The sequence below is a fragment of the Aedes albopictus genome, chromosome 3, assembly GCF_035046485.1.
Source record: "Aedes albopictus strain Foshan chromosome 3, AalbF5, whole genome shotgun sequence".
NCBI lineage: Eukaryota > Metazoa > Arthropoda > Insecta > Diptera > Culicidae > Aedes > Aedes albopictus.
Window position 1 is genome coordinate 174,148,738 of NC_085138.1, and position 288,358 is coordinate 174,437,095.

Sequence of the window (288,358 nt, forward strand, 5' to 3'; positions counted from 1 at the left end):
AAATATCACGATGTTCTGTGTTAAAATATCACTTAATTACGCAGTTAATGCAACTATTTTCGGCACTTTTTGTACTCGTAATGAACTTCAGCGAATCGCAACTCTTTTGAAAAGAATCGTGATTCACTCACTCGGTTTCGCGAATCGGTTCTTTGAGTCGACTCGCGAGTGAGTTACCCATGTCTAATAGTTACAGATATTCCAATGGCTATTCAGATTGCTAATGGCTCATCAGATGGATTCACTAACGTAGTAGTTGAATTTTTTTCTCGTTTTGCGTTTGACGCTGCAAAGCAGCAGCTAGCTGAACTATTCATGATCACCGTTTAATTTTCGCTTCGCTAGATTCACTTATTGAACCAACCTTCAATTCATACACCACAAAAGCTCTGTGCCATTTCAAAGTTTTAGAATGCAGTAAAAGCTGCTCAATCAATCCAATAAATAATCTTTTCCCGTCGGTAAAATGTAAACAACAAGTTGTCTTCACCTAGAGAGGATGGAAGCAGATGTGCACATGGATTTTCTGCATACGAGGCATCGTATTTACAACTACACAGAAAGATTCTTCATTACTCTGTGATGGCGTATTGTGATGCAGTACTTGCCATGTTGTATGTATGTTAATAGCAAGATCAAGTTATTGGAATGCTAACATATTCTCAATGTTGTTGTATGAAGGGCCAAAAGGGAGTGTGGACCAATATGTATTTTGACAAATACGCAATCCACTTCAGGGGAGGAGAATCTCATTCCAACGAAATGATCCCATCATCCATTACCTCGCAGTACATGTTGAGATTTTCGTGTGGAGCGGACTTAGTGTGGTGGTAAAAACACGTGGCTATCACGCCGAGGACCTGGGATCGAATCCCACTCCTGATAAAGTCGCAAAATGTGAGTTCTTCCTTCGGAAGGAAAGTAAAGCGTAGGCTCCGAGATGGCTAAAAATCTCGTTAATACAGACAAAAAAAAAAGAGTTTCGTGTGATGGTTTGTATCTAATAGAGTGTGTCAAACTCATCGCAGATTTTTGGAAGACAGCATCAACTATGAACAAGATACAAGAATGTGACGGCGTATTGGCTTGTTACGATCTGGTGGGCAAAAATAATATTTTGGTCGTTATTCTAAAGCTACATCCATCTTAATTTTAAAACTTTCTGCTCAATTTTATTTTGAACACATAATTTGATTTGCGAAGAATTTGACGGAACTTTCGAAAAAAAAAACAGCTACGATCAAATCATAATTTTTGACCATCTTTTTGACTATGGATGCTTTGTCAGGCTTTGTCTCAGTCAGTTGAGACGTTACGCCAAGAAGAAGATGATCATATATGCTATGCAATCCGTAGTATCAACATTACGGGGTGTACAGTATGCGGCAGGAAAAAATGCGAAAGTGTTTTTCAACTTCAAACCTCATTTTCGTCCATTTGACATTAATCAATCTATGTTTCAACGTTCCATGATCTATAATAGGCTAGTTTTCTGAAAAGTTAATTAAACAATTTCCCATTTTGGTCACCAACCTTTACAGGGCGGCGCATGAAGATGAAGACAACCAGAATTTTCAAACCGCAGAAAATCGCACAGGTCGCTAAATTTCGCATCTGATAAAACAAATTTTTTGATTTTCTCTACAATATCATCAAATATATGTACTTCTTCCATCTGGTATGTGAAACTACATGGCTCTGGATCAGTGTGGTCTGGTTGTTCATCGAATTTGAGCTAATTTTGTTACTGTTATAGTCATTTTGTTTAATGACCATTGGGCGCGCAGTTTATTGACATCCGCTTATTAGGCCTATATTATCACATGTTAAACATCAAATATGTTCATTTTTATTTTTCAGTGCTAGAATATAGACATTGACTGATACACTGTCATGAAAAAATACACATATATATCCTATATTTAGCGTGTAATAGTGCCTTGAACTTTTCGCATTTTTTCCTGCCGCACCCTGTACAGTATTCAATCCCATGATAATTGTTTTTGAAGTAGATTATCCTGTAACTTTCTGCTACGCATTTTATGCCAACTACAATTTCTAGACTGTGTTTTTTTTTGTGTGGATAGAAAGTTACTAAATCTTGTTTTTGCAGCAAAAAAAAAACAATATATCTAAATTTGGTGGAAGACAACCGAGAAATAACAGTGGACTTGAAGTGGTAGCAGGGTATTATAGGAAACCCAACTGAAATTAGTAAGTATGCTGCAGTTGTTTGTCGTACTGTCAATATTTTAGCCGTTTCACACCATGCCATTAACCAGTGGATTGAATGGTCTTCTAGATCTTTTCAATTACTGAAACTGAGGTCAACCCCAGCACGAATACCGTTCATACTTCCCTCCACCAATTTTAAATGTCACTGAGCGAACAAGCGACACGACGGTAAAAATCAAGCATTCGTTAAATATAGACGCCTGTAAATGGGTTCTATTGATGCAGTGCAGTGCAGTTCAAGTGAATCAGTATTCTGGACATACCGCACTGATATCATTCGGTAACAGGTGGCATTTCCTGACCTGCAAGCGATTTGATTTAATCAGAACTCTTATCCTTGCACGAGCTGTCTATCCAGCATGTCTACCAGCACTATGAATACAATATAGCGTATTACCGGAAAATCACGCCAATTAAACATCATGAATAGGGACGGCAAACGTCAATAAAGCGTACCGATTTGAATACATACCTTGCACATCGATGCATCCGATTTGCTTCTTCATGGGACTGGCGTTGATCTGACACATATAGCAGCCCCGGTCCGATTCGCGGAGTTGCCGTATCCGCAGGCGCCACGTTCGCATGTCTTCGTGCACCACGCTGATCCGGGCATTGTGTGTCACTACGCGGCCCTGCAATGCCAGCACCGTCTGGTCCGATGCTCTCAACCAGCCCACCTTGTAGCGGCCTAGATTTTTAACTGAGCAGGTCAACACAGCCTCCCGCCCCGCCGGAAATGTTACGTTCTGGATTGTGCCTTCGAATTCCGGTTCTGGATCGGCCGGCTGTTGTTGTGAATTGGTTTCTGTAAATATGGATATGGAAATGGTCAGCCAAAAAGCTACTCAAATATTGATATTCAATCAACTTCAAAATAATAGCAAAATGTTCAACATAGGCATTGGCTTCCCCCAGATGCTATCACATGTGGTGGTGAAATATTTGCTATGCATTCAACGAGCTTATTTATTGAGAACTTCACAAATAATAAATTCTCGCATAAAAGAATTCACACAATCTGATGAATGTTGCCACACACAGCGACACAAGCTATAATTTCTTCTTATATAACCTGGTTCAAAGCACTTTGCTGAACTTAATTTGCATTTTGCATATGCACCATATTGCATTAGCAAACATCGCCCATCGGTCCTTTAGGAGATAAACGCACTGGCAGCTAAGCTTTACGCAAATCGATCGTTAAATTAAGTAATAATCAACCAACATTTTCACGCACTGTTTATACTACATTATCCATATCATGTCCAGTCACATGTAAACATAATGGGTACGGTCCCAAATGGAGGCGTCCTGGAGATTCTCGCGATGATAGTGGAACAAATCCCGATATTAACTATTCATCGATTTCGTGCTTGGTGCAATTACGTAAGCCGAGCTGAAATTTATGCAAATTTTAATCAGAACTAAACATTTCCATAATAAACCCATCCGGGCGTGCAGGGCGCGTTGGCAAAATTGACTTGCCCACGTGGCAATGTCATTATTTAGCTTTCGCTGCAGCGCCCACACGCCTTCGAGCTTAATCGAGCTTACCGGGGCTGAGCTATGGCCCAAGAGCATCGCATCGCCCACACGGAATGATGGCAATCCGGCTGTGGTTTATTTTCCGGGGGATGACACCCAATCGCTGCTTGCTTATATTTTGTTCTAATGATTCCGACAAAAATGCAGCCTTAAGGTGAGAATGCATTGGGTACAATTTTAATTGGTTGGTTGCACGTTGCTGTACGCAACGGCATCATTGAATATATAAATGAAAATGATACACTAACACGACAGTTGATGAAAAATAGAAAAAATAATATTTTAAGATGATTTATAGGGTAGTGGAGGTATTTTGGACCGGGCAGGTATTTTGGCCCACCTAGGGAGTTTTATGACATTTATCACATAATCTCTACTAAATCTGGTATTTTTTTATTGGAACACGAAAAGTATTCAACTGTGTGATGACCTTTATTTTGGATGTCAGTTAAATATGCTGTTCAGTGTCGAAAATTGAGAAAATGTGTTCACTTCCAATGAAACGCACGAAAAAGCACCAAAAACAAAGAAGGTAACAAATTTGTAGTCGGCTTCGAAGAGGTATTAAATTTTACAAATAAATATTTATTTCATGTGAATGCAGTTAGGGCCATGTAAGAACTCAGAATAGACTGTTCTTAACCTCGGTTGAGCGACAATATTTACTAAAATGATGGTTTGAGGTATGGCCAAAATATGTTCAACATAATCAGATGTGAACATATTTTGGACCACCTGACAGATCCATCTCTCCAGTTCCTTCTAAAGGGAGAAAACAATCATGCCAATGTAATGTACTCTGAAAACAGATAAATAGAATAAGTTGGGACCTCCCGTGATCTGGGTTGTTATACGTTTATTTGTTTTTGTTCTAACAACTTTTCGCCAAGTTATTTCGTTTCGACTCGATTATTGTCTAACAACTTTTCGACAAGTTGAAGTTTTCAGGTGTTCAGTCATCCGTTTTAGAAAAGTTGTCCTTCTCGGCAATTATTTGATGACTGAGACAATGTAATGTATGTTTGACAAATTACGTATCATTCAAATTACTTTATTTTTGATGGCCTTTCCACTCATTACAATATGTGTTGAACGGCTTTATATTTAGCAAAATCAGTAGACTTTCACACTTCCTATGAAGCGTTACGTAATCTATACATGGTAACTTACATCATGCAATAGTTAATAAATACACGTTTTGCGTAACATTTTTTATGAAACATCATACTACAATGCGTAAAAACTGGCAATAGCAACAAAATTTCATCTTTTTTTTATCGTTACGTATTTTTTAAACGTTCCCTGCTTCAAAAAATGAATAGAAAAGATGAAAACTTCACGTAGTTTTAACTATGTTTCAATTTTTTGCTGAGGTGGCTTTCATTTCATCAATGAATTGAAGTTTAATTTGGTGGGCCAAAATATGTGCACTTGGTGGTCCAAAATAAAATCAGGTGGTCCAAAATAGAAGCCCGAGATCCTTCAGGAGTTTTGATATTTCTTGTATTTACTACAACAATTTTGAGTTTTGTTCGGCTTTTTTCGACAGAAAACATGTTGCTCTACGTAATGCGTACTGATGTTATCCATATTTAGAAGTGGGAACCTTATTTTTTCGCTGAATTGTTCATCCACTTCCTAAAGGGGTCCAAAATACCTCCCTTACCCTATTATCGGATGGCTGTCGAATGACTTATCATTGAATCATTGAAAAACGCTACTAGCCCTGTGCAACAGTCACTGAATGTTGTTTTTTATCGCTCTAAACTTGCTTTTGTTTTGCATCGTTTTTTAATCGATTTTAAATATACGTCTGTGTTGAACTGCATGTCTAAAGTGTTAAATCGTATCATCAGTATAAACACTCGTTCCCAGTGCTAGTGCCCATCGAGAAATCTATTCATTTTGTGTCGGCAGCTGCGCGGTGATAAAGATCTGATTGATCACCATATTTTCATTCGTGCTATACTGCAGTTCGTTGTGGATTCCATCCGTTATTCGTGCCATACTGCGTTTCGTTGCGTACTCCATCTCCGCTATACTGCGTTTCACCGTGAATCGCTTCTAACGCGATAAGAGTATCTCCACCGGTGTTCTATATCAATATCGAGTTCGACGAAAAGGTGTAATTATGGCGAAACTACTTTCCGGAGAGTGTAAACAAGAGATTAACGATCTCGAACCAATTCGTTGTGGTTTCTGCGAGGCCTCGTTCCGCATCAATCAACAGTGTTGTGGATTAAATTGTCGCACCATGAAAGACGCGTTTGCATCAGGGAAGGCAATGTTTATTTGTTCCTGCGGCAGAAGTAAGCTAAACGGTCGTTCCATTGAAGCCTATATTGCTGACAACTGCAACCGCCAACAAGAAGCAATGCCACCGCTTGCCGATGTACCAAAACAAGTACAGGAGCTGTTCACAGTGGTCGAAAAACTGAGCCAGAAAATTGACAACTTTACTGGTCAGTCGACCCAACCATCCCAATCACTTGGTATTTCCTCGCCGTCAGCATGGCCTAGACTCGGTGTTAAACGCCGTCGAGAAGATCGAAGACCGGACGTGTCGGTTCCCGCTGTAAGCGGTACGAAGACGATCGATCTAAGCGAGATCCAACTGTCTGTGCCGTCTATCACGAAAGCCCCGCTACCGGAACAGTTTTGGTTGTATATGACTGGATTGAATCCGGTAATTACCGATACCGACGTGCAAAAAATAGTTTCGCGATGCCTGAATATTTCTGATGGTGCTGAGGTTGCGCGCCTTGTTCCCAAAGGGAAAGACGTGTCAACTTTGACATTTGTATCCTACAAAATCGGATTAGATCCTGCTCTAAAGGAATTAGCTCTGGAGCCTTCATCCTGGCCTGTTGGAATACGTTTAAGAGAGTTCATTGACTACTCAAAAAACTGATTCAAAACTCAAACACCACTCAACAATCCGTTGACCATTTCCCACAACACTCCCGTTTAAAAGATGAGCTAGGCTCATTGAATCACCGATACCAGCCAGTTTCAACACCAGGATGCACGCCTGCAAGCCTCATGGGAGCCCCTAATCCCCTCGTCACAGTCGAGCCCTTCCTGCCAGCTCTCTAAAACAAAAGCTCTCATTTTTGAGTAACGCCCATGCCGCACAGGGACTGTGTTGGAAACACACATTTCCAGACCAACAATTGAAAAGGCCGCATCAACATTTTGTAAACAAACATGTTTCTGTCGATTTGAGGCCTTTTGAGCTCCACCCACACACCTCACCACTACTAACAGAAAGCGCAAACATCAAGCTTTCTGTTAATGGTGGTGAGATGCGTGGGTGGAGCTCAAAAGGCCTCAAGTCGACGGAAACGTGTTTGTTTACGCAATGTTGATGAGGCCTTTTCAATTGTTGGTCTTGATTTTTTAAAATTGCTCATACGCTCACATTTTTGCAAAATATCAATATTTTTCGGTATTTGAAGATGGTTTATAAACCCAGTGAGGTTGCCATGTCGAAATTATTGCAAAATACATGCTCATGTGAGCGTACGAGCAATTTAAAAAAAATGTGTGTCTCCAACACAGTCATGTGCGGCATGGATGTTTACTAAAAATGTGCAGGCCGAACACATTTTTGAGCGAAGGCGTTTTTGCGTGAGCGTCCCGCAGCCATCCTGGTCCTGTGTACGAGTGTGGAGAGGGGGTCTTCCAACCCGTCCTCGCAGGCAAGTACATTTCCGATGAACATCCTTCCCTTCTGGTAACTCGCACCCCTTTTGGCAGTTCTTCTTGCACTAGTTTTGGACCCAGCACAACAACGTGTCCCAAGATCATTTCAAACGACCGCATAATACCTCCATCTTCAAGCCAGCCATCTTCTGCAGTGGTTTCAACCCCGGGATGCACGCCTGCAAGCCTCATGGGAGCCCCTAATCCCCTCGTCACAGTCGAGCCCTTCCTGCCAGCGATCCGCAGCCATCCCGGTCCTGTGTACGAGTGTGGAGAAGGGGTCTTCCAACCCGTCCTCGCAGGCAAGTACATTTCCGATGAACATACTTCCCTTCCGGTAACTCGCACCCCTTTTGGCAGTTCATCTTGCACTGGTTTTGGACCTAGAACAACAACGTGTCCCGAGATCATTTCAAACGACCGCATCATACCTCCATCTTCAAGCCAGCCATCTTCTGCAGTGGTTTCAACCCCGGGATGCACGCCTGCAAGCCTTATGGAAGCCCCTAATCTCCTCGTCACAGTCGAGCCCTTCCTGCCAGCGACCCGCAGCCATCCCGGTCCTGTGTACGAGTGTGGAGAAGGGGTCTTCCAAGCTCCGTTTACAGGCGAGTACACTTGTAATCCCAGCAACTGTCTCTCTGTGCCCGTTGTTCCATATCCCAGAATTTCAAACACGCCATCGAATACCACGGTTACAAATCCGGTGTTTAATGATACCTTGCTGATTTATTATCAGAACGCTGGAGGAATGAACTGCGACGTTACCAAATACTACCTAGCAACATCCGACGGCTGCTACGATGTTGTAGTACTGACCGAAACCTGGCTTGATCCCCGAACCACATCCAGTTCGGTTTTCGGTCCCGATTACGAAGTATTTCGCTGCGACCGGAGCCCCAGAAACAGCCGCAAACTAACAGGTGGTGGTGTCCTCATAGCTGTGAAGAAGACACGCAGGGTCACTAATATCCAAAACGACCTATGGGGAAGCGTCGAGCAAGTGTGGGTTCGTATCCAGCTGTCAAACCGCTCTATTTTCCTTTGCGGAATCTACTTCCCGTTAGATCGTATACGTGATGAATCATTGATCGATACGCATAACCTGTCTATTATGTCAGTTGTCGAAACTGCCTCAGCTACGGATGAAATCATCGTCATTGGGGACTTCAACCTACCTGGAATTTCATGGCGGTCGTCCTGCAATGGGTTTCTCTATCCCGACGTCGAACACTCCTCTATACACAACGGTGTTTCCAAACTCCTCGATTGTTACAGTACCGCTACGCTAAGACAGATTAATCAAGTGACTAATGAAAACAACCGCTGTTTGGATTTATGTTTCGTTAGCGCTCAAGAAGAAGCTCCAGTTATTATCGAGGCTCCGTTACCTTTGGTCAAAGATGTCAATCACCACAAAGCGTTAGTTATCACACTCCATGATCACCAGATTAGCTTGGCGCAATCGATCAGTTCGGTTTTTTACGATTTTCGTAAAGCCGACCATCAGAGCATTATCGAATACCTCGCAGCTATTGACTGGAACGATGTTCTCGATGAACGTGACGTGGACATTGCAGCGCGGACTCTCTCGCACATTCTGGGACATATCGTCGATAGGCATGTGCCTAAAAAGATTCGCGCCAACAATGACCATCCATGGATATCTCGCGATCTGCGCAGGATGAAGACTACGAAACGAGCAGCACTTAAGCGTTATTCGAAATACCGGACCTTCTCTCTCCGTGAGCACTATACCAGATTGAACTCGGCGTACAAGGTCGCTAGTCGTCTGTGTTTTAATCGATATCAGCGCAAAATTCAGCAAAATCTCACACTTATTTCTGAATTGCCTGTTCGGTACTTTTTTGACGAGATTATAACAGCAGTACGATCTCGGTAGTTTCGGTAATCGATTTTACTGAGGCTCAGTAAAACAACTGTCAAAATCGTATGGAAAAGGTAAACAATGCATTTTTGCTGAACGAGTTCGGTGCTCAGCAGTTTTAATCTCGTCAAAAAATTACCGAACTCGGTAATCAAAATTAAGTGTGCTGAAGTCCAAACCGCAGGAGTTTTGGAGGTTCGTGAATAAGAAGAGGAAAGAATCTGGTCTTCCTACGACGATGACTTTGGACGAAAAGGTGGCATCCACACCAGACACTATTTGCCAGCTTTTTGCAGAAAAGTTCTCTAGCATTTTCTGCAATGAAACTCTTCCGGCAGCGATTATTGCTGAGGCAGCAAATAATGTTCCTTTGGTAGAGGACACTTGGGCCAACTTTGTTGTCGATGCGACAATGATTTGCGATGCAGCTGCGCGGTTAAAAACATCCACGAAACCCGGGCCGGATGGAATTCCTTCTGATTTTCTGAAAAAGCACATTGAAAGTTTGCTGATTCCCATACTGCACGTGTTTAATCTCTCGTTGTCCAATGGAGTGTTCCCATCAATTTGGAAGACGTCTACGATGTTCCCTGTGTACAAGAAAGGCGACCGGCAAAATGTCAACAACTATCGGGGTATTTCGTGTCTATGCGCGATCTCTAAACTGTTTGAATTAGTTTTGATGGACCCACTGCTGTCTCATTGTAAACAATACCTGAACGAAACGCAACACGGATTCATCCCGGGCAGATCCACCGCTACTAATCTCCTGTGCCTCACATCTGATGTTGCTGACAGCTTTGCCGAAAAATCCCAGACAGATGTCATCTATACCGACTTGTCCGCGGCCTTCGACAAAATTAACCACGCCATCGCAACTGCTAAATTAGAGAGACTCGGCTTAACCGGTAACCTTCTGCGTTGGTTTGAATCGTATCTTACTATGCGTAAACTTAGCGTCTCCGTAGGCGATTGCCAATCCACCGAGTTCTTGGCAACATCCGGAATTCCCCAAGGAAGTCACCTAGGGCCTCTGATTTTCCTACTCTACTTTAATGACGTGAACCGCATGCTGCGATGTCCTTGGCTGTCATACGCGGACGATATGAAGCTTTACCTTTTAATCCGTTCCATCTCTGACGCCTTGAAACTTCAAGAAGATATCGATTCTTTCGCAACATGGTGCGCATTAAATCGGATGGTTGTGAACCCAAGTAAATGTTCGGTGACCTCGTTCTCCCGAATAAGCCAACCAATTCAGTTCAACTACAAGCTCCGTGACGCAACAATCCAACGCATCGATCAAGTGAAAGATCTTGGAGTAATCCTGGATACTAAGCTTACGTTTAAGCACCATGTCGCATATATCGTTGACAAAGCGTCCAGGACCTTAGGATTCATTTTTCGCATCGCCAAGGACTTCACCGACGTTTACTGTTTAAAATCCCTGTATTGCTCCTTGGTCCGTTCAACCCTCGAATACTGCTCTGCTGTTTGGTATCCGCATTATCAGAATGGTTCCAACAGAATCGAATCAGTGCAGCATCGTTTCATCCGCTATGCGCTCCGTCTGCTTCCATGGCGTGATCCGCTCCGGTTACCAAGCTACACCAATCGATGTCAGTTGATTCGACTCGAAACTCTCCAATCGCGCAGGGATATGGCAAAGGCTATGCTTATTGCCGACACTTTGCAGGGAAGAGTCGATTGCCCTGCCATTCTGGAAGCGGTTGACTTGAACGTTCGTCCTAGGGCCCTTCGGAGCAACGCGACGCTTAGATTGCCTTTCCGACGAACCAATTACGGTCAACACACGTCGCTGATTGGATTGGAACGTGCGTTCAATAGAGTTGGCCACCTTTTCGACTTCCACTTGTCCCGCCAAACGATGCGCCAAATATTCCGCAGATATTTTACGAACAATAACGAGCTGTGATTTTATATGTTTTTTTTTTTTTTTTTTTGTTACGGTATTTGACTTTTGCGCATTTTTGTTCCTGTTTTGTCTTGTATTTTAACTGCAGTTTTGTTTTTAGTTTTTATAGTTATGTATTAGTTATAAGAGGCCATCATTGGGGCATAAGATGTCTGTTGATGTTAATAATAAATAAATTGATTGATTTTGAAATGTTGCAGTAACGGAACATAAGGCCTATGGGGGTCTTCCATTGGGATATTTGGCCCAAAACCAAGCAAAAATATGACTAAGTGGTTTATGAGTAGACCCATATAGCCAAAGCTCTACAGAGATCGAAAAAGAGTGTAAAATTCGGTTACATATCATTCACGAAATTGGAGCGTGGGATATCACAGAAGTTTACATGTAAATGTCATGAAATGACATGTAAGCTTCCATATTCTTTGACATTATATTTGACAAGCAATGCCATTGTCGCCATGCTCCCCCTTTCGCAGGCACATTCCACGTGGCTTCAGAAGTTCAGCTTATCGACGATAATGACCCCCAATTCAGCGTATCATCATGAGACTCAATTGATCTCAATACGCCATCATACTCGCATTCCATAGTACCGGAGCCCAGGATGGAGCCTCAAGGTACCCCTACGGTGATGCTGTAGTTTCTCTCGTCTTTATCGGTGCCATAAATTAGTGACGACTACGCAATAGCGGATTCCTATTTGCTCCGGAAATTCGCCTCGCACATCTGCATAGCCATTCTGAACCTTGTTCTGAACATATCAGGGCTAGTCTCGATGGCCATCTTGGTGGCTATCAGGTATCAGTAGGTCGGCTCCAGAGGCACGTTCTCCTCCATTTGGGAAATTTGTACCACGTATTGATGGCTACTTTCGGGATACCGTCCGGACCCGGAGCCTTGCGCAGCATAAGCGCCTATGGCTACGTTATTGCGTCGATCGTTACCGGGCGACCTCGCTTTGGCTGGGTTGGCCATAGGGAACACGGGACCATGGTTATGTACCGTAGCAACGTTACGTATCAACGTTTCCACGATATTCTGTAGCATTTTTAGGGTATCGATCTGGGGGTGCTGACGCACCCTTCGTTTTGGCCATGACTACTCTGTATGTATCACCCCAAGGGGTCGTGTTGGCTGTCTGGCAGAGATTTTTGAAGCACGCCCGCTTACGTGCCTTAAGGACAAACGTCTTGGAATCCCACTTCAAGAGTGCATCAAAACTTCAGACGCACAAATCTCAAGAAGCAAGCTTCAAAAAACAATGCATTTTATTATTCTGTTCTTGCTCACTTGTAATAAGCTTAAAATAAGAAGCTCAGGTGCGCTGGTTTTGATTACGAAGATATTTGTGCCCTCAAAATCGTGAGTAGGTGTCAAAGTCGGCCATTGTGGCGGCCATATTGGGATTCTAACAAGTCTGTCCTTAATCTCATTGCTCAGTGCCAGTTTAACCGCACTGTAGGCCTCACGTCGCTCTATTCTACCCTCGTCGGTGCGAACTCTTTGCATCCTCCTTCTAGCTCTTAGGCAGGATGCGCGGAGCTCTGCTATTTCTGGACACCACCAGTAAACCTGTTTGCGTCTATTTTTGGGTAGGGATAGCTTTGGCATAGCGGCGTCACATGCACGGCATATGGATTCGACTAGATCAGGGGTTTTCAGCCCTTTTGGCTCGCGGTGCACTTTTGGGAAATGCATTGCTTCGCGGTGCACCTGTTCTTTATAGTCAAAGAATCCGATTTGAGAGTTTCTTGAAAACGCTGTCATATTTTTCCAAAGTGTCTTCCTGGTGCAACGATATATGTTGAAATACCTTTTCAATTGATATGATAACCATTAACCCGCGTTGTTTGAACGACTCGTCATGCAAACCAACCAGCTTTTAATTCGAACTTCTAGTAACCCTAAGGGCGGTTTGCTGTTTTGTTTTAATCCTGCGTACTGTTTCACTCCATTTCATATTCTGCTCCTCACGTTTGAATCATTTTCAGTTTAAACGATATGCAGTTTAGCGGGGTTTAAATTAAAAAGTGTTCAGCTAAAATGCGGTCAAACTAACGGGGGTAGACGGTGTAACATTGGTTAGGTTTTTTATAACTTGTCGGAGCTTACTACTAGTGAAACTGTTGATGAATCTAAGATATTTTTTTCTGTTGTTGAGGGTATTATTGAAAGTTTTCGAACAACAATAATCCCCGGTGGATTCCTAACAAGTAAACAAGAACCTCGAGGAATTCCTGCGTGTTTCCTTGTTTTTTTTTAGGATTATTCAACTATAACTAGATTCTCAAAAGATTCCAGGAAAATTTGCAATAACTGACAAGATTGTCGTTAAATTTCATTCTTGTTTTCTAGCCGATTCATAAGGAAACCTGAAGATAATACAAAAACAATCAAAATTCAAAAATATCAAAAACGAAATGCAATGGAAAATTGAGAGAAATTCTTGGAAGCTGCCTGCGAGATTCTTGATAGACTCTTTCCCAGGTCAAAGGAGAATTAGAAGCAATACGGTTTGAATTTCTTTTGAGATTTTCAGTGAAGTTATTGAAGATGAACTACAGATTCGTTGTAAAATAATTGATGACCGGATTTATTAAAAAAATCATTCTTACATTTCTCACGAGATTTTTGGTAAATCCGAAGACCACATTATCAAGAAGACTTGCAGCACTGCTGAAAATCGGGAGTCTTTGCTAGCAGCGCCACCCCGGATGAAGGTGGCACTATTCATGATAGTGTGTGTAAATTTTCATACTCGCACCAATACACTCTTACACTTTTACACAATGGTACCACCTTAGCTCACCAGGCGGCGGTGCCGTTGATGACGCTTGCCGTTAGTATGGGAATATAACAGAGTTGCATGTCTTCTTGATAGAGTAGTCTTCGGTAAATCAAAGGTAATCAAAACTCTCCCTCGGCAAGAACCTTGGAAATTTTTATAGCGATCGTTCGGAACTTTGTTTTGCAGTGGACCACAAGGTATTTTCGAAAATTGTTTGTTAAAGTGATGGCAGGACTTTTGACATGCCTTGCGGTGCACTTGTCGAGACTTTACGGTGCACCAAGTGCACCGCGGTGCACGATCTGAAAACCGCTGGACTAGATCATTGCTGAATAGATGGTCGGTGTTACTCCCCATAAGCAATCGTTCCATAAATGCCTGCTTATCAAAGCGTGAGGTCAGCCATCCGCGATGACGGTCGATGACCTTCGGCTATGGCCGCATTCCTTCGTATTTCATCCTGTATCAAATCGCCAGATAGTCATCCATCGTTGACCTTTCAGGCCGAGCATGGATTTAGACCCGGGCTCCAGAAGGTCACATCAATGATGGACTCTGCACCGTTTCTACTGTAGGTTTTTCTGTCGTCTATAGTCGCGACCTCTACGTTCTGTTTAGCCATAGCCCAACCTCTCGTGTTAGTCAAGCGACTACCCTACTCAACTATCCAGACCAGACGTTGAAGGCTCCACCGATGACTACGATGCGGGATGAGTCCGATAGTAGGGCGATGTCTGTACTTGACTCGAAGACTGACTGCCACAGCAACTGCTGTGCGGCTTCACAGTGGTTCAGGTTTACCTAGCTGTGAACCTCCATTTCGTCGGGTGGTACGAACTCCTCGCGTGCCTAGACATTTAAGCTCACTCGTCGTGTGACCCTTGTTCGCCGTGCCACGGTGCTCCATTTACCGTTATTATAAAATAAAATATACCATCAAAACCTGAAACGCCATCCTCTTCATTTATCTTTCCAACACCTCTGGTCAAATTTTTAAAATCATTGTTGGGCGAATTTTTGAGTTACGCCCTTTTAAAGGGCCTAACCTCTAAAAAATCGAGTTTTCTATAGAATAACACCACATTTCATAACAGAATCATGAATTAAAGGCATCAATAACAAAAATTACCATGAACAATAATAAAATTTGGTAGTATGCATCCATATGAATATCGGTGGTGTGCATTTTGCATCAAAATTTGTCATTACCTGAGTGTCGCGGACTGACTCAATACACTGAACGAAAGCCCCCGCCATGAATTGAATGATTTTTGCCTTATTCGAGCCCCATGCCTATTTTCAGACAAGACTTGGATGATTTTTCATTCAATTCAGCTTCCTTCAAAATCAAAACAATTTGAATGACAACCATCTTGAAAATTTATGATTTCCATTGCTCTTCAAGAATCCAATAACTGAATGATATTCATTCCTTTTCCTTTTTTTTTGTTGTGGGATCTATTTCTAATACAAATTTAAATATATCGAATGAAATCAAAAACTAAATACATCAATATTTATAGGATTATATCAGTTTATTACTTCGCACATTTTCAGAAGCTTATAATAAATCAAGTAATAAATATGCATTCGAGGATTCCATCTGATCCTTGATGTGATCACGGGATATGATTCTGGATATGGTATCCTGTAAATAAATATCGGTCACTTTATGTTTGAAATCCCACAATAAACCCTTAGTAAATAATTCTCACCTACCCAAAAACAAACGAAAATTACAAAATTAGAATAGTTTCCTCCTTTTGTGGATCCGTCTTGAAACCAACTAACTTCAACTCCGCCATCCTGTCCGCCATACTCTTTTCAGAGAAAGACAAATGTTGTACTTAAATTGAATGATTTTTGGTATGGGACACAGAGTGAAACGCTATCAGATGGTTTTGAGATTATGATCAATCACAACAAACCCTAAGCAAAAAATCGTTCAATAATTGTGTCAATTCTAATTTTGTAATAAGATGATTTTCGTTCAGTAGCGAGCAGGAAAATCATTCTGTTGTACAAACATTCAAAATTGAGATTCTGCGGTTCTAGATCATATTGAATGAAGAATCATTCTTTATGCGGCGGGGGTTTTCGTTCAGTGTATGCTCTCTCATCGGGAGCCAAACATCGGGAGCCAAACATTGAAGATGGAGGTTATGTTAAGCCTTGTTGAACCTATGTGATTGATTGAAGAGTATTGTTATCTAGGTGCTGCGGATATAATCAAAACTGTTGTCACGATATCTTCATTTGCCGCTGCCAAGCAGTTGGAAAGCGAGGAGAAGGATAAACATTGTTTTGAGCCCATTTTAGCTAATTTTGTAACAACTATCCATCAAAATTTCCATCGGGAATGGAAAATAATAAACTTTGAACACGAGAACAAAATCGGAATAATGGTGGATTGATCATGTTTACCATTTCCGAACAGCGTCGCGACGGCGTGTTTGACAACCGAACTGAGAGAGGTGGTTGCAAGAAAATTGAACGCTCGTGCGTGTTTACAAGCTGTGTGCCGGGAGTGTGTAAGTGTGTGTTAGCTAGCTTGAAAAATAAAACCGTTTCTATTCGCACCACCTAGGTCATTACGTCAATATACGGTAGAAGTTCTTAGGGGCCTATAGAAAGCAAACATTACATTGATGTAACAAATTCAATTAAGAGTAAATTGTATTGTGATTCCATATGTATATATATGTTCAAATTACTGTCAGTCATAGTGATAGTATTCACATGCATATCAGCACCAACATTTCAAAAGGACGTAACTGATCTTCAAAACAATATATTCTACCATAGCTGAAGATCGTATCTCAACTTTCCCAGGCCACCAACAACTACTATCGGAAAGAATTGCATTTCCTTCGTTCAGTAGTGGTTGTACATTGCAACGGAGAGATAAAGGTTCGGTTTCGACAAGCAGTTTCGCCATTTTGAAATGTAAGCACCGATATATTAAGAGCGTACACTCTGTAAACAGCAAATCTGCCTTAAAAACAACAATGTCTATGTGCCAAACGGCTTAAATTAAAAGTATAGAAAACCAAAACATTGAAAGGCCAAAAGTCGAAACAGACTTCAAATAACCACACATAATATGCTGCATGAAAATTCTTTCTTACCTAGGGTAGGTCTTACCTACCCTTTTGTGTACTATTTTTTTTTCGACCTACTATATACATTTTAAGAATAATTATCGCGCAAAGTTATGCAAAAATGTAAATAGATATGCGTGGTTACATTTAATCGTTTCGGTGTCTTCTGCGCGGGTAATCCTTAACTATTTTCCGCACTTATTGTAGAAGACACGAATAAGATATGATGCACTGGCGACGATCTATTAGCGATTTTGGACATTTTTGTGCGATAATCTACGGCGAAACACGCAATATTGTCTACGATTTTTTTTGCATTTCTACGTTTTGTCTTCTCAGCCTCAGCATTTCAAAAGCGCGTAACTGCTTTCCAAAATAACACCTTTTTTCAAAGCTGTGGCGTGGCAATGCTAGACAAAAAGAATGCTCCTCTTTCGATGGCTTACATTAGTGGGGTGACATGCAATCTACATCCATAGAAGAAGGAGCCGTATTATCAACCAGTTACGCCTTTCTGAAATGCTGAAGCTGAGAAGACAAATCGTACAAATCTGGAGCAACATTTGAAAAGGGCATACAAGCATTGGTAAACTATGACTTCACACGTCTCTCCTGAGCCTCCATCAGCTTATTCACACAAACTAAGACCGTTTTCAGATAGAGCAAACATCGATTTTTCGGATAACGGTGTTCATTTGCGTAGGCGGGCTGCTGTTAAGCCCTCGAATCGATTTCGAAAAAAGGCACAAGACCATTTGGGCCCTTTTTAAATGTTGCTTCATAAATGAAATAAAAAATAAAGACAAAGCAAAGTTAAATTAGTAGGGACCAAGATCTTACCTACATATTTTAAAAGAAGAAAGAATTTTCACCCAGAATATTACGTTTTGTTGCCTGTTCCGACGTTTTGTCTTTTAACCTTTCGATATTTTGAATTTCTATTCTTATCCAATTTCATTTCTGGAGCAACATTTGAAAAGTTGCAATGTACAACCACTTCTGAACGGAGGAAATGCAATTCTTTTGACAGCGGTTGTTGGTGTCTTGGGAAAGATGAGATCTACAGCTATGGGAGAAAATATTGTATTAAAAATCAGTTACGTCCTTTTGAAATATAAGTGCTGATATGCATGTGAATACTATCGCTATTACTGACAGTCATATGGACATCTATAGACATATGGAATCACAATACAATATACTCTTAATTGAATTTGTTGCACCAATGTAATGTTTGCTTTCTATAGGCCCGAAGAACTTCTACCGTATATTGACGTAATGACAAATTTTGATGCAAAATGCACTCCATCGATATTCATATGGATCCATACTACTATTATTGTTCATGATAATTTATGTCATTGATGCCTTTAATTCGTGATTCTGTTATGAAATGTGGTATTATTCTATAGAAAACTCGATTTTTTAGAGGTTAGGCCCTTTAAAAGGGCGTAACTTAAAAATTCGCCCAACGATGATTTTAAAAATTCGACCAGAGAGGTAGAATAGATAAATAAAGAGAATGGCGTTTCAGGTTTCGATGGTATATTTTATTTTACAATAACGGTAAATGGAGCACCGTGCGTGCAAATCAGGCATTTTGGTGCCAATTTGCACTCCCTGGTGATATTGCCTTCCACTCCGCATTACCCTCAGAGCTGACCAGACTCCTCAGACCTTTTTTTTTTATTCTTCAATCACTTGACCTAATTTTACAGCTCTTTTGTCTACTAGGTCACTGCGTGAGCGATTCCAATTGGAAACTGTACTTACAATCTGTACAGCGCCTAAATGTATTCTGATCTAATTCTACTATATCCAACTGGTGGCCGTTGCGCTGCTTCCACTTTCTACCCTATCATGGTAGAATGACGAGCACGAGGAAGCTGATGTGTGGCTGTTGGTTGTTCCTGTTTCCAGTCCAATTGGGGGTCCATTATGAGTTGCCGTTCGCCGTTCTCCAAGTATCCAGGTCCATTTGAGCCATGGGGCTCAGAAGAGGGTCAGTGTCAGCTGCTCTCAGGGGGAAAGAGCAACTGACGAAAGTGCCGGGGCTGGGATCGAACCCATGACCATCTGCAAACGTGTATGCCACGGGCCCCGGCGGTACCCTGACCTCACCGGCTGGATTCGCCTTGATCATGGCGACTATGGGAAGCTTGATCATGGCGACCTCCTCTGCGTCGGTGATCTCGTCAAGGATTTTAAACTAAGGAGTTGCCTCCGTTAGGGCGCTCAACTACACGATTTCTTCCAATACCCCTTGAGCTAGTGCTTTGTAGGAGCCGCCTCCTTCTTCAGCACTAGCATCATCTCTCCACCCTAGTGTGCATCCGCACCCAGCGGTTAGAGACGATTTTCCCCTCGCATGACCCTCAGCACCTCGGCGTACGTGTCTGCTTCGGTTTTGAAGACCAGCGCGTCGCTTCGTTCGCGTTTACGGATGATTTCACTTTTCTCACACGTTTCCTTTTTCCGACAGTAATCCAAGGGTTCTCTTTCCCTTGGTTCGGTTGGCTCCCGTTCCTCTTAGGATTGACCTCTTGGGGTTTGGTTTCCCTGCCCCTTGCGCGTTTCGCAACCAACTTGTCAGCTTGATTACTTTGGCTTTTCTTTGCGCGTTTCTTCGGCTGGTTTCGACCATGCAACCCGAGCCGTAGGGCGGGCGGTTTGACCTCTCCGCTACGGCTCCGGTGAGCTGCATGGTTTCCTGCTGCATCGTCACTTTGCCAGTAAAGAGGAAACTGTCCGTTTAGTTGGATCGCTCCTCTCTGCTCGCATCAGCCGCACTCTGCTCTTCGACCAGGAGATCATACTCCTTTTTGGTCATTAGCCAGCTTCAGTGGTCCTATTTCAGGTCCTTGCTGATGGTAGTCTGCCCGGTCGTGTAGTTGGCAGTTCGTCCAGCGTTCAGTCCATATATTTCAGGGGTTCCCAACTTTTTTTGTGATGGCCACCCCCTTTAAGAATTGCCAAAACATCTGAGGCCCTATTTTTTAGAACATATCAGAATAAAATTATTCAAATAAATGAAACATCTTCGAATGAGTGTACACTCATTCGAAGAAGTCTGCTTAGAGGGTTCGAAAAGTCGGTACAAGATCAAAATGAAACATAGTTATTTGGATACATTGGCGTAGCCAGAAATTTACTATGGAAGCGATTTTTGACGATCATTGATACTTTTTTGTAAACAATGAGGTGCATTCAATTTGAGTCGGAGCTTAACAATAGCAACGCAGTCGAACATTTTTTTCTTCTGAAAGCATTGTGGCTCTTGCGGGTGACGGTTGGGGGTTTGGTAGTAGTTAACCCTAAAAAATGGAGCGGGGGTTTAACGAATATCTCGCTAAATTCCTGTGTTTTTCAACACACTCCTAGAGATTCGTTATTCTCCTGGAAACTTATTCTGACATGTCCAAAAAAAAGTGTTTTCGCACATAAGAGCGTCTGTGGTAGTCGGAATCTGTTGGACACTGAACGATCATAATTGCGGTGATAATGAGCACTGATAAGGCAATGTATACATAATGTTCTAAACGATTTCAACATTTATTCAACGATAAAACAGATACACATGTTTTTTTTTTTTTTTGATTATGACTAAATTTATTGGACACTTGTCCTCATTGATAATGTATTCCTGACGGATTTGCTTGAGTGGTTAACAGCTACACGGTTATGGTGAACTGATACACGTTCTGTATGCACCGCATGCGCCATCCAAAGCGTCCATCGAGAGAGTCACCCTACCACGCGCAGTAGGAGGAAGAGGCGTCACCAATATCCAGGCACTATGTGTATCCCAGATCCAGCAGTTGCGGGCATATTTCATAGAAAGCCAGAACCGTCATGAAATGTATCGCACTGTATGTGAAGCTGACCACGGTTACAGCGCCCTGCATCTGGCGCAGGAGGATTACCAGCTGAACTGCGACATCAAGACCGTTGACGAGATGATCGTAGCGTGGAAGCAGAAAGAGTTGCATGGGACGCACCCCCATCAACTGGAGCTCGAGCACATCGATAAGGCGGCGTCGAACGCGTGACCTCTTCTCGGAAACAGAAGGTTTCATGGTAGCCATCCAGGACCGGGTAATTGCGACGAAAAACTGTCGGCGGTACATATAGCACGAAGACGTGGAGGACCGCTGCAGGAAGTGCAATTCAGTAGGAGAAACGATCGAGCATGTCGTTGCAGGTTGTTCAGTGTTAGCTGGATCTGCCTACCTCGATCGTCACAACGAAGTTGCCAAGATTGTGCACCAACAGCTTGCTTTAAAGCTCAACTTGGTCGACAGATTTGTACCCTACTACAAGTACCAGCTGGACCCGGTTCTGGAAAATAGTTGCATAAAGCTGTACTGGGATCGCGAGATCATTACGGACGTCCTCATTCGTGCCAACCGGCCCGACATTGTGGTTTACGACAAAAGGATGAAGCGGGTAACCCTCTTCGACATCGCTGTACCGTTAGACCATAATGTCCAATCAACGTTCTCCGGCAAGATAACCAAGTACCACGACCTAGCGGAGGAGTTGAAGCAGATGTGGCACTTGGAGGACGTCCGTATAGTTCCGGTTGTCCTCTCGGCAACCGAAGTTGTCCCTAAATCTCTCCTAAGGTCCCTAGACGAGCAGGAATTGAAGAAGGACCTAAACAGCATCCTGAAAGCGGTGATTCTTGGAACCTGTAGTACAGTTAGGCGGTTCCTGAATCACCACAACTGACATCCGAAGCAGACTCATTAGGATAAGCTTAACAAACCGGCTAATGAGATCCACATAGCCTAATCCCCTTTGGCATTCCGATTGCCCGGGGTAGGTGAAAGTTTCCAGCAATTTTTGCTGAGAAGTGCCAAAACTCTATAATAATAATAATAATAATAATAATAATAATAATAATAATAATAATAATAATAATAATAATAATAATAATAATAATAATAATAATAATAATAATAATAATAATAATAATAATAATAATAATAATAATAATAATAATAATAATAATAATAATAATAATAATAATAATAATAATAATAATAATAATAATAATAATAATAATAATAATAATAATAATAATAATAATAATAATAATAATAATAATAATAATAATAATAATAATAATAATAATAATAATAATAATAATAATAATAATAATAATAATAATAATAATAATAATAATAATAATAATTATAGGTGGGAGCTCAGGTAAAATAACTCCTGGGCGTCCATGAAAAACCACCATTTGAGGAGTGGGAGCTCAAGGTAAAATATCTCCTGGGCGACCATGAAAAACCACCCTCGGCGAGCAGCGGCGCTTGAGCCAAGCTATTTAGCACTGTACTTGGAGTAAATGCCAATGCAGAACCCGTAGCTTCCGGGAATGAAAGCACACCCATATGGAGACACGAGCTAGACGAAATAGAAGAATGCGATCGCCCGAGGAGGGAGCCCCTACTGGAGCTGGTCCTGGAACGGGGGACAGAGCGAGCGGCCAGCGGCTGGAAGAGGAACTGGTGCAAGAGCGGCCTTCCAGTCAACGGGCACAGCCCGTACCACGAACGCAGAGCAGAAACGGCAGCAATAGCAATCACCAAGGCCATGCTGCACCTGCCAATGTTGCTGTGGCTGATCGACGTCAGTCACTCACGTTAGCAGGCGGCCGACGGCAGCGGATCATGTGGACGAGGGAGATGAATATGTACGTGATTCGCTGCTATTTTGTCTGCACGAGGATGGAGACGGACATGTCCGGCAGATCAGGGATGCTGGAAATGTTCAACGAGAGATTCCCTCGCTTTGCGAACCAGCTTGACTTGAACAAGCTGTACACACGACAGCGAGCAATTATGTCTCATAATATGCTCACAGCTGCAGAAGTGGAGTGCATCAAGCTGGAAGCGCAGAGGGAATTGGGAGAGGAGAGGACAAGATCGAGCGATACGTCGAGAAGGAGTTCTGACGGGCTGGATGCATCGAACGCGAGTGAGAGTCGTGATACGACTGCACCCACTGCTCCAGGACCAACAGCGGATATGCAACGACAGCAACTACGAGACGAACTAGCGCTCCACATGGCCACAGCAGTCACGCAGTTCCGTGGGACAGACCCCATGTCCCGGCACCGAATACCAAAGCTGCGGAATTCCTATCGGTTAACAAGTGCAGTAAGCATCCTAAACCAGGATATTTTGCCACAGTACTTGGAGGCCGTACAGCACCTTGAGGATCTGCAGTTTACGGTGTATTCAGCTGCGGTGGCTGTTGTCAAGACGCTGGGACTGCGGACGCGCCCGCAAGGCGACGGTGAAGGTCGCACACGCCCCAGCACACAGAAACCCGCGTGGATGCGACGTTTGGAGAACCGGATCGCCACATTGCGGACCAAGATTGGTCGATTAACACAGTACAAGCAGGGGAATCGATCAACGAGGCTAGTTCGTTATGTTGCTGAAATTGTGAAGCCCGCAGAACTCCGAGATCTCACAGAAGTCAACATTACGGAGATCCTCGACACCCATGTACAGCGGTTGAGTGCTCTTGCGAAACGATTGCGGCGTTATGGAGAATGTTCGAAGCGGAAGGAACAAAACCGGATGTTCAACATTAACGAAAGAGAGTTCTACAACTGCATCCGAAACGACAAGCCTGACTATGGAGAAGGCCTTCCGGAGATTGGCGAAGTCACACAGTTCTGGGCCAATCTATGGGAGAACCCTGTCCAGCACAGCGACGATGGGATGTGGTTGGCAGAAGAAGAGCGACAGTGTAATGGAGTTGGAGACATGACCGCGGTCGTAGTAACCGCTCAGGATGTACGCGAGGCTACCCGGTATACCAGAAATTGGGCTGCACCAGGACCCGATTTCGTGCACAATTTTTGGTATAAAAAGCTCACGACGATCCACGGGCGGATGGCGGAATGCTTCAACATGGTGCTAGAAGACCCCACGCAGCTACCAGAGTTCATTACCAGGGGTATCACTTATCTTCTGCCGAAGGACCAAAACACAGCTGACCCAGCAAAGTACAGACCAATAACGTGTCTTTCGAGTCTGTACAAAGTGCTGTCGTCGGTGATAGCGAGGAGGATACAAACCCACTGCGATGCCAACAACGTGATGACCGAAGAACAAAAAGGGTGTCGCAAAAACACGCAAGGCTGCAAAGATCAGGTCATTATAGATGCAGTCATTGTGGGTCAAGCCACCGATAAGCAGAGGAACCTGAGCATGGCGTACATCGACTACAAGAAGGCGTACGACTCAGTGCCGCACTCGTACCTTCTTAAGGTGCTGCAGTTGTACAAGGTAGACGGGAACATCATCAGGCTGATGCAACACGCGATGGGGATGTGGAGCACGTCCCTACAAATCACCGACGGAACAGCTGTGTTGCGGTCCAGAACTCTCAGCATCAGGAGGGGGATATTTCAAGGCGATACCTTCAGTCCGCTATGGTTCTGCCTTGCAATGAACCCCCTCAGCAGAGCACTCAACCAATGCAACTATGGCTACCAACTGAAAAGTGGGGGAAGGAGTACAAGAATAACCCACACCTTCTTTATGGACGACCTGAAGCTGTTTGCGGAATCAGTACAGAGGCTGCATCAACTGTTGCAGCTTGTGACGGTGTTCAGCAACGACATCCGGATGGAGTTTGGAATTGACAAATGTCGGTCAGTCCATCTTCGCCGGGGTCAAGTAGTGGACGCCAGCTGTTTCCGCGTCAACGAACAGGAGGAGATTCGGAATATGGTTGAAGGCGAAGTGTACAAGTACCTCGGCTTCCTGCAACTTAGAGGTATTCGCCACACAGCGATCAAGAAGGAACTGCAGGACAAGTTCTTGCATCGTGTCAACTGTGTTCTGAGGAGCTTTCTGTCAGCCGGCAACAAGGTGAAGGCGATCAACACGTTTGCTGTGCCCCTGTTGACCTACAGCTTTGGGGTGGTAAAGTGGACCAAGACTGACCTCGAGGCGTTAGAACGAGCAGTACGAGTGGCGTTCACCAAGCACCGCATGCGCCATCCAAAGTCGTCCATTGAGAGAGTCACCCTGCCACGCGCAGTAGGAGGAAGAGGCGTCACCGATATCCAGGCACTGTGTGTCTCCCAGATCCAGCAGCTGCGGGCATATTTCGTAGAAAGCCAGAACCGTCACGAAATGTACCGCACTGTATGTGAAGCTGACCACGGTTACAGCGCCCTGCATCTGGCGCAGGAGGATTATCAGCTGAACTGCGACATCAAGACCGTCGACGAGATGATCGTAACGTGGAAGCAAAAGGAGTTGCATGGGACGCACCCCCATCAACTGGAACTCGAGCACATCGATAAGGCGGCGTCAAACGCGTGGCTGGTGCGGGGTGACCTCTTCTCAGAAACAGAAGGTTTCATGGTAGCCATCCAGGACCGGGTAATTGCGACGAAGAACTATCGGCGGTACATATTGCACGAGGACGTGGAGGACCGTTGCAGGAAGTGTAATTCAGTAGGAGAAACGATCGAGCATGTCGTTGCAGGCTGTTCAGTGTTAGCTGGATCAGCTTACCTCGATCGTCACAACGAAGTTGCCAAGATTGTGCACCAACAGCTTGCTTTAAAGCACAACTTGGTCGACAGATTTGTACCCTACTACAAGTACCAGCCGGACCCGGTTCTGGAAAATAGTTGCATAAAGCTGTACTGGGATCGCGAGATCATTACGGACGTCCTCATTCGTGCCAACCGGCCTGACATTGTGGTTTTCGACAAAAGGATGAAGCGAGTAACTCTCATCGACATCGCTGTACCGTTAGACCATAATGTCCAATCAACGTTCTCCGGCAAGATAACCAAGTACCACGACCTAGCGGAGGAGTTGAAGCAGATGTGGCACCTGGAGGACGTCCGTATAGTTCCGGTTGTCCTCTCGGCAACCGGAGTTGTCCCTAAATCTCTCCTGAGGTCCCTAGACGAGCTGGAATTGAAGAAGGACCTGAACAGCATCCTGAAAGCGGTGATTCTTGGAACCTGTAGCATAGTTAGGCGGTTCCTGAATCATCACAACTGAAAGTACATCCAAAAGCAGACTCATTAGGATAAGCTAAAAAACCGGCTAATGAGATCCACAGAGCCTAATCCCCTTTGGCATTCCGATTGCCCGGGGTAGGTGAAAGTTTCCAGCAATTTTTGCTGAGAAGTGCCAAAACTCTATAATAATAATAATAATAATAATAATAATAATAATAATAATAATAATAATAATAATAATAATAATAATAATAATAATAATAATAATAATAATAATAATAATAATAATAATAATAATAATAATAATAATAATAATAATAATAATAATAATAATAATAATAATAATAATAATAATAATAATAATAATAATAATAATAATAATAATAATAATAATAATAATAATAATAATAATAATAATAATAATAATAATAATAATAATAATAATAATAATAATAATAATAATAATAATAATAATAATAATAATAATAATAATAATAATAATAATAATAATAATAATAATAATAATAATAATAATAATAATAATAATAATAATAATAATAATAATAATAATAATAATAATAATAATAATAATAATAATAATAATAATAATAATAATAATAATAATAATAATAATAATAATAATAATAATAATAATAATAATAATAATAATAATAATAATAATAATAATAATAATAATAATAATAATAATAATAATAATAATAATAATAATAATAATAATAATAATAATAATAATAATAATAATAATAATAATAATAATAATAATAATAATAATAATAATAATAATAATAATAATAATAATAATAATAATAATAATAATAATAATAATAATAATAATAATAATAATAATAATAATAATAATAATAATAATAATAATAATAATAATAATAATAATAATAATAACGGTAATATTAACTGAGATGAAGTACGTTTACGTCTTATATAGGATTACAACTGAATATTTACTCATAATGGCTAATTGTCAACAGGATTCCTAAAGACTATTATGGTAAGGTCGATCACCGTTTACTAGAAGATAGTTCTACATTGTGGTCGTATTTGGTGGGAAAATACTACAAGTACTGCGAGAGCGTGAATGCAACTCCTATGAATACAACTGTGTTGGGGATGTATTATAGCCTGGCTAATCTAATCCGGACTTATCGTTTCTGACTACAAATATGCGTGAACAGACTGTTTGAGGAACTACAACAGTATATTTTTTTTTTCTTTTTAAGATGGTGAATTTTACCAAAAATGAAGTATTCAACCAATACTACCATAAACATGTTCTGAAATAGACGTGTGCCGAAGCAGATTTCACCAGCGGCGTTTATAGTATTTAATTTGAGGCAATAGAGGCGGCAACGCCGGCGTCACGCCGTTCACCCTCTTCGGCGGCGTAATCGGCGTGAGCTTGTTTTTCAGTCGTTAAAAATCGTCAATACAGAATAAAAGGCTTTCTGTAAAGTCATATGTCTCTTCAAAGGATATTTTGTTCTAAAACTCATTTTAGACCAAGTGTTGCCATGGCAGAATCAGAGCTGGTTACTCATGCCGATTTTCTTTTTGAGCCAGTTCCAACCTGGGTTGGAACTGAATGAGATCACAGTTTCAACCCCAACCCGACTTCGGTTTCGCTTGTACTAAAATTTGTTTGAGTTTGTTTGACGTTTGTTTGTTTACACATTTTCCGCCAATCCAGTTCCAACCCAGGTTAAAAAAAAACGACATCACTTATTTTTTTCAATTACTGGTATGCTCCAAAGGAAATTATTTTAAAATTTATTCTTATTTACATTGCTTGGATGATTTTTCCTTATCAGGACGATAATTGGCTTCTTTAGCGGTGTTGAGATAATTCCATATTCTGAATCTGCATGCAAAACTGAGCCGAAATCCAAATTTTCATGAATTTTGGTGCCCGGGAACCTATTTAAAAATCAGTTTGAAGTTTGTATGGGAGCGATTTGTCGAATCACCCCTCGTCGCATTTTGTACTGGGTGGAGCTGTCAAGCAGTTGGCCAGCTGTCAAAAGGTGATTTTGAAAAATCTCTTCGAAATCGATTTTAGGTACCAAAATGAAGTTCTAAAAATCTGAAAAAAATCATGGTGGTTCAGAAAAAGGTGCTCTTTCGTATAAAATCAAAAAATCGATACATTTTTCTTAATTTAAAAACCCAATTCTTTAGAATAGATTTTTTTTTCAATTCCTTGAGAAATTCAGTTTTTTGACTTTTTGTTGGAATTATTGGAGGGGTTCTGGTTGAATTTCTAAAAAATCTATAGATGGCTTTCTAAAAAAAATTCTAAAAGGAATTCTCAGAGGAAATTATGAAGCAATAGCTAGAGCTATTCTATAGGAATCCATGGCACATCATTAATCATAATCCGTAACCCTAACAGATATTTTTGCAGGAATCTTTAAAAAACACTGAGGGAAATTTTGAAAAGTTTCTAAAGAAATTCGATGAAAATTTTTCCAGGATGAACCCAGGAAAAAAATAGTGTCATAAAAATTGAGAAATAGAAGAATCAAACCTTAGAAGAATTTTTGAAGGAATTTGTGGAAAACTTCCTTAAGGTATCCTTGAAAAAAAAAATCTGAAATATTTTTGAAAAAATATCTGCAGAAGTTTTTTTAGGAAACTATGGAAGATTATCCAATAAAATTCTTGAAGAAAGATCCGGAGGAATCTTTTGAAAAATTTCTGAAAAAAAATCTCAGATAGCTTCCTGAAAGCTTCGAGAATCCTAGAGAAATTATTTGCACACACGAGACGTGAAATGAGACAAGACATAACACTTATCTTTCTTACAATCGTCAAGAAAAGATTAAAATTACCTTTACGTCGGATTATCCCCCAATCGTATCGTGCCTCTTCGGCCTAACCGACCTTACAATACAGTAGCATCTCTTCACTTTTGGACGTGTACGAACAACGTACGAAAACCAACGCAGTCAGTCGGACATTGTCCTGTAGATGGGCTAGATCACGCCCGAAACCGGTCGACGTAAAGGTAATTTTAATCTTTTCTTGACGATCGTAAGAACGATAAGTGTTATGTCTTGTCTCATTTCGCGTTTCGTGTGTGTCGTGAAGTTCTTACGTTAGCATAAACTGTAAAAGTTAATAGAGAAATTCTTTGAGTTGAGGAAATAGAAATAAAATCTGATTGATAGTTTTTTGGGCGAATACGACTTGTAAGGTTTGTGCTAGATTTACAAGAGTTTTTAGCCCAAAGAAACATAAACAATTGTATGGAGAGGATCGAAGTAGGTCTCGCCGCGGTCGGACGTGATTTTGTTTTTCTTGTCACGGTTTTTTTTGCTCTCCCGTTTAGTGTGGTTTGGTGATAATTTGGATGGTGCTACGCCATCCGGAAGAAGCACGCGTGTTTTACAGAATTTCGTGGGCACAGAAATGTGGATTTTGCATTAGTGAAGCCTTCATTTTGAAACTGACGGTTCCCGTATTGCGATTGTGACCGAATTTAAAGGGCTTGTCGTTATTCTCCTACACTGGTGACCGGTTTGGTAATATGCCGCGACCGAGAATAGGTGGACACGCATGGCGTGGCATATTTTGTAAAATGCTCCCTGAATATCTAAAGGATTATCATGTGCTGTTTTAGTGCTGTAGTATTTTGTCCATTTTGTGTTATAATTACAAATCAGGATGATACAATGACATCGGCTTGAGCGTAGTGTCACCAGAAAATCTTGAAAACATTAGTATAATAATCAGGTTCGCGAGTGTTTTTGTTCCGTGATTATTTTCAAGCAGTTATCAACAGTATCCCGGTATCCCTAAAGATGTGACTGGCACAAAAACAGTGAAGTGTCAAATGGATGGCGACAAACTTGGTGAGAATGTTTCATGCTTTCATATTTCACTATAATAATCATTATGTAACAATATGATGTTATTTACAATCTCGGAGCGTTTGGTACGGTATGTCCACGCATCCTTCCTCCCCTGAAGATTCGAGAAGTGATTCGATGTTAAACGAAAGTTTATTGGCATCGAACCGCTTCTAGTAATCATCTTTGCGGTAAACGCTGCGCAGTAGGCCTGGCCGCTTTGACGCTTGTGTCATTTCTTTGATATGCTGCAAGCATCAATAATGACAAGAAAAATAATTGGGCGTAATCTAACCCGATTATTTTCCAGGATGCTTTCTTGTACTGGCTGCGCATGTGTTAGATTAGATTAGATTAGATTAGATTTTTGTTGGAATTATTGGAGGGGTTCCTAAATGATTTCCTCAATATATTCCCATTAGGATATTTTAATGAATTCCTTCAAGAATTGTTTTAGGCGTTTCTTCAGGAATTCCTCCAGAAAATTCTCAAGAGATTCTTCAAGAAGTTTCTCCAGGGGTAGGATCGTAAACTTATCTTGGGATTCATATGAACTTTTCTTCAGAGTTTATTTCAGGAGCTCCGTTAGAAATCACTTTAGTATTTATTTCTTAAGGTTTCTCCAGGAATATCCCACTTCATTCTCCACTCTCAATGGCATTGCTTCAGATATTCCTAAAAACATATATTTTATGAAATTTCTTTTGATAATTTCTTCAAGAAATTTTCCATTTGATTAAAATTTGCTCCGAAAATTCCTCTAGAGAGATTGTTTTATTACTTTTTATCCGTACTGGTTTCAGACATCTTGCAAGATATTCTTTCAAGAATTCTTCCAGAAGTATCTCCAGGAGCTCTTTCAGGGTTTGTTTCAAATCATCCTTCAGGATATCCTTCAGTAATTTTTGAGATTTTTTATAAGAATTCCTCCAGTACCGTTGTCTGCAATTTCTCGATTTTTTTTCAGAAACTTACTTCAGAAACTTCTTCATCATTTAATTCAAAAATTCCTCAAAATTATCCTTCAGAAATTTCTTCATGGATTGTCTCAGAATCTTCTCCAGGATTTTTTCCATAAATTTCTCCAAAAGTTTTTTTTATAAAATTCTTCTGGAAATTTCTCTGAAGTCATCTCAAGAAGTTCCCCCAGTTTTTTCCTGAGGGATTCCTCCAGTAACTCCTCCAACGATTATTTTTGAAATTGCTTCAATAAAAATTGTTTAGGAATCTCGTCAGGACATTGACGAACGTTTCATTAGAAATTCTTTTTGCTTACCTTTGAAGACTAACTTCAAAATGCTTTGTGGAATTTCATAAAATATTTTTTGTAAAATTCGGTTGAGAAATATCTGAAAGAATTCCTGGGAGAATCTCTAAAGCAATTCCAGGTGATATTTATGCAGGAATCGCAGCAGGAATTCAGAAAGAAATATTCAAGTTATTTCTTCGGTAACCCCCGATGAAATTTTCCAAGGGATTCTTGGAGGAACCTTTGGAAGAGTTTCCAAAGAAATCTCTATCCAGCTTTCCACGCTCGCCATAATGGCGGATGCCATAAAAAGTTTGACAAGAACTGTGCCCCAAACACTGAACTGAAAACAGAAAAAAATATTCTCAGCAAGCTTTGGTTTCTAGAAATAACCCGTTGTGTTGTTTGCTGTCAAGGATGGGTTTTTCATTTTCACTTTTTCCTCCAAATTGCGTTAATTAAGCTTATTTCTAATAATTTTAATTTTTATTTTAGGAAATGCCGCATGAGACAAGTTATTCGCATATGCTCAGCCCTGTCGTCCTCCTTAGTCACGGTTAGTCGATGACTAAGGAGCTTTATTTTTAAGTCAAAAAAGATTTTTTTTTTTTCAAAATAACCATGTAAAATGGTTAATGTGATTATAACCACCACCCACGTGGTGCACATTTTCAAAAAAAAAATCACTTCACTTCACGACCACCCCCTCAGGAAGCAAAATTTGATAAAACGTTATTTTTGACCATTTTGGTTGTACACTGTTGACGCTCTGACCGTACCAGATTGAGTGTAAATGGGATTTGACAAAAGTCGGTACCCACGACCACCCCCTCAGGAAGCAAAATTTAAAAAAACGTTATTTGAGAGCATTTTGGGCAATTCAAATTGACAAAAAAATTTGATGCTATGTATAATCCTTGAAAGCAAAACGGATTCGCTACATGAAGAATGCTCTCGAATATGAGCTCAATCCGCTCATGTTCAACGTCTTCGTTTTTTCATAGTTCCCGTCATAGCAGCGTCCATTTTCAACTACATCGTGACCACTTCTTGGCTCTGTGATCCGAAGAAACCTCACTGGAAACGCAAACTTAAATCAATAAACACTTGCTATCAACCCCAGTTCTATCAGGTTCCCTAACAGACCGCTACATTTCGGAAGTGATTGCGTATGGGTATTCCTGATGCCTGTTCGACCTATCAAACACAAGACCCGGTGAACCAATGCTACTGTCTGCACAAGATAACAAGACCTAACTGCTCCGCCGAGGTCCGTGATGTATTACTCCAAAAATTTACACAAGTTCGTGTAGTAATCAGTTTGTTGTTGGTTCTCAAAACGTTGTCGGCTCAAAACCACTCACGTGTCAATTCCTATCTCACGACGTTACTTTGCAGAGAGCAATAAAAACGTACTAAAATAGGTGGAGCCCTTGGGGAGGTTCCATGGACGTTAGGACATATTAATAAAAAGCAAATAAATGAATATAACTATTATTATTATTATTATTATTATTATTATTAACATCAACAGACATCTTATGCCCCAATGATGGCCTCTTATAACTAATACATAACTATAAAAACTAAAAACAAAACTGCATTTATTGCGGATTTTTAGAAAAATTTCCACTCTGCGGTAGCCGCCGAGTTCTACCGCAGCTGTCAAAGTCCTACCGCAGGCTTGAAAATCATCCTATCATTGAAACTGAAGGCCAAATCAAAGCATGCTTGCAAGGTGAATTGAACTACCCAACTAACAATCGCAAGCCGCAAACCAGCATGCATGCTGAATTGTTGCTTTATAATAGCAATGATAGCTGAACTAAAATTATGCTGTACACATTACTGTACAAATGTTTTTTTTTTCAATTGAAAAAGCCAATGTTCAACCTTTCGTATCGGTATCAACAATTATAAATTTAAACACTTTTCAAGCGTTTAATAATATTTTTATTCGACTTGCAGTTATTTCTTTACAAAATAGTTTAACAAGACCTTTTTCTGCTTCTTGTCAAGTACATGCAAAAATTAGAACATGTATCTGTACAATGTGTTTTTCACAAGTCAAATAAGCGCTTTCGTTTCATCATACTTCGACTCAGTGTACAAAATGAAAAACACGTGTTTTTTACTGAACAGCAGCTGAATTAACGTGTTCTTCAGTTGTTAACCTTAAACAGAACATTATTCACCACTGCTGAATAGGAGTCAAAGTGTAATCAATATACAACCACGGGAAGTTTATGTTTTGATTTGAGCGCGTCAATTCATCATCTCTAGGATGGCGCAGATAGGAAGGCAAGCGGCTGGCAATCGATGTTCGAATCTTGATTTAGGTAAATGTATTTGTAGTTATTATTTCACAATAGTTGTTCACAGCATAAAGTGTCAATCATAAACTCTCGTAGAAATTGAAAAATTTTGCATTTTATTTTTTTAAATCATTTTTGCAGTAGCTGAATAACAGCTTTACTATCAGTTTGTAAAATGTTTTAAACAACAAACAGTTCAGTTGGTACACAACACTATGCTTTATTGTTTCTCCAAATTTGTGTGAACAATACCCGAACAAAGGTTGTGCCTGAAAATTATCCAAATGTTATTCAGCACCATGCTGAATTAATTCGTCGTAAAGGTGCTTGTAAAAAGAGTAATTGTTAGTTGGGTAAAAACCAACAACAAACAATGATCATCGGCGTCGTATCCAAGGCTATCCAAGGCATCGCTAGGGCTCGCTAAGGTAGATCGATGATACCTCAGTGAAAATCAGTAGTCTGACAGCTGCGGTAGCTTTTCGTTCTACCGTAAAACGGAAAGTTTTCTCTAAATTATCAATAAAATACAAGACAAAACAGGAACAAAAATGCGCAAAAGTCAAATACCGTAACAAAAAAAAAACATATAAAATCACAGTTCGTTATTGTTCGTAAAATATCTGCGAAATATTTGGCGCATCGTTTGGCGGGACAAGTGGAAGTCGAAAAGGTGGCCAACTCTATTGAACGCACGTTCCAATCCAATCAGCGACGTGTGTTGACCGTAATTGGTTCGTCGGAAAGGCAATCTAAGCATCGCGTTGCTCCGAAGGGCCCTAGGACGAACGTTCAAGTCAACCGCTTCCAGAATGGCAGGGCAATCGACTCTTCCCTGCAAAGTGTCGGCAATAAGCATAGCCTTTGCCATATCCCTGCGCGATTGGAGAGTTTCGAGTCGAATCAACTGACATCGATTGTTGTAGCTTGGTAACCGGAGCGGATCACGCCATGGAAGCAGACGGAGCGCATAGCGGATGAAACGATGCTGCACTGATTCGATTCTGTTAGAACCATTCTGATAATGCGGATACCAAACAGCAGAGCAGTATTCGAGGGTTGAACGGACCAAGGAGCAATACAGGGATTTTAAACAGTAAACGTCGGTGAAGTCCTTGGCGATGCGAAAAATGAATCCTAAGGTCCTGGACGCTTTGTCAAAGATATATGCGACATGGTGCTTAAACGTAAGCTTAGTATCCAGGATTACTCCAAGATCTTTCACTTGATCGATGCGTTGGATTGTTGCGTCACGGAGCTTGTAGTTGAACTGAATTGGTTGGCTTATTCGGGAGAACGAGGTCACCGAACATTTACTTGGGTTCACAACCATCCGATTTAATGCGCACCATGTTGCGAAAGAATCGATATCTTCTTGAAGTTTCAAGGCGTCAGAGATGGAACGGATTAAAAGGTAAAGCTTCATATCGTCCGCGTATGACAGCCGAGGACATCGCAGCATGCGGTTCACGTCATTAAAGTAGAGTAGGAAAATCAGAGGCCCTAGGTGACTTCCTTGGGGAATTCCGGATGTTGCCAAGAACTCGGTGGATTGGCAATCGCCTACGGAGACGCTAAGTTTACGCATAGTAAGATACGATTCAAACCAACGCAGAAGGTCGCCGGTTAAGCCGAGTCTCTCTAATTTAGCAGTTGCGATGGCGTGGTTAATTTTGTCGAAGGCCGCGGACAAGTCGGTATAGATGACATCTGTCTGCGATTTTTCGGCAAAGCTGTCAGCAATATCAGATGTGAGGCACAGGAGATTAGTAGCGGTGGATCTGCCCGGGATGAATCCGTGTTGCGTTTCGTTCAGGTATTGTTTACAATGAGACAGCAGTGGGTCCATCAAAACTAATTCAAACAGTTTAGAGATCGCGCATAGACACGAAATACCCCGATAGTTGTTGACATTTTGCCGGTCGCCTTTCTTGTACACAGGGAACATCGTAGACGTCTTCCAAATTGATGGGAACACTCCATTGGACAACGACAGATTAAACACGTGCAGTATGGGAATCAGCAAACTTTCAATGTGCTTTTTCAGAAAATCAGAAGGAATTCCATCCGGCCCGGGTTTCGTGGATGTTTTTAACCACGCAGCCGCATCGCAAATCATTGTCGCATCGACAACAAAGTTGGCCCAAGTGTCCTCTACCAAAGGAACATTATTTGCTGCCTCAGCAATAATCGCTGCCGGAAGAGTTTCATTGCAGAAAATGCTGGAGAACTTTTCTGCAAAAAGCTGGCAAATAGTGTCTGGTGTGGATGCCACCTTTTCGTCCAAAGTCATCGTCGTAGGAAGACCAGATTCTTTCCTCTTCTCATTCACGAACCTCCAAAACTCCTGCGGTTTGGACTTCAGATTTTGCTGAATTTTGCGCTGATATCGATTAAAACACAGACGACTAGCGACCTTGTACGCCGAGTTCAGTCTGGTATAGTGCTCACGGAGAGAGAAGGTCCGGTATTTCGAATAACGCTTAAGTGCCCCACACAATGCATACGTTTGCGTGTGCGTGACAGTAGTTTGACACATTTCCCATGGGAAAACTGTCAAAAAAACGCAAACCTCGACGGAACGGACGCTATGTGCTCCAGGCTTTAAGTGCTGCTCGTTTCGTTGTCTTCATCCTGCGCAGATCGCGAGATATCCATGGATGGTCATTGTTGGCGCGAATCTTTTTAGGCACATGCCTATCGACGATATGTCCCAGAATGTGCGAGAGAGTCCGCGCTGCAATGTCCACGTCACGTTCATCGAGAACATCGTTCCAGTCAATAGCTGCCAGGTATTCGATAATGCTCTGATGGTCGGCTTTACGAAAATCGTAAAAAACCGAACTGATCGATTGCGCCAAGCAAATCTGGTGATCATGGAGTGTGATAACTAACGCGTTGTGGTGATTGACATCTTTGACCAAAGGTAACGGAGCCTCGATAATAACTGGAGCTTCTTCTTGAGCGCTAACGAAACATATTATCGTCGCACCACCAAATCGAAGTCGTCGCTAGAAGCACATGCGAAGTTGCAGCTGCGAAGTAAATTTGAATCTATTTTTTCTATTGCGCATCATTAAGCTAATTAAGAGCAACAATATGCACTAATCCAAATTGAGTTGCGACATTTCTAAGTAGGTTAAAAATCAATTTTCGCACGTTCGGTCACTTCGTATTTCGACCAAAAGCATAATAAATCCAAACAGCGGTTGTTTTCATTAGTCACTTGATTAATCTGTCTTAGCGTAGCGGTACTGTAACAATCGAGGAGTTTGGAAGCACCGTTGTGTATAGAGGAGTGTTCGACGTCGGGATAGAGAAACCCATTGCAGGACGACCGCCATGAAATTCCAGGTAGGTTGAAGTCCCCAATGATGATGATTTCATCCGTAGCTGAGGCAGTTTCGACAACTGACATAATAGACAGGTTATGCGTGTCGATCAATGATTCATCACGTATACGATCTGGCGGGAAGTAGATTCCGCAAAGGAAGATAGAGCGGTTTGACAGCTGGATACGAACCCACACTTGCTATTAACCAACAGTTTGCAGGAAAACTACTTCCTCATCTCGAAATTCTTTCCCATGAACCTCTTGGGTTCATGTCTTCAAAAGTTCTATCAATTTATTTGAAATACAATGGTGATTATTTAAGGTTGAATGTACCAATTGCATTGAGGTTTCGAGGCCGGGAGCAGGACAGTAAGGGGTAGTGTTTGATGACCGACCGATTTTTTGCCGAGACCGATTAGCGCCAAGAGGGTCACAATACCAGGGTGGCCACTAAATTTCAGTTTTGAAATTCCCGTCTTTTTCCCGGTTTTCCCGGTACAATTACTGAACTTTTCCCGGTTTTGAAAGTGCACATTATTTAGTAGGTAAAGCCCAATCTTCGTTTCATATGAATGATAAGAACCATGTAAAAAATGCACCTATTCTTGACGCAATGCATTTATGGAAAAAATAGAAGTAACCAGCAATGATGACATAAAAGATGTGCATATGCGACAATTACTTACAATACATTTTCATTCAGCTCCAAATAGTACTTTACTTATTTTCTTGTACTTTGGAAACAAACTTAACAATTGTAAAAGAGTTAGCTAACTATGATAGATCTTTTATAGCTAAGATGTGCATATAAAATCAGCAAAGGTCGGACTCGATTATCCGGGACACGGAGGATAATCGAACCTTTTTTATAATCATTAGCATAGGTGCCCTAACACAACCTAATTGGTGTTGTTTCCGGAGATTAATCCAGGATGTCCAACTGAGTATTCCCCCAAGAACTTTCATATGGAGATTCTTACAGAGTTTTGTCCAAGATTTCATCGAAATCTCATCGAATTCCAAGAGATAGTCAAGCGGTACAAAAACCTAGAGGAATTCCAGAAAAAAACTTCTTGAAGAATTCTAGGGAAATTCCAAGTGATTGCACAGGCGAATTCCTTAGGATTTCGTAGAAGTATCCCAGGAGAAATTTCTATAGGAATATGAAAAAAATGCCTTCCGGAAGGAAACGTATGCTTTAAATGTTACAAAATATTTTGTCACAGAAAATTATTCTGTTTTTGTCAACTGGAAATCGTCGATCGTGTTGACCAAAACGGAGCATACCTTTATTTTAAGTTTGATTTGATTTTAAAGATTATCGATGATGAGGTGTTAAATTCAAATAGTTACTCCCAACAACAATTTTCCCGGTAATCATCTCAAATTCCCGGCTTTTTCCCGCTTTTTTCCCGGTCGTTCCGAATTCTCGTCTTTTTCCCGGTTTTCCCGTTTTTCCCGGTTCGGTGGCCACCCTGCAATACACAATTCCATCCGTGAATACCAAGTAGCGTTTCCGTTTCCCATTCAAGCATAAATAATACATGCGAATAACTTGTCTCATGCGGCATTTCCTAAAATAAAAATTAAATGTATTAGTACCTAATATCCTGAAATAACGCAATTTGGAAGAAAAGTGAAAATGAAAAACCCAGCCTTGACAACAGCAAACAACGAAATGGTTTTTTGTAGAAACCAAAGCTTGCTGAGAATATTTTTTTCTGTTTTCAGTTCAGTGTTTCGGGCACAGTTCTTGTCAAACTTTTTATGGCATCCGCCATTATGGCGAGCGTGGAAAGCTGGATACATTCTCTGTAAATGCTGAAATACAAAAAAAAACAATCACGAAAAAAATTTCTTGCTGACATTTATGAAGAATTCCTTGACTTACTGGAGGAGCCTTTATTTAGCGACATTTTTTTAAGGAATTCCTGAAAAAAATTTAGATGAAACCATGGAGAAATTTTAAGAAAAATGTCCATCTAAATCCTGTACAAGACCTTGGAGATATTTCTTATCAATTCCTTGGAGGATTATTTTTTTTTGCTAGTTTTCTAGCTGCACTCTGAATAGAGTTGAAACCTCTACACTAGACCCGAAGATCGAAAAGAGTACGTAATCTTTCAGAAGCAGTTTGCCAGCCGTACGCGGAAAATGATATCCATTAAGGCATTGTTGCAACTGACTCAGAAAGTTACGGTAGAAGATTGGAAAGTTTTCAATTGGTCAGTCAGTCAGGATTTGCCTATGGTAGTGTTATGATCACACGGTTTGTAGATGGTATGGTATGGTTCAATATGTTTTACTTCTCGTTAAATCAGTTGTCGTATGTTCGTTTTTTTCATCGAATCAATCGAACCCTGTATGTTAAAATATAGTTAACCTGTGTTGTTTTCTTGATTTCGCTAATCGTTTTCTACTTCCCTGTTTTCATCTCTTGTGTCCTTAAATTGTCATCGGTCCAAAACCCACAGAAACATGTAACTGAACTTCTGATATTTTTCTGTTGTCGTCATAATACCATCTATGAGATAAACAAAAATACGCGAAGTTGGACAGTTGATTGCAATAAAATTTTAAAATAATAAAGATTTCATGTCAACTTTCATTCCGCTACAAATACTATGAAAAATATTCAAATTCGTTCAATTGTCTTATCGGTCCTACCTAGATAAACCATGTCATTTTCTCAAGCGTAGCCTAGAAATGTCAACCTAGTCATACACAAGTAATGTTGTTCAGTTAATAAAAAGCAGTCAGTTTTTGTCCAGAATGTTACGTCGAACGCATTGACGTCAACATTGCGTTTAAGTGTTCGCACGTTAGCTTCGAATCTATCAGCACAATTAAGTGCTGCAAATCTCCTTCTCACTATTGATTCTTCGGTCGATTTTTATTGCTTTATTAAAAGAAAATATGACCAACACAGTAAAACCGCTCAGCACTAAAATGTGTAAGCCCTACTCATAAGTGCATAATTTCCAGACCACACAAAAATGTGTCACAGTTACACATTCTCAAAAAACAGCTCGTACACTCGTCTAGATGCGAAATGTCATTTTTTTTTTGTTTTTCAAGGTCACTAGTAAACCTAGCTAGATTGCTGTACGAAAATTTTTGCGAATTTTACGATTTTGCGGACACATGAGCTGATTTTGTGAATGTGCAAGGGTTACACATTTTTTGTGTAGTCTGGAAATTATGCACTTTTGTGCTGAGCGGCGTTAGCGTGAACTAACATTGCAAAAATTTGAAAAAGCGACTATGACATTAATAAATTACTAATCAAAATCAACCGAGAAACGTGGGAAATAGAGCCCAAACAACATTTTGAAGTCAGCTGGCTATAGGTTCCAAAACCTGTCACAAATCCTATAATAGTTTCATAAGGATTTGTAACGATCATCAAAACCTTCTCAAATCCAACCGCCTTGGAACTATTGTTTGGGAATAGACTCTACTGAGCCCCGGCGGTTCCTCCGTGTTTACCGAGCATGTCTGATGCATATGATCAGCTATACTCCATCTGCAGCAGCTGGTTCGTGATGAACCGTTGGAGGCGCATTAAAGTGTTAAAAAGGTGATACCGTGATTTCGAGTGAAATTGATCAGTGGGGTGAAATTGATCGACGTGAGGGCAATTTTTATTTGTTAAAAATAAAGCTTTGAACTCAAAACAATTTGTATAAAATGACCATCATCTGGCTCAAGGGTTACTGAATGATGAGTTTACATGTTTTACAGATAATTAGTCACATATTTCTGTATAAAATTTAATATTTTCCGAAACTGCGTGTTTGGCGATTTTCAAAGACACTTTCTAACTTTTGTTACTGTAGCTGTAACGCACATGTAATGAATATTCGAATGAATGTTTATAGCTGGCAAGTGTTTGCTAAACCCGATTTCGTCATCAAAAGTTTTATAAATATTGCTATTTATGCATAAAATTTTACTTTTTCTTAAGTATGTAATGACTTCTCTACTACGGAAATTGCATACTTTTAGGCTTTTTCGTTAGATTTATTAAACTTTAAATTTAAATAAATAAGAATTTACTAAACTTGTATAAGTTTTACAAAGCTTTTCGCATTCTGGGGTGAATAATTCAGATGGAAAATTTATTTCCAGCACTTACAAAGACATTCCATTGACTGATCAATTTCACCCCGAAACTAAAATTTCTGATTTTTTATTTTAAATGATATTTATTGCAATAAAATGATTTGCAGTAAAAATTTCAACCTGGTTTACTGATGAAAACCGTGGTCGTACTTGTTTTAAAGCATTTAGTGTGACCACATCAATAACTATTCAAAAATTAGAAGCCAAAAACTGTGAAAAGTGATCAATTTCACCCGAAATCACGGTATGTTTCACTAAAGAACACTACATTACAATAATCAAAATGAAACTCCTTCACTTTAATACCGTCAGCCACTGCGAACTTGGCCAGGGTATCGATTCCTTGGAGGATTATGTGAAAGAATCCCAAAAAATTCCTCAATGAATTAAAGAAAGAATTGCTGAAGAAATGTCTGAAAACTGTTTTTTCTGAAACCCATGGTGAAATTTCTTTGTGAATATATTAATAGGTATTTTGTAAATTTTCTAGAGAAATCTATTACCATAGTTTGATGGAGGAATTACTGAAAAAAATATTCGGAGCAATTCGTGAACGTATTTTTAAAGGAATCCCTAAAGAATGTATTACATGTAATCCGTAACAAATGTCTGGAGAAACTCTGAGACTAATGTTAATATACCTAGACAAATCACATGAGAAATTTCCAAAGGAATTTAATTAAAACTTCATAGGAATTGTGTCTGAACAAATTTCTGAATTTCTTTAACAATCCGAGTGAAGGTACCTTTACCCTTAGAAAGAATTTCTTTTGAAATACTCCGAGGAGATCATGAAAGAATCTTTTCATGAATTTCTGAATAAATCTCTGGAAGAATATATTTGCTGGGATCACCAAACAAAATCATGAAAGAACATCTGGAGAATTCCCTTGAGACATTAAATAAAGAAATTTATTGAGGAAGTCCTGAAAGATTTCGCGAAGCAATCGATGGAGGATTTCCCAAAATAACCTCGAGATTTCTTTGAAAATGGACATTCTAGCGTTATTTCTGAATGGGAAACATATGAATTACATAAAAGGATGGGGTTCACAAAAGTGTGATGATCCGTAAACAAATTTCAGTGGAGGTACATTACATAAAGTGTACCAAGGGAGGGGTGGGGGAGTTTGAAAATGGACATCTTTTGAGTGACGTAGTTTATGAAACATCTTAGGAATCAATGGAACAATTTTAGGAGGTTCTCCATAGTTTTTTTTTTTGAAAATTTTTGGAGGAACTTAAGGCATTCCAAATAAATAATTCTGAAGTAACATCCTGATTTTTTTTTAAATAATCCTGGAGAAACTTCTAACAGAATTCTGAACTCTTGATTTTGTTAAAATAAAACACTGTTTGAATGTTTTTGGAATCCGTGGATGATTTTCTGAAACAATACCCGGAGACATTTATGAAATAATCCATGAAGAAATTTCTTAAGCATGAAAGGTTTTCAAGAAGAATTCTGTGTGAAATTTCTGGAGGTCTCCTCTATTTCTGGAGGAATTTGAGAAAAAAATTTCATTGAATATATTCCTCCAAGAATGTCATTTTGAAAGTTTGCCATATGTCAAATCATCCAATAAGATATGCCGAGATAAAGTAAGAGAAGGTGTCTGTAGACTTCATAAAAATGCAGCCAAGAATGTTGTAGATAATTCGTTATGGTTTACAAAAAAACTCGCTTAATACTTGAAGAGAATCTTCAGACTATTGCAGTAAGAAATCATAAAAAATATAGCAAAAGATTCACAAACCGAACTCCAAACTACGTCTTATATGCACAAGAAAAAAGTACAAACTGTTTAAAATTTGCCACTTTAATTGCTATCAGCTTTAAACAGGTGGTTCGTAAAGTACTGGCGAAAAAAAAAGTTGCTTGTGAAAAAAAATCATCGGCGACGGCGGCGTGTCGCGGCAGCGCACACGTCTATTCTGATAGAATTGCCTATGAAAACAACATTTTCTTATCAAGTCAGAAAAAAAAGTTTTCATTATGAATTAATAAATATCTTCGCATGTTTCTTGAAACTACCGAAAAAATAACCGCGTGCGCACCGATTTCCGCCTATTCTGGGAATCACAGGTTTGTATCTTTCATTTTCACGTGTTACAGTTTAGATTACAGTTAGAAAAAAAAACAAAGATACAAAATTAAAAATTGGTATAATTTGCACAAAATAGAATGAAAATTTAACATTTTTTGTGTAACACCGTGGCCCTCCACGACTGGCTTCACGGCCCTCCAGGGGGCCACGGACCACCGGTTGGGAACCCGTGATATATAGGGTACGTACTTGCCAAAGCGTCAACATGCCTAGGCTTTGTCCTTCGTCCTTCGTTGCTGCGGATGATTTCGCAGACATTTATTGTCTAAAGGCGTTATATTGTTTTCCAGTCCGTTCGAAACTCGAATGCGCAGTCATCATCTGGGCTCTTTAACAGTAAGTAATCTTTGTAATTATTTGGATTTGTAATTTATGTTGATGTGAAAATATGAGGAGGTTCAGCGCCCATTTGAGAGATCTAAATTGTTAGTTCAAATTAAATGGGCTTTTCCCTGTTCCGAATGAAATATTAAAAAAAGATAAAATATGTTTGCTTAAGCTAATTCTATACTTCATCACAGTGGTTATTTTTAATTGAGTTTTCAATATTAACAAAGTGATCCTTCAAAGATCTACTAAAATATCTAAAGATGGAGAGATCAACTCAACGTTTTATTTACTAATTAACCTATAGTTCAACATCCTTATCAGACATTACATTTTTTTATATGCATTTTTTTTATAAGGCACAACTCTAGCCGTAGTCAAGCATACTCTAGCCCCAATCGAATTTTTTCCACAACATACTTGTTGCGGGAACAAAGAGGGGGGCTCATCTCCGTTTCTATTTAGCAGATCGCAATCTCCTTAATTTGGGTGCGAGTCAGCTCAAAGCTGAAATAGTTCATATTTATTAGAAATTTAGAGTTAATATAAACATTTTACTTACAAATAACGGTTTAGAGCATGTTTGAAACTTGTCTAGTCATCTCCCTCGATATTCGTGGTTTTACATATCTGTGATATAGGTTATAGTTACATTTAGTTCACTTAGTATAGGAAAACTTACTGTGATAACTTACTGTATAAGATAAGTTAATTTCAATATTAATTCATTGTGTTTTATCGATTTTAGCAATAAGTTAGTAAAATATTCAACTAGAATTGTAAGTAGAACAGAAAATGTTTCGTTAACACAATTTGCACTATTCTGCTCGCTGAATACTAGTTAACATACTGACAGCTTCTCGTTTTCTTACTATTCTTGCTGCTTCTTCCTGACATCTGTCAAATTCAAACTTCTAATCATCCGCTATTGTTTTGACTGATAATGAAACCAACGATATACAGTGTTGGCAGCAACAATCTCCCCCCCCCCCTTATACACACCAATTGCCCGATATTGAACAATCTGAGTCACAATAACCCATCTCCTCTTATCATATTTTCTGACTTCTCATCTACATCTTTCGTTTGACTGTTATGACAGCACGGCGGGCAGTGTTGCCGGAGCTAGCTCTGGGCCCAAACGAATTTTGTTGGCATTCGAAAATGATACAGGAAAAGCGGTAGCGAATGTGCATCTTTGTGAGATCAGGTTATTATGAAGTTGCTTTTTGTAAAACTGAACCGTTGGCCAGTGTTACGGGGGGGAGTATGTTGCCGGCAACACTGCCCGCCGTGCTGTCATAACAGTCAAACGAAAGATGTAGATGAGAAGTCAGAAAATATGATAAGAGGAAATGGGTTATTGTGACTCAGATTGTTCAATATCGGGCAGTTGGTGTGTATAAGAGTGAGAAGAACACGCAACAATTGATGTTGCTAATTGAATTCAGTTACTCTTACGCTAAGTGCTGAAATAGTTATTAAAATGAATTCTTAGTCTAAATACTATCACAGTAGGTTATCACAATGAGTTCCTTATAAGTATAATACAACTAAATCTAAATTTAATCTAATATCGCAGATGTGTAACGAAGAGAAGCTACGGGACGAATGACAAGGCAGAATACGTGCGAATACCGATAAATGTAAGTCAAATAAGTAAATTTATAATCAGAGGTTTAATAAAGTGAAATCTTTCAGCTTAAAGCTGATCCGCACCGATATAATTGAGTTTGCGGGCTGCTCCACGGATATCGGAAATATTCCCCCATTTGCTCCCGTAACACTTTAAGATTTATCGACATAATGAATGTCAGCGGCAGGTCGATGGAATCCCGCGCGGCATATCATTTAGAGGGAGCCTGCGTCGATTCGCGCCCCGACTTGTTGGACGAGCAACAGGTTACAATCACCGCTTGTTCATCAAAAAGTGTTGAGTTAAACAGAAAGTCTATCCGGATTGCCCTCCTCCGACTACAGCTCCAAGAGGAAGAGCGCGCACTTCAGCAGCGCGAAAGAGATGCGGAGAGACGGGCTATGGAACAAGAGAAGAAGTATTTGCAGCAGAAATACGATTTGTTGCAGCTATCAATGCGACTAAACGCAGCCAAGCATCAGCTTACCGTTGAGAGAGCCCTCACGGTAAAGGCAGTTGTCCAACACGACGACAACGTAAGGTGTTTCCAGACACAACCAGATACGCCAATCGAGCCTGAACGAATAGATCAAGAACCCAAACTACCACAACTACATGGGAAGCAGCAGCTGAACACTAGCGCGTTTCCAATAGTAACTCCGACCAAACAATGTATCGATGATGGTAATCAATCAACTGATCGTAACATCGCCCCATGTCTATTCGCTGAAACTACATCAGCTGAGTCAACGGAGTCCAGCGAAGAGCATTGCCTCTCAATTTCTAGTACGAAAACATCCAGTGTGCCTGAAGTTATTTACTCACCATCGGACACTGAGACCAACCTGATCCGCACCGATATAATTGAGTTTGCGGGCTGCTCCACGGATATCGGAAATATTCCCCCATTTGCTCCCGTAACAATACTATTGTGGGATCGAATCCCACGTACTTACAAGATGTGAGTTCTTCTTTTGAATATAAAGTAAAGCGTGGGTCCTGAGATAAACTAGCTTCAGGTTTAAAATCTCATCGAAGAAGATAAAAAAGTACCCTTCTCTTAATTGTATATCGCATATTAATGCAGATTTTTTGGATTTCACAGTTTCAACTTTCTTCAGACTTAAGCTTTGTAGCTAACAAATACTTAAGAAAATCAGTGCAATTCTTGGAATTTTGAAAAATGCATTTAACAAGGCCGTACAGGGAGGGGTTTTAGGGGTTAAATCTTTACCATTACCGGTGTTCCATATACTAGGTACCCCTCCACCCTTTGCCTAAATTAGAGAAAAACCCTCCCTTGCCACCTTTTCTGTGCACGGGCCTGGCTTTTAAATATGACCCTAAAATGTAACAACTTCAAATGTCAGTAGGGATGACAACGTTGTGATGGATTGATAGAGTTGATGATAAAACGAAGCTTCAACACATTGTTTCGAAAACTTTTTCGGATGAACTGACTCTCTTGTCGACACCGAAAACATGTGCCATGCTCCATTGATTCCTGCTTTAATTTGCTACAATTTCTTCACTACAGGCTGTTAGCGAGAGTATGGTGGGTGAGATAAGCAGTGACTTTACGACGAGAAGCAGAAAATTAGGTGTACGAAAGGCAAAGGAAAGGTGGATCGAAAGTATAAAAACTCACAGTTATCAAAGTTCAACCGTCATTCAGTTGTGATCGGTTTTTCATCATACATCTCGGAAAGGCAAACATGCAGGTAAGGAACGTTTATACACATCTTTATCTGAAGATATTGATATAGCGTCGTTTGATATAATCATTACAGGCGTTCATTGTGTTATCCGTGGCTTTGGCCATTGTGAGTTGTACGGCAGTCGATGATTCCAATACAGTTGAGCGGGACCATTGGGACGAGAGGTTGGAAAATGAAGACGACAAATATGACCGCCATGAGCACCATAACAGCTACGGTGTGGACAATCAACATTATTATTTGAGCCATGACGAGCAACATGATAGCGAATTGAAAAAAGAAGTGAAGCACATCGTTACGAAAGCGGTCCCAGTTCCTTATCCAGTTGAAGTAGAGAAGCAAATCCCAGTGCACGTTAACGTCCCATATCCAGTTGAAACCGAGAAGAAGGTTCCAATTGTGGTCGAGAAGAAGTACCCCGTATACGTCGAGAAAAAAGTGCCAGTTCATGTGGATCGCCCAGTACCATATCAAGTGAAAGTTGAAGTTCCAGTTCACGAGAAGGAATACATTGAAGTCCCCAAACCATACGAAGTTCATGTCGAAAAGCCTTATCCAGTTTACATGAACTACCCTGTTTATATCGAAAAGCCGGTTCCATTTACAGTGCTCGTGAAAAAACACGAGAAAAAACCATTCTGGTGGTTCAGCTGAGTAGACGACATAACTGATTGTTTTAAATAAATAAGTATAAAACGAAAGTATTGATCTATGTGTAGTTAAAACTTTGTAGGTGAACCCTACATTTCAATGGGATTTGTGAAACTAATTTCGGTCCCAATACCTAAACCCCCACCTTATCAATGCTCCCAAAGTTGAACAAACTAATCTCACTTGGTAAATTGCTTTTGCGCTACCCTCCAATCCAGATTCTCTATTTTCACACGTTTTGGTTCCTGTCACATTCAATTCCGCTGCGAATTGAAACTCTAGGTATTGTCTGTCTCCTAAATTCAGAATTACCATGTTAACCTGTAAAAGAGTTGTCAGTTTCAAAAACCACCAGTGGCTTTGGTTTGTGATTACTTGCCTTGTCTCTATACTCTACGGTGCATTTAAATTTTCTAGTGGAATAAATATATTTGCCTGACTCAGGGCTTCCGGCAGCCGAGCCTTCAGTCGTGGTCTTCAAGAAGGGGGAGGAATACGAGAGTAAGCTAAAGGGTGGCTACCACATGGGCGCCTTGCATGCCGCCAGTTTATCCCCAGGAAAGTGCTACTATACGTTATATAGACCGTGCAAGTCCAGAATATGCGCTGCTGCAGCACGGTCGGTAAGAGCATATGGAGTCCGAATCGCTAGAAACAGATATGGACAGAAATAAAAAGAATTCAACCACTCATTTTGCCCTCACGAGCACAGGGGTATGTTTTATGTATGTATGAAATTTAAATAAGACTGACTTTTGCTGATGTCTGCGCTTCCATCGTATCGTCCATTCGGTTGGTCGTTCCACAATGTTTTGAGCTTGGCCTTTATGGAAATAGGACAAACCGTTCCCACACCAGCCCGAATTGCTCAAATGACAGGTTATTAAATGCGATTCAAGAAGCTTAAAGCTGATTGACGAAATGGAGAATAATTGTTAACCTAAGAAATGCACTGAACGATACGTTAATGCTTTAATTTTTTGTTCTCTGATAGGCCGTAAAATAAAAGATTACGGTTGGTACATAACTTCCAAATCCACACGAAATAACAAAATTATAACATGTTGTGCAATTTCCTTTATGTTATGGGTTTATGGTACAAAGATTGCAACAGAACTTGTACCGTTAGCAGTTTAAATCACATAAGCTCTAGCAAAATGTCTTCCAACCTGAAGAGCAAATAAAAATATGTTGCAGTTCTAATAAACAACTGAGCACAAAGTAACAAAGAACATTTAATACATTGCACTCCTGTACACTTTATGGGCTCCATTTTATTTTTGCTTATCAACCATGCAAAAGTTCAGCTCGGTCGGAGAAATTATATTTAGGCGAAACTGGAAACATTCCCTTACTTTTAATTTTTTGATTTTTTATTAAATAACAAAGGGTAATTCTCGCTGAGACCGGCCCACTATTTACACCTTGTCTTCAAAAATGTTTAAGGTGCCGATTTTCTGAAAGCCCTCGCTAAAAAAGTAAGAAAAATGCATTTGGTTACTCAAATTGATGGACCCCCCGTTAGTTAGAGCCACAACAATTTTTGCAGACCCCTCGATTTTGGTCAAATGGTGGTTGACTTAAACCGTTATAACTCGACTGTTTCTCCAAAAATCACCTCGAAACGAATTGTTGTTGAAAAGAGGAATGATAGAGCTACTATTTACAATAATAAAAAGTTGGGTCGGCCATATTCATTTTGGCCGCCATCTTGGATTTTTATACCAAAACATTTTTTTTACCATGAGGGCAATCACCGATTTTCAAAATTTTTGCATCAATTGAAAGCTGAGACATTTATACATAACATATCAAAAAATTAGAAATGTCTTTTTCTTCTTTCAAAAGTTATCTGCCGTTTTGTAAACCATACCACTGGGCCCGCTGCCGGCCGTTTACATAAATGTATCGATATTTCGCAGTGTTTACGAACACGAATTTAAATTCTGAACCCACTAATGGAAAGCTGAAGGTTTAAGCTTTTCAAAACACTAAAAAAGTTATGAAAGCAATGCCCGCATCATTGAGAAACAGTCAAAAACGGAAACGAACCTTCGATTTGGCCAAATTTTGCCGCACGCGCCTTTGTGTATACATGCAGGCGTAAACTCGGATACTGTTGCATGCCGTTACCGGTGCGCATGGAAATGTATGGAGAAAACGTGGCTTTATTTACAAAATTGCAGATAACTTTTGATAGGAAAAAAAGACATCTCTAATTTTTTGATATGTTATGTATAAATGCCTCAGCTTTCAATTGATGCAAAAATTTTGAAAATCGGTGGTTGCCCTCATGGTGAAAACAATGTTTTCATATAAAAATCCAAGATGGCGGCCAAAATCAATATGGCCGAACCAACTTTTTATTATTGTAAATAGTAGCTCTATCTTTTCTCTTTTCAACAACAATTCGTTTTGAGGTGGTTTTGGAGAAACTTTCGAGTTATAACGGTTTAAATGAGCCACCATTTGACCAAAATCGAGGGGTCTGCAAAAACTGTTGTGGCTCCAACTAACGGGGGGTCCATCAATTTGAGTAACCAAATGCATTTTCCTTACTTTTTTAGGGAGGGCTTTCAGAAAATCGGCATCTTAAACATTTTTGAAGACAAGGTGTAAATAGTGGGCCGGTCTCAGCGAGAATTACCCAAAGCAATATTTTCAAAATCGGTTTGCGTACGCAGTTAGAGGAAGGATTTTGGCACAAATTTCCTAAATGGAGGAGAACGTGCCTCTGGAGCCGACCTACTGATAGAGGAAGGATCAAGGTATCTCCTAATTTTTGTCAGGTGGAAAATGTTTTTCAATTTTAAGGAAACCGTTTTTGAGTAAATTTTCAAAAAATATGGTTTTTGAAAAATAAAAATTTAACACCTGAAAAAAATCCAGGAGATAGGTCGATCCCACAGTTAGAGGTGTATGAATACCGATTTTGAAAATATTGTTTCGTTATTTAATAAAAAATCGAAAACCAAAAAAAATAGAAAAACCGTCCAGTTTCGCCTTAAGCGCAAGCCGTTCATACCTACTGTTAACTATGGGGAGAATAACTTTTGCAAACAAACAAACAAACAACACAAAGAAAGGTCACCCCTTAAGCTTGTTTTTTAGCTTAGCTTAGACTGACTGTACATTAGGCTGCGGCTTATGTTTCAGAAGTTGTTGGAACCTGGAATTCGTAAGCTCCTCTGGATTCAAATGACATAAATAGAGAAACCTCTGAAATTGAGCCAAAAATATTGAGATTTAGAGGTGGCGCAATCGCCACAAAGTTCAATTTTCGAGTAATAAAAAGGTGTTTTCACTTCAAGTGCCATGACTTTCTCAATTTTCAACCGATCTTCAACCTTTTTTATGAATTTCTCACAATTAAATTTCAAATAAACTCGTAGAACATTAACTTTTTCCAAAGTAACGCGAAATATGAGTTTTTGAAGATCTAATTTATTTTTTCTTCTTTAAACAAAAAAATAATAATTTTAGAGTCCGATAGCTTTTCAACCGGTTGACCAATTTCAAATTTTTTAGCTTGTTTGTTTTCACGCATTTAGAGCATGATAATATATTGATTCAGAACACTCCAAAAACTGAAGTTTAAGGCTTCTATATGATTATTTAGAAAAAATCTTTCACTTTTAGCCCAAAACTAAGCATGAAAACAATTATTTTTTTTCCAAAATTCTAATATTTCCAAGAAAATACGTGTTTTGGTATTTATTTATTTTGAAACGATTTTTAAAGGTACAGTTTATTCACAGCATTCTTAGGCAACAAAAATATCTACAGAAGCAAGCTAAAAAATTTGAAATTGGTAAAACGGTTTAAGAGTTAAAGGACTCTAAAGCTTAACTTTTTTGTAAATGAAGAAAAAAATAAATTAGATCTTGAAAAACTCATATTTTGCGTGACTTTGGAAAAAAAAAAATGTACTACATACGAGTTTATTCGAAAATTAATTTGTGATAAATTCTTAAAAAAAAAATTTTGAAAAATTTTGAAAAAAAAGAAAGTTATGGCACATGAAGTTGAAACAACTTTTGACCCCGGGAGTCGATCGCGCCGGCCCAGAAGGAGCCGTGCCTAAGCCCCAAGCTGCTGGTCCAGCCAACGGCAGCTTCCGGGGTGGGCTCGAAAGGCCTCTTTTGACTCCCGGGTCCCAGGGCGTTTTTCGGATGGGGGAGTTTTCAGTGGGGTGGTCCTAAATAGTGAAAATGATTTACCTTGAACTTTTGTTTTATTGCACTTACATGTCGAATATCGAAGTGGTGTCGTGGATGGCGAGGCGTGGCCGGACGGGTCGCTAGTCTGGCTGGTTTATAATAGTGACTACTGCCGATGATGTGGGAGGGGATCGGATCTCCTGATTGGTTGGTGGACGTTTTTGATGATCATGGTGTGGTTAAGGCATGGCCGTTTGGTGATCGGACAAGCGGCCACAGAAGAGTTTGATTGCGCGATGGATGCGGTTGAAGTACGCCGACTCTCGGTGGAAATTTGATGACAGGCAATTCCTGGGCCACCCCGAAAGAGGGGGGGGGGGGTTGAATCCGTTTCGTTGCGGTAATCGAGATAGCGGTCGTAGTGGAACAAATGCGAGTTGAATACGGACCAGCACGCAGGTCTGACGAAACATCCGAGCCGAGTCGTCTGCCCACGGAGGGGGGGGGGGGGGGTCGTGAGGTTCCGCAATTCTGATAATCACTTGCGCTCAACGTCATCGAACTTGAACTTTTATAACAAAACTTTGGGAAAGTCTCACTTTTGTTTGTAGATTAATCTTACGTTGCGGCACATGTCCAGACTCCGCGTGAAGGTCTATACGTCCTTCGTATCGAATGCCATCTTCCTTACTGGTCTCGAATATTTTACTCCCACCAATTCGCTCCACTTTTTCCGCTCTTTTTCCCACCATCCCATTTCGGTTCTCATTTCCGCCCTCATCGGTGCTTACTTTACACGGGTGGGCGAGTTGGTCACCCACTTAACACACAGCTTTTGCTTTATATCGACACACTCAATCACAGTGCATTTAAATGGGACGTTAAACTAGCTTCACAAAAACTTTCCCTACAACCCCACACAATATACAAAGTAACCGTACGGTAACAAAGTGAAAACACCTTTTTATTACTCGAAAATTCAAATTTAAAGCAATTGTGCGACCTCTAAATCTCAATATTTTTGGCTCAAACTCAGTGGATTCTCTTTATGTGTCATTTGAATCCAAAAGAGTAGGCCGCAGCCTACTGTACATGTCAATGCAAAGTGGTCCACGAACCAGATTTACGAGAAAAGATGCATTCAGCTCCTTCAAATGTGTTTTTAGACAGATATGGTCCTCTTCAAAGTTTTACCTAATAATATGGCCCTCTACCCGATGTGCATGAAAATTAGCGTGGTCCATATTTTCAAAGAAAAAGGAAACCAAACTTTTTTATTTGCAAGAATAACTATGTACATTCTGCGGAAAAGTTGTAGATCCATCAATTTTGAGCAAGTTTGCTGAAGACACTTTTTATGTAGCTTTAAAATTGACCGATCTAGAGGTATTTTTCTGAATAAGCTTAGGGTGGTTCAAGAAAAAACGGTTTTCTGGCATTAACTTTTTCAGTTTCGATTTTTTATCAAAGTCGCCCAAGAAACACTTGTAGAGCATTTGAAACGCGTCGTTTCGGGCTCTTAGATGGTCGTTATCTCTTTTGGTTCAATAGTTACAGGTGTTTTTCTAAAAAAAATCATAGTTTTTTGAAAAGGTGATATGACAGGTTGGGGCAAACATAAAAAATATCTTTTGCCCGCATTTCAAAGAAGAAATATTGTTATAAAACATATAAGCTATTATTTTGTAACTCAAGAAAAATATAGTAGAAAAGTGGCTAAATTTTCTAGAAAATCGTCAATATTTTTTGAACGGAATGACGTAGCAACATTCTCAGTGCACAAAAATGTGCGTTTTTGGAAGCTCTAAATCTGGTTCTTTGACGATTTCGATGAGAAAATTGAAACAAAAAAGTTAGAGCGATAAAATGATTTGTTCTAGCGTCACCCTATGAAAACTATGGAGAAATGCTCAAAATTTGGGCAAAACAGTTTTTTTTTGCTTTATCAATTTCATTTTTATGTTTTCATCAAAGTCGTCAAAGAACCACTTTTATAACTTTCAAAAACGCACATTTTCGCAAACGCAAAGCGATATGTTGCTTGTGAAAATAGTTATTGAGCCTGAGCTTGATTGACCTCCCGTAGATGCTACTTCAGTATTGTCAGACCAGCTACACTCACGTGTCAGTAAAGGCACAGAAAAATTATTCTAGAAAAACAACAGCATGTTTTTGATTCATATTTTTAATTCATATTATAGACAAATGTTATACTTAACACCACAGCATATAGACTTATATGTATTTGATTCCATTAGCTGCTGCGCGCACTTTCTTGTTTACACCTTTCGTGAAGCTTTGCACAGTGAACTTGTCGATTTACTTCTAAGCAATATGTCACTGAGAACGAAATTATTGGGTCGTTGACACCTCTACACTGCTTTTTGAGGTCTTTCTTCACCATAGACCAGTCATAGACCAGTATGATTCAATTGGTCACAGCTGTGGACGGTTTGGTGGATAACAATCCTTCTGATCATAAGCAACGTTGTTTTGATGGTACCAAGTGATTGTATCTTAAACGTAATGGCATCTGGCCAAACAACAAACAAACCAGAACAACGTCACATGTTTATTTTTTTTGTTCAGAAAATGTAAGAGACGCTTTTGGCAGCATTCTTCCTAAAAAGTCTCAACGTATATGTTGTTACAAAAATCTGAAATTTTAGCTCTCACGAACATATTGCTTCCATACTCAATATCCTTCAGGGAATTTGGTTTTATATTTTCGTCTCAGACGTTCAGGATCTTCTTTATGGTAAGTTTGTTGTGTTAAAATCCTGTCCTGTGAGATATTTGAACTTTCTGAAGCAGTATGTTTCATCGTCCATTACAATTCAACGGAATTTTGGGAGAACTTGTTAATAAAGAATACAAATTTTCAAAGCTTTTGTGCAAAACAGATTTTCTGCGTGCTAACTCAGATGGTGCCATCCTGAATACGAAAGGTGATTTGGAGAACAATGTATTTTATTTTCGTTCGTCTATGTATCAGTCTTGAGCATAGAAAGATTCATCCCATTCCGTGGTAATTTGACTAAGAAACAGGATAAATACTTTGTCTGGATTTTGCTGTGAACGGCCTTTAGGTCGGCTCCAGAGGCACGTTCTCCTCCATTTGGGAAATTTGGGCCATGAAGACGAGCCTATTAATTATTTAACTGACGGAGAAGGGAAAGAAAAAGGATAGGACAGGGGAAAGGTAAGGGAATAGGGTCGCCATACACGCAAAAGCGTACCACAATGGATTCACATAGCGTCCTGAAAAGGACACTGTAATAACGCATAAGCGTACCACAATGGGTTCAAACAACGCGAAGGGCACTGTGATATCGCATAAAGCCACAGCGAGTCAAGAACAACAGAACGTCCTGAAGATTCAGGTTTCTGAAGTCAGTTTCACTTAATAAACGCAGTTGAGCAAAAACTGGACAGTTACATATCAAACAATACGAAGTTCCTTAATCGGATTCACAGCTATCACAGGCAAATGAATCAGCTTGCTGAATATTCGCCATGTGATAGCTGAGTTGGCAGTGGCTAGTCAATGCTTTGCTGCAATTCTGCTTTGACAGATTTGTTAGATACTTTGCCATCCCTAGAGATGGCTCAGTACAATACAATTTTGTTTGGCGACATGACTTCAAACTATTCCAGTATTGTTTGTGCTGAGTGGCAGCCCAGGTGTCAATCTGAAGCTTTACCCAACACTTGGATACCGGAATAGTTGGCTCAGGGCCAATGAAGTCATGTGATGCTCCAGTGCGAGCTAACTCAACAGCCAATTCATTTCCTGCGGTGGAAGAATGGCCACAAGGTGAAAAGCGTTTGCTGGATTCAGCTCCTCGATTTGAGTTCGACAAGCGATAACTATCTTCGTCCTGGAAGTGGCCGAAGCAAGTGCTTTAATAGCAGCCTGACTATCTGGAACAGAAATATATTATTTTGCCCATTTCGTGTTGTTGAAGTGCTGATTGCACTCCGCACATAAGAGCAAAGATGTCAGCCTGAAAGCGGTGCAGTGTCTACCAAGTGAATAAGACTGATGCAGCCTTAGCTCACGAGAATAAACACCAGCACCCACTCGACCTTCGAAAAGGGAGCCATCAGTGTAACATACGATGCCGTCTGAAATACTTCTCTCCAGATAACCAGAAAAAAAGGAAAGCTTGGAATCAAGAATGACTCCAACGTACTTTACCTGTTCAGTCACATTGCTTTCAGAATCAAAAAGACGTGAAGGTCGAATACCATTACGGTTTCGCTTTTCCGTGAAAAGAACAATAGATGTTTTACTCGGATTTACCGAAAGGCCATATTGGTGACACCAACCCTCAACTATCTGAAGAGCGTTTTGCATCAGGTCGAAAAGGGTGCTGATGCACATACCGACTAACAATATTAGGTAGTCGTTGGCAAAACCATAAGTAGGAAAACCGCTGTTATTGAGTTGCCTCAGTAGCGTATCTGCTACGAGATTCCACAAAAGGGGTGATAAGACTCCCTCTTGGGGGCATCCACAAACACTAAATTTCATAATCGCCGCTTGACGCAATGTCGAGAAGAGATGTCGGTTTTTGAGCATTTGGTGAATCCAATTGAAAATCATTGGAGATATACCATGACCCCATGCGGCTTCCAATATGGCATCGAAAGGCACGTCGTTATTCTAAAAATCTGTATTCGATAATCTAAGAATCCGTACCCAAAAACTGTAAAACATTCAACCTAAAACGTTGAAGAAATGTTTCAATAGAAAAAACTGCCCAGAGTTCATATTGATCAACTGAATGCACATTTTGGCCATCAGAAACGAAAAAATCCTTGGCAAAAATATGTTTGACAATCGATCCATAAATATTACTTCGAATATTCTAAATTCTATTGATTTTGTTCTAAGATTTGAGTGATCGCGCTGTTGTACTTTATACAACACGCTTAAAAAATCTCGCTTTTTGTACTCAGCATTAGCTCAGCTGGCGGTGGTGGCCAACCGTGTGAGTTATGGAAGATTAAAAGTCCGTACTAACCGGTATTGTTTCTTGAGAGTCTGTAATCTGAACCAGTTTTAGGGGGTAAGACTTTCGGCTTTTCAAAAGTGTGGCCACCCCACTATAAGTGTTAAGTGGTTGCCAAGTCTCAATTTTTGTTATTCAACCGAAACCACCGCAGATGAAAACCGCATACATGGCATGGTACGTGGTACATCCCACATGGGGGATTTGCAGTAAACTAAAGTCCACGGTTGTATAATCTCCACCCTCTAGCGGCAGCTTCGCTCATAGCCATTCAATGCCTGCATCGCACGCGAATACATTGCAAGGTGTTAAAACACACACCGTACGTACTGGGAGCATCATTACCTAGCACAGCGGTGTTTGTTATGTTTGCCCATTAGCATAAATTATTGTAACATTAATCTGAACGTGTTATAACAAATTGCTGATTCTAGTCCTTATTACAGCGGAATAATTCATGCTTTCCAGGCTCGTGCCGCGCCGCTAGTCTTCTGGGGAAGCTAAAAATTCACGCACGGACTGGCACGGCTGTTGTATGGAGCTCCAAAATAGGGAAATGCCACGAATACTGTAGAGTAGTTGGGAGTGTCCGAGAGGGAGAGAGAGAGAGTGGATATATCCTGGCCTGAACTATATCCAGCGCAGCGGCTTCGGTCGTCTAGCACCTCTGGGAAATTTTGATTCCAATATCCTTTCGCAATCAGCAACCTGTGGGTGGTACTCGGTGGCTTTCGAGCGAGATTCCGACTAGTAATGAACGTAGCTTTCCATATATCGATTCACGTCCACCATTAGTCACAATCCGAACTGTAGCCATGAGATAGGTGCAGCATTTTTTTTTCTTGTTTCCGGCAGCATTCAGCCGAACGTTACCTACTACATGCATGCGGCATTCAACGACATGGGTGGGCTGTAATCAAGGAGCAATTGTGCAGCGTATTTCCTCATGTGCTATTAGATTTTCATCCGGATGAAACGGTTTTTGCGACGACCCTCAGTGGATTGCCCTGGGCACCAGTCAGTCAATGTTTGACTGAGCGGAGTGTGTCTGCTTTTATGCTGGTGCTCGGAATGATCCATTGGGGTGACTTTGAGTTGCTTTATCGTTACAATCAAAGGATTATGAGATTAAAAGAGATCCGATTTATCAAATGATGATTATGAAGATTTAATTTTCTAATCATCATAATCTACCTCCAAGTTTTTCTGCTCCTTTGGATACATCCCTATTAGTACGTAACTGTTCTATATACGAATACGATGACTTCAACAGCTTTTTTTCAACTGAGATTTGCCCAACATTGATTACTCTTATATATGTCAAAGGTCCTAAGCTTCAGGTTTTCCCTTAAAAACATGATCAAGTTATTTAGTTCCACAGAAATGACAGAATCTGTGCCCAAATCACTCCAGTGCACGTTTCGCCTTCGTGATGATACGCCTAGCTTTCGCCAACGGCTGCCACGCAACAGCAATTCAACCACACATTCGGCGAATAAAGTTCCGAGTCGTTCACGTACGATTTGAATAGAGGAATGTTAATAACAAATCTTACTCCTGTTTGGCCTGTGCGAAGAGGAATTTCCATGCGATACGCTCGTCCTACTGCGGTCCCCGCACCGGCGATCGGCACAGATCCACTTTGTTCATACTACGGACGGTGGGTGGTGGCCATTCAATCGGAATGCTCCGCTTCGTAGGGTGGGACTGAACCTACTCTATTGACGTAGGCTCGATGTATCGGATGGTGCTAATTAAAATCCAAGGAATGCAACAAGTATTCAATATCAGGCGTATGAAACCCGGTAGATTGAATACCGGAAATTGCACAACGTGCTCACGATGTTAGCTATGAGTAGATCGAGTTGCTCTGTGAAATTCAAAGGAACATAATTGCATAGTCATGCTCCTCAAATAAAAAGAGTTGAAAAGTTTTCCGGTATTGATCATCTTTAATGTTTTTTTTTTTTTCAAACAAAGATTACGATAAAGAAAAAGTAGCCTAAATATTTATCAGCTCTATTGTTTTCAGGATATTTGATTTTTTTTTTATCTCAATCAACGAGATTTGTAACCCTAGGCAGCTCTTCTCAGGATTCACGATTTACTTTCCGTTCGAAGGAAGAACTCACATAAAGTGAGTTTGTTGGAAATGGGCCAAATCAAATCCGGATTTGATCACAAGTCCACAGCGGGATAGTCACGCGATTTAACCATCACACCAGGTCCGCCCGTCGGGATATTTGTTTTATTTCCATCAATAACATTTAAGCTCATCGGATTTGTTAGGAATTCGTCAAAATGAGTCCAAAATCAGGACATGTTCTACTAAATCAACACTGATGGTATCCCTAGTAGCTGTGATTCCATCATGGATTCCCCCTTCATGAATTCATCAAGGGATTACTCCAGACATTTCTTCGGGATATGCCCTGGGATATTTTTGGAGATTTCTCCAGTGAGGCAGCATCCATTTATTACGTAACGCTAAAATCGACAATTTTTGACCCCCCCCCTCCCCCCTCCGTTACGCTTTTTGTATGAAAACCTGATTTTTTTTGTATGGGCCGTAACGCTCGGCCGGACTCCCCCCCTCATCCTAGAGCGTTACGTAATTTGTGGATGGCGCCTGACTTCATCAGTGCTTTTATGGACGTTTGCATCAGGAATTTCTCCAGAGATCTTTTAAGACACTTCTGCAGGTACTCCTTCAGAGATTTCTTCATGGGTTTCTCCATATATTCCTTCCAGAATTTCACTAGAGATTATTTAAAAAATAATCGAGAAATCGCTTTGTACAAATAAACCTTTAGGAATGCAGAAATTGCCGCAGACATGGATTTCTTCAGTTTTTTTGTCCAGGAATTCCTGCAGTAATTCTTCCAGGAATTTTCTAAGAAAGCTCTCCTGAGATCTTCTAAAGTATTCTTCATGGAATTGTTTCTGGGATTCCATTTGGGGTTTCTTCGTAAATCCCCCCAGGGATTCACCAGGGAATTGCATCTGTGATTCTTACAGGAAAAACTTTAGAAATTATTTTAAAAATGCATCCATGAATTCTTCTTGGGATACCTTCAGGAATTTCTCCTGGAATTCTTTAAGAAACTCCTCCAAGAACTAATGCGAGATTCCTCCAGGAACTGCTGAGAAATTCCCTTAGGAATTCTTCTGAGGATTGCTTCTGAGATTTCTCCTGGGGTTTTTCATGAACATAGATTCCTTCAGGAATTGCTACAGGGATCCCCCCAAGAGTTCCTCTACGTACTCTTTTTAAAATTCTTTCAGGATTTCCTTAGGAATTTCAGCATTTTTTTCAGTACTTACTCCCACTTTTTCCTCAGAAACTCTACCTGGAATTCCCTCATGAATTGCTACTTGGATTTCTTCAGGAATTCTTCCTGGGATTTCTCCAGGAATTCCTCCAGTGATTCGTCGAGGAATTCTTTAAAGAATTCCACAAGAGATTCCTCTAGGGATTCCTCCACAGAATCCTCCAAGTGTTCCTCTAGAGGTACCTCAAGAAATTCCTGTAGAGATTCTTCCAGGGCTTCCTCCAGAAATTCCTCTCGGAATTCTTCCAGGATTTTTTTCCAGGGATTGTTCCAGGGATTCCTTCCGGAATTCCTCCTGAAAGTTCTCCTGTGATTCTTCAAGGTAATCCTCCAAGAATTAATCCAGGGATTTTCTCTAGGGATTCCTATAGAGATTTCTCATGGAAATTTTTGCTAGGAATTTCTCAAGAGATTTCTCAAGGAAATTTTCTAGATATTCATCCAGAGCTCCCACAGGCTTGTCTACAGGAATTTCTGTAGTTGTTCCTCCAGGCATTCCTTCAGAAATTCCTCTAAGAAATCCTCTAGGGATTTCCATATGGCTTCCTCTAGGGATTCCTCTAGAAATTCTTTCAGGATTTTTTTTTTCAGATATTCCTCCGGGATTTTCTCCAAGGTTTCCTCCAGAAATTAATCCAGGAAATTTTCCTCAGGAATTCCTCCAGGAATTTATTTAAGTATTATACCAGAGATTCCTACAAAAATTCTTCCAATGAGTCCTCCAGTTATTCCTGCTGAATTATCTTCTGGAATTCCTCCAGAATTATCTCCTGGAATTCCTCCAGAAATTCCTCCTGGAATTCTTTCAGAAATTCCTTTGAGAATTTCTCTAGGAATTTCTGTAGAAATTTTCTCAGAATTTTTTTCAGGGATTTATCCAGAGATTATTCCAGAAATTCATTCAGGGATTCCTCCGGGAAATTTTACAGAAATAGTTCCACGGAATTTCCCCAACAATTCTTCTAGGCAGGGGTTTCTCCAAGTAATTGTTTAGAAGTTCTTTCCGTGGTTCGTCCAGAAATTTCTCCAGGGAATCCTCCCAGAATTCCACCAACTTCAAATACGCCTTAAAACTTATTATAAGATTTAATGCCCTTGTAAATTCAGTTGTTTTATGCACGAATTTCAAAATTAAGACAACTTAAAAACCGCAAACGAACGAAGATTGTTTTCTCTTGATAAAAACAACTATAAATGTTCCATGAATTGGCCATGCTGTGATAAAGCTTCCATAAAAATAATTAAATCTAAAAGGAATTGAAATTGTTCCTTGGGTTGTTTTGTTTTCTAAGAAAACAAAACAAAAACTGTATCAAAATCGATACTTTATTGCCCCTCAATGGCAATTGAGTAATGCGACATGCACTACACTAAGGATACGGGTAATGTCACAATAGATCCAAAAACTGATCGCAGTGACAAACCCGAACAGGAATAAAAATGGTTTGGATGTAAGTCGCAATTCCATTCGCGTAATGTCAAGACCAACCATTACTCGCTAGATGCGCATTTACACAGGATTAACCTCGCGTAGAGCAATGTTTGTACTAAGTGCGGTTCTGGTTATGATGACATCGACCACGTAGTTTGGCAATGCCCGGATAATGACGCCTCCAGAGCACTACTTTTTGATACCCTTTAGGCCCGAGGTAGACAACCCTTTGTTCTTGTGAGAGATGTGTTGGGGACCCGCGATGTCTCACATACATGGGATGTATTTTCGACTTTCTTCGCTCTGCTGGTATAAAAGTTTAATTCGCTTGTGTTTTCTTCTCCAGTTATTTTTTCTCTGTTTTGTCCTCTTTGTGTTACCAAGCTGCTCCTGGCCAACCGGAAGACCAAGTCCCACAACAAGTTTGTACCAACACCACAATGCACCGAATACGCTAGCAAGATACGATTCACCCCCGGATGAGCTGCAGTGAAACCTTTGGTCCAATCTTTACCCTGTCGAACCCTCAAAATGTGACCTTCTAACCTCGAGTACCCTGGCTTTCACCCATTACTAACAGATATCATTAAAAAGTTATTACTCTGTATACTATTAAGTACAAAAAAAGATATTTGGCTCCGAAAAGCGTTATACGCGATTGAGCCCCAAATAAATTAACTAGATAAAAAAAAACTTTGCCGAAGACATCAAACGTCCATCTGCATATTAAAAAAAATCATTTTTGTATCTTATAGGTGGATTGATCATCCAACTTTTCATGTCAAAAGATGCACTTATCTTAGAAACTATACACTCATTGCACAATTATGGGTCACTCAAGGAACAGTCATTTCAAAATATGAATCGTTTTACAAACAAAAATAACACTTTCATTATTTTTACTTTATATTCTCTTCAAACTCCTTTTTATTGTTTTATATAAAAAATTGCTTGTAAAATACACTTGAGCCGGTGAAAATTTCTAAAATGTTGGTGAATAATGAAAACCACAATAAGGGGTCAAAATTGGCTGTGTAACAATTATGGGTCAATTTGTTGCCTATTATGGGTCACTCAAGAGGAATCGGCTCAACAATAATATTTTGTCTATTTTTTCAATGAATAATCACTTATTCTCGATAGATCAACTATAACTGAATCTAAAACTGATCTCAAACCTCTTAACGAAGCGTGTTTTCACGATTTGAAATCAGTTTTTCAAAATTGGGACAAAATCTTCAACACAACCACCGGTAAACGCCTAAAAGTATGCAATGCCCATGTACGCGGAACTGTCAATATTATACTGCACAAAAAGTGACCCATAATTGTGTGATTTTCGGTGTTCCTTGGCACAATAATGAGTCACTTAAATTTTGCCAGAAATAAGCTTTAAATAGCTGCAGTCACATGAATTTCTACATTTAGAACGTTAATTATACCTTTGTTCTGGTGACGATACCATTTTGCCCTTGAAAATCACTGAAGCTTGTTTTTACAGTGCTGTCAAAAGCAGCGCACGCACTTTCCGATATTCACAATCGAAGCGTTACTTTGACATATGGTTTTGCGCCGAACAAAAAAATATCGACAATATGTATGTTTTGACGTATAAGCCCGTGTGCGATACGTGTAATGACCAGGGTCGTGCAATTTCGAAAGGAAAACTTGACGTACGACGACTGTAGCAAATCGTTTCCCATGCGAACGGACTGCTGTGATGCTTCATCTCTCACCCAGCAACACACTCGTTCGTTGCTGCTACAGAAACAAGTGTGTATGAAACATGGGATGATACACTTGGATTTTCGTTTCATTTATGAGTCATTGAAATACTTCAACATGCTAAAAACACTATTTAAACCACATTTTTAAATAGTGGTGCACGCCAATAGAATGATAATTATGTTTTATGGAAGAGGATAACAAATTCGACCACTTAACGTTGAACCATTTGTCATTAAAATCATTGCCATCATCAAAAATTTAAAAGCAGTTTTCTCGTTCAAAACAAAAGATTTTGCCATGAAAATGTATTCACTGCATTCCACATGAGAAATGGAATACAGTGAATATATTTTCATGGTCATTGTTTTGATTTACAGTGAAAAAACTGCTTTTTGTTTTCCGAAAAATGATGACGGATGCTTGAGCCTTAAATCCAATTAACCGGCGCCCGTAACCATTGAGAGACTAGCGTGCACCAGTGAGACACTAATGCTCTGACGGGTGAAGCACAAGCAATGCGACCGGGTGGGAGACTACCGAGTGCTACGATGAGTGGAAAAGTTTTTTTTAACGACCGAGTCATTAGAAAAATGTATGAAACACTTAAAGTGACTCATTCAAATGTTGCATGAAAGTGTATCATTGAAACGAAATTGTACGCCCCTGGCAATGACACAAAACAAATCAACTTATGAACGAAAAATGATAATGGCTAACAAAAACTTGCAATTAATTAGTATTTTTCTATTGAAGTGAAAAGTGACTAATAATTGTGTGTGTCCCATAATTGTGCAATGACTGTATCGCAAAATCAATAATTGAAAAATTATTCAGAAAGCGATCTCAGTACATTTCCTACCATTTCAGATCAGTCACGGAGGAGCAACCTTTGACATGTACAGTCAGTCAAACCTAAGCTTGGCTTCTGCAATCTATAATGTTTTAAGACCGATGCGCTATGATAAACATGTGGATTTGAAAAATGTTATAAGATCCAATTTAAAAAAGCACGTAAAGGTTCGTTCTTAAAACCTGAAATAATTTACAACATCTATGAAAATACCCAAGAGCATAAAGCATAGAAATTGTTACTTGGGCGACTTATCCATAACCGTATAACCCGTCTTCTTTTATTATTATCCTCTCACAGAGATGCAATTTGCATCATGCAAGTTAAGTACGTGAAACCCTCCGGCCAAGACTTAGTTCTTCGATCGATTTGCGTACAAAGTTCGAGTGAATCGAAACGAAAACAAGCCACTTACCTTGCAGGGTAGTCGATAGAGATCCGTGCAAACATTTTACTATCAGCGAGAGCACCATTGCAATTTGCATGTAAACAATCTCCATTGTTGGCCGCCTTTTCACTGATCGAAACCGGCGCGGTCCCGTTCCAGTCCGACGTCGAATGGGTAATATTGGCTAGCGCTTTCTAACTTGTCCTCTCGCCTTACTTCTGCCTGAATCTGTCGTTTTCAACTCCACAACCGCCACTCGAAGCTACTCCATGCTCCAGTTATGCACACATGTAGAGTTCTCTCTTCAGCCCCCTGTGCTTGGGTTGAACTGTGAAAACAATTTATCCGATCCACTGATTGCCGCCAGACGACCACGCTGTTTGCCTCCACTTAGACGTGTAAGGATGTTCGCTTTACATGTTTTCTTCGCATCACTGCTGCCTTTTTCTCGCTTTCCCACCCCCTGTGATAGGTCCTAAAGCCTTGAAATCGCGCTGATCCGATGCTACTAACGTTACGCTGGGTGGCCTCTAGTTGGTGTGCACTGGGGCGGATCCAGGCAGAGGACAAATGTAGCACTAGCTTTTCTCATGATTCGATTTTTATGCAAATTCTGCTTAAATAAACAACACTTTTCACTCACTGGATCGGTTGGCATTTCAGTCACACCTTCAGTCTGCGGGGCCCCCATAATATATGAATGAGACATTGACTCCTACACGGATTTGCAATCTAATTCCTACGGCTTTCCCCGTGGTTTGCTTCAGCTCTGGTATAAATCCTTTGCCAGTCAGTATGCTACGCGGAAAGTCACTTTACGGCATACCTGGCGTGTTCGGCTGAGGAGCTGAAAGAAAAACAGACGGTAAATATATGCTTAGCATGGCAATTTCTTCATTGATCAAAAAAGTAAAGAAATGTTTGACTGGAATGAAATGTGTAGTTTTTTTTTTCTCATGGCTTACATATCTCAGTTATAAATCTGGGTCTGTCAAATTGGGACTCAGTAAATAGAACTTACAATCAAGCAGCGCTTGTTTTCGGTATAGTTTGTTTGATCTTGGGAGCGGAAGAAAATTTCAGGAATATGGTATGAACGTGGCCTTACTTGTACGTCTCCTGATAAAGGGAAGCTTAAAAATAGTTGCTGTTATATCTTCACCTGTATTTCCATAAAGCATAGATTTAGACTACTTTGGAAATTATAAATATTTTGTGGTTTGGGCTTTTGAAAATGTTGTATTAAAAGGAACCGTACCACATGGCAAGTCCAGCACTAGTGGTGGCTTTGTATCATATCGTCGGTTTCCTGCAATAGGGGCACAACTCAAACAATGTGAATTTTCAGAACGAGCGTTTGAAAATTACCAATCTTCAAGAATCTCCTACAAGTTCACTTATTCCTCTCATTATTCGACAAAAGTAAACAAATGTTGATTGTTGTATCATGGAAAAAAGCTTAAGGACTATCTATTTTATTAATTTTGGATTACTATTTTTCAACGACTATTGAAAAAAATGATTTTGAGTTGTGCCTTTATTGCGGAAAATTGACGAAAATGCCGAAATATCGCGATTCTCAACGAATTTCAAAACGGGTTTTTGTGAGACGATTGCATAGTCTTCCATCATTTGCCATCAAATTCTCAAAAATTACAAATTTTGAGTTGTGCCCCTATTGCAGGAAACCGACGATATGAAGGTTATATCACATCATATTACTCGATTTTTTGTAGATTTTTTTAATGCATTTTTTTTTTCAAAGACACGAACACATTCAATGCTTCCCAGTGTGCTATTCGCTCTGAAGGAAGCACGACACTAGACAACGGACTAGAATGAACGCCAAGTGGCACAGCCAAAAACTTTTCCTGACAGCTGCGGCGAGAATCGAACCCACGCTCCCTTGCACGATGCGACTAAATGCTTGGTGACACTAGCCACCCGGTCACGAAGCCACAAATATCTAATCTGTTTAAAACTTGCATTTTGTGCAATGATGGCTTATAATGCAGGCATTTTCAGCCTGTTGACACGCGGAGCACTTCAAACTACATTTTTTATGGAGCACCCATAATAGCGCCAAAGCATACCTCATGACATCCTTAGTTTAATATATTTATCTTAATCTCATACATCCCTTTTTCACTTTTTTTATGCTATGATGGAAAATTTTAAAACAGTTCCGTTTTCTTAGGCGACTGGCTCGCGCGTATCTCTGACTGCGAGTAAAAGTAGTCGCGAAAGTAGATTTTATTTTGATTTGTATAATATATCTCTCGCTTTATCGATGATCACGATGAGTGGATTTATTCTCTGGCAATAATTTGCATGCATGGCGAATGGGCGCCAGATTTTTCCTCAAAGCTTTCTAAAAAACTTCTTTCAAGATTTCTTATGATTTCCTCACCGAGAATTGTAATATATTCCTGATATTGTTGGTAGACGCCTTATTCTATTATGGCATGTACTGAGCTGATTGAATTCCAAAATTTGTAACAAATTTCCTAAAAAGGTTAGTGTAATGATTTGGCAGATTACTGACAAGATGTGTGATAAATTATTTCCAGTGCTTTTACTATGATCAGAGCTAGTTAGCCAAAGTTCCCCGATTTCAGCGCCTTCCCATTGGTACATTCCCATGGATGAATTCCTGGAGGAATCTCTGAAGAAACCGCTGGAGCAACTTCTGAAGGGACTGCTAGAATAACTTCTGAAAGAATCCAAGAAACAAATTTTGAAAAAATCTCTCCTGAAATTTTTGAAGTAATTCTAGGAATATTGAAGAAGTCTCATAAAGATATTTCCAAAATTATCGCTGAAGAATATTTCAGGGGGAATATACAGAAAATTTGAAGAAAACTGTAAATAAATTTCTGAAAAAATATTTAAGGATCCATAGGTGGATTTTTTGAAGAAATTCCAGGAAGATACACCTGGAAACCCCTGGTAAATACCTAACAAAACCTCGTGAGATATTTGAAAAAAAAAAAACACACCCCTGGAAAATCGCCCAATTGGCGATCAAATGTAACATATTTCTGGTCAATACATTGCATGAAAGTTATCAGAACATGCAATAATTTCAGTTTTCTTACATTTGTATCATTAGTAATTTAATAAAGGGTTCGTGATTTACTGTTTTAGTAAAGCGCCACCTGCGCAATTTAGCTTTGCGTTTGATCGTCAATAAAAATCTTATACAGTTTTTTTTATGGATTCTTGGAGGAAACCATAAAGAAATTCGTAGAGGTACGCTTGCAGGAAATCCTGGAGGAGTTTCTATGAAAATACCCAGCGCAGTTTCTGATGAAATCTCTGCATGAATTTCTACAGGAATTTCTGCAAGGATGTCTTCCAGCCTTTCCGTAAGAATCCCTGTAAGAATCTCTGAAAGAATTTGCAGAACGTTTTCTGAAGGAATCCTTGGAGCATTTTCTTAGGCTTTCTTAAGACATCATAGGAGTAATTTCTGGAAGAGAAAAGTCTTGAAGAAATATCTTGAGGAATGTGAACAAATCTTGGAAATTTTCTTAACAATCTTTTGTAGAATTTCTGAAGCAATCCTTGGAGAATATTCTTTAGAGCTTCTGAGAAAATTTTGAAGGACATCTGAATGTCTTCTTCTTAATGTAACCAAGAATTATGTTTTAGCAAAAATCCAAAAAGCATTTTGAGAAAGTTCATGGGAGGTTTTCTAGATGAATGCTTTAGGAAATTTCTGGAAAAATCTCTATGAAAAGCAAAAATCTGAAGAAATTCGTAGATGAATTACTAAGACAATCTATGCAATATTTTTTTAAGAGAGTCCATGCATAACTTTCTTAAGAAGTTCTTTGAAAAATTTCTGGAAAGCATTCTAAAGTATAACGGAAGCCCTAGAAGATTTTGTGAAAAATTGTCTGACTTATTTTTTTAGGATCTCCTGGATGATTATCAAAGTAAATCTACGAGGAGCTCCAAAGGAGTCCCTGCAAGAATTTCTTCAAGTATCCCTTTGAGATTTTTGTCAGAGACACGTGAAAGATTTTTTAAATGGATCCTAGAGTGGAAAGAATTATCGAAAAATCGGTGGAAGTTTTTTTAAGTAACCCTTGGAGAAATTTTTAAAGAATTCTCTGGAGGAAAATCTGGAAATATTTTTGAAGGATTTATCAAACGAATTTATAAGCCACGGGAGATTTCCTGAAAGATTCCCTCGAAATTTTTGTGAAGGGACCCCTAGGGTAGTTTCTATGGGAATCCCTGCAGAAAATTCTCGAACGGATCTCACAATTTGTTAAAAAGAGTGCCTGGAGGATTTTTTGAAGAAATCCTAAGAAGATTTTCTGACAGAAATTCAAATTAAAAAATCCCTTGAGCAATTGCTCAAGCAAATCCCGGGAAAAGTTATGGAATAAATCAGGGGTTCTCAAACTTTTTCAGCTTGCGACCCACTTCTGATTTTCAAAGAATTTGGCGACCTACCAGCACGAAAATTTATAAAATAAGCCTTTTCTTGCAAATTTGGACTGCTTTTTTATATAAATACATTTTATCACTTTAATAGGTTGTGATAAACTTACGTTACGTAGCCCTCAAGCTTAGTTTTTTTTTGTTTATTTATGCTGCTCTTTTAGTTTTTTTTAGAAAAGTCTAAGAAAGGTTGGTGCCCAAGTTTGCAGCATCAGTTAACTCTTAGTCCTCAAAATTTGAAATGAGAGTCCAAGTTTCTAATATATTTAACCAGATATAATCACTATATATATATATGTATCAAATGCACTGCAGAACATTAAAAGCTACTTTAAAATTGAATATCGGTTGAAAATAGTATACGTATTCACAGAGAGTGGATGAACATCAAGTAGTTTTTGAATTATAGTACTGCTGGATTGTCAGATGAGTCCTCTTGAATATTTCCTTCTTACACACTTATTTTGCTTCCATTTTTATTGAAATTATTTTGAAATTGTTCCGTTAAAGTTCAGATTATCGACAGCCATCTGAATTTCACAGAAGTTTAGCTTTACTGAAGTTTGGTAAAAGTAAGGTTTCTTGTTGGAGTTCGGTATTTTTTTTTGATTTTTTGTATTTCTATTTTTTTGTATTTTAACTGCTGAAACTGGTGTGTAAAGCCTGGAACACATAGCGTCCGTTCCGTCGAGTTTTCCTTTTTTTTTACAGTTTTCCCATGGGAAATGTGTCAAACTACTGTCACGCACACGCAAACGTATGCATTTTGTGGGGCACTTAAGCCCAAACGAAAATGCTAACTGCAAGCAAACTCATTTTTTCCAGAAACCGACATACGTTAATAAAGACTTCGCGACCCACAAATAATCAGCTCGCGACCCACCAGTGGGTCGCGACCCATAGTTTGAGAAACGCTGGAATAAATCATTGGAAGATCGTTTGAGAGAATGTTTAAAGGAATTTCCGAAGAATTTTTTGGACAAAATTCTCTAGTAAAGTTCCGAAAAAATAGGCTAAATCTGTGAAGGATTTTCTGCAGAAACTCACCCACAGTTTTCCTTCAAAACTCTTTTAAAACAACTTTTCAAGTAATCCCTAGTGGAATTTCTAAAGAAATTGGAAGTTGCTTTTTGAAGGAATTTTTGAAACATATTCTTAAGAACTCTGGAATAGTTTCTGTAGGCATCGTTGAATGTTTTAGAAAAGGAATCTTTGAAAACATTTCCGAAGGAATCTCTGAACGAATTTTTGAAAGAATCCTTGGAGGAATTTCTGCTAAAACTCATTATTTTTTGCAAAATAATGGAGAATTTCAGAAAAAAAAAATCATTCAACATGCTTTGGAAAAATTCTTAGTTTAAAATAGGAGAAATTTCTGAACAAATCCCTAAAGAAAATTCCAAGGAATTTTTGGCCGAATACTCGAACAAATTCACGAAAAATATTAGAAGACTTTTGGTAGCTCTCAAAAAATCTCTGAAATGATTTGTAAATATCATGGAGGAATTGGTGAAGCAATTCGAGCCAGATTTCGTAAAAGCAGTATTTGTGACACTTCTAGAGGAACAAATGGAAGATTTTCCGGAACACTCTGTAACCATGTGTATCTAAGAAAAATAGATGAAATTATCTTATTTTTCGTAATACTTCCCAAATCAAAATATGTTTGTTTGGTAGCTGTTGGGCATCATACTGAAATGTACCAATACCCGTTTCATGAAGATATTTATTATACTGGTTATTTTAGAATTGTGTACTTGGTTCACTCTGTTTGAACACATTTTTGAAAACGCCAGTACTCTGAATGAATTATTATGATGTCGTTTTCGAGCATCTACCTCTACGTAGTTATCCGTCGTATCAAATAGAATGCGAACGATGCGTTTGATCGCCTTCTACCATTTACTACCTAGCAATTGTTCTTCCTCTACAAGTGGTTGGGGAAGCGGTGCCTGTACGATAGGCAAACAGTTTCAAACAATAAACAAATCGCTTTCGCTCTTCGTACATATGTACAACAGAGATGGTTATATTTGCGGTTAAGGCCGCACGGGACGACGTGTAATTTTTCCTATCTTCTCTCTCTATCTAACAATTTGCCTCGCGATTTTGAAGAAGCAAATATCAATTTCCACTGCACTGACGTAGCTGAAACTTTAGTCGATTGCGCACCACAAGTGAGCAAATGAACGATCAAATTTCTAGTCAATAATATAAAGTAGAAGTTGAGATTTGCATCTTACTAACAACAGAGCAATGGCGGACGATTCAACCACCGTCCCGTCCGGCCTTAAGGGGAAGATGATATAGATCGATGAGATTGGAATTGAACCTTATGACAACTAAGTTGCCGGGTCATTAATTGGCTCGGTAGCCTAGTTGGTAAAGCACTTGTCTAGCGAATAAGGGTCGTGAATTCAAATCTCACCTGAGCTGTGGATTTTTCCCCAATTTAACCGATAATTTACCCATCTGTACATATGTACGTTGAGTTATTTGAAATTCATAATTGACCACACGGATTGGTATTACCGAAAATTTGCACTTTGACTGAGTCATTTAAAATTAGTTATCCGTTACATATTCTAGTAAAAGTTTTCAAATACGTCTTTTGCTCAGAGAGTAAAAAATTCGAAGATTGAAAGTGAAGATCGACATTCTCAATTTTTCATTCGTGTTCGGCCACATTCATTGTCAGCTGTATGCCTCTCTTTTTTCATTCTATTCTCTGTCACGAATTTTTTTTGGCACGTTGTAAAATGTCCAATTTCTGTTAACAGACGCACAATCCGACTTAATGAACAAATAGGAAACATAATTAATATTCTAATTAACTACTATTCACAAGTTTTGAGGTGATTGGAAGTATAATCGGGAGTTACGGTCCAGCTTTAAATCTCAGTGAAAATTGTCAGTGACAGAAAAATGAATGAATAGGTGAAAAAAATCATTCACCAAAATGAATTCTATTTTGATCCCTCAATTGATAATTTTAAAAATTCACGTTGAATTTCATTCATTGAAATTAAAAATTTTAAACTCTGCTTTTGCTGACTACCAATCACGTGATATTGAACTGATCTTTCTGATTTTTCTTATTTAAGTTCTTATAATATTTTGTTTATTAATCCGTAGGCTACGGGGCTTACAACAAAATTTCAAACCGCTGCCAAAGACGCAAACATCAATATTTTTCAATGAAATTTTAAGGTTTACTTCACTATTAGTTGTAGTTTCAATTATGCTCGGAGCCACAAAAATTGGAGCCACGAGGACAGTTTCATTCCGGTGTACGTCTGGGTCAGGAGGGGTAAAAATTGCATAACCTTCCTTTTACCAAGGTCCTATTAGTTGAAATTCAAAGGAATTCATCTGAAAAGTTGTTAGTTCTATGTATTATTGTATATTACGTCCGGCCTGGGGGTTAAGAAGTATATAAGTGGTGTAGAACTTTTTCCAGGCATCCAAAATATTCTCAATTTTGAGTCTAATTTCTATGCGCTTGTAATAGTAGTTTACGCAACAAGGTGCAGAATGAGGATTTTTACAGCACGAGTCGTACATTTATCCAACGAGGCTTGCCGAGTTGGATAATTACGACGAGTGCTGTAAAAATCGAGTTCTGCACCGAGATGCGTACAACATTTTTTGCAATTTCATAAATTACCACTTGAGGATAGTTTTTAACAAAACCTTTTCATCAAACTGCACACAAATGTTCACAGTCATGTTTAAGAAAGTCTGATCATAGCAGGTTATACTGTGCAGTTGTCACAATTTTTCAAAGTTGCGACAAGAAAGCATCAAGAAGTTGATCAAAACTGAAAACAGTGCTGTAATGGTTCATTACGCAACGCAAATTAGTGCTGTAATGAACCATTACAGAACTGCTAATTTGGTGTGGGAAAGTAGGCCTTTTCCTGTCAGATTTGTGTGAGGTAAAACAGCCTATTACGATAAGAAATTGCAAAAAGGATTTTAACCTTCCGTTAATCGCGCTGTTGTACTTTGTACAACACATGAGAATTATCGACTATTACTTTGAAACCATCTTTTCTATCAATGTCAAACCCAAATGTATTCTACAGGAATCTTATTTGGAATATTATAAGACCTTTTTTGAAAACAGTACAACTCCTTATAATGCGGAAAATTGAAAATCGCATTATGAAAAACGTAGGGGAGACTGAGGAGACTTGATCCCTGGGGAGACTTGTTCCCCCCATATTTTCTCGGAATCAAAAACAGTTTCCTTCTAGAATATTTTTTTCCAAAATGACATCTGGATAGACGACAATGTTTCGGCTACAATTGATTTCAATTGTGTATTGCAATATTTTTTAATGGCTGATGGTTTGTTTTCTGTCTTTCAGAAATCTTTTAGGCGATTCCGAAAAATCTCAATAACTTTGTGAAAATTGAACCAAATCGTGTCAAAATTTCACAGCACATAGTATAAATAAAATATTATCAAACGTATTTATCCAAATAAGGCTGTTATATAAATATTTCAACTAATGTAGCTTAGTGTGTGCAACAGTGACATGGGGAGACTTGATCCCTCGAGGATTACACACACATTATACATGTGAAAAATACAAATCAATTTGGAAGCCTCTATTTACTCGGAATTCTAGTATATTCAATGATAAAACGTGTCAGATAATTATTATTTCAGTACAAACCATTAAAAGGGGGATCAAGTCTCCCCATTTTCAAAATACGGCATATCCTTAACAATTTAAGGAAATCTTATAATTTCAAATACCATCGTACATCGTTTTCATCAACAATGCAAGAAAACTTGAAAAGAAAATAAATAGGAAGCTTCTGGAGTTATTTTGCCTTTAAATTAACCATGTGCTCAAAAGGGGATCAATTGTGACCCATTTTTGAAAAATACATCATAAGACATGCCTCCATAAAAACACAGTTTTGAAAACTTTAACAATAATTTAAAGTCCTTCTGTTGTGCATAAACTTGCAATAGATGTTTACCTGCCATTCTGTACGAAAATGGATCTAGTTTTGTGTTTTTTCTTAAAGTTACAGGCAAATTAAGAAAAAGGGATCAAGTCTCCCCAGTCTCCCCTACTATATATAAGATATAATAGACAGTTGAATGTGGATTAGTGTATTTCAAAATCTAAATGATCTAGAAATATGGTGTCTTCGGCAAAGTTATATGGGATATCAAGGGCCTACGCGAGGTGACCTGAGTAATTCAGATTTCAACCGATAGGCGGCGCTAGTGAGCATGTAATTTTTATATCCCATATAACTCAGGATCCTGAGTATTTAGAATGATGGTGTCTTCGGCAAAGTTGTTTAGTAGATCGAACACTAACTGATGTAGAGCCGTATGATTTCAAATTCCACATCTAGGTGGCGCTAGTGGGCATTGAAATTTTATAACTCATACATCTCAGGGCCCTGATTACTTAGAAAAATGGTGTCTTCTGCAAAGTTGTTTAGTAGATCAAACACTAACTGAGATAAGGGGCTGTCCATAAACCACGTGGTCATTAGGGGGGGGGGGGGGTTCGGCCAATGACCATTTTGTATGGACAAATAAAAAATTTTGTATGGACTTATGACCACGCGGGGGGGTTGAAAAGTCCCAAAAAAATGACCACGTGGTTTATGGACAGCCCCTAAGTATGATGTGGAATTCCACATCCAGGTGGCGCTAGTGAGTACTCAAATATTATAACTCATATATCTCGAGATCCTGATTACTTAGAAAGATGGTGTCTTCTGCAAAGTTGTTTAGTAGATCAAACACTAACTGATGAAGACAAATATGACGTGCAATTTCACATCCAGGTGGCGCTGATGAATATTCCAATTTTATACCTCATATATCTCAAGTTCCTGATTACTAAGAAAGATGATGTCTTCGACATTGTTGTTTGATGGATAAAGAGATTACAGTTGATGAGCCGTTTGATACGATTTCGCTACAAGGTGACGCTACACATTAATTTGCTAAAACATGCAAATGGATGCTTTTTTGTATGTTTTCAACAAGCTGTGTTTGTTTCTGTCAACAATATTTCAACCAAATTGAATATATTTAAAAACCCAATAGAACAGTTAACATTCCGTTCATTCCACTGTTGTTCTTTGTACAACACATGAGCATCATCTGTTATTACTTTGTAATAAATGTATCTATTGATGGTAAATCCGAATGTATTCTTCAAGAAACTTATTTTGAATAGTACAGGACCTTTTCGAAAACAACGTTAATTCCTAAAATGCGGAAAAATCATAAATCGCATTATGAAGAACGCACTATATATTTTATGGGACATTATATCTTCGTATCCTGATGACGCTGTAGGGGTGAGTATGGCAGCATAATCGATCGCGTTCGCTATTGGCTCGAATGAAAATCAAAACAATAGATGCGCGGGTGTTTAGTGTTTAGTATTGTGTTGTTTTTGGCTGTGCATTAAGGTGGCCCACACTTATATGAAAAACAAAAATTTCGAAAAATTATAAATCAAGGGCTTATAGATGATGGTGTTATTTTTTTAATTCCAAAACAGGGTGGCGCTAGTTAGCGTAAATCTTATATCTCATGTGTCTCAGGATACTGACGAATTAGAAACATGGTGTCTTCGGAAAAGTTGTTTGGTAGGTCAAAAGCTTACGGATGATTGGCAGTTGACATAAAAAATGAATGAACACAACAGGTCAGTCTTATTGAAAATTTTAAACTCCTAGTTGCAAACAACTTTGCCGAAGACACCATCTTTCTGAGTAAAATGGAGCTTCGTGGCCGTTCGGTTAGCGTTACCAAGCGTGTAACCGCACCATGCTATCCACTGGTGCATGTAATGTATGTCGTGTCCATAGTCTAGTGTTAAGTCCTGTTCAGTCTGTACAGCCTCTGGCTGAAGACGGAGTCCCGTGCCTTTTTAATCGGGATCCTGAGCTACATAAGAATAAAAATTTACATGCTCACTAGCGCCTCCTAGTGGTGGCATTTGAAATCAAACTGTCACTCATCTATAAGCCCTTGATATACCAAACATGCTTGCGGAAGACACTATCTTTCTAAGTAATAAGGGTCCAGAGATACATAATATATAATATTACATGCTCACTAGCGCCGTCAAGTGGTGAAATTTCAAATTATACTGCGAATCATCCGTAAGTACTTAACCTACCAAACAACTTTGTCGAAGACATCATCTTTCTAAGTTATCAGGTTCCCGAGATACACGGGATATAAAGTTTATTTGCTCACTAGCGCCGCCTAGTGGTGGATTTTCCAATTAAACGGCCAATAATCTGTAAGCCGTTTACCTACCAAACAACTTTGCCGAAGACACCATCTTTCTAAGACATCAGGATCATGAGATATAAGATATAACATGATATTGCTCATTAGCGCCACCTAGTGGACGTATTACGAATCAACTTTATCAGCATCAAGTAGCCCATGAAATTTACAACAACTTTGCCAAAGACAGTCCTCCTCTAAACAATCAGGATCCTTAGATATTTCAGAATGTATGGGTGTTGTACAAAGTACAACGCGCGACTGCTCGCGTTACAAAAATTAGCGCGAGTACTGAAAGGTTAAGGCACGCAAGAAGTAGATTTTTCTGTCCTAAGCTAGGTCTTAAGCATATTGAATTAAACTTTAAGTAAAACTTGATGGTAACCTACTGTTTTCGTTAGAAAAATCATGTTTTCCACGAAAGGACAGAAAAATCTACTTCTTGCGTGCCTTAAAATCTTTTACAAGCGCATAGAAATTAGACTCAAAACTGAAAATATTTTGGGGGCTTGGAAAAAGTTCTACACCACCTATATACTTCTTAACCCCCAGGCCGGACGTAATATACAATAATACATAGAACTAACAACTTTTCAGATGAATTCATTTGAATTCCAACTAATGGGGCCTTGGTAAAAGGAAGGTTATGCAATTTTTACCCCTCCTGACCCAGACGTCCACCGGAATGGAACTGTCCTCGTGGCTCCAACTTTTGTGGCTCCCAGCATTATTAAAACTACAACTAATAGTGAAGTGAACCTCAAAATTTCATTGAAAAATATTGATGTTTGCGTCTTTGGCAGCGGTTTGAAATTTTGTTGTAAGCCCCGTAGCCTACGGGTCAAACTTGACCATGCAATTGGGAGAGATCAGTAGTGTTTTTCGTTTCAGAGAGCGAGTTTAGGCGCTTAAGCCTAGGCATTAGGGCCAGGACACGGCCTTAATATTTGTGTTCCATCTCAGGATTCCAATGATCAAGGGGTGACATCAACCTTCTTAGCAACGTAACCCCTACCGATTTTTCACGTAGTTAGCTTTCTATACAAAACTGAGCGGTTGGTACGAGATGTCCCCGTTTAATGGTTTTATTGTATAATCAATAACGCTGCAAGTAGGCCTGGCCGCTTTAATGCTTGTAATGCATTTTCGATATACTGCAAGCATTAATAATGACAAGATGGTAGAAGTAGTCGATCTTATCATTTTTCAGGATTCTTTCAATGAATGGCTGTATATGTGTAGACTAGACTAGACTAGACTAGTCTTTATGTTGATGATGAACGTGGGCTTGTTAGGGGAATATCTGTAAGTGAAAAGAAAATCGTGTTAAGTATTGTTCCTTTGAATTTCACTAAGAATTTGCATCCTTTGACAGATACGTAGGTTCGACCTCAACTGTAAGGTCATCTTCAGTGTCTTGGACTTGAGTCGAGTCAAGTACTGAAGATGACCTTACAGTTGAAATCGAAATACGTTTCTGTGAAAGGATGCAAATTCTTAGTGGATTTCAAAGGAACAGTACCTTACACGATTTTCTTTTTACTGAGTCTTTATGTGTTTTGATACATTTTTGTATACAATTTAAATAATACAAAATAATAAAAAAAAATGCTACGATTTTATGTAAAATTAGATTTTATAGACATTTTTAAAATTGAAATGTCCACTAAATCGAGGTATACTTGTATTTGAAGCATGAGCTTTTAAATGTGGAATGTCTATGTTTTGCAATTTAATGGAGTACCGTTGTGACCGATTGATTTACATTTATAAATATGATGAAATTTGCCTAAATCAATTGGCTTTCAATAAGCGAAGGAAGGAATTATGCTGACAGATGAAAACAAGTATGTAACTCGGCCTCGTGACAAAATTTGATATTTATTTCAACCACGATGAACTGCTTATTACATATTATGTCAGATTTTGCTCGCCCAGCCAACCACATATCGTAAATCATTGTGTGGAAAAAATCGTATATTTTCATATATCGAATCAGAATTGTATAATAATATGTATATTTGTTGACAATGATTGCGTAAAATCGCATTTCATGCCAAATTAAATTTCAATTGCGATTTTGTTTCATATAGTCGTCTCCGATCATAAAAGGTGCGAGATACTATCGGTAGGATCGCACAGAATCGGATAGAATCGTAAAAAAATATACATTCTTAATGTCAAGCTGCAAGTTCGCTAGCATCGTATATATGATTTCTTTGAATCGTGGAAATCGTCGCTTCACATCGTATATGAATCTGCTAAATCGAGCTTGCTACCTAAAGGTATGATGAAAATCGGTGCAATCGTATACAACTATAACAATGTTGTATATTGATCGTTTGCGTCACATTTGCGTCGTATACCAAGTGAATGAAATCGTAGAAATCGTATATTCATTTTTACAGTCGCATATGATTGTTACTTTTAATAGTCGAATATTAATCTCGGAAATCGTAAATGGTTTTGTTTACATATTTGTATGATTGAGAAAAATAAAAAATGGTATTCATCACAAATTTGTACTTTTGTTGTTGTTGATACGTTCCAACCATGGTAGCAATAATTTCAACCAAATATATAGGTTTTCATACTAGCAGATGACTAACAATAAGTGATGTATAGATTTCAACAACGATGTGAATTCCGGGCCTCTTGCAGGGCACCACTTTTGGTGCCACTCAATCCACAACAACAACGCTCCCATCACAAGTCTCGCACCGTATCATGCTATTTTTTATTCGTTTCATGCCATTCACTTTGAACTCTCTATTTTCAACTTGGCAATATAGCCAATAGAAATAACGCGCAGTTCTCAATCAAAGGACCTAAGTTCGACTCCCACTGAACACCAATTGTTTTTTTTACTTGAAAATCTTGAGTCGTATATTGGTACTCTCAATCGTAATAAGATCATGCATAATCGTATATTGAGACGGATAATATCGGCGAAATCGTAGAAATTTTTCGAGAAATCGTAAATTATGTTGGATGGAATCGCAGTAATCGTATATATGTTTCGATATGGCCTCCTCTTTAGTATGTATATGCCTGTTTCGTGCATTGAATACGATTTCTTTGGTGCTATATATGTGTGACTATTTCAGTTGCAATTTCGATATAGCAACCAAAATGCTGGCTGGGCGGGTTACTTGTCTCTAACGTGATGTCCGCAAAGATAAATTCTATTCTGATGAAAACCAATCCCACAAACATTTATTTCCATTGGCAGGATATATTTTTCAATATTGAATATTGGATGAATATGCGCACATCTTATGAACAATAACAGCACCAATTGCACCAAGCCATCAAAGAAAAAAAACAAAACCCCCAGCCACTGGAATGCGGTAGACAACAATGACATCACGGCAGCAGCTTCACTGAAATTGATAGTGCGGTAAAAGTTCCGGCTAAGCTGGCTATCCGCAGCCTTCTCTGCCATGGACGACAACCAGTCCTGTTGGTCGGTCGGTCGGTCGGTTCGGCAGCGCTTAGTGTCACTTTGTGCCGTTTGGTGGCGGTAGCGCGATTGCATCAATGGTTTCATTTTCAGTTCATTCCCGGAGTGCGAAACTTTTCCCGCCCAGATCCGAAACAACGTTTTGCTTTTTAAAATCGCAGCTGCGACTTGGAACTGTTGTGCCAGTGAAGCAAGTCGGCACGGGTTCCCAACCCCGTGGGATTAGGGACGCTTTCAACGGGAAATGTCACGATATTTCATAGAAAAAATGTCATGATATTTTTCAATTCTCATTTTTTCGGGGAGATTTCCGTTTGTGCGCATTACCGATCTAATACTACTAGTTATATTTACAGAGGATAGATGAAATGATTGAAACAGGCAAAATTTTCACTTTTCAAAAACTGCTTACAGATACAGATAGTTACTTTTCGAAAAGTGCATCAACTATCCTCAAATTTTCACTGTAATATGGTCAACTAGTTGTGTATTAGTGGTCCGAATTTCAAAAGGATCGAACTATTTCATATAAAATATATAATTCAAGAGATTTTGGAAAAAGGTGTAATTATCCGGCAGCCTACTTTGAGCTGTTATATCTCCGGATTCATTGAACCGAATGCAATGAAATTTTGAGCATTTTTGATTTATATAATGAGCTTTGAAAAACGTTTGACTTAACTTGAAATAAATAAATAGAAGAAAAGATATTGCAATTTCATTAATTTTAGAATTTTTAAGTAAATATTTTTAACATGCATCCCATTACTTTTTTCCAATTGTTTGTGGATTATTTTGTTACTTTCCTTCAAAACATATTTATATTCAAGTCAATTAGTGCGAATTTGAATTTTGGAACGATGCTGATGATTTGGATAATTTGGTGTTATGTTAGAAAAATAATCTAATCGTTATAATTTTCTTCTGTGTTATGAATTTTAAGTTAAGTCACAAGTTTTTCGTAACTTATTACATATGCTCAAAATTTCATTGCATTCGGATTATTGAATCCGGAGATATAAAAGCTCACAGTTGGCAGTCGGATAATTATACCTTTTTCTAGAATCTTTCTAACTTTGCGTATAACAGCCCGATCTTTCCAAATTTCACAACTAGTTGATCAAATTACAATGAAATTTTTTGATGCACTATTCCAAAAGCTACAGCTATTTGACCATTTTTTGAGAAATGAAAATTTTGCCTGTTCCGATCATTTTGTGTATCCCCTGTAGTACTATTAGCTGTGGAATGTTATTTATTTTGCCGGTAAACATTTTTTCACTAAGGGCAGTGGAATAAGCAAAACACAAAATGACATTTTCATAACATTTTCTTGCTTACGATACGAGAGATCCAAAAAAAACGTCACGATGTATACTTCAGATGAATGTTTGAATCTCTTACCATGTCATCGAAAAACTTGGGAACTCCTGTCTCTGTAGCTAACGTTCCAAAGCCAGTCTTGCGAGCAATCAAGCAAGGGTGTCGTCGACGAACTCATCGTCATTATCGTTTGCCCGGGCTCTTTGGGAGCCATGTTCACGCTTCTGCCCAGGAATCCCGGATCAATGTGAATTTGTTAGAATTTACTGCTGGTATTAGAAGGAAAACTTTTGCCGACTGTGTTTGCAGCGGATATCTACGGAGCACAACGAGTAGCGCGACCATCTAGCCAGCCAACCAGCTAGCTAGGCATCCAGCAGCAGCCGAAGCGAGTGCACGCTGACGCAGATGACTTGCCTGCAAGTTTCACAGTTCAGTTGACTAATCCTCTTGGTTTTTTCTCCACCATGGCACTATCGAGCAGTCACTTTTCACCACTCAGAACAGAACACCAACGGACAGCACAACGTGGTTGAACTTTGGGGCGTCAGGAGGTCGAAGAGGTTTCCAATACGAACTTTGTTATTTCGCTTGCTGCTGCTGCTGCTGTTGCTGGGGCGGGGAAGGGAGCCATTCTACGGTATAATCTGATTTCCCGCTTTGTGCCGTTTGCAAATCGTTAAGCTGGAACGTGCAGGTAGGTAGCTTTGTTTGCAGTGGAGAAATGAAATATTGTAATTAGTTTTAATTTTGTGACTCAATTAGTCATCGAGGATTACAATATTGTTTGTCGGATTGCTCGAAGTTTTTCGGCTTGGTAGTGATGGACTTACAAACATAGCATCACGCGGGTATTGTTTTTAGATAATTGTATGAACTTAAATTTTATGTCCATCATGGGTCTGTCTGATTTGATTTCACGTTGTGATATTGATTCAATCAATTCAAAAATATGTCATATTGTAAGCTATTCGAGTGCTGTCTTATCTTGCAAAATCTCTCCGGGATATGATTTTCCAAGTCAAAAGTGATTTACTGGTCGAAATAAGTGAGGTGAACAAAAAGGAGCGATTTCGGTTGATATTTAGGGGTTGCGAAAAGGGATTATTTGGAATTAATGCTAGAGCCAACATTAAAAAAAAAAAACATTTCAAAAAAAATTATCAAATCAAAAATTATGTTTGTAGACTAAACCGGTGATTCTGAAACATTCGAAAACATTTTGTACGTGACAGATTCGTGCAGAAGAGAGAGTTACCACTGATCATCATCAGCCAGCGATGCGCCTCCAACGACGTGCTTAAGGTTGTCTTGCGCTCCGAATGGGCGAAGCCTATTTTGCAGTCTGCTGTGCGCTGAACGGCTGCCAATCCAAAGGAGGTATCATATATATAAAAATGAGTTTGAAGTCCCTTTGAGGCAACAAAACTCAAGAACGGGTGGACCGATCAACATGACTCATGCATGGTTCGATTCGTATTCATGGCGGCTGTGTTTATATGTACAAAAAGTTACGAAAATCCACTAGAAAAGTAAAAAAATGATGAAGTACGGATTTTTCATGAGCCGGGAACAAATTTAGCGTGATCAAAATTAAATCAATCTAGAGTGCGATGCTGCGATGACCTCAACAGTTGTCAAACCACCACAGCTTGGCAAGACAAAGTTTGCCGGGACAGCTAGTAATATTATATATTTAAGTTCATTCATTCATGCCTGTTGCGGCGAAAATCAGCCATTCTACCCTTTCGTAAATGGCAAAAGCAGCCGCATGCTGTTAGCCTCTCTGTAAAAAGATAAAAGAGAAACGGCCATACAGTAGTAACAGCATCAAGTGCGCTGATGGCTAGTTAGGTGCAAAATCCTAGTAAATTTGTGAGAATTTATAAAAGAGTAAATCAGATCCGGGTTGAACCGAAGCCGATAGTAATTGTTGCCAGGTCGGAGATAAATCACTGAAGAATTGTAAGTAGTTTAAGAAGTATTATTGTACAATCGATGAAATAAAACAAACTATTTTAGTTTTAGCTGATACAAGCAACCACCAGTGTACTTCATCTGCTCAAAGAACTCCAGTACAACTCTCCCGCGGCAACAAACTAAAAAATTCTTCATGTCGACACCAGAAGAATTGAGACCCATATGTACAATATGTACGGACGCAATCAAGAAAGAAGAATGCATTACCTGCAGCGGGTGCAAAACAGCCTTTCACCTTGCTTGTGTCGAAGTGCCGAATTCGACATCTATTCCGAGCTGGAAATGTTCCATATGTGATACTCTACCGTCGTTTGTTCTTTCAACCCAGATTGTTTTAGAACTGAAACAATTGAACGACGAGATAGCGCTTGAAAAAAGGTTTCTGCGGAGAAAATATCAGCTGTTGCGGGAGCATTGTGATCGCCTGCGATTGAATATCAATCATACAGATCGTTTGCACAGCTCGGACAACCAGGCACGAGACGAACAAATAACGGATAGCCCCCGACACCGACAAATGGAATCACAGACAAACGGAACTGAAACGGATCTTCGAAAAATGCTCACTCGACAGGCTATTCCTTCCGACTTGCCATCGTTCGCCGGCCATCCAGAGGATTGGCCAATATTCATTAGTAGCTACAATAATTCAACAGAAGCGTGTGGTTTCAGTAATGTTGAAAACCTCATAAGACTGCAACGCAGTCTTACTGGGCCAGCACGGCAGGCGGTGAGCAGTAAACTTTTATTGCCAGAATTGGTTCCCCAAGTTATCGCTACGTTGAAATTGCTATACGGTAGACCAGAACTGCTAATTTCTGCATTAATTGCTAAAGTTCGGAAAATAGATCCTCCAAACGGAGAAGACTTGAACTCGCTCATGTTGTTCGGAGTCGCTGTTCAAAACTTAGCCGACCATCTTGTTGTAGCAGGAATGAAAAACCATTTAACGAACCCTACCCTTTTGCAAGAAATGGTCAACAAGCTACCAGCTCACTGGAAATTAAAATGGGCTTTCTACAAACGAGAGTATAACGATGTCACACTTTCAACGTTTTCTGACTTCATGGCGGATATAGTAACTGCAGCTAGTCAGGTGACAACGGAAGCGATTGGACTTGAAAATACAAAACGCGATTCAGATGTTCCCTGTGACGAGTCAAGTGAAGTAGGTAGTAGTGAAGCAGAATACTGTCCCGATATTAGAAACAGTCGGAGAAGGAGAAGAAAGTGCCCTATTTGCGACGACAGCGAACATCGTATTGAACACTGCCACTCGTTTAGATCGGCAGAACCTGCACAACGATGGAACTACGTGAGTGTGTATCGCGTATGTCCCTGCTGCTTAAATCGCCACACACCATGGCCTTGTAAAACCGTCAAACAGTGTGGGGTTCAGGGCTGCGTACTTAAGCATCATCCTTTACTACATTCAGAATTGTCAGAAACATTTAGCCACTATTCCAATAATAAAAATTCATCAGGTAGAAATTTCCCAACATTGCCAACGAGAAAAGCAGAGTATTAGTAAGGTGCAGAGAGAGAAATCAGCTTTGAAATGTTAACTAAGTAGGATTGATGGTTTATGAATGAATAGAAAGTTAAATAGGTTTAAGATTTTCGCCAATGTTTTGTAACACTCAATACTCGTTGAGCATGAGGTATTACGGGGGGGAGGATGTTGCGGCGAAATTCAGCCATTCTACCCTTTCGTAAATGGCAAAAGCAGCCGTATGCTGTTAGCCTCTCTGTAAAAAGATAAAAGAGAAACGGCCATACAGTAGTAACAGCATCAAGTGCGCTGATGGCTAGTTAGGTGCAAAATCCTAGTAAATTTGTGAGAATTTATAAAAGAGTAAATCAGATCCGGGTTGAACCGAAGCCGATAGTAATTGTTGCCAGGTCGGAGATAAATCACTGAAGAATTGTAAGTAGTTTAAGAAGTATTATTGTACAATCGATGAAATAAAACAAACTATTTTAGTTTTAGCTGATACAAGCAACCACCAGTGTACTTCATCTGCTCAAAGAACTCCAGTACAACTCTCCCGCGGCAACAATGCCATTTCATTTTAATTTTGACATCCGAGCAGTGAAGTCGACAACTGCGCTCAGAGTCCCGATTAGCGATCCGCCCAAAGACCCACACGGTAATCTTATGCTGACGCCGCTGATTGCTCACGGATTATCTGTTCTCGCTGACCTATTGGTGTCCTACGCTGGAAGTAAGTTTTCCCGTGTTTTTTTTTTCATTCACGCGTTACTCGTATAAAGAGATTATCCGCGCTCGCGTGACTTGTCTCCGGCATTTGCCCACCTTGTTTGGTGTGGCAAGGGAGATAAAATCGCTACAAGAAACAGCAGCAGCTTTCCGTCGTCCCGAATCACCGACGACGATGGGTCGCGGCTGACAGTCACCCCAGAACCCCGCATCGGGCCCTCAAGCTGCAACCCAAGCCTCGGATCAGCAGCCTCGGAACAGCAACCGACAATATTTGGATGGACCCGGCTCGTCAGTGGAGCAAAACACCAGGCTGCTGGCGAAGAATAGGTTTGCCACCCTGCCGGTGGAACAAAACACCCCCGAACACCCCAAGCTACCGAAGATACCGCCGATATTCGCATCCACGAAGGAGGTAGCAGCGCTCAGGAACGAGCTGGCGAAGAAGCAGATTCACGCGCTCTTCAAACTGTGTATTTAGTACTGGGACGAAGATCGTCTGCACCACCAGCGAAGACTACCAACTACCAGCCCCTGAACGTGTATCCCATCAGGCGAGGGGAAGGCTCCAACCAACAGGACCGGCCGTACCTGGTCCATCTGGAGAATTAAGGGATCCATCTCCATGAGGGACCTACGGGAAGTTAATGCCCTCTTCCAAATCATCGTGGAGTGGGACAGGTACCGCCCGAAAGGAAGGAACAGCCCCAAAGTGCGTCAACTGCGGGGACACTCACGAGAGAAACAAGAGAGTCTGTCCGAAGCGAGCGGAATACTTTGAAATCCGCAGGAAAGTGTCCGCCAAGAACCAGCGCGGCCGCGTTCGGCCACCACCACCCCCGGTGACAGAGGGCCACTTCCCCCCACTTCCACAAGTGGTTTCAAACCGGAACCCATCAAACCAGTCGGTCTCCCAAGTGCAGCAACGCCTTGCGGCCGCTGCCTCTGCTGTGCCTAAGCAGAACCGTACCCCTCCTGGCTAGGGAAACCAAGGACATACCCAACACCCAATTAAGTAGTATAGGCCCTGAGGATAACATCAATACTCTCAATTGGAACACTCGCTCTGTAGAGCGAAAAATCTCGAGTTGGGTGAATTCCTCGCCCAGCACAGAATTGATGCCGGAGTCGTCACGGAGATACGACTCAACGCAACTATCAACTTCTCGCTACCAACACACATCGTGGTGTGACTGGACCGACAAAACTCCAACAGTGGTGGTGTGGCCGTCCTCATTCGAAAGGGCCTGCGTTACAAAATCCTACATCATCCCAAGACAACCGTCATCGAAGTTATCGGTGTCGAAATCAGCACCCTTCGTAGTGCCGTTACGCTGTTCGCCGTCTATGCACCTAGGCAATGCGTGGGCAGCAACGGGACATCGAGCCAGTTCATGGATGGCCTGCGGTAACTGACCAACAACAGAACGGGCTTCGTCGTAGCCGGAGACCTGAATGCTCGCCATTCATTGTGGCGAAACCACACCAATAACAAAAGTGGGACTCTCTTGGCAGATCTCCTCAGCTCCGGTACGTGTGCCCTACACCATTCGGATGAACCAACATTCCTCTCCCCGGCTGGCACAGCATCAAAATTGGATGTATTTCTCCCTTACCTGGAACCTGCGACCTGGAACGCGAACCAATGTCGGTCCCGCCGGCCATGCGTCGAGACTATCACCGAGTCAACTGGGTGGCATTCAGCCACCTGATAGATTCTCAGCTACCAGAAGAACTGAACCTCCCAACTGTCGAAACCATCGAACAAGACCTGAACGTGTTCGAGAACGCCATCCACTCGTTCCAACGGACCGTTTGCCAGCTGAAAAAGCTGGAAGTCTCCCTGCTAAAAAGCCAAATCAAGGACCGAATGCACGTGATCAGGATTGCAGTTTTCAAATCACCTCAGCCAGCTGAGTGACCACTCAAGACCCTTCTGGAAAGTGGCCAAGATCCTGAAGAAGAAGCCTCTCCCCGTACCCCCGCTAAAGAACGACGCCGGCGGCATCCTGGTCTCCCCATCGGAGAAAGCGAACGCCATCGTCCATTAGTTGGTCGAAGCAAACAACCTCTGTGCGAACATACAGAGCCTCCACGAACCAGCAGCGGTTCAGCAAACCATCGCCCAACTCGAGGCGATCAACGACGCACCCTTTAACGGACAAGTCACAGAGGACGAAGTCAGAGCAGCTGTCAAACGGACGAAGAACATGAAGGCACCGGGTAAGGACAACATCTTCAACCTGGTTCTGAAGAAGCTCTCCAGTAAGGCGTACCGCTTCCTGGCGGCGGTCTTCTCCAGGTGTTTTCAACTGGACTACTTTCTATCAAGGTGGAAGGTAGCCAAAGTTATTCCCATTCCGAAGCCCGGGAAGGACCCAATCAATGCGTCGAGCTAAAGGCCCTTCAACCTGTTATCAGCGTCTAGCAAGGTTTTTGAGCGCATCATTCTTCAGCGCATGATGGAGCACATAGAAGAACACGACTTCGTTTCAGAGCAGTTCGGATTCCGGCGGAACCACCGCTCAGTTGGTTCGAGTTGAATACGCCATCCACCGCAACACTGCCCCATTCAACAACACGGCGATGACCCTCCTGGAGGTCAAGAAGGCCTTCGACAACATTTGGCATGACGGCCTCGTCTACAAGCTGGTGAAGGCAGGATTTCCGATCTACCTGATGAAAATGGTGAGAAATTATCAACGCCAACATTGTTCCTTGGTCGGGCGAAGTTGGCTACCTTGGGGTTGTAATGGACAACAAAAGGACCTATCGGACGCTCACCGCCATTGGTCTATTAAAGTCCCTGTACCCGCTGATCTCCCGGCGGTCCCGTCTATCGCGACGGAACAAGCTGGTTCTCTTCAAAACCATCATCGCTCCCGTGATGAACTACGCCATGCCGGTGTGGGGAATGTGTGCGGAGACCCACAAGAAGAAGCTGCACGTGGTCCAGAACCGACTGCTTCGCCTTATCCTAAGCGCCCCCTACGATACACGGATCAGAGAACTGCACCGAAACGCAGGATACAAGACCGCCAAGGAACGGATAATTCAACGGCAACGACTTTTAGCGCTAAATAACAGACAAGAACATGGAATGTATTAACCCTAGCCCAGCAGGGTAAACTGACACAACTAGCCAATGAGACATGCGGTATGAAACTTGAGATCCTAGGACTGAGTGAAGTCCGTAGGACAAACTTTGGCGAACACAGATTGGCGTCGGGTCAAATTCTGCTATACTCTGGCCTACGAGGTGAACACGCTCCGCGCCACCGAGGAGTTGGTTTCCTGCTCAGCGCTCACGCCCACGCACAACTCAAAAAATGTGAATTTTCAGAATGAGCTTTTGAAAATTGGCAATCTTGAAGCACCTCCTGCAAGTTCACTTATTTCTCTCATCATTTGACAAAAGTAAACGAATTTTGATTGATGTATTGTTCGGCAATGAACACAAGAATATTTAGGCACGAAGCACTGGACTGTAGGCACGGGGTATAGCACAGCAGAAGAGAACGGGATTTCGGATTGGGACGGAATAACACTTGTTAACCTTTACACTACACTACTTTATTCTCTCTACTTGCTATTTACACTTTTACACTTTGGGTAATATCACTTCGCGTTGTTCAAGCCACGCGAACGCTTATCACTTGATCACATTTGGATTACAACTGACTTGCGACCGCGAACGGGTCGCATATATATGTATACCCAAAATCCAACGTACCAGAACCACGTGGAAGGTTCTACGCGCGCGTAGAACCCACGCGACGTGTATGGAACAAATCATCATCAGCACGCTACCTGCAGGGCGACGACGACGAGAGTCGATGATGATGATGATGGCTACGGCGGCGGCGCTCACGGCTGGCTCTCATGGCACTCACTCTCTCGCTGCTGGTCGCTGCTGTCCCGTCGGCTCGGGTGAGTGCGCGTGCTTCGTAACGATCTTCGATGACGGTTCCGATGCGATGGTTGGTCTTGGTTGCGCATATCAGTATGCTGCTGCCCGTGCCCACGTTGGGAGCGCATTTTCGCGAACATGTATCATGGAAAGGGACTGAATGACTATCTGTTTCATGAATTTTCGATTACTATTTTTCAATGACTATTGAAAAATTTGACTCATTTCGAGTTGTGCCTTTATTGCGGAAAATTGATAAAAATGCAAAAATCTCGCGTTTCTCATCGAATTTCGGAACGGGTCTTTGTGAGATGAAAGTTTACATAGTTTTTCATCATTTGCCTTCAAAATCTCAAAAATGACAAATTTTGAGTTGTGCCCCTATTGCAGGAAACCGACGATATCACGATCCTCGCGGGCAACTTCAACGTGGTTGGCTCTGACAACTCGGACTATGAGCACGTCATGGGACGCAATGGTCTTGGAGAAATGAGCGAGAACGAAGAGTTGTTTGTAGAGTTGTATGGCAACAATGACATGGTGATTGGAATATCGCTCTATCCCCATCGAACAGTGACATGAATTTCCCGTGAAGGCAACACGGAAAATCAAATCCACCAAATCTGCATCAGCTGTAAATGGAGACGGAGCCTTCTTGATATGCGGAACAAGCGTAGCGCCGACATTGTGACCGACCATCATCTCCTAATCGACTAGATCCAACTGCATATTGATCGGATCCATCGAGAGGAGGAGAATATCGGGCGCCGGTTCAACACACGCAAAGACAAAAGACACTGCACACAAAAGGTCCTTCGTCGAGGAGCTGGAGAACTGTGCTGCTGGTATTCTGGAAGGTTGAAGCGTAGAAGATCAATGAAGCTCCATGAAAAACGCCAAGAATGATTTGGGTGAGCTGCGCATCCGTGTCCAAGTAAAACCGAAAACATAATCCGAAATAGCAAAATAAATATTTTGTCCTACAGCAGTTGTTATGAAGTTTCTCAAAGCATATTATGTCATGGATATGTCGTTTTCGTGATACCTAAAACTTCTGCACAGTGATCTTCTATTTAGAAGTCTTATTAAGGAATATATTTTGTTTTTTCAAACAAACATTGCATGTTGTTTTCGATTATGTAGGGTATGTTCTATTTAAGTACACTTTGTTTGTTACCATACATGCTCAGTATGTTCTATATGTCATGTTAGAGTAACATTTGCAGTTTCTTGTTTTCAGTCAAGTTTAGACAAAACATAGTATGTTTCGTAAGTTTATAATTAGTCGAATTTTGGTGTTCCTCAGTATGATAGAAAACATGTGTAACATAAACCGAATTAATTGTTTTGAACAGGAGCATGTCCCTACACTACCGATAGAAATGTAGAATCGGTTTTTATTACCTACGTAAAAAATAAACTTCTAACTATTTATGAATACCTATATATAAAAAAATACAGGAATATATGTTACCACAAAATATATGATTATCTATAAGGGCCGATTTTACCGAGCATGCTCTTTGAGCCGCTTCAATGTATGAACTATGATAATTATTTGATACTTGATATTTGTTGTTTTTTTTTCAAATCGTGACAGATATCAAACCGTTCAAATACCAAACCAAACATGAGAACCAACAGCAGCCACAACAAAATTATCCACAAAAACAATATCAAGCTATTTTTGAATCATATCTCAAAACATGTATCATGCCATGTCACAGAGTGCCATTTCATTTTATTTCTAAATTATTAAATATTTATCAAATATTCTATTATGTTTCAATAATGTGTGATATGTATGTATAAACTTGACAAATTCTTGACTAAAATAAAGCATGTTTGAGTTATTTATTTATTTTGATGCAAAATTCTTCAGAAATACTGATTTATAAGGCGCATTAATTTTATCGGGGTGCAATAGTCTATTTTGCCGTAAAAAATGATTGGCAATAAAATTTATGATCACGGTATGGCAATTAGGCTTTAAAGTAGCTTGGTAGAATTATTGATGTATGTCGGTATCATGCTGCTCTGCATCGTTCTCAAAGTCCTTTGCAAAGTGATCCTTAACCGGATACAGGAGAAGATTGATGCGAATCTCCAAGCAGGATTCCATGCCGGACAAACCTGTAAGGGTCGTTAGTCTCAGACAGTTATGCTTGGTAGCAGAGTAAAGGCTTTGCACACAACAATGACTGGACGGAAAAAGTCACTATGAAATCGACTCCATATTCGATCTCATAGCCAGCGCTTAGATAAAAGTAGTACCTAACCTTTCCGGACGCGCGCCTTCTTGATCCCAAAACTACGTTGCGATCATGCTGTAAAAAACCCTAATTAATCCACCTAGCGGTGATGGTGCCTTTCTCGTGCTTTAAAATATCATTTCAACAAAACTCGAGCGACATGTTGATGACATTGTCATAAATACAAAATGAAAACTGCTAGCTAAATCTACTCAATATGGATACATTTTATATTAGCATAACATCCAATATTCAGAAAATATAAGACAACGATCCAAAACTCAAACCAAACAAGTTTCATGAAGCCGCAAAATTTTGAAACGTCATTTTAGATTTTCCGGTCATCATTTTATGGCTTCAGATATCTACCCCAACTAAACTAACCGCCATCTTGAACATTGAGACACCATCTTGGATGTTCTGGTATTCATTTTTGGACTCTGCACCTGAAATTACATAAAATAGTCGCCGTATTGAATTTTGGCATGTCGTTTATGATTTTCTGCTTACCAGTTTTGTACGAAGACCGGCATTCTTCCCCATTCAAACTATAGTCATATTGCAGACCTTGTGAAACAGCGCACAGATTGGGTTTTCTGATTACAAATTTTGAATTCTGGACATATTTTCATACAAAATATGCCCATAATGCAAGAATTAAAAATCCTATAAAGTAGGCACTAACTTGAGTACTGGGCCATTATCTTGGACTTTGGACCGCTATCTTGGATATTCTGGTGGACTCCGAACATATTTCCCATATCAAATACACTTATTTTACATAGTTTTAGAGCTCAAAATTCCTTAAAACAGCCACCATCTTCTGTTGACGCGATCAAATTCTTATTTTTCCATTCAACGTTGACCCATCCTGCTATAAATTTACACCTTAGGAATCTGAAATGATACGATTTGATGAGATCGCTTTATTTTTGTCTATATTTTGTTCTCATATATGAGAACTTAGACCTATTCGTCACTGTTGTTCATACCTAATGTTTAGCAGGCCATTAAACAAAGCCACGATTTAATTTTTCACATGAACGTTGGTTTTGCTACACAACAGCTAGTCTCTAATGTGATCTAAGGCTATTTTCTTGCTAACCGTTCATTAGATTATCAAAAAATCTGCGATCTGATGTGTCGTATGTATGGGTTTGGTTCATTTTTATATTTGGTAATTTCCGGTGGGATAGCCGGATCTGATTCCATGAGTCATGGACCATGACACTACCGGTTGTCCCAATTATGGTCTGAGAATATTTTATTGCTATTTATTCACCTTAACCTAATCACCGCGATTTTATATATCACATGAATGGGTTTGCTTCACTTTTACTTTTAACCACTTTCGAAGCCACAGCTGAACCCGCAACACTACCGGGAATCTAATGTGGTCTGACCCTATTTTTCCATCAGGTTGTCGATAAGTCGTGATCAGTCTTGTTAGAGATCACAGTCATTTGAACCTTTTCATCGATATTCGGTCTCCTTTGTCTCCGACATTCGCAACACAAGCAATCAAACTACTGTTCGAAACAAAAATGTCAAACGAATGCACTTCACCACGATAGTGGCTTCGGGACACGGTTCGGCTTTTGTTATTCCTGTCTTCTTCCATAATAAGAGCTATGTTGCCCATCTGTGTGTCGTATTCAATGCAACATGCAATAATAAACTAATATTAACATTCATAATCGGAATTGGCTAAAAATCTATGCGTAAAGCTAGAATTAGACACATGTCATCGTGTCAGGTGACATTGATTTGACCCTTTCTTATGTTTATTGATCTTCTTTCTACTGCTCGTGTTGTGTGTAGGTAAGAGGTAACGATAGCGCACGAATGTAACAAAGCCGACTGACACCTGTCTACGGCAACGAAATGAAGGTAGTAAAAAGTGTCGAATGTTTAAAGCCTGTATCCGCAATAATCGGGACACAGAAGTACGGCTGTAGATCTGTAATGAATCGGCAAAATTGGCCAAATAATTGACTCAGAACTCTTTGGTGTATGTTTATTATTTGTGCCAAATATCATAAAAATCGATGCATTACTTTTAACTGTGGATTAAAAACAAACAGACGTGGTTTTAAGCATTTTGTACAATCATGACCATTTTTAATTCGCATAGTGGATGGTTCTTTTAGGCTACATTTCAAAGTTCTGTGATGATAATTATGAAATTTCGTTAGCAGTTATGATACTTATAGAGACACTTTCTTGCAAAATTTCATCAACTTTTATCGATTGGTTTGAAAGCTACTTGTGTCGATAAGGGTGAGTGTTAGTGAAAATTTTCCGTGTTTTTCATGTGCGATGTTTGCCTATTCATAACTTTCAAATTTCTCTGCCAATTTTCAAGAAATTTTCACAGAAGGTGGTTGATTATATGTATACTATGTCTGCAAAATTTGATGATTATTGGTATAGTACTTTCAACAGTGCAATCGAAACAATAAGGGGTGCTGACTAATTGCTGTCTGAGGAGCTAAAATCGCGTTCAGTCCCAATAAATGTTTCGACTATAAAATTGTTAATAGTGCATCGATTCTTTTGAAATTTTGCGTATGCAATGAATTCATTGAGAGGTTTGTGTTTAAAATTTCAACCATTTTCTTTGCAAAATTCAAAAGTTTCAGCGCTGACAAGCAAAACTAGGAGCTGTACAAAATTCGCACATTTTACTCTTTCATTGCTACAACAAAAAGTACATCACCGATTCACATGAAATTTTGTAGGTGTAATGAACACATCTTAGGATATTATTAGGCCAAATTTGAGCATTTTTTGTATATCATTACAGATTTATAGCTGTATTTCTGTGTCCCGATTATTGCGGATACAGGCTTTACAAGACTGGTCGTGATTTGATGTACCGCATCCATGGGTTTGGTTAAATTTTAATTTTACTACCCGGATCTGATTCCGGGTAACTAGCGGCTGAACCAAATATGGTCTAACATTATTGTTTTGTAAACTCGGTTAACCGGCTCATCGGTTAACCAAAAACGCTGCAAATTGAAGGTGTCACATGCAGGGTTCGACAATTTCGACGGGACTCTCGGAACCAATTCCGGAACGCTACACGCTCAGAAAACCGTTCTGATAAACGTGAACAAACAAACGCAAATATGGGAACTAGCAAATATACACCGTGAACTGGAACTAGTTCCAGCTGTCAATATGGGCGTTCTAGAAAACGTGAAATCTAGTTCACGGTGTACATTTCTTATTGTTGTTATCGTTGCTATGCATAGTTCCCGTTTGATCCCGTTGTCGTGATTGGGAGTTCACGTATATCGGAACGGTCATTGAAATCGGATGAGGTTTACTGCCAAAAAGTGATGTGAGTTTTTTTGTACACACACATACAGACACACACACACACACACGCGCACACACATACACACACACACGTACACACATACACACACACATACACACACACAGACATCACCTCAATTCGTCGAGCTGAGTCGATTGGTATATGTGGTTTGACCCTCCGGGCCTTCTATCAAAAAGTCATTTTTGGAGTGAACATATAGCCTTTCCAGTACACTTAGTGTACGAGAAAGGCAAAACGAGCGAGGTTTTTTGGAAGCGTCGGAAAGTCTCGGAATCGAGGATCGTGGAACTCCCGAGAAGTTTGAATGAATCTGCTCCTAGCTCGCAAACTGGCGAGAATGTAGCAGCTACCTTAGAGACAGATTGGCCCAGCTGAACAGACACCGGTACCCGGCTCAACATAAAGCGGTAGAGGATGGTAAGAACAGAAGATAAACGAATCCACCGCAGATTTGTGAAATGCAGGAACGTAACGATATGCGGAGGTTTTATGCATGTGTACAGAACAAAACTGCGCACGTGGCCGTTATGGGTTATGAATGGGTGTAAATTTACCGACAGACGACAAATGGTTACATCCAGATGTTCAACGAAAACATGGGCTGCCGTGTCTCACTTTTTATTAAATTTAAAAACAATCTTTACACACAAAATGATCAATTGATGCCCATAATGTTGCTCTACCTAAGCTAACCACGGAAAAGTTAACCCCACCAAAGGCAGTATGTAAAGCAATGTTTAATTAACCCGAGACTGCCTTTTATCGGAATTACACGTATGCGGAACACAGCTAATGCGTGAAGCTGCGGTAAATTTTAACACCTGTTTGGATAGGATCATAAAACACAAGGTGATGTGGAACTGCGTGCCCTACTACAGGGGATACTCAAAATAACTGGGAAAGGTTAAATTTTCACTTTTCAAAAAATGTTCAACTCGGTGTAACTTTTCGAAAAGGGCATCAAATATTCTCAAATTTTTACTGTTAGTTCATCAACTAGTTGTGTATCAGTGGACGAAATTTGGAAAAGATCGGGCCATTCTACACATAGTTATAAAGATTCTAGAAAAAGGTGTAATTATCCAATAGCCAAGATATAACAGTCTCCGGATTCAATGAACCGAATGCAATGAAATTTTGATCATTTATGACTAATATAATGAACTTTGAAAAACAGTTGACTTGATTTGAAATTATTAATAAGAAAAAAAGTTATAGCGATATCATTTATTCTATGATTTTTTAGTAAATTTATCTATTTTTCATGTGCACCCCATTACTTTTTCAATTTAATGCCGGCTATTTGGTAGCTTTCCTTTGAAACATAAATATATTCAAGTCAATTAGAGGAAATTTAAATGAAATATAATTACTATCTCGAATTTTGAAACGATGATGAAGTTTTGGATAAATTAGTAATTTATCAGAAAAATAATCAATTCGTTATAATTTTCTTTTGTGTAAAGAATTTTAAGTTATGTCAAAAGTTTTTGATAGCTCATTATATAAGTCTTAAATGATCAAAAATTCATTGTATTCGATTCATTGAATCCGGAGATATAACAACTCAAAGTTGGCTATCGTATAATTATACCTTTTTCTATAATCTTTATAACTTTGTGTAGAATGGCCCGATCTTCTCCAAATTTTGTCCACTGATACACAACTAGTTGATGAACTTACAGTAACAATTTGAGAATATTTGATGCCCTTTTCAAAAAGTTACACCGAGATGAACATTTTTTGTAAAGTGAAAATTTTACCTGTCCCAGTTATTTTGAGTATCCCCTGTATGTCTTCGCATACAACTGCTGGCTGTCGCTTCCTTTGCTCAAACACATAATGTAAAGCCGGCTTTTCGTTCCATTCAACCCATCCTGCCAAGCCAGGCGAGCTTGTGTTCAGCACAGTACGTACATACATAGCTACATAGGACAAGGTGCCAGAGAAACTAATTGAGACATCAAATTTTATGTGCCAATTCGATACGATGACGGTGCTTGCCGTGATTTGATTTTGATTCTGCTCAGAAACTACACCCTACAGCTTGTAGGTATGATGAGACTTTCTTTTCATCACTGATGTAGTGCTTCACGAATGTAACGGTAATGCGATGACGACTACCACAGCCATCCACCGTCGTCGTCGTCGTCTCGAGAAGGCATCTTTCGATGTCCCAAGTTCAGGTCTGGCGTGTAATCGCGACGACCAAGCAACAAGCAGTGAACCGTGAAAAACGTGAGCGGAAAAAGGTAATTACGTTTGTTTTGTTTTAGTTCGTGCATGGACGTGGCTTCCCGTCAAACGAACCGGGGTGGCACTACATGAATAGCTACACCTACCTACCTACCTATATGCTCAGATGACTTGTTTGGTACAGAATAGGTTTTTTGATTACTTAGCTTCGCTCCGCAGTAAGGTCACGAGTTTCGTGACACAGCTGTCCAGCTTGGCAAATCAATTGATAATGGACAGCAAGCATTGGCGTGGCTAGAGTTGGTGTGTGAGAAGCTGGGCACTCCTAATAATTTATTTAGCTCTTTCTGTAGCGTTTTCTTGGCAAGAAATGGTTAGTAATAATTAAAGAACCAATTTAATTTCGCTGTATATGGTCTAATTCATCTTCTTAAAGCGAGCTCATCAAAGTTTACTGATTTCTTTTTTTATCTGTGCACTAGAACATTTTTTATGCAGATTTTCCCATAATAATCTTTTTATGCTCTACATAACAAGAGGCAGCGCTTTTTAGTACCGCTGGTTTCCTGAAATAGGGGCACAACTCACAAAGACCCGTTCCGAAATTCGTTGAAAAACGCGAGATTTTAGTATTTTTGCCAATTTTCCGCAATACAGGCACAACTCAAAACCAGTCAATTTTTTCAATAGTCGATGAAAAATAGTCATCTAAAATTAACGGAACAGATAGTACTTCAGTCCCTTTCCGTAGAACAATCAAAATTCTTTACTTTTGTTAAATGTTAAGAGAAATAAGTGAACTTGTAGGAGGTATCAAGTATCAGAAGGCCGGCTCCATAGAGACACGTGTTCCTCCATTTGGGACATTTGTGCCATCGCCATCATTTACCTGAGGGAGAATGGAACAAGGGATGGAAATTTGGAAGAGGAAAGGTGATGAAATAGGAAGGGGTTCCCTAGAAGAGGGAATGAACGCATAAGCGCAACGAGAGCTCATAGCAAATACCACAACGGGCTCAATCGGTGCCCTGAAAAGGACGCTGTAAAACGCATAAGCGTAAAGAGAAGCCTATACCTCATTGGAGGTAGCCTGTGATGTCATGCGACTTTCAATGTGACATTGAAAGGCACGTCATCGAAAGCATCCTCAATATTCAAGAAATCATTCAAGCACATACTACGTTTGAGCGAGTTTTTTCTTGAAAACGTATACAACTTTGTGTAAAAGAGTCACGCTGGACATCCCATATTGGGAGGCATGTGAGTTCACATGATTAGGCATGTTAGCCAGACGAACACCACTGATGTAAATAAAAAGAAAATCGGGTAAGTACTGTTCCTTTGAATTCCACTAAGAATTTGCATCATTTGACAGATACGTATTTCGATCTCAACTGTAAGGTCGTCTTCATTGTCTTGTACTTGACTCGACTCAAGTACAAGACACTGAAGACGACCTTACAGTTGAGGTCGAATCACGTATCTGTCAAAGGATGCAAATTCTTAGTGGAATTCCAAGGAACAGTACTTAACCCGATTTTCTTTTTATTTACAGATATTCCCCTAACAAGCCCAGGTTAATCATCACCACAGATGTGATAATTCGACAAGATGGGCTTGGTGGTCTAGTGGCTACCGCTTCTGATTCGTATGCAGAAGGTCATGGGCTCAATCCCTGGCCCGTCCCTTTCATCCTTTGCATCTTTCTATCCACTTTTTCTCTCTCTCTCTCTCTTCTCTACATATACAACTCATGTATATTCATATGTTCATAGCAAATCGCTAGAACCAGAAACGAATTGAAAAAAAAAACAAAGTCGTTTCCCTCTCTTCCAACTTCCACTCACAGCACAGTGTATATAACGCCTACACGTTATGCAATTAAAGCGTGCTGTGCCGCTTGACCTTTATTCACCTTATTCACCACACAATCTATCACCCTACGAACACTATAAATAACTCCCCAGCCATGGATCGCATCACCGACCCAACGGTGACTCCCAGATCTCCCATCCTTTCCGTCTAACAAATACCCCAGTCCGTGCTGGTTGTGGGGATGCAGAGGTGATCTCGGTCTTTAGTAGCAACAACCAGCACACTCTAACATTCCGTTCCCTTCCCAACTGACTATAAGGACGTGGCCGGCGCCGTTATTGATCCAAAATGTATGAGCTGCTTAAATTGCACTTTGAGAATAAGTGGAGTCCCAGCCCTTATTCATTTGGATCTCAGTGCAATTGGTACCAGCTCAGATAGATCAATCACGGAGGAGCAACCATTGGCATGTATAGTCGGATTTGACCGACCGTTGACCGACCACAGATGTGATAATTCGACAATGCGTTTCAAGCATTTCAGAAAAAAAAAAAACGAGATAACCAGATAAATCTGGAACTCATTCCTTCTTCATACAACGCACGCACCCTTTCGGGATAAAACTATAGAGTAATTTCACGTCATGGAAATACCCAATATTGTTTTGATGCTCAACAGCATAAAAAGGGTAGATGCAGGTTATCCTGCATCTGCATGTAAAACTAATCTGGAGTTCTGTTCCTAAAGTCTACGGGTGTAACGGTAACTTCCTTCATTATTCAAAGCTATGATTTATTATCTATCATATCCAGTAAGCCTTCTGAAAGTTCAATACACAGTATCAGATCGAACTAACCAATTGAAAAAAGAAAATATCAGATCAGTCGAGATTTCCAAGGTCATCCAAACTATTCTTGAGTTCTGGTCCCAAAGTCTGCGGGTGTAACGGTAATATCTTTCATTATACAAAGCTACGATTTGTAATCTATCATGTCCAGTTAGTCTTCTAAAAGTTCAATATACAGTATCGAGTCAGTCGGGATATCCTTGATCATCTAAACTGTTCTTGAGTTCACATCCTAAAGTTTACGATAATAACGGTAACTTCATTCATTATACAAAACTAAGTTTTGTAATCTGTCATGTCCAGTAAGTCTTCTGAACGTTTAATAGAAAACATCAGATCAGTCGGGATATCGTAGGTCATCCAAATAGTTCTTGAGTTTAGATTTCAAAGCGCTACTTGTGTAACGGGAACTTCTTTCATTATACAAAGTTTCGATTCGTTATCTATCATGTCTAATAAGCCCTCTGAAAGTGCAATATACATTATCAGATCAGTTGGGATAATCTAGGTCATTCAAATTGTTCTTGAGTTTAGATCTTAAAGCGCTACTGTTGTAACGCAGCTTCTTTTATTATACAAAGTTAAGATATGTTATCTATCATGTCTAGTAACCCTATTGAAAGTTTAATAGAAAGTGTCAGATCAATCCGGATATACTAGGTCATCCAAACTGTTCTTGAGTTCTGATCCTAAAGTCTACGAGAGTAACGGTATTTATTACATTCATTTTCATTTTCATTTATTTAGTTCATGATAATACTGAATCAACAATTTGCCGCCATAATACTTGATTTGCAGCTGCAGCTCTCCAACCTCGGTCACGCCCAACACTCGTCAGATCACGCTCCACCTGGTCCGCCCATCGTGCTCTCTGCGCTCCACGCTTTCTTGTACCAACCGGATGGTTAGCAAACACCAACTTTGCATGGTTGTTGTACGGCATTCTTGCAACATGCCCTGCCCACCGTATCCTTCCGGCTTTGGCCACTTTCTGGGTGCTGGGTTCGCCGTAAAGTGCAGCGAGCTCGTGGTTCATCCTTCTCCGCCACACACCGTTCTCCTGCACGTCGCCGAAAATCGTAATTAGCACCTGTCGCTCGAAAACTCCGAGTGCTTGCAGGTCCTCCTAGAGCATCGTCCATGTCTCGTGTCCGTAGAGTACCACCGGTCTTATTAACGTCTTGTATATGGTACATTTGGTGCGGAGGTGAATCTTTTTTGATCGCAGTGTCTTCTGGAGCCCATAGTAGGCACGACTTCCACTGATGATGCGCCTTCGTATTTCACATGGTATTTATTACATGGAGTCTAAAATGTTTCAGTTCGTTGAGAGAATAACTACTGTTACTGTCAAGAGACATCAACTTCAGGACAGTTTGGACGACCCTGGATGTCCCAAAGGTTTATAATAGTATCTAGTAGACTTCAGGTTGATTTAGTAACCGCGATTGATTATGCAATGTTACTCAGTATATCGGATATGTCTACTGATACGAGTGTAGACATGAAGTTCTGAACTCCAAGGTAGTTTGGCTGACTTGGAATATTCATGTATGGTCTATAAAAGGCATTTTAGATTTCAAGAGCTTCACGGGTCCCAGTAGGTTATGCAAAGTTATTATTTATGATGAAAACACATAGAGATATTCTGGTGGATTTGTAAGACTATACAATATGACAGTTTGGACGACCCTGAATGTCTCAGAGGTTCATAATAATAACAAGTATACTTCATATTGGTACAGTAACCGCGGTTGATTATACAACGTCACTCAGTATAGCAGATATGGCTACTGTAACGAGTGTAGACCTGAAGTTCTGAGCCCCGAGGTAGTTTGGCTGACCTGGAATATCGCTCTAGTATCTATAAATGATAGTATAGACTTCAACAGCTTCACGGATCCCAGTAGTTTATGCAATACTATTGTTTATGGCGAAACCACATAAAATTATTCTTGTAGATTTGAAGGACTTCACCATAGAATATTTTGAAACACCTAGGTCAACCCAGACTAGGGTTAAAATAACCCTTGAGCGATCGCGCTGTTGTATTTGGACAACACGTTGAAAAAATTTCGCTTTTTGTATTAAGCATTTGCTGGCGGTGGTGGCGAGTTACGGAAGGTTAATATATGAACGTAACACATATTCAAATTCAGCTTTTAGAATAACTGGTATGTTTATTATTTAATTTCTCCCAACTTAATAATGTTCAGTAAGTTCTTGATTGTCAATGAAGTATCAAATATAAATATTTTTCCTTATTAGAGTACCCAATTTGCAACAACTTTGTCTAAGAGAGTATTCTGTTTTATTATATGTATGTATGAATTTATACAGCAGTTTCTATGTTGGGGTCATGTATGACCCCTCCGGCTCCAAAGGGCCGGTATGTTTCAGGGGGTTTCAGGGAATTTCAGGGGACCTGAATCTACCTGTCAACCCCGTAAATCTACTGTAGCACCTCAAAAATCCAGCTAAAACCCCGAAAGTGCCCCTGAAATCTCCTGTAACACCCCCGGAGCTCACTGATAATGTCCTGAAACTCATTTAAGGTCCCCTTGTAATGCCCCTGAATTCATCATCATCTGTATCATTACCATCACCATCATCCACGCTTACGCAACTCTAACTACTAAATATCAATTTTGCCAGAAAACTAATAAATGTTCAACACAAATCGATGACTGACCAGTTATTTGAACTTTTTTATCTTGATTTTGCTTTCTACCAGCAGACATCTCCACATTTTCAAACGTACAAAGTCAAATACAACATCATAGATCCATTTCATTTGTTTGTTAACTCTTATTTCCTTCCACCTTTGTCGCGACTCTTACCACGTACTGTGAGCTCACCTGAAATGCTGAATAGTTGAAAAAGCAATCACTCAAGGGCAGATTAACCCGAAGCCAACAAGTCCACCCAAGCGCCAACTATTTTCTGTGGTTTTCAACTCCTTCTGCTGCTATGAATTGGTAAACAGTAGCCGCTTGGCTCCCGTTAGGTAGGTAGGTATCCCCCCTATATCTGGGTGTGCAGCTCAAGCTGTCCATTTTCCGCACCACCTGGTCAACGAATCGCCCTACCGGGGAAAGTTGCAGTCATAAACTTCTGCTTGCAACGAGCTGTTTGCCTCTGAAACTTTGTAAGAATCAACAAAGGTGCAATAAAAAATACAATCCTAGCAATATATAAGACGCTCTTGATGAGTTTCATGTTTTCCGCCCCGTGTTCAGTTCATATGTCTGCCGGAGGTGCCAGGGTAGAAAAGTTCGCCCCTACCGGGGTCTCTGTTTGCTCCGCGCTGAAGCAATAGTCACAACCAGCAGTGTACTGGATGCGGCTTTTTTCGACCTCATTTGCTGCACAACTTCTGCAATGAAGTTGCCGTATGCCTCCTCCAAGAACTCAAACTTGGGCCGAAATAGAAAGCGACCGGTTAGTTGGTCGACTGGTTTGCGAGCTCTTCCCTTTTCTGTGTTGTTCATCCTACAACTAATGCAGATATCGGTGTGTGTTGGCAGAAGAAGTATTCAGTATGATGGTTCCAACTTTATTGGTTCATTAGCAAAGAGATACTTTTGAATAGCATTTTCTTGTCCTCGTTCCGGTACGTATGCTATCTTGCAGAGATTTCCTTTTCCGGAGTGAGTTTTGAGTTTTTAGTTGGTAATGTGGCTGACTTGCTCGTGTGGGATATGTTTGGGTGTGCAACAATCAAGGTTCTTACGGTCGTTGTTGGCGAAGCACCTAAGAATATTGAAAATATTATATAAATATATTAAGTTATCCAGGGTCCCTTAAGCCACAGTCGTGAAGCGTGGGTATTCAGCACGACCATGCTGTGGATTACGGGTTCGATTCCTGGTTAGTCCAGGAACTTTTCGTAAGTAAAATATCTTTGATTTCCTTGGGCGTAGAAAATCTTCGTGCCTGCCACACTATTTACGCATGCAAAATGGCCATTTCCAGAGTGAGCTCTCGGTTAATAACTGTGGAAGTGCTCACTGCTCGTAGAACACTAAGCTTCTTGGCTTTGTCCCAATGAGGACGTTACACCAAGAAGAAGAAAAGTTTTTTTTTATTCTTCAATCACTTAAGAACAAACGTCTTGAAATCCCGCTTCAACAGTGCATCAGAACTTCAGACGCACAAATCTCAAGAAGCAAGCTTCAAACAACAGTGAATTTCATTATTCTGTTCTTGCTCACTTGTAATAAGCTTAAAATAAGAAGATCAGGTGCGCTGGCTTTGTTTTTGAAGAGATTTGTGCCCTCGAAATCGTGAGTAGGTCCCAAAGTCGGCCATTGTGGTAGCCATTTTAGGATTCTAACAAGTCTGTCCTTAATCTAACTTACAGCTCTATTGTCCACTAGGGCACTGCGTAAGCAATTCCAATTGGAAGCTGTACTTACACTTTATACGACGCCTAAATGTATTCTATTCTTTTTTTTTTCGGCTGAGAGTGTTACAGCGGTAATTTCTTTCTGGCTTGCAGTCTTATGTGTTGGCTCACGAAACAATTATTTTTGCTCCAACGTTTCGATCCCGGTTTGGATCTTCATCAGAAGATCTGATTGGGTACATTGAACATAAAACATTGAACATAAAAGTGTTGATAACATAGAAGAAAAATACAAAAACTTCCACTTACATAAAACTATTCGTCACTGTCCTTTACTATTAGCCTGTCGTGCATGTCGGGAAAGGTCCTATGAAAATTTACTCATTCAAGCTGTCTATCTTGTGGTTTGTGTCTGAAGTTTAACTTATGGTATGGTATTCTAGTACTTCACGTCGATACGCCTCCACTCTAATTTGTTTTCTTCCACTATTTCACTAAAATACTTCTCACTCGTCAATGTCTACCTAATTCTCTTGTTCGTCTTTCTATCTAATAGTATGGTGTACGACCGCTGCCGAAACCACGACGTCAAGATCAACTTAGGAGACCTAAACGCTCAAGTAGGTCACGAGCAGTCTCTCTTATCGTTACACCTGGGAATCACCACAGCAGACGGAAGTGTAATCAACCACGTTTCCAATAATCGACAATTGATGGTCTGCATTCTCTGACATTCACCTCGCCTTAGTGGGACAAAGATGAATGCTATGATGCCCGTGAAAGACACATCTGGACAGTTATTGACCGACTCGGCTTATCAGTTGAAACGCAGGTTCGAGCACTTTGGAAACCATTTTCAAGTGTCAGCCACGCCATCAACACCTCAGCATCAGGGATGGGAACACTCACTTGCAAAGAGCTACATTCACTTGCTATTTTCTCAGCTCAGAAGCATCCTATCAAGAAACGATGTATGGACGACTTTTGCCTTTTGGTTTTGACTAAAAGTTTGCCGAACAGGGTATGGATCGCACATGCATACCAAAGTCGTGAATGAGCTGTGAAAGCGACTCTCCACCAGGTGAGTGTAATTTACATTCACCTTGTGGAGAGTTGCCTTCACAGCTCTCTAACGAGTTCGGTATGCGTGTGCGACCCATACTCCATTCGGCAAACTTTTAGACAAAACCAAAAGGCAAAAATCGTCCATACATCGTTTCTTGATAGGACGCTTCTGAGCTGAGAAAATAGCAAGTGAATGTAACTCTTTGCAAATGAGTGTTCCCATCCTTGCTCAGCATGATCCGCCAAGAGTTCGACGCATTACCCGTATCAACACCGAAGCTCAAGCAGTGGAGAAGATAGAAGCAGCCATCCGTAGCATGAAATCGAATAGAGCCCCAGGTGTCGATCGCATATCTGCTGAGATACTGAAAGTTGACCCCGTAGTATCCGCACAACTGCTGCATCCATAGGCGCCCACTAGGGGGGGGGGGGGGGGCGCGGTGCAAGCATGGTTTCGCCCCCTCCCCCCATAATTTGATGATTTTTCGATTTTCCCATACAAAAAATCAGAAAAATCAGGCTTTACCCCCCCCCCCCCCCATAAATTTGACCAAGTTAACGCGTCTGAGCATCAATTATTCTGCAACATATGGGAAATTGCGACACTTGCGGCCGTCGGATGCAAGGTGTCTTAGTGAAGGTACCAAAAATAGGTGGGATTGATCGTGAACCAAATCGTGGGTTGCTGTGGTAGCCCATTGCCAGGGAGCACCTAAATGACTTCTATTTGGCTGATGATATTGCTCTCCCAGTTCAACGGCGCTCTGGTATGCAGAGCAAGCTCGATGATCTTGCCGATCGCTCCTCGGCGGCAGGTCTTACCATCAACGTCAACAAGAAGTCCAAATCGTTAGATGTAAACGCAGTCAACCCTTCCAGCTATACGGTAGCTGGGCAATCAGTGGAGAGTTAAAAACTTCCAATATCTTGGTAGCCAAATGGCGGCCGAAGGTGGCACCAAGATCGACATAGGTGCACAGATCAAGAAGGTGAGGGTTTGTTCTTCTGAGATTAAGGAATATATGGAAAAATAACCAGATTAGTCGACGCACTAAAGTAAATAATTCTCCGACATTATCGACGTCAGGATCTATCGTGACGCGAACAGAAACTCTAACAACTACATGGTGATGGTCAAACTACGCCCAAAACTTTCCATCATCAATAACACTAGTTTACAGCATTTTTGAACTCGGTAAGCTGATCATCGTTTTTGGTGTAGAATCATGCCCTGAGTTCGAAAACGTGAAGGAAAAAAAATACAGTAGAGCGGAAATTTTTTCGACTTTCCATACAAGGCTGATGATTTGAAATCGATTTTTGTTCTATTTTTAAGCAAAGTCGCTCACTTCACACATCTCAATCTCCGTAATCAATGCTCCGATTGAGCTAATTTTTTTACTGTAACTCGCCTACATCTGATATGTCAAATAAACGTTGAGAAAGAATTTTTAAATTGGTTTTTTCTTGATGAAAAAAATACATTTCTTCACATATTTTTGGAAAATTTGCTAAAATTTAAGGAGATCGTCCCCAAAACTCGCCAATATCTTGAATTTCATCAATCTGACGCAAAACCTGCATTCAGATGATCGAATTGTATTATAATAATAAAAGATATATAATGATAAAAGCTTGTAATTTATGGAAAAAGATTTAAATTTGGTTGAACAAAACGCAAGACTTTTGAATTTCAATTATTTCCATATTTTAAAAACTTGTAAAATTCGATATTGAGCTATAACTCAAAAACTGTTCTACTTTAAATTTTTTGAAGCACGGTTTCGAAATCAGCGCTAAATTATGCTTCAAAAACTTTGGTCGTTGACGGAAGTTCACGACTTTCGTTTTATTTTGTAAACTAGTGTAATGTACACAGCAAAATTTCTGAAAATTACACCCGCGCAAAATAAATTAGTGCATACAGTAGACGTTCGATAAGTGCAGCATGTTTACGTTTCAGTTACTGAATGAAATTCGCTAAGATTCCCAGTTGTGCATTTGGACGAGTCGGACGTGTGATCCGTATCTCACCACGCGATAGACCTCGTATAAGTGGAGTTTTTTCCCCCGCAAGTGCGGAAGGTTTTTTATATCGTACGTTTTCCTGCTTGTGCGAAGTGTAGTGTCGCAAGGTGGTATCCAGCGCAACCCGGGAAGCGAGGTGCTTGCATCATCGTACATCAAAGAAGAAGCATCGCATCCAAGAAAGTCATCTTTGTCGCCATCATCAGCCCCTCCATCATCGAAGAGGACGGCGGCGACGGGTGCGAAGGCAGACGCGACGGACAGCTTTACCATCGACCTGCCTGTGATAAATATCTACCTGCTTCGGTCAGATAAGTATCACTCTTTCGATACACTCTTTTGTCCGCCCAATTTGTTTTGATCGCTTTTGTCTATTGTATCCCCAGTCCACATTCGACCACGTGCTTTTTTTTGACATCCATAACAGTGGTTCCCAAACTACTGTATACGGGTAAGGGTGTACAAACTGTAAATAACAGAACATTTTTTTTTGTTTTTTTTTATTAGCTATTTATTCTTTTTTTTTCAATACCGTGTTTTTTGCATCCTACAGGGTGCGCTAAAATAAACATAAGAATTGAATTCGTATATTATTAGTACAAGTTTTTTTTTGCTTAATTTTTTTCTATATATTATTAACATTGTTTGGTTTACAAACCAAACAGTTGTCGTCCTAAGGAAGAAAGTGCACTGTAAATACTTTAAGGTTTATCTCTTCCTCTTTTGCACTTTTGAGTTATTTTCCATAAATTTGTTTCCACATGGACGATTCGATTGGAGGCGAAACGCCTCCCAATGATATCATTGCTCGTACGCGGTTTTATCAGCCATCTTCGCCTGGACCTTGGGTTGTCTATTTCCGGCGCAAATGCAAACCATTGAATATGCTTTCGATTTCTCGAGAGCTGACGCGTAAGTATCCTGGGACCGTTATTCACCAAGTGAAAGCATCCAAGCTGCGTGTTACCGCACCTAGCTACAAAGCAGTAAATGAAATTGCTCAACACGAAGCGTTTACTGTTGAATACGCGGTCTATGTGCCAGCACGAGAAGTGGAGGTGGAGGGGAAGATCCTCGACGAAATGCTGACATGTGAGGACATCAAGACCGGCTTTGGTCGATTCAAAAATAGGTCAATTCCTGATGTGGCTATCCTAGACTGTAAACGCTTATCTAAGGTTTCCATGGAAGGAAATAAAAAGGTGTACTCGCCTTCAGCGTTTTTTCGAGTGACTTTTCCAGGTTCCGTCCTCCCGGAATTTGTTGTAATTGATGGTGGTTTTTACCCAGTGCATCTTTTTAGGCCGAAGGTTTTTAATTGTACCAAATGCAAGCAGTTTGGTCACAGTGATAGCTTTTGCGACAACAAGCCCCGTTGTGGCAAATGCAACCAAGCTCATTTGGAGGACTCTTGCACACAGGAAGCGGAAAAATGTAGCTACTGTGGCGGAGATCCACACGACTTGCAAGTTTGCCCGGCTTACAAAAGACGCATTCGAAATGAGAGTCGCTCTATCATAAAGCGCTCCAAACAGACATATGCGAAGATGGTGAAATCTTTTAAAACACCAGATTCCGTGTCTGAATCAGCTGTCCCAGTTGAAAATCCCTATCAGGAGTTGTCTTCCGATGATCAGGACGATGGCGAAACTGATGAGGGTAGATCTCTTTCGGAGGTACACGCACCTGGAAAAAGGAAGTCATCATCTTCCCCGGGATTGCGCCGAAAGGTCTTTTTAAAGTCTTCCCTTAAAAGTTTGCCTAATGTTAAAGGAGACGGGGTAAACTTAAAAACTCCGAAGAATCAGGTTCCTTCAGCTTCAGATCCATGTTGTAGCAAGAACCTGTCACCCCCGTCTCCGCCTGTTAAATACACTTCAAAGAGAAATAATCGACAAGGTAGCAAGAAAAAAGCTACCAAAGTTCCTCGCAGTTCAAGCGAGTTCCTAGACCCAGGCGAGGACTGTTTACTTTTAGGGTTCTCGTGGATCGCTTATATGATGCCCTCAGCCTTCCAGAAACATTATTGATATGTTTATACCTATAGTAGAAGAATATCTTCGGAATCTGACACAATCATGGCCCCTCCTTGCTGCGATCATATCTTTCGATGGATAATTCATCAAGTGAGGTACAAGATATGATCACTGTGCTACAGTGGAACTGTCATAGTCTAAAACTTAAATTAGACCTGTTTAAGTTTTTGATTCACAACTCTGATTGTGATATATTTGCCCTTTGTGAAACATGGCTTTCTTCTGAAGATGAACTCAACTTCCACGATTTTAACATTATACGCCAGGATAGAGATGACCATTATGGGGGAGTTCTTTTGGGGATCAAAAAGACTTAGTCATTTTATAGAATTCCAATCGCGACTCATTGTAACCCGACAGCCTTGCGAGTTTCCCGGTGACAAGTAAAAATGGCTTAAGCGCCACTCCCGAGAAAGACCACTTACCGAGATTGATGGTTGCCCGACCTTATTGAGACCCTTCAGGGTAGGGTTCAAGTTTTTCCCAAATGAATGGGCGGGAAACGAGCTGGCTGATCAGGGAAACGAAATGCCTCACGACCGAAGTCGTGCAAATAAAGAAATTGGTGTACGTGAAATTGATTTCCGCCGGCGACAAAGTAAGGCTCGCGACGGTTATCATCACGGGAAAACAAGACTCAAACACCTCGAACGAATCTTCGTTCGATTAGAGATATGTCACTTGGTTGGATTCAGGGCCAACCTCCCCAGAAAATAACCAAAAAACTTAAAAACGACCGGAAACGTGAAACTCCTTCTACATCTACCTCTTCAGATTTCTCCCACTAAAAGAACGACTCAACGCCACTTATGCACAAACTACCCATTTATTTTAAACGCATCGAGAAAAACAATTCCACACCTATTTTGGTTCATTCCATTCTATATTTACAGCAATTCCACTTCTACTTCATCGATACAATCTTATACACTAGGCCTAGCTAATTCATTCCCTCAGACTATTCTCTCTAACCTCTCTCTTCTCTCTTTGTGCGGTAAAATGATTTATCTAATGTGCGGTGCGACTGTTGGTGTTCATTGGCAGAAACACATCATGCAATTTATAGCAGCCGGCTACTTTCGCATAAGCGGGCGAACGGTAGGGCGCGGGAAAAATGATCGGTGGGGCCACGCTAGCGGGTAGACCAAACTAGGGGCGAAAATCACCATGCGCATGGGAACAAAAAAGATTGAGTACTCACGGTTTGACTTTACTTTCGTGGAGGCATCGGCGGTTGGATGTTGCTACTGCGGCATGTCACGTGGTTGACATGCGGTTACTCCTGCTCCGGGTGTTCACCTACCGGATCATTCAGTGGCCGTGTTCAACGGCGCCTCACACGTGGCTCGTGGACTTCTCCGACGGGATACAGCCGTCGACTTGCTGGTCGTCACCAGCGGTGGCGTCGAGGTAGCGAGCGTGCTCCTCACGCGGGGGACTCCGGTTCGAAACCGGTCGGTGGTCGCTCCAAAACTTTTTCTCACGAAAACTTCACTGATCCACTCTTTCACGGTATGGTTGCCGATACGAAACCGGACTACACTGTTGCCGCCCTGCCAAGGGCGCGGTATTGACGGACGCTGCCCTCTCCGGCCCACGTGTATCGCCGGGCCAAACTTCGAAGCTGGAAAGCGGGGTCGAAAACGGTCGCTGACTTTTGGGTGTGGTGTGACGGGCCTCGCAACTTGCCACGAACCTGTTAGAAAAATACCGTTGCACGGCACGTGACTTAACCACACTTTGAGCACACTAAAATCCACCTGATTTACCTGTTTCATCCAAGGTTCAACACTCGCACTCAATAAAACCGCCTTTCGCACAATCGCACTACGGCACTAAACTTGCCTAACTAGCTAACTGAGGGAATTTAAGAGAAAATCTAAATTAGTAAAATTCAAAGTAATTTCACGTTTCACTAAGTTCACCTTGAACTTCACACCACGGCGCGGAACTTTACTGGGACCGATCTCGCCTCTTCCGCAGTCCAGAACGAAGTGGACGAGTCAAGTTCTAAGATCCTCAGAATAGGCGCGAGATATGAAAATCTTCGTCGCCGGAAATTACGCGAAATCCACGAAGTGGAATTTCGCGAAGGTCAAAAATCGCCTTCACACACACCACTTTCTCTACCCGTCCGGAGAAAGCTTTCCATTTCCCTCTGAAGACCCGATCAATCAACTCGTATCCCTCCCGAACATCAATAAAAGAATTGAGGGGTCAACGATACTTGAACCCCGGTCGATGCCCGAAGCACAGACTCGATTTTAGATTTGGCTGTCGCTTTACGCTCGGCGCCAGAATTACACAGGGCACTCATTCTGTTTTTGGTATGCGGAGTAGAGCAAATGAACACAAGAACTCTAATTCAGCATCACTCAATGTGAGTGGAATATTTACAGGGGGTTATTCAATGGACTATATTATATTCTGTACAACTTTATTTAATAATTCATTTTTCAATTCAAATATTCGTGGTACCGCCACATCATCCTGGCGTAGAAATCGTCGCTTGCCAAATAAACGTAAAGGGTAAAGAACTTCGTAAAGGGTAAAGAATAAACGTAAAGGGTAAAGAACTTTGCGTAGCTTCCGTTTACATTACTCCAAGAATTTCAATTAACCGCCGTCATCTTTGGAATGCGGTTTCTGCACTATCACATCCAGTTTTAATTCTGGGTGATATGAACGCGCATGGTACAGGGTGGGGCGAACCATATGACGATAATAGAGCGGCCGTTTTCTATGATTTGTGCGACGATTTCAATTTGAACATTTTAAATACAGGTGAAGTGACACGTATTGCATCTGACGGCAAAGAAAGTCGTCTCGACCTATCACTGGGGTCAAGTTCACTATCATTCGATTGCTTGTGGAAGGTAATCGAGGATCCTCATGGTAGTATTCACTTACCCATTATAACCACCATAAAGCATAATAGTGAAAGGTCAGACCATCCAATTCAGGTTCCTTTTGACCTCACAAGGAATATCGATTGGCAAAAGTATGCAGAAGCGGTATCTTTTGGCATCGAATCATTCAATCCCCTCCCACCTTTGGATGAGTATCGATTCCTGTCTGAACTGATATATAAGAGTGCATTAGAATCACAAAAACGACGTGTTCCAAGTGCAACCTTCAAAAGAAGACCAGCCACACTAGGCTGGGATGACGATTGCACCCAGTTGTATCTTAAAAAATCTGATGCTTTCAAAACTTTTCGTAGGCACGGTACCTCAGATCTTTATCAAGAGTACGTAAAGCTCGAAAGACAGTTGAGAAACCTGCTGAAAGCGAAGAAGCGTAGTTATTGGCGACACTTCATTGAGGGTCTCTCAAGAGAAACTTCAATGACAACGCTTTGGAGAGTGGCTCGCAACATGCGAAACCGCTCTTCTTCTAATGAGAGTGACGAATACTCCAACCGTTGGATATTCAGCTTCGCGAAAAAGGTCTGCTCAGACTCAGTCCCAGCACAACCGATTTCTTGGGAAACATCCCCAAGAGACGGTTCTCTGGACAGACCCTTCACTATGCTGGAACTTTCTATGGCTCTTCTTTCATCAAACAATTCCGCTCCGGGACGCGATATGATCTAGTTCAATCTTCTAAAGAATCTCCCAGATATCGCGAAAAGACGATTACTGTGTCTTGTTCTGCCTTCTGGGGAAAGGTTCGGATGAGTTAGTCTGCCACGATTGCCGTTGTAACTAAGAATGAATGATTTATTTCTACTTCTTAACCAATCGAGGTGGTGTGTCACACGCCTTTTTGCTGCGTGTGCAACTTATAGTTTATCGCACTCTACCGCAATGTGTTTATGCTACCATGCATAAACACGGTCGTTCGAGTTGACTCTATAAACACACAGGCGTAGTCAGGGTGTATCCACCACACGTCCTCTTTATAATTTTTTAAATTTTAGCCTATAGTGTAAAATTTAAAACAATACAGTTATTATTATTTTGAATATCATATTAATCTAATGCAAGATAGTTTATAAGTATAACAATAATGTGTAAGTCCTATAATAGTGAATAAGACTGATATCATAATGTTTTGATAAAAATGTTTTATACAATATCCACCACACGTCTCTTTTATTCCACTTTTCTTTACTTCATTTAACTACGGTATTGCAATTCAACCCTCGACACTTCGTATCTTGGCCGCCACCTTCTCAAGGTGAACGTATCGCTCTACAATAGTTTGTAATGAAATAATTTAGTACGTTGTGGTTCATAAGATTTAATTGTTTGGATTCATAGTTTAATTAGTTGTAATAAATGGTTTCGTTCTATCTTTATGTATGATATCTAACCTATTTTTGATTCTTACCTCAACATTTTGACCTCTATCTGTTAGAACGGGATAGGGTCCATCGTATATGCTATTTAGTTTTGATTTTGCTTCGTTTTTTATTAGTATCAGTTGACCTGGTAAATATGTCATTGGTTTCAATTTAGTATTGAGCTTCCTGATTCTGTTTTCTTTGGCGTCAATTAACCGTTGTTGGATTTCTCGTTGTGTGATTTGAATTTTGTATTTCAATGATTTAGCATAATCTTCCAAATTGTATATCGGCGTTTGGGTTTCGTAATCTTTTAAATTTGATGGCAATTTACAGTTTTTACCAAATACTAGTTCAAAAGGAGTTTTTTCTGTTTCCAGATGAACAGTTGTATTGTAGGCGAATTGATAGAATTTAATCCAAGATGACCAGTTACCTGGTTGTCTTGCTGCATAAATTCTCAAAAAGTTTCCTAGACTCTTATGCGAGTTCTCCAACGCTCCAATCGATTGATGATGATAAGCCGTAGAATTCAATTTTTTGATTTGCAACAGTTCACAAATATGTTGAAAAAGTTCAGACATAAATTCTGTTCCTCTGTCAGTTGCAATCTCATCCGGTACTCCATAATTTAGCAGAACATTTTCAACAAAAGCTTTCGCGACAACTTCCGTTGATTTGTTCCTTATCGGTGTTGCTGTTATGAATTTGGTTAATTCACATTGTGTCGTTAAGATATATACATAACCTTCATTACTAGGCAATAACGGTCCAACAAGATCTAGATAAATCTTGCTGAATGCACTGTTTGCCGTTGTGGTAATGATCTGAGGTATGTTTCTTGGTTTGATGTGTTTGTTCTTTTGACAAGCTTCACATGACTTGATGAAATTTGTTACATCGTTTGTCATACTTGACCAAAAATAGCGTCTCTGTATGTTTTTTAGTGTTTTCTTGATACCCGCATGTCCTGCTGTTGGCAGTACATGGAAATCATTAATGATGAGATGTTGTTCAGTTTTGTTTTCAATGTGCTTCACTTTTGGATCTATCATTCTCATTATTGGCATGCCTTTATTCATATTATTGGTATATACCATGTTATAAAATTGTTTTCCATGATCCGTATTTTTTATTACGAGCTCGTTTATGTTTTTGTTTTTGCACATATTTCGCAGCATTACTACTATCCGCCGTAACTGGACTAGAGTCTTAGCTGGTTGAATGATTAATTGATTGTTTAACATACAAAACTTTACTTCAGGAATTTTATTTTTCTCATCGAAAGTTAATTCGACGGACTTCCCATATGATGGTTGCTGGCCAGGCGACTCATCATTGAAATCCTTATTTGTATTTGCTTTCCTTGCTGTGCTTCGGGTAGTAATAAGTATATCTTGTTCTATTTTGTTGTTTAATTCTTGTAAGTCTTTGATCGTAATTCGAGACAATGCATCTGCTAAAACGTTACTTTTGCCTGGAATATAATTAATTGTAAAATCATACTCTTCAAGTGCCAATCTAAATTTGGTTAATCTACTTGAAGGCTCCTTCATTGAAAAAAGATAAACCAATGGTCTATGATCGGTTTCTAAATCAAACTTTCTACCAAACAAGTAAGGTCTGAAATGTTTGATCGACCAAACCACAGCCAGAAGTTCCTTTTCAATTGTTCCGTAATTCATTTCAGATTTGTTTAGGGCTCTGGATGCAAATGCTACCGGTCTACCATTCTGGTTTGATAACACTGCTCCTAAAGCATATCCTGACGCATCTGTTTGCAATTTAAATGTTTGCTTAAAATCTGGGTAATCCAGTATAGGTGGGTTTATGAATTTCGTTTTCAAGGTTTCAAAAGCTTGCTGACATTCTGCTGACCACTCGAATGGTATTCCTTTTCTTGTTAAATGATTTAGTGGAATGCAAATTTTAGAAAAATCTTGTATATGCTTGCGATAGTAATTTGCGAACGCTACAAAACGTTTTACTTCATCGGCCGTCGTTGGTACAGGCCAATTGTTAACGCTCTCTATTTTTGAAGGATCTGGACGTACTCCTTCTTCCGAAATAAAATGTCCTAGATATATTAATTCTTGCTGCAGAAAGTTACATTTTCCTGGATTCAATTTTAAATTGACTCCTCTCAACCTTTCAAAAATGTCAATCAAATTTTTATTATGTTCTTCTAGACTTTTCCCAAAAACAATAATATCGTCTAGATAAACTAAACATTTTTCCATGCACAATCCCGACATTGCGACTGTCATTAATCGTGAAAAAGTTGCTGGGCTTATTTTGAGGCCCATGGGTAGCCTAGTCATTTGAAATTGTCCTGAGGCTGTAGAAAAAGCTGTTATAGGTCTGCTTTTGGGGTCTATTTCGCATTGATAATATCCTTGCGAGAGATCTAAGTGCGTGAAGTACTTAGCTCCCGCTAAAGAGTCTATAATTTCCTCAATATTCCCTAATTCAAACCTATCATCTTGGAGTGCATTGTTTACCTTTCGGTAGTCTATAACCATTCTCCACTTTTTTCTATCATTACACGATTTTTTGGGTACAAGAAGCATTGGACTGTTCCATTCAGAACGAGCTTCCTCTATTATACCGTTTTTTGTCATCTCTTTAATTTGTCTTTCAATTTCTGATTTTTGCGAATGTGGTAACCGATACGGTTTAGTGTACACAGGTTTTGTATTATCTTTGACATTAATCGAAGGTGTCAAAATTTTTGTAACGGTTAATTTGTCATTTTCAAGGCAAAAAATATCATTGTATTTTAAACATATCTTTTTAATAGATTCTTTTTCATTTCCAGATAAATGGTTTAATTTGAGTTCCCTTAATAATTGTTGTGTTCTGTTTGGGATTTCTTTACAATCATTTAGTTGGACTATATCGTAATTGTCCAGTTTCTCCATTTTTGGTTTGATTTCATTTAGAAAAACTGTCTTTTTTGAAACGTTCAAAATTTTTACGGGAATTTTTCCATCTTTTGGATCAACAATCGTATTGGCAATAAATACATGTGGTTTTATTTGTTGGCTCAAAAGAACATGAGGTTCCTTTACATTTACGGTTATGACTGTCGTAAGCTCAGTTCTTGCTGGAACGCATATTAATGAAACTTGGGGTTCATTAAAAGGTATTTCTATTTTTCCCTGGTTTGAATTTGCAATGAATATTTGTCTCCCGAAATGTAAGGTTACTCCATACTTTTTTAAAAAATCAGTACCAAGTAACGCAGGTACATTTGGGGGAAGACCCTTAACAACATACAATTTTGCTGTAAACATTGCATTTTCGTAACACAGGCGTGCATTAATACTTCCTAGGGCGTAAGTTGTTCCGTTTATTCCACGAATTCTGATTGTATCATTTTCATCAATAACCGTTCTCGGTGGAACAAGTTGTGCTGTAATAATGGAACAGCTAGCTCCACTATCCAAGATAAATGGAATTTGTTGGTCTTTGATATAAAAATTTATTGATGGTAGTCGTTTTCCTGAGTTACTCACGAAAAAGATCAATGACGTTTGCTACGTCATCTTCCGGAGGTTCTGGTCTTGGTTGAGGCACAGGGATTGCTACGTTTGCATGTCCCTGCCTTCCTCTATTGTTATGCCCTCCTCTTGGTTGATATTGGTGTTGATTATTATTTGGTTGATTATTGTACTGAGCTTGGTGGTTGTAGTTGTTTTGGTGCTGGTCGTAGTGGTTGTATTGATTTCTACCACGACCTCTATTGTGGCCATAACCTCTGGATCTGTTTCCTCTTCGGAAACTTGAGAATCCTCTGGTCTGGAATCCTCGTCCTCGATAAGGGTTTTGGGGTTTTTGCCTTGAGGGACTAGCATGAAACCACATAGCTGATTCCTCTTCAGTGTTTTGTACCTCTAGCGCATCACTGATAGCCTTCACAAGGGTATTAGGATTGCGCGCTTTTAGGAAAAATTGAGTTCTATGGTCTTTCAGACCATTCGTAAACGACTTCACGGCAACGGGTTGCACAATGGCACTTGCCGCTGATTCATCGGAAAAGGTTCCTTGCGATACATGAGCTGCGGATAGTTTCGCCGCCAGCTCATTCATTTCATGTCCATATTCTGATATTGTTTTCTTTTGTTGTTTCATACTGGCCATCTCCGCCTCAATGGCCTGCGGACTAAATTTAATTGAAAATTTGTCTTTTAAAAGTTTCTTCACTTCAGCCAAAGTCGTCGCGGTGGTTATTGCACCGTGAGCTGGACCTGTTAACCTGGTTTTAATAAACTTAATCAATTCTGCATCAGGGACTCCATCAGAGTAGTCCTTCAGTAGATCGATTGTTTCGAAAAATCCAAGCAACCTATCGGCCTCGCCATTAAACTTATCGACGAGCCGTAAGGCTATGCTCAAATCAATTTTCTGTGCCATGTTGATTACTTGTTGCCCAAACTCCTCTTGAATGAACAAATTTTCTAAAATCGAATCGTCCAAAATATTACCGTTTAACCTTTCAATTCCTTCGTTTATGAATTCTTTTAGTTGCCGATACCTAGCAATGAGAGAATTTTGTAACTCTGTATCAAATTTATTTTTTGTTACAATTTCCTTTAATTCTTTATTTAAATTAATCAATGTATCTATTTTAATTTGTTTGGTTGCAGTAGCATAATCACTATATTTACGAAGGTTACTATGCAATTTCAATATTGCATCTTCAATTTGAAAAAATCTGTCCATTCCATTTCATAAAAGAATCGCTTAATCATTTTGTTTTATATTACTTACAATTAAAACTTCCTTTGCATGGAATTCTTGTTGTGTACTGCCCAAGAAAACTTATATGCGTATGTCGAATCATTTGTACATCCATAGTTTTGTTTGTTGTACCTAAAAATTTGACGAACTTTAATATTTCTTCAATTAACTTAATTTTTGTCGATACTTCCCTTTTTGGTTTATCTGGTCAGAAACCGACGACGGTATTCTTCTAACGCCATCCTCAATTCCCCATAATTGAAATTGTAAGTGTCCATGTGGTCGCGTCGTCCGGTTCGCATCACAGCTGCCGATCCAATCTGGAACACCGCTTCAATAATCAGCTCCTTTGCGTGTAATTCCTCGTTACTGATTACTGCCATCCTAACTGCACGCTCTGCCATGTCCGAAACTGCCTAAATGATTCACAAGTTGCTCGGCCACGAAATGTTCATAATGTTGGGTAATGTTTATTATGCTGGCAAATTTGCCAAGCGGGACACTCGTTCGGCGACTCTCTCCGTTTGCTGGCGATGGCACTTGATCACTGCTTTTACCAACAAATATCCTACGGCTACACCTGCTAGAACACACAGGGCCACGGTTTGTGCCGTAAGGTGTCCACTATTGGATGGTGCACTTGTAACACTGCTGGTCGGGGCGACGATCTCGTCCGCCGAAAACCAGCCCATTTTCAACGGTTATTCACACGGTTATTCACTGTTCACTAATTACTTTCACAGTACCGTAATTAACTTTAATTCACAGGCAGACACCTCCTGGCAGGATCGCCATGTCTTGTTCTGCCTTCTGGGGAAAGGTTCGGATGAGTTAGTCTGCCACGATTGCCGTTGTAACTAAGAATGAATGATTTATTTCTACTTCTTAACTCAATCGAGGTGGTGTGTCACACGCCTTTTTGCTGCGTGTGCAACTTATAGTTTATCGCACTCTACCGCAATGTGTTTATGCTACCATGCATAAACACGGTCGTTCGAGTTGACTCTATAAACACACAGGCGTAGTCAGGGTGTATCCACCACAACTGGACCTGTTCAACTCATTCATGGAGAACAACATCGTTCCGCATGAATGGAGACAGGTCAAAGTAATAGCTATTCAAAAGCCTGGTAAACCAGCGTCTGATCATAATTCAATCTCGGAATCTCGAAGAATGTATACAGTTATTCTTGCAAATAAAAAAGTTTGGTTCCCAATTTCATTGAAAATATGGACTACCCTAATTTTCATTTACATTGAAAAGAGGGCCTTATTTTTGGGAACAACATTGTAGAAGACCATATTTGTCCAAAAAACCATTTGAAGGCGCTGAATGCATCTTCCCTCGTAAATCTTTTTCGTGGACCATTGTGCACTTCAGCAACTTTCACGAGAAAAAAAGAGGGAAAATTGAACCGGAGATGCATGTCAAAAGAAAAATTGAGAAAGAATCCGGTGAATCGCACACCACGTGCTAATATGTGACATTTCTCGACGTCAAAATGTTGTCAGACTTGCTCATTTGAATAAGCAATAAAAATTTAGAAATTTCTTCTAATTTCATGAAATTTCGCCAAGTTTTACCATAGTATTTGTAGGTTTTGAAATTTTGATTATTTTCAACATTTTTTTCTAAGAATTGTTTTACCTCGATATCCTCTCGAAAAAAAGAAATAATTTGTGATAAAGCATCTATTCTTGAATAGAATAAAGAACTCTGAAAATTCGAGTCCGATCAGAGAACATCGTAGCAAAATTATTTCTAAAGGAGGTTGAGTTAGTCCGTTTTATCCTACTTTCCCCAAAATGAATAAAATCCAATAATTGCATTTCTTAGTAATCATTTTTCTATTGAATTATTATTGAAGAAAAACCCTTGAAAGTTAAATAACGTTGTCATAATTTGCGACAACACTTCTTTTTAGACAGCTAAAAATATGGGGTAAAATGCATACCCCGAGAAAAAATAAATTTTTCGAAAATTTTTAAGTTGGCGCATCTGGGTCACATATCAAATGAAAGCTCTTGGGTAGTCCTTCAAAACGTAGTACTCAGTTTTTAATCCTAGTTCTGTTGGTACGAAAACAGATGCCCTGAAAATCGTCAAAAAAATTATGAAAATAACCTATTTCTCCAAATTTAATATCAAAGAATATCCAACGCATGGCTTAAATGGAAGTGCCATAGGAATAGAGTGTCCATGCAAAATTTCAGCTGAATCCGTTAACTTTCGCGGAAGTTATTGCGATTTTAGTGATTTCACCTATTTTTAGACATGAAATCTTTGAGGGCTACTTTACCCCACTTCCCCCTATCGAAAAAATCTGAAAATCGGCCAGATATCATCTTTTATATGGAAAACCATACCCTGAAAATTTCAGCTCAATCGGAGCACATCGATTCCACTTCCTTTGGAAAGGGGGTCGCGGTTCTCGCGAACTGGCTCTTAAATACGATCTGTCCATGAAACAAGCTATTCATGGAATACCAGATCAACTTCGATGTATATCTATTCCTCGCATTTTTAACGAAAAGTACCAAAATGTCAATTCCTGTAAGAGATTCTTCACTGATGGGTCTCGCATAAATGGATCCACTGGTTTCGGTGTCTTCAATGAAAATTTCACCGCCTTCCGCAAACTTCTGGAACCTTGTTCGGTTTATGTTGCTGAGATGGCAGCAATCAATTTCGCTTTGGGGATGATTTCAAACATGCCCGTAGACCATTTCTTCATCTTCTCGGATAGCCTTAGTTCGATTGAGACACTCCGGTCGATGAAACCTGTAAAACATTCATTTTACTTTCTTACAAAAATAAGGGAGCAGATGGGTCGAAAGATCATACAAGATTACCTTTGTATGGGTCCCCTCACATTGCTCAATTTATGGCAATGAGAAGGCGGACTCTCTCGCAAAGGTGGGCGCACAGGAAGGTGAGATCTATGATAGAAGAATTTCACATGATGAATTTTTCCATTTTGTTCGCCAGAGTTCTCTTCAAAGTTGGCAAAATGATTGGCGAGATGGCCAGCTGGGACGGTGGTGGTTACATTCCATTATTCCTAATGTTTCTTTGCGAGTGTGGTGGTATGGTCTGGATGTAAGTCGCAATTTCATTCGCGTGATGTCAAGACTTATGTCCAACCATTACTCGCTAGACGCGCATTTACACAGGATTAACCTCGCGTTGAGCAATGTTTGTACTAAGTGCGGTTCCGGTTATGATGACATCGACCACGTAGTTTGGCAATGCCCGGATAATGACGCCTCCAGAGCGCTACTATTGGATACCCTTGAAGCCCGAGGTAGACAACCCTTTGTTCTTGTGAGAGATGTGTTGGGGACCCGCGATGTCACATATATGGGATGTATTTTCGACTTTCTTCGCTCTGCTGGTATAAAAGTTTAATTCGCTTGTGTTTTCTTCTCCAGTTTTTTTCTCTGTTTTGTCCTCTTTGTGTTACCTGGCCATCCGGAAGACCAAGTCCCACAACAAGTTGGTACCAACACCACAAGGCACCGAATTCGCTAGCAAGATGCGATTCACCCCCGGATGAGCAGCAGTGAAACCTTTGGCCCAATCCTTACCCTGTCCATCCCTCAAAATGTGACCTTCTAACCTCGAGCTGCCACGAGTACCCTGGCTTCCACCCATTACTAACAGATATCATTAAAAAGTTATTACTCTGTATAATGTATACTATTAAGTACAAAGAAAGATCCTCGGCTCCGTAAAGCGTTATACGCGATTGAGCCCCAAATAAATGAACTAGATAAAAAAAAAAGAAATTCGCTAGCTGCAACGACTGACAGACGTCAAACTGCTGTCGATTGTTGTTGAACGCAGCCAAAATGCGCTCAAAAACATGGAAATGCAGCTGTAGTGCATCCGAAAATCATCGCAACTCTGTTGACGTTTTCATTTTGACATATAGCGGTGCGACAACTGCAAAATTGTTGCACTTAGCGGACTTGCAGTTAAAAAGCCCTGCAGTAGAAGCGTTTGCACCGAGCGAACGTCTACTGTATCTGAATTTCTATTCTATTTCACTGAGTTTAACAATAAAGATTTTTTTGTATGGAATGTTGAATGCGAGCTATGAACTGATTGAAAATGTGTGCGATATGCCGGGGTCCTTAATATGATGCAACATTTCATAACTGAGGACGGTACCGGCGACCGCCACGGTTCAAACTAGATCGACGGAAGCAATCGGATGTCACCTCAATGTACGCGCAGAATCTTGAGGCAACGTTGCCAAATGAGGGCGAGCTCGATGTGGCCCTTCTAAAGGACTGCCGGAGTATAGTAAAAGCAGCCATTAATTTTCACCAAGCAGCCATTTCGATTTTGTGCTGAGCATAAGCATAGCACAAAACATTCTTCAGACTTCATGCTTTTCAAAACCTTTTTTTATGTATCGGTAAAAATGGCGCTGATTTTGAAGTTCCATTTTTTCACTTATTCGTTTATTTGGAAAAGTTGGTAAAAAACTTTAAACATAAGTTACTCGAAAGTTGGTTTTTGTCATTTGCATTCCTTTCCCCTTCATTTGCATTCTTTTCAATGTATCTCTACACACACTTTATGAGTTTGATCGTTATCAAAATTTCAACAAGCTGTTTAAATTGCATTAATTTATATATGGCAATTATGGTCATCCCTTCAATTACATTATCAATTGCCGTGTCGTGTTGAATACTCCTATTAATTCATCAACGTGTTACAATGCACATGCTTTGTTTGAACATGTAGCCTATTATTAGTTGACCTTTCCATTACATACCTTCCAGGAAATACAAGTTCACGATTGGGGTAGTCCATAACTTCCGTTGTTTTATTTCAAGTTATAAAGGTTCATTCTCCATTTCAGTATCTAGACTTCATTCGAAGCATTGAATTTTAACGTTTCCTTATGATATGCCAACTTATAACCAACAACTTGCCGCCATTCAAGACCGGACCCTTATGGTCTGCTTCCATGCATAAAAACGCCATATATTTATAAATTATTTCTTTTTCGCGCTTCACGGTGCATTCTCCAATTTTCGGACCATTTACCCTCCACACACCCCCTTGAGGCCACTTCTTCAGCACACTTGCTCACCACAATGCCATAAGCCCGGTGCTTCCGAAGAAAGCAGTGCACACGAATCGCCGCCACCGCCGCTGCTGATGCATATGTGTGAACGGTGTAAGTTCATGTGTGCCGGTCGGATCGGTACTATTTCCGTTACCTGGCGACTACCAGTGTCCATCATGGCTTCGCTCCAGGGCCCAACACGAACAGAGCTGCCATGTTCAAGAGCGCAAAATACATAAAAAAAATCAGCACAAAAAACCATTTCATAACATGGAAATACCATTGCAACGTTCTTCATATCTCGTCCGACGTCGTTTCTTTCATTTTTCATCTCTCTGGCCAAAGCTGACCACCGGCCGACCGTGTTGCTGTCCGAACAGGTTAGATTTGCTACCTTGTACAATGTGCATGTCTCATATCTATGCTGGCTTCGTATTATCTACCGGGTTCGGTCCTGTGCACGTGTCTTCCACCTTGGCAAGGCTTCATATGGGATTAAACACTAAATTCTTTTCACGAGAAAATCCCAACCTGAATTGGGCTTGTGTGAAGTTACCACCACCGAAATATGGACGGAAACGACGAAAGAAGGACCCGAATAATTCGGCACAAAGACGCACGCTCTCCATGGATTGTGGTTCAGGAAAGCTAATTGGTTAGTAACGTTTATATCCTCGCTCGGGGCGATATTCCGAACATCCCTTCTGACATGAGGATTATGATGCACAATAAGGATAACCTCTGTTCTGTCGTATTTTGACAGAGAAGTATACACAACTTTTCTTGTTGGCATTACATCCAAATAGGAACAGAATCCGCTTCTCAACTTGCACAGTTATTTACTGAGAGTATTATTACCGTACTGTCAATCGTGTATTGTATGTTGGTAAATAATCTTGGACTACCAGTCCTAAAATACTATTTTTAACTAGTTCATTTATATTGTGCTCAATCGCATGAAACGCTTTGCGGAGCCGAAATTCAATTTTAAAAGTATATTCTTATATACCATAGCTAGCATTGGCCAGCTGGGCGGCTATGCGCTTCTGCGTCTTGGGATATCCGGGAAGTACTAGTTTACGACACAGAGGTGAGTCGGAAGTGCCTTCACATAATTTCAGGAGTCCCGCAAGGTTCCATCCTGGGTCCGGTGTTATGGAATGCCATACACGACGAGGTGCTCTGGTTAAAGTTTCCAGTGGGAATGGCGGTCGTCGGTATTACTGACACCATTACGCTAGAGATCTACGGTGAATCGATCGAAGAAGTGAGTACATAAGCTCCAGGTAACTGGAATTGGCTCACCACAAACTAAGGTGGTGGTTGTGAACAACCGCAAGTCGGAGCAGTAAGCGGTGATCAGTGTAGGCCACGTTAATTATGACCGCATAAGAGCCTCCAGAGCTATAGTGGTACTGTCCCAAATGCTGACCAATAGCTCTGCAATGTATGCCAGCAAGCGCAAGCTTCTGGCTAGTGTCATCTCGACCATATTATGGCATGACGGCCGGCTTGGGGAACGAAAATACCGAAAGCTACCATGATAAGCTGGAAAGTACTTATAGGCTTATGTGCCTGAGAGTTGCGAGCGCTTGCCGTGTCATACGATGCGCTCTACGTCATCACTGGTAAGGTGCCCATCAATACCCTCATCGAAGAGGACACAGATTGCTTCGAAATGCGCGGCACAAGAGGCATACGCAGGACTGCCTGGTTTGCCTTCATGGTAAAGCTTAGTTTCCTGCTCCCAAGTAGAGCGCTCAAGTAAAATTCCTCCTTTTTCCGTAAGTAATTTTGACATTCGTTCAACTGACAGCATTTTATCGAAACGAAGAAGGATGTGAAAGAAAAGGACACCAGGTTGTTTACTAGGGTAGTGGTTCCCTTATTAAGCATGTGGCTCCCATTTTCATCCCTCGAAAAACAAAGGACTGACGCGCTGTTTGTTTTGTTTCTTATTTTTGTATTTTTTGTTAAAAGTGAGCACCCATGAATACAAAAAGAACGGAGTCAATCTGTGCCGTAATCGCTTGTTTTCAAATAGAATGAAAATGGGAGCATGAGATTACTGATGGCACACATAAGGTACACCGGGGCAAGTTGAAACGGGTGGGGCAAGATGAAACACGAAGTTTTGAAATAGATTTCAATATAATTTGAAAATTTTTCCTCCACTAAAAGATTGTTTGAATCAAAAACTATGTGTTATGGCGATCAAACTGTTTATCATCATTAGAAAACAGCATGTTAATCCGCTGTTTCATCTTGCCCCACCTGTTTCAACTTGCCCCGGTGTACCTTACCCTATTTGGACTAGAAGAAATTTCGTTCGTTTCCTCAGGAAATGTTATTGAAATTGAAGTGTAATTATTCGCGCGCGTGTGGGGAAAATGATTTAATTTATAACTTTTGGGTGGGCTTCTGGGGAAAATCCTGACTACGGATTCGCACTACGATGGGAGGAATTCTGCTAGGTCTCTGACGGTTACTTCATGGAGTTCTTAAAGAAATATTGGGACAAAGCTTCACAGGGAATTGAATGAAGATCAACGAAGGATTCTTTGTGATGAATCTTCTGGCATTCCGTACGAAGGTTTTTCTTTGAGATTTCGCAGAAAAATCTCTTGAAATTCTTCCAGGTGCTCCACCAGGAGTTCGCCGGGGATTGTCTAAAAATGAATCTGTGATTTTCATTAGAAGTTCTACAAAAAACCCCTCCATGAGGGATTTCTGCAGTATTTTTTTTTCGGGGTTCACTCAGATATTTATTCAGAGATTCCCGCAGAAATTCCTTCCGGGATCATTCACAGAGTTCCTTCTAGGACTTCTACAGGAATGCATTCTAAGATTTCTCCAATAATTCCTCCAGGAATTCCTCCGGAGATTCCTACTCCTCCGGACATTTCTCCAGAAATTCCTCCTGAGATTTCTCCAATAATTCCTGCAGAAATTTCTGAGGGAATCTCGAGAGAAATTCCTGGAGGAATCTCCGGTGGAATTCCTGGAGAAATCTCCGGAGCAATTATTGAGGGAATCTCCGGAGGAATTATTGGAAAAATCTTGAGAGAATTGTTTGGAGATTTGCTCCAGAAGATCCTCTGGTGATTGCTCAAGAAATTGCTTCGGGGATTTCTCCGATAAATTTCTCCAGGAATCCATCCGGGGATTCTCGGGGAAGTCCTGCATAAATTCTGGAAGAAATGCACCAGATTTTCAGAGGAACTCCTGGAGAATTTCCCGAAGAAGTCATGGTGGAATTATTGGTGAACTTCTGGTCGAATTACCGAGGTAATTTTAGATAAGTTCCTGGGAAACTCCTGGTGGAATTTCCTGGAAACTCATTTGGGGATTCCAGGGGATTTTCTGCAAGAATTCTCGGGGAACTCCTACAATAATTCACGGGGAACTCTTGCAGAAATTCTCGAAAATCCCCTTGATGAATTCCCGAAGAACTCCTGGAAGAATTTCTGGGGAGCTCATGGATATACTCCTTAAGGAATTAACAGGGAACTTCTGGAGGCATACCCGGGAACTCTCTGAAGTTTTATCGGGGATTTCCTAGAGGATTCACCTGAAAATTTCTGGATGATTTCCTGGGAAATCCTTGGAGGAATTTTCGGAACACTCCTTGAGGAATTCTCGGGGAACTCCCTGGAGGAATGCTGGGGGAACTTCTGGAGGAATTCCTGGTAATCTCCTGGAGGACAAATTCTGGATGAATTCCCGTGAACTCCTGGGGGACATTCTGGAGGAATTATCGAGGAACTCCTGATAGAACTCGTTTAGGAATTTTCGAGAACTAGTCAGCTTGTTCCTGGAATTAAGAGCTATTTTCATGAGGAACTTAAAAACACCATCTTTCCAAAACTCCCAGAGTCCCGAACTTTTTTTTTTGAAATCATTAGCTTCTCTTGGACCCACAGCTTCTTTGAAGAACTTGAGGAGCTTCGCGAATTAGTAGTTTTTTTTTAATATTATTTCCCGCTTCCTTCAGAATCTCGGACAATACCCGTACTCCTATAAAATCATAACTTTCTTTTATGAGAATGGAATTCTTGGAATTTCCTTCCGTATTAACTTCTTTATATCTCATGGATTGACGAGGTAGTTCGTTCTTAAAACCTTTGGATTTATACAGCACTAATTTTCTCTCTATAACCCCATTATCGTCCCACAATTACCACCGATAGAGCGAGACAGAACAAGAGCAATGCTGCAGATTCTCACATAATTACTTTCTTCCAGGAAACAAACTTATTCACCGAACTGAAGTTGTTTTGAAATTAACCGCAGGTAATCCCCACTCATTGCGTTTTGCCGCAGTGGCAGAGTTGCGGAATTTTTTTGAGTACATACCACAGTGCTTCCGCATTCCGTTGCACTTCAAACAGATGTTTTATCTTGAGTTCTTCCCTTACCAAATCTTTAACCCTGTGTACTTTAGGCCTAAAAGGCCCCTGTGTACTAACAGCTTAATGTATACTGATGTCTTTGGTGCGAAAGAAGAAACAAAAAGGAAGAGAAAATGTCACTTTTACTCACGGAATAATACATCGACATATTATTCCGTACGGAAAATAACAACATGACTGACAGCATCGCATGACAGTGCCATCTGTTGGCAAATCTTTTTGGCTGCGAATTACTTATCAACTGCGAACGCTAAAGTAATTTTGATTGCAAAAGTTTTACTTGACCATTACTTGTCCTATCCTTTTACACAGTAGGGGAGACTGAGGAGACTTGATCCCTGGCGAGACTTGTTCCCCCAATATTTTCTCGGAATCAAAAACATTTTTCTTCTAACATATTTTTTTCCAAAACTACTCCTGGAAAAACGACTATTGTTTTGGCTACAAGTGATTTCGATTGTACATTGCATTATTTTTTAACGGCTGATGGTTTGTTTTCAGTCCTTCAGAAATCTTTTGGGCGATTCCGAAAAATCTCAATAACTTTGTAAAATTTAAACCAAATCGTGTCAAAATTTCACAGCACATAGGGTTTAAATAAAATACTTTCAAACTTATTTATCCAAATAAGGCTGTTGTTAACATATTTTGATTAATTCGGCTTAGTATTTACAACAGTGGCATGGGGAGACTTGATCCCTCGAGGATTACACACACATTATGCATGTGGAAAATAAAATTCTATTCGGAAGCCTCTATTTACTTGGAATTCTAGTCTATTCAACGATAAAATGTGTCAGATAATTATAACTTTAGTACAAACCAAGAAAAAGGGGGATCAAGTCTCCCCATTTTGAAAATACGGAATATCCTTAAAAATTTAAGGAAATCTTACAATTTCAAACACTCCATGCTCATCGAAAATACAAGAAAACTCGAAAAGAAAATGAAAAGGAAGACTCTGGAATTATTTTTCCTTTAAATAAACCATGTGATCAAAGGGGGATCAAGTGTCACCCATTTTTGAAAAATACATCATAAGACATGCCTCCATAAAAACACAGTTTGAAAACTTTAACAATAATTTAAAGGCCTTCTGTTGTGTATTAACTTGCAATAGATGTTTACCTGCCATTTTGAATGGAAATCGGATCTAGTTTTGTGTTTTTTCTTAAAGTTTCAGGTAAATTAAGAAAAAGGGATCAAGTCTCCCCAGTCTCCCCTACTTACCAGGTGGAAACTAGCCATAACATGGCAGGGCGTGTGGGATAGTTCAACCAAAGGATGGTGGACCCGCAGGCTAATCCCGAGGGTTGATAGTTGGGTTAACAAGCGCCATGGGGAAGTCAAGTCCTTTCGGGCCATAGTTGCTTCCGACAGTGTCTACATCGCTTCGGTCATGCGGGTTCTCCTGAATGTCCGGTTTGTGCTGGTTTAGAGGAAACGGCATAACATATTAGTTCCCGGCGAGGGCCGGGGCAGATGGAGGCCCCACTGTCAACAATTTCTTCTAGTGCTAGCTGATAGAGCCTTAGCCTTCAGCAGGTTAAATCACATAGCACGTAAGTATCAGTTATTAATGCTTCTAAAATAACTGAAAGCGTACGTGGTAGCTCAACCTGCCTACTTTCCGAGGACAAAGGGAGCGGTAAGGACCACTCGGAAAACTGGCTAAGCGCCACCAAGGTAGGACTCAATAAAGCGAGTCATCGATGTTCGTTGCTGCAGGTTACGCAGCTAATCTTGAGGGTGCGATATACACTAGCCCCTCTCTGAAGCACTGCCATCTTGGTGGTTCCGGAGAAACGAAGGTTTCTCGTCCATGGGAACGTTGTTTAGTGGGTCGATGATAGAGTAGTCTTGGCTTTTGTAGAAGACAGTCCTTAACCTCACACTACCTGGACCTACCTGTTCAGGTTTCTGTTGAGCAGATTATTTGATGAGAAAAAAAAAATCATTCTTCGACGAAAATAGAACGGAAAACCTGCCATAGCCATTACCTTTTATTAAATTTATGTATTTTGAGCCAAATCAGTCATTAATCGTCAAAGTTGCTCTATAGTGAAGTGACGAAGTAACGATTTATGTCTTGTTGCTCCGGTTTCTGTGTTGTTATTACACTCTGCTCGGGTTCCTCTAACTGCTCATTCATAAGTAGCAAGTATTTATATAAATGAATGGGTAATTTCATAATGGACTAACGCTAGTCCTGACCCTCTTTCAGTCCCCCTTTCAACCATCACAGTTTCTGTTGTCACTGCTCTGCAGCAGCTTTCGAGCATTGGCTCTTCATGGTTTGGCTTCAACGATGCACCATCATTGCCCGACAAAGTTGTTAATTGCTCTTGTGTCAGACTCAGATTTCGTGCAAACATCCGTTGACAACGCACCGAGGGAAAAGGTGAAACTCGGGAAAATGGGCGGCTCGCTTATGGTAAAAGGATGTCATTCCTGGAAATTCAAGCGAGTGTTGTCAGTTTATTCTGCAAACATCAAACAACGAGGTGGCCTGTTCAATGTTGTTTCCGGTCCCGTTTTATATTGCTATTTAAAGTCTTGCAACCAAAATGATGCCACAAATTCTTTAATTTAACGATGACCGATGATAAGAAAACAGTTGTTAGCGTGGGGCATTGGGATTCAAGTCGAATGGCAGATTAGGAATCAGTTGACTTTAAATGCTTTATCTCAAGTAACCGATTAGCCTTCACGTACCCGACCCCGACAACTCATTTTCAAAATGCTGGCATTTTGTCAATTCAACCGATTTTTTTAAGTTACCCTCATTCGATCAGAAATTGAAAGAAAGTGGCCATGCAATATCCGGCACCATTCCGGAAATATTCCAGATTGTACTGGGTTCAAGGGGTTGCCGAAATGGCTAGTTGGATTAACAGGTGCCATGGGGAAGTAACATTTCATCTGACTCAGGTCCTTCCGGGCTACGGTAGTTTCCGACAGTATCCGACTCGTTTCAGTCTTGTGGGTTCTCTCGAATGTCCGGTTTGTACAGGTTAAGAGGAAACAGCGGAACACATTTTGACCGCATTCTTGCCCCAAGCCCCGCCCTTTGAGGTCGACGGAATCACCCATTTCACGGTGAACACCTGCCCTCCAACCTCTCCATACCTTAGCATTCCTAGTCTCCTGATCCTCTTTTTGTATCCTCTTCTACATCCGCTTATCCACTTAGGTTCAGGGAGCGTTCTGACCAGCCCTGATATGTTATGGTTGGGCAAATGCAAGGTCTCAACCTCTTGCTCTCTTGAACCGGTAACGGGTTGACCTTTCAGGCCCACTTTCCCCAGCTTCCCGGATAGCTAGTCGGGGTCCGACATATTGGCATTGTCCTTTATTTTTGTATTTTGTATTTGTATTTGTATTTATTAGATTTGACGTAAGCCTGGCAGTTACACTCCCGTTCAAAAGTTTGGGGTCACCCCCTCAAAACATGTCATATTTTTAGGCCCATATCTCCGCCAATTTGCATCCGATTTCAAAACCCTAGGTTTTATTCAAAAGATAATAAGTCAAAGAAACTTTGAACATGATTTAAAAGAAACTTTTTCAAAAAAATTTTGTATGTAAACTTAACCCAAAGTTGCCAAATTTTCTAAAAAATGAATATAAACTTACGGTAGTGTCGCTGGAAGTTGGGTCGACCAAATTTTAAGATGAGAGCGGTAATACGACCCATTTTCTATTAGCTTTCAACTGCTTTTTACAGCACTTAGCTAAAAAATCTAGAAAAAAAGTTATTAAGTAAATTAATCCTTGATGTCATCGACCAAAAGTTTGGGGTCACCCCTCAATATGATGTATCGGCCAAAAGTTTGGGGTCACTTTCGTAAAACATGAAAAAGTGATTTGGTGATAATCCGCTCCTCGCAAAGAGATTAACATCATCACTACCGCTACAAATTATGTATATGTTTTTTTTTATTGTTTAAGCTCATATTATCATCCCACAAGTAGCACGGGAAAAAGGTCCACAACGCCAGTACGCTGCATTAACGCGGTTAAGAGACAAATTACTGTGTGGGGGCCCAGTAGCGTGGGCTTAGCTTAGCTTAGACTTACTGTACAAATCTAGGGTAACTATTCCATGACTGACCTGAACAAATGACAGTTGCACAATGCATTAACTAAATAATTAACTGGGAGTGCAACCTTCAGAAGCTCTCTTTGCAGGACAATAACTACGCCGGCCACGTCCATGCAGTCAGGTTGAAATAGGGAAGGAATATTATAACAAACTGTGTTATGTGAAAGCTGGCGTTGAACGCATGTCTCCATCAAAGGCTGTAGGAAGGGTTGTTTGTTAGTAGGGAAGGTTTTGATGTGTCGGAATTCACTCTGATAAGTGACATGACCTTTTGATTTTAATACCATGTAAACCGTGGTGCTATTGTTCGCTTCACGCAAAAGCAAACAATCAATCACCCTCGTCAAATGAACGCTTAATATTTACGATATACTTTTAGTGCCACTTTTTTACCACAAGACCAAAAAAAACAGGGTTAAAATTTACTTTGTCATATGTCCTAATTCTCGTCATGTCAGACGGAAAGAAGTCAATAATTACAGATATTCTAACTAACTTTTGCCAATGGCTCATCAGGTGAAAGCAAAAAGAAAATGTAGACTATCAATAACCAGCCCCAATAGAACAGGAAATTGAATAATTACGCGAAATTTTATGTTTCAATTCAACCCTACTTACGAGTTCACCATTTTTCTCGTTTTGAATACGACGAAGGCAAGCGCACCAAAAAAGCAGCTAGCCGAATTGTTTTTCATTAACGTTCAATTTTCACTTCGCCAGATTCACTTGTTCAGCCAACCTTCAATTCACAACCCTCAAGAGCTCTGTGGCACTTTAAAGTTGGTTTTCACTGCTGCAGAATGTAGCAAAAGTTGTTCAATTAATCAAATAAATCATTTTTTTCCCGCCAGTAAAATGTAAACAGCAAGTTGTCTTCGCCTAGGGAGAATGCAAGCAAATGTGTATGTGAAAACATCATATTTCACATCCACAGTGAAAAATTTCTTCGTTGCACTGCAGTGCGATGGCGTAAAAATATTAATTGAAATTATTTGTTTTTTTTTTTTCTTAAGCAACAACCATCTCAATGTCGTACTTTGAACACTTAATTTGATTTGGATCGTGATGAATTTGACCGACTTTTTGAATAGGGTAAGAAATCAAACTTTGAACTAGTCAAATTGTAATCTTAATTTGAACCATTTCGAAATTCATTAAAACGACGTACTTTAAAGGCAAATATTGTTCCGAAAAAGATGTTGAACAGCTTTCCGTAATATAACCTGATAACATGGACTTTAAAAGCATTGAAAAATGCGTTTTTGTCATGGAAAACAAGCAATTGAAAAATCACTGTGATTTCACCCATTTCCCCCCAGAGAAATCACATTTTCTGTGCACTCGTACAACTCATGCATTGTAGCACACGCAATATGTGAACACGTCATATGAAAGCTTATTTATCGTAGAATCGACCAACCGATTAATATTCCGTATTATCTGTCATAAAATTATCAAATTTAAGTGATTCTTACTTGGAGAATGTTATCTTAAGTTGAACCATTTGTAATCTTAATTCGAACTAGTAAACGGGGGGCGAGCTTCTAGTGTTGGCCAACAGACTGCGCTAGTGGTTGTTTTGTTTACTCTTGGGGGATGAAAAATTCCAAATTTAGTTTCCAAGTTCCTGAAGAGTTTAAAACATTCTTAGTTGAAATTCCACTGCCTAATGAAAAATATGTAGTTATGCGAATTAGCAGATCCATGTGTTTTCCTCTTGTTCAGCACGAAATTGGCTGTTGTGAAGATAAAGATAAGATCAAAATTGGTTCAAATTATGATTACGATGGTTCAAATTAAGGTTAAAATCATTGTTGACGAATAATCGAATTTTTCAATGAAATTCGGTGCAAATACAAACTTTTCACCACTTAATAGAAAGCTTATACCCGTGGCTTTCATGTACATAAAATTTTGCCGTAGTAAATTATTTCCATGTGGGAGAAAAAATCACTCAAAATTTGCGCAACTTCGGAAAGCTGCAATTTGGTTCAAATTTTGATTACCTACCCTAAACAGTGGCCTGTCCAGCTTTTCAAAAATGTTCTCTGATTCTCAAGTCCACCCCCGTATTTTGATTGGCATCCTGAAAGAAGTAACTGGTCAAAATTTCAGCCAAATCCATTGAAATTAAGAGGTGCATCAAATCAATTTTGTGTTTTTCGACTATTTTTGAACTTCAAAACATCATAACTACACTAAAACTTGTCATAACTAAATTTTTTTTGCAGAAACTGAAAGCTATACTTGTTTGCTACAACTTCTCCGAACAACGCGTGCCAATAAAATTGAAGGAAACATGTGTAATTATCACATTTGTGATCAGAAAAACCTTAAAAAGTTGATTTTTTGATAGATTTCGTTCTGGAACACCCTAATATACGTAATAAGTTTGATATTTTATAACGGCATCATATTCTCTCATGTTTTATGGTTATTTGCTTCTTTGACACCAATGCTGTAGGAGTTGAGCAAAAAATATTAAAATTCGGGAAAACCAAATGTGACCTAAAAACTAGCTTTTTGGAGGCAATCACGCTGTGGCGCGAAATTGTACTGAACGTAGTAGCTTTGCTTCCTTGTAGTTTGCCTTGGCTACCCCCTACCACGGGTGATAACAAACAAGCGTGATGACAGGTGTTGGCTATCATATCAGTGCTGACGCGATGCCACTTTTTGCGCGCCAAAGCGTGATTGCACCCGAAAAGCTAGTTTTTAGGCCACATTTGGCTTTCACGAATTTTAGTAATTTTTGCTCAACTTCTACAGCATTGGTGTCAAAGAAGCAAATAACCAAAAAACATTGGAGAATATGATGCCGCTTTCAAAAATCCAACTTATTACGCATATTAGGGTGTTCCAGAACGAAATCTATCAAAAAATCAACTTTTTAAGGTTTTTCTAATTACAAATGTGATAATTACATACGTTTCCTTCAATTTTATTGGAAAAAGTTGTTCAGAGAAGTTGTAGCAAACAAGTATAGCTTTCAATTTCTGCAAAAAGAATTAAGTTTTGACAAGTTTTAGTGTAGTTATGATTTTTTGAAGTTCAAAAATAGTCGAAAAACACAAAATTGATTTGATGCACCTTTTAATTTCAACGGATTTGGCTGAAATTTTGACCAGTTACTTCTTTTAGGATGCCAATCAAAATATGGGGGTGGACTTGAGAATCAGAGAACATTTTTGAAAAGGTGGACAGGCCTAGACACCTATGGTCAAATAGTAATTTTTCATCATCTTTTGTGCGACGTAAAAGGTGTGGTGGAAACTGAATTCAGGTTATACCCGAAATAGAAGTGGACTAGACGAAAATAGAATTCGAGGGACAATTCGTCAATCTTATAACTTCAAGGAAATTTTAGTTGTTTCACAATATTTTTCCATGATATGGGTGTTAATTTTTAAATTAGTAATTGATACCAAATTGGCCATAAAGCATTAGACGAGGAGCAAGAATAAACTCGATCATTATGGATCTTGGTTAGACAGGAATCTAATGAAAACCCTATTCAATGCTCCCAAAATTTGTCAAAGAACTTTACCAAAGACATAGTAATTTTCGGCCTAAACGTTACATCGCTTTTTGCTGCCTTGAATTCAATCACTTCTAACAAAATCTCTTGGAAATCCCTGAGGAAACTAGGGTAATTTTCCAATTGTTGCACGGCAAAAAACTCGCCTATTGTTGCACACTCCATGTTATTCTTATGGGCTGTGCAACAATTGGCGAATTTTTAGCCGTGCAACAATTGGGAAATTACCCAACAGTTTGATTTTCAAGTTTGATAAGGGTACAAGTCACACATGGATTTTTAAATTCATCGCCATCAAGAGTAGAGCAATATAGAATGTAACCGTTCGGTTCCAATTTGTTCTTGTTGGCTTCGCCACAAGCAAGGTTTTTAAATATCCATCCAAATTAAAACTCGTGACACTTCTTAATAGACATGTCGCAATGAACGTTCACCTTTCACTTAGTACCAAGTATGACACCAATCCAATGCGAGCAGTTTGAGTTTGAGGGAGAAAGATGTCACAGCTCTGTTATATTTATGGCCGCTCATAGATGGTGCCACTATACACAGGGTGGACAAACATAAGCATAATGAGAATGACATATTAAAAAAAATAAAGTTTTGTGAAACGGCATTGCTTATAAAAGCCGCCTGATGTCATATGCCCGCTCTTCTTCTTATCAGGATCCTCTCACGGAATTGTAGTGCACGCGTGTTTAATCGCTAATATTCGAGGTCAGAAATAATGAACCTTTTGTTGGTGATATTGTATTATAATTTCTGTATTGTTCTTTTGTATAGGATCCGTCCGTACCGTCGTTAAAAAGTTTATGTTAGTTATATTAGTAAACTAAACGATGAATTAAAAGTGTTAGTAAAATTAGTAATCGTATGCATCCTTAAAAGTGTTAGTGTGGTTAGTGTCTACTGTTATACTAAAAGTTATGTTACAATCTAAAATTTGTTGAAATTATAGTTAAAATTACGTTATTTAACACACATACACAAACACATGGAAAACGACCATGATAAATATGTTAAAAATGTTATAAGAAAAAGGTAATAATCTATCTAAAACTAAGTGCAATATTGAGGTAAGGTACAGTAGCGTTATCAAGCGTTAATCTTTGTTGGTAAGGTTCGTGAAAGGGACCTTTTTCTTTTGTACTCTTTTCTGAGTTTTTAATAGAATACCGCTTTGGAAGAGAATACCGAACAAGCTCCTAACGGAACCATTACCTTTTCCGTTCTGATGTTCACCGTTGTAGTCTCGGCCGGTGGTCTACCCGACGCTATAGTACGAAACCAGCCATCTAGCTATCCGAAGGTTAGCCAACAACCGCCATCTTTCTGAAAGAACGTACCAGTAGCCGAAACCAGGATTCCGGTGATCTCTAACGCCTACCGGCGAAGTAATCATCAGTCGTCTTGCTAAGTTAACGTACAGGTAGACTGCACCAGGTTTCCGGTAGCCTCTACCGCCTATCACGAAGCCGCTTCTACCAGCCATCCCAAAGTCGACCACCATCCCAAGATCCAGATCAACCGTAAGAAACTAAAGCCAGCACGTATGTACCTAAAGTGATGCCACAATAAACTTTTGTAAAATATTAAAACCTCAAAGTTAGTTCAGAACCGATGCCCAAAATGCCAAGATGGGGTAAAATGGCCCAACTCATATTATCATTCCTAAATGGGACTTTATCATTACTATAGGTGAAGGGTGTCAAGATATGTATGCATCGAACATTCTTCTAGAAGCTAGGCCACCAAATCCACGAAAAATCTTTTGATTTCCCAATGAAAATTGGCAACTTCCGGTTTTTCGTGCTTGCAATTAAGGTTTTCTGGCGATTTTATTACCAGCCAAGTGTTTCCAACGAGATTGAGGCACACATGGAGACGCATGGTTGTTGGTGTCTACGCTTTCCATGTTAGGGGTCATTCAAATATTACGATCATCGTTTTGCGGGGAGGGGGGTAATACTCCATTTATTTTTTTTTGTTTTTTTTAATGTGTATTTTAACTTATAGCTTATTCTACACTTAATACTCCATTTATTGAGTATATGAAAAAAGCGGACAGAGGGGAAAAGGGAGTCGGAAATGCCCAAACAATGTTGGACGTAATTTTTGAATGTTTTCATGATGTGGCATCTTACCCCAAGGCAGATGGTCGTTTTGCAGCACTTCCGTTTTACGAATCAGTTTTTAAAATCGTTAAAAATCGATGAAAATGCAATAGTTTAGAGAAAAGTTTTGCTGAAGTATCGAGCAAATATTGTCTAGTTGCTGTTACCACTTTGAAAGCCTAACAAATGAGGCTAATTATCATTGAAAACGATGAAAGCTTGAAAAATGGCATTTTACCCCACTTGACCCTACAAGAGCACACTTCAAAACACTTTCTTTTACACATTTATTCGTTTCTTATTCTTGGAAATTATCAGCTCCCGGCGGAAGCACTTCGTTTTGTATGGCGTTACATCCTCACTCAGACAAAGTCTGCTTCTTAACTTTCACAATTATTAACCTTCACCATTGATCAATTTGCATTCGTCTGTAGTGGGGCAGGCACTGTTTTAGTCTATGTCCACGGAATTCAAGAAAAATTCCATAACGAAAGGAACCTTTTAACCAATCGGTAATTAAACACGTCATCATCAGCCAGATCTTGTTGAATACTTGCTTGTTTAGTGCTGTGGCTTTATGAGCAGATGCACCTTATTGTGTTTAAATTTCCAGAGGTTCATATTGATCAAGACATTTTTATTTAAGGGTCTATGGTTTAACTTTCAGGTTTGGGTATAACATTTAAATTGAACTTATTTTCATTAATCTTTTTTTACATTCCAAGCCTAGAATCAATCATGGGAGCAACAGCAGCCTTTCAGTATGTTTGTTTTTCTATACTGACCCCAATTATCATCACCTAATGATATGAACAAATCACGAAAGCACGCACTGCCCCAAATACAAAGAACAACTGTTCGGTGTGGATTAACCGGCATATCACATATTCATAGCTTTGTCAGTCATTAAAAGTATTATGCGTGATAATAAGCCGTCATAAACCACACCAGTTCGGCAACAATAATTACAGCAAACAATAACCTTTCATTCCCTGCGCTATACAAAATGGGTCTGGCGCAACAATAAATAGAAACAATGTTAATATAGCACGCGTGGGATAGCATTTTGAATATGATTTCTCATGCAACTGAAGGCCACACGTGATGAATGCATACATGATTATTTTATAATACTGTCACATGGTGTTCGATTTCATCAGTGTCAAATCACACAAAACGCAGACAAAAGGGGCTGAATATGGTGATGCAGGGGCATGGAAAAGGGTAAGCTTAGATGTCGGAGCACAATGCGAAAGCGAAGCTTTGCCGACCCGCAAAAGTTTAAACACAGCTGGGTATACGTACGTTTCCGTGGGGGCCTCCGTCATGCACAAATCCAGATAAATATGCACACATTTATTTTATATTTACGCAATGTTTGCTGCAACAACAGTATCCGTTGGTATATGTATAGTGTGTAATCATTCAACTTGCTATCCGCTTGATTTACACGTCACATAGGAATTCTCTTTGTTTTTATGACGATATATCACCCCCGCAGCACAAACACACGCACACCGCACTGTTTGCCGAATGTTTTATGTCACTCAAATGATATAATTACGCATCCAGTATGTTTATTAATCCGCAGAGCAGCATCCGTTCACGTGAGAACTTAGCTCACTGGCAGCCACCGGTCGGTTCGCTGGCATAATGTATCCATTTCCTATCTTCGGCTCCATCATAAAAAGGCCCGACTCTTCACTTTTACGCGGCGCCTTGTAATTATCACATCATCATCACATTGCTCGTTGCACACGCTTGATTCTCTTTTCAATTTTTGTAGACTTCCGTTCGACTCTCTATTGTAGTTGTTGACTGCAAACAGTCATGCCACTGAGTCGTCCCACGTACCCCTAAGGAGTCACCAGCAGAAAACAATACAGTTTTCCTTCTCCGGAGCCATACGCAAACAACACTCTCGCCCCAGCACTATTGTACAGTACACAGTTTCCATGGAGTCCACTCGCTTTCAACCCGACAACGCCAAACGCACTTTACTTCAGTTTCAGACGATCGACACACTCAGTCCCGAGAGCGCCACGGGTTTTTGCATCCTTCGAAATCAAAGCCTCGTCGTAAACTAACATCCTTGTTGCGTGAAAAACTGCTTCTATATGCAGGACCCTTGCATTCACAGCACGTTGGCAGGCTGGCTCCACCAGAGTCCACAGTCGGCGGAGCATCAATTTCCCCAGCACGATTGTCCCTTTCTCGCGAGAGTATGTTGGAGAGTGAGCTTTCGAGCGATTTTCCACCAAAGCAGAGAAAACTCACAGTTCTCCAGGAAACACCCACACAACCCAAGAAATTCTAACCAAAATCAACAGCTGCCCGTCATCATTCGCGCTTCATTTCGCTGGCTGTTGAGTGGTGCATATCGTCCTGGCAGTTGTTGGCAACATAACAGCACAGTGAAGTACAAATTTCACTACTTATGTATGATGAATAATTAATGGTTTATTTTTATGTTTGCTTCCTTATGGGGACCGTAGTGGAAGTGAAATGCATCTCGACGGGAAAGGAAATTGAGTTTGTACGTTGTTTATGCATATTACTTGGTTCGATTCGATAGTATTCCTACTGAGGGGAGAAATTACACTAGATCAAAGCACGTGATACTTACTTTGTGGGAATAAATGTTAATCACTGGTAACTGGATTTATGAACCGATGTCACGGATCATTGACACTGTCTATCGGGATGGAAGCTCTTGTAAGGTGCCCCAGGGCAACTGGGACCTGTTCGGATTTTTTGTTCAAATTGCTTAATATAGTTGCTACCACGGTGTACAACATTTAGAAGGTAGGGGTGGTGGGGGTAAAGTGGTCAGGTGGGGTAAAATGGACCAGGTACAGTTTCATGGCTTTTATTGTTTTTCAAAATGTTTCAACGATTGGAGCTTATGCCTAAGCATGAATCATTATACTTTTGCTAATCTTGAACATTAAAATCAAACATACCTCTTCAAGATGACAAAAACTTTAAAGATCACGTGAAATATCGGAAATGATGTAAAATCTGCTTATAATTGCTAAGGGTTTCTCGTAAGTTATTTTCAAATTATGACAAGTTTCAAACCCTAAACCAATAAAGTCCCGTAGAAGAATATATTTGACAGAAAAAAAAATAAGTTTTGTAAAAAAAACAGTTTTTGGAAATAATTTTAACAAAATCAGACCGTGGGGGTAAAATGAACGATCGCTTCGAATTTCACCAAAATTTCATATTTTTTTGCAAACTTCAAAATCATCACTATCGTGAGATAGTTGAAGTAAAAAGTTATAAAAAAATATTTTATATCAACAAAATATAATTTTCATCCAAAATAGTGCTTGTTTTTTACACTATTTTTACAATAATTATTTAAGTGTGTTTTAAAGTTTGAAAACAACAAAATAGAGGTATCGTATGAAATTTGATAGTTTGTATTTAAAAACATAGAAACAATATGCTGTTATATAACTTTTAACGACTTGTTCATTTTACCCCATCGATTGTCCATTTTACCCCCACCAATTTTTTTTCACGCTATTTTGATGCCCGATTTGGTGAAGAAAATAATCAAAGAAAACAATATTTTTTAAATGCAACCCCTTACAAGATTTCTAGTGTATATCATGACCTTCCATTTGTAACTCGGAAAAGCAGATGGATTTTGCCGCATTTCCGCCGGAAACGACCAAAATGCTTAGGTTGTCCACTTTACCCCCACCAACCCTAATAGGGTAACCAATATAATTTGGACCCCCATATATTTTGGACCCCCTGGGTCGTATTATCACAACTTACACAGGTTTGATGATGAGATGACGGAAACTTTTAGAATCATTTACTAAATAAGATTGCTATGCACGGGCAGCAATCATTTCGTCACTGGAAATATCATTATTTGCATTGAAATTATTTTTTGCCAATCTCGTCATCCGTGCGAGTGTCGCATCATGTTTACAAAAAGAGATTGTGGTGCTGAGAAAACTTAGATGTAAACAAAAACGTTTATTCTCCTAGCGCATTAAATTCACAAAGTTCGTGTAATCAGCCTTTGTCAATCAAGCAATTAGGATGTGATCCAGCATATTCAAGCGCCAAATTCTTCCAAAATAGTTTCAAACGAGTTTAAACACCGGGTATCCAAAATAAATACTGAAGAGGGTCCAACATTTATTGGGGTGTCTAAAACAGCGAAAACTGATGCTTCAAAAATCAGTTATTTTCATCAAATAACAGCTCGTACACAACAAATTGATTTTTTTAGCGTTGCTTTCAACAAATATTCAACTGGCCTTTGCGGAAAAGGAGCAATTGGCTTCAGTTTTCTTGGATATTTATTTATTTATTTATTTATTTATTTATTTGTATTAATCCAACTGACTTTACAGTCTTATTGAATATTCTAATCCTAAATTAGATTAACAGCGTACAAAAGCATTCAATTTCATAACCTCATACATATACAATAAACAACGAAAAATAACAACAGTAATTATAACATAAATTATCCAAATAGTTTAAACAATAAACGCACAATTGATAATATTTAAGGCTTCCAAGTATTCCTTTGACGGTGTTCAAATTCACGATATTCGATGCCAACGGGCCAAGTAGACGGCTGCATTGCTAGGTCCTTCCATCTCCATTTCAGCGTTATTTTGAATGAAATATACTCCAGTAGCCGGTAATTGGTTCGTCTGGAAACTAATTTCACTACGCTTAAACAGTCTGTAGTCGGGACTCCCAGACATCGAGAAACCATAGTCGTAATATCACTCTCTGAAGTGGCGTTGTCGATGTTGGTCAACAGCAACGAAAAACAGCGATCATCCGGTATTGTTTGACTGTCATCGCTCTGCTCTATTCGATCGTTCTGATTTTGTTCCCCTTCGTAGCCGTAGGTTTCGTTTGTTCCGTTTTGCATCACAGAACTGATCGGAGTCGAATGGCGTATAGACACGTTTGCTGAAGAGTTATCATTCACGGTGGTTCGCTGCAGAGTATCTAAAATTACTGATACCTGGGCTTTCAGTTCAGCTATATCCGAATGTATTTGACTTGTATCCACGGGAGCTGGCGGCTTAAACTGGGCGTTTCTCCAATCGTAAAAAGCCGGTAGACATTCTGCGCACATCCATAACACACCCTGCGTTCGGTTTCGCAGTTGTTCTTTGCTCATATCAATGCATGATATGTGAAATGAACCACCACAAGGACCACTGCACACAGAATACAGCTTGAACTCGGTGTAAATACAAATGGAGCATTTTTTGCACTTTACATCTTTCTCGCGCACCGTTGATTTTAATTCGGACATTTCACGGTTAAGGGTGCTTTTGATTCAGTTTCCATAGAAATATTGTCAGAAAAACTGCACAATAGTGGACTACCCGGACTTTTAAACAATAATTTGTTGTCAGAAAAACATATGAGCTTCAATCTCGGACAACTGACAACTTCCATAATTAGCTACATGGGCCTACCCCAAGGCTCATGTTTAAGTCCCTTGCTTTATAATTTCTACTTGAAAGACATTGATAGCTGTCTGGAAGGACAATGCACGCTAAGAAAACTTGCAGATGATGCTGTGGTTTCTCTCAAAGGCCCACATGCAGAAATGTTGCAAAGACCATTGCAAAATTCCTTAAACAATCTTTCCATTTGGGCAAGAAATTTAGGGATCGAGTTTTCTCCGCAAAAAACTCAATTGGTTGTGTTCTCTAGAAAGCGGAACCCAGCCCAACTGAAACTCAATCTTTTGGGAATAGAAATCGACCAATCTTTGACTTCGAAATACCTTGGGGTCTGGTTTGATTCAAAAGGCACTTGGGGTACCCTAATCAAGTATTTGGTGCAAAAATGTCAACAAAGGATCAATTTTCTACGCACAATTACCGGCACATGGTGGGGTGCTCACCCGGAAGACCTCATAAAACTTTACAAAACGACTATTCTCTCGGTTCTCGGTTGTCTGCGTATTGCCCTCGGCTGCATGCACTCTACGCATAATGCGAGCCTAGAGGTCCTGGCAGGGGTGAAACCTCTCCAGAACCGCTTCTGGACTAAGGTTACTTATCAAGTGTGGTGTGAGCAACACACTTGTGATTGAAAACTTCGAAGAAATGCTCACTCTGAATACTCAGTCAAAATTTATGAGAATCTATCTTTTCTACATGTCATCTGACATAAGCCTCCCAGCTCATAATCCACCTCGTGTACACTTCACCAATGACAGTTCCTCTGTTAAATACGATCTTTCAATGAAACAAGCTATTCATGGAATTCCAGATCAACTTCGATGTATATCTATTCCTCGCATTTTTAACGAAAAGTACCAAAATGTCAATTCCTGTAAGAGATTCTTCACTGATGGGTCTTCAATGAAAATTCCACCGCCTTCCGCAAACTTCAGGAACCTTGTTCGGTTTATGTTGCTGAGCTGGCAGCAATCAACTTCGCTTTGGGGATGATTTCCAACATGCCCGTAGACCATTTCTTCATCTTCTCGGATAGCCTTAGTTCTATTGAGGCACTCCGGTCGATGAAACCTGTAAAACATCCATCTTACTTTCTTACAAAAATAAGGGAGCAGATGAGTGCACTGGTCGAAAGATCATACATGATTACCTTTGTATGGGTCCCCTCACATTGCTCAATTTATGGCAATGAGAATGCGGACTCTCTCGCAAAGGTGGGCGCACAGGAAGGTGAGATCTATGATAGAAGAATTTAACATGATGATTTTTTCCATTTTGTTCGCCAGAGTTCTCTTCAAAGTTGGCAAAATGATTGGCGAGATGGCCAGCTGGGACGGTGGTTACATTCCATTATTCCTAATGTTTCTTTGCGAGTGTGGTGGTATGGTCTGGATGTAAGTCGCAATTTCATTCACGTGATGTCAAGACTTATGTCCAACCATTACTCGCTAGATGCGCATTTACACAGGATTAACCTCGCGTTGAGCAATGTTTGTACTAAGTGCGGTTCCGGTTATGATGATATCGACCACGTAGTTTGGCAATGCCCGGATAATGACGCCTCCAGACCACTACTTTTGGATACCCTTGAGGCCCGAGGTAGACAACCCTTTGTTCTTGTGAGAGATGTTTTGGGCACTCGCGATGTCACTTATATGCTATGCATTTACGACTTTCTTCGTTTGTCTTGTATACAGGTTTAATTCTCTTGTGTTTTCTCCCCCAGTTTTTATTTTCTCTCTGTTTTCGTCTTTGTGTTGTTCCTGGCCATCCGGCAGATGAAAAGCCCGCTACAATCTGGTGCTGAATCACTATGAAGACAACGAACACGCCATTACGTTATACCTTCCGGATGAGCTTCAGAGAACCCTTACTCCCAGTCCTTACCATGCTCATCTTAAGGGGCTGTCCATAAACCCCTTGTTCTTGGGGTGGGGTGGGGGGTGTTCGGACGATGACCATTTTGTATGGACAAATAAAAATTTTTGTATGGACTAATGACCACGCGGGGGGGGGGGAGGGGGGGCTGGTTTGAAAAGTCCCAAAAAAATGACCACGTGGTTTATGGACAGCCCCTAAAAGCATATGTGACCCACTAATCTCGAGCTGCCACGAGTATCATGGCTCCGTCCCGTACTAACTATGTTGAATAAGAATCATATTTGTACATAAAATACAAAAAAAATTAGTTTTGGCTCCGCAAAGCGATAAACGCGATTGAGCCCCAAATAAATGAACTGGTTAAATAAAAAAAATATTTTTTTATACAAAAAGTGTCATAAAGTAAGGTTTCAAAACTTGCTTTTCTTCTTCCATAGTTGATTAATCTCGTCAGTAGGAAATCTGTGGTTTCAATTTTTTTAGTGGTATCTTCTTCCTTACATAATCGTGAACTTTGAATTGGCTGTTTTCCTTTTGTTTCGTACTTTATGAATGGTTCGACAATACTCAGCAATCGTTAAACACAGCGTAAAATGAAAAAAATGGAAGATATTTAGAAAAATGTATGCTTTCGAGAAAAACATGTTTTCTCTGAGATTAAAACATTTTGACCTTCAATAACTCGCGCTGTTGGCCACCACCGCCAGCAACACGCAAATGCTGAGTACAAAAAGCGAGATTTTTTAACGTGTTGTACAAAATACAACGGGCTGCAAAACGGTTAGTCGATAAGGAGAGCGTTCAACATAGTTCTGGTCCTCACAAGATCCTACCTCATGCTTCCACGGGTTAAGCGATGACAATGACCGCCAGCTAAGAGTTGTGTGCTTAGCTAGTAGTGCAGCGGGTTCGATTCCCGTTCCTGTTGGAACAATTTTCTCGACTCCCTGGGCATGGCGTATTATTGTACTTGCCTCACAATATACAAATTCATGCAATGGCAGGCAAAGGAAGCCCTTCAATTAATAACTGTGGAAGTGCTCAAAGAACACTAAGTTGAAGCAAGGCAGGCCAAGTCCCAGTGGGGACGTAGAGCCATAGAGATAAAGAAGACCCGAGCGTATGTTCACCAAGGAGGTGCGGCTCAAACAGCGTCTGTTTGGCATCCAGCGGCTGAGTAAGCAATGCTGCATCACGCCCAGCTAGCTCCAAGGTGGTAGCCCCATCAGCCGGGTCGTCCCAGTGTTAGTGAAAATCCCCATTGCGAATAACTTGGGAGAACATACGACTCGATACAATCAGCAAAGACCCACGCAACGAAATAAGGACTACGATTGGAAACTTGGAATATGGAATTGCAAGTCACTTGGTTTCGCAGGATGTGACAGGATAATCTACGACGAACTACATCCCCGCAACTTCGACATCGTGAGGTTGCAGGAACTTTGTTGGTCTGAATAGAAAGTGTGGAAAAACAGGCATCCAGCGGCTACCTTCTACCTCCAATGAACTGGGAACAGGATTTATAGTGTTGGGAAAGATGCAAAAACGTGTGATCGGGTGGCAGCCGATCAACGCAAGGATGTGAATTGTGCATGTTGAGAGTTAAGGGCCGTTTCTTCAGCTACATCATCATCAACGTGCACTGCCCACACGAAGGGAGACCGGATGACGAGAAAGAATCGTTCTACGCGCAGTTAGAGCAAACATGCGACGGTTGCTCGCCACGTGACGTGAAAATCGTTATCGGCGACATGAACGCGCTGCTGGTAGGAAAGAAGGAAATGTAAAGACCAGTAATCGGGCGAAACAGCCTGCACGCCGTATCGAATGATAACGGCAAGCGATGCGTAAACTTTGCAGCCTCCCGTGGTGTGGTAGTCCGAAGCACCTTCTTCCCCCGCAAAGATATCCACAAAGCCACCTGAAGATCACCCGACCATCAAACAGAAAACCAAATCGACCTCGTTCTAATCGACGGTAAATTCTTCTCGGATATAACCAATGTCCGCACATACCGCAGTGCGAATATAGATTCGGATCACTACTTAGTCGCTGTATGCATGCGCTCAAAACTTTCGACAGTTATCACCACGCGTTGAAGTCGAACGCCGCGGCTCAACATCGAGCAGCTGCGTAACGTAGAAGTGGTTCAAGACTACGCGCAGCAGTTAGCAGTGGCCCTACCAACGGAAGAGCAGCTTGGCGCAGCTACCCTTGAAGATGATTGAAGGGACATCCGATCCGCCATAGGTAGTACCTCGGCTACAGCACTAGGCTTCGCGACTCCGAATCACAGAAACGACTGGTACGACGGCGAGAACAGTTGAAAAACGAGAAGAATGCAGCATGGGCGCGAATGCTGCAACACCGTACGAGAGCGAATGAGGCACGAAGTCCGTTCAGCTGCTTGGTTTCGCTGATGATATTGATATTATTGCTCGTAAATTTGAGACGATGGCGGAAACGTACATCCGACTGAAGAGTGAAACAATGCGAATCGGGTTAGTTATTAATGTGTCGAAGACATAGTACATGATGGCAAACGGTTCCAGGAAGGAATCACCGCGCCCTCCACCCCAAATTTATGTCGACGGTGATGAAATCGAGGTAGTGTAAGAATTCGTGTACTTGGACTCACTGGTGACTGCCGATAACGACACCAGCAGAGAAATTCAGAGGTGCATTGTGCCAGGAAATCGTACTTACTTCGGACTCCGCAGAACTCTACGATCGAATAAAATTCGCCGTTACACGAATTTAACTATCTACAAAACGCTGATTAGACCGGTCGTCCTCTATGGGCACGAAACATGGACCATACGAGCAGAGGACCAACGCGCCCTTGGGGTTTTCGAACGGAAGGTGTTGCGCACCATCTACGGCGGAGTGCAGATAGAAGACGGGACTCGAAGAAGGCGAATGAACCACGAGCTGAATCAGCTGCTGAGAGAACCAACCATCGTCCATACCACGAAAATCGGGAGACTATGGTGGGCGGGTCACGTCATCAGGATGTCGGATAGAAACCCGACTAAAATGGTTCTTAAGAGTCATCCGACCGGTACAAGAAGACGTGGTGCGCAGCGAGCTAGGTGGGTCGACCAAGTGGAGGACGATCTGCGTACTCTACGCAGAGTGCGGAACTGGAGACAAACAGCCATGGACAGTGAATCAAAATTCAGCCATCGCGCAACAATAACGACAATGTCGCAACCTGAACTTGTTGCGACATTCTACCTAATGCGACATACGTTTGTCCCAACTTGAACAGAATAGGACAAAGATCGTGCACCACGATTTTAGAGATTTTTATGACTTTCATTGTGATTTTCGAGTGGTAACTTCGAGTCGCTAAACACTGCAACGCTGCTGAAGATGTATCATCAAAAAGTTTCGATTTTGGGTTGGTAATAATTGATTATTCACGAGTTGAAAAGTACGCAACAAATTCAGGTTCTGTTTTGTCTGCGACAAAAATTTTCGAGATCATGTCATTATCTGCTACCAGTTGGGATAAAGAGTAATCGCCACGTCTTCTTTGTTGCTTGTTTTGTGCCTCTTTTGTCTGACAATTCTCTTTAGGCCACCCCGGCCTTAGCCTGATCGGTAAGATAAGTTCTGGAGGAGTTCTCATATGTATTGATGTAAGAATTTTGTGAATAACTCCTGATAAAATCCTCGGAAGAATTACTGGAAAAATTTCCGAAAAACAAATCCCCTGAATGCGTTCGTGGAGAATCTTTGTTAGATTTCTTAGCTGAAGAATCCCAGGAAACAATTCTAAAGTCTAGTCTAGTCTAGTCTAGTCTACACATACACAGCCATTCATTGAAAGAATCCTGGAAAATGATAGAATCGACTAATTCTATCATTTTTCCTGTCATTATTAATGCTTGCAGTACATACATCGGAGATGCATTACAAGCATTAAAGCGGCCAGGCCTACTGTGCAGCGTTATTGGTTTTACAATAAAGCCATTGAGTGGGGACATCTCGTACCAACCGCTTAGCTTTTTAGAAAATAAAATACGTGAAAATCGATGGGGGTGACGATGCTAAGAAAGTTAATGTCACCCCTTGGTCCTTCGCTTCCTGGGATGGAACACAGGTATTTGGTCCGTGTCCTGGCCCTTATGCCTAGGCTTAAGCGCCTTTACTCGCTCTCTGAAATGAAACAAAGAATACAACCTATCCCTCCCCAAATGCATTCTAAATTTAGTCATAAAATCTATATACATTTTTTTTTTAAATATAATAGGGTGACATTGGGTATTATCGGCAGGTTTGTTCTCTTCGTCAGGGGGGGTTTCTGTCAACCAAATTGCCTGAAACTTGGCCATATCATTCAGCTTAGTTGGGAAGGATTTGAGGTCAACTCTGAGTTCAATAGGGTTCAAAAAACCTCCCAAGACGAAAGAACAAAACGGCCGAGAATAGGTAATTTCCCCTATATAATGAAAATCAGACTGATCTCACCAAATTTCAACCGAAAGTCGATTCCAACATCCTGTCACGATCATCCATCACCATCAATACCATAGCTTCACGCAACACCACCGTTTTCAACGTTGCTTGAATTCAATAATTTGCAAAATGCCCCAAACGAAATTCATCCAAGATGGCACTGTCTTTATTATGTTACCGTTCACCCGTCAACCGATTCGATTCCTCTTGAAATTTTCATGCATTTCACCTCACACACCACACTTATCACAAGTCATCGGTCATCGCTGAATCACGCGTTAGATGCATTCACTGTATACATTTTTTTTTTTTAATAATTTTAAGTCTCTTAATTGCATTTCAATCTTGACTGGCACATAGGTGGGTCGTAGATTTTTTCACATTTGCATGGGCTAATCAAACAGATTCGCGACAAGAAAAGAAAAACCAACGACGATGATCCGAATATTCGGCACAAACAGTTTTCTTCAAAATGCGTCTGCCAAAAGACCACGAAAAGCCACGGAGGGGGGTGGGGGGCCTCAACCAAACCACGTGGCTTTTTTAATTGGTGTTTTATTTTTCTTATCTGTTCCAAAAACATAAAATCAATTTGGATTTAATTCGCTTAGTTTATTTTTTCTATCCACAGCACGAAAAATTGTGTTGTCCATTTAGAATCTGTACAAACAAACCACCTGTAGAAAAAAAAAATATATATATATATATATATATATATATATATATATATATATATATATATATATATATATATATATATATATATATATATATATATATATATATATATATATATATATGGGGAAGGTCATTTAGCGCACTTCAAAATACCGTTAATCTAGTGGTTGGCCACTACCACTCTAATGCTGTGTACAAAAAGCGAGATTTTTTCAACGTGTTGTACAAAATACAGATTAATAAAAAACTTCAAAGAAACTTTTTCTTTCATTTTGGATACCTTTTCGCTTTTTTCTCATGAATACTTGAAAGTTGCATAATCCTAGCTAATTTGAGTACATGTTAATTCTACAATCTGATCATTTGTGCAGTGTTTTGAAAGGCCCAGTTTGCCTAAGATTCCGCGTCACATATTTCTCTTCTAGCAGAGTTAAAATAATGTACATACAGAAATACTAAAGCCTGTATCCGCACTAATCGGGACACAGAAGTACAGCTGTAAATCTGTAATAGATACATTAAAATTGCTCAAATTTGGCCTAATAACATCTTAAGATGTGTTCATTTCACCTACAAAATTTCATGTGAATCGCTGCTGTATTTTTCGTTGTAGCAATGAAAGAGTAGAATGTGCGCCATTGAATTTTGTACAGTCCCTAGTTTTGCTTGTCAGCGCTGCAACTTTTGAATTTGGCAAAGTGAATGGCTGAAATTTCGAACACAAACTTCTCAATCTACATTCAATGCATAGGCAAAATTTCAAAAAAAAAAAATCGATGCACTATCATCAATTCTATAGTCGAAACATGTATTGGGACTGAACGTGATTTTAGCCTCTCATACAGCAATTAGTCAGCACCCTTTATTGTTTAGATACTATTGAAAGTACTATACCAATAATCATCAAATTTTGCAGGCATAATAAACACATAACAAACTAGCTTCTGAGAAAATTTCATGAAAATTGGCAGATAAATTCAAAAGTTTTGAATAGGCAAAAATCGCACATGAAAAACTCGAAAAATTTTCACTAACACTCACTCATATCAACACCAGTAGCTTTCGAACCAATTGATAAATGTTGATGAAATTTTGCAAGAAAGTGTCTCTATAAGTATCATAACTGCTAACGAAATTTCATAATTATGATCACTGAACTTTGAACTGTAGCGTAAAAGAACCATCTACTATGCGAATGAAAATTGATTATGATTGTACAAAATGCTCAAAACCACGTCTGTTTGTTTTTCCTCCACAGTTAAAAGTTATGCATCGATTTTTACGAAACTTGGCACAAATTATAAACATACACTAAAGAGTTCTCAGTCAATTATTTGGTCAATTTTACCGATTCATTACAGGGCTACAGTCGTACTTCTGTGTCCCGATTATTGCGGATACAGGCTTTACACAACTATTACAAAAACTTCATACTATACAATTATGTATTATGATACTACTGAACCTCTCCAGCTAACGTGGCTGATTCTTAAATCATCCTAAATCTTTACAGATCATTTATTTTTACATGTTCTGCTAACGAAATAACGAAATGACATGCAATTGTGGATATCTTTCTCTTTACTGATCGCTCACTTACATTTTTGAAAAGTTGCCTCCTTCTTTGCGGCTGTCATCCTTGTAAAAATTCTAGCTATTTTCTTGAAGTCTGATTCTATGTTCTCGCAGTAATTCGTCTTGTCTCTCTTAAAAATAGTGTTATTTTGAACATTTTCACAGTTTTTTATTGAAGTGCATTCTTTGCTTGCCCTGCATGAGTGCGTATATTGTTTAGAAATCACAATGATACACTTTGTTGTTATTTTGTTGTGGTTATTTTTGATGGGGTTTGACAAAAAAAAATCGCACATAAAAGGGGGGGGGGTGTAGCCTGAAACCACGCAAGACCACGGTGGGGGAAGGGGGGTCCAAAATTCAGGAAAAAATGACCACGTGGTTTATGGACAGCCCCATATCAATTTAATACGTTCAAAAACTTGAGGCAACATCGCCGGAAGATGATAATAATCGGTCAATGTGGCCTCTTCGAAGGACTGCTGGAGCTAAAGGAGCCACAGCCGCCAACGAGATCGGTTCAGTTTATCTGCTTTGTGGATTACAGACTGTGAGCAGCTAAGGTTGAACTAGTGGTGAATATTTCTGGAATAAAAAAAAACCTGATAGGTGGAATCAAGGACGATAAGGGGGCATCCATAAAGTACGTCACGCTTAGAGGGGGGAGGGGGGTTTTAAAAAGTGTGACAAGCAATGTATAAAGTATAGAAAAAAACCGTACGAAGGGGGGAGGGGGTTTTTGAAAATTCCCATTTCGAGCGTGACGTACTAAATGGATGACCGCTAAGAAAGTCTGGAAAGTAGGAAGCTTCTTCTCCTTCTTCTTCTTTTTATGGCTCTACGTTTCCACTGGAACTTGGGCTGCCTCTCTTCAACTTAGTGTTCTTTCAGCACTACCTCCTCCTCTCTCCTCTTCTTGGCGTAACGTCCTCACTGGGACAAAGCCTGCTTCTCAGCTTAGTGTTCTATGAGCACTTCCACAGTTATTAACTGAGAGCTTCCTCTGCCAATGACCATTTTGCATGCGTATATCGTGTGGCAGGCACGAAGATACTCTATGCCCAAGGAAGTCAAGGAAATTTCCTTTACGAAAAGATCCTGGACCGACCGGGAATCGAACCCGTCACCCTCAGCATGGTCATGCTGAATACCCGTGCGTTTACCGCCTCGGCTATATGGGCTATATTCAGCACTACCACAGTTATTAATTGAAGGGCTTTCTTTACCTGCCATTGCATGAATTTGTATATTGTGAGGCAAGGATAACGATACACTATGCACAGGAAGTCGAGAAAATATCCCGAGCGGAATGGGAATCGAGCACGCCGTCTCCGGATTTGCGATCCATAGCCTTAACCACTAGGCTAACTGGAGGAAGCGTCTATTCCATGCAAATGGCTGACCGATAGAATACGAATATGCATAAAGTGGAAATTTTGCTTCCTATACTCTACAGAAGTCATGAGACATGAGACCTGGACAATGCTCGAGAAGGACCATAGAACATGCTGCAAGAATGCTGAACAACAACCCTTTAAAATTGGTGTTCTGTACGTTCCGGATGGTATTAACCCTCTAATACCCAAATTTTTGATTTTGATCTAAATATCATTTTTCGTCATCTAAAATCAATTCAAACATGTTTTGGAAGGTGATTATTTCTAATTGTCGATTTCGTGAATTTCAGTTTTTGATTTTTCTAATTTTTGTTTTTGAATATCCTCACAGTTTTATATTTTTCCTGGAAGCCTATTTGGGGTACGGATTCTTTGAGATGAAAACATTTTGAGATTTTATGGTTATTGTTGAAATATTTTTATTTTATTTTTTTTTCATAGCAAATTTTATTTTCCTTTTAGTTTTTGGGAAAATAATTTTAGAGTGTATACGATTCCCTTAAACTATAAAACTACGATAGAATGATTTGGGAAAAGTTTTAAACATGTTAATTGTAGCGATACAATACAAAATAAACAATGACTTCTAGGAGGTGACTAAAACATCCATTTTTCAATGATTTTTACAAAATGTGAATACGCTTTGAAATACACCAAATATCATTTTGAGATATACAGAACAGACCTAAATATCAGCCAAAAATATACAAATTTTGATTTTCCACGAAACAAAAATTACAAAAATGCTCAAACTATACCCCGTCTAAAGGCGGGCTTGGGTATTAAAGGGTTAAAACACAAAGATGTTTCCGTTATGCAAAATGGCCAATCTGTATAAATAAAAATAGAATGATGTTTGCATGTCACGATTCGTCGGGAGAACGAGTCATCGGATTTACAAAATTCTTTCACAGTTGCTTTCGTGTTGAGCTCCGACGTAGGTACGAACAAATAATTATGAAAAAAACGAACCGAAAAAGCAAAAAAAATGAGAATATTTGAAATTCCATTTTGAGGGCCATTTCTTTCCAGAACCACAAGTCAGCACAAATAGTTGGCAGGCAATAAGACGTTTGCCGGCACAAGTTGACATAAAATAGCATTCAGTTGATAGCATTGAAAGTTTTCATAACAGCTGAAAAGTAGACTTTGCCCCAGTTGGGACGTAACGCCAGAACAAAGCAGATTGAAATGACATAGCTAGAACTATAGATTAGCACACCACAGTTCAAGTTTTCCCCTCATCACTAAATTTAAATCTATCATCTGTTGGTTTGAGGTTGAACGAATGGAAAGTGCCTTCTCATACAAAGCCTACCACACTATCTGTACCCACCACGCAGCGAGTTCGGCCAATACTTGCGGTGGAAAAATAAATCGTCGGTCATGGACTGCAATTAGCTTTCGCTGCCCCACAATCGGAATCAAAAGTCAAAAAACTTTTTATTTTCATTTCCATTGGCCACACTTTTCTCGCAAGTCACAAATTAAGCAGTAAGTAACAGAAAAACGTCCACCGCGAGCAGCATTCAAAGTTTTTTAATTGAAAATACTGTTCAATTATATTACGTCTTGGTGATTTATGTCACTCCGCCTTTGTGCGATCTCGAGAATGTAGAGCGTGACTCGGAACTTCAAAAGTTGATTTCCGCTTCCGTACTAATGGCATCGGGGCTCGCTCGGCAGACGGTTACTGACTGGGCTCTGTTCCTCTTCATGACGGAGAAGGTCATCGGGCAGGAAAATCCTGGACCTAGAGTCGAGAAACATTTCAAACGCAAAAGAAAGCAAAATGTTGCCAGGGAAGGTAGAACAAAAGAGGTTGCATCATTTATTCAATTGAAAAGTTGGCTTCCGTTTTGTTTTCCTTTCCATGGATAATTTAGTGGTTAAAACTTTTCTCCCGAAAGAACTTCCAACCGTCATGTCAGTGGAATGAACTTCAAAAATAAGACCCCTCAAAGGATTTCTAATCGTTTGGCTACTAATAAGGAACATAAAAGAGAATCGTGAAATTTAAACTAATGCGACATTGATGAGCCAAAGTTAGGGCCACTGGTCGAAATTTGTCACGATCCATCATGGGACTTGACGGAAAGTTTTTTGGGCCTCATTAAACGCTCGTCCAGCAGCACAATTAGGAATTGGTTGTTTGCGTATTGCTTCTGAGAAAAATTATACACGTGAAGCGACCAAATCACTTCCGATCAAAAATTAATTTCCAATACCAATTACAGAGGAACCGAGCAAAGTTTTCCACAGAGCGTTGGTTGGAGGTTTTCAAATTAGAAACGATTGATTGGATTGATGTTATTATATTTAGTTTGATGCGTCATTGTTAATTGGCAGTTTTTTTTCAACTAATTAAATCACACATTTAGTCAGCTTTGCCGTAGGTTTCCTGCAATAGAGACACAACTTAAAACTTGTCAATTTTGTGATTTTGATAGCAATTTATGGCAAAGTTTTATAGTACAGCGGAAGATCACCAGTTACGCTTGTGGATTAGATCTCAGATTGGATGATTCTAAACCATTTAACTCAACACTTTCAGAGGTCCTGAAATCTGCAATCGTCAACTGCAATCCCTTAGGATGGAGATCTTAAAAATTGGCTCTCTGCAGGGTGGTGCAGGACTGAAAATAAGTAAGTAGAAACGTATAAATAGGTTTCGGGGGTTTCTAGTAGTTTGGCATGCGTTAGCTCCATAAGCGGATGATCAAGGGTTTGATTCCCAGGCCTGTCACTTGCATATTTTTGTGCTGTTTCCTCAGAGCTCCGAGCGCGACTGACATCCCATTGCTTCAACGGACCCGGATACATGGACATAATTGGTGAACTCTTAATGGACCCTCTAACGAACTGAAACAAGTAACAACAGCCAAACATCCGTGCACACATCAATATCCTCGTGCTCATCATTTTACTATAAACTCAGTACAACAATGAAAGTAGCACAAAAGCAACTAGTACGCTGTATTAAGAAATGCAGCTGTTAATTGTAATCACTGTAAATTAGGTCAAGTGATTAAGATGATGTTGTGTGAGCATAAGCTGGTTCAAAGTGCTTCAAATGCTCAAAAGCTATGCTTGTAGATCGAATGACCTATACTCAAGGAAGTTCTTCGAAAGCTTTACACTACTCCCTCCCCCTCCAATTTAAAATGGCTTTGAATGCTCTTCAACTCCCTTATTGTCACTTTACCGTAAACTCTTAACTTCTTAACCCCACCTTAGGTACCCGGCAACATTCGGACCATAAGGAAGTTCAATATGCACATCATTTAAGTTCAACCTTGAAAGATTTTTCCCATCGATAACGAAGTACAGCTACCTCTTTGGTCGTTCCGGATACCATTGCCATATAAACCACATTTTATCGCTTTCATACCGTCTGCTGCAGAAACCAGCCAAGATACATCCTAGCCATGGTTCAGTATGATCTCAATACCCACCGCAAAACCACAATTATACCCAACACAGCCCACGCATCGACATGCCAATAAATCTCAATCTTTGGCCCAGTTATCAAAGAACCACCATTAAGTACAGCATTCTATCACTCACTCGTTCGGTGTTTCTCCCTGGCTGGTGCCGGTTGCGGACCAGATGAACAAAAAGATGAATAGCACTGTTATCGGGATGCTAAAATCACAAACCATCACATTCTATTAAGATTGATTGCACATTTTATCGACGACCCCGCACTATTCTCGAGTAGAGGCAAAGCTTCGTCCTCTTCTGAATGGAAACGGCAATCGACTCGAGCTAATGAAATACGACACTAATTTTTTAGCCGATTTGAACTCCTCCAACGTGACGATTCGTCGCTGCTCTGTTGGGTGCAGACTCGCCGGACGATTAGACCGTAGATCGTTTGCAGTTATGTTTACTGGCAATGTGAACAAACTCGTCAACATTCCCCGCAGCCACCATTTCGGAGCAATTGTGGCGAATGGTGGCATTATCTATGTTCCACTAATTTATTTATGGATTCAAAATGTTTCACGGTTTGTTGGAAACCTCATATGCGATAAATACCGGCTTCCGATTCCGGTTGCCGTGGTACGACTCAAACCACTTGCCGGGGTATGCGGTATGACGATAATGTTTTGCTATGTTCACAGATCGTTACGAAATGAAACTGTGTATGTACGATTTTGGAAAATCTTACATCAATATAATGCAGTTACAGATTTTAATAATTCATGTTAACCACATGAATAACTTATTTAACCTTCTTCGTGCATTAGCTTGCGCGCACCTCGCTAACCTAGTGCACGTTTAGGGGTCATAATGACCCTAATGCACGAAGAGGGTTAAGCTTGTTACGTTATACCTATTCTTATCCTTTTCTTTCAGTTTTCTGTACAGTTGAAAAGGTTTGGATATCAAACAATCGGTGACAAATTTTCTTCATTACAGTCCCTGGGCCTGACGAACCCTCTACAAACACACTAAAGACCGAAAAGTCTAAGTATTCAGACGATGCGAAGCGACACCAAGCTCGTGGAACTGGAAGCCGACGTGCGTAGTAACACACCCAAGCTGCAGTGAACAAATCGCGACCACGCCTAGGTAAGTCCACCCACGAAATGGGAGACCATCAGCTTACTGGTGGACTACGGGCTAGATAGCGGATGCAGCGAGCCCGATCTAAGGAAGAGTGAAACGAACGACGAGTGCAAAAGCCGCGCTGAAGACCGAGATAAGAACAAGCTAAAAGGCCTGATTCGATGGTCTCTTCCAGAGTTCAAATGCGAAACCGTTGGATGCCTACAGGATCGTGATGAGAAAGACGAAAACTGTGATGGCTTCTACAGAGTTCAGTTTCGAACCTGGCCTTAAAAGTTGCTATTGCAGAGGCTCCCGGGATGTGCAGGTCTGCTATGCAGAAATGCCTGAACGATGGCGTCTTCCCAGGAAAGGCAGGGAAACTACCCGGAGACTCGTCAATATGCTTGGTCGACACGGCGGAGAAGGTGCTCGTCCTCAATAGAATGTTGAGGCACACCAAGGGTGTAAATGGTCTCTGGAGCAGCCAGCTCGTCTTCCGGAAGGGGAGGTCGACCGAAGACGCTATTCTATCGGTTACAAAAACCACCGAGATAGCGATCCAGCCTAAGAGAAGGGGGATTTGCTACTGTGCGGTAGTGAGTCTGGATGTAAGAAACGCGTTCAATAGCGCCAGTTGGACGACAATTGCCGATGCGCGTGGGTCGGCAGTGCTTTCACATAACCTCAGGAGTCCCGCAAGTTTCCGTCCGGTGTTATAGAATGTCATGTATGTACGAGGTGTTGAGGTTAGAGTTCCCGGTGGGGTGGAGATCGTCGGCTTCGCAGACGACATTACGCTGGAAGTCTACGGTGAATTGATCAAAGAAGTGGAGTTGACTACTGCGCACTCAATCAAGGTTGTGGAGGCGTGGATGAGATCCAGGAAACTGAAGGTGGCTCACCGTCACCACAGAACCACCACCTTGGTTGTGAACAACCGAAAGTAAGAGCAGCAAGCGATGATCAGTGTAGGCGATTGCACTATCACTTCGAAGCGTTCCGTCAAACACTTTAGTGCGAGAAACTTACCTTCGGTAGCCACGTTGATTACGCCTGCAAAAGAGCCTCCACAGCTATAGTGGCACTGTCCCGGATGATGTCCAATAACTCTGCGGTGTATGCCAGTAAGCGCAATCTTCTGGCCAGTACCGCTACGTCCATACTAAGGTATGGCGGCCCAGCTTGGGGCACGGCACTAAGTACCAAAAGCTACCGTGGTAAGCTACCCAAGTAACAATTCCATTGCTGATTGGTTTTTATTGATTTTTATTAGGGTTTCATTACAGCAATAATTAAAACTCACAGTTTTATGACTACTTTTATGAAAACCATTGATGAAATGTTTTACAGTATACTTGCAGACATCCATAAAGCAAGATTTTAAGAGTAAACAAAACTCTTTTATATGTAATCCTTCTGGAGTTCATAATTACCACAATAAAACTGTTCAAACTCTCAGCAGAGCGACATCTGTTGGTGAAAAAGCAGAAACTATGAAACTGCTAGATTTATTACGGTAATCATAAAAGTAAACTTGCTTTCGTTTTATTTTCGCTAATTATGGGCGTCGCCATGTTGAAGAACCAGATACGTGATTGGGAAATAGTAAATTTTGCTCAAATTAGCAGCGAATTGATAGTTTGCCGTCATTTCCATAGCATGCTCACATAAATTAACGCTCTTAGATGAGTTTTCTTGTAATTCGAGAAAGTTTACCAAATTGACAAATTGATTTATTTCATTCCAAGATGACAATATTGACCATTTGCGAATCGCATTAACTTTATGTTTCTGCAACCCCAATATTCACGGTAAAATTGAATCCGCATAAGCCTAGCAACAATATAACTACTAAATTATTACTTTGAAATTATCGCTTTCTACTTGCGAATAATATCTCTTCCTGAACTTTAAGTGCCATTGATGAAGCTTCTCTGTTTCTGGAGCTGTCATAATTTTTGTTGAAAAAAAAACAACAATCAGTATGGATTTATTTTTCAGTATGGAATTTTTTTCAACAAGGTTTCAAAATAGTTTTATTGATACTCTTAACACGGTTTGCAAAACCTCTCCGAGAGTGGTCCACTTAGCCGGATGATGCTCTTAAAGAGGTTATCAAGAAGTTTTGATGTATGAATGAGTTTTATCGCAAGTTTAATTAAATTGGCCATGAAAACCTCTTATAGAGCCGAACAAAACTTAAAGTGTTACTTGGGTCATGGCATCGGTTTACTGGGTTGGATCCGAGCCCACGGTTGGGAAGGGGCCCTTGGTTGGACCGGGGTCAGTTGAGACCCCACTGTCAGCAATCTTCTGGCGCAGCTGATAGGGCTTGAAGGGTAGTGGTACCCTTGCTTTCAGCAGGTCAGATCTGGTTGCACGTAGGTATCGTATTTTTTACGATTCCGCTGGTTGTTTGGCCGGAATAACGCCAACCAAATAATTTCCGCGTGCGTGAAAATGTTTTTGTTCCGGAAGGATTTGGACGGTCAAAGAGTGGAAGATTGGCCGGGGCCCGTGGCTTAGTGGCTACACGTTCACTTCATAAGTGGCTGGTCGTGAGTTCGATCCCAGCCACGGCATTTGTAATTTTTCTTTAGTTGCTTTTTCCCCCAAAAGCGGCTGACACCTGAACCTTTTCTGAGCATATGCTCTCACGGTCCCGGAAACTTGGATATCAGCTAACGGCAACTCATAATGGACTCCCAATCGGGCTAGAAAAGGAACAAGAGCGACATCAACATCCTCGTTCTCATCACATTCTGCCATGGACAGGGTAGAAAAGTGACAGCAGCACAAAGGCACCAGTTCGATATAGTACAATTAGAATAGAAAACATTTAGGCGTTGTACAAACTGTGTAAGTGCAGCTGCCAATTGGAATCGCTCACGCAGTGCCCTAGTGGACAAAAAAGCTGTAAATTAGGTAAGGTGGTAGAAGAATAAAAAAAAGACTGGAAGATTGGTTAGAGACTGAATATTGTCTGTGAGTGACTCCTGCATCTTGGCCGAATGAGGCCCACAGATTCATTAAAGAAGACCAAGAAAACAGTGTTCAGCCAGCCTATTGACAGTGTAGCGTTCGTGATCGCTCGTTGCGGTGAAATTGGCTGTTGTTGTATATTATTGTGTTGCCGCGGCTCGATGTTTTCATAAGAAGCAAGGTTAGTGAGTGAAGTACCCACAGGAAAACAATGGCACCGAAGTATGAAAGGAAGAGATGTAGTGGGCTAGTGCATAATTGAATGTTAGTCGGGTTCAAGCCTCAGAAGGTGCCCTTTAATCGATACAGTCTTAACAGTGCTGCGACTAGATACCGACCGTTCTGAGAAGGACCGTTTTGCTAGCCGCTGCTACCGCTGCGCTGCCGAAAGATAACGGATAGCTGATCCTGTTGGGATTACTGGATCAAGTGGAGCAGGGAATTTAAAGGGTGATACGGTCAAAATTTGGTCACACATTTTTTTTCATAACTTTAGACTGCGTTCACCAAAACAGCCAAGGATGGAAGAAAATCACTTCTAGTGACAAATGATACAGGATACGAACAATCCAAGATTGCCTTTGCTCTTGCAGTAGCATGATGCCGACACCTTCGCCTCATGCTTGTATCATGGGATCTCAGGCAATCAAAGCATCTGATGCACGCTTCATCATGGGATCACACGTTATCGGATCATGTTACAAGTCGCGATAAATTTTATTCATCACGATTTAAACTTGGATTTAAACCACTTATGAACCAATACACAGAATTCATGATTAAAAACAATACATTCATTGACATATCTTGATATTAGAGAATCAAGAATGCACAAAAAGTGAATGATTTTCGGTATTTATCATTTCAACTGCATGATAACGATCGCATCATGGCCGCACATGCCTCGCGATTCAATTTTCGCGGAGCGTGGTTTGTTATAATGCTTGACGACAAGGTTCTATCGTTGTTGCTATGATCGCACGATGCGCTTCAACCGCGACACATTCGGGATCTTATCATGATCACTAGATTTCCATCCTTGAAAACAGCTGATTTTTTGACTAGTAATGCTACACTATATGTAGCTTCCCAAGCAGCACCTGCAACATCATCTAGAATGTGGCTTTTTATGCTTTGGTCTAAATGAGTTGCACTAGAAGCACACGAAACTTCCATCTTGTCAGTTGAGTTGCATTTAAACCACAAAATTCGTAAAGTTGCGGCTTTGTTTCATAGAAATCACAAATTACAACGTGTTTGACATCGATTCGTGGAGGCGGAGCTTACACATTGCTCGCAAAAGATAATACAGTCAGCTTACATTAAATGTGTTATGTAACATGCATGAAACATCTAACTCTGGTTTGTTTGTTCAGATTAGGTTCCAAATGCGTTGCAGAAAACTTGAGCGTGTTTTCATTTTGACGGTTCTCTAACTTGTGGCAAAGAAGGTGCAATAAAGAAACAACCCAAGTAACAAAATTAATTTTATAATGCTTTTGAAGTATTCTTCAACACCTGTTCTTTAAAACCATGCATAAACCAAACTGCTCTGCAACACGACATCAACTCAGCCATAAACCCGCCATAAGACCAAAGAGGCCCATCCTAAGATGCTCTTGGAGAGTTGTTTTTAAATTTCTCTTAAAACTTGTTGTACTTCCCAAGTTGTCCTCAAGGCGAATTGCTCTCTCTTTGTAGAATTCTTCAAGTGCACGATAAAACGATAATAAATTTGTCAGTGTTGTTGCTGATGCAGCTTTTATGTCGACAGAAAAGTTTGGTGAATTAAATTGAAATTAAAAACACAATGAAAATGACACATTATTGTAATCGGGATTAATTTATGACACAAATTGGAAATATTTCCGTGGTGTAACAAGGATGCCAAATGCCAAGCGAAATTCATCGTATATATGTTGCAAGATACTTCCAAAAATTGCAACGCGCTTCCATTATAACGCACTAATAAAATATTTAAAAATATTATTCCTGGTCATGCAAACATTGCTCATGAGTTTTCTCAACATGGCTTCCATTGAAATCTAGGCCGGTGGGCGGTCCATCATCGATGGTTTTAATCAACATCACCATAAGATCGTCTTAAGTTTCTTTCAACTCATGCCAGAGCTAAAAGCATAACTCAAGAACACTAGGATTTATAACGTTCTCAATGCAGCCTGGTTGGCCTCCATCCAGAACGCCTTAAATTTATTTCATCTTATGCAAGGGTAAGAAGTATTACTCAAGAGTACTCTGGTTTATAACGTTCTTGATATAGGTTTATGCAAACTCCGCCAAGAACGTCATAAAACATGTACGCCAAATTGTAAACAAACTATAAATTATCGCACCGCGGAGGATTTTGTGAATCTCGTCCGATGAATTTATTTATCAGTCCGGTACCGTTGCCAACCAGGCAGACCTTTTTCGATAACCGGCCTTGATGCGGTGCAGTGCCTCATTCCTCCGGTCAGCACTTTCAGCAGGTAAGTAGTTGTTGATTTTGAAGATCGATGATTGGAACCCCGATTGCACGGGAAACGACGTCCTAGATGACCATACCCACCTCATTTCGAATGCTGCAACCGGAGGAACTTGGCACTGCACCGCGTTGCGGTTGGGTTTCCGGGTAGGTGTTCTTGATTGGCAGCAATAATGGAACGATGAGAATCAAAATCTGATGCTTGAGTTTTTCTTGTATTTTTCATGTACCAAACTGTTCTTATGCGAGAACAGTTACTCTTGATCAAGAACGGATGATTGAAGATAACTACAAGAACCTTATAAAACTGAAAATAAGTTCAACAGTTCTTGTTGTGTTTATGGTTTTATGAACTGAACCTCAAGTATTCTTGGAGGTGTTTTTAAAACCACATATTCACGAAGAATAGTTGTGCTCAGCTGAGACTCCGATAAGATCAACTAGAATATGCAATGTTCCGATAAAACTATCATAAAAACAAATAAAACCAAATAGAATTAAGATTGTTACTTGGGAAGTAACTTCAGTAGCTTTTATGGTGCGTTGAGCATCGATTCTCTCGCAGAGCTCTTGGTGTAGTATGTAAGGTGAGTTGATAATACTCCTGGTGTCCATGGTTCGAGTCTGGACACAATCTTTTTTTATTTTTTTTATCATTCCCGCTCGTTTATGTTGCATAAGAATTCAGAATCTGCGCTTTTTGGGTTTCAAAGAAGAAGCAATTGTGTTCTGTCGTCCGTAATACGGACAGTGAATAAATTGCACTGAGGTTGCTGTAACTGGCTCAGAAACAAGTCGTATTGCTTGGGTTATACTATAAAATTTTCATCAAAATCGATTAAGTATTGGTTGATATATACAGTATCGGACAATAAAAATGCACCAAAGCCGTTTTCCCATACAAACTAGTCAACTTTAGATTGAAACATCTCAGTTATTTCTCAACCAATTGTTTTCAGTTTTTCTGTGACGAACTACAAATCTTTTCAATTTTCGAAAACTATTGAAAAAGTTAGGTGACAACTATCGATACAAAAGTTACAGATAGGTTGAATTTTGACAATAAAAATGCACCAAGACAAAAAATGCTATAGCAAAACATGGTCACGTCATATCATTATGGTGTCTTCGGCAAATATGTTTCTTGTGTGGTGACGAGTAAATTTGCCGAAGATACCAATAGGATTTGACTTCAGCATTTTTTGCTAAAAAATATTTTGTCTTGGTGCATTTTTATTGTCATAATTCAACCTATCTGTAACTTTTGTATCAATAGTTATCACCGAATTTTTTCAATAGTTTTCAAAAGTTGGAATGTTTTGTAGATCGTCACAGAAAGGCCAAAAACAATCGGTTGAGAAATAACTGAGATGTGGCAATCGAAAGTTGACTAGTTTGTATGGAAAAACGGCTTTGGTGCATTTTTATTGTCCGATACTGTAGATAAAACCATCGACCTACCTTTTTAAAATTTTGTACAAAGGCGCTACATAGTAAATTTTCGGAAATTGAAGGTCAGTAAAGCACAATTTTGATTATAGAACTACCAATACTGCTCCGATTTTTATCAAAATTTTACAGTATAATACTATTAAGAAAATATGCTCTTAGTAAAATTTTGAGCCATTTTGTATGAATATTTTCAAAGTTGTAGCAGTTTGAAAAAACTGACCGGGTGCCACTTAAGCAAATATAACTTTGTAACGGCTGGATCAAATTGAATGAAACTTTTACGCAACATTTTGATATGCATACTTCACATACAGAAAAATTTTCAATGAAATCTGTTAAGTATCTCTGGCTCTATAAATAAAACAGTAAAAATGTTCTTATTTGTGAATCAGTCTTGTTAGCGATCACAGTCTTTGACACCTTTTTGTCGATATTCGGCTGCCTTTGTCTCGAACATTCGCAACACAAGCGATCAAACTACTGTACGGAACAAAAATGTCGAAAGAATGCGCTTGACCACGATAACGTCTTCGGGCGATGGTTCGGTTTTTGTTATTCCTGTCTTTCCCATAAAGAGAGCTGGATAAATGTATGTGTTGTAATCGATTTATCACACACGAATAAACTAATATTATACCAATCCCAATCAAAATTGGCTGACATTTTGCGAAAAGCTGGAATTAGACAAATATCATCGTGTCAGACGACGTTGATTTGATCCACTTTTTTGTTAATTGATCTTCGTTCTGCCGCTCGTGTTGTGTGTAAGAGGTAGCGGTCGCGCTCGAATGAAACAAAGCAAGCTGAAACCCGACCGCGGCAACGAAACGAAGGTAGTGAAAAGTGTCGAATGTTTACAAACCTGTTGTGAATCCTCTTTGCACAAAATTTTAAAATTGCAGATCTCAGGGTTCAAAATTTCTCCGCAAATACTAGACCAATTTTGATGAAAATTTTATGGTACAAGCTACATATAATGTACCATTACTGATAAAAAAAATCAGCTGTTTTGGTGTACGCAGTCGAAAGTTATGAAAAAAAATGTGTGACCAAAATTTTACTTGACTTGACAAAATTTGACCACCTAAACAAATATAACTTTGTAACGGCTGAATCAAATTGAATGAAATTTTTACACAACATTTTGATATGTATACCTTACATACAGAAAAAATTTCAATGAAATTGGTTCAGTATTTGTGGCTAAATAAATAAAAGAGTAAAAATGTGTTCTTATTTTTTAATCCTCTTTGTTCAACATTTTAAAATTGGAGGATTCACAATATCTTTGCAAATACTAAACCGATTTTCATGAGAATTTTATGGTATAAGCTACATATAATGTACCATTACTGGTCCAAAAATCAGCTGTTTTGGTGTACGCAGTCTCAAGTTATGAAACAAATTGTGTGACCAAATTTTGACCGTATCGCCCTTTTACCTGGTGAGATCATTCTGATTTAACTATTAATCATATGTTTCTGGAATAAAAATTATCTGCCTTAGCAAGACCACCCCCAAAAATTATAACTTAACTATACTGAATCCCAGACCATTCTAGACGGGCTTGGTGGTCTAGTGGCTACCGCTTCTGATTCGTATGCAGAAGGTCATGGGTTCAATACCTGGCCCGTTCCTTTCTCTCTTCTCTACATATACAATGCATGTATATTCATATGTTCATAGCCATCGCTAGAACCAGAAACGAATTGGAAAAAGTCGTTTCCCTCCCTTCCAACTTCCACTCACAGCACAGTGTATATATAACGCCTACAAGTTATGCAACCAAAGCGTGCTGTGCTGCTTGACCTTATTCACCTTATTCACCACACAAACTATCACGAACACTATATAAAAAACCCCCCCTATCCATGGATCGCATCACCGATCCAACGGTGACTCCCAGATCTCCAATCCTTTCCGTCTAACCAATACCCCAGTCCGTGCTGGCTGTGGGGATGCAGAGGTGATCTCGGTCTTTATTAGCTCTAACATTCCTTTCCCTCCCCAACTGACTATAAGGACGTGGCCGGCGCCGTTATTGATCAAGAATGTATGAGCTGCTTAAATTGCACTTTGAGAATAAGAAGAGTGTCCCAACCCTTATTCATTTGGATCTCAGTGCAATTGGTACCAGCTCAGATAAATCACGGAGGAGCAACCATTGACATGTATAGTCAGATTTGATCGTTGATCGTTGATCGTATACTGAATCCCAGACCATTCTTTAACCAAAATCCCATCTCGTTTCAATTTACGAGGGCGTCGGTGAGTCGCTGAGCTCTCGTTAAATAGATTAAGTTAGGCAATATCGTGTACTTTCTCGTTTCAAAGAGCGATCAATGGCGCTTAAGCCTAGGCTTGTTAGCAAGGATACGTGGTCTAAATGCCTGTGTCCCATTCCTGTACGTAAAAAGGCCCAAGGAGTAACACCAATTCTCCTGGCTACGTTACTGTCAACGAAGGTGTTAAAAAATAGGTACTTAAATACACTCACACCATCAGGGCTACAGAGCTTCTCGGGTCGGGTGTGAATTGAAGGTTTGTTCATCAAGTGCATCTGTTGAAGTGAAAATTTAACGGTGATGAATGCAAAACGAGAAAAATTCTAAAGTCGCAAGTGGATAGAAATTGAAACGTGAAATTTTGCGTTAGGGTGGTTATCGATAGTCTACATCCGTTTGCTTCTATCTAATGAGGCATCGGCAAAGGTAAGTAAGAATATCTAAAATGATTTGATATTTTCCTTCTGGGGAGATGAATATTAGAGCATCCGACGAAATAAATTTTTACCCTACCTGATGCATAAAGTGTCACACTTCCCCAGGCCCCTCCCTTCCTCCCTATATAAAACATTTCTTATATTTTATAGATCGTTTCAGTAATTGCTTGGTTCTGTTCATGAAACTCCGAAATTTCTTGACATGCTTCTACGGATATTGAAAAGTTATCAATGGATCATTTGACAATTTTGCATCTATCGGTTTATATTTTTACCAGTGCAAACAATGGACTGCCGTTTGGGAGCTTATGCTAAACGAATCCCAATGGCGGTTTGGCCCCTTCTAAAATCTGTGTAATGGATTGCCGAGACTTTCTCAAGTATTTCTGGAACAAAAAATTCCCCAAAATGTTCCCAATTTTAGAATGAATGTGAATCTAACTGTTTCATAGTCAATACCTACCTTGTCGGATTCATTCAACATATCGCATACCCCTACGAACCACCCTCGAGTGCAGCTCAGCGCTAACCGAGCAACAAACAGAAGCATACGTTTACCACTTGGACCGTACATCACTTCTTTTGTCCTTCTCCAAACTCTGGCACGGCGCGACGCGACGCGACGGCCAGAGTTATATTCGCACAAGTCTCCCTCCCTCCGGGCAGCTTTTCTGGGTCCGCTTGGGAGGAAGCTTTAGTAATACTGTTTCATCACTAGAATACCCTTCCCAGTACTGCCTACTACTACCACCACGCACCGCAGGACTCGCCGGTATTTATGGTTTTTAGATTTCACCGAACCGAAAATGATGGCCCGGCTATTAAATCAATGATTTGAAAATTTATTTAGCCACAGGCTCATTTGTTTAGATGGAGGTTTGACTGTGCGAGGCGGAACGATTTCGGTTACGGGTGATTAGATTTGATCGGTAAACCTAAACATATTCGAGTTAGAAGTTTTCCGTTATTGCAATGGATATGCGAATAATATTTTGGAAAGCTTTTCATGATTCCATTTAATTGCATTTGGCTGAATTTGGAACATGACTGTAATCTAATTGAATATTTGTAGAACTTTACAAAGACTGCACAGACGTTACTAGTGGACGAAAGTTCATTTCACTGTAGCTGGAATTCTAGCAAATGAAAATGTTTGGAGAATTACAAAATTACTCAATGTTAAATTTGGTTCAATATATTTGGTATTACGCGGGTCGGAATTCAGCGTTTCTTAGTCAAAGTAGTATAACAAAACGTAAGGTCAGCCTAATTTTAGTAACATGACCACGTTTAGTTAGGATGTATTATACCCCTTTTTGCCTATAAATTAATAAAGCTTTGCAAAACCTTGATATTATTGTAGAATATATTCTAGATAAACATGCAAGAAGAATTTGACATACGTTTACATAAAACCATGGGCAATTTGAGTTTTGTAAGAAACGTAAAGCCACGAACAAGACGAGGAAAATTGATTTTCCATTCCTTGTATCCTGGTTCTGACTAATAAATCATCTTCTTCTCAAAAATGTTCAAGCATGGCTTCGAGGCATAACATCGGTGCAAAAAGAGGCAATTGATTTCATTACATCCATTAATCAAATTCTCCAGTGTTTCGCTTGATCTACCATTCATCGGAGGAAAATGACATAACGATACAGCAGCCGGCTAAAGATATTCCCTTGTGATTGCTTCTAAAACTAACACCATTGGGATGAAATGGTTCAATTTCATTTGGCTTCCAAACAAGCGTAAATAATTTCGTTTTATTTGATTATAAAGATACTAATGGAAACCGTAAAATGGTACCTTTCACCGCTATTAAATAATTTTATACCTCACCTTACCCGTTCGCTTTGAACTTGCTGGCACGTCTCGTTTCGGAGCAAACGTTTGAGATGGGCCATGAGAGAAAGCCAAACGGCGGCAATAATATCCTTTGAAAGAAAGCGAAAGGGGTCTGCTAACTCAGTGTCATCGTTTGTGACAGAAAGCACCTTGGCAAGCTTATCTATTTCACTCATCATGTAGGTGCGAATGGTGGAAATCTTAATGACACCTTACAGGAGCTCCCTTTGGGGTTCTTCGTCGTCGTCTGCCGTTTGCGCCCTAAATAAATAAAAGCCTTCAGTGGGCCACAGCATGACATTATTGCCGGTGTATTTATGGAAAAGATGTTTCTCTCACATTTTGCTACTTTTAGCCTCAACCCGGGCCACGGCTGCTGTTGACAGTGTCATCTTTCTACAGTCTTATTAAACAAAACTTTTTACGAGCAATTTACGCCGGCATGAATTTAATTTCGTCTGAAAGGCTAGTATGGCTGATTATAGAAGCTAAAGTGACGAAGTTGACAGCACAATTTGTGGTTCGCATCAACGTAATGATATTTTTGAAACAATTAAGAACTGCAAAACATCTATTCTTAATAGCGACAATACTGAAGTAATATTAATATATCTTTAGATTCTGAGGAATATGATTATTCACAAATAAGTCGCTTTCCACGAAGGCCAGTAAATTCTCGTAGTACAAACTCACTTAGTTATCATTTTGAACAATTGTAGTTAACTTGTATTATATTAAATTCATGATCAACTATGCCAATGATCAGCAATTATATTATCAAACTCACAGACGCTCCACAAGTGATCTATGAATAACCCGAGAGTGAGTGATAAGATCCTACCATTATAATGAAAAGAATGGAGCAAAGAGTTATACTCACTCTAGCTATTTTCTCAGCTCAGAAGCTTACTATCAAAAACAGTGGATGGGGGACTTTCACCTTTAAGTTACGTTTAAAAGTTTGCCAAATAAAGCAAGGGTCGTACACGCATACAAAAGTTCGTGACAAATCTATGAAAGCAACTCTCCACGAGGTGGGTGTAATTTACGTTGAGCTCGTGAAGAATCGCCTTCACAACTTCCTCAAGACTTCGGTATGCACGAACGACCCCCACTTTATTTGGGAAACTTTAAGACTTGATAGCACGCTTCTGAACTAAAAAAAAGATAAAGTGAGTGCTTGAGTGAGTGTAATTCTTTGTAGGTTTTGTTTGCACGAAAAGTTTGGTATCACTGGAAAACACAAAAAAATCATGCTGCTATATCTCGAAATCATGATAATCTACTAGTCTTGCAGTCTTCATTAAAGTTGATCAGAAGGCCATTAGCATCTTAAAGACAAACAATTTGGTTCGCAATTCTGCCGCTAGGTAACGCAAGTGAGCATGTACAAATAAACATTTTTAGCTAGCTCTATCTTGCGATCCTGATTAGATAGAAAGTTCATATATTCAGCAAAGTTTCTCAGAAGAAATCTGACATCATAAAGACAGACAGATTGGTTCGCAATTCTACCGCTAGGTAACACTAGTGAGCATGCAAATATGAGCATTCTCTAGTAATTTCATCTCACGATATTGATAAGATGAAGGACTCGTTTCTTCGGCAAATTTGTTCAGAAGAGTTGTTTGCATCCCGAAGGTTTTCAATGATTAAGATAACTTGAGCATGCTTAACGAGTTGTACTTCGCGATCTTGATAAGATAAAAAAAAATAATAAAACCTGGATCATTTAAATATGAAGTGATACAGACCTGAGTCACTAGATCATGCAATAAATCAGACCATAACTGCCGTAAATGGCAAGTCAGTCCCTTCTGCATTTTGGGCTTAAATTAGTTGATGGCCATTTTGATCTTTTTTCGGATGATCTTTCAGCCGCGTAAATAAAAAAAAATCGAAAAATAACACCAAGTCAGATTGTCCCATAATAAAATGAAATTGCAAGTCAGTCCCATTACTAACTTGGGTACCCTCCAGTACAAAACCGAACACTGTTTTAGCCAGTTTTATATTTTTCGCAGATACCTTTTTACGTCTGAGAAGATTTTCAGATTTTTAGATGTGAAAAGATTTGCACATAGAAATCTAATTTGAAAACTGTAGAGTTCAAGGCTTGAGTGTCGTCTGCTGTACATAGGAGTCGTCTCCATGCTACTCGGTACATGGCTGAGCGTCTCCAGCTTCGCACTCTGCGAAGTGTTCGCTAATCGTCCTCCACTTGATCGACCCACCTAGCTCGCTGCGCTCTACGTTTTCTTATACCGGTCGAATTGCTCTCGAGAACCATTTTAATCGGGTTGCTCTCCGACATCCTGATAACGTGATCCGCCCACCGCAGCAGCTGATGCAACTCGTAATTCATTCGCCATCTTCAAGTCCCGTCTTCGATCTGCACTGCACTGCGCCGTGGATAGTACGCAACACTGTGCAACCTTGTACCTTCCGTTCGAAACCAACAAGGGCGAGTTGGTCCTCTGCACGTATAGTAATTTTTCGTACCCACAGAGGACTACTGGTCTAATCAGCGTTTTGTAGATAGTTAACTTCATGTGGCGGCGTATTTTGTTAATTGTTTGATCGTAGAGTTCTGCGGAGTCCAAAGTAAGCTTGTGAGATTCGCAGAGACTCAAGAGCAAAGATGCCAGATTATATTATCAAAAATCTGTATCAATACAGATTTTTCTGTATCGTCGTATTTGAAGGTATAACAGACACCGTGAGTTCTAGATTTCAATTGAAACTAATAAAAATGTACTCCTTTCTGACGGTTTTTATTTTTTACTGTTATTTATTTTTCTACACACTTAATTTGAAATGACGGGATCTCAGCATTTTCTCGAACTTTCACCGAGATCCGCACAGCCGAGAGCTCGGCAAACAACAACATAACCGAGATCTCTGCAACTTTGACAGTTCTTTATTGAGGTTCGGCAACTGTTTTGCTGAGAATCAGCTAATAAATACAGTTTTAACTGAGATATCAGCTTTTGAGTTTGTTGACTAGTCGGCTGTGCGCGGAAAGCCGAGCTCGTGAATATTTTTAAGTGTGTAAAACATGTGTCAGAATCGTGGTCAGAATGCACAAATTTTCAAAAAATATTCAAAGTTTAAGCGGTTTCTGAATTTTAACCGAGACTCAGCTAACAAGATGGTGGCTAGCTTAGCAACAGGGTGTACTATACTGATTCTCGGCATTTATAAGCTAAGATCTCATCAAAACATTTAGCTGACAACTCGGCTGTGCAGATCTCGGCATTTGTAAACCGAGATTTGGCATTCTAAATTAAGTGTGTAAATTCATTAAAAATAACTTCATGTTTTATACTTTCTGGAGAAATCTGTATCACATTTTACAAATTTGTATTTTTCTGTACATTGTATCTTATCTGTATAGAAGTTAAAATATCTGTATAATACAGAAAAGTTTTGTGTTTCTGACAATTCTGCTCAAGAGTGTCCCTGGTACTCGAACTACGCCTATTACTTGGCCCATCAATCGTGTTAGTTTAACTGAGAATCCATATTCGTGCATAATCTACCATAGCTGATCTCGATCGGTTTAAAATCAATGAACAAGTGATGTGTGGGCACGTTGTATTCGCGGCATTTCTGCAACATCTGGTGAATGGCGAACATCTGGTCCGTTGTAGTGCGTTCACCCATAAATCCAGCCTGATATTGCCCCTCGAACTCTCTTGCAATCGATGATAGACGGCGGCATAAAATTTGAGAGAGTATCTTGTAGGCAGCGCTCAGTAGTGTGATCACGCGATAGTTCCCGCAATCCAACTTGTCGTCCTTTTTATGGATGGGACACACGATACCTTCCATCCATACCTCCGGTAATATTTGCTCCTCCCACGCTTGGGGTAGCACGCTTGGTAGTTGATCTATTCCACCGGCTTTGTTGTTTTTCAACCGGTCAATCTCCTCCTCAATTTCTTGGAGGTTGGGGGCTGGAAATCGTTCGTCCCGCGTACGTACTCTTAGATCTGTTACCACGCCACCTTCGGTGCCTGCAACTCGAAGGTCCCAAATGGATTGACTTTGGAAACTCTGGGAACTCGAAATGTTCGCATTGGGGATGTTACCCTCTGATATACACGGTGAAAAAAAATCACTCAAAATATGTGTTTTAAGCTAAGGGCGGGATAAAAGATTTTAAAATTAAAAATTTATATTTTCAATCACGTCTCTTGGTTCCTGTATTCTGGTTTAAACCAAGAATCTTGATAACGTTTTAAGAGCCTATTAGTTCTTATTTGTATTTCCATGCGCGTCCAACGCCGTGTACGCTTGTGGTAGTGCATGACATGTGCACACTGGGAAACTGGGGAGCAAAAGCGTGGTAGTTACGCGTATGTTTATTTCCTTCCTCAAGTGAGTTCAACTTAATCTTGGTTACTTACTTCATGGCTTTCAATCACTTTAATATATTAATTGTTATTTCAAATTCATTCTGCATTGCAATCAGTTTCCGTGTTCAACCACTGATGTACTCGCTACTGGAACAAAAATCACGCTCTTCAAAACTTATGTCTTAAATATCTACGGCACACCATGGAATGTGTTCTGAATTGCGTTATTTATTTTCCAGTTCTCATGAACTGAATTCTCGTTAGCGTCAACTAAGTATGTGCACGCTTGTGTGATTAGAACATGATTTTTTTTCGATTTCTCTGTCAGCAAGTCATTACTAAACACGTTCCCGAGCAGGAGAAAATACCTAAAATAGTAACTGGTATGTATTCTATGAATACCATGTGACATCAGGAATTGGAATACCTCAATAATAAGCGATGATTTTCCCATACAAATGGTATTTTTCCGTAACTGCATAATACCTTGTTACCGAACGGTAACTTTACGCTAATGGTGGGCAGTGTAGGGAAACTTTTATATTGCTAGCCCAACAGTCTTTTTAAAGTGTGGGCGTCGTGCGTGTTGACCCAATGCGCGTCACAGTGCGTCAACGCGCAATGAAGAGGTGGTGAGTTTCAGCAGCCACCTGAAGCGGGTGGCGATGTAGGCGGAAACCAGGAGAATGACAGAAGAGACCGAAGAGAAGATCGGACGAGGAGACTGGGAGACAGGTAACGAGCAGTGTTCGGGGCAGTAAATCGCTACTCGTGCTTGAGGGAAGAGGTGATAAGTGTTCCAGGTCGGAGGTTCCACGTTTGGACCTCCGATCAGTGTAATTGTGGCACCCTTGTTGATAATTAGGTGCCATTTGTGCGGTGGATGGGCTGCCGAAGCACCCGCTAGCCCGAAACCACCCGCCGGTCCCAGAGATCCTGCGAAGCCTACGTTCCAGCTCACGATCAAACCGCTACGGCCTCCCGGCCGCGCTGCTGTTCGGCCTAACGTTTAGCGTCTTGCCAAACCACCGGATCTACTCCGGCCGATCACCTTCGCCTGGTACCTAACGGCTGCCCCGCCCGGCTCACGAAGAAGGTTTTATCCGGCCGCCTTCCGGCAAACCTAAGGAAGACATCACCACCCCCCCCCCCCCCCTTGGCGTTCACCTCGACGCCTTCGGGGCCTAAGAACGGCCCTATTCGCGTCGGCTCTCTGGACGCCGAGGAATGGCGCACCCCCGTCGCCTACCCTGTACTGCTCTACGGGAAACCTGCCGGTGACACGGAGCCTCACCACTAAGAACACGACGACGACCCATTCAGGATGCAAAAAATACGTAAGTTCATTTAAATCACGATTTAGGACAGACCCCACCGAAAACTTTCCCATCCAGAAAACGCCCTGTGACCCGGGAGTCAGAAGAGGCATTGTAAGCCCACCCCGGAAGCTGCCGTTGGCTGGACCAGCAGCTTGGGGCTTAGGCCGACCCCTTCTGGGCCGGCACGATCGACTCCCGGGGTCAAAAGTTGTTTCACTGGCGCCCAACGTAAAAGTAACCATTTGAGGTTCCTAGGAGGAAAAAATATCTACGGATATTTTTTCTCGATCAGCGTTGGGGGAGTTTTCGTAATTAAAATTTCTCAAATCCACTCTGGTCACTCTGGGTGTAAAAACAATAGAAGTTCAATGCTGGCTTGAAGCCGTTTATAAAATTTAATTTCATAGAAATTAATGGCGAGTGTCGGAATTTTATTACCCGTGGTCACTTCTGCGGATTTAATTCGTTCTAACCTGGAAGCAAAGTCCTGCGATCCACGGATGTTTGATGAACTTAACGAATACCAACTGATGATGATTGTTCTCATAGTAGTAAATCATTAACTCTTCCGCACAACATCTACACCATCGAGCCAGAGCGTGCATAAAACTAAATTACAATCCTGATTCGTTTCTTTTCTCCTCGACTTCGATATCGCGTATAAGTTATGTCTCATCCGATAAACTCAACCATGCTAGGTCGTGACCACGAATGAAGTATTTCTTCGCCCTCGCCGCGGTAAATTAAAACCATTCGGATATCAACCTTTTCAAACAGAACCATGACGAACTTCGTAGCGATGATTAGAGATCAGGCTTCTAGAAGCGATATCATTCTTCGGAGCAATCACAATAGAAATTTTGACAAGAGCATATGACGAATTTCGCACCAACTCGTCTTCGGGGTTGGCAGCATCCCCTCAGAAAGTTATGAAATTTTGTAGGTTTCAAGACTTTACCTTTTTAAGCAACTTTGCGTATTTTGTTTTTTTCAAAATTAACCTAGACTAACATTTAAAAAGAGTCAAAGTTTTTTAACCGTTTTTTTTTCACAAAAAATAACTCGAATATGATAAGATGTACAAAAAAGTGATGTATGGGTGACATTTAGAAAATTGACCAAGCTTTCATGAAAAAATATTTTAAAAATTCTAAATACATTTTTTCACGCTAAAAAGTATATTTTTAAAATTAAAAGTCAATTTACAGAAAATGCCCACTTTTTTATGTTTTGATTTTTTTTTCCAAGAAAGTCAATATTGTTGCCTAACTTTCCTCCATACATCACAAGATGGGCACTTTTAAGCAAAAAAAGTTTTTCTAACAAAAACTTTTTCATGTTAGTTTTTTTAGCGTGTTGCGCATTAGCCGTTTTTTTTCACAAAAAATATAACTCGAATATGATAAGTTGTACAAAAAAGTGATGTATGGGGGACTTTTAGGGAATTGTCCAAGCTTTCAAGAAAACATATTTAAAAAATAAAAAAAAAGTTTTACACGCTAAAAAATATCTTTTCAAAATTAAAAGTCAATTTACAGAAAAAGCCCACTTTTTTATGCTTTGAATTTTTTTCCCAAGAAAGACAATATAGTTGCCTAACTTTCCTCCATACATCACAAGATGGGCACTTTTAAGGAAAAAAAAAATTTAAAAAAAAAACTTTTTCATGTTATTTTTTTGCGTGTTGTGCATTAACTCGTACAGTAATGTATCCAGAATCGTAATGACAATCCATTAAAACTTAATGGGCTCAACTACTTTTTTAATATCTTAACGTGCTTGACATTGAAAACGTGCTTGATATTGGAAAGGGCTCCAGACAAATTTGCTTTTAGGGTTTTATATCAATGAAAACGCTTGTGTATTGATGAAATATGTACATATGTATATGTGTATTCAATTATTTTCTTTTCTACAATATTTTCATCCTTCTTTTATACATTCTATTGCAACGTTTTTTGAATATTAGATCTTTAGTCTATCTGAAACAAAGTAAACTTTTTTGGATTATCTTTTGAATTCGAAAACTTCTTTGCTTCAATTTGATTTTCAGAAATTGGCACAAATGAATGAAATTTTTGTGTACCAGGTATTGTTTTGACGTGACTGTATGTGTATAGTTCTTCAAGTTCATCCGTCATTTTTGTATATTGTTCATTTGAAATAAAGTAGAAATTCAATTTTGTTATATGTATATCTGACTGTTTAACTGCCCAGTCATACAGTTCTCGAGGAGTTGTGATTGTGTTTCCATAATCTCGAGCAAGACTTGCTCGTTTTGCCATTCGCTTGAGAGTACCTCCAATAGCGTCACATGGACCTTTGCCATGTGAAGTTGCGAAGAAGTGCCATTCTATTTCCAATCCATAATTGGACCGAAAACTGCACAAACTGGCAAATTTTTTTTTGTTCTTATAATGAGCTGCTGCTCCATCTGACATGAAAGTAATTTTTGAGAAATCAATCGATTGTTTAATGAATCCAGCAGTTTTGATATAAATAACTGAACTGCTGTTGTATCGTGTGTAAGTACTTCAGATATTATTATAAAGCTCAAGTTTTCCAACTTATTTTCTTTTCTGTAGTACACTTCAAAGGGGTGAATGGTAGCTTGAGAATTATTCCAATGGTAACCATGAGCTGAATTTTGAATGATAAATGAATAATTTTCTGAAAAGTCACAAATTGTTAATACTTCACCCTCTTTAAGAGATTCTTTTTTATCCCGCAAAAATGAGGATTGTTCTTTATAAATGAAATCATGAGTTATAAGCTTATCAACTTTTTCTACAAAATACGGAACAAACTCGTCTATAGTCTTAGTAATAATTTCCAAATTGCATCGATCAGTGGTTAGCCATTGTTGAAATAAAACCGATTCTTTATCATTCGCTTCTAATAATGATGTTAGTTCACTGGTTCTAGGCACACAATAATACAATTTCAGCAAACAGAATGCTGTTTTAAGCATTCAAATATCAAAACAAGCTGAGAAACAGGTTCTATTCCAGTTGGGATGTAACGCCAAGAAAAAGAAGACACCCAATCAAACAAAGTTGTAATGCCCATTGAGTGTTATTAAATGGGTATAAGGATTCTTGATACATCCTGTACGAGTTAATGCGCAACACGCTAAAAAAAAAAATAACATGAAAAAGTTTTTGTTAGAAAAACTTTTTTTCCTTAAAAGTGCCCATCTTGTGATGTATGGAGGAAAGTTAGGCAACAATATTGACTTTCTTAGAAAAAAAATTTCAAAACATAAAAAAGTGGGCATTTTCTGTAAATTGACTTTTAATTTTAAAAATATATTTTTAAGCGTGTAAAAATGTATTTAGAATTTTTAAAATATTTTTTCATTAAAGCTTGGACAATTCTCTAAAAGTCCCCCATACAACACTTTTCTATAGGTCTTGTCATTTTTGAGTTACATCGATTTTTAAAAATTTTTCGAAAAAAAGTTAGGCCCTCTTCAGATGTTACTCTTGAAAATTTTCGAAAATTTAAGTATGCAAAGTTGCTTATAAAAACCTAGTCTTTATGCCCACCAAGTTTCATTCGATTCTGAGAGGGTGTTGCCAACCACTGGTCGAGTTGGCGCGAAATTCGTCATATTCACTATTAAAGAAAAAAGATCTGCAATCGATGTTCAATCACATTCTGCAAAGTCAGAAAGATCCGTCTAATTCGACCATTAGTGTGGCCGAAGGGTTGGTTTCTTTATGCTAACCTTTCTATAATGTCAGCCAAATCCTGAAGTCGCTGGATTTTTAAAAAGCGCCACCAGAAAATGAATCCTACACAGTTTTTTTTTCTTTTTCGAGAATGTTGAGGATCCCTTTTCTATGCCGGAAAAAAACATTCCTCATATTCCCTACTTTACCCCAACCAATACGATATAACAGGTTGATAGTTATACCTCATCTTTTCATTGGTTATCATTGAATAACCAGAGAGGAGTAATATAACCAACAACTATAACACAACATGCGAAGTGTTAGGCCAATGATCCCTAGAATCGGGTCAGGTAAGGGCTGAGCAATATCTGTCCTTTCAAGCTTTGCTGACCAAAGTTGTAAAATTGGAAAGGGACGCTTGATATTGTCAACAGAGAGCACGTAACCAGTCATCGTTTCAGAAATGATCTATTTTCTATAACACTGTACCTCGCCAGGTGATTGCCAAGCAAGGGTCATTGCCCTTCGAGTTGGCATACAATCACGGTTGAAACATTGTTTTGTAGAGTGTGGAGGTTCGATCCAGTGAGTTGTTTCGAACAGCCGTGTCCACTGCTTTTGTCTTCGGGCAGACTACATACCGAAGTTGTACCGTTTCAGGTCGCTCAGGGTAGAGCCTCAAAATTTAGGATAACCAATTGTGAAAATTCACGATCATCCATCCCTTAGTTCATTTTTAAAATTGCTGAGTCTACCTTCTGTCCTTGATCGCTTAGCCTGATGTCTTCATTTTCCGCGGAGTGAGCCATGTAGGCGGTATAGATCAATAGGAATCCTCGTAGAAGCAAGTTCTTAAAACTATGATACCCGTCTTTAGGAGGAGACGTCCTCAAATAGCGGGATCCGTAAAACATACGCGCGCGCGCGGGTTGTGTTCCATAGCGAACAACAGCCAAACGAATACTGTCCGGACAAGTATTAATCAATCCCAAGATCGAAAAAGTTCTCTCGAGAGCGGAACTGTTATACTGTCATATAATTATCAAACGCATACCATAATACCCAACAAGAATAATGTACTGCAAATTCAATTGAAAGGTCTATTGTCTTTCATATATGTATAAAAGGAATTAGTTTCGTGAAAACGATCGTTGAAACTATTAGTAGACCAAAAGGTTACGGTTCTTCGTCGATATCGGTACTGTCCCGCGTGGCAGTCGGTGGCGCGTAACATATTTGAACCACGGCTTGTACTCGGGGCTGTAGATGTCGTGTGGATCGTAGGAACGCGATAATTGTTTACATCCATCCAGAAGCTCTCAGCACGTTGAGAAATGGAATGTTTTTTTTTTCCTTCTAAACCATAGGGGGATAATCTGCTCAACAGACACCCTAACAGAAGGTTAGGGTAGTGTAGGTCTGACAGGCCGTCTTCTACAACAAAAGTAAAATCCAGGACTACTCTCTCCTCGTACCCACTAAACCATTCCTATGGTCGCCAAACCCTACGTCTCTCCGGAACCACCAAGAAGGTATTGCTTCAGAGAGGGGCTAGTGCACATCGCACCCACAAGGTTAGCTGCGTAGCCTGCAGCAACGAACATCGATGACTCGCTTTGGAGAGTCCATCACGGTAGCATGCTGGCGCTTAGCCAGTTTCCCGAGTGGTCCTCGCCACTCCCTTTGTCCTCGGAAGGCGGGCAGGGTCAACCCCGCCCGCGCCCTACTGCTGAGCGGACATCAAGAACTGATGCCCACTTGCAACCCGATCTGACCTGCCCGTAAGGAAGGGTATCACTACCCTTCAGGCCCTATCAGATGCACCCGTAGGTTGCAGACAGCAGGATCTCACCTACCCCGACCCTTGCCGGGGACCCCTTTCCAACCGCGGGCTCGGATCCAACCCAGTAGACCGACGCCACGACAGCACCACTACCGGGACTTCCTCTCCGCGGCCACTTAATCGTTGTAAGGGTCGATCTCGACCGCAGGGCACCGGTATGACCTACGAAGCCGGCTCCGAACCCCTGGACCACCTCTTGTACTGCATCTGGACTAGCCATTCTCCGAGTCCACGCGCCACCTCCTCTGTAGCTCCCAGACGATGTGGGTAATAGCCGTTGAAACGGCGTTCCAGCCAAACTCATCCCTACACATCCTCTGGACCAAGTTGTCCGGAGTTGTGTCCTCCCCGCATGTGGCAAGCATGCGGTCACGCATTGTGCGAAAACGCGGGCACACGAACAAAACGTGTTCCGCCGTTTCCTCTAAACCATTGCACACTGGGCATTCGGGAGAATCCGCATGCCCGAAACGGTGTAGATACTGTCGGAAGCAACCATGACCTGTAAGGACCTGTGTCAGGTGGAATGTGACTTCCCCATGGCGCCTATTAATCCAACTATCTACCCTCGGTATCAACCTATAGGTCCACCTTCCTTTGGTGGAACTGTCCCACGCGCGCTGCCATTTGACCATAGAGGCCATCCTGACAGTCCTGCGTATGCCTCTTGTGCCGCGCATTTCGAAGCACTCCATGTCCTCACTGATAAGAATGCTGATAGGCACCATACCAGTAATGACGCAGAGAGCGTCGTGTGACACGGTACGGTACGCGCTCGCAACCCTCAGGCACATAAGCCTGTAAGTACTTTCCAGCTTCCGTCGGTAGCATTTAGTACTTAGCGCGGTGCCCCACGCCGGGCCGCCATACCTAAGTATGGATGTAGCAACACTAGCCAGAAGCTTGCGCTTACTGGCGTACACCGCAGAGCTATTGGACATCATCCGGGACAGTGCCGCAATAGCTGTGGAGGCTCTTTTACAGGCATAATCGACGTGGCTACCGAAGGTAAGCTTATCGTCGATAATCACGCCCAAGTGTTTGACGGAGCGCTTTGACAGGATAGTACAGTCTCCTACACTGATCTCCGTCTGCTGCTCCGACTTCAGGTTGTAAACAACCGTCACCTCTGTCTTGTAGTGAGCCAGCTCCAGTTTCCTGGACCGCATCCACACCTCCACAACCTTGATCGAGTGGTTGGTAGTCAACTTTACCTCCTCGATCGTTTCACCGTAGACTTCGAGCGTAATGTCGTCGGCAAATCCGACAATCACCACTCCCACTGGATACTCTAACCTCAACACCTCGTCGTACATGACATTCCATAACACCGGACCCAGGATGGAACCTTGCGGGACTCCTGAGGTTATGTGAAAGCACTTCCGACCCACCTCCGTGTCGTAGACTAGTACACGATTCTGAAAGTAACTTCCGAGAATCTTGTACAGGTACTCCGGTATCCCCAGACGCAAGAGCGCATCGGCAATAGCAGACCAGCTGGCGCTATTAAACGCATTCCTTACATCCAGAGTCACTACCGCGCAAAAGCGAATTCCCCTCCTCTTAGGCTCGAGTGCTTTCTCGGCGGTTTTTGTAACCGACAAGATAGCGTCTACGGTGGACCTCCCCTTCCGGAAGCCGTACTGGTTACTCGAAAGACCATTTTCGCCCTCGGTGAACCGCAACATTCTATTGAGGATGATCTTTTCGAGCACCTTCCCCGCCGTGTCAATCAAGCATATTGGTCTATATGCCGACGGGTCTCCGGGTGGTTTCCCCGCCTTTGGCAATAGTACCAGGCTCTGCCTCTTCCAAGCTTCTGGGAAAACTCCCTCGTCCAGGCATTTCTGCATAGCAGACCTGAACATCTCGGGAGCCTCTGCAATAGCTACTTTTAAGGCCAGGTTCGGAACTCCGTCCGGACCTGGGGCCTTACCTACGCTAAGGGACTTAGCTATCCCCGCAATTTCCACATCGGTGACCCTCTCCTCATCGCCAGCCCCAGTCCCCGGCTGTCCTACGAAAGGAGGCCAAGGACTAGGATCATGACGCGGAAAAAGTCCTCCAATGATCCCCTCCAACATCTCTGGAGATTGCTCTGTAGGAGCCATCACACCTCTCGTCTTGGCCATAACGATCCTGTAGGCGTCACCCCACGGGTTCGTATTGGCACTCTGACAGAGACCCTCAAAGCAGGCCTTTTTGCTTGCTCTTATCTCGGTCTTAAGCGCGGCTTTTGCAGCGGCGAACACCACCCGCCGTTCGTTTCGCTCTTCCTCTGATCGTGCTCGCTGCATCCGCCGCCTAGCCCGTAGGCAGGCGCGGTGCAGGTCCGCAATCGCGTCGGTCCACCAGTAAGCCGGTGGCCTCCCATTTCTAGGGTGGACTCGCCTAGGCATGGTCGCATCACACGCACGTGAGAGCACCGCTACCAGCTCGTCGCCGTCTAAACCGATTAAGTTTCGCTCACGGCGGAGCGCCTCCCTAAATACCCCTTCGTCGAAGTATGATGTCTTCCACCTGCGAGGGCTTGGCCTTGGCCTAGCCGCCTCTTCTTCTATCTGCTGTCTGCTGTTATTGTAGTCGATACTGTAGCGAACCGCCAGGTGGTCGCTGTGAGTGTAGCCATCATCTACTCTCCAGTTCGAACTACTTGTTAGGCCAGGACTACAAAAGGTCACGTCAATAATTGACTCCGCTCCGTTTCGACTAAAGGTACTCTTGGTACCGACATTAGCCAAGTCGACATCTAAGATGGCCAGTGTTTCTAACAGGATCTGACCCCGCTGGTTCGTGAAACGGCTTCCCCATTCCACGGCCCAGGCATTAAAGTCGCCCGTTATTACCACCGGCCTTCGCCCTGTTAGTACGGTCGTTAAGCGGTCCAGCATTTGCGTGAACTGCTCGATCGGCCACCGCGGAGGCGCATAACAGCTACAGAAGAAGACCCCGTTTACTTTGGCGACCACGAAGCCCTCATAGGTAGTAGACACCAACTCCTGAACGGGGTATTTACCCATCGTCCATATCGCCGCCATTTTTCTGGTCCCATCCGCGACCCAGTTGCCGTTGCCGGCGGGTACTCGGTATGGGTCCGATATGATGGCGATATCCGTCTCCCACTCAGAAACTGCCTGACAAAGCAGTTGCTGAGCCGCATCACAGTGGTTCAGGTTCAGCTGCGTTACCTGCACTGTGATTTGTTGTTCACTGCGGCTTTCTTGAAGGCCGGGCACCTTGGGCCACCCATCGGATGTCTGTTGTTCGAGGATTTCCCGGTACAGATCATGCAGATGGGCGGACTCGTGCAGCTTTGGGCCTTATGACCTTCAGCGCCGCATCGCCTACACAGTTTGCGCCTGTCAGAGCCTTTGCAGTCCCACGACTTGTGTCCTGGTTCCAGACACCTGAAGCAAACCTCTGGTGGCTCGTGGAATGTCAGGTGACATACACACCAACCCACCTTTATGCTCCCTACTTTAACGGACTTTTTGACGTCCGCCACAGGTAGCTGAACCAAAGCTATCTGTGTCCCTGCTGGCCCTTTCCGTAGCTTAACGGCTGCGGCGGCCACCTGCACATCGCACTGTTGCCGCAGTGCCGTGACGAGCTCTTCCACTTCGGTGATCTCATCGATGTCCTTGACCTTCAGAGTCGCCTCATGTGTCAGAGCCCTCACCTGCACACCCTCACCAAGGACCTCTTCTGCCAGCCTCTTATAGGCGGCGCCCTTGTGCTCCTTCTGGCGCTTCAGTTCCAGGATCATCTCGCCCGTACGAGTACGTCTAATACTGCGTACGTCGGCTCCAAGACCCTCAAGCTTGACGTCGCTTCGCATCATCTTCAAGACGTCCGAGTACTTGGACTGTTCCGTCTTGATGACGATAGCGTCGCCTTTCTCGCGCTTGGCACCTGCCCTCCTACGCCTTGACTTGGCGTCCTGCGCTACTACCTGCGGATTCGCCTTCTTCTTCCTCTTCCGCTCTACCTTCGTCCAAGGGGGGTCCTCCCCTTGGATCGCCCTACTCTGTGGCTGTTGAGGGCCCACTAGCGGTCGCAACCCCTTGTTCCCATCGTTCCGGGACGGGCCAGCCTTTTCAGGCCCACCCTTCCCAGCTTTCCGGGAACCCTGGCTGGGGTCCGACCTTCCGGCATTATTACCGACTTTCGGGGTAATGATACGCCTGGCCTTGCGGGCACCGCCAGACAGCTCCTCGCCTGACGGTTGCCTCGCCCGCTTCTGCGATTGCTTGCCCCGTTTGTCGCGAGCAGTCGCTTCCGCCTTATTCGGACTTCCTGCGAAGGAGAAGGCCTCCGTTTGGGTAAACTTCGGCACTTTCTCATTTGCAGGCTCCGCTGCTGCAGCAGTCAGCAACGCGAGTGCCGCGTGCTCCTGCTTGGCATCGTCGATCGACGCCCTAAGTCGAAGCAAGGCCGTTTTCAGGTCCTTGCTTATGTTCGACTTAGTGGACGCAAAGTCGATGATTTTGCCAAGCTGCTGCTCAGCCACCTCTATTGCGGACCGTCCTTTGGATCCTCGGTTGACGGCCCTCAACAACCACGCTCCGTCCATAACCTCCACCGGCTGGCTTGCCGGGAAGTGGACTGGAGCACCCACGCTTGAGCTGCGTACGCACTTCCCAGCGCCTATCTCCTCACTTCTCCTTGTCGGAGATCTCATCAACCCGCTTCTTGCGAAGGGGTTGATCCCACCACTATTTCCACCTAGATTCTGATTTTTATTTGACTTCATGATTAAATCCCACGAGTAGCACGGGAAAGAATGTCCACCACGCCAGAGCCCTGCATTAACGCGGTAAGGGACAGCTTACTGTGGGGGGTGCCCAGGTACCCCACAGGCTCCGTTAAAGATCGAGCATCTTTTTCACCCCCTCGATCACTCATTCCTCAGCACGGGTCGCTTGACACCTTGAATTGGGGTTAGTAGTCCTATTCTTAGCCGGCGACTACGCGGCTGACTCGCAAGCGGGGGGGTGCGTCAGGCCCCAGGACTTTAGTCCCTGCTGCCCCAAGAAATGGAATGTTTGAGTTAATCCAAGTGAAGTTTTGACCTGTTTGACATTGGAAACTCGCAATTTGTTTCAAGAAGTTTTTCAAGTTTACAAATACCTTTTCAATGGTAATGCATGTTCGATTTGTTTTTGCACCTAGTGTTTTTTTTTTGTTTGCTTTGTTTTGTTTTGTTTATTCCGTTTCATTACAAGTAATTTTGCTAAAAAAAAAAGAAATTGTAAATTCCCTTTTTTTCCCCTGACCAGAGGGGGATGTTACCGAACGGTAACTTTACGCTAATGGTGGGCAGTGTAGTGAAACTTTTATATAGCTAGCCCAACAGTCTTTTTAAAGTGTGGGCATCGTGCGTGTTGACCCAATGCGCGTCACGGTGCGTCAACGCGCAATGAAGAGGTGGTGAGTTTCAGCAGCCACCTGAAGCGGGTGGCGATGTAGGCGGAAACCAGGAGAATGAGAGAAGAGACCGAAGAGAAGATCGGACGAGGAGACTGGGAGACAGGTAACGAGCAGTGTTCGGGGCAGTTAATCGCTACTCGTGCTTGAGGGAAGAGGTGATAAGTGTTCCAGGTCGGAGGTTCCACGTTTGGACCTCCGATCAGTGTAATTGTGGCACCCTTGTTGATAATTAAGTGCCATTTGTGCGGTGGATGGGCTGCCGAAGCACCCGCTAGCCCGAAACCACCCGCCGGTCCCAGAGATCCTGCGAAGCCTACGTTCCAGCTCACGATCAAACCGCTACGGCCTCCCGGCCGCGCTGCTGTTCGGCCTAACGTTTAGCGTCTTGCCAAACCACCGGATCTACTCCGGCCGATCACCTTCGCCTGGTACCTAACGGCTGCCCCGCCCGGCTCACGAAGAAGGTTTTATCCGGCCGCCTTCCGGCAAACCTAAGGAAGACATCACCCCCCCCCCCCCCTTGGCGTTCACCTCGACGCCTTCGGGGCCTAAGAACGGCCCTATTCGCGTCGGCTCTCTGGACGCCGAGGAATGGCGCACCCCCGTCGCCTACCCTGTACTGCTCTACGGGAAACCTGCCGGTGACACGGAGCCTCACCACTAAGAACACGACGACGACCCATTCAGGAAGCAATAAATACGTAAGTTTATTTAAATCACGATTTAGGACAGACCCCACCGAAAACTTTCCCATCCAGAAAACGCCCTGTGACCCGGGAGTCAGAAGAGGCATTGTAAGCCCACCCCGGAAGCTGCCGTTGGCTGGACCAGCAGCTTGGGGCTTAGGCCGACCCCTTCTGGGCCGGCGCGATCGACTCCCGGGGTCAAAAGTTGTTTCAACCTCAAACAGTCCTCAATACCAAACCAATAAATCGTTGAGGTATTTTTTTGTCGACGAATCAATACCTGCACAATACCAAAACTAGTTATTCCCAATACCAGGATAACCGACCAATACCTTGTATTGGTGTGATATTTAATTTTTGTATGCTGCAGTTATGTGCCAATTATTCGTTCCTGCTCGGGTTATGGAACACACTTTTCTTTGTTGTGATATTTATCATTCATAATGCATTTTCAGGAACGAATGTTTTAGCGCGTAAAATTAGAAAATTCTGATAAAGACCGAAAAAAGTAGGTTGAAACTTTGAATGGTTCTAAATAACTTTCGACATCGCTGATAAAAAAATAAAACTAACAAATAAAGTAAAAAAAGATCAAGCACCACAATAGATCAAATTATTGGTCGCAGTGGTACTATGTCCCCAACAGGAAAAAACAATGATCAAAACCAAAGAAAAATCAAATAGTTTTGTGAAGGAAAACTTTACAGAAGCACAATGTTTTTCAAAGCCAAAGAAAGAAAAAAATAGCAAAGAGTGTTGATAAGACATAGGTCAAACTCTTCTCCCCCATAAAAGTACATACGGCTTTTTAACAGTCCGTGTTCTACGTACAAAACATCCCTGAGTGAGCTCAAAATTGTCTCCGCTAATAACACCATCAGCAAGCGAAGCAGCAAACGTACCTACATCCTCAGTCAATATGACTAATAATTCATCTTAAAAATATTTCCCCACCCTAGGCTAAAAGGTTCATACAATAAATCATCCTGCGCTGGGAAAACTCGTACGTCTCAATAATCGAGCCGGAGGAAATTCCGTTCATGCATGGTTAAACTAACTTTCCACACTTTCGTCGAACAGCAGAGTGGGTGCCCTCTTACACATGGCCGGATTCCTACAAGGTACGCTTCCTCCGGTCCAGTTTGGTGTGAGAGAACCGCTCACGGTAGCTAGCCGGCGTCCACTCGTTGCGTAGATCCTGCCGTAACCCCTGTAAGGACCGGAAGTTTAGACTTTAGCACACAACGACGGAGGGTGGATGGGCAAAGTGTGGAAAATATGAAAGAACAACATTATTTTCCACACAATTTACTTCTGATTTTTTGCGGTCGCACTGCTGGAACAGCTGTTCCCAGAAATCGATTTGGGCCAATAAATTGAAATTTCAACTTGCGCCACATGTGCACGGTAAGCGACGACATGGACGGGATTCGATTGGTAAAGACGTTCGGATTTGGCCCAATCGGACAAAGTGAAAAGTAAAAAATATGCGAGCTACGATGCGATCATGGTCGAGTGGATTTCGCCTCCTTAAAGTCTCCTTAGTCCAACCGGCGGCAGCGAATCAACCAACACCGGAACAAGGGTGTGTGTAACTGAGAAAAGTGCGAGGTCTGGAATTTCCGATTGCGAATGGGAGCCGGAATAAAATTTGCAATTTAATCGCGGTATGAATCATTGGCGCCATTTGTTCATTTCTATTCGGGTGGAGCTAATGTGCTGAAAAGTGGAAGTCACCTATCGTTTGAATGGTGGCCTGATCGTGCTTTTATCGGATATTAGCATTTTTTGTGGAATGGGGTGTTGGCTTGAAAATACCCCTTTTCTTAAATAATTTCAAAGAATGACAACAGTGGTTGTTAAGTATGATTTCTCAACATAAGCTAGGGTGAGCAGAACCTACGCTCATAATTTTAGCACTAAGTCTAAGTGGGCGCTCACAAAGCTTGAAGTTTACAAAGAAGTGAGAAATGTATACAGATTACAGAAAACTAAAGTTTTCGTTTTTTTGCCGGTATGTGGCGCTGTGAGCGCTCAATTATTAAAACCTTTGATATTCTTGCAGGTGACTTATGCAAAACAACTTTGTAGAAGACTGCAAAGTGGTCCCACGTACGTGGAAAAAATTATGCTTTAACCAATGTAAAGCGAAGCATTGAGATTTCATTATTGTTATTTTTTCTTTTCATCCTTACTTTATCTAGGGTATGACTTTTTAAACATGGGTCAGATCACTTTGCGGTCTTCGACAAACTTTTTTGACATATAGTCATCAACAAGAATACCAAAATATTTGATATTCAATGCTTACAACGCCACCTAGGGCCAAAAATTGAAAACTTAAGATTCGGCCAAGTTTTCCCACACAAACTTCAAGCTCTTTCAGCGCCCCCTTGGGCTTAATCGATTTTTTTGTTTTTCCCTGACACTACTTACTTTGAAAAATCATATCTCAATAACGAAGCATCATAGAAACAATGCACTTTTTTTTCGTTCCTGAGTTACGGCCAATAATGTGAAAAATGACCATATAATATATGCGTGCATGTTCATTTTTCACAAAATTGACCATAACTCAGGAAAAAAGAAAAAGTGCAATCCAAAAATTTCAGTGATCAAAGCTTAACCTTCTCAAAGATATTTTTTTGAAAATTTTTCGCGAGTTCTGGCATAGTATTTCTGGCTTTTCTTTATGAATTTACTCAACGGTGGAAAAATTTTTCCACATCATATTTTTTTTAGATTTTTGAGAAAGGCAAATCATTTTCATTAAAAAAAACTTTGTTTCTACGATGCTTCGTTCTTGAGTTATGATTTTTCAAAGAAAAGGCTTATATGGCACATTTGGACATTTTTCAACAAAATTGGCCATAACCCATAAACGAAAAAAGTGCATTCTAAAAATTAAAACGATTAAAGCTTATGAAATAACCTACTCAAAAATATTTTTTTTTTTAATTTTCCACGAATTTTCTTTACGAATTTTCTTAACTGCGAAAAATTTTGTGGAAAACTTCTTCCAGTTCATATTTTTTTTACTTCTGAGAAAAATTGCTTGTATTTACTTAAAAAACTTTGTTTCTATGATGCTTCGTTCTTGAATTATGATTTTTCAAAGTAAGTAGTTTTAGGGGAAAACAAAAAAATCCACCGGAGATATCCGAGAAAATATGCGACTTCTCAATTTTTTTTTTGTTCATATATCCATGAGCCCTGCCTGTGGAAAGAGTTTCATGCAAATCTGAGATGCTTCGGCCCAATTTGAACGATAATAAAAAAAATACCCAACGGACAACACACTTAAAACCCAGTGGAGAATTTCCCGTTTGACGAAAAACTTTCCCCATCTGGAGCGGGAATTGAACCCTCACTTTGAGGCTTACGATGATTGCCTAGATGATTGACACGCGGCTACGAAGCCATAGAGGTAAAGTACTATCGATAAAAATGTGGTAAAGTACTAACGATCAAAAAGGGATTTTTTTCGTTCGATATAAGAGATAAATAATCTGAAAATAATATCAAAAACACAACCAATGCACCTGGCGAAGATGGTACCGTACTCGTGCCTTATGAAAACCACAGATATTTTGATGATTATCGCACATTTAACACAATTTATTTTCATGGCACAAGCAAACATATCTCTTTAGTTTGATATTCTATAACATTATCCCAGGCACCTAAAATTTGTTCGTATCAAATAAAATTTGTTCGTATCAAACGACGTGCGAAATGTGTCGTTAATAAATATATAGTAATAATAATCCTGGATATATTTTTGGTGTTCCAGTAGTAAATTTCAGATATTATTTTCGATAAGTTTCAATAAGAAACGTTAAAAGTAGATTATACGCAAATAAATACGGAACCTGTAGTAAAGTACACTTGCATTTTCCCCATATTTTTCCATTAATAGGATTCTTATGACAATAAAATCAATCATTGATCTATTTTAATTTTTCCGGCAACTCCGGAAGGCCTTTTGCGGGACCTCCAATAAAGGACACTTGAACGTTTAATTCCAAACAAACCATGCAGCATCTATTTCACTTAACGTAAATTGGATTCTTCATTTCATTGATTTAGTACCGTCAGTCGGGGTGACATTGGTTCTGGGATTAACTCTGGGCCATAAACCAAGAAAGATGCTTCGCACAATAAACTTACATAGTGATAATCAGAAGTGAATAAGATATGGTGGAAGTAACTTGCGTCAGTTATTTGATTTAGATAAACTATTCTACTCTACTCTACTCTACTCTACTCTACTCTACTCTACTCTACTCTACTCTACTCTACTCTACTCTACTCTACTCTACTCTACTCTACTCTACTCTACTCTACTCTACTCTACTCTACTCTACTCTACTCTACTCTACTCTACTCTACTCTACTCTACTCTACTCTACTCTACTCTACTCTACTCTACTCTACTCTACTCTACTCTACTCTACTCTACTCTACTCTACTCTACTCTACTCTACTCTACTCTACTCTACTCTACTCTACTCTACTCTACTCTACTCTACTCTACTCTACTCTACTCTACTCTACTCTACTCTACTCTACTCTACTCTACTCTACTCTACTCTACTCTACTCTACTCTACTCTACTCTACTCTACTCTACTCTACTCTACTCTACTCTACTCTACTCTACTCTACTCTACTCTACTCTACTCTACTCTACTCTACTCTACTCTACTCTACTCTACTCTACTCTACTCTACTCTACTCTACTCTACTCTACTCTACTCTACTCTACTCTACTCTACTCTACTCTACTCTACTCTACTCTACTCTACTCTACTCTACTCTACTCTACTCTACTCTACTCTACTCTACTCTACTCTACTCTACTCTACTCTACTCTACTCTACTCTACTCTACTCTACTCTACTCTACTCTACTCTACTCTACTCTACTCTACTCTACTCTACTCTACTCTACTCTACTCTACTCTACTCTACTCTACTCTACTCTACTCTACTCTACTCTACTCTACTCTACTCTACTCTACTCTACTCTACTCTACTCTACTCTACTCTACTCTACTCTACTCTACTCTACTCTACTCTACTCTACTCTACTCTACTCTACTCTACTCTACTCTACTCTACTCTACTCTACTCTACTCTACTCTACTCTACTCTACTCTACTCTACTCTACTCTACTCTACTCTACTCTACTCTACTCTACTCTACTCTACTCTACTCTACTCTACTCTACTCTACTCTACTCTACTCTACTCTACTCTACTCTACTCTACTCTACTCTACTCTACTCTACTCTACTCTACTCTACTCTACTCTACTCTACTCTACTCTACTCTACTCTACTCTACTCTACTCTACTCTACTCTACTCTACTCTACTCTACTCTACTCTACTCTACTCTACTCTGTACCATCTGTAATCATTGCCTATCAGTCATACAAAAAATATGTTTTTATATAGCCATCTTCATTGATGGCATGATGGCACAGACAAAACCTGCAAAAATGTTCCTCTATGACAGCTGCTGATATGCGCCTGAACCCCTCAAAATGGCTTTGATTTACGTCGATTTTCCTAGAGTTCTAAATCTTGATGTCGAAGGGTGCTATGAGGTTGCGGTTTGATTTATTTGCTGCAAAATCCCACAATACACGTACTAACAAATGGGGAACAACACCTGCTGTGAAAACTCTTATTCACTCACTTATTGCCTATCAAATTGCAATTCAATTGCTTCATCAAATTTGATGAACCTACTTCCCCTACCTCGCTGATTTGTGGTTATTCGTTATAAACAATTTCCCCGCAAAGCAAACAGCTGTCGACAGGTGAAGTTGATTAATAATTTCCGTGACGCGTGGAGCAGAATAACGAGTAAAATACCGCAGCTTCCCTTATTCTTCACTTTCACTGCCGAAGAAAGCGACTTCCTCCATTCCATACAAATGCGGCATGCAGGTGCAGGCAGGCATGAAGGCGTAAACACAAGGTCCGGAAAGAGAGGAAAAGTACAATTTGTCTTGTGCTCGTTTGTTTCCACAACCTAAACATATTTTTTCCTCTTCCTGTTAAACTTGTTCGCGCCCTAGCTTCTTTTCCCACAGGCACGGAGCAGGCCGCCAAAGTACGAGAAAATTTAATTCCGTGCCCCCTGTTCGGATCTCATATGTCATCAGCACGTGCCCGGAATGTGTAGTTTTGACTGGTCCGCAGTACGAAAGATTTATTTGGTCGGTCTTTTGTTCATGGACTTTTGTTTATCGAACTTCTCCGTGAAACTTAATTGAGTGCACTGATATGTTTGATTTTATAATGTGGCTAATTGTAGTGGAGTCTTTTAACATACACAGCACGTAAATGTTAAGAAAGCAAGAAAAACTATGCTTTGTTTTTTCGTACAACTAAACTGCTTGTGGTGGTTAGAACACAAGACTATCACGCCGAGGACCTGGGATCGAATCCCACTGCCGACATACTTACAAAATGTGGGTTCTTCCTTCGGAAGGGAAGTACAGCGTGGGTTCTGAGATGCACTAGCCTAGGGCCAAAAATCTCGTTAATACAGACAAAAAAATAACTAAACTGCCGTGAATCGCATATCAGTCCCATTTCTGCTGGATTTTCTGTGTAAATGGGACAAATGTACGATTAACGGCTGTATAGTGTACTGGCAAAAAAAAACAAGAAAACAAATTCCTAATAAAAAGTTAGCGTTAAAAAAGGACAAGGTGATTTTCGACTGGAATACTACTAGTATACAGATCCTAAAAAGAGAATATCCATCTGTTAAAATAACCACATACAACATAAAAACCACGAAAAGACTTCTCAAGCCTGTAAAAGATGCAGTTACACCCCTAGAACAACATAAAATCATTTACAGTGTATCATGTATCAATTGTGATAAAGTATACATAGGTATGACGAAGGTGTAATAAGGAGAGCGGGGATTAACAAGAATGGTACGATTTTCACAAAGTCCATTCAGCTGCTTGGTTTCGCTGATGATATTGATATTATTGCTCGTTAATTTGAGACGATGGCAGAAACGTACATCCGACTAAAGAGTGAAGCCAGGCGAATCGGATTAGTCATTAATGTGTCGAAGACAAAGTACATGATGGCAAAGGGCTCCAGGGAGGGATCACCGCAACCGCCACCCCCAAATTCATATCGACGGTGATGAAATCGAGGCGGTTGAAGAATTCGTGTACTTGGGCTCACAGGTGACCGCCAACAGCGACACCAACAGAGAAATTCAGAGGCGTATTGTGGCTGGAAATCGTGCTTACTTTGGACTCCGCAGAACTCTACGATCGAATAAAGTTCGCCGTTACACGAAGTTATCTATCTACAAAACGCTGATTAGACCGGTCGTCCTATATGGGCACGAAACATGGACCCTACGTGCAGAGGACCAACGCGCCCTTGGAGTTTTCGAAAAGAAGGTGTTGCGCACCATCTACGGCGGAGTGCAGATGGAAGACGGAACATGGAGAAGGCGAATGAACCACGAACTGCATCAGCTGCTAAAAGAACCAACCATCGTACATACCGGAAAATCGGGGGGCTACGGTGGGCGGGTCACGTCATCAGGATGTCGGATAGCAACCTGACTAATATGGTTCTCGAGAATCATCCGACCGGTACAAGAAGACGTGGAGCGCAGCGAGCTAGGTGGGTCGACCAAGTGGAGGACGATCTGCGGACCCTACGCAGAGTGCGGAACTGGAGACAAACAGCCATGGACCGAGTGGAATGGAGACGGCTACTATGTACAGCAGAGGCCACCCCGGCCTTAGCCTGATCGGTAAGGTAAGTAAGAGAGATTAGTTCAGTAACAAAAGTTGAAAGAACAGCCTACAAATTTAAGAAGGAAAAAATCCTGAACAAAAAATCAAACTAAATTCGCATTAAATATATACTACATAAACACAACTTGAAAGAACAGTCTATAAACAGAAGAAGAAAAAAATTCCTATAGAAATGTTAGAGACTGATATGTATATGATTTCTATAACAGCACCACAACGTTTCTCTCAATGCGCGGCAACAAGTACTTCTCAAAATAAAATGTCTAATAAGCGAGACATACCAGCTGGTAAATTGGTCTACTAAAATTGTTGTTAATTCGACCTTTTGTCCCATTCGTCCTTTTGTCCATTCGACCTTTTGTCCCTTCGACCTTTTGTCCATTCGACCTTTTGTCCTTCGACCTTTTGTCCTTCGACCATTTGTCCCAAAGCTATGTCGTACATATTAGCAAGCCTTTCAGAATTCATGTAGACATTTAAGATAAGACATTATCGACAAAAGTAGCTACGCCACAATACTTGGTTTGTGGCTGTCGTTCTCCATCCTCGGTCATGCCCAATACTCACCAAGTCACCAAGGCGCTCCACGCCTTCTTATGCCAACCGGATTAGTAGCGAACACCAACTTGGCATAGTTTTTATCCGACATATTTGCAACATGCCCTGCCCACCGTATCCTTTCGGCTATGGACGCCGTAAAGAGCAGTGAGCTCGTGGTTTATCCTTCTTCGCCACGCACCATTCTCCTGCACACCGCCAAAGTGGCCGTCCATATACCACGTGGACAGAAAATCCATGGTTTTTGACCCCCTCCCCCCTCCCCATGGACAAGCGTGGACTTTTCATTGAGCCCTAACCCCCCTCCACCAATGTCCACGTGAACATCCGATTTTTTTTTTCATATTTCTAAAATAGATGGAAAAAGTGATTAAAATTTTTATTTTTTTTTATTTTGTTTTTTTTTCTTCGTCAACAATGTCTTAAATATAATTGAAAATTTCATAAAACACAAATATTCTAAAGCTTTACATATAATACAAACAAGTAGTACAAAATAGGTACCTACAAGTTTTCAAAATTGTTTATAATTCAGCGTAATATTTGTGAAAGTGTGGGTTCGATTCTTGCTCCAGTTGTTGAAAAATTTTCGTCAAACGGAAAATTCTTCATTGGGTGTTTATCGTGTAATGTCCATCGCCTAATGTTAGTGATAGTTCAATGTTTAGTCTGTAAGCCTCTGGTTGGTGTTTTTTAGAATGTTTGTTCAATCTATGATTGTCTGATTGTTTTAGCATTAGCATTAGCATTAGCATTAGCATTAAGCGAGTCGCACAAATTCGTAGGTGGTACAGTCCTAGACCGCTGTTATGAGGGTTGCCTCCTTCCCGTCCGAACCAAAGCACAAAGATGTGGGACTGATCTCTGACTCTTAGACAAGACTGACGCAATCCTCCAATGGTCGAGCACTGTCCTGGCCACGTCCTTGCGACTGCTGAGGAATGGGAAAGGATGGTTAGTTTTGGACACCTATGAAAAATGTAGACAACTCTACGATTTCTCAGGCCTAGGTGTCACGGGATTGTTAGGTTGTTGTTAGTGGAAGGGTAAACTCCAAAAGATACGCTTGGTCAACGTTCAGGCACACCATTGTTAGACTGCTTTGAATCAGTTGTTTGCCCAATTCATCCTGTGTCCTCGTCATCTTGGTTGGATTACTAGCTTCTTCGGTTGGTAATCTGAATCCGCGATTCCCCCTGATTGTCTGATTGTTTTGTTGAGATAAAGTTATTTTAAATCTTAGATTTATGTTGTGGTAAGATTATGTTTCTTAGATTTTTACAAAAATAAGATTTACAGCAACTAAATTGTATTTTTGAGGATAAGACTTTTATATCCATTAAAAACATCTTAAATTTTAAAGGAAACTACCAAAAAAAGTTTTTGAGATAACATGTATTTTAAAACTTTGAAGTAGTTTAAAAATTTGATATGAAACTTCGAAAAATCCATACAGCACTTCAATGAAAATTTTCTGACTGAAACGCCAACATTTGCATGGTCTACACTCCATTTTAAATCTCCGGAATATTCCTCGATGAAGAAAACTAAATAATAAGAAATTCTGATAATTTAAAACAAAATAGTTTGTGAATTAATACCATGGTTTTTTTCCTTGAAGAAGTAACTTACAACTAAAAGATAATGTATAATAAAAGAAAATGTATGAAAGAACTGTTGAAGAGAATCTCATCAATAATGCGAAATAATTTGTTTCGTCTGTAGATTCTTGTTTTCTAAATTATATGTCAATGTTGTCCACGTGGACATTTGGCGAACCGCCACCCTCCCCCGCTCTCCGTGGACAAGCGTGGACTTTTCGCTAACCCCCTCCCCCCTCCAAGCTGTCCACGTGGTATATGGACGGCCCCAAAGATGGTTCTTAGCAAGCGTCGCTCGAAAGCTCCGAGTGCTCGTAGATGCTCCTCAAGCGTGGTCCATGTCTCGTGTCCTTAAAGGACCACCGGTCTTATTAGCGGTTTGTACGTGGTGCATTTGGTACGAGGGTGAATCGTTGTAAACTGCAGCTTCTTCTGGTGTCTGTAGTAGGCACAACTTCCACTAATAATGCGCCTTCGTATTACACGGCTAGTGTTGTTGTCAGCCGTCAGCAAAGATCCGAGTTGTACAGTAAGGAGGTACAGCACTGCCACCATTCCAAATGTTCTGATGACTACCTACTACCTACGAGGGCTTCGTGGTCGCCAAAGTAAACGGGGTCTTCTTCTGTAGCTGTTATGCGCCTCCGCGGTGGCCGATCGAGCGGTTCATGCAAATGCTGGACCGCTTAACGACCGTGCTAACAGGGCGAAGGCCGGTGGTAATAGCGGGTGACTTTAATGCCTGGGCTGTGGAATGGGGAAGCCGTTTCACGAACCAGCGGGGTCAGATCCTGTTAGAAACACTGGCCATCTTAGATGTCGACTTGGCTAACGTCGGTACCAAGAGTACCTATAGTCGAAACGGAGCGGAGTCAATTATTGACGTGACCTTTTGTAGTCCTGGCTTAACAAGTAGTTCGAACTGGAGAGTAGATGATGGCAACACTCACAGCGACCACCTGGCGGTTCGCTACAGTATCGACTACAACAACAGCAGACAGCGGATAGAAGAAGAGGCGGCTAGGCCAAGGCCAAGCCCTCGTAGGTGGAAGACATCATACTACGACGAAGAGGTATTTAGGGAAGCGCTCCGCCGTGAGCGAAACTTAATCGGTTTAGACGGCGACGAGCTGGTAGCGGTGCTCTCACGTGCGTGTGATGCGACCATGCCTAGGCGAGTCCACCCTAGAAATGGGAGGCCACCGGCTTACTGGTGGACCGACGCGATTGCGGACCTGCGCCGCGCCTGCCTACGGGCTAGGCGACGGATGCAGCGAGCACGATCAGAGGAAGAGCGAAACGAATGGCGGGTGGTGTTCGCCGCTGCAAAAGCCGTGCTCAAGACCGAAATAAGAGCAAGCAAAAAGGCCTGCTTTGAGGGTCTCTGTCAGAGTGCCAATACGAACCCGTGGGGTGACGCCTACAGGATCGTTATGGCCAAGACGAGAGGTGTGATGGCTCCTACAGAGCAATCTCCAGAGATGTTGGAGGGGATCATTGGAGGACTTTTTCCGCGTCATGATCCTAGTCCTTGGCCTCCTTTCGTAGGACAGCCGGGGACTGGGGCTGGCGATGAGGAAAGGGTCACCGATGCGGAACTTGCGGGGATAGCTAAGTCCCTTAGCGTAGGTAAGGCCCCAGGTCCGGACGGAGTTCCGAACCTGGCCTTAAAAGTAGCTATTGCAGAAGCTCCCGAGATGTTCAGGTCTGCTATGCAGAAATGCCTGGACGAGGGAGTTTTCCCAGAAGCTTGGAAAAGGCAGAGCCTGGTACTATTGCCAAAGGCGGGGAAACCACCCGGAGACCCGTCGGCATATAGACCAATATGCTTGATTGACACGGCGGGGAAGGTGCTCGAAAAGATCATCCTCAATAGAATGTTTAGGTTCACTGAGGGCGTAAATGGTCTCTCGAGCAACCAGTATGGCTTCCGGAAGGGGAGGTCTACCGTAGACGCTATCTTGTCGGTTACAAAAACCGCCGAGAAAGCACTCGAGCCTAAGAGGAGGGGAATTCGCTTCTGCGGGGTAGTGACTCTGGATGTAAGGAATGCATTTAATAGCGCCAGTTGGGCTGCTATTGCCGATGCGCTCTTGCATCTGGGGATACCGGAGTACTTGTACAAGATTCTCGGAAGCTACTTCCAGAATCGCGTACTAGTTTACGACACGGAGGTGGGTCGGAAGTGCTTTCACATAACCTCAGGAGTCCCGCAAGGTTCCATCCTGGGTCCGGTGTTATGGAATGTCATGTACGACGAGGTGTTAAGGTTAGAGTACCCAGTGGGAGTGGTGATTGTCGGATTTGCCGACGATATTACGCTCGAAGTCTACGGTGAAACGATCGAGGAGGTGAAGTTGACTACCGACCACTCGATCAAGGTTGTGGAGGCGTGGATGCGGTCCAGAAAACTAGAGCTGGCTCACCACAAGACAGAGGTGACGGTTGTTAACAACATGCAGTCGGCGCAGCAGACGGAGATCAGTGTAGGAGAGTGCACTATCCTGTTGAAGCGCTCTGTCAAGCACTTGGGCGTGATGATCGACGATAAGCTTACCTTCGGTAGCCACGTCGATTATGCCTGTAAAAGAGCCTCCACAGCTATTGCGGCACTGTCCCGGATGATGTCCAATAGCTCAGCGGTGTACACCAGTAAGCGCAAGCTTCTGGCTAGTGTTGCTACGTCCATACTTAGGTATGGCGGCCCGGCGTGGGGTACCGCGCTAAGTACTGAATGCTACCGACGGAAGCTGGAAAGTACTTACAGGCTTATGTGTCTGAGGGTTGCAAGCGCGTACCGTACCGTGTCACACGACGCTCTCTGTGTCATTACTGGTATGGTGCCTATCAGCATTCTTATCAGTGAGGACATGGAGTGCTTCGAAATGCGCGGCACAAGAGGCATACGCAAGACTGTCAGGATGGCCTCTATGGTCAAATGGCAGCGCGCGTGGGATAGTTCCACCGAAGGAAGGTGGACCCATAGGTTGATACCGAGGGTAGATAGTTGGATTAATAGGCGCCATGGGGAAGTTACATTCCACCTGACACAGGTCCTTACAGGTCATGGTTGCTTCCGACAGTATCTACACCGTTTCGGGCATGCGGATTCTCCCGAATGCCCAGTGTGCAATGGTTTAGAGGAAACGGCGGAACACGTTTTGTTCGTGTGCCCGAGTTTTCGCAAAATCCGTGACCGCATGCTTGCCACATGCGGGGAGGACACAACTCCGGACAACTTGGTCCAGTGAATGTGTAGGTGTCAGTCTACTGGGTTGGATCCGAGCCCGCGGTTGGAAAGGGGTCCCCGGCAAGGGTCGGGGTAGGTGAGACCCTGCTGTCTGCAACCTACGGATGCATCTGATAGGGCCTGAAGGGTAGTAATACCCTTCCTTTGCGGGCAGGTCAGATCGGGTTGCATGCGGGCATCAGTTCTTGATGTCCGCTCAGCAGTAGGGCGCGGGCGGGGTTGACCCTGCCCGCCTTCCGAGGACAAAGGGAGTGGCGAGGACCACTCGGGAAACTGGCTAAGCGCCAGCATGCTATCGTGATGGACTCTCCAGAGCGAGTCATCGATGTTCGTTGCTGCTAGGCTACGGCAGCTAACCTTGAGGGTGCGATATGCACTAGCCCCTCTCTGAAGCAATACCTTCTTGGTGGTTCCAGAGAGACGTAGGGTTTGGCGACCATAGGAATGTGTTTTAGTGGGTCGAGGAGAGAGTAGTCCTGGCTTCTACTGGCGTTGTAGAAGACGGCCTTAACCCCACACTACCCTAACCTTCCTGTTAGGGTGTCTGATGAGCAGATTTATCCCCCTATGGTTTAGAAGGAAAAAAAATGTTCTGATGATTATGCCCATCTCGTCAGCAAAGCACACAATTTGACAGGATATTGTGAAAATCGGCTCGTCTGCCGTGTCATTAATTGGCTCGGTAGCTTAGTTGGAAAAGCACTTGTCTAGCGTATAAGGGTCGTGAGTTCAAATCTCACCTGAGCACGTTGAGTTCATCTAAAATCATTAATTGACTATACGGATTGGTTTACCAAAGACTTTGCACTTAAAAACTTTTATAGTTTATTATTGCTTCCACCCCGGTTTATTTATTGACAATTTTCGAATTCAAATAGCGTTCAATTGGTTGCCATTTGTCAATTTTGATGTTTTGGTTACAACTATGTAAACTTCCGTCTCACAAAGACTTGTTCCGAAATTCGTTGAAAAACGTGTTATCGTTATTCAATCTCTCGATTTTTGCTCAGGCTAAAGGCATAACAATGTTTGATTGCTTTAACATTCATGCACACAACAGAAACATATCGTCCCCTTATGGCTAGAACTAGGTAATTCGAAAATCATAGTTTCGAGAAAAACGACTTTGAAAATTTCATTATTTTTCATGCTGTTGTTCCAAAGGTATGGAGCCTTTAAAATAATTATTTTTTAGCATTGATTGCTTATTCAGCTTCTACTCTTCCTGCTACAAGAAAAAGTTTTGAACTATTTTTGTTTAAACCTTTGATAAAAACAATAAATGGTTGAAAAATTGTCGAGATACCTAGTTAGAGCACTCAAAATGCAACATAAATAACACAAGTTTACAAAATAAAACGAAAGTCGTGAACTTCTGTCAACGACCAAAGTTTTTGAAGCATAATTTAGTGCTGATTTCGAAACCGACCTTCAAAAAATTTTAAGTAGAACAGTTTTTGAGTTTTAGCTCAATATCGAGTTTTGCTACTTTTCAAGATATGTAATTTACTAAAATTCAAATATATTGCGTTTGTTCAATAAATTTTAAATCTTTTTCCACAAATTAAAAGCTGAATACAATACCATTCGATCATCTGAATACAGGTTTTGCATCAGATTGATGAAATTCAAGATATTGGCGAGTTTTAGGGACGATCTTCTTAAATTTTGGCAAAATTTCCAAAAAATTTCAAAGAAATGTATTTTTTTTTTCAATAAGAAAAAAAAAACAACTTAAAAACTTTTTCTCGACTTTTATTTGACATATCATATGTAGGCGAGTTACAATAAAAATTTCAGCTCAATCGGAGCATTGATTACGGAGAATGAGATGTTTGAAGTGAGCGACTTTGCTTAAAAATAGAACAAAAATCGATTTCAAATCATTAACCTTGTATGGAAAGTCGAAAAAATTTCCGCTCTACTGTAATTTTTTTCTTTCGCGTTTTCGAACTCAGGGCATGATTCTACACCCAAAATGATCATCAGCTTACCGAGTTCAAAAATGCTGTAAACTAGTGTAATTAAGGAGATGTTCTGAGATACCTATTTTTTACCCCTATTGATATCATCTTTTCAGTTTTCTTGTTGCAGTATGCAAATTTAAAAGGATTCACATATTGGAATTTACGTCTAATTACTGAATTTGCAAGAATGCCTGCTATATCACCACATGACACCTCAAAATGTTCATAAACTAATCGTCTACAAACAATCACAGTTTTTAGCTAAATCAATACAAGTAAAATATTTTATGTTTATAGGCCTAAAATTAAAAACAGTAGTAGATTTTTAATCTACTAACAAAAGAATGACTAGTAACATGTCACATGTCTACACTGTTTGACGGAAAAATAAATAAATAAATAAATAAAATAAATAAACATTTCCACGTCCAAGCGTCCGATAGCTTTTTATCTGTGCGGTTGGAAATAGATATGATTTTCTTAGTTACCTAGTTATAGCACTCAGTTCTTGTATTCATTGGTCTTTGGATATATTATAGAGCCCAAAAAGCTCGATATAATGGTATATTCAACTCAAAAACGTCATATTTCGAGTTACCTAGTTCTAGCATTAAGGGGACATATTATGTTTGATGAACAAATTAAGATTTGAATAATAAAAAGACATCCACGTACTTCGGTGTGAACCAAACCCACGACTCCCAATTCGCTTCTTTCCACCAAGCTGCGGAGTCACTTGACCATCTTCGTCCCCTGAAGGCACATAACTAAACTCGATTTCACTAATACGCACGGTTTGTTCCTTGGAGGTCCAAAATTTGGTTCTTCAGAAATTTTTTCATACTTTTTTTCTGAGAAACAAATTTTGTCCTAGTAAGGACGTTACGCCAAAAAGAAGAAGAGCTTTCAAAGCTACACACTGTGATAAATAAATCCTATTCAACAGACATTTGCTTTCTAAGCTACTAACACCTTGTGTGTTGCCATGTTTTGTCATCAAATTTCAAAATTAGACTTCTGACGAACGATGCACCATTCCAGCTTCAAAATCCGCTCGCTTAACACCACGTTGGCGGCGGCGTTGGTTGGTTCCAAATCAAAGTATCATTCTCGGAACCACACCGCCTAGAATAACCAAGTTCAAGCTGGCGGAAAATCGAGGTTAACAGTGCACGATACGAAAAATCTCATCCGTAGCACCGTCACTGTCGCTACTTTCACGCTTCGACTAACATCAAATCAAACGGCGCGGCTGAGACTCGCTGCTCCACATCCCGTCGTCGTCGTCGTCGTCGTTGGTATCAATGCAGTGCGAGACGATACGGGAGGGAACCAACCGTGTCGTGACGGAAGGGAGGAACCCAGCCGCCCTCCGGATCCGTTCGGGCTTTGGTCGCCTGCTTGGCAGTGTCGTTGCGCTTGGTTCCCCCATCATGTGGGTGGGTGGGTGTGTATGTGCATGGTTTCGCACATCTTGGAATGAAGATGGTCCCGGTCCGGAGCGGGGGAGCCGGCAAAGATCAAGAACATCAACCACCTTTTCCGAACCGTAATGTGTACGCGCGTAAGCGTGTACGAGGGGGGGGGGGGAGGCAGACAAGTATCTGTGGTAAAATGAAACAGCCAGCAAAGTCGGGCTCCATGACACAGGAAGCTATTTCCGGACAGTCGGCAATGCAACCGCCACACTATGGGAAATTATCTGATAATATGAAATACATGGCAAGAGCTAAAAAAAAAAACTATGTTATCTAAATAATATCAGTAGTTTAGAAAATAAATCAAAAGTACCGTAAACTGGGGTGAAGTTGATCAGTGGGGTGAACCTGATCACTCAATTACCCGCGGATATCGACTCTCAAGGAAGTTACCATAACATCCTAATGTTGCGTCATTGGATTACGAATGGTTAAAATATAATTATTGCTTCCTTTTAAGTCGATATCCGTGGGTAATTGAGTGATCAGGTTCACCCCACTGATCAACTTCACCCCAGTTTACGGTATTGAAAATCTATCAAAGATTAAATATGTCCATAAATAATCACGATCTGATTTTGAAACTATGCTTGGCTGATCATCAGTTCGTTGCTATTTTTCAATTGCTTAAGGACCATCTTAACCTCGATCAGTGTTGGTAGTTTCACTGCATAACCATTGTCCACTATTTATGTTAATCCTGTTATCCACTATTTTTGAAGGTTAGCCGGTTGAAAAACAACAAAGCCACTGGAGCAGATCAAGTACCAAGCGAGTTTCTAAAATACGGTGAAGAAGCACTGGTGAGAGCACTACACTGGATCATTACCAAGATTTTGGAGGAGGAAGTATTACCGGAGGAATGGATGCAAGGTATCATGTGTCCTATCTACAAAGAGAGCGACAAGTTGGATTGCGGGAACTATCGCGCGATCACACTACTGAGCGCTGCGAACAAAAAAGTCTCAAATTTTATGCCGCCATCTATCACCGATTGCAAGACAATTTGTGGGGCAATATCAGGCTGAATTTATGGTCGGCTGTTCGAGCCCGTATGAAGTTGATAATCAATATTAACTTCTTTTCTCGATCAGCCTAGATAGTTGTGTAGTGTCGGTAGCGATTGTCTCAATTGGCTAAGAATAACACTACGGACCGCCTGTTCCGGTGGTAAGAATCCACCAACAGGTGACCCCTAATTCATGGTGTGATGCGGCTTCATGCTTACCGTGCCTAGGAATGAATTGCTAGGGGGTCTAATAAAAACCTAACCGCAAACGGAGCCTGTGGAGTACCAGGGCGCCCTCCACAGTATGTTGCCCTTACTGCACTAACCAGAGCAATGGTGCAGTGGACCTTGTGTTTCTCCGAGACAATCAGCTGCCCTTCTTTAGTCTCACTTGAGGCTTAATAAGGGCGGGATTATGAAGATGTTGTTAATTAGTTTAAATTTTCACCTATATGGTTTCGCATTATGCGATTTACAAAGTGTATTCTGTGTATCCTCGCCTTTGGCGTTTCCAATCGATACCGATTTGGTTTTATTGTTGCTGTTCTTTGTTGTGCTGTTGTTGTGAAGAGTTTAATCTTGCCTAGTTTGGGTAGTGGCTACGGTTAGGATAGCTCAGATCAATCTTCAGCATAAAAGAACAGCAACAATCAATCTTTACAGACTTATGCAAAATGGTTCACCTTACTTCCGCAAGGGGAATTTCTATCTAGGAAACCTTGTGAACCCGGTGTTTGCTACTTTCAGTAAACATGAAATGGCGAACTCACGTGTCATGCCTCGAGCCTGTGTGCTTGCCAACAACGCAATAGTTGCTACACTCATCTCTGAACTAACCACCAGAGATGTATGTGCTATCACAATTGATGTACCGCCAGTCGGGGTGACATTGGGCCTGGGGGGTAACTTTGGGCCAAAAAATCAAGAAATATGTTTCACTCAAAATACTAAAATTTATCAAAGTGATTATCAAAAAGTGGATGGTATACGGTAAATATAACTTGCGTTGACCATCCGATGTAGAAAAAAGTCACATTTAGTCAATTTTCTATTAATAAAACTTGTAGTGAATTTTATGGTTAGGCGTACTGTACAATCGTTGTTTTAAAATGTCCAGCAGAAAACAGCTAAAAACCGAACATGTAATGAATTACTGTTTTCTCGGTGTGTTGGGTAGTTGTTTTGAAAAGTATAATAAGTTTTCTTGGTTTTGTATGCTATTTTACATGAAAAACTTATTTACTCAAGCTGTAGTACAAATACTTCGTTTTGGGGGTGACTTTGGGCCATATAAAAGCAATGCAATCAGTACGAGAACCTTACAAATGTGAATTAAAACGACTGAGAGTATTCACATTATTTTATGCATAATAAAATGTAAAATTTTGGAAATAAATGTTAGATTCATGCAAAATTTAAATTCACGCATATCAGTTGCTAGGTAGATGATGAAGAAATATTACTTTCGTCTTTTGAGAATGTTAGTTGGAGTTATATTTATGGGATAGCGGATATATTGTGTAGAAACGTTGACCGTTTACAATGAATGTGGTAAAATTGTCACGTTTGTTTGTCTGTGATGTTATTTTTAAGTGACTAGACACTGATAGGTTGTGAGCAAGTATTTGATTGTTTCGATTTTCAAGCGATATTATCTCACATTGAACTGTTTTGTTTGAATTTTAGTGTTTGGCCCAATGTCACCCCCTAGAAGGGGTGGAATTGGGCCAATTTCATATAAGTTATATCATTGTCAAAATTAAAGTTAAAGCATTTTCACTTTAAACAATCCTAAACAGTATAAAAATGAACGTGTCTACCGAATAAAAATGCGTTGAGAGCTAAAACATTGTTGTAACGACCTACAAAGAGATGGACTATGCAATTTTGGCCCAATGACACCCCCACTGACGAAATCTGTTGGAAACCTCAACAGGAAATACGTATATTGTTCGGTTTATTTACCGCATGATGAAGCATCCCCTACGGATGCTTTCAAGCAAGTCATTGCATACTGCACTTCAAAAGGCCTTCCGCTAATTGTTGGCAGTGATGCTAATGCTCACCATATCATCTGGGGCAGCTCAGACATTAACTTGAGAGGCTCCAGTTTGATGGAGTACTTAAGTAGTACAGATCTTGCATTACTTAACATAGGCAACCACCCAACCTTCATAGTATCTGCTAGAGAGGAAGTGTTAGACATAACGCTTTGCTCTAGTAGAATTAGTCACGAGCTGACCAATTGGCATGTGTCAGATGAAGAATCTTTATCTGACCATCGCTACATCTTTTTTGAACATTTAAACGTTACTTCGCAAACATTGCGTTTCAGGAATCCCCGGTCAACAAACTGGGATCTTTTTACTGATTTGGTTGCGGCCAAATTTCATGGATACTCACCATCCATTGACACTCCAAGTGATTTAGATGATGCCGTTGATACTACAACGACCTCCATCATGGAAGCTTTTGAAGAAGCATGCCCTCTACGGTCTGTGAAGATCACAAGAGGAACCCCTTGGTGGAACTCTGATCTGGCGAAACTCAGGAAACAATGTAGAAAGAGCTGGAAGAGACGACGTTCGGCTGGCTCGGAGGCTTTCAGGTCGGCTCGCAAGGCCTACAGGAAAGCTCTCCGGTCTGCTGAACGATCCGGCTGGAAAAACCTTTGTACAAATGTTTCCAGTTTGAGTGAAGTCAGTCAGTTAAATAAAATCCTTGCTAAATCTAAGGATTTACGAGTGAACGAACTTCGTTTGCCAAATGGCGATCTGATTTCCTCTGATGAGGAAGTTCTGGCATGCTTATTCAGCACACACTTCCCTGGATGTGTGGATGTTACATCTTCGGAAGAACCTGATGTCTTTTCTTGTAGCTACGATTCCCTGGCTTCGGCTCGGAGTATTGTAACTATAGAATCGATTGAGTGGGCACTTAATAGCTTTGCTCCTTTCAAATCTCCTGGGGCAGATGGGATTTATCCTATTTTGCTTCAGAAGGGATTTGATCATTTCAAACATGTTTTGAAAAAAATACTTGTTTGCAGTTTTGCTACAGGGTATATTCCCAAATCCTGGCGGGATATTACTGTGAAGTTTCTTCCGAAAGTGGGTCGTGCGTCCTTCATACGACGCACGACCCACTTTCGGAAGAAACTTCACAGTAATATCCCGCCAGGATTTGGGAATATACCCTGTAGCAAAACTGCAAACAAGTATTTTTTACCTATCAGTTTGATCTCTTTTCTTCTGAAATGCTTAGAACGCATTCTGGATCATCACATCCGTGATGTTCATCTGGCCAACGTGCCTCTTCATGTGAACCAACATGCCTTCCCATCTGGCAAGTCCACTGTGACTCGTTTACACAAGGTTGTTTACTATATCGAGAAAGCATTCGCTCAAAAGCAATCTTGTTTGGGTGTTTTCTTAGATATCGAGGGTGCCTTTGACAACGTGCCTTTCGATGCCATATGGGAAGCCGCACGGAGTCATGGTATATCTTCAATGATTTCCAATTGGATTCATCAAATGCTCAAAAACCGATATCTCTTCTCGACATTGCGTCTAGCAGGGATTAGGAAATTGAGTGTTTGTGGATGCCCCCAAGGGGGAATCTTGTCACCACTTTTGTGGAATCTCGTAGCAGATACGCTATTGAGGCAACTCAATAATAGCGGTTTCCTACTTATGGTTTTGCCGACGACTACCTAGCATTGTTAGTTGGTATGTGTATCACCACCCTTTTCGACCTGATGCAAAACGCTCTTCGGGTAGTTGAGGGTTGGTGTCGCCAATATGGCCTTTCGGTTAATCCGAGTAAAACATCTATTGTTTTTTTACGGAAAGGCGAAACCGTAATGGCGTTCAACCTATGCGTCTTTTTGATTCTGAAATCGATGTGACTGAACAGGTAAAGTACGTTGGAGTCATTCTTGATTCCAAGCTGGACACCTCACATTGAGTTCAGAATCAAGAAAGCTTGTATGGCCTTTGGGCAATGCCGGCGAACCTTTGGTACAACTTGGGGTCTAAAACCCAAGTATATCAAATGGATATACACAACTGTTGTTCGGCCAATATTTGCTTATGGATGTCTTGTGTGGTGGCAAAAGGGCGAAATGAGAACGGTCCAATCAAAGTTAGGTCATCTCCAAAGGATGTGCTTAATGGCGATGTCTGGAGCGTTCTCTTCAACTCCCACGGCAGCGCTCGAAGTTCTCTTTGACGTTGGTCCACTACGCATTCATTTCAAACAAGAAGCACTACTAGAGGAAACCCCTGTGAACCGCAAATCGACACACACCTCGTTGTTTCCACTTTTGGTGAATTGCTCCTTTCCTTTCCTTTTGGTCCTTGCTCCAAGTGATCTTACAATTGCTTGTAATTTTCCATATAGGACATTTTCCACAAAATTCCCTTCCCTGGGAAGAGTGGACATCTGGATATCTGAAAAGAAGTATTTCAGACGGCGTCGTATGTTACACTGATGGCTCCCTTCTCGAATGTCGAGCAGGTGCTGGCGTTTATTCTCGTGAGCTAAGGCTGTATTAGTCTTACTCACTTGGTAGACACTGCACCGTTTTTCAGGCCGAAATCTTTGCTTTTATGTGCGGAGTGAAATCAGCACTTCAGCAGCACGTAATGAGCAAAGTAATATACTTCTGTTCAGACAGCCAGGCTGCTATTAAAGCACTTGCTTCGGCCAACTCCAGGTCGAAGATAGTTATCGATTGTCGAACTCAAATCGAGGAGCTGAATTCAGCAAACGCTGTTCACCTTGTATGGGTACCTGGCCATTCTTCCATCGCTGGAAATGAACTGGCTGATGAGTTAGATCGCACTGAAGCATCACATGACTTCATTGGCCCTGAGCCAGCTATTCCGATATCGAAGTGTTGGGTAAAGCTTCAGATTCACAAATGGGCTGCTACTCAACACAGACAATACTGGAATAGTTTGGAGTCATGTCGTCAAACCAAATTGTATTGTACTGAGCCATCTCCAAGGGTGGCGAAGTATCTTACAAATCTGTCAAAGCAGAATTGCAGCATTCTGGTCAAAGCATTGACTGGCCACTGCCGACTTAGTTATCACATGGCGAATATTCAGCAAGCTGATTCATTTACGTGTGATAGCTGTGAATCCGTTTATGGAACTTCGTATCATTTGATATGTAACTGTCCAGTTTTTGCGCAACTGCGTTTCCGAGTATTCGGTAAACACTTATTAAGTGAAACTGACTTCAGAGACCTGAATATTAAGGATATTCTGTTGTTCTTAACCCGCTGTGGTAAAGAGCTATAGTCTCTCTTTCACTTTATGCGTTATTACAGTGCCCTTTTCAGGGCGCTGTTTGAACCCGTTTTGGTACGCTTATGCGTTAGTATCCTCTTCCAGGGTACTTTTCCTGTTTCCCTACCTGTCCTTATTCCCATCCCTATTCGCTATTCCTATTCTCTCAGGTAGATGATGAAATAGGCTATTATTTTGGCGATGGCACAAATGTCCCAAATGGAGGATAACGTGCCTCTGGAGCCAGCCTTCTGATACCTGATAAGGTATCGTGTGTCCTATCTACAAAGAGGGCGACAAGTTGGATTGCGGGAGCTATCGCGCGATCACACTACTGAACGCTGCGAACAAAAAATTCTCAAAAATTTTATGCCGCCATTCATCGCCGATTGCAAGAAACTGTCTATAAACATTGAGTTTATAGTGCGTTTGTCTCTCTCAACCAGAGTAAACTTGTGATCAAAACTGTAAAATTTTCCCACTATGCGTCATCGGTTGCCGCAGACAGGAGGCAGAAAGATTGAAAGAAAATTAGAGATATCCTATTACACTGAATAATTTCCTTTATGCTGGTCCCAGGGATGGTGGTGTGTTGTCTTACATTGCCGGTAAACCCTGGATGCTTTGAACGTGCTCGTTCACCCAGGTAACGGTTTCTTCTACTTGGTTTTGTCATTGCTTATTCCACAGCACCAATGAATAATCCAGTCAGAACTTCGCTCGCACTGTTGAATTAGAATCTACAGTTCAACTGGTTTTTGACAAAATCGGTTAGCTCATTTTTAAACCCGAGAAGAATTAAATGACATGGTCAGTAAAGCTTTGCAGACAAATTTGGCACGGAAATCAAGATTTGATTGAATAAGGGCGAGCAAAACATTAGTAGAAGCCCTCGGATGCCAGAAAATTGCTAATTTTCAGCTTAAGCTCCAAATATAATTCGTAAACAACGAGCTGTACACCTGTTATACGTACTCATCTAATATTACCACAAAACCATGTTTGCATCATGGTTCCCAAATTCACTACCCAGAGCATAGGAAAATAAATGCAGCTCTCTCCATTGCTGACAATTTGAACCCAATCAATGCTAACACATGCATTTGATCGTACAGCCGAGTAGTTGGAACATATATTTACGCAATCGGTTTTCCCCACATTGTGGGCACGGCACAAATTGCACGCATTCTTCCGCGATTGAAACATCGCATCCATAAAAGCCAGGGATATGAATAAAATAATTCTCTCCGGTACAAAGCTCCCCAAGCGGGCGACGGCCAGTCGTCTTCCTCTACCACCTCATCCGGAGTGTCGCCGCTGCTGCCCGGTTCCATCAGCTCAGCCGATTGTCGCAATGGGCATATCCAAATCTCGACAAAAATGTGGTTCAATCGAAATAGCTTTTGTTGATTGCATTCCTAACGAATGGGCACAGTTCCTCCTCTCCTGATATCCATTCCATACGGATCGAGTACGGTTTTTGTTCCAAATTATAATTATATCAGGGGGGGTCTTCAATCTTCATAACTCATTTCTGACCGATATTTTTCCGGTTCCAGTGCGATTAAGGGCGAACGGGACGATCGAAGAAATATCCGCATTTTTTCTGTTTCTACTAAAATGGTAATCTCAGATTCTACTTTATATTTTACAACAAAAATCTATCGTTGTGTATGCTCACTTGCAGTGCATATGCTGCACGATATGCCGATTGTTATTCAGCATCTTCAGTGCGATAGAACTCGAGATTACCATCTTTAAAATCGCGAGGCAAATTGTTAGAAAGAGAGGGAAGATAGGAAAAATAACACGGCGTTCCGTATCACCTTAAGGGCTTCGTAACGCGCACCTTAAGTAGTCCCCATTGAGGTATTTTCACACTAAAAAAATCACTTCCTTTTCCGAGATCTAAAAGTAGATCTTGGCAACTACGTATGTAGATGTAGGCAATGCGGCTCCGAAAAAGTAACCCGCTGAAAACTTGCAATAATCAAGAAAAGCACAAGTATAACAGCATGGATCGATGTAACTGTCACAGACCTGGCAACGAACCAAAGACCACGATAGGAGAATTGGATCTTGTAACGTGAGAACTATGAATGAATCCGCACCCGAATTGGGCTCCTGGCTCGTGTATTGCATAATGCACTGGCCTAAGACCCTAAGACTGTAGAATGCGAATTCCGAGCGATTGCAACTTGCAAACTCATCATTTGCTCATTGATTTTGCTGTTGAACATTTCACGCTAAGGAGCGATCAGAAGGTCTTGCGTGCACAGGATCGGTATGGATCGTAGAGAAAAGGTGGAAGCTTATACTTCTCTTTGCGGGGAGAGGTAAAGACAAGCCTACTGGTGTTACTACCCGAGCAAAGGCGGATAACAAAGTGATATCAATTTGATAACAAACTAAGTTATCGGTGTTATCATTTTGTTATTTTTGTTATTATCTTCTTCAGTTGATGATAACCAAATGATAACAAATTTAGTTATCGATAATTTTAGTCTATCGCGATAACATAAAAATTCTAAATGATAACAAAATATGTTATCAGCTTTCAAACGTATATGTCAAAGCTTTCCCAAAACTGAGAGTCTGATGAACCTCGAATCTAAAAATAGATTCCGCTTTCCACCTTCAATGCGACTGTAGTACGAAAGCGTAGCCTTCAATTACTCTCACTCTCACTGAGTCCCGTTGGTATAGGGGCTATCGGCTGCGACTGGCAATCACTCGATCAGGGTTCGAGACCCGCCTCGGCACAATAGTTGAAAACATTGGTTGTAAATTATAAGAAACTTTTTTCAATTGCTGATGATGTCGGTAAAGTAGATTTTTACTATTTCGGTCGATAAAATAGCTCTGAATGATAACTAATTGATAACAAAACCAGTTATCAATCAGCTGTATTTTTTCATGTTGATAACTAAATGTAATGTTGAACAAAATATTGTATAATACAATTAGTTATCAACTTGAACTCAATGATAACTTAACGTCTTATCATTTTGGTATTCGCGAAGTAAATTTAAGTTATCATTTTTGTTATGTTGGCTCTTAATTCAACCTAAATGATAACAAACTCAATTATCAAACGAATGATAACCAGGTAACAGAACATGTTATCATTTTGCTATCCGCCTTTGCTCGGGTACTGAGTTAGTGATTGCTGAGGATTTGGGGATGTTTTTGAATTTAATAAGAAATTTGTTTATCTTGTAATACTTGTGACATGTAACAATCACGTTTCCCATAAAGTGAAAATGCGTAGTGCAGCTGTAATAACGGAGATGTTTGGACCTTCTACGGATTGTATGACGCAGCATTTTTGAACACGGTAAGCTGATGATCATTTTTAGTGTAGAATCATGCCCTGAGTTCGAAATCATGAAGGAAAAAAATACTGTAGAGTGGAAACTGTTTCGACTTTCAGTACAAATCTGTTGATTTGAAATCAATTTTTGTTCTATTTTTAACCCTTCAGCGCGCGCGCTGTTGTAGAAAGTACAACACTACCAAAAAACCTCGCTCGTCATATACAGCGCGAGCGCGGTGCAGTTTCGGTAGCTTGATAGCGCGCGTCCTGGAAGGTTAAGCAAACATCTCTTTTCCGTAACCAATGCTCCGATTGAGCTGATTATTTTTCCTGTAACTGGCTAACATCTAAATAGAAATATTAAGAAAACTATAAAAAAATGTACGATGAGATTTTTGAATGATATTTTCTTACTAAGGAAATACAAATCTCCTATTTATTTATTTTTTAAAATTTTGTTAAATTTAAAAAGGCTGGCCAATATAATCACCAATAACTCGAATCCCACTAAATTGATGCAAAAAGTATGTCCAGATTTTCGAAACATAATATATTCAGCTATCTATTTATGTAAAAAGATTGAAAATTGGTTGAACGCAAAGCAATATATTTATATTTTAGTATACAGATGTTGGCTTTCTCGGTCTAGGGTCAATCAAAACGGCTAGTTTTGGAAAACTAGCTGTTTAGATTGACCCTAGACCGAGAAAGCCAACATCTGTATACTTGTAGTATTCCGGTCGAAAATCACCTAAAATTTATATTTTAGTTAATCCCATATTTTTAAAAACCGCAAGTGCTGTGTACATCTCTTGGGTGGCATTGTTCGAAGAAAAAAGTTAAAAATGACGAGTGTTTGGGGCAGTTGCGATGGAGATCGCCATCGAACGGCATTTTTCGAAGTGATAAAAATGGATGCACACTTGGTAGCAAACAGTATTGCAGAAAATTGAAGGAGTTAAGGAGTGGTTGCGGTCATCCGACGACATGGAACTGGGTGAGATCATTCCGAGTTTTTTTTTTTCTTTACATACTAGTAGATGTTGGGGTAATTTCGCCAATGCGTTTTTATGAGGACTCCTGGAGGCTGTAATATCTGCAAATTAATCTTGTAGCTCTGGTGCAGGCCTAATCTTCTTCTTCTTCTTCTTTATGGCTCTACGTCCGCACTGGGACTGGGCCTGCCTCGCTTCAACTTAGTGTTCTTTGAGCACTTCCACAGTTATTAATTGAAGGGCTTTCTTTGCCTGCCATTGCATGACGTTGTATATTGTGAGGCAACTACAATGATACACTATGCCCAGGGAGTCGAGAAAATTTTCCCAACTGGAACGGGAATCGAACCCGCCGTCTCCGGATTGGCGATCCTTAGCCTTAACCACTAGGCTAACTGGAGACCCTAGTGCAGGCCTAATATTAAAGCGATAACATGTTAGAAGAAAGTGTTCACAACTATCATTGAGCAAATTTAAAATAATTGGCTTAATTACCTCAACGGTTGTCGATCACAAGTTACACATGGGACTACTCTTAGTAAAATACATAATTCGAAAATAGATATCTAAGCTTGAAAGTTCATTCTCCGTATACTCTAAGTTCAATGCTGTGGGAAACGCGCGACTTTTTTCGCAGCGTGTGCTTCCGTATAACTAGTGGATCATATCACCTACCAAAGGTGACTCCAAGATCCACACCTTACCCTGCCCTACTAACAAATACTCCTTCCCGAGACAACTGTTGGGATGCTGTGGATTCCACGGTTTCTAGTAACAACGGCTGTCGAACTAAAATTCCTTTCCCTTTCCCGATGACCGTAAGTACGTGGCCGGCACCGTTATTGTATTTCAAATAAAACTCTCGAATTGTGTACATTGAGAGTGTGTAGCTAGTCCCAAGCACCATTCATTGGATCTCTGTGCAACTTCGATTGTTCTGGTCAATCACGAAGTAGCAACTACGATGTGTACGGTTATCTTTGCTTTGCTTTGCAAAGTGCTGTGTACATCTCTTGGTGAATGGCAAGGAAGTGATATATGGTGCAGACGCATGAATCACGAGTTATAACAAGTGTACAAAGCAGCACTGACATGGTAAAATCAGACCTGGTTACTCAAAGTTTCTAATCTTCAAAGTTTCTAATCTTCAGCGCCCCGCACTTCGACCCCATCGAAGTGACTTCAATATTGTGCCTTATTAAGCATTTCTTAGAATGATTTCTGCGAGATTTGTTTAAGAAATCCCTTCAGGTATCCCTTGAGAATGCAAACTTACCCATGTATTTCTTTAAAAATGTATCCAGGAATTCCTTCATAAATTCTTTGGGGAGTTCCTCCAGAAATATCCCTTGGGTGTTCTTTAGAAGTTTCTGAAGAATTTTTTTTTTCAAAGGATTGATTCTGGAACTAGTCCACGAAATTCTCAAAAAGAAATTCTTCTGATGTTACGTCAGTGATTCTTTAGGAAATTATTCAAGGATTGCTACATAAGTTCCTGCATGTACAGGGGTGGCCTAAAAGTTTGGGATAGGCCACTTCTTTTCTCTCACAAAAAAGTTCAACATGCTGTAACTTTTCATAGAGTGCATCAACAATTCTCAAATTTTGACTACTTATCGACCTATTATATGTGCATCATTGTTACAAATTAAAGCTCGATTGGTTAATCTTTCGCAAAGCTAGAACCGTTTCCGTAATACACTATTTTTAGACAACTAATTTTTGAACTGTCATATCTCGGAGACCAGTGAACCGAATTGAATTAAATTTTAAGCGTTTATCGACAATATATTAATACTTGGAAATTCTTTAAAACATAGGTACTTTTCAAACTTGAAAAAAGTTATGATGGACAGTCAAAATTTGAGAATTTTTGATGCAGTCTATAAAAAGTAACAGCATGTGGTTTTTTTTTGTGAGAGAAAAAAAAGTTGCCTATCCCAAACATTTTGGCCACCCTCTGTATTTCTTCATACATTTTTGAGGGCATTAATTATCAGAATTTCTTTAAAGAGTTTTTCTTTTGAGAATTCTACATGAGTTCTTCTAGAAACTTCTGAAATACTTTTTCTAGAAATTTCTCCCAAAAATTCATTCGAACAATTCAATTCTTAGAGATTTTTTTATAGAGATACGAAGTTTTTTTTTTTGAGATATTATTTTAAGGTTCTCCATAAGAAACTGAGAAATATCCCATGAAACTCGTTCAGAAATTGTTTCTGATTTTTTTTTTCAGTGATTCGTTCGAGTAATACTTCAAAGATTTTTTAACAATTCTTGAAGAAAGTTCTTAGTAGATTCTTCTGGAAGTCGTTGAAGGGTTTCTCCAGAAGTTCCTCCAGATATTTCTTCAGCAGGGATTGCTTGGAATTTATTACCTCCAGGGATTCTTCCAGTGTTTTTTTTTTCAGTAAAGCTTCAGGGATTTCTTCAAAGATTCTCTTAGCAATACCTACTGAAATAAGAATACGTTCCTTGGTATTAAAAGAATTGTCATAAAAATTCTTTTTTGAACATATGCAGAGGGTTCTCTAGGTTTTTTGCATTCTTTCAAAGATTCGTTTAGCATTTTTTTTTTCTAGAAATTTCTTTAATGTTTCTCTGAAGTATTCCTCCAGAATTCATTTTTTTTCTCTGCTGGATTTCCTACAGAAATTTCTTCAGGTAGTACTTTAACGGTTTTGTGTACTAATCCCTTAAGAAAATGTATAAGAGATTCGTATAAAAAAAATCTTCAAAGAAATCTCTACGATATTAAACAAAATCATAAAATTTATTGTGGAATTTCTTTAAGAATTCTACAAATCTGCAATTTCTGTTGATGTGTTTTAAATGATAACTTAGGGATCTCTTTCCGCAAGTTTCTCAATTTTCTTTTCCTTGGAATTAAGAGAGTGTCTTTTTTAGAAATTTTTGTACCAGAACCTCTTCAGGAATTTTTCAAGAACTGTCTCTGAGAATCTCCAAGGCATAGTTTTTAATGGATTCCTTCAGGGATTCTTTCAGGTATTGTATTAGTCATGTTTGTGTAATTTTCAGAAAATTTCTTTAAAAAAATCCTGGAGAAATATCTAAAACAATTCTTGCACATACTGATGGATTCCCAGAAGAAATTTTGACGGAATCTCAAGAGCAGCTTCTAAACAAATTCCTTGGAAGTCTTGGAAGAGTTTGCGAAGGAACCTCCGCAGATTTATTTTTAAACACAACCATTTAAAATACATGTAATTACAATGGCATTCCATGCTCTTCAAAAAGATGCAATTCAGAGATTTTTTCAGATTTTTTTCTGAAATTTCACAAATTATCTATCAGATTTTTTTATCAAAGAATTCTTCGCGAAAATCCATTTTTCAAAAATTTCTTCTGGGTGTTTCTAAAGAATTCCTCCAGGATTTCTATTCTGCTGAATATTCTTCAGAATTTTTTTCAACAGGTACTTTAGAAATTTTTGTGCTTATATGTAATTCCTTTTGAAAATTTTACGAGATTTTTTATGTTCCTGCAGAGGTGACTGCTGGTTTTACATGGATTTCTTCCAAAAATCCTCGGAATCGGTCCTAAAAAAAGCCTTATGGGAATTTCCGCAGGAATTCCTGGAGAAATTTCTGCATAAATCCCTGGAGGAATTTCTCAAGTAAGCTTGCTGGATTTTATAAATCCCTGAAGTTCTAAGGAAGTATATGGAGATATTTTTGAAGAAACTACAGACGGAATCCAGGCAGCCATTTCCGAAAGAATTCCGTATGCAATTCCTAGAGAAATCTTCAGCAGAATCCCCGTATAAATCTTAGGAAGTACACTCAAACGAATCAGAATGTCTGGAGAAATCCTAGGAAAATTATTGATGGAATTCTATTCGAAGGAGTTTCTTAAGATTTTCCTAGAGAAATATTTAGGATTTGCGGAATTTGATTTTTTCAAATAAGTGTTTGTGAAATAATGCATGAGGAGATTCTCAGAGAAATTTCCGATGGAATCCCTAACAGAATTCCTTAAAAGTTCCATGGAAGATTTTCTGGGTGAATTGCTTGAGGAATATCTGAAGAAATACCTTGAGGTATTCATGGAGAAATTTGTGGATATATCCATGGATGGTTTTCTGAATAAACCATCGATAAATGTCTGGAGTGTTCTCTAAAAGAAAATATGAAGGAGTTACAAAAGGATTCTGACAGACAATCATGGACATTTTTTTAAAGCAATCTATGCAAGATTTACTAATATATTCCATCGATGCATTTTGGAAAAATATCTAGTGAAGAATCTGAATCTTACAGGGGGTTTGGGGAACCGAACAGCTAAGCTATCAACTAAGCTAAAGTGGATGAGTTCATGGAAAGTTATCAAGTCTGTTTTTTTCGACGTCCTATCGACAATGGACCAGATTTTCACTATATGGCAAATCTTCCAGAACTGCCGTTAATGTCAGGTCCCATTGTATCACCTCTTCAACGATATCAAGGTAGTGCACGTCAATATCGACTCTCCGGAAGCTAATTAGGCTTATAAAAGCAACGATAAATGGTGTACAAAACTGCGTAAGGGTTTCGGGTGAATCAAGGCCATGATTTTCCTTGCCTACAGTTCAACATCACCATAGAAAATGTACCATTTACTAGACGCTAATAAGACCGATGGTCTTCTACAGACACGAGCCATGGGCCTTGATCGAGGAGAACCGCAAGTATTTGTCGTGTTCGAGGGACGATATTGCTAAGGACGATATTTATCGGCGTGTACTTAGGACAACTGTATGAGGTGCCGACGGATGAACCATGATTTTGTCAAACCCGACGGTGAACCCAACATCCTGAAAGACATCAAAGGCGTAAGTACCCCGCTGGTATTTGCTTATCATCCTGTTGGCACAAAAAGATGTGAAGCGCGGAGAGAACGATTGGCACGACCAAAGTTGGAGAGCTACAGCTTCAAACCAAGTACATATGTAATAATAGTGGCAAAATGTTGACTTCGTGTAATCATGAAGTTTTTGTTTATCTGCATTAACTTTATCTGTTTTAACTAGATTTTTAGCCCTATGCTAGTTCATCGCGAGACCTATCTTTACTTCCCTTCCGAAAGAAGAACTCACATTTTTGGGGGTTTGTCGGAAGTGGGGTTCGATCCCAGGTCCTCGGCGTAATATTACGATGACTATTTAGTCACGTGCTTCAACCTTCACATCAGGTCCGCTCCACACCATGAAGATGAGCTTAATAAATGAAAATGAAAATAAATAAACAAATAATAGACAAACCAACAAATAAATTGATAAGTTATGATGATGAACCTGGGCTTGTTAGTGGAATACCTGTAAGTAAAAAGATAATCGTGTTAAGTACAGTTCCTATAAATTCCACTAAGAATTTGCATCAATTGACAGATACGTTTTTCGACCTCAACTCTAAGGTCGTCTTCAGTGTCTTGTGAGTCGAGTCATGTACAAAACACTGAAGACGACCTTACAGTTGAGGTCGAAAAACGTATCTGTCAAAGGATGCAAAATTCTTAGTGGAATTAAAAGGAACAGTACTTAACACGAATTTCTTGTTGATAAGTTAATTTGTACGCAATAAATAAATTCAAAAAACAGTAGATAAATAAACAAATTTTTAAATAACTACAGGGTGTTAGGTTCCTGAGTGCAAACTTTTTAAAGAGTGATAGAGGACCATAAATGGAGAAAAAAATTGTTCTGGGCATATGGTCAAATCTCAACCGTAGCGTAGTTATTGAACTTTCCATGTTTTGGACTATTATTGACTTAACTTGCTGTAACTTGAAAATGGTCAAACTTATCGTAGTTTTTTTACCCTTATTCGAAAGATTATTGAAGCTTCTATCAAATGGCATCTGTGAATCGATTGGTTTAGTTTAATAACTAAGTTTTCTAGAGCAAAATAGCTAGAAATAGTGTGTTTTAATTTGCTTATGTCAATTATCTTTGAAACATGCGTAGTAAATTAAAATTCTTTCTTTGGCAAAGTTATGGTCCCTGCTCCACTCTACATTTCGTTCTTTGACGCCAAACTTCTAGCTCTTATCCTTTTCTTGCAATATTGATTTAAATGTGCGGCACAGTGCGCAAAAAAGTGCTAACCTTGACAGTTGCAAATTTATGATCTGAAATACGATGTTTAAATCAAAATTGCAAGAAATCGATAAGAGATAGAAGATTGATGTCAAAGAACGAATTGTAGAGTAGAACAGGAGCTACAACTTTGCCTAAGAAAGAATTTTAAATTATTACGCATTTTTCAAAGATAATTGACAAAAACAAATTAAAACACACTACTATTGAGCTATTTGCTCTAGAAAACTTAGTTATTTAACTAAACCTATCGGTTCAAAAATGCCATTTGATAGAAAATTCAATAATCTTTCAAATAAGGGTGAAAAAAACTGCGATGAGTTAGACCATTTTCAAGTCATAGCAAGTTAAGTTAATTATAGTCCAAACGTAACGGTTGAGATTTGACCATATGCGTAGAACAATTTTTTTCACCATTTATGGTCCTCTATCACCCTTTAAAAAGTTTGCACTCAGGAACCTAACACCCTGTATTTAAGTAAACAATATCTTAATTATTCAACTAAGTAATTAACTAGTTAGTTGAGTTATTATAAAATAAATAAACAACCACGAAGCTAACCCAGTTCGATTGGAATGCAGATCGATTTTACCCGACTTAGCCAGGACATGCTGCCTGCAGAGCGATTTTGTGGCAGTTCGGCACTGACGGCCGTTGTTGGTTGGCTGGTGGACAACAGAGTCCCCACAGCCGACCGCACACATCGGCGAGCCTAGCTCCAGTCCCGTTGTTGCGTTGCCTCCGGCTAGGGCACGATGTGTTCGCTCATGTTTCCAAAGGTTATTACAAGCGTATTTTGTTATTTATTTTACCACATACATTTTTCTCGTTGCAAAACCGATACATGCGTTCGGCAAATGGAAATGCTGCATGAAAATAAGCTTTTCTCCAAATCCTGGCGAGCAAGGACTAGCTAGAGTATAGTGAAATGTGCGTAAAGCGCCACAAAAAAGGAGCCATCCAATTTATTCGATTGTGCAACACAACATGTCAATGATCAAGATTAAACTATGGATGTGGCACCGGTGTAGTGTACTTATTTTATGGCTAGTGTTTCAGTTTTCCATCTCAACAATTGGGACATATTTGCTCACACTTCAATTTTAGCTTTTTGGATCAATACTATAAGCCCAAAATGTGAACATACATGAGCTGGACAGTAAATGTATAATCTCTTGCCAGCGTGTAGAAACATAAATGATAAAATGACACTAGACCGTAAGGACAAAAAAAAAATAACCGAATGTATTACCATGTTCTTGAATAAGATCAATTCTTTAAAAAAAAACAACCAATTTACCTTTCAATCGTTCGTTATTAGGAAAACTGTAAGTTGGTCAACTCAACTTATCAGCTACTCTCATATCTTTAAAATTAAAAATAACCCCGTGACTGAATTGAAGAAATTTCATATAAATTTTTAATACATAGCACTATGTGTTTGCATTTTATTGAATGCTACAACTTTCAATCGATTAAAACTACACATGCTGCTCATCCCCCTTCAACCCTCACTGGCCTTCCCCTTTGGGAAATGTCAACGGATGTGATGAGGTATCATCCGGATGGCAAATAGCAATTGACGAAATTGATCTACTACCCTTGTAAAACGTAATTTGTCTTGAACCATCTCATATTTCTACCCCCGCAGCAGATGGATCCCGGAGACACTCACGTCCGGATCTGGGTGAACCGTCCACCCGCTCCCCATACTGTGTCCCTTTTTTCCCTTTGCTCTCTCCGGGGAGGAAACCCATAATCAATTTTCCAAATCAACTTCCACCTTGATCTAATAAATTATGGTTTGATAAATGTAGATTGACGTTCCTGCACGCTGCAGCAACATCATCCAGCACGACCAGTTGAACAGGACGAGAGAGGATTGAACGTTTGATGAATTAATCAAATTGAGACCAGAAGAAGTAGCAAACGGTGAGTTGGTGGAAACGATAAAAAAGCAACCCAAATCGTATCAATGCTTGTTCACATAAGTGAGCAATCGTACCATTTACTATGGCGGTTCTCTAATCTAATCAGGATGCGTTACGGAATCGAGAGTGAATGGGGAGGCAAATTAAGCCTTGAAATTCCATAATTAGATAACGAATTGATTTGGCAGGCCAAAAATGCAAACGGTTTTCGCCCTCACGTTAGGATACTTTCCTAAGTTGTGCGAATCACAGTTCGATTTGAACGTGATATAATTTACTCAGGATGTGATACATACATCTCAGCAAATTGTGTACCGATAAACTGGACAGGGTTGATCGGTTTTAGGAAAATCATGGCCAACCACAAACCAACGATATTGCTTTGGCAGACTACAACTCACTTCATTGAATTTCCGCCGAATGACGAAGTATCCTTCACAGGACCCTCGGTCGATTGCCTCCAATGATTCAAAGCGAATAGTGCCCTTAAGTCCTCTTTACTCACTAACAGCCATTGTGTTCGCCAAATTACACCAGCGCATCGGATCTTTTTGTTTTAAGCTTATTACAAATAAGCAAGTACAAAACAAAAATTAATTGATAGACATTTTCTTCTTGAGATTTGTGCATTTCAAGTTCTGGAGTGATGTTTGAAAAACGGGTTACGTACAAAAGGCTGAATCACATAAGGCTGAATGATCAAAAGGCTGAAACACATAAGGCTGAATGATCAAAAGGCTGAAAGCATCAAAAGGCTGAAAGATATCAAAAGGCTGAAAGAAATCATCATGTTGAAAAGTTTTGAAAGTTGTAGAGAATCGAATGAAATGACATTTTGGACATTTATGGCTAATCTATTGGTCTTTGATAAACGTTTGTCTCGACGTGAAAATGATCATAGGAAACAAAAGAATCTTTGCTCGAAAGTATATTTGGTCAAACGGTCATTTGGTCAAAACCCATTTTACGGAAGAGGAAGTATATGACATTCAATCGATTTGACTATTCATCGAATGGACATCTGGTCACGTGAGCTAACTCTAACTGATGAAAAGACATTCAAGTGGAACATAATCTTATAGATTTCAGTATCATAATGTCTATGCTATTGTACTTTCTTCAGTATCATATTGGCCAATACCCCGCTAATACTAAACTATTTTAGCTCAAATTGACAAAGGATTTCGCCAACAATTTATTTCCACTCGTTTGAAGTATTATGTGTGTCAACTCGGAAACTAGATTGAATGAGTCTTTTAGATGTAAACAATTGTTTGGGTAATTCGGGTAATAAGCTGTAGTTGAGGCAAACATTATTGTACCTAACTGTTGCTCAAAAATGTTTGAACTTTGTTAAGTTCTATGTAAATTTATAACGCGTGCGAGCTCTAAATTGAACACTAGCGAAATCCGCGAAACTGAAATGGCCATACCTCCACCATGTTTCCACAGATTTTAAACATTTTGAGCTCATTAGATTCAGAAATTCTTCTGCTATTGAAACCATATCTGAGCGTACCAGTCCAGTCAACATGGGTTTTGGAAAATCCGGATTTCCAATCATATGATTTAATACAATACAGTAACGGAGTTATTGGCACGAATTATCGAAAATCATAAAATTGCCTAAACCAATAGAGTCTGATCGTCGGTCCATCAGTTGGCCATTCCTGATTAAGTTTCTCAAGAAACTCCGGGTGACTAAACAGGTTCATTAGCATCACATATCGACAGAAACTATTTCCCCCAATGTTGTGCGCATAAGAATTCAGAACCGAATTGCAGCAATCAGTGCTGAAAAATTCATTTCGTCATATCTAAATTCTATCACCTACAGCTCATTTTACAAGTTGAACCTGAGAATATGATATATGAAAAACTTGTGCGGCTAGACCAGTTATGCAAGAAAGTCACGGAAAAACCACCATCACGGTGCTTCATTTACCGTTATAATAAAATAAAAATGACCATCAAAACCTTAAACGCCATTCTTTTTCTTTATCATTCCTACACCTCTGGACAAATTTTTAAAAAAATCGTTAGACGAAATTTTGAGTTACGCCCTTTTAAAGGGCCTAACCCCTAAAAAATCAGGGTTTCTATAGAAAAACATCATATTTCATAACGGAAGCATGCTTCTGCCAACAAAATTTGAAACGCCATTCTCTTTCTTTATCATTCCTACACCTCTGGATAAATTTTTAAATTAATCGTTAGACGAAATTTTGAGTTATGCCCTTTTAAAGGGCCTAACCCCTACAAAATCAGGGTTTCTATAGAAAAATATCATATTTCATAACGGAAGCATGCTTCTGCCAACAAAATTTGAAACGCCATTCCCTTCCTTTATCATTCCTACACCTCTGGATTTTTTTTTTAAATAATCGTTAGACGAAATTTTGAGTTACGCCCTTTTAAAGGGCCTTACCCCTTAAAAAATAGGGGTTTCTATAGAATACCATCATATTACATAACAGAAGCATGCTTCAAAGTCCCAAATAATAAAAAAGTATTATAATCAATGCTACAATTTGATACTATGCACTAATATTGACTTCATTTTGTATAAAAATTAGCCATAACGCCAGTATAAGGGAAGTATTCTTTAACCTGTAGGATACGGACGTTGTTGGCTACATTTACTATTATAGCCAGAACAATATACAATGAAAAACATAAACGACAGTTCATTTACTTTTTTACTTATATAGTTATTGCACACCCATAAACTGAATTTCAAAAAAAATGTCGATCAAATTCTCCAGTTACGCCCATTTGAAGGTCATAAGTACTTATTATAAAACTTAGTTTCATTTAATCATGTTTATTCTTCGGTAACGTAGTTTAGCAGTTACATATAGAACTATCATTACAATTGATCATCTCAATCCTTATTTTTGTATGTTTATTAATTGAAAACGGCATTCACCAATAAAACTAACGAATGACAAAGGCGCATGTCATTGCTTGTTTTGTCTATAAAAAAGCAATACAAAAATCTTACGTCCCACGCTATGAATGGCAATTGATACAAAAATGATTGCTTCCTACATGTTTGAAAATACTTCCCTTATATTAGCGTAATGGCCATTTTTTATACAAACATCAATACAAATAGCCAATACAAGCGCATAGTATCAAATTGTAGCATTATTTATGATACGTTTTATTACTTGGGACTTCAAGGCATGCTTTTGTTATGAAATATGATGATTTTTTATAGAAACCCTGATTCTAAAGGGGTTAGGCCCTTTAAAAGGGCGTAACTCAGAATTTCGTCTAATGATTATTTCAAAAATTTTTCCAGAGGTGTAGGAATGATAAAGGAAGGGAATGGCGTTTCAAATTTTGTTGGCAGAAGCATGCTTCCGTTATGAAATATGATGTTTTTCTATAGAAACCCTGATTTTTTAGGGGTTAGGCCCTTTAAAAGGGCGTAACTCAAAATTTCGTCTAACGATTTTTTTTAAAATTTGTCCAGAGGTGTAGGAATGATAAAGAAAAAGAATGGCGTTTAAGGTTTTGATGGTCATTTTTATTTTATTATAACGGTAAATGAAGCACCGTGACCATTTTTCGAATATTTAAGATTAATGTCACGGACTACCTTGAAAAAATGCCAATGATATTCACGGTGAATATCATTTGGCATTTTTCAAAGGTAGCCCGTGACATTTACCTTAAATATTCGAAAAATGGCGATTTTTCCGTGACTTTCTTGCAGAACTGGTCTAGCCGCACAAGTTTTTCATATACCATATTCTCAGGTTCAGCTTGTAAAATGAGCTGTAGGTGATTGAATATAGATATGACGAAATGAAATTTTCAGCACTGGCAGCAATGCAGTGTGAACGCGTTCAATTTGCATTGAAGTTCATACTCGGCACACTGCGATCAAATATATTTGAACATGCAAATTGAACGCGGCATGAACTGGAAAGGACTGAACCCGTAGCATGCTGACTAACATGTTACCCTGGTATCTGTGATACTAAAATGGTCATATTTGTGCCATTTCACCCTTAGATTTTGGCAATCTTTTGGGCTAATTCAATCTCCTTTATTGAAGAGTGAACCAGTCCGACCATCGTGTGTTTCGAAAAATGTAAATTCCTGGAGCTGTATTTCAATATCCCAGACCACAATGTCGTACCAAAGGATCTATGATGCATTTTCCTGTGACATAACATAATAACGTCAAAACATGTAGATGCGGCACAAGGTTCTAGTCCTAGGAAAGAAGACACATAGGATTTAATGATGAAGATAACCTCATGTGAACTCAGAGACGAATGGGAACCGAGCGGGCGCTCTTAAGCAGCAAAAGCTCAGACAGGCAAGTTCAATGCTTTGTCGACCAAAAAATTTAAAGTGTTCAGTTCATTTTTGGCTCACGTTCTGTTCGAATACAATACTGCTTGAAAGAATAGCCTATTTTATAAGAAGGAGAAACATATCTGGTAAAAAGTAAGCAGCTTCAACACCTGAACTTAAATTATGGTTCTTTCAACATTTTAAAAGAAGGAAAACCTTTGATAAAAAAAGATGCAGCTATAACATTCAAACTCAGTAAGAACAGCCTATGTTCAAAAGAAGGGGAAATCTCCGATAAATCGTGTTTTAGGAATATGCGCACGCAGAAGCTCGCTGTATTTTACACATTGGTAAGAATGCCAACACTGAATATATGCAAATACCTTAAAAGAACAGCCTATTTTTAATAGAAGGAAAAATCACTCACGGGAGAGTTATTAGTATGCAGATATTATCATCAAACCTTTCCGCTTGGTCGTTATACTGTACTATTTGCGGCCACAATACTTACTCTTCCATCAGAGATTTTTCCCGCTTTTTTAGAAAGGCTATTCTTTCGAGATAGATCATAATTTAACCATTCAACTAGGCTGCCTAGTAAACCTCCTTAGCATTAAAACCATTATAACCCATTCGCCTTAGTGACATTTGAGGCCTGATATCCTTCGGCATAATGACACAGCTCCAACGGGAACGACATTTCGGCAAATGCCACTCCGGGGAATAGTATTCCGGAAAATATAATACCTTGTGTAATACCATCTTTTAAATCATTAAACCCTCAGCTCAGATTCTATAGAGTTCATTATTATGCGACACATTCTACGGGCCCCGTATCATCAATACCAACTTTTCAAAGTTGAGTAATGACATATTTGACATTTTCATCACATTCTACATTACTTTTGTCATCCAAAAATGTATTCGACATGATATTAGTATGACAATAAATATAAATTGAACGACGATTAAGATTAACATTAAAATCGTGATTTTAAGTCTTTTAGGCACACTTTTCATCCAAACTGTCGTATTTTAAACACCTACACACTGATTTTTCAAAAGTCTTCCATCATTTGTAGATAAATGTATGAAGGTTTTTTAGCAAAAAAAGATTTTTAATCGGAAGACTTTACAACTTTGAAATATGGCTGATCATAGTATGGGTTTTTATTGCGTTGTAACGTCACGAAAAATCAACATTTTTAAATTTTATTCAAATACGGAAAACGTTACAAATATGAAATTTTGTATGCTCTTTGTACTCGAAAAGATCTTTCAAATGAGCTAAAAAAAAGAAAATCGGTTCACGGAAGCCTGAGTTTCACCTGGTGGAAGTTTGCGTTGTAACGTCACGAAAAAAAGTTCTGTGGAAAAGACCAAATCTTTCTGGCTTGGACGGCATCTGAATTGGACAAACGTAGTTCTATATTCAAAACAGTTTCGTTCTCGTTGTGTATGAGCTCTTTTTCGAGATATCGTTTATAAATTGCGTACCATTGCCGGCTAATAAACTACGTAGATTTTCGAAGGACGGGGGAGATGGTGTTTGGCCAAAATCTACGATGTAATTGTACTGCAATAATGTAAAAACTTTTAATCGTCATCTAATACCACTCAAACCAAAAATTTCTGTGATATGAGTGGCCAACAGGCGAAACACTGATGAAACTACAAAGTTATTGAGTTGGTCAAAGACTTACAGTTGATGGACTGTTTGATTTAAAGTTCCACCAACAGGCGGCGCTAGAGAACTTACAAATTTTAAATTTCATACATCTCAGGATCCCTTTTACATAAAAATACGATTTCTTCGGTAACGTTGTTTGGTAGGTAAAGGGCTTGCAGTTGATTTACCAATAGATGTGAGATTTTGCCATTAGAAGACGTTAGTTTCCATTTTGCAAAAGCAGGCAAGGGGTTAGAATTTCTTGAAAAGTATTCTACAAGCTGGAACTTTATTCACTTTGAACATATTGTATTCAAACCAAATTGTAATCAAAGATCAATATATAATTCTTAACTCTCAAAATTTAATTTGATTTGATTCACATATTCCTTAGATATAAGAGTTAATAGAACACAGTCAAAAATATGATTCTGCTTAAAGCGCTCCATCTTTGTGTAGAGCTAACCAACCAAGTCCAAAATTGTAGAAATTACAGATAACAAGATGAGGAACTATTAGTCAAAATTTGAGAATTTTTGATATATTTTATAAAAAGTTACGGCTTGTTGAATGTGTTTTGGGTAATTATTAAAAGTGGCATGCCTTTGAAAATTTGCAACTGCTACCACTGTGTGACAGAAATTAATACCATGCGGCTATTAAACTGAAAGTCTAGTGATCTTAACTTTAATGAAGCAACCATCTTTCCAATTAATCACGACCCTAAGATAAGTAAAACTAATAATGTGTATGCTCTGTAGCGCCTCCTAATCATACGACCCATCAATTGAAAGTTCTTGACCAGCCAAACAATTTTGTCGAGGACACCAACTGTCTAAATAGTTAGGATCTTGAAATATATGGGATGGATATTACGTCAGTGTTACATCTATTTTTGATATAACATGAATCACCGACAAACAGACGTAACACCTACAAAATTGAAACTCATATATCTCGGGACTCTAATTACTTAAACTTTAGACTTTTAGAATGTTGATGTCTTTGGAAAAGTTGTTTGTCTTGTCAAGAATTTTCAGTTTAAAGGCCGTTTATTTCATGTTTCTAACTGACTAGTGGTAGTTGAAATTTTGAAAAATAATGCACTTTATATTAATTCAAAAAATATTCAACATGTAACTTCTTATAATGTGCCCAAAGATTTTGCCAAAAAATAGTTGCTCATCTAATCAAAATTTGTTGAAAACTTTTTGGAAAATTCTAAACTATTGTTAACTTTTAATAAGCGTCGCCCAGTGTGTCTGAATCTCACATCAAATAGTAAATCAGATGTAAGTTTTTGACTTATCAAACAACTTTGCCGAAGACACTAACTCTCTAAGTAATTATGACTCTGACATATATAGGATGGATTTTTTTTGTCAGAATTAGGTCTATTTGTTTCTGGATCACAGAAATTGATGCCCCTAAGTGGTATGCAGATCCTCAGGTATGTCTTTGGTTCAATAACTGCTGAATCAAGGACATTGCATAAATTATTGAAAAAATGTTTAATTCGACGGCGTGATTAGTTTTATGCTGCAAAATCTAAATATCTGGCGGTGCGAAGTAATGAATATCAACGGTTTAGTCTTTGAAACAATATTAGATGAATATGGGTGGTACTAGGCCGAAGATGGGTACCATTAACCTTCATGAAGGAGTTTTCATACTGCTGATAGCAATAACTTGGCCCTCCGAGCCATTTATCACAAAACGGATTTTCAATAGAATAAAGTTGCTCTTGGAGCAGTAAAAATAAAGCAATAATATATTCACAAATTCGGACAATTTTGTCTGATTATTCTGATTCAAAAATGATGTGCATTTTTGTGACGTTACCGCGAGCAGAACCCTGTTTGAAACTGAACGGGCGTTGTAACCTCACGAAATGTAAAAGTCGATTATCCAAAAGCGAATCCGAAATGTATATGTTTCACTGCATTGAAGAACAAACCAATAAATTTCAATGGTGGGAGAAATTTTCAGTTTAAAATAAAAATCCGAGCAAATTTTTCAAGATGTTGGTTGCGCGGTAGAGGGGGTCGAATTCTAGCGCGTTGTAACGTCACGCTACAAATACGCATTTTAAACAAGATTTTCCAATGAAAACTAAATGTTAAATAGGTCAAACCAATCGGAAATTTTACAAGGAATCTGAATATGATAAAATATTTTGAGGTTTACAGTCGTTTTTATGAATTATAGTGAAAAGTCTGACTACGAATGGGTAGAAACGTTGTAACGTCACGGTAGAATGTGCCTTATCTCAACGGCGTGATGAGTTATATGCTGAAAATTTTGAATATCTGGCGGTGCGAAAGCGCATTAGTATTTGGAACAAAACTAGAATAATATGGGTGATACTAAACCAAAGATGGGTGCCGGTGTCATTAACCATCATGAAGGAGTATTCATACTATTGATAGCAATAACTTGGCCCTCCGAGCCATTTATCACAAAACGGATTTTCAATAGAATAAAGTTCCCCTTGCAGCAGTGAAGATAATGCAATGATATATTCACAAATTCGGGTAAATTTGGCTGATTATGCTGATTCTAACATGATGTGCATTTTCGTGACGTTACAACGCGAGCAGAACCCTGTTTGAAACTGAACGGGCGTTGTAACGTCACGAAATGTAAAAGTCGATTATTCAAAAACAAATCCGAAATTTAAATGTTTTATTCCATTGAATTGAAGAACAAACCAATAAATTTCAATGGTGGAAAAAAAAATCAGAATATCATAAAAATCCCAGCAGATTTTTTAAGATGTTGGTAGCGCGTTAGAGAGGGTCGAATTCTAGCGCGTTGTAACGTCACGCTACAAATACGCATTTTGAACACGTTTTTATAATGAAAACTAAATATTCAATAGGTCAAATATATCAGAAATTTTACAAGGAATCGGAATATGAAAAAATATTTTGCGGTTTACGCTCGTTTTCATGAGTTATAGAGGAAAATCTGACTACGAATGCGTCAAAACGTTGTAACGTCACGGTAGAATGTGTCATGCATATTTCAAGTTTTGGAATTTGCCATGTTTTCAGCCTTTTGTTATTTCAGCCTTTTGTAATTTCAGCCTTTTGTTACATATCCATAGTTTCAGCCTTTTGTATTCAGCCTTTTGTGCATTCAGCATTTTGAAATTCAGCCTTATGTTACCATCCCTGAAAAACAAACATACAGGAACACCCGACGGAACTTCCGAAAAAAATCTCTTTAATCTCCGCAGGAATCTCTAGAGCTTTTCATGAAGAAATCCCTTAAAGAATTTCTGAAGATGAAGAAATTTCATATAGAACTTTTAAGAGAAACTCTGTAGGAATTTCTGAAGAAATCGCTTGATGAATTTCTAAGTTTTAGAAGGAAATTCGTAAGTCACTTCTGGAGGAATCCGTGAAATCATCCCTGAAAGAATTCAAAGAGAAATCTGTTAAGAAATCCAATCATTTATTTTACAAAAAAAACCATTATTGGTTTTTCAGGTTTTATTTTTTTTTTCATTTACGTGTATTTTCTACTCTCGGTTTTCTAAGTGTATATTTGAAGAAATTTATGAAAGAATCTCATAGAGATTTTTCTTCAATTACATTAGAAATCTTTGGACATTAAGAAACTATTGGACATTATTGCACGAATTGAAAAGTTCTGATCTTCTGATGGAATTCATGTAAGATTTTTAGAAAGAATGCCTGCAGATATTTCTAAAAGAATCCGTACAAATCAGGAAAAAAAAGTTTTCTGGGAGAATCCTTGAAAAAAAAAATAATATTGGCAGAATCTGTAAAGGATGTTCTTAAGGCACCTGAGAAATCATTGAAAAAATCCACGGAGAAATATCTGTGATGAGGGACCTATGCAAGATTAACTTAAACAATTCCTAGACATATTTTTTAAGGCACAGTGGAAGACTTTCTGCAGTTGTTCATGCAATAATTTCATAAGCAATCCATGGAAGACTTACTAAAGGAATTCTTGAAGATATTTTTGGAGGAAATTCTAGAGTCTGAAGTTATCCATTGCCCGTGTAGCTGCCGGCTTAGAATAGCACTACTACGGACCACCTGTTCCGGGGGTAAAAGTCCACCAAACAGGTAACCCCAATCCAAGGTGTCAGGCGACCCGTGCTGAGGGATGAATGGTTGAGGGGGCTTCAAATATGCTCGATCTTTAACGGAGCTCGTAGCGTGTGCAGATCGCCTTTTTGGGTTGCGTTGCTTTGAAAGATCTACCAAACCGAAATCTAGTGTCGTCCTAATTTTCAATTTTGGAATATGTGTTCTGGTAATTAAAGGCGTTATAGTATTTAGTCCTTGCTACTGGTGTTGTGATGACCTCCAGTTTTTGAATAAAACTAAGTTTACCAACTTTACTTTGCATATAGTTAAAAACCTCACCATCTGAGGCAAAACTCAATGCAAAGGAAATCAAATTGGGTTAGGGATCCATGTATGTACTAACTCTTCGAAAACTGGAAAGTGCTAGTACGCAAGGAACATACTAGAATCCTTATTATTGAACACATGTTCCATTATTGGAATGGTATTGCTCCTAATGTTAAAAACCGGGTTTTCTTACTGGGGAGAATTTAGCGGTAAACAAGGAGGATTCTAGGTTTCCGATGCATGGCCAATTATCAGTGCTCTTGTTTTGTTTTCTATAAGAAAGAAATTTCTCAGAAAACAAAACAAAAACTGTATCAAAATCGATACTATATTGCCCTTCAATGGCTTGTGGAGGGGACCTGGTGTGATGGTTAGAACACATGACTATCACGCCGAGGACCTGGGATCGAATCTCACTCCCGACAAACTTGCAAATATGTGAGTTCTTCCTTCGGAAGGGAAGTAAAGCGTGGGTCCCAAGATGAACTAGCCTAGAGCTAAAAATCTTGTTAATACAGATAAAAAAAAATAAAAAAAATAAAAAAAAAATAAACCTTTAATAGCAATTGAGTAATGTGACATGCGCTACACCAAGGATACGGGTAATGTCACAATAGATCTAAAAACTGGTCGCAGTGAAAGACCCGAACAGAAATAAAAAAATAATAATATCCATGGATGAATTTTTGTAAGATTTTTTTTTTATTTCTTTGTATTTGTGAATTTTAACGGAAGCTAATTCTTCAAATTTTTGTAAGAAGTCCTAGACAACTTTGTTAAAAAATCTCCGGATTTATTTCTTAAGGATTTTTTCTAAAGGAAACCTTATGAATTTCTGAAGGAAATAAAAGAGGATTCTGAAAGAGTCCCTAGAAGAATTTCTTAAAGAATCCTTATAGGTTTTATAGGAACCCGTGGAAGATTTTTTAAATAAATCCCAGAAGAAATTTCAAACGAAATCCGAGGAAATCTATGGAAGGCTGGCCATGGATATTCTTGAATAAATTTCTATCGGAACCATTAGAGAAAACTTTGTAGGAACTTTTGAAAGAAATGATCAAATTATTATCCAAAACAATCCCTCGGATATTTTCTAAAGGAACCCCTTGAGGAATGACTGAAGAAATTTTTGAAGAATATTTCTGAATGAATCTCAGAAAGATTTTTTAGAGAAAAAAACACCCTGGAGAGAACTCTTCAAGAATCCACAGCACTATAGGATATCAGGCGGACAAAAATCAGAAAAGTGACTTTCACCAATGTTTGTTCTGAAATTTTCTATCAATAATAAACATATAAACTAAGAAAAAACCAGAACTTCAAGTTTCTAGCTGATGTAGTTACAAAGATATTGAGCATCAAAGTTGAGTAAAGCTAAAAAATGCGATTTTCGCAGAAAATCAACACATAATTTTAAATTGATATTTTATAATTAATATCATCATTACCTATTGCTTTCAATACGTCGTTGGGAAGGTAATGAAGCAAGCTTTCCAACAAGCAGGTGGTTTTGTGAAATAGTTGAACAATTGTAAGAAATGCGGTAAAAGAAGAAGAAGAAGTTGAAAAAGGCATGATATTCAATTTTTGTTGAGCAGCATATATTTTTTTTTTTCAAACATTCCCAGACCCAAAATCACTTCATGGTCAAGCTTTCTATCGATTTCTATCGCGAAATGCTGCGTTAAATTGCGGTCTTGGGAGATTCAGTCTAAGCAAATTCCCTTGGAACTCAATTTTGAAGTAAATCCAGAATATTTTAATCATTCCAAGTACAGAAAGCAAAACAAAATTTAAACAAATTCAAACTTTTTATATATTTTCAGTTATTTGACCATATTAGAAATAGGCCCTTTTCAAAACTTGATCGTGATGTTTAAAAATGTTCATAAACAATATATTTTGGTCGAACCAACTACAGGAAACTAAGACATCCTCGAAAATATGATAAAAATATTTTTGTCCGCCTGCTTGTATGGGAATCCCCCATAGTGCACAGGTCTGAAGAAATATCTGGAAAACTTCCCGAAATCCTACCAGAAGTAATTGCTAAAAAAATCTTTGAAGGATTTTCTATAATTGCTGGAGAATATTCTGAAATGGAAGTTTCTCAACAACAATTGGAAAAAAAATTGGAGAAATCACTTGTAAAATTTCTAAAGAAAATACTTGAGCAATTCCTTATCTAAACCATCCCCTATAAAAACATTCCAAATGTATCCTGGCAGCATTTTTGAATCAATCCGTAAATGAATTCGTAGGGGAATTTCCAGAAGCATTATTGTAAAGAAATCGAATTTCGCAAAGAACTTCTGAAAGAAATTGCAAATAAATTCATGGAAGATGTGAAACTTCTGAAGCAATATCGAACATAATAAAGCAAACTGCAGAAGTTTTCCTTAAATATTAAGAAACTCTTAAAGATTATGAAACTCTAAGATAATCTTAAAAAAAAATGTTTAGAGAAATTCCTAAATTCATTGATAACTATTTTTTTTTTTTTCAAATGAAACCAGGGTAGAAATGAATCATAGATCCAGTGGAAGATTTTCTAAAGGATTTTAAGAAGCATTTTTATAACCCTTTTGGAGCCGAATTGTTTCGCCACTGTGGGCGCTTTCAACACCGGGGCCATACATGTCCCCTCCGGCTCCAAAGGTTTAAAACCACCGGTAAAATTTGTGAACTAATCTATAAATGATTTTCAAAACGAATCCCTGAAAATATGCTTGAATATGTATCTAGCTTACGAAGGAATTATTGAATAATTCTAGAAAAAAAAAACATAAAGGAGCTTCTAGTATTTTATGAAATTTTTGGTGGATGATAAATTTTTGGGAGTATTTTCATTATCTATTTTTGGAGAGAATTTGTAATTAGTCTCTCTGGATTGATTTGAAATAACACGTGATATTGTCAGAATTTCTGATGGAAACTACGGAAATATTTTCGAAGGAGTCCCTGCGGGCTTTTTCGAAGGAATTTTTGAAAGATTTAAAAAAAAGAAACCTGTAAGAATTTCTGCAGAAACCACTTAAGACTTATCGAGAACTTTTTAAAAGATTCTCAGCAGAAATTTCTGAATAAATATCCAAAGGAATGTCTGGAGAAAACTCTGGCAATGACTATCTTAAAAAACCTTTTTTACTTCTGGAATAATCCCCGGTGAAAATCCAAATTAAATTTCTATCTTTCCCTGGAAAAAGAAATCCAAATGAATCCTTGAAGATTTTTTTAACTCCATGAAGTCCTGGAATTTCTGGAGGAAAATGCTTGGCAAACTTTCCAAAGGATAGATTGAATAAATGTGATTTTTTGGGAGGTTTCGTGGAAATTCCTCCGAAGAATTCTTGAAACCATCCCTGCAGGTTTTTCTTAAGGAATCCCAAGAGAAATTCTTGGAGAAATTCATGAAGTTGTAACTGCTGGATTTTTTTAAACTCTGGCTAGTTGCTTAAAGAATTTCGAAGGTAATTTTCTGAAGGAACCCCTGCAGAAAGTTTCCAATTGAATCTGCGATAGGGTGTAAGGAGGACTGTTGGAGAAATTTCTGAAGGATTTTTATGAGATCTAAAAAAGGAAGACTTTTTCAAGGATTTTGTCAAGGAATCCTAGGAGAGAACTCGAAAAGTTCATCAAAGAGAAATTCTGAAGGAATCCCTGTGCGAATTTTCGGAAGAGTTAAGAAGTTGCGGAACTGGAGACAAACAGCCATGGACCGAGTGGAATGGGGGCGGCTACTATGTACAGCAGAGGCCAACCCGGCCTTAGCCTGATCGGTAAGGTAAGTAAGAAGTTTCACTCTCAAATATATTTTTGCGCGTATGGAGTTGCATTGTTCGTAAATGTAACGGAAGTATCGCAAAAATTGAAAAAAAAATCACATTTTATTTTTGGAGATTATTCTTACAAACATGATGGCACATAAATTTAATGTTTACAACGGTTATTTTCCTATGTATTGAAAAATCTTTTTTAAAAAAGTTGTATTTGGGACACCGTAATAAAGTCTTTCCGGTATCGATAAAGTAGATTCTTTATAGAACATAGAGCATCAAGAATATGTGTATTAAAAACGCCTTTAAGAAATTTTTCATATATTTATGAAGGCGCTAGAAATATGGAAAAACACAAGGCAATTTTCTTATATTTGGACGTAAGAAACCCATTGTATTATGACGGATCGAGGAGTGTAAGAAAATTGGAAAAAATAAATGGATAGAGATATTTTAATTATCATTGATGAGACTTTTCTAACATTCTTAAGAATTTGTGAAATAGGTCATTTTCTTATGTTTGGAAGAGTGTAAGATAAATTTCAAATCTCACCAGGAGATTTTCCTTACACGTACAGAAGAGCCCATTAAAAGGAGAATTCTAACTATATTATTTAACAGTCCTTTAGCATGCATTACTTTAACGCGCTGGTCAGAAAATCAGTTTCTTACAACAGGAAACCGACGATATTACCATAATGTGTTACGCAAATTATTGAAATGCTTGAACAAAATTTAAAAAAATATTGCGTTCAATTTCCCAGTTTTTTTTTTATGCTGTAATGCTGAAAGACTTTTATTTTTCCTACTTCCCTATTTATTCGTTGTCTTGACCAATATGGGAAGCACAAACAAAGCGTAGGAAAATCTCCTTAACAACACGTCTCTTAAATTCATGAAGGTACCAACTTAAACACTACCAGCAAAATCCTTCTGGGAAGGGTACTGGGATTTGCCCACCCCCGTGATTGACAATACAAGTACGGCGTACACTCGGTTCATTCGATTGACCATGCAATGGCTCGAATCCAATCAATTGATCACATTCATCATGATGAAGCAGAGTGCATCTGGGCAACGCGGTATCTCTAGTGGAGTGTGGCAGGAATGGTTTCCTCGGACGGATATTCTCCAGCGTTGTCGTAACTCTGTGCAGCGCACTACACACCGATGAATGGATTACTCTTTTCCATCACTCAACGGAGAGATAGAGCAACAAAGCAAATCTGTCTTTACATGCGAATGCTTCTGCCCGGTAGAAAACGTATCCTCATCCTCAGAGCTGGGCGATGGCGATGGGAACGGAATTTATCTGGAACGTATTGGAATGAATTAACCTGGTGCTGGCAGATATTCGAGGAATGTTTCTGGCGATTGGTTAGCAGCAGAGTGTGTTACACATGATTTTCTTTTTAAGTCGTAGTCTATTACCGAATGAATATTATCATCATCTTGCACTGCATTGGCATCTATAACATGCGGGCACATATCTGTTAAATGATAAGATTCCCTCAGTACTAGCAAAGGATCTAGTTTTATTGGAAGTTGACGCTGTTTGCAACTAAGCCAGGTAGATTAAATTGTATTATCTGCAATCCTGGGTTCCAATCTAAATTAATTTTAATTTAAGAATTCCTTGCTTTTGTATTCACTTTGATTGTTTAATATACAGCATACATACTTTCTATGATATACTGCCAGTAGTCGATATAATGTACATTTTGCTTCGATATAACGTACAACATTGAAAATTTCATTTTTCCAGTAATAATCCCCCAGATAAACTACAAAATCACTACAATCAAAGTTTTATTGCAGCCTTAGCCTTCCTAGCCAGAATTAGCGCAATTTGGAAAAAATAGTGTACGTTATATCGAAGCACAAACAACTAAATGACTTTTTTAGTGAAAACTCATGTTTTTCATTATTAATTGGTGAATGTCACCGAATTTATTATTTGAGGTTAATTTCACGTCGAATTTATCAACATTAGATTGATAAATATTTAAAAAAATCTGCTTTGATATAACGTATACTTCGATATAACGTACAAAGAGAAAATTTATTTGTACCTTATATCGAAGAGTACCTGTAGCACTTTAAATTGTTACATCATTTAACCTATTCTATTGTTAGTATAACTAAAGGCCATATCTTCGGTCTCGTGAAAGAGGCATACAACTCAAAATCTGTCATATTTGTACTCGGCATCAGCGTGTTGCTGACGGGGGTGGCCTATCGTGTGAGTTACGGAACGTTTTTATGATTGTATATAGGGGAACTTACGTATTCTCGGCAGTTTTGTTCTCTTCGTCATGGGGGTTTTTTTGAAACCTGTAGGTCTCAGAGTTGGCATCAAATCCTTTCCAACCAAACTGAGTTATATGTCAAAATTTCAGGCAATTCGGCCCACAAAAACCCCCCATGACGAAGAGAACAAACCTGCCGATAATACCCTATTGAAAGCCATCAATCCGTCTAGTCTATTGCAAAACTTGCTGATTTATCCAAGCTTATTCTTATTCGTTTTGGCGTAACGTCCCTGTTGGGACAAAGCCTACTTTTAAACAAAGTGTTCTATGAGCAATTCCACAGCTACCCGACTAGAGAATTGTAACAAAAATATAACATAATCCTCACAAATCATGATACTTATACCTCATTGTGATAAAACCATGTTCAACATCTTTGATGTTTTCAAAATAATGTTTTACTATTACTTTAGAGCTTTTAGTAGAACTTGTTACTTCAGACTCTAGTTTAATTTAAAAACACTTCACTAATACTTTACTTTTACAAAAGAAAATAAAAAATGAATAACTCTTTTAAAGAAAAACTAGAAAGGACGAGCAAATTCCTTTTAATTCTACTACTGTGCTTATCTTCGGACAGATAGGCCTATTTCGTCTGTGACTTACAGACTTCTTCAGTGTCAAGTGCTCGACTGAAGAAAACCTCGCATTCGTTGTGGTATTTATACTAGGAGTGTATGTGTAGGTACGTGTGTGGGTAAAAGTGTAGGTATAAAAATGTAGGTACAAAATTGTAGGTACATATTTGTAAAAAAGGGGGTGTATCTGCCTGTTAGAAAACAGGGTGTCAATAAGATACCTAAAGCTAGGAAAAATTCCTACCGATTTGGTAGGTAGTCAATTGGTGTTTGTTGTGTTATTTTTTTTTTTTTTTTTTTTTTTTTTTTTTTTTTCCCTGCCGATTTGGTAGGTAGTCAATTTGTGTTTTGTGTATTGTGTAATGTTTTGTGTGTGTTAGGTAAAAATTTAAACAGCCACGTGTACCCATTGCCCTGATCCTTGTTAAGTAGTTTTTTATTGTTTTGTTTGTAAATTTCTAAACTTTCTGCAACATCAAGTTTCCATGGGTTTGTAATGTGTCGTAAGAGTTTAATATTTGAAGTATTCATAAAATGTCCTTCATTGAAAATATGTTCAGCAACTTTAGATTTAAAATGATGAATGAGTCCCTTGTCTGTGTCTTTGTGTGCTTTTGATACTTCCGTTATGTGTTCTTTGAATCGTGTGTTGAGTGTGCGTTTTGTTTGTCCTATGTATATTTTGTCACAGTGATTACATGTTACTTTGTAAACACCAGATTTTGTTAAGTTGTCCAACGGGTCTTTCGTAGATCCTAAGAGAGTTTGAAGTTGGTTAGCTTTGCTTGTGAAAACTAATTCAAAGCCAAACTTTCTGAGAATTGGTCGGAGTTTTTTGGTGTCATTGTTGTAGTTCACAGTTATCCGTTTAAGTGTAGGTTCTGTCCGTGTCAGTGTAGTCAAAGAACGTCTGTATTGTTGTTGTGTCTTTTTGTTGATGATCTGTTGTATTGTTTGTTTTGTGTAACCGTTCAACTGTGCTGTTTCGAAAATGTAATTAAGTTCTTTCGTTTTTCCTGTTTCACTAAGTGGAAGTGTCTGCATTCGGTGTATCATGTGATTGAAGGATGCAATTTTGTGTTGATGTGAGTGATTTGATGAATTTGGAATAGTGCGTTGAGTGTGTGTCGGTTTTCTGTAAATTTCGAAGGAAAATGTTGATTCTTGTTTTACGATGAGTATGTCCAAAAATGGTAGTTGGTTGTTCTGTTCAATTTCACAAGTGAATTCGATGTTTTTGTGTGCATTATTGATATTGTTCAAGATTTCAGGTAAAAGATGTTTCTTAACAATGCTAAACACGTCGTCAACGTATCTCCACCAGACTTCAGGAAGCTGTTTGTTGTTTTCTAAGCGTTTTTCCAAATTTGCCATAAAAATTTCACTTAAAAATGGAGAAAGTGGATTGCCCATGGGGGCACCATTAAGTTGTTTGTAGGTTTCATTTCTGAACGAAAAATAATTTTCTTCCATACAAAGTTTGGTTAATTTGATGTATGTACGAACTTTCTTAATCCAATCTGAATTTGAATCTTCATATTGGTTCAGAAGCCAATCTTCTAGTAGGTTAATGGCCTCTTTAACTGGAATGCTTGGAAATAGTGATTTAACGTCGAATGAAACTAAAATTTCATCGTCGTTAACGGATAAATTCTGTACTAGTTCTGTGAATTGTTCGGAATTCTTGACAGATCTACTGTGAAATTTTTTAGGCATGTTTTGGAATTCTTGTACTAAATATTTGGCAATTTTGTGTGTAGGTGAACCAATGGCTGAAACAATCTCACGCATTTCATTTCCAGGTTTATGAACTTTGGGAAGTCCTTTTATTCTTGGCAATGAAGGGTTAGATTCTTTCAGGCTTTTAATGACGCTTCCTAAAACTGGTGTAGACTCTTTGAGAGTTTTGTCAACACGTCTTACTAATCCTGGAAGAGGATCAGTACGTTGTTTTCGGTAAGGTCCATTTTGAATCTTGTTATTCATTATTTCATCATAGTCCTCTTTGTTCATGATTACTGTTTTGTTTCCTTTGTCAGCTTTCAGATAGAAAACTGGTTTCTGGTTAAGTTCTTTGATTATTCGTTGTTCTTTCAGGTGTTCTTTGTTCAATTTGTTTTGTTGTGTGTTTTGAATAGTGTTAGCTGTTTGTGTTCTGATTTCTTGAATCTGTGGTGTCTGTAAATTGTTCGTGTTGATAGCTGTTTCAATGTCGATTATGGTTTGTGTTGAATCTGGTTTAGAGTGTACTGCGTAGTTAAGACCTTTGTTGAGAAGGGTCAACTGTTCTTCCGTAAACTGTTCGGAAGAGCGATTGACCACTAACCCAGTTAGTTCTTGTGTTGTGTTTTGTGGTTGTGTAGAAGAACATGTAAACTTCGGATTTTGCATCTTTAATGCTTTAAGTTTTTTATCTAGTAATTTCCTTTTTCTTTCTGATTCACAAAATTCTGCAACTTTTACTTTTGTTAGAAAATTAGGGAAAGATTCAGGATAATCTTTCGCTAACTTTAAATGGAGAGAATAACATTCCAAAGTTTTCATGTTGATCTTGCTGTGTAGTTTTTTGATGCTTTCTTTGATGAGTGTTTGTTCAAGTGTCTTTACTATGTTGGGGTTTGTGGCTGTTTTAACTTTTACCTTGTGACTTACGGGAGTAAGCCTGTACTCTATACACTTCTTGAGAAACGCGATATCCTTGTGTAATCCTGCGATGGTCTTCTTCAACTCGATGAACTTATTCGGCTCTGACTTTGGCTTGGTTGCCATCTTCACTTTACTATTACTTTAGAGCTTTTAGTAGAACTTGTTACTTCAGACTCTAGTTTAATTTAAAAACACTTCACTAATACTTTACTTTTACAAAAGAAAATAAAAAATGAATAACTCTTTTAAAGAAAAACTAGAAAGGACGAGCAAATTCCTTTTAATTCTACTACTGTGCTTATCTTCGGACAGATAGGCCTATTTCGTCTGTGACTTACAGACTTCTTCAGTGTCAAGTGCTCGACTGAAGAAAACCTCGCATTCGTTGTGGTATTTATACTAGGAGTGTATGTGTAGGTACGTGTGTGGGTAAAAGTGTAGGTATAAAAATGTAGGTACAAAATTGTAGGTACATATTTGTAAAAAAGGGGGTGTATCTGCCTGTTAGAAAACAGGGTGTCAATAAGATACCTAAAGCTAGGAAAAATTCCTACCGATTTGGTAGGTAGTCAATTGGTGTTTGTTGTGTTATTTTTTTTTTCCCTGCCGATTTGGTAGGTAGTCAATTTGTGTTTTGTGTATTGTGTAATGTTTTGTGTGTGTTAGGTAAAAATTTAAACAGCCACGTGTACCCATTGCCCTGATCCTTGTTAAGTAGTTTTTTATTGTTTTGTTTGTAAATTTCTAAACTTTCTGCAACATCAAGTTTCCATGGGTTTGTAATGTGTCGTAAGAGTTTAATATTTGAAGTATTCATAAAATGTCCTTCATTGAAAATATGTTCAGCAACTTTAGATTTAAAATGATGAATGAGTCCCTTGTCTGTGTCTTTGTGTGCTTTTGATACTTCCGTTATGTGTTCTTTGAATCGTGTGTTGAGTGTGCGTTTTGTTTGTCCTATGTATATTTTGTCACAGTGATTACATGTTACTTTGTAAACACCAGATTTTGTTAAGTTGTCCAACGGGTCTTTCGTAGATCCTAAGAGAGTTTGAAGTTGGTTAGCTTTGCTTGTGAAAACTAATTCAAAGCCAAACTTTCTGAGAATTGGTCGGAGTTTTTTGGTGTCATTGTTGTAGTTCACAGTTATCCGTTTAAGTGTAGGTTCTGTCCGTGTCAGTGTAGTCAAAGAACGTCTGTATTGTTGTTGTGTCTTTTTGTTGATGATCTGTTGTATTGTTTGTTTTGTGTAACCGTTCAACTGTGCTGTTTCGAAAATGTAATTAAGTTCTTTCGTTTTTCCTGTTTCACTAAGTGGAAGTGTCTGCATTCGGTGTATCATGTGATTGAAGGATGCAATTTTGTGTTGATGTGAGTGATTTGATGAATTTGGAATAGTGCGTTGAGTGTGTGTCGGTTTTCTGTAAATTTCGAAGGAAAGTGTTGATTCTTGTTTTACGATGAGTATGTCCAAAAATGGTAGTTGGTTGTTCTGTTCAATTTCACAAGTGAATTCGATGTTTTTGTGTGCATTATTGATATTGTTCAAGATTTCAGGTAAAAGATGTTTCTTAACAATGCTAAACACGTCGTCAACGTATCTCCACCAGACTTCAGGAAGCTGTTTGTTGTTTTCTAAGCGTTTTTCCAAATTTGCCATAAAAATTTCACTTAAAAATGGAGAAAGTGGATTGCCCATGGGGGCACCATTAAGTTGTTTGTAGGTTTCATTTCTGAACGAAAAATAATTTTCTTCCATACAAAGTTTGGTTAATTTGATGTATGTACGAACTTTCTTAATCCAATCTGAATTTGAATCTTCATATTGGTTCAGAAGCCAATCTTCTAGTAGGTTAATGGCCTCTTTAACTGGAATGCTTGGAAATAGTGATTTAACGACGAATGAAACTAAAATTTCATCGTCGTTAACGGATAAATTCTGTACTAGTTCTGTGAATTGTTCGGAATTCTTGACAGATCTACTGTGAAATTTTTTAGGCATGTTTTGGAATTCTTGTACTAAATATTTGGCAATTTTGTGTGTAGGTGAACCAATGGCTGAAACAATCTCACGCATTTCATTTCCAGGTTTATGAACTTTGGGAAGTCCTTTTATTCTTGGCAATGAAGGGTTAGATTCTTTCAGGCTTTTAATGACGCTTCCTAAAACTGGTGTAGACTCTTTGAGAGTTTTGTCAACACGTCTTACTAATCCTGGAAGAGGATCAGTACGTTGTTTTCGGTAAGGTCCATTTTGAATCTTGTTATTCATTATTTCATCATAGTCCTCTTTGTTCATGATTACTGTTTTGTTTCCTTTGTCAGCTTTCAGATAGAAAACTGGTTTCTGGTTAAGTTCTTTGATTATTCGTTGTTCTTTCAGGTGTTCTTTGTTCAATTTGTTTTGTTGTGTGTTTTGAATAGTGTTAGCTGTTTGTGTTCTGATTTCTTGAATCTGTGGTGTCTGTAAATTGTTCGTGTTGATAGCTGTTTCAATGTCGATTATGGTTTGTGTTGAATCTGGTTTAGAGTGTACTGCGTAGTTAAGACCTTTGTTGAGAAGGGTCAACTGTTCTTCCGTAAACTGTTCGGAAGAGCGATTGACCACTAACCCAGTTAGTTCTTGTGTTGTGTTTTGTGGTTGTGTAGAAGAACATGTAAACTTCGGATTTTGCATCTTTAATGCTTTAAGTTTTTTATCTAGTAATTTCCTTTTTCTTTCTGATTCACAAAATTCTGCAACTTTTACTTTTGTTAGAAAATTAGGGAAAGATTCAGGATAATCTTTCGCTAACTTTAAATGGAGAGAATAACATTCCAAAGTTTTCATGTTGATCTTGCTGTGTAGTTTTTTGATGCTTTCTTTGATGAGTGTTTGTTCAAGTGTCTTTACTATGTTGGGGTTTGTGGCTGTTTTAACTTTTACCTTGTGACTTACGGGAGTAAGCCTGTACTCTATACACTTCTTGAGAAACGCGATATCCTTGTGTAATCCTGCGATGGTCTTCTTCAACTCGATGAACTTATTCGGTTCTGACTTTGGCTTGGTTGCCATCTTCACTTTACTATTACTTTAGAGCTTTTAGTAGAACTTGTTACTTCAGACTCTAGTTTAATTTAAAAACACTTCACTAATACTTTACTTTTATCTGTCCGAAGATAAGCACAGTAGTAGAATTAAAAGGAATTTGCTCGTCCTTTCTAGTTTTTCTTTAAAAGAGTTATTCATTTTTTATTTTCTTTTGTAAAAGTAAAGTATTAGTGAAGTGTTTTTAAATTAAACTAGAGTCTGAAGTAACAAGTTCTACTAAAAGCTCTAAAGTAATAGTAAAGTGAAGATGGCAACCAAGCCAAAGTCAGAGCCGAATAAGTTCATCGAGTTGAAGAAGACCATCGCAGGATTACACAAGGATATCGCGTTTCTCAAGAAGTGTATAGAGTACAGGCTTACTCCCGTAAGTCACAAGGTAAAAGTTAAAACAGCCACAAACCCCAACATAGTAAAGACACTTGAACAAACACTCATCAAAGAAAGCATCAAAAAACTACACAGCAAGATCAACATGAAAACTTTGGAATGTTATTCTCTCCATTTAAAGTTAGCGAAAGATTATCCTGAATCTTTCCCTAATTTTCTAACAAAAGTAAAAGTTGCAGAATTTTGTGAATCAGAAAGAAAAAGGAAATTACTAGATAAAAAACTTAAAGCATTAAAGATGCAAAATCCGAAGTTTACATGTTCTTCTACACAACCACAAAACACAACACAAGAACTAACTGGGTTAGTGGTCAATCGCTCTTCCAAACAGTTTACGGAAGAACAGTTGACCCTTCTCAACAAAGGTCTTAACTACGCAGTACACTCTAAACCAGATTCAACACAAACCATAATCGACATTGAAACAGCTATCAACACGAACAATTTACAGACACCACAGATTCAAGAAATCAGAACACAAACAGCTAACACTATTCAAAACACACAACAAAACAAATTGAACAAAGAACACCTGAAAGAACAACGAATAATCAAAGAACTTAACCAGAAACCAGTTTTCTATCTGAAAGCTGACAAAGGAAACAAAACAGTAATCATGAACAAAGAGGACTATGATGAAATAATGAATAACAAGATTCAAAATGGACCTTACCGAAAACAACGTACTGATCCTCTTCCAGGATTAGTAAGACGTGTTGACAAAACTCTCAAAGAGTCTACACCAGTTTTAGGAAGCGTCATTAAAAGCCTGAAAGAATCTAACCCTTCATTGCCAAGAATAAAAGGACTTCCCAAAGTTCATAAACCTGGAAATGAAATGCGTGAGATTGTTTCAGCCATTGGTTCACCTACACACAAAATTGCCAAATATTTAGTACAAGAATTCCAAAACATGCCTAAAAAATTTCACAGTAGATCTGTCAAGAATTCCGAACAATTCACAGAACTAGTACAGAATTTATCCGTTAACGACGATGAAATTTTAGTTTCATTCGACGTTAAATCACTATTTCCAAGCATTCCAGTTAAAGAGGCCATTAACCTACTAGAAGATTGGCTTCTGAACCAATATGAAGATTCAAATTCAGATTGGATTAAGAAAGTTCGTACATACATCAAATTAACCAAACTTTGTATGGAAGAAAATTATTTTTCGTTCAGAAATGAAACCTACAAACAACTTAATGGTGCCCCCATGGGCAATCCACTTTCTCCATTTTTAAGTGAAATTTTTATGGCAAATTTGGAAAAACGCTTAGAAAACACCAAACAGCTTCCTGAAGTCTGGTGGAGATACGTTGACGACGTGTTTAGCATTGTTAAGAAACATCTTTTACCTGAAATCTTGAACAATATCAATAATGCACACAAAAACATCGAATTCACTTGTGAAATTGAACAGAACAACCAACTACCATTTTTGGACATACTCATCGTAAAACAAGAATCAACACTTTCCTTCGAAATTTACAGAAAACCGACACACACTCAACGCACTATTCCAAATTCATCAAATCACTCACATCAACACAAAATTGCATCCTTCAATCACATGATACACCGAATGCAGACACTTCCACTTAGTGAAACAGGAAAAACGAAAGAACTTAATTACATTTTCGAAACAGCACAGTTGAACGGTTACACAAAACAAACAATACAACAGATCATCAACAAAAAGACACAACAACAATACAGACGTTCTTTGACTACACTGACACGGACAGAACCTACACTTAAACGGATAACTGTGAACTACAACAATGACACCAAAAAACTCCGACCAATTCTCAGAAAGTTTGGCTTTGAATTAGTTTTCACAAGCAAAGCTAACCAACTTCAAACTCTCTTAGGATCTACGAAAGACCCGTTGGACAACTTAACAAAATCTGGTGTTTACAAAGTAACATGTAATCACTGTGACAAAATATACATAGGACAAACAAAACGCACACTCAACACACGATTCAAAGAACACATAACGGAAGTATCAAAAGCACACAAAGACACAGACAAGGGACTCATTCATCATTTTAAATCTAAAGTTGCTGAACATATTTTCAATGAAGGACATTTTATGAATACTTCAAATATTAAACTCTTACGACACATTACAAACCCATGGAAACTTGATGTTGCAGAAAGTTTAGAAATTTACAAACAAAACAATAAAAAACTACTTAACAAGGATCAGGGCAATGGGTACACGTGGCTGTTTAAATTTTTACCTAACACACACAAAACATTACACAATACACAAAACACAAATTGACTACCTACCAAATCGGCAGGGAAAAAAAAAATAACACAACAAACACCAATTGACTACCTACCAAATCGGTAGGAATTTTTCCTAGCTTTAGGTATCTTATTGACACCCTGTTTTCTAACAGGCAGATACACCCCCTTTTTTACAAATATGTACCTACAATTTTGTACCTACATTTTTATACCTACACTTTTACCCACACACGTACCTACACATACACTCCTAGTATAAATACCACAACGAATGCGAGGTTTTCTTCAGTCGAGCACTTGACACTGAAGAAGTCTGTAAGTCACAGACGAAATAGGCCTATCTGTCCGAAGATAAGCACAGTAGTAGAATTAAAAGGAATTTGCTCGTCCTTTCTAGTTTTTCTTTAAAAGAGTTATTCATTTTTTATTTTCTTTTGTAAAAGTAAAGTATTAGTGAAGTGTTTTTAAATTAAACTAGAGTCTGAAAAAATAATGTTGCTCAATTATATCACATTATTATAATTTAGTTTTGAGTCTTCGACATTTGGAAAACAATATTACAAAATTATATCAAATTTTGATGGAAAATAGCAATATCGAGGCTGAAATTGATATCACATTTTGTTATAATTTTGATCTGATTATTATAAAATAGATTATTATCTTGATTAGATCAGTGTATTTTTTGTTACAATTTTAGTTACTTTAACATCATCCTGCATCTTGTTTATAACATAATAAGTTATAGAAAAATATTATAACATCATAACACAATATGATATAAACTTGATATAATTTTCTAGTCGGGTATTAACTGAGAGCTAACTCTGCATATGACTATTTTGCATGTGTAACTATATTGTATAGCAGGAGCGAAGATACTCTATGCCCAGGAAATTCCAGGAAATTTCCTTTACGATAAACTCATGGACCGACCGTGAATCGAACCCGTCACCTCCAGCATGGTCATGCTGGAGGCAGCCAATCAAACGCCCCATAATAAATTAAAAAGTTTTCATAAATAATTAGAAAATTGCTTATCTATAAATAGGGGTGGAAGCAATAATAATCTATAAAAGTTCCACCAACAAATTAAAAAGCGCATAAATAAATCAAAACTTCCCATAAATAATTGATTTTTGAGCCATTAAAATTGCCAGAATTTCCACAAATAAATCAACAATTGCAATAAAAACTATATTTTTACCAACAAAAGTTTATAGAACTATTAAAACAGAAAGACTGAAACTATATGTGCAATTAAACAGACAATCGCTTGCTGACCGAACTTACTAATGCTCATCGGACTTTAAAAAGGGATAACATCTCTGTTCGCATTATACCAGGCAAATTCTTGGATCTGTGGATTGCCTAGAACCGAAGCGACGCAATTACGGCCTGTCGGATTTCGGAAACTTCGGCGGCTTTCTGCCGCCTTAGTTCCTCAATCCTCTATGCGGCTTCGCTGTACGGCTCGACCGAAACTTTTACTTTACTCATTGTTTCGTATTTATTGCTAAATTTTTAATTGCTTTTTTGATGTTTTTCAATTGGGATTTTTTTAATTATTTATGGAAAGAAATATCAGATTTATTAATGGAAAATTTAAACTGTTTTGGTGGAAAAATGTAGTTATTTATTGCAATTATTGAAATATTCGTGGAAATTCCGACATTTTTTATTGCTCGAAAATCAATTATTTATGAGAAATTTTGGTTTATTTATGCACTTTTTGATTCGTTCATGGAAATTTTATAGTTTATTATTGCTGCCACCCTTACTTCTTTATTGACAATTTCTGACTTTGTTATGGAAAATGAGCCGTTTATATTTTAGCGCATGCTGGATACCCACGCCTTTGAAGCTGTGACTCTATGGACCCTTATATTGCAAGTTGGAAGACCCCACACCAAGCTTAACCCTTATGTGGCCAGCAGGGTACCCGGGTACCTTTTTCGATTTCAATTCTCGAGATTTTTATGATTATAGGAAGTTGAAACTCTGCCAGATCTGAGAACTCGTGGATATATCTCTATTAACGGGGTTGACCGAATTTCCAAGTGAGGAGGGTCGGGGAGAGGGGCCGCTGATTTTTTTTTATTACGTGGAATGCCGGCAGGGTACCTGGATACCCACAAATCTGAAATGATCATATTTCCGTCAATTTTTCATCGATTTCATTTTTTTTTTTGGCTCATTTAACTCAGAAACTCATTATCTATCTAGAAAATATGTGGTTGCGCCGATCTGATGACTGCAGTTTTCGGAAAATCCAGATTTTCGGGAGCATGTCCTTATACCATATTAAGCCCCGCATTGTTGAGCCTAGGATACCGTATAGTAGCCATTGCCAGCCATGGCCCCACGGGAAGGCTGATGATTTATGATCGCAGGCTGGTCAGATACTATATGCTGAAGCAATTTTAGGATGATTGATACCGATATTGCCACTAACCTACCGAAAATTCCAAGCATTGTTTTGTATAAAAACATAAGCCCGGAAATCTGGATTTCCCGGCACCCATGGTGATCGGACCGGTCTAACCAAATACTATATCGATGGATAATGAGTTTGTGAGTTAAATGGGCCAAAAAAATTAAAATCGGTGGAAAACTGACGGAGATATGATCATTTCAGTTTCGTGGGTACCCGGGTACCCTACCGGCATTCTACGGGTGTTTTTTTGCTGGCCTCACTACGGTTAAGCACTGGACCGAGACGGTTGATGAACACTGGCAATGTAATTTCGAATGTGTCGGTTTGCTTAGGATCTTTGAACTATATGATGTGAGTCCTGTGTGTAATTTGGTGTAATGAGGATGGTTTTTGTGGATGGTCCGTGATGCACGGTGAGGCCACTTCAGGGCAGATTTTGATCTTATCAGAAGGCATGAGATGGCTAGGTGTAAAACCCCGTCAACATAACTGAACTCAGAGTCAGGATGGTTTACTGCAAGAGTTGATGACTCTGGATACGGCGCGACTGTGTCAGACGGATAAGGGGCCTCCGTATACGATGCGTCCCTGGATGATCGATGCAGGAACATATGCAGAGACGATCTGAGTTACTGATGTGGAAGTCGTGCAGCCATCTCGTTTTTTGATTGGACTTTAAGGACAAACGTCTTAAAATCCCGGTTCAACAGTGCATCAAAACTTCAGACGCACAAATCTCAAGAAGCAAGCTTCAAACAACAATGCATTTTATTATTCTGTTCTTGCTCACTTGTAATAAGCTTAAAATAAGAAGCTCAGGTGCGCTGCTTTTGTTAACGAAGAGATTTGTGCCCTCAAAATCGTGAGTAGGTGCCAAAGTCGGCCATTGTGGCGGTCAGATTGGGATTCTAATACGCAAACACTAATACCGCCTGGCCAGTACCAGCAGTCAACTACTACTTTGGAAGCAGTGTGCCTAGAGTCACTTTGAACGAGACAAACGAAAGGTCTGGTAAATTCATCCAGCGGGGAATTAGTTTCATCACATTCACTGAAAAAGCGTGTGTATTGGAAACATCCACCACACACCGCTAAACATCATCCTCACTCTGACCGGCGTCAAAGGGAGTTGCATAGAAGGATACAGTATTATGTGTGCTCTAGATTGCCGAAAGCCACCCAGAAATCTCGTTGGTAGTCCAATCTTAGCGCCAGTAGGGTTGATGTTGGAACGCATTCAAGTTCACATAAGCAGTTTGAAATTGCAAAAACTGTCAGAATGCTCATGATACACTCCCGATAAAAAGTTTGGGGTCACCCCCTCAAAAACATGTCATTTTTTTAGGCCCATAACTTTGCCAATTTGCGTCCGATTTCAAAACCCTAGGTCTCATTCAAAAGATAATAAGTCAAAGAAACTTTGAGCATGATTTAAAAGAAACTTTTTCAAAAAAAAAAACTGTATGTAAACTTAACCCAAAGTTGCCAAATTTTCTAAAAACTGAATATAAACTTACGACAGTGTCACTGGAAATTTGGTCGACCAAATTTTAAGATGAGAGCGGTAATATAACCCATTTTCTATTAGATTCCAACTGCTTTTTACAAAACTTAGCTAAAAAATCTAAAAAAAGTTATTAAGTAAATTAATCCTTGATGTCATCGACCAAAAGTTTGGGGTCACCCCTCAAAATGATGTATCGGCCAAAAGTTTTGGGTCACTATCGTAAAACATGGAAAAGTGATTTGTTGATATCTTTGTCATCTATCATTCTATTTTAATTCTTCTTGGCTTGGAACCACACATATTTGTTGAAATTTATATACTTAAACTTAAAGTAAAGTTGCCTCATTTTTTGAAATGTGGTGAAATGTGTTAACTTTACATAACATTTTTATTTACAAAAATCGTTAAATATGTTAAGTTAAATACATCAAACATAAATTTAGTTAATTATCTTAGCAATGAGCCAAAAAGAATGAAAATTTAACTTTAGATGACGAAGATATCATTAAATCACTTTTCCATGTTTTACGAAAGTGACCCCAAACTTTTGGCTGATACATCATATTGAGGGGTGACCCCAAACTTTTGGTCACCCATAATTCAGTCATATTTTTTTTTCTAGATTTTTTAGCTCAGTTCGGTAAAAAGCAGTTGAAAGCTAATAGAAAATTGGTCATATTACCGCTCTCATCTTAAAACTTGGTCGGCCCAATTTCCAGCGACGCTGCCGTAAGTTTATATTCATTTTTTAGAAAATTTGGTAACTTTGGGTTAAGTTTACATACAAAATTTTTTGAAAACGTTTCTTTTAAATCACGTTCACAGTTTCTCTGACTTATCTTTTGAATGAAACCAAGAGTTTTGAAATCGAACGCAAATTGGCGAAGATATGGACATGTTTTTGAGGGGGTGACCCCAAACTTTTGATCGGGAGTGTATATCAAGTAAAAAAAAGGTGTTTTCACTTCAAGTGCCATAACTTTTTCAATTTTCAATTATTTTTAAGAATCTCTCACAATTCAAATTTTGAATAAATTTGTGGATTTTTTTTTCCACAGTCACGAAGAATATGAGTTTTTAAAAATTTAATTTATTTTTTTCCTCATTCTACAAAAAAATGGCTTGAGGGACCGATATTTTTTTATCCGCTTGACCAATTTCTGGCTATGGAGTGAAAAATAAAAAAAAAAAAATCATCCCAAACTTCAATTTAACATGAAAAAAATGAAGTTTTAAGGCATATTTTGGCAGTTTTTGATGAAAAGTATCATTAAAATGAATCCAGCTTTCCACGCTCACCATAATGGCGGATGCTATAAAACAATTTGACAATATCTGTGCCCCAGTTAACGCAGCGACTTATTTCACCCATAGCAACCTCTAATAAACACATTTTTTCATTGTCAACGAAAACTCGACTCCGTTAGATAAATCTAAAATTGGATTAGTGATCAACATTTTTGTTTTTGAATATTCCCAAAAATTCAGTTGTATTTTTCTTCTAGCTTGAAAAATTTCAATGTACATATCCAGATCATCACATTCAACTAAAGTTCCCGTCTGGCAGTGGCGGTGGGAGGCCATTAGGCGACTGGCAACATCGAACGTGATGACTTGGTGGCGTCGGGTACTGCATCGCGGGGATGCGGACCGGGGCGTATGATCAGAAGGCACCGTCGACAATGGTTTGAATCAATCCGGATGCTGGATCGACGGCCTTCGTACAGCATAATGACAGTGAGAGTGTGATTGTCTTCCAACAATATCGTAGTTCGGCGGATTCGAAGTTGTTGTATGCTGTGAGCACTTGCCCTTAACAGCAGTGGTTCGGTATTCCAGTAGCGTTAGCCGGTTTCTGCGGTGGTGAGCACATGGTGCATACGAGGCACCGCAATGGCGGTTGACAGCAGATGAGACGAATTTCGAGGTTTCGAGTATCGCTTCAACAACGGAAGGCTGGCAGGCGATTATCAAGAGCGGTCAGCAGAGGTCTTATCACAAACTACACGGCGCTAGACACGTGTGTCCATGGAGGTCCCGGAGGCAACTGGGCAACTAGGGCAAGTGTCCTCAGATGTTTGCCAAATACCGAAAAGCAGTAGACGGAAGCCCTTAGCGTAGGAAAAGAGCTCCCTATCTCACTAAATCTGCGATATCAGCTCCCCAGAGGTTCCCGAAGAACTACGTCGGTACTGGCGGACGGATACAGTCTGTGACACCGGTTTTGATGGCATTCCATTTCCCATGTCATCCAGATTCACTCTTGTTTGGCCAGTTCATCTACTTTATCGTTCCCAATAATACCTGAATAGCCGGGCTCCCAGCATAGTATAATTTTGTCTGTGGTATAATGTTTTGCTTTTCTTTTGTCTTTTCGATGGATTGTATCCAAGGATGGTTTGATCGTCCTTACCGTAATGCATCAAGGCAGCTAACCGAATCTGTTAAAATAATAACGTTACGATGTTTATGTGTATTTGGTACAGCCCTGATCAGCGCGAAGGCTTCAGCGAAGAATACTCTGCATTCGTCCGGTAACCGAAGACTGGAGTTCCTATCACTCGTGTGTATTCCAGCACAAGTTCCAGCACCAACTCGAGAATCGTCTTTTGATCCATACGTGAATATCTGATTGTAGTTTTGGTATCGATAAGTGATGAGCTCTTTGAATCTCGATTGAACAATTATTTGGTTTGTTCCGGTTCTGATGTTACTCAACTCGTTTTCGAATACTGGTATTGGCGCGTACCATCGGTCTGATAGTCGGTGATGATAATAATCCCAATGATGTGAAAATGCTGTTTCAATTCTAATGTTCAAACGAAAACTAAGAACTCATGTAAAAACCTTTTTCAAAACTTCATCATACGTTAGAGTTTTGGCTTTTTTCCTATTTTTAAGCTATATTTTTTGTTTAAGTAATGCATAAGTTTGTGAACTTTAAAACGAGGAAATTCTCAGGCCCTTATAAGAAATTATATCTCAAAAGGTTCTATAGTAGGGTACAAGTATTATACTACCATGAAACAAATTACCCAAGCAACACACATGTTATATAAGAGTTTCGACAGTTCAAGGTTTGGTTGTATAGAAGTAAATTTTACGTAATTCCAAAATTGTGTTGGAATAACGTCAAATAAACTTATATACAACCAAAACTTGCGCTGTGGTAACTAATATATAACATGTGTGTTGCTTGGGTAAATTAAATGAAAACGTTTTGACTCCGGCGCCGTTCTTCTTAGCTGACCACAAACTGTCCATCCGGATAGATTTTCTCGCCTTCGTGCTTAAGTGTCCACGCTACCATTGACCTTCTACCGTAATCGCTGTTATCGGCCTCCCAGGCCGGTATCCCTCGCCGATTCCCTACACGGAGAGACGAAACTACCCAAAAGTGAGTTCTTTCCACCCAACTTCGGGGTTGCGTGCGTCAAGCCAATTTTGAGTTGATGGAATCGATGTTTTTGTTGGGTTGTTCCCGCTTGCTTCCATGTGAAAAAAATACCTAATTTTAAGTTTTTTCCACCCAACCGAAATTTTGACTAGGTTGTATTCACTCAAATTTGAGTACTGTGCTAGAAACTCAGTTTTGGCTTGACGCACGGAACTGCAAAAGTTGGGCTGTTTCTCTCTTCACTCTCTGACAACAACAGAAAGAGCGCATGAAAAGGGAGATGAAAAAGAACTCAAAATTGAGTTTAAAAGTACCTAATTTTGAGTTTTTTAGTTTCTCCCACCCTCTGGGTCTACGTTTTGGTTCCAGGCGTCGTCCTCCTTGACTGACCAGGATTCTCGTCGGCACCGCCTATCAACTTGGATCACCATTATCTATCTGTGCTTGCCCCAGCGTTCACCGTCGGCTTCCATCGCTGGTCCTCCTCATCATTGGAATCGCCCCACCAGTATCTACGTCATTTTGTATTTCATAAAATTCTTGAACAAACTCTCAAAACCAGCCAAACATAGCATCCGAAATCTTCACCACAAAGCCTCCAAAGAACTCTGAGACTCGAGGACCAAAAGACGCCTTTCCAGCCCACCCCGCCGACGGCCGTTGGTCAGACCAGCAGCATGGAATTTTGACTCGTGCCCCTTCTGTGTTCCGTTGTCCATCTTCGTGAGCTAAGAGAGCCCTACCAAAAACTGTAACAAGATGTTAATTTGTCCAATTTTCAGGCTAGAATTATTGTGTTATTAATTAATTAAATGTATTAATTCATGTTTAGGAACTGAGTACTTTTGTTTGACTATGTAAACGCATCTCTTGCCTGGTGTGTTTTCCGTTAACAAGAGAAAAATGCGTTTATCAATGGTTGCTATGGATAAAACAAGTCGTTGCGTTAACTGGGGCACAGATATTGTCAAAATGTTTTATAGCATCCGCCATTATGGCGAGCGTGGAAAGCTGGATACTTTGATGAATAGTTTGTTCAAAGCAGACACATGTTAAAAAAATATCTTTGCTTACCATTTTTTCCCTGACAGCCGGAGTGATGCAGAGGTAGGTTCATCTCTAGTAGCAATGAACGTCATAGTAACATTTCCTTTTTTCCTCCACGAAGAAGTTTAGAAGTTACTATGCTTGTTGTAGGTTTTTTGTGCAATTTCGATTCTTCACGTCCTCCACGGGGTAGCAAATACTAATTGTATGACCATCTTTTCTGACACTATCAATTCATTAGATAAAAATACCTAATGCTTGCTGTGATCATTAGCGTGGCACAAGGTTTATGTGGGAAAATATAAAAAGTGGAAAAACTCTAGCTCCTGTGTACTTATTGAGTTCCATTTCGGTCCCATACGAACTGAGCAAAATTTCAGATCGATCGGAAATACTATATTTTAGCGCTTGCCATTTTTTTTTTTCAAACACTATGGGGAAAATTTACTTCTTCAAATAAAAACCGCTTGGGGTCGCCAAGGGGGTTGCCCATTGATCCCTAAAAATAAGTCAATGATTGATTTTTGTAGAAAATTTCACGAGAAATCAGACCTCCAAAGACCGCACTGCGATGTGATGATCGTGTAAAAATTATTAAGCCTTACCCGATCGACAAAATAACGAGATTTTAATATTTGTTGTTATTGCTTACATGTAAAATAGCGTTGCCATGCTATTCGGTTTTCAGGCAATAACTTTTATCACATGCCTTAGATCGTACTGCGTCTTTGGAAAAGTGGTTCCTCGTAAAATTTCCAACAGAAATTATTCATCGATTTATTTTTAGGGGTTAAGGTCTGAAAAGTGATGATTTCTAATTCAGTTGGTGTTGGAATTGCCAGGAAACTTTTGAAAATTGACTTCAGATGCATATGTTGTACACCTAAATATGGTCATTTGACATCCTTCTAAAACCCGTCAATTGAAGAAACGCTGCAATGTTTGGTAGGTTGCCATATCAGAAGACGGGAACTAAAAAAAACATCAGGCCTGCTGTGGTTAGGATCGTGAAAGTCATATCTGTACCATGAAGCGAATGACTGTTTCAAATCTGGTGAGATCTTTCTAATTATTTTTTTTTAATGTTCTATGTGTTTGTTGAAGTTGTGCTTATACTAGAATATTTTTGCTGGACAATTGCTTCTTTTGTTTCATTTCAGAGAGCGAGTAAAGGCGCTATAGCCTATCCTTTAGAGGCAGCATACAGACCAAATACCTGTGTCCCATTCCAAGGAAAGCAGCATCAGCGATTTAGTGTACGTTAATATTCTTAGAAACAGAAACGAACCAGCCAAGGGCTGAAAGTCTCTTTAATAAAGACAAATCAATCAATTCTTAGCAACGCCACTCCCAACGAACCTGTCCATCCCGTTTACATTTGAAAATGAAACAATTGGTACGGTTGTCCCCGTTTCTTCTATCATCAAATTCAAAAACTTACGTTAATCATATTACAGTCACGTTTTTTTTACGCGGGAGATACGGATGCTTTTCAATACTGGCTGTGCAAGCGCTTCTATTCTAGAAATAGAATACCTTACATGTTAAATAGCGTTGTCATACTATTCGTTTTTCAGACAATAACTTTTACCACATGCCTTAGATCGCATTGCGTCTTTGAAAAGATGGTTCCTCGTATAATGTCCAACAGAAATCATTCATCGATGTGTTTCTAGGGGTTAAGGGGCAACCTGTGGCAAACAAGTGATTTCCCCAGTAAACCTATGAAACGGCTGGTGCTAAATATAGTTTCTCCAATCGAGCTGAAATTTTGCACAGTTGATATTGGGCCAAAATGGATCTTAAAAAGTGTACATTAGTAAAATGTCTTTTTCTGTCCCATGCCCATACCAACCATATAGCAGGCATAAACACCTTCAGATACTTTAAACAATCCTCCCTGTTCATCGGAAAGCATTTTCTTCGCCTGTAATGCGATTCACCGATACCGTGACCTACAAACATTTTTCAATGCCTTTCAGCTTGGCGGTGGGTATCGGCGGAAATCCCTAACCTTGAACGACGACAATCCTGTGAACACGAATGCAAAGAGCCCATTGTCTATGTTGTCACCAGGAGCGACCCAACCATAAGCAAGCAAACAAGCACCAGAGCCTCTCCACATCCAGTTTCCAGTAGATTCACAAGACTATGGCGAAAATGGCACTATAAATTATAGCAATTCGTTTTCGAGCACATGTGCCATCGACGTTATTGTTTCAGTTATATTTATTCGCATATTTCAGCATAGACAAGTGGAGGCAGCGGAATGGTGCAAGGAGGGGGGGGGGCGAGCCGATGCCCAGAGTTTCCCAATTAACATGACTTTGGTATGAGAAGCTACGGCTGAGGGATATTATTCCATTGTCTCGAAATATCCGACAAAAAATCAAATTTTGAGCATCTTTTGAAATACCCAGAATTGGGGTCAGAAATGTTGCAAAAGTTTGCAAACCTCTGGCGTGGATAGCACCGTCGGTCGATCGGTGAAAGTGGCTCCATACTGCCGTAATTCTGCAAAGTGACGTAAGCGACATTGATAGTTTTGGCACATTTTTTGGTTATTATGCATAAATCTCTTGCTCATCCTCTAAGTTTCTTTCCATAGATGATAGATTATGACTAGATCTTGCATTCTAATACAGCGAGCATACCAAAGTGTTATTTTTACACCAGATATTATGTATCGACATTTTGAATGGCGCTTACGTCACTTTGCAGAATTACGGCAGCATAGCTGTCGATAAAAGCTACTCGGCTCGTAGAAGATTTCGTGACTATACACTTTCTTCCAATGTAAACTATAAATTTGGTTAGACAAATACATTTTTCTCTGTCTGGCGTGCTTCCTCCGGTAGAGTAGCACCCTCTCACTGCTCGGTGTTTCTATAGGTGGTGTGAACTATTGCTTCCCTGAATTAAAGCAGAGCGCCTCATAACGAGGGCCTCATCTCCCGGAAGTCAAAACTGAACAGCAGTGAGATGCATATTTCATTGGTTGCACCATTATGTGTGTTTATACCAGCTGTGGCTTAACTTTCGGTCCGTAAAATATTTATTGACTCTCGTTTGGGAATTATACTCTGGTAGGTATGTCTATCTTCCAATAGGAGATCCGTGCATTTAAATCCATTGAGAACGCGGTCTGCAGAGCAAAGCGAAAGACACAATAGCTAAAGCGTGCAAAGCCACAAAGCTTCGTTTTATTGGAAAACTTTTTAAATACCATAATTAATGGAAAATACCATTAGCCTTTCTCCGGTGTTGGCGTGTCTGTGGACGGAACATCCGGCGCTGCTATTTTGCCATGTGGAGAGAGAAAATCCAACTTGTTTGATAACCGATAGTAAAATTTATGGCTCTTTGCGGATATGCCTTTCACCTTCGAGGTGTTTTACTCATGTTTGTGGAGAACGAGAGTGCAATAAAAATGTAGCTTTTTTAAAGCGTTCATCAACCAGAGCTATGTTTTTATGCCATGTCAGCGAGTAAAACGTGTGTTTTCTAAAGTTGTAACAGGTTGTAACACATGGCATATGCCGGCAAATGAAATATATGCAATGGTACCGTACTAAGGAATAAAATTTAAACTTTCGGTAAAATATTTGGGCCATTATGAACAAATTTTCGTACAATATCGAAACTGTAAATTTACAGTTTGGTGGTAAAAGGATGGATGTAGTTCTTCGATCACTACCACAAAATTATGTTTTTGTCACTTACATTCCATTGTTTCTGATTCCCTCATTTGGCCAACGATTTTTATGATTGAAAGTTTAAATTAAGGTTCATTCGCATATTGCGTAACGCAAAGTGTCCCAATTTTAGACCCCTTCCACTTCCCCAACAACTTTTGTATGGGGAATTTTGAATTTTTGTATGAAGCGTGACACAGCGGTATACCCTCTGCCTCCCTCTTAGCGAATGAACCCTTAAAAATATACTCTACCAAGTACTTTACTGTACATACATTTCCTATGCATCACCTTTTTAAACATTAGAACGAAAAAACTATTCGTTCTCCAGTACTGCCCAGTTACGCTACTCTGGTTGTCAAGCATTCAACTGTGTTTGTAATCCTATGAATGGGATGCAATCATACTTGATTACTACGTAGTACGTAGGTCATACGTATGCATCTAGGACATCCAGTTCCAGCAGCAGGCAGCCTGCAAAGGGCCTCATCCATGTTTGTACAAAGCTTTTCTGCAATTAGTCCCAAAGTCGTTCCGTTTACCCTCTACGCATAGGTATAACATGGAAAACACTTGATAAGCGGTTGACTCGATGACACTAAAACTGCAAATAGGGCACTTCCGGCGCGTCGAAGACAAGTGCTCCACATAAATATGCAAAACGCTTCCTCCCGGGCTGAAGCCTCCTTTGAAGTGAAGGTGGGTGTTTCACTACTACTCGGTATACCGGTGGCTAACAATGAGAGCTCTGTTCGTTGACTTATGCCCTGTAAGTGCTCGGCGAGGGTGGGACGATATGGTTGAACTACGAACTCCGCACTTCCCGACCGGTGGCAGATATACGAGCTCCATTTACATAACAGCAATGATCGTTATCGTTGTGAGCTGGAAAATTTCGTGTTAATGTCAACAGCAGTTTTATTTGATGATGTTTCCTGTGATCTCGATGTAAGAGATTTGCAAATATCTACCCCGCCGGGCAGGATGGAGTGCTCTATTGTTTCTGGTCTCTGCAACATGGGCATTTGAAATGTGAACATTTGAACGGTGCTCTTCGACGGTTTTATAATTTCGCGTGGATGTGCGCTTATCATGTAGCGCCAACAAAATGTTGCATCCTACTGGTGACACATTGATGCTGACCACGACACTCGTCAAATTGCACACTTACCTAAGTGCTCATCTAGCTAATGGAAGCCAATTCTGTCATTGAAATAATACCAACTACACAGGTACCTGTCGGCAGTGCAAATTAAGTGACATACGATGGCCGGGTATAAGCGAACTTTTTGTTGTATTCATAATGTTGAGCAATATATAGTTTTTAACATTTAACCCCAGTCCTACATTGAGGTCATTATGACCCAGACAGGTATACTAAGCGTACACTACGTCAGCGCGGTGTTTAAAAACTGCGTGCTGAATTTAAAATCTCAATTCTACCAGAATTCGAAACCTGTTGCTCTGCCGCCATTTTCAGGTGATAATCAACCCGAGCAGGAGAAAATAGCTGAAGAATAACTAACTCAGGTATTGAAAACCGAATACCTACAACCTGAATGAGGTATTAAGTAGCCCTGCATAAGAGGTAAAATACCTAAAATAATAACTGGTGTATATTCTGTGCATAACGCGTGAATAATGGCATCAGGTATGGCAATACCTAAATAAGTAATAACCGGAGATTTGTCCATACAAAAAGCGATTTTTCCATAATTGAATAATACCTCAAGCAGTCCTCAACACCAAACCAATAACTCGTTCAGGTATTTTATCAATACCTACAAAATACCAAAATAAGTTATTTCCAATACCTGGATAACCGACCAATACCTTGTCTTGGTATGATACCTGACTTTGGTATGCTCCAGTTATGTGGCAGTTATTCATTCCTGCTCTGGAAGTAAACCACCATAATTGGGCAATTTTAAATCGATGTTCGCAACATCGATGTATTCGTTTTTTACATTTTATTTTTCTTCCGATTCAAAAACATTAAGTTAAATAAGGAGTGTATCGGAAAGTAGTTGAAAATGTTCAGGATGCACTATCTCGAAGCTGGGTTGGTCTTTTCATTTCGGTTCTTCTATGAAATCTTCACAATATAGTTAAGTTTAGAACAGCTTAGAAAAATTTGGAAAATGTTTAGTATTATTGAAAACATGGTTAAATGAATACACCTCATAAAATAAAAATCTGCACAAAATGCAATTTTGTTAAGATTTTTCAACATTTCAAAAATCTGTAGCGAATAAAATTTGTACGAAAAAAAATCTGGAAAATATTGATGCTTGTTAACAGTTATATACACATTACATATCATTCAACACCGACTTTCAAAATTCATATTTTCGATAGAAAAATCTCCTATATCTACAAAATGGTCCACTCCAAAAAACCTCTATTTTTTGGTCAAACTTTGAAGTTGTGCTTTTAATATATTAAAAAGTTATAAAATTCTATTTTTTCCTCTAACGTACTCGTCCATAAATTGAAAAACATACTCTTTTAAAAAAATGCGAATTATTCATTTTATGTATTTTTTATTTGCGTAAACATGATTTGGAGGAGCATAGAAAAAAGGGGTTCCTAAAAAATGGCCTTTTTTCATTTTTAAAAATTGCGCTTGAATGCAGTGGAGATTTTTCTTGAAAAAAATAATTTGCCTATGTCATAAGGATTCTGGAGCTTATTATATTTGCACAAAAAATTTAACAATTTTCGAACATTATCGAACTTTTTTCGCAATTTCAATTTTTTAGATGGTGTGCAAAAATTTAAAAACATGTGTTCAGTAATCTAGGTTAAAAACCCAGTTAAAAGAACATTTTTAGAAAATCATAAAAGCCATTTCTTTTTTTAAGGATTTATACAGTATCTACAAAAATAAAATGACTGAAAAGTTGTATTAAACTATTTTTGAGGCTATTGTAAACATTTTCAACTACTTTACGATACACTCCTTATTTTTTTCAGAATGCATTGTCTCAACGTTAGGGTAAAAAATATAATTTGGACATGTATATAATTTGGACATGCACGGCGATGTATGCCATGTTCCGGAGAGCTAATAAAAATAGATACTTCTCAATATCGATTATTGGATCAAATAGACCCTATTCTGATGACTTACGTTGAAAATGTGCTTAACAATTAAGAATTTACTTCAAAATTACCGAAAATCTAAATTATTTCTCTAAAACCCCTCAAATGCACAGCTGTGCAAGACGACATACACTTCATAGTCACATACAATATTCTAATCAAAATGGTTCAATTATGCAGCCCATAACGTCGGACGAGGTCCTGACCGCTCTAAAGACCAGTCCCAGTTGGAAGTCACCAGGATCAGATGGATTGCCAAAGGAATTTTATCAAAAAACCTGGAGGATTATCAGCAACGAATTCACTCTCGTCATCAACGATGCTCTGGGTGGAAGAGCTAGAAAGGATTTCTTCGATGGTATCGTTGTGTTGATCAAAAAGAAAATCGAGACAGTTCTATCAAGAACTACAGGCCCATATCGCTTCTTAATTATGACTATAAGTTGTTTGCCAGAGTACTTAAGCTACGTTTACAGAACCTCCTCCCGGTGGTATTGTCAGAACACCAAAAATGTTCAAACGGCAATCGAACCATCCACGAAGCAACAGTTCGAATACTGGACGAAATCTCTAAGTTGAAGCACAGGCGTAGAAGTTCCCTTCTAGTATCATTTGATCTAGATCATGCGTTCGACCGGGTTAACCACCAATTTCTTGCCGAAACAATGAGGAAATTGAATCCCGATCTTATTGCTCTTCTAACAAGCATATGGAATCAATCTTTTTCGAAACTTTTGATCAACTGGCGACTTACTCCAGAGTTTAAGATACAGAGGTCGGTGAGACAAGGCGACCCTTTGTCTATGTACTTGTTCGTGATTTATATTCAGCCTCTAGTCGACAATATATGGAGAAGATGTCCCGAAGCAGTAATCAACGCGTATACAGACGACGTGTCGATGTTCCTGAACGATGAAGAGACACTAATACTAGTGACCGACATTTTTGAAGAATTTGGTGCAGTTTCCGGAGCGATCCTCAACAAGCAAAAGTCGGCGGCGGTAATGATTGGAAACGAAAATTTAACGGATCAGACGGAGTGGCTCAACATCGAAGACTTTGTCATAATTTTGGGTGTACTGTATGGAGCAGATATCAAGCAAGCGCGTAAAAAAACTGGAAGAATGTTCTGCGAGGAATTAGAACTAGGCTTTGGTTGCATAGTCCCAGAAAGCTCAACATCATACAAAAAATCACTCTGCTGAACACTTACATAAGTTCTAAGCTGTGGTATATGGCATCGAATATTCTAATCACAAAAGGATATGTCAACAAAATCAAAGCCGAATTTGGAAAGTTCATTTGGCACGGTCAAACCTTACAAAGGATTGCTTATTCGAGTCTGATACTTCCGAAAAATCGTGGAGGGTTAAACCTACATTGTGTTGAACAGAAATCGAAAGCACTTCTCACAAATCGTTTGATGTCCCTACTAGAACAACTTCCATTTCTCCAAAGTTTTTTTGGAAAATCGTGATAGACCCGTCCCATCTGCGTGTCTCCATATCTCGAAGATGATTGAAAAGATGGAACAGTTACCTGATCAGTTACGTGAAGCATTGTCATCGCAAGGGATATACCAACACTGTATATCGTTAGTTCCTGATCCTGGTTTTGTATCTGCAGATGTTCGAGACTGGAAGGCAGTTTTCAAAAATTTGCACTCAAATGGGCTTACCTCTCATCAGCGTTCTGTCTGGTACATGATTATGCACAAGAAAATATAACATAGGGAACTGCTTTGCCTACGTAATGCAGTTGACGATCCAAATTGCGAAACGTGTCCTGGAGAACCAGATACAATAGTGCACAAACTGTTCCGTTGTCAGCAGGTCAGACAAGTTTGGCGTTTCCAACGGCGACAGATAGTAATTCAAGAACCTAGTCTAGCAGTATGTGAACCAGAGGATTTTGTGTATCCTAACTTTAGACAAATTTCTAGAAGATCAAAACGAAACATTATTCAGCAATTAGCAAAATTCTACTGTTACTTATTAGAAACTCCAGAAAATATGGTAGATGTAGATAGTTTTAGATTTTATGTAAGTATTAACTGAACGCAATAAAAGGATTTTATAAAAAAAAATGGTTGAATTAATATTTGTAAGAAATTTAAAAGCCTTTTTGCAATGAAAAATGTTCAATAAAGAAGCATTAGGCAGCCAATCTCTTAACAATAATCTAGAATGCTTAGATAAATGGTGTCCAAAATACATTACAAGTTTTCTACTGTAAATATATTTTGGTCATCTGACGAACTACATGGGGATGCTGTGCGATTGTATACTTGGAGGCGTATTCTGTGGGTCTGGCGATATTTCCTCGATTTTAATAAAAACTGTAATAGTTATTAAAATAGATGCCTGTTAAGCGGAGAAACTTGATTATTTGTAAGAAAATGTTAATTCATGCTACTTCCATGATTTAGCAGTATTCATGGCTAAACATTGAGATAATTGCCATGTCCAAATTATATATACCTGAGGTTGTCCAAAACATACATTCGGTGTCCAAAATGCAATTCATACAGGCGATCGGAAATTGTGATTTTCTCAGCTTAAAATGCTTTCGTTAAGGTTTTTGTCACCAGGAACGCAAAGTACAATCATATTATAAGCGTATTGGTAACTTTGCAAAATAATCAATTGCTTTCTAAGGAAGCTAGGGGACGATTTTTTCAACGTTGTCCTCAGCCTGTCCAAAATACATGAATTACCCTATATCAATTTTTGACACAGAGTCGTAAAATGTTCAATGTGCAAACTGAAATTTTGATATTGAGAGCTTGTACTCTATGCTGCAAACGTTCTATAATATCGAATCGATGTGAAAACATCAATTCAAAGCATTAGTTTAAATCGGTGAATAGATTCTGCTGATACGATTAGAATCAATTCACAAAAATCGATGTCTCAGCCAAATTTGCCCAATGCTAATATGTACCATTAAAATCTTTTTTTTTTTTGTATGGGCAGTGACGCTTGAAAGAATGGTCTAAAGGACAAAAGGTCGAAGGGTCAAAAGGAAGCTGCGGAAGCTTGAGTGGGAAAAAGTTTGAAAATACAAGTGGTCAAAAATACCTACAACCTGTAATAAAAGGATGAAAGGTCGAAATAACAAGTGGTCAAAAGGTGGAGAGGTCGAAATGAAAAAAATATATATATATAATTATAATTTATTTGAATTCATTTAAGTGTCTGCAGCGCGATGATGAGCGCCATAATTTTTTCACATTCCGTCACAAATAATCAATATGAATATTTGAATTAAATAAAAATAACTGATCAAAACACGTATAAAATATCAAAAATGCAGTGGCTATAATAAGTAGGGGAGACTTGATCCCTGGGGAATCAAAACCATTTTTCTTCTAGCATAATTTTTCCAATACTACTCCTTGACAATCGACTATGATTTGGCTACAAGTGATTTCGATTGTACATTGCATTATTTTTTAACGGCTGTTGGTTTGTTTTCAGTCCTTCAGAAATCTTTTAGGCGATTCCGAAAAATCTCAATAACTTTGTGAAAATTGAACCAAATCGTGTCAAAATTTCGCAGCACATAGATAAAATAAAGTACTTTCAAACTTATTTATCCAAATGAGGTTGTTGTTAACATATTTTAATTAATTCAGCTTAGTATACACAACAGTGACATGGGGAGACTTGATCCCTCGAGGATTACACACACATTATACATGTGAAAAATGAAATTCTATTCGGAAGCCTCCATTTACTTGGAATTCTAGTCTATTCAACGATAAAATGTGTCAGATAATTAAAACTTTAATACAAACCAAGAAAAGGGGGATCAAGTCTCCCCATTTTGAAAATACGACATATCCTTAAAAATTTAAGGAAATCTTACAATTTCAAACACTCCATATTCATCGAAAGTACAAGAAAACTCGAAAAGAAAATGAATAGGAAGATTCTGGAATTATTTTCCCTTTAAATAAACCAAGTGATCAAAGGGGGATCAAGTGTCACCCATTTTTGAAAAATACATCATAAGACATGCTTCCATAAAACACTTGCGATAGATGTTTACCTGCCATTTTGTACGGAAATCGGATCTAGTTTTGTATTTTTTCTTAAAGTTTCAGGTAAATTAAGAAATAGGGATCAAATCTTCCCAGTCTCCCCTACATTGAACTAGAGGCTAATAAAAAAAAATAAAACTTAACGTTGGCATCTACGTTTTTGATATTTTAGTAGATCTTTGAAAAAGATCTCTTTGGAAAAATCTAAAGTCGAATTTAAAATAACCGCTATGATAGTATAACTCGAAAGAACGATCTATTTTCAAAGAGGCAAAAAGCATTACTAGCAAAGCAAGAACAGCCTCTGTTTAAAAGAAAGCAAAATTGAATAGGAAACGGTAATGGTAATTACGCATGTACATAAAAGACAATTCACACCGTCTTCAGCCAAAGGCTGCACAGACTGAACGCATCACATACATTAGACAACGGACAACACACAGAACACCCAGTGGCCCAGTGATGAATTTTTCGTTCGACGAAAAGTTCTGATCAACAGGAGCGGGAATCGAACATATACTCCGAGGCATACGATACGTCTAGACGACTGGTGCCGCTAATCGCACGGCCTCGAAGCCCACCAATAGCTGTATATAGCTGTAAATGTGTAAATATGTAGAACTGGCGTTGTTCAAAAGGAATATACGGTACACCGGGGCAAGTTGAAACAGCGGATTAACATGATGTTATTCAATGATGGTCAACAGCTTGAATGCCATAACACATAGTTTTTGATTCAAACAATCTTTTAGCGAAAGCAAAATTTTGAAATAGTATTGAAAACTATTTCAAAACTTCGTGTTTCATCTTGCCCCAGCCGTTTCAACTTAACCCGGTGTACCTTATCCCAAGCAACCAAAATTTAGGATTTTACGTGAAGGGCGAACCAAGAAGTTAAAGTTTGGTTCAGTTTTGGCTTCGTCAAACTTGATTCTCAAAAGAGTCACGCTTACAAGTCTTACGTATCTGAAAGTACAAAGTTTAAGTATAGTTCAATTGAACACGAAACACCACTTGAAAAGTTCCGTTCTGAACTTGATTCAACCTTTTAACTCGAAGTTTGGATAAATATTATTCGTGCCCAAAGTGAACTTCACTTGAACTTCGGAGACAGCGGAGCTCTAGGGATTTATTTCTTCAATTCAACAACTCGACAATCCAACTCAGCGGTCACATCCTGCGTGAATTTCGCAAGTAAACTTTGTTTCACTATTATATTTCATTAGTACCTACCTACAAATTACGCAAGGGATCCGTAATGTGCAGCTAAAAGACTGCTCCCGCAGGGGACAGTAATCCCGCAGCAGTTTATTTCCCAGGCTGAGGGTGAAGCTCTTCCAGCTTTGTTTTTTGGCGCTCTTTCTCTCGCACTTGTCGCGTCCACGCGATGGTAATCAACGTAATCACAGTCATTTAAAACTGATAAACTTGTGCCAATGATCGAACTTGGCACTAATTTATTTGCACTTTTCACAATTGCCGACCAAAACATACTGAAAATGTCAAACTGTGCAAGTTCACAAGAAGTTCTACGTAAACTTTTTTTGAACTTCTACTTTGTCGTTCGTCGTTTCAAGTTCAGAAAAAGGGCAGTTGCGATGGGGATCGCGATCGGGTGGTATTGTTCGAAGGAAAAAGTTACAAATGACGCTTGTTTAGGACAGTTGCGATGGGGACTGCGATCGGGTGGTATTGTTCGAAGGAAAAATTGAAAAATCTCGCATGTTTAGGGCAGTTGCGATGGGGATCGCGATCGGATGGCATTGTTCGAAGGAAAAAGTGAATAATGACGCGTGTTTGGGGCAGTTGCGATGGGGATTGCGATTGGGTTGCATTGTTCGGCGGAAGAAAAACGAAAAGTAACGCTTGTTTGTGGCAGTTGCGATGAAAATCCGGTCTCGTTGCATTGTTCGAAGGAAAAAGTGAAAAGTGACACGTGTTTGGTGCAGGTGCACATTGTACTTCCTCGTGAAGTGGCCTGATGGCGGATGCACACTTGGTACCAAAAGTATTGCAGAAAATTGAAGGGGTTAAGAGGGAGTGCATATTACCCCACTTTCCCCTACTATGATCGAAACATGCCGTGACGACAGTATTCCTCAATCAGATCGAGAGGCCGAATGCCTTCAATGAAATGTAGCTTCAAAGGTAAGACCAGAGATGCCAGATATACAGATTTTTCTGTATTATACAGATTTTCGACCTTTCATACAGACAGAATACAGAGTACAGACAAAATACAGATTTTCAAAATATGATACAGATTTCTCCAGAAAGCATGAAATTTGAAATTATTTTCAATAATTTTTTTGAAAACTTTATAAATTGATGTTGAAACTTTTAATAGTTTTAGAAAAAGTACCAGTAAAAATATAAAACCGTCAAAAAGAAGTACATTCTTTTGAAGTTTCTATTGAAATTCAGGACACTCGGTGTCTTTTATATCCCCAAATACGACGATACAGAAAAATCTGTATTGATACAGATTTTTGATAAAATAATCTGGCATCTCTGGGTAAGACCCACAGCGGGTCACCGAATTGCAGAAATGTGATTTTCGCTCAATATGTTTGCCTGCTTAATGTATTTCGTAGTTCGTTAACAGCCAAAAGAGTTGCACAGTCCAATAGAAGCGATATTATCATTTAATTCTACAACAATACGGCGACAACTGCAACGCCTCCCAATTTCAAATTTCATCTGCTAAGAAGCAAAACTCTAGCAGCGACCCTCTTCTTGTACCAGGCTCATAAATCTCAACACTTGCTGCAAACAATCCAAATTAATGTGTATCCTTTCACCCGTACCAAGTTAGTGTCGTGTTGCCCTATCCGTTACTCATTCGTTGTTCGTTGTTTGTCCCATTCCTCGGGGGAGCGAGTGGCACCACTCGATTGCCGTGTTTCACAAATATGTACCAGAGACATGTTCGCACATCGCACATACATTTGCATGAATCGTATGTGTGCGCCCACAAAAGCACCCCGGGATTCATCCCAAATGTACCCAACTTCTCCGAGCCAAATCAAAATGTCCCACGCCTCCGCACTTACGGAATTTGCAACGAAAGTGAAATGGAGGGTTGGGATCTTCTACAACAGCGTACAGCATACATGGACCGTTTGTCACCGTTCACGAAGCTCGAATGCGATGTGTAGCCCGGAAGGAACTACCGGAGGTCGGGCGGATCTCCCCGTGCGAGCGAGCCCTTCTTCCCAATGAGACGCTTGGGTGAATATACAAGTGAGTGCCGTTATTTATTCGAAATTATTAGCATTAGCAAGCGGTATGTTTGTAAATTATAATGAATTTTAACAACAGTGATAAATCACATCCTATAAATAAACTACATCGAGTATTGTGCGTGCTTCTATTGTAAAAGTTTGCAATTTTAAAGAATAAAAGACAATGTTGCCAGTACAAGTGCAAAGAGGTTACTGGGAAATTCATGACGAGTGTTTGTACGTTCAGAAAAATTGAAAGTTGTACGTTGTATGAATAAGGATTGGAAATTATCATTCGCTGACGTTTTTGAACTATCCATAGGTTTAGTTGTGAATAAAATGCCAGTACCTGATAACATTGCCTCAACAGCATTGCCTGACCGATAAAAAAGAGAAAAAATGGTCTTGCAACGGGCTTACCGGCTGGGTTTTCCAAACACCGGCTCTGCCTCTATCAAACATGTGGGAAGACTTCGTAGTCCAGATATTTTTGCATAGCAGATTGGAATTTCATGCGGAACTGGGACCTTACTTATGCTTAAGGATTTTGCAATCCCCGCAAGTTGTTTATCTGTAATCCTCCCGTTACTGCCTGCCCAAGTATCCAGCGTTCCTAAAAAGGAAGGCTAAGGACTCGGGTCATTACGCGGAAAGAGTCCCTCATTGATCTTTTCCAGCTCGGTGTGAACCATTATACCTCGTGCTCGTGTACTAGCCATCACAGGCATGGCGCAAGTTCACAATAGCTTGCAACCCAGGATGGTGATATTCGTCTCCACTCGGCATCTGTCAGACCAGCAATTTCTGAGGTGCTTCACAGTGGTTCAGGTTAAGATGCGTTACCTGCACGGTGATTTATCAGCTGAGTCTATATCGAATGCAGGGAACTTTGGGCTTCCTGTCTGGTGTTTGTTGTTCACAGATTTCCCGGAAACAATCATACTTTAGGGAGCCTTGTGACTTATCACCTCCACATTGCCTACAAAGCATTCTACGGTCAGCGCCATTACTGTTACACGACTCGTGTCTCGGTTCAAGACAGCACAAGCATACCTCCACTGGCTCGTGTATGTCCAGCGGACTTATTGGCTTCCACCACATGTAGTTGAACCATGTGCATCCATGTTCCTCTCGAGCCATTCCATAGCCGAAAGGCTATGGGAACGAGGGAGACGAAGTCATCCGCGTTCATGATCTCGTCTAGGATTTTGGCATTTAGAATCGCTTCAGTGGTGAGAGCCCTCATATCGACACTTTTACCATGGACCTGTTCCGCCAGACAGTTATAGGTAACTCCCTTGTGTGTTTTGTCGTGCTTGAGGCCAAGAAACATCTCGCCACTACGGGTATGTCGAATACTGCGTATATCGGCATCAAGATCCACTAGGTTGGCCTTCCATTTCCATTTTCTCCACGACCTCCACGAGTACTTGGACTCATCCGTCTTTATGACGAGGGCGCCCCCCTTCTCACGTTTGGTACCTGTCCTTCTACTTCATTTTTTTCTACACGTCCCTAAGCTCCACTTCATATTCTTTCTTTCCCTTCTGCACATTTACAAGGCTCCATAGGCGCTCCGATCTGCTTTAAAGTTGACCTAAATATATGATAAATTTGTGTATAACTTTTTTGTTTTGAGAAATAATGACATCACATCTTTGAAAGAGATGTCTATTTTGATGCCCTAAACAAGTTTATACAGGGTCACAAAACTGTAGGACGTCATTGTCATCGCGGTTGGAACCCGAAGTTTCCCCACACTCGACAATCAAGTTTTCTCCAAATCAATACGTGAAATCTAACGTCGGACGTAGTGCGCTGGGCAGCAGATCTGATCCTCTATCCAACACGCTTTGCCCGAAGTTCGTCCGACGGACAGTTTGGGAGAAAAATCGATTTTCGCGTGTCAAAAATTCAGATTTTCAACAAAATATTTCTGTGATCATGGGCTACAACTTTTCTAAAGACTCAAACCTCTAAAAAGTTTTTTTTTTTTCAAACAAAAAACGAATATTCAATCTTATTTCTAGAACAGTTAATCATCAATAAAATTTTATCAATGCTGAAAAAGTTTGTTGAACACGCTAAACCTCTAGAACCAACCAAAGAAGTTATTCAATTTTGATCCCATGATAAACGATACGCCTACAAGAAAACTTATAGCTGTAAGTATAGCTGCCAATATATTTTTTTTTATTTGTGTTTGATTCAACTTTTTTCGGCTTTCAGTCACAGAAAAAGCGTTGATCATTTCAAATCATTGAATATGTTTGATCTTGTGGTTGGGATCTTCATCAGATCTCGATAATTAAATTGGTTAAATAAAATACAAGATTTCTAAATCCGTGTTTTGATTTTTTTTTTTTTTTTAATCGACCCCAACTTTAACTCAAAAACTGTTCTACTCCAGTCCATACAATACATCACCGAGTGGAAAGGGTGAGTTTATTGCAGTGTGACGATTTGTTTGGGACTACAGGTCACTACAACAGATATCGCATATCGAGAAATTATCGGTAGTTTTGGAACCACGTCGCGCGTACTTTAATTCCTTTGGAGAGATAAGGGATTGCCGCCAGTTATGTGGATCTCCCCAAGTCAACCACCAATCAACGACAGGTGCCATCAACAGCCCCCCCCCCCCTTCGCGGCTCCTCTTGCTGAAACATCACGGTTCGTGTTGGGAGCGATCGCCAAATTACAGTCCACTGGTATCGAAGACCCGCAACCCAACATTTGGTCCTTCGAGCCGGATGTTCTGGACCGCTGGCAGTAGGCAGGACTAATTTGGAGGCACCTAGGATGGGCGCAAAATCCGTAAGCTACGCGAAATTGTGCCATCGCGCTACGACAATTGATCGATTGTGGATCTAAAACATTCGTGAAGTCCTATTATACTCGCCGGGGCAATCAAGTGATGATGGAATGGAATGATGGAATCAATCAACATCGAGTGGAATTGGTCAGTTCGTTGTTCAATGGAAATGGTGTAAACTGGAAACGGTCGTGTAATCAAGAGTCAATAGGCGATTTTGATGAGGATCAAGAATGCGTAAGTCGATCAAGCCCATGGATATATTTGCTACCTAAGGAAGATATGGCGGTATGGCGGGAAAGTGCTATCGTACAGTCATTTCGGAAACAATTGGAGTGCACAACAATTGGCTTTGTGTTCGATACGTCGGAGCACAACATGGTAGCTGCTCAAGCTGGGCTCTGTGGACATCCACTGGGGTATTCACGATCATCTAATTGGAATCTGGACATCGTACTACCAGGCAATTATCATTTCTTGCTTCGCATCGGAAGGACAGAGGAACATGTACACCGGATCAGCGCTAATCACTGTTGCACAGGTAAATACTTAAAATTCGGTGTATATGTCCATCGAAGCACTCTCGGATATTTACTTACCTTGGATTTCTATCATCCCGAAACACTATCATGGATTCCCACGCAACATCAATGGACTACAACGGACAACGAGTGCACCAGCCTGAAAACAGAATGGTGGACCCTGGAGAACATCAGCGTTAACGTAATATCGATACTCTTCGCAACTAAATCTCCACGGACTTTTTTGGAATCATTGACGATCAATCATTGAGGACGACGCAACTATCAAGGGTGGTGGACGCGGAAGGAATTACTCGCATTTTTTCAGATAGCGGTGTGATGTCACTAACGGTCACTCAGGGAGTGATCAGCCGAGAATGTCAAGATGATTTGCACCCGACTGTCTACGAGAACAGTGGAAACCACTTATGCGAGGCAAACAATGTTGGTGTGGTTTGGCAACGAGGATTACCACACACTTAAATCACTCGCTAACTACGACGTCATCGAACTACAGCTCTGGGATTCGCAGACACAGCCGAGGCACAAACAACACGACTTTCACCGAGATTCAGGAGAGCAGACCCAACTGTACGGATTACAACCAAGCAAGGGCAATTCGATGTAAACAAACCGATTTCTACGCGACGACATCTACTGGCATGTTTGGTTGGTATAAGGAAGGATGCGCTAGTTTGACGGGCAAGCTAGCGTACGTCAAAAGGATGTATTGGATACACGGAGTAGCTAGTACACGGCAGCATCAATGCCACGATCAGTTGACCAGCCTGAGTGTTCTTGACAGGCAAGAGCATTCACCCTGAGCTCGTACTGGACGAGCATATCTAATGCTTCACTGGGAGGCAGCAGACTATAGAAGTTCTACACTACCAATGGAGGTTAACTGAAACAAACCACCGCTAGGGGCGGCTCGCACAGTGAATTCCCATCTGAGTTTGAAAGGCAAGCTTGGAACCCTAGGGAATCCCAATATCAACCGGATGGAAACCGGTGCTACACGGTCACGGAAGGCTGTCACTGCACAGGGCAGTGCGCTATGCAAGGGGACGATGGTTGGTACACCATTCGTCTGTACAACGAAGGCGTTCTTCACGATCACTGCTAGGCTGCACATCGGCGTCTTCTACGGAATTCGGCTAGGTCATCAGGATGTTGGCCTAACTGCACAAACCCAATCTAAACAACCAACAAGCCAACGGAAAGGAACGGTTACGCGAAAGGCTTCCATTCAGCGGAATGGAATCATCGTGAAGGGATATTGTTTTGGATGTACCAAGCCAATGCAATAGTCAACTCGTCATCTGCCGCATCGTCATCGGCTGCGAATCGTTACGTCACTCACGAGCGGATGGCCGCTCTTCTCTTCGGGAAATCACCTCTACAACATCGGATCATTAGGAAAACAAGTATCTTGAGCAGACAGGTAGTCTGCCAGGTCAAATCAATCAAGTCAAATGGTCGAGGGATCCAAAGCCAGATGTCTCGTTCAAACAATTCGGTACACCAGGAGGTCAAGCGTTCAGAAATGTACGACATTTCAGCGGGGGCGAGAATGTTTGGGACTAGTGCCCGTCCTAAATACATCACTGCCGTTGCAATCATTACAGCCATCCAATTCGGAATTGTGCTGATCCACACTCGTTTCGGGTCACTACAACAGATATCGCATATCGAGAAATTATCTTCGGTTATCTACGGCAGCCGAAAACGATCATCGACGACGTGGTACGGTGGCTGTATGTTAATTTTATTACGAACTCTAATCAGTATCGTGCCGGATCGCAACCATTTCTGGGTTTGACCCAGCAGTCATTTTAATGTGTAATTGTTCGACTTGTAAATAAATGTATAGTCCTTAGAGTAAATATATGTCGGTAGTTTTGGAACCACGTCGCGCGTACTTTAATTCCTTTGGAGAGATAAGGGATTGCCGCCAGTTATGTGGATCTCCCCAAGTCAACCACCAATCAACGACAGGTGCCATCAACAGCCCCCCCCCCCCCTTTCGCGGCTCCTCTTGCTGAAACATCACGGTTCGTGTTGGGAGCGATCGCCAAATTACAGTCCACTGGTATCGAAGACCCGCAACCGAACACGATTCATACACCATTTTCAGGGGTTTGATACTAAAAGTACATATTCATCATTGGCGTAGCTAGGGGGGTTCCAGGGGTGCCTGGTACTCCCCTAGAATAAATTTGGCACCCCAAGATTTTTTCCTTGCCAGGCACCTAAAATTGAGAACTTCACACGGTAGTTCTAAAAAAATAATAATGGTGCATTTGAAGAAAACATAATCTACGGATCTACTCCATTAGTTGTTTTATTCTTTGGTTACTTGAACTGTAAGAACAAACAATAGACTTGTATTCTGAGAAAAAAAAACACCAACATATCTGAAAGAGTTGATCAATCGTGCAGCCAGGTTTGATCAACCCTTTCAAAACGATTAAGGCAGGCAAACTAGTATTTTCTCAGAAAATATTCAATAAGCTATAACATATCGTTAAGTGTACCGTCGTGCGGGGCTTCTTTATACACTTTTTCATGCTTTTTCAACTTTATGACATTATAACTCCCAGATTAGTGAATGAATTTCCACAATTTTTACACACAATAATCGTGAGTATGTATGTAGGATGTAAACAAAATTTGAGCTAAATCCATCAATAAACAAAAAAGTTATTCATATACCAATCGGACACATCTCATATAGAGCTGGATGAGGGCTACTTTGGGCATTTACTACAATAGCAAAACTGCATTTGAAATTTTAAGGTTAATTAGAAAACTACATTGTACCAATACTGTAGCATACTATATCGTACATGATTTCAATAAGTAAATGCGTTTTTAGATGGTTGTGTGCTATCTTTGGTATTATGAGCAGTGTGGTACTGTAATATAGACCGCCTTAAAAAAGAGACCATCAATCCTTCATTTAGGTGAGATGGTCATTTATAATGTATAACGATTCAAATATTCGATTTTTTATGCTACGTTGATACATTTTGAATGAATTGATCAACCCTTTGAAATTTATGAACTGGAGAAACAATGCATACAGAGCAAATGTTCTGATACGTTATATTTATTTTTTGGTTTATTCGATGTTTTTTCACGTCCTGATAAGCAATAAAGGGTTTGTTTGAAAAACAATTTCAATAGAATGAAGGGGAAAATATTGCTTCATAATAGTCCGAAAGGTATTAAGATTTGAACCATATTTTGAATTCAAAAAATCCAAACTCAAAAGTGTCCAAAGTAGCCCCACATTTCAAAAGTGCACGACGGTAATAAAAATTATCAAACATTCACTGTCACAAACTAGTTGAAATTGATAAATTAATTCAGCATGCTCTAGTGAAATGAATTTATCTCGCTGCCTTTTAACAATTGTTTATCTTGAGATACAATGAGCCGAAAATGCTTTTGAAAATTGGTAGTCAATTTCTTTGAGAGATTCTTCAAATATATGCTTAGAGATACATATACTCGGAAATTCTTTTGAAGCATCACAGATATTTCATTGGAAATTGGTTTTAAAATTGTAACGGCATTTTCTCTGAAATTTCTTCTGCAATTGTTTCAGCAATTCCTTCAGCAATTCTTTTTGCAATTCCTTTGCAAATTTCTTCGGCAATTGCGATTCCTTTTGTTAGAGTAAGGTGGGGCAGAAGTTCGACCCTAGTTGGAAATTCAACTTTTTTCAAAAAATCGAAGCAGATAAAAATAAATGAACACCGTGTGGTGATTCTACCATCCATGAGCCAAAATTTTGCTGAACAAAGTTATGCCAAATGTCTTATCAATTTTGAGTTACAACACTTTTTGTATGTCTGTGTCTTATTCGAACTCTTGCCCCACTACTGGGGCAAAAGTTGGAATCTAGTGTTTGTGGTATTTCGCTAACCATAGCACACTATTTCGACACTTTGGTAATATGAATATTTGAAACCACTTAATATTTGATGTTGGAACTGGAATACACTTTAAAGTTCGATCTGGATTTTACCCAAATCAGGGTTAAATTTAATACACCAAAAATTAGTAGTTTTCCGCCAAATCCAGATAAAACAACATTTTTTTCCAACTTTGATCGAATTTTCTTACTAATTCCATCATTCTTAGAGATCATATGGACATTTTGCACAATTTTAGGTTTTTACCTAAAGTTGCCACATGACTCGAACTTTTGCCCCACAATTCGAACCTTGGCCCCGCTATATGCAAAATATGATTTCCAAATCTTTTTTGCAAAAAGTTATACATGCTAAAGCATCTTCAAAATATACCTAGTTACGCCCCAAAATAAAATATCGAATTCGATTTCATTACAACTCCATTCCATGCGTTGGAAGGACCATGACATGTTACAATTTTTTGATCGAAAACCAACATTTTGTCATAACTTTTCGAAATATTGATCAATTTCCATAATTTTTGGAGTGGAAGACTCTTTTTCTAAAAGGCTTCGAACAACCTTGACACCCGAAAGAAATAATTTGAATTGAGCTCAAAAACTTCAAAAGAAACTCTTGCCCCACTCGAACTTTTGCCCCACTTTACTCTATTCTTTATGATTTCATTGTATTTGTATTTATTCCTCTGAAATTCGGCTTTTTTTTTTAAATTTGTTCGGTTTATTTTTCCTTCAGGAATTACTTTGGTGTTTAATACTTCCTTCGGGAATTTCTTCGCTAATAAGTTAGGATTATTCAAGAGCGATTTTTTAAAATCTTATTCGAAAATATAATGGAAAGCATACAGTGATAGACATTCGTTTAACCGAGGCCCAAATTTTCAAAAAAAAAAATGTCGAGAAACTCTTGCAAAATATTTTATGATAAAACTTTTTTATGGCAGTGATAGTATATCTACTGCTGTTTTATGAAAAGGAGATACATCACATTTGCATATACACTGAATCAAAAATGATGGTAAAAACTCTTCAAATGTCATTTTTTTGCGAGACATTCGTTTAGCCGAGGTGAATGGGCAATTGGTTTTCAATAGAACTTTTGTAATTTCGTGAGTGTATTTCGAGGATATACCCCAAAGCATTTAGTTTATGACGTGTTCGCAAGATAATTGACCTTAAAAGTTTATTTGTTTGTGAAATTCAAAGAAATATTACAAAAATTTGTCCCGATAAGGAGAAACGTTGAGAAATTAATTTATTTGAGGAAAGTGCTTTCTGCAAACACTCAGGCCTGCCCAACCTTTTACAGTCGCGGGCGATATGCTATACTCCACACAATTCGACGGGCCATGAAAAGAGTTTCGACAATCCTTAACGTTTTTTGAAATTTTTCTGAGTATGTATTGCTGATTGAAGGCAGTGGTTTCAATCTAGAAAGCAATTTTAGAATTGAGGGGGTTCAAAAACCAAGCTGGATCTTACACTGCATTCTTATAATTTTCTTATGTTGTAGACTAGCTTGATGAAATTTTGAAATTATTGCTTCCAAAATGATGTCTCTGAAATAAGAACGAATTGTGATTTGACCTTTGACTTTCCAGATTTATTCGGAGGTCAGGATAAAATACATTTCATAATAACAGCAATAATTTCAACAAGAAAATATATTATTCAAAAAAAATTAGAATACCTCGTATGACAATTTGTTTTTATTTGAGAAACGAAAATTATCAGAAATATTGTTCCAGGGGTCAAATGCCATTATTTTTCTTTGTTCATGCAGCAGGCCGCACGAAATGTTCAGCGGGCCGTAGCTTGGGCAGCCCTGCTCTAATGTAAGCTAGATTAGTTGTTTTTAAAATATGACACAGAATTATTGTTGGAAATGTTTAAATTATTGCATGAAATGTCGTGAGAAAATAAAGTATATAGGTTTTCGGTTGGTTAAACATCAAAATTTGATTGATAAAAGCAAAAACAAATAGTTGTGTGTAGTAATAAAGACGTATCCTAATGCCTCTGAAGTAAAACTGTAGATACTAGCATTACTAAATGAATTCTAAGACTGCCAAGCGAAAGAACTGCAAGAAGAGTCGGAATTTTTTATCCCTGTTTATTTTAAAGCAGATGTTCATACAAAAATGCATGACATGGTCAAAACATTAGCTTATTCCATTCAATCTGAAGAAATAGATTATATATGAGTCTAAGATTTGAACTACATTCATTTTTAACATGATCTATTTGAAAAGAACGTCTTTATCATGAAACAAGTAGTTCATGCTAAAAATTTGAATACTTTGGGTGCCATTTCTCAAAATGTGAGGCGTCCAATGTATGTTATTTTAGCCAGAATACAGTCTAGCAGATATTGGGAGCTATTAGAAGACATAATAGTAGTAAACGCTGTGATTTATGCAAGTTAAATTATCATATTTAATCTAAACAATACTTAAATACGTGATTTTTTTACGTTTTGTGAATTTTTATTTTCTGCTAAAAACTTGGTTTTTCGTAAATTTTCAACCTACACTCGTCGTAATACTTCTATTGGAATCTATTAAAACATTTCCGATGAAAATATAACTACAACAAATCTCAATTTGGAAACATTTCCAATATTATAACTTATCGATATGAGATGCATGTAAAATTAATATGGCAACACTTCTGAAATCGATCCGGTTCATGCTTTACTAATCGATCTATAATGCAGGTCAGCATACAAAATAATTGTGATGGATATTATTCGATATTTGATAGTTTTTTTTTATGAAATTCTAAAAAAATGTACAATTCGTCTAATCGAATATCTAGGCAAATTTTTTATTTTTGTTGTATTTTGCGACCATAAAATAAATAATATATTGTTTCATACCATACAAATTACCTAGAAGATCCACCAAAAATTAATAAAAAGAACATAAAATTATTACTGCTGCGAAATAAATAGAAAAAATATGCCTCGGTCAAACGAATGTCTACCACTGTATTTGGCAATTTATCTGGGAATTCCTTGCGCCATTAATTTAGAAGTTTCTCAAACGATTATTATAAGAATTCATGCAACAATTCTTTCAGCATGTTATTGGAAAATTCTTACGGATTTTATTTTTTTTTTGCCATTCATTTGGAAATTTCCCGGACATTTTTTTTTTGGAAATTCAGAAAATTCTAATTGGATTTGCATAAGGAATAAACAATAGAATTGAGATTTCAAGAATAGCCGATTAAAATTGCAAAGATAATTTAGAAAAAAAAAAAGTTAAAACGAGAGAAGTTCCAAAAGAAAACACCGGATTACTTAATTTCCATAAAAATTGGCTGAGAAGATATCAAGGAAATTCTCAAGAAAATATGAAAGCTTTAAAATGAAATTAGCCAAAGACAACCGCAAATTAGTTTGCCGAAAAATATTTCAAAGGAGTCGCCGATGAAATTTTCTTACAAAATACTGAAAGTATTCATAAAGAAATTTTCGAAGGAATTCTCAGAGAATACGCCGAAGGGATTTTGTAAAGGATTGCCAAAAGAGTTGCTTGAGGAGTTTCCTAAGGAATTAACGAACGATTTTCTAAACACCGTGCCAGAGAAATTTTCAAATGCATTGCTGGAGAAATCATCACAGGAATTTCTGAAAAAAATTCAGAAAGAATTAAAAAAAGAAGATGGAATTTCCAAGCGAATTCTGAAGGAATGTCCGAAAGAATGCTGAAAGATTTGCCGGGAATTTTTTTTTCAGATAATTTAACGCCCTTATATCTAAATTTTTCATTTTGATCCAAACGTCATTTTTCGTAATCTAAAATTGATTCAAACATGTTTTAGAAGTTGATTATTTTTGATTCCCCATTTTGGGAATTTTGGATTTTTATCCAACTATTTTTTTATTTTTAAGCATCCCTACACTTTTATATTTTTCCTGGAAGCCTATTTTCTATACCGATTTATTAAGACGAAAACATTTTGAGATTTTATGATAATTGTTAAAATATTATTTTAATTTTTTTTCATGGAACATTTTATTTTCCGTGTAACTTCTAGGAAAACCATTTAAGTGTGTATTCAACTTCCTTAAACACTTTTTATACATTTAAATGATTGAAGAAAAATTTAAAATATGTTGATTGTTGCGATTAAATACACAGATCGGAAAAAGAGTGTAAAATTGTGTGACATATGATGCACATGATTGGAGCGTGGGATATCACAGAAGTTTACATGGCATATCATGTAAAAGTCATAAAATATCATGTAAACTTCCATTATATGTCATGTAATTCAGCATGACTCTGTGTATTTACATGACATATAACACAAATTTACATGATATATCATGTAAACCATCATAACACTAAGTTTACATGACTGAACTGAAGTTTACATGACGTGTAAATCTCAATATTTTTATCTGTGTACTAAAGAAACAATGACATCTGAAAGGTGACCATAACATCAATTTTTGTAGGATTTCTAAAACATGTTAAAACGCTTTAAAAGACACCAAAAACAATTTTGAGATATACAAAACAGTCTTAAATATCAACTAAAAATATAAAAGTATTGATAGAACAGGCAAGAAAAAATACAAAAATGCTCAAACTATACCACGTCTAAAGGCGGCGTTGGGTATTAGAGGGTTAACAAAGGAAATCGCTTAGAAATTTGCCGAAGGAATATCCAAAGGAATTACCAAATAGGTTCACAAAGTAATAACCAAAGAAGACTCCAAAAGTTTTGCCGGTGAAACTGTTGATGAGTTTTCAAAGCAATAACATTATAATTGAAGAAAGCTGAGATAAACTGCTGCTGCAGGAATCCCCAAAATAATTACTGAAGAAATTGTTTAATGAATCTTCAAAAAAAAAATAGAATGGTTTTTTTGAAGAATTACTGAAGCTTTTCAAAGGAGTTGCCAAAAGATTCCTCAAAGAATCTGCCTTAGAAATTCTGTACGGCGTAGATGAAGAAATTTCAAAAAATTACGAAATAAAACTGCAAGAGGAATTAATTTACAGAGGAAGCTCCCAGGTGATTGCGGAATGAATTACCAAAGATATTGTCGAAATAATTTTCAAAGGAATTGCCGGAGGAGTTGATGAATAAATTTAAAAAATACCATAAGAATTCCTGACATACTTAAAACAAAGCTTGAGAAACTACTAGAATGATTGGCGAAAAAACTCCATCAAAAATTTGCTGTGAAATGAAAAAAAAAGCAAAAAAAACTCCGAAACGAATTTTCAAAGAAATTTCTATAGTAATTATTTATGTAATTTTCAAATAATGTACCGAGAGGTTTTTTGTTTGATATTCCAAACTTATAACCGATGAAGTACTCAAAGAAATTGCGTAAGGAAATCCAAAGGAAATTTGATATAAAAGTGTTATACCTACCATGGCACTGGAAGTGTTGAAGTACAACGTTTCGAATTTACCGAAAAACGGTTCTATTCAATACTCAATACACTGAAACCTCCATTTAGGTAATAACATGGGTGATCGAAAATAATTTTTACCGTACAAGCAACGATAAAACTATACACGTTTATATTATTTTAACACTTGGCATGACTAAGGAGATTTGTCAAAAAATATAAAACTGTATGGTTTAGTCATTGCTTTCACTGTGAAAATTATTTTCGATCTGCCATGGTATTACTTAAATGGTGTTTTTTTACTAAGAAATCGAAGACGGATCGGTGTTTTCTTACACGAAAAACAACCTGAAAGTTACTCAAGCAACACACTAGTCACATAAGAGTTACGGCAGCGCAGGTTTTGGTTGTATAGTAGTAAATTTGACGTTATGTTAGAATAACTTCACATTAAAGTCTATACAACCAAAACTTGCGCTGCCGTACATAACTCTTAAATAACATGCGTGTTACTTGGGTACTTAAACTGGCATCCTCTAAGCATTCCCTAATAAAATATCCTTGATACGCCAATGATATGCATAAAGTATGTCGCCGGTTTCCTGCAATAAGGGCATAATTCAAAAAATTTGAATTTTCAGAATAAGCGTTTGAAAGTTGAAAATCTTGAAGCACCACCGATTCCTACCAGTTCACTTACTTTTCTCATCATTTGACGAAAGTAAACGAATTTTGTTTTATCATGGAAAGGGTCTGAATGACTATTTGTTTCATAAATTTTGGACGACTATTTTTCAACGACTTTTGAAAAAGTTGACTGATTTTAAGTTGTGCCTTTTTTCAGAAAATAGGTAAAAATGTGAAAATCTCGCGTTTTTCAACAAACTTTGGAACTGGATACAGCTTCACTACTTCCGTTTTCTTTTATGAACTAATAATTAAATAGATGAAAACATAGAAAAAAATCCAATTTCTCATGGCATTCAAGCCAGTATCATGTAAAAAAAAACATATAACCGAAAGCATAAACTTTTTGCCTAAATCTGGCATCCCTTACTAGGCCATTTTCCTCCTCATTGACTGCCCCACTCAGCCACGATTAGTACGTACCGGGTGGCAAATGGCATAACAACCTACGGGAGCACCACCGTTGTGTATGCGCTGCGCACATATGGCAACGATTCTAAATGATGCTTCATGCTGATAGAAGCAGCAATTCTCTCCAACAGAGGCGATGCCAGAAGTGCCCTAGTAGGTAGGTACTAGAGAGGCCCAAGCTGCCGTCGGGAAATGAGAAGAAGCGGTGAAACTGGATACACATCCTCGGAGGGCACCAACAGTCGTTGACAAAGTGCCTCCGGAATACATTAAACGTGTGGACATATGAATTATACTTCAGTTGAAAACTAACACTATACCCGTTGTTGCCGGGCGTCATGTCTGAATGGGATCCTGGGAGTGAAAATATCCTGATATTTCCAGCTCAGCAGCGGTAGAATGAATTGTCCAAGGTGCATGACAAATAGATCCAACATATGTGCACGAATACGCATGGACGCATCGGTTTCTGTTTTTATTGAAAATTTGGCCCATCAGAAATGTGCTGTCTGAAAAAAATTCTAGGTTGATGAATTTGTTAATAAGCGCAGTTTAAAATATGTGTTAAACAATTTAATTACGCAAACATATTGTTCCCCACTTTTCAGTTGCTGTGTTATACTGCAGATATCTACAACGTATCCTGCTTGGCAGCAGCCAAAGTAAGTTTTTGCAGTCTCGAAAGAAACCTCTCTGGGGGCGGTTTGTATTGCCACAATAAAATGCCAGCCCTCAGTAGTGTTGATTGTTGGAGACTTTTCCGTTAGCTAAACTTTTTTGGGCGCCTGGATTGCCATAATCATGAACACAATATAGTTTTATTCGAAAACTTTTCAACTCAGCATGCACAACGACTGGGTGGCAGATTGCTGGCTAGTAGAACCTCTAGTCTATATGTTGCAAGTTCAAACCATCCGGGATGGTCCCAATTTGGTAGCGGATGGCAGCTGAGGGAGTTTTGTAACAGCAATTGTTGTGTGTTTAAAAGCTAGATGTCGGATCCTGGAGTGGATGATGGTTTGCATCCGATTGTATGAGTATGAAGAATCGTTTGAGTTTTCGAGTATGTTTGCATTCAATTTAAATATTTACTTTTGATTGTACCATGTTTAAAGCCGACGCATCGTATTCAACACCAAAAAATTTTTATAGTTTCCTTATCTTTGGCTAATTTCACAAAATTCCAAAAGATGTTTTTATGATATTTTTGAAACACAAACAAAAATCTAACACAATTAATTCCTTAACCCGTTAACGCCCAAGGTGTCTCACAATTTAAATCTTCAAATATATTTTTTTTTATCTGTATTAACGAGATTTTTGGCCCTAGGCTAGTTCATCTCGGGACCCACGCTTTACTTCCCTTTCGAAGGAAGAACTCACATTTTGCGAGTTTGTCGGGAGTGGGATTCGATCCCAGGTCCTCGGCGTGATAGTCAAGTGTTCTAACCATCACACCAGGTCCGCTCCTTCAAATAAATTTGTTATCAAAGGTCAAGTTCCAATAAAATAAGCATGATTTGATGAAAAAAAATGGAAGTCTATGGTGTAGTTCCAAAAAAAAAAATTATTCATTGTAGGTCCTCAATATCTGATAATTTTCTTGAGTTCTACTTCAGCACAACTTCTACGCTATCGTTATATTCTGATCCGTATAGATAAAATGCAGCTCTAAACAAATGAGAGAGATGATAACCACTCAAAAAGAATAGAAAAAGGACTTATAAATTGGGGCAGAAATATAACCCGATAAACGCCTAAAAGTATGCAATGCATGGTTCTAGTAATTTCATGTAGTTTCGACTGCAGTGTTCATTATGTCTCATTTTTTTAAATAGGCTCAGTGTACCAGTTATGGCTATAGTACCTCAAATTCGCCATAGTTGATTTTCTACCTTTAAAGATACAAATCAACAAGAAAGAAATCGTGAACAACAGATCACGATCACAAAAGATGATTGCAATCATTCAAACTTCACAATTTGCTCAAATTATGGTAGAGATAAATCATTTTCCTTAAATTTTCGGCCTCCTTGCACCCTATTTCGCCATAGTGTACCAGTTATGGCAACTCCTATAAGGAATGCATGTAAATAGTGCGAAGTGGAACCCAAATTAACAAATGTGTCCATAACTGGTACAGGGTTCCTATCATTGGCACACGCCGTAATAAATACTAAAAGTAGTTTTGGCTCCGTTTTTTTATTTTTCATATAAAGTATGAAAACTAATCAATCATTTGACTTATTGTTTACATTCGTCGGTCTTCTTTTTATTTTTGTAGAAATAGTTTTTCTTAGGTGGTGCGATAACTGGTACAGGCACCCTAAATCAAATAAAGAGAGCTCACTATGTGTGGCATAAGCAAACGTTAAAATACTTTAGAAGTTAGATTTTACACAGATAATTATTGCTAATAAAGTAATTGAGTTTTTCCTTCAGCACCCCACAAACATTCTTTACGTACTCACCATACGTAAACTTTTCAGAAGCTTTTATATTTTAAAAAGAAAATCATGTTAAGTAATGTTCCATTTAATTTGTCTACTTTGACAGATACGTATTTCGACCTCAACTATATATTCGTCTTCAGTGTCTCGTATTTACAGGTATTCTACTAACCCGCCCAGGTTCATCATAATTCCATGTTCTGATATAAAACTTCAGATATATTCTACATGTCTTCTCCACTTATGTTTGTACTACTCCATGATTGTTTATTCGTGAACAATATGTGAATTTTATGGTGTTATTCTGCGCACTATCAATGTTACATCGAAAAGATAATGTGAAATCCCCGAATGAATCCCGGGATGATATACAGAAGGAATTCTGAGAGTCATATCTGGTAGAGTTCTGAGGGAATCTCAACTGAAAGCTTGGTAGGAATCCCTGAAATAATCACAGGAGAAATCCGGGAGGAATTGCTGTATAAATCCCGAGCGAGGATCTCGGCTCATAGAAAGAATTCCATTAGGATTCTCTGAATATGTTTCGACAGAACACTTTGAAAGTATACTAAAAAGAATCTGTGAAGTAATTCATTTTCCAGAAATCCGGGTAAAATTTCTGAATGAATCCTTTCAGAATTTTCTAAAGCAATGCTGGCAGAAATCCCTGAAGTTATTCCTGAAGGAATCCCGTAAAGAATACCTGATGTATTCCTAAGAAAGATCATGACAGGAATGCCAGCCAGAAGCTGAGCAGACATTCCTGCAAGAACCATAGAAGATGTCTCTATGATCTAGGGCTGCCTGAAAACAATTTTGGAAGAAACAATTTTTTTTTTCATTTTTTTTTCGGGAGGGATCCCTTAAGGAATAACAGCAGGAATCATGGAAGGAATCTTTGAAGGAATTCTAGCACGAATCCCTGAAAGAATGCGAAAAAGAATAACTAACAGAATCCTTTCAGGATTTTCCAAAACAACGTCTGCAAAAATCCCTGAAGAGAACTCCGGAGCAATCCATACAGCAATCTCGGAATCAATATCTGAAGGAATCTCGGGAATAAACCTGAGAAGATTCTCGAAAGGAATGCCTGAAGAAATCCTGGAAAGAATTCCTGAAGGTACAGGGGATGGCCAAAATGGATGGCCAAACGTTGTATTAAGTATCAATATATTGTTCATAAACGTTAAAAAATTCATTCAATTCGGTTCACTGGTTTCCGAGATATGACAGCTCAAAAATGAGTTGTCTAAAAAATAGTGTTTTACCCGAACAGTTCTAACTTTGCGAAAGATTAACCAATCGAGCCCAAATTTATACCAATGATGCACATATAACAGCTTGATGAACAGTCAAAATTTGAGATTTTTTGATGCACTCTATGAAAAGTTATAGCATGTTGAACTTTTTTGTGAGAGAAAAAAAGTTGCCTATCCCAAACATTTTGGCCATCCCCTGTATCTCAAAAAAGAACCTCAGCTCATCTAATCTCATTTCAATTCTTCACTCTATTCTCTAGCCTCTACCTTACTGTCTTCTTTGCCCTCTATTCCAACCCTCTATCCTACGTTCTATCATAACCTTCAACCCAACCATTTGCCCTACCCTCTAAACTATCCTCTACTATAACCACTGCCATATCCTTTACCGTACCCTCTAGTCTATATTGTGCTTAATCGTACCGTCTACCCTACTCTCTACCCTAACATTTTTCCTACCCTCAAACCTACTCTCTATTCTACCCTTCTCCCTACCATCTACCATATCCTCTACCCTAATCTTCTACTCCACTCCCTCTACTCTATCATTCACCCAAACCCTCTACCCGACCGTCTGCTCCACCTTTTATCCTACTCGCTACCCTACCATCTACCCTTTAGATACGCATATTGCATGGTATTATATCTCAAACTACAATTCCGTGGCCACTAACTTGGGTATGGCCCGCCATATTGGATTTCAAAATGGCGTCGGATATTCATTTTTGAGTTCTACTCATGAAGCCCGATCGATAGATACCTATATTGCATGGTTTCATAGCTCAAACTTTCATTCTGTGGCCGCCATCTTAGATTTCTAAACAGAGTCAAGTATCGTTTTTTGACTTCTACTCATGAAGCCCGATCGATAGATACCCATATTGCATAATATCTTAGCTCAAACTACCATTCCGTGGCCGCCATCTTGGATATGGTCCGCCATCTTGGATTTCAAAATGGCGTAAATATCGATTTTTGACTTCTACTCATCAAGCCCGATCGATAGATACCCATATTGCATGGTATTATAGATCAAACTGCCATTTCATGGCCGCCATATTGGATATGGTCCACCATCTTTGATTTCAAAATGGCGTCGGATATTCATTTTTGAGTTCTACTTGTGAAGCCCGATCGATAGATACCCATATTGCATAGTATCCGAAGCAGCATTGTCGTTAAAAAGCATATATTCTGGAGTTTTGACCGCCATCTTGGAACCTAAGCCGCCATCTTGAATTTAAATATCCTTGCTACCACCTCCACATCCTAAGGAATGTGTGATTAACAACTCTGCCGAAGAAATGAACTGTAAATTATTAACCGTTGTCAAGATTCCAGGGAAATATTTTTTTTCGCATTGGAAATGATGCTCACAGATCGTGACAATATGCATTCTTTGCAGCATCGTTTACGCCCATACTATATTGTCCACTATGAGCAAGGTATGGGTGTGGAGAACATCTTCTCTGAAGAAAGTATTCTAAAATTTTGCATAATTCTGGAGATATTCACATCCAAAG

At 39.6% G+C, this 288,358-nt stretch overlaps 2 protein-coding genes across 2 annotated transcripts; one reads left to right on the forward strand and one right to left on the reverse strand.

Moving 5' to 3' along the window:
* Positions 1 to 2,445: 2,445 nt before the first annotated feature.
* On the reverse strand, positions 2,446 to 139,883 carry LOC115261300 (uncharacterized). Its single transcript, XM_062859401.1, has 3 exons — positions 138,650 to 139,883; positions 64,506 to 65,325; positions 2,446 to 3,043 (listed from the first exon to the last, which is right to left on the reverse strand). Exons 2-3 carry the CDS (start codon positions 64,588 to 64,590, stop codon positions 2,649 to 2,651), a joined length of 480 nt encoding a protein of 159 aa, XP_062715385.1. The 5' UTR covers positions 64,591 to 65,325; positions 138,650 to 139,883; the 3' UTR covers positions 2,446 to 2,648.
* Positions 46,698 to 47,620, forward strand: LOC109433435 (uncharacterized). Its single transcript, XM_019709863.3, has 2 exons — positions 46,698 to 46,922; positions 46,992 to 47,620. The coding sequence occupies exons 1-2, from the start codon at positions 46,917 to 46,919 to the stop codon at positions 47,571 to 47,573; spliced, it is 588 nt and encodes a 195-aa protein (XP_019565408.3). The 5' UTR covers positions 46,698 to 46,916; the 3' UTR covers positions 47,574 to 47,620.
* Positions 139,884 to 288,358: the final 148,475 nt, after the last annotated feature.

What these genes read in the sequence shown, in the direction of transcription:
- LOC115261300 (XM_062859401.1), bottom strand. Translation starts at nt 64,590, where the DNA reads ATGGAGATTGTTTACATGCAAATTGCAATGGTGCTCTCGCTGATAGTA. An exon ending in TCTATCGACTACCCTGCAAG is followed by an intron (nt 3,044 to 64,505) that starts GTAAGTGGCTTG and finishes CCATATTTACAG; the next exon opens with AAACCAATTCACAACAACAG.